Here is a 273,420-nt window from a genome sequence, read left to right on the forward strand (position 1 = left end):
CAGCTATTCACTTTTAGCAACTTTTTTTTCTTTCAAATATGTCAAAACTTTAGCTATGAGTTGGGAAATTTCATCACCTTGACTGGGACATATCCAATGCCATTTCTGAAGTTTTGGTCAAAAAACAAATTTGTGCTGACACTTGTTTCATACCCAGGGGTATGAGCATGGCTCACACAAAAAAAAAACAACATGCAATGACTACAGAACAACCAGCACCACGACTCTTTTTCAAGAGAGTCTTGCAGATGCCAAAAAAATACATTAGGCACAATGATCTCATGGCCTTGACCTGCATTGTGATGTTTGGCAAAATTTCGTCATGATTATTTTACATATATCAGGAGGGGGAGAGATTGGATTACATAGAGAACAAGGAATGACACTCAAAATACAGAACTATGCAGAAATTGATAATACTGATTCTTATGCTTACCGTGGCATTTACATCGTTGAATATAAATACAGTAACTCACGTGACCCATGTAGCCACTAATGGCATTACAATGCATCACGTCTTTATATATATATTAATCATGACAATTCACTGTGATGATTGCAATTGGTTAGCAACTTATTTTCTCAACTGGAATATAGTATTTTTGGTTCTTTCGGAAGTCACGAACAGGATCAAATCTGTGTGAGCCACTGCCTAAATAATGCTGGATTACAGGTACACTTCACCATATCTGTAGTATCATTAAGCCAGGTTGTGACAATGTAACATTGCGGGCCTGTGCGGTCACTGGGTTAATTTCCACGATTAGTCTTTCACAGCATCCCAAAGCTAACATTTAATGCGTCACACACTAGGGCTGTGAAACTAACAATGGGCAAACACGGGCAGTGGCGAGTAACGGGATACCTCAAATGGCAGTTAAGTTTAACATAAACACATAACCATTACCGTAATGGCCTCCATAAAAACTGTACTTTTTTGGCAAATGTAATTAAATGTATTTTGTAAGCAATAACTATACTCTTTGGCTGTTTCGGTAAAGTCACGAAAGCTTCAAATCAAAAGCAATAACTACTTGAAAATGTCGTAATATCTTAGTCCAAACCATCATCACCATGTTTATAAAAAAAAATACTTCGCGAGGGTCCAATGATATGTGTTGGTTATTCGAATAATGCATTTCGAAACTTTATATCGAAAAGCCTCACCGAGTCTCAAGACTACGTTTCACGAGGATCCTGATTTTGTATGTTTGGCCAATTTCATTATAATGTTCAGCATGTGGGAGGGAACTGGATCACACTACCTGGAGAAAACACTTGCGTAGGAGAGAATGACAATCAAACATCTGCAAATGATTCAAATCCATTTGCTCTACTGCCATCTCCTGGTCACCCATTTTCAGCGTCATGGACTTGGGAGCTGGATATATCTGTGCGATTCACCAGCCCTGGCGCCCAAAGTGCTGTATTACAGGATTGTGCCACCATACCCAGGATTGTGCCACTATTCCCAGTAAAATGATATATGCCATTAGGATAAACCACGTGTAAAAATAATCACGTGGTCCGCCTTGATCTAGCTACTCTTAGATGAACGCCACTCCAAGTCATCGCCACCTCTCAAGGTATCAGAATGTAAAAGTCCATCTCGCTCCTGCACACGAGACAATGTTCCTTCGGCTACCACTCCGTCTTTAGTCTCAAGTACTAGTCAGCCGTCATCAATATGGTATTGTCAACTTGAATAGTTGTCAATAAAATCAATACATGTGTATTTCAATAAGGTCGGCATCAGTGCACATTACAGCAGAACGGGAACAGTACAGGGGACATGTAGCAACAGGAGTGAAAAAAACTGTCGTGACCTCAGCGGCTGACACCCACTGAGCAAAATAAAGTGCAGCCGTGCGTAACGAAAATATATAACATACAAATATATACCTGGTAAATTAAATCAATAATATGTATAAAAACCGGTAAATTTTTGGTTCTGTAATCAATGTGTTACTCTTCCGGTCTCAGTATAATCTCATGCATGCATCTCACCAAACTTCTTTGCACTTTTCAGCTTTTGTTTCATCTTCTTTAATCGGTGTGTATTTTTTTATGATTAATGTCGTGGCAGGTGGTATGCATTGATGAAACACGTGCTCATTTAGGCATATCAGTATATTGCTTTACTACGTTTGTTTCTTTCTAAATCCAGTCCTATTTGTGATCGTTCACCTCCTTATTGTATTATTTTGATCCCGGTCCAGCTTCAGTAAACGTTTTACGATATTCATGCTCTGCTGCGTTTTCCAGTTGTGTCCCTCAGACAGATGTCTTCAATTGTTGAGTGACCTTGGATGTGCATCAATTTTGTTTCGCTCAGATTTTTTCTTGAGCTTCACTTTGCAGCTTTCCTTAGTAGGTTGTTCTATGATGGTCTGTCTGAAGTTTATTTCATGTCACTGTGGATAACTTTGGCAAAAATAAGTGTCTGCCTGTCTGATTCTCTTGCGAATATGAATGCTGTTACTTTATCAATTTAACCTCAGTGTTGCTGTTCCACTTTATTATTTTTATACTTAATTTATTAATGTATACATTTTGAGTAAACTTTTATATATTATACATCATACACTATAATACAATGAATATATTTTGTTGTCGGTTCACATGGTAAAATAAAATGTCTGGCTCACAATTGTAGCCAATCCCTCTTCTCCATGTCCATTTGGCCACGGTAGATGTTGTGAGCGTATGCGTGCTGTTTAAATCAGACCATACCATATTGTTCAAGGGCTTCATTGGGAATTATGTCCGCTTTGTGCGCGGGTGTGTGCTGTTGTGCAGAGCCAAAATTACTGCCAACAAGTCGGCAGCTAACAAACTCTGCCATCTGTAGAATGACGCCCCGCGGGGCTTTTGGCTAACCCGAAAATCGTAACAGAGGAGACACTTGAAGTACGCAGCTGGGGTCCCTCTTGAAAACAAGGCATCCATCTCACGAGCTGCCGCTTACATACGGCATAGAGCACAATGTCGCTCCTCATGATTTTCATTTAAACGTTGCACGAAAAATCCATTATGCATGGTTACGCCACAAGGAACAAGCATTCACAGTGACATGATGCTGGCGAGATTCGACGCCAAAAAAAGCAATCAAATGTCTGGTTGGGAAAGCTCAGCCCTGCTGGATCTACGAAAAAATGTCAGGCACTCTTCATTATTGAGCATTTGCATTCGCAGGTTGGTACAGCTGCTGCCTGCATGCAAGGTGACGGGGAGGTTGAGATGACCTGATGCATACATTGTTACACTGCAAGAATGGTGTTTCAGCCCAATCAACAATGGTGTTTGAACACAAACAGGAAACACCAACTTTGTCAGTTGGTATTTCCTGTTTAGGCCACACCTGTTGTGACCCCTTTATACCTGGATGGGATCGATGCAAATTGTCGGAATGTTTTCCCGATTTGCAGGTTAATAGAAAAATCCTAAAATATTACATTTCAAATTTTCCATGTTTTTTTTTATTGATCCAGAAAAGTGGCATCACAAGACATGTCACTTCCATTATGCAATTTTTGTGTTTTTCCGACCAAATGTCTGTCATATTTGCACGAAACATGAACATTCAAATTATTGTTTAAATAATATAACTTTATGTTATATTTCGATTTAAAGCTTTCGTGACTGCACGTAGAAGGGAAATAATACAATAATAATAAAAAAAACTATAAAATTCTCACGACGTTTCGATTAGCATTAATAAATTCAGTTAATAAAAAAAATTCTAAATTGTTGTATTTAAATGCAAAATGAAGGTCTAGAATAATCTGAAAACTAAAAAAAGAAATTGTAAATTCAAATCTAGCAGACTGCATTCCCGGTAGAGTGATCGCGCTGCACCATTACTTGTGACAACGGCCTGAAAGGCATATTTTTACAAATGAACAGTGTATTTCTGTGCAAACGAGTATGTAGTAGCACTATACTCACCTCTATTGGCTGCCACAAGCGTGGGACAGTTGTATGGCAGGGACAAGTTTTATCCAAATAACAATAGCCTCAATACCACCACTCATGTGGAAGAGCAGTTTGACTTGACTTTTATGGGGAGTACATAAATTGTTAAATTGTGACATTTCACAGTACTTTGGGACCTCGTGCTGAGCCCAAATGTTGCCAGACCCAGAAAAACAAAATAATGAGAACAAAACAATCCAGAAAACGCATCTATATGAGAAAAAAAAATCGAAAGGATTTTTTTTTTAGCAAAATCTATTTTAATATTTCATTGGGCAAGATGTTTATCCAAATTATCATGGTATTTATTATGTTTGGTTCTTAAAACGTCGTAATCTCTATCATGTCAATTGTAAGATTCCATTGTTACAATCTTTTACCAAGTATTTGTAAGATGTTATATCAAAGTGAACGAATGCAAATTAATACAACATTGTATTGACTTCATATACATTGACAACTAAGGAAAGTGGCCATGGGCAGGGCAGGCACTTCGCTAGATAAAACAATCGCAGGACAGGAAATGTGACAGAAGGACACGCAAGAGGAGTGAAAGCGATCAAGAGGGGCGTCCACTGCGGTGATGGAGCGATGAGATCAGCTATTGCACAGGAGTGAAATGGCCGGTGGCGTTTCCAGCCTTTGAGTGATCGCGTCTGTGTGGAGTGGCTTTGAACCAACACGCGAGTATCTGAAATAGCTCGACAGGCACATCTGTCGCTGCAGCATTACAACAGCAACAAAGATCCGTCCCTACAATGTTGTACATCCTTCCCATACTATTGTATGCTTCAGAGACTTGGCCAACGACAGACAGCATTACTGAGACGGAAGCTGGACGCCTTCGACCAGTGGCGCCTGCGACGGCCACTTCGCAGTTCACTTCAGCGAACACGTCACAAACGCCAATGTCACATGGTTCCCCCATCAGTGTCCGACACGGTCAGAGCCAGAACACTTCGGTTCTTCGGAACACGTGGCCTGGGCGAACGCCCTCGGCTGTTCACCGACGGCCCTCCGCGGGATTGGAGACGACCCCGGGGCAGGCCCCGCTTGACGTGGACACGCACGATCGAGGCTGACCTTCACCACCATGACCTTGGCCTGCACTCAGCGTGGTGGCGAGCACAGGATATAGGGAACCGCTATGCTCTCATGGGGTTTGCGCCTCGTGATGATGATTTGGGTGAAGAGATCATGGCTGCTAATTCACCATTTTTACAGTGATAGTAAATATTTTTTTTCTAAAATTTCATTGACTTTCATTTCAAGCACATATTGACAATGTCATTAAAAAAAGTTTAAACTAAAATTGGCTTCATCGAAAGAAACAAACATTGGATCCCGTCTCGCCTAAGATTAGACTTAGTCAAGGCCACCATACTTCTCATTTTTGACGACTACGATGTAATCTACTGGTCCAGCCTCATAGACTGTCCTGGAACGTCTAGACCCCTTGTATCACTCAGCTCTCCGTTTTTCACTGAATGATCCTTATAGAAAACACCACTGTGACTTTTATTTGACTTGTTTGTGGAGGATCAACCTCTCCATGGCGTCTGGAGCAGCGTGACTAAACATAATTTATCCTTAAGGTGCTGAAGAACAAATCTGCGGGTTACCCACGTGAGCATCTCATCCCCCAGCCACACTCACGCTGCCTGAGAAGTTCCTCTCTTGTGCTTCTCGACGGGCCAAGAGCGAAATCAAACTTTGATTTAAGATCATTCCATGTTGCTCCTCCCCTTGATTGGAACGATCTCGCTTCATGTTTTCAGATCAAATCGCTCCGCTCACCGGCCTATTTAAATTATATACCTCATTTAAAATACCCATTTATTTGGGGACCGTCCATAAATGACGTCGCGATTTTGGACGATTTTGACCCCCCTCCCCCCCTCGTCACACGGCGTCACAAAAAGTCAGACCCCCCTCAAATATGACGTCACAAAGCTCTGCCCCCACCCCCTAAAACCATATTTCCATTTAGAAAATAAAACATGCTTCAAATCACTTTAAACTATTGTCATTGTAGTGCGTATTTAATGTGGTGCTGCACTCTTATGTTGTAGGAGAAAACATTTATTAAAAAGGCGTTGGAAAGCTGAAATTTAGCATAAAATTCACTTGAAAATATTCATCGTCTAACTAAAACTGCAGATGTTCAGAATATTGTATTGAAATTCTCTTATAATTATCAAATATTAAAAGTAATTATAACTATAAAAAATACTTGAAACTTTGCAGTAGAACGAAGCAAAATGGAGAGTACAATTATAACAATCACATATTCATTCCACAGAATGAAAAGCCCTGGTAGAATCATTAGAATCAAAATGTTTAATAACAATTCAAAAAATTTACTAAATGTATGCTTCTCCATTCTCACATGGAGAAGGAAAATTCTCCTTCATGGAATAAAAAACAATTTATTTTTTGCACGTAAAATACTAAATCGTGCACACAATATACTGAATCGTGAACAGTTAAAAAAAATTCCATAAGGGAACGCCATAGTTAAATTAAAGATCCTAAATGGTTAAATTCAGTTACTCATGGTTCATAGTAGGACAATGGCGAAAAGAAGCATGACGCCATTTTCTGGATACAAAGAACTAATATTTAATGGAGGAATAATTAATCATGGAGGACCCGTTGGCTATTGTACTCCTTGCCGAATGACGTCTATTTAGTAGGTACTTCATGATTAATTATCCCTCCATGCTCGAAAATGGCTGTTTGATATCTTTGTACCCAAAACCCTTTCTCTAAAAAAATGCATAAATGTTATCGTAACATAATAATAGTATACAAATTTAATACTTATATTAATTTTTTTTTTATAAACAAATGTGTGTGATTTAAAATTCTGTCGATTGATTTGACAGGAATAATAGTACTTACGTTTTAAAAATTCTTATTCGAAACTATCAAGCGTTTTTAATATAACGACTGCATTAAAATTTTATTTGCACTTCCTCTTCCTAACGAAGTATTATTCTCTATAAATGTGTGATGTAGTTTGAGTTCCGGTTCTTAAGTTTCACATTATAATATAATCTATACTAAAAATAAAAGGTGACCTTAATACATTTAAATAATCAAAAAGTGAATGATGAAAATTTATCAAAATGAGTGTTGTTATAACAATTCTATTTAACTAAGTAGAACGTGATTTGAAGCTTTCGTGACTGCAGGAATCCATACTCTTTGGTTCTTTTGTAAAATCAGGTAGGTAGAAAAAAAATATAAAAAATGACATATCGATCGCAACACAAGCGGTCGTCCTCAGGCGAAAAAAAATATCCAGCAGTGGAACAGCTGAACCAGCGAGAGAGCTGTTACAACAAGAGGTTATTTACGTGGAGATGGGCAAGCAAGCGGGGTCTGAGCTATAAGGAATGCCATCCCCGGACGCAAGCACGTCAGTTGTGTTAATGGGGGAGATTAGGGAGAGAGATATTAGGGAGAGAGATTAGCATGAAATGAACTTCCGTCACTGCATAAGAGTATCGTCGCATATGCGCACAACAGCAGTGTTAATGGGACATTAGCACTATGTTGATGGGAGAGATTAGGTAGGGAGATTAGGGGGATTAGCAAGTTAATGTCATGTCTTTGTGTAACACAAGCTGCGGCGCTGCAAACTGCGCTGTGAGGCAAGCGCGTCCACGCAAGCGAACCACCGCAACGGTGGTCGCGCCAGTGAGACACACAGCCCATCACACAGCCAGAACCATCGATACATCGAGGCTAAGGGAGCAGAGGTGGCCATGTTAGTGAGACCCCAGCCCGTTAATGCAGAAGCACCCAACAGGGCAATGCAACTCAGAGAGTCGGAGATAACAGTCAAACGGCAGGGAAGAATGGAAACACCACAGCAAGTTACGACTTTGCTTGGTTAATAACATCCTTCCAATGATTGCTCAGCTTATACCCATCTTCTCGCTTGAAATTGTCTGTTTTTATATGTCTGTATGGCTTCATGATTTTATCCCATCTGTGAAGGATGTCATTCCTGACATGCAATACCCTGGTGTCTACAAACTAAGTTGTGTCTGCGGCAGCAGTTACATTGGGGAAACGAAACGACATGTCTCGGACCGTGTTCGCGAACACAAGGCAGATTTGAAACACGGCAGAACCAATACCTCTGCAGTGGCTGGTCATTGTTATAACGCAGTGGGCTCGCACGATATTGTTTTTTTCGAGACCAAGGTACTCTGTAAACCTTCACGGCTCTTGTCCCCCACTCCTTCCGACACTTGGGCTCCGCCCATTTTAAACCTTTATAAACAGTTGCATTTAGATGCTTAACCCCCCTTTTCTCTCCTCCTGATGACAACCGCTTGTGTTGCGATCGAAACGTCGTGAGTTTTTGGTTTTTATTTTTTCATTTTCTATCTATGTGACTTTACCGAATGAACCAAATAATATGAATTCCTGCAGTCACGAAAGCTTTTAGTCAAAATCCTTCATAATGGCACAATCCACCTTCGACCCTGCCCACACGCGCCAAACTCATCGCCCTTATCTACTCCGTGTTGGTCGCTCTTAAAACATTCCCGAAAACTGCCACTAAAAAGGGGCCCTCTTGATCTGCAGGTAAAACAACCCCCTGTGTTGTCACCGCCAGCTCCACGTACCACGTGTCCCTTGCCGTGGGGGGTCGCGAGGAGGGCGCGCGTGGGAGGGGGGAGGGGCAGCAACCACGTGACTCTTGTTTACCTCGAGGCTCGCGCATGCGCAACGTGGGCGTTCGGCGACAAGTCCACACGGCGACGTCGCCTGACAACGCGGTGACGTCACGCGAGCAGCGTGGCGACGCGCGTCGCGTTTCGACCAATAGAAAAGCGCGCTCGGCAGCCCTTTAAACGGCGTTTCCGGGTGACGTCATGACGTAGGACCCGGCTGTGCGCGCTGACGTCACCGCCGCCGGACTCGCTGTGTTGTGTGGAGAGACAACGACTGATTTCCCCCCCCTTCGCCAGACAGTGTTTTTCTCGCCGCAAACTCAAGCAAAGCGAACATGTCGTACGCCTACCTCTTCAAGTACATCATCATCGGCGACACGGGTGAGGCGAGGCTCGCGAGCCTCGGAGACGGAGGCGAGACGCGCGCGCTGACGTGGAACGCGAGTGTTTTTTTTGTCGGTTTGAGGCCTAGGCGAATGACGCCGAGGTCCTCGCCGCCCCCGACTCTTGCCTGGATCTCCCAGCCTGGGTTGGTGCAGGGTACCCCGCGGTGATGGAGGGTGGGTAGGGGGGTGGTGTGTCGGCAGGTCGAGGGGCCCGATCGGTGTCAGTCGTCGGTTGATGTTAATTGAACTGTCTTGGGTTGTCTAGAAGTTCCGTCACTCTTAATTGAGCTCGCCTGTCTTCAGAGCTAAGGTGGCAATTCCACATTCGCTTGACAGGAGCGAGACTTCCCATAGAGTGCCGGGCCTGGCAGTTTTGAGTCTCGACGCGGGCAGTTTAAAGGTTTATGTTCATACCGACACTGGTATTGCCTTATTGTATGTATGTGAGATACGTACAGACTGTTTGACTCTTGAATGATACAATGGCCTTAACTGCACGGTTAGTAGGAGTGGTATTGTGGAGCTTTAGTGGCGTAGCTGACACAACAACCACTCCCGTACGTCTTTGAGCTTTTCTGCAATTCTATTCTTGCACGTGGCAATATTCAGAAGCTCAATGCCAATGTCGAAGTCTGCTAGCCACGAGAAAGCTTCAGGAGGGGGGGGGGGTTCGCTTCCGTCTTGTTATTCCTCTGTTGAAAGATTGCAGGCGACATTGATTTGTCGTGTTGGGCCATAATTTGAGTTGCATGGCCACAGTTTGACTGTCTTGTCTTTTTACGTTTCAATTTATGAAGGAGATGTGCGCATCGGCCTGGTGATGTTCTGACGCAGTTGATGATTGTCAACAGTGAAGCGTTGAAGTCCACATCCATCGCCATCATTCCGTAGTGTGTGCCGTAAAGAATATCTTAAATACTTGCGCCGCTGCACGAACGTGTCATTTACGCCACTTTACCAGAAGTAAATTTTGGAATTGACATACGTGTTTGAGAGACAGCCAAAAGAACGCATTACGTTATTTGAACATTCACATGCCACAGGCGAGTACCGTCATTGCGGTTAACACTGCAGAAAATGTCTCGTCTTGGATTCGGAACTTTTTAAACTGATTTTAACGCCTTGCCCTTCTGTTGATGTGGCATTGAGATCGCGAGTTATCTGCTCTCTTCTTCACCACCTATAAACCATGCGACGTGGATTGTTTCGTCTTCTATTTTCTGAGATGACCTGCCACTACTAACCATCCCTCTCACCTTTTTATACGTTTACTAAACCTTTATCTAAACAACTAGCTATGTTAAACCTTGCTTGTTGCCATCTACCAAAGTATTGTAATTTGATATCTGCAGTGTATGTATTACTCTGTGCATGACTAAACTTGTTTTCATTTTTCATGACTAAAGAATCTAGATATGACTTTACAGACATTTGAAAAATATCTTGAAGTGTGTGTTCATGATAACATAAACATTTTTATGTATTTATTTCATAACATAATTAAGTATTTGGGTTAGGTCGTGGGTTTTTTACATGACCTATCCCCAAAACCCAATTATGAATCACAATATTCGTCGTGAAAGCCAACATAGATACTAAACGATTTAGGTATGTTTACATTTAATCTGATAAGATGTTGTGAGGGTTGCTTCTAAGAGCCACTAAAACAACTATCAGGTCCACCAACGTAACTTTAAATAGCCCGTGTGCAAGGAACATCTGTAAACAACACTTGGACATTGATGGAATAGGCAAATTTGTACGCAGTGACCTCGGCGTGTGACAAATACTGTACGTATAATTTCGCTTTGTAAATCCTACACAGTGTATATTTACTATAGTGAACTAAACAAGCCTGTGAATCCTTGTCAATATACAATTTATGTGTGGATTATCAGTTATGTTGCATGATCTGTGCTGCTTTGGTGACTTCTGTAATTTGACTGTCATAGTGTGTGTTTGTAACCGGGATTTATTTTCAACTGCTCGATTTTCTTTTTATTTCAGGCGTGGGAAAGTCGTGTCTCTTGCTGCAGTTTACAGACAAGCGGTTCCAGCCCGTCCATGATCTGACAATCGGTTAGTCGTCGCTTTATATGTGTTGTTTATTACTGAGTAATGTAATTGTATTAGGTGTATGATAATGCAGACAGAACATGGTTTGTGTGGATGAGATTGCTGGATATCAGTGCGATCATTTTTAGTACATTACAATAAATCCCACTAAAACATGCATTTGTTTTGCTGATCTACATCAGTAATGGTTATTAGAATTGTATTAAGTATGCCTCCCCTAGGTCATCTTCATCTAAGATGAGTGCCAGGAACAGTTTTTCTTACAATGACAACGACATAGATTTGGACAGCAATATCAGTGGACTAACAATGGGATGTGTGTGGATATAGTCTAGCTTTAAAATACATTTTTTGTTTCATCAAGCAAAATCAGCTCCTCGTCTTGTTGCTCAGGCGTGGAGTTTGGCGCACGAATGATCACCATTGACGGGAAGCAGGTGAAGCTCCAGATCTGGGACACGGTGCGTGACACTTTGTTTATCTCCTGTCCGCTACTGCCTTCACTGCACTTTAATTATGTTGGTTAAGTCGGTTGTTACACAGTTGAGCAGCTGTTGTCGAGGGAAATTGGATACAAGGTTTTTAATTGTCAAGCAATTGTCTTTACGTGCAGGCCGGACAAGAGTCGTTCAGATCCATCACAAGGTCTTACTACAGAGGTGCAGCGGGTGCCCTGCTGGTTTATGACATCACAAGGTACATGAGGGAAAAAATATATTTTGATGAAATGGTATCTCCTCAAGTCTTCTTGGAAGTAAACGAATTCCCTATTCATGATGCGTAAACTAAAAATAGTCTGGTGGAATGGCAATAATGGAATAATTTGTTTTGAGTACAACGAGAACTTGATGTCATGGATTATGTTTATAAGTGAATACATAGCCCAACACGTTCATGTTTTATGCAGCAAATTCATTTTTTAATACCACTACTGATAACGCACCTGGGAGAGAAGCTATAAATTGCACCGCTTTACAAATAAAAATAAATTTGAGAGATGTAAGATTACATTATTTCTCTTAAATCACATTTACGACCTTGCATAAAACCAAGCATACTGAGAGTTCCAATCACAAATAAAACCACGCATGTCACTGAAAATCCAAAGGCTGTAAGTTTTTATTCTCAACTTGTGTGATATATTACAAAGTACTTGTAGGCCGTATTAGATTTATCAAACAATGATTTATAGGCAGTGGCAGGCATGCAATAGTGGCAGTACTCTCGAGTGGTGTTAAATATATCCACAGTATTCATCAGGACATGTAATCCTGGGTTGTTGGGCTCTAAAATGTAAAGGTTTTTTTTTTTAAGTTGTCACATTTTAACTTTTTTTTGTAGATGTGTTTAATTAACTTCAAATATAGTTTTTTTTCCATTGCATAATGAAGCATAAGTGAAATATGATCAGTTGCTGCCATTATACGTGAAAGTTATTGCTGGTATTGAAGTAGTATTGCCACGTTTTTACAAAATAGCTGAATCTGAAAAAAACTTCAGGGAAACTGATTTTTCAGCAGTTCTTTGGGGAGTGGCCGCATTTCAGGTGCGGCCACATGTGTGACTCCGGGGCTTTGTGAAGTCCTTTCTTAGGCTAACGTAACAATTTTAACTGCAGCAGCATTAGCTATATGGAGCAGCTCATCTTTCGTTTTGCATGTCTCAGCATGACAATATTACTGGGATTGTACACATGCTTACCTTAAAGGAGACACAACCCATAAAACAAATAGTTAGACGTTACCCAATTCCAGTTTTAAACTTTGTTCATGAGAAGAAATCATTATATAAATGATAGAAAGGCAGAGTTATTGTCAGAAAAATAGGTGATATCACTGTAGGGACGATTTAAAGTTGGCATGTAACCATTTATCCCCAACCCCTGCAGCAGAAGTTGAATTTTGTGATTCTGGGTCATAATATAATGCAAGCATCATTCAGTTCTTCTTAACATTTTGTTTGTATTGGTCTTTACACTCAAGAATATTTCATTATTGTCATAGGCATGCATGCCTATTAAAAAGTACTTGAGTGAAGCTACAGTTATGTCACTACTGGTAATGAAACTTGTAAACTGTTGTCAGATAGTCCAGAAAACACAGCCCAAACAACACAAGATAAGGGCAGTGTTTTGGTTACATCATGAAGTACTGTCTAGCTTGGGGTTTGTATTTAAGCTTATGTGATCTGCTTATACCAAATTTAAGACATTACATCTTTAGATAAGTCTCAGAATTTCTCGGTAAGGTGCCAAGAATACAGTACTGGAGAGAATGGGCATTCATCTATGAGTTTTGAATACCTGGAATAACCTGTCAATCATACAATTAACCTCAGTTATTTCTAAAACAGGCTTTTCTGGTAATTTTGAGTCTTTGCTAAGGCAACTTGATATTTTATCAATATTTCAGCTGTTAATATTTTAAAATATATAGATTTTAAACTATATTTATCGTTTGGTTTTGTATTTATTGTTTTTTGTCATGTTTGTAAGCCAGGTTGATAAAAAAAGACTTGGACTCAATGGGTTCTTACGTAGTTGATCAATAAATGTAACGATGATGAAGTTGTTAAGCTATTTCGACCATATCACTCGTGCCCGCAGCCTATGAATACCACTGTGATAATCACTATTTTTATGAGTTATTATGAATTATTATATGAAGTTGTCCATAATGTTCAATTATTGAGGATCAAATTTTAAGTTCTTTATTTACCCATCTAACACCCCTTGAGTTTAACATGTCTTGTTTGCAAAGGGATATTTGATTGAACAACAGTAATGTATGCATTTATTTCAGCTTTTGATAATTTACAAATTTGGTATATCGACTGACAATCCACAATGCTCTTTTTTTGTGAGTGATGTCATTGGGTATTTAATACCCACTTTATAGCTGATGGCATTGATGGTCAGTTCCCAGTAGGAATCATTGGGCAGCTGTGGGAGTTAAACTGTTGACGGAGTGTATTGGCTCATGAGTAGATACACTGATTAATTACCAGACCATTTTAGTGAATAAAATGTTTCCATCCACCTGTACACACTGAGCAGTTTCCCTGCCACCTTTTCTCATTAAGTCAAACACTGGTTTGCCCTTGTTATGTGAAACTACAACCATGAATATTTTTTTTAAAATAGGAGTACATCTCAACATTTAACAATAAAATAATCTTTAAGTTCATCAACCAATAGCCCTTTTGGAGCATTATTATTCAGCAACAGTGTTTGCTTTAATCAGGAAATCCGTGGACCAATTCAGAATGACCAGTGCAATTTAGGTGGATTTGTCAATAAGATAGAACCAAAACTGTCATAGCTACCTTCTAAAATGTCCATATCATATGCAAAGTTTTTTGTAGTTCTGTGAAAAACTAAGCTACAGTATATGAAAAAATCTTCCAATCACTAAAAGGAGCAATCAAATATACATTGCCAATAGATTGCACTATTGGCCACCGTTTTCAATTTAGTGCACGAGCGTTAATGCAGGTGTTGGAAAAGTAAATTGTTCTTTATGTAACCATATTTGAGACATGTTACCTATCTGTTCCATAAGTGACTTAAAGACCATAATCGATTTAATTGCAGTGGTATTTCATTGCATTGGAAATGTGTTCCCATGACTGGCACACAATGGGTTGCTCTTGTTCATTACATCACAGGATATAAAATATTTTCTAGAGCACGGCATCACACTCTTTGAAAAGACCAAAGCTATAGGGCAACAGCAAGACTTGAACAGGCAGTGCAGTGAAAATTGTCTCGGTGGCAATCGTGCACGCCGATTAACAACCCAGCCTCCTGTGATCCATGATGGAACCAGCATACATGCTATGCTCTGCTTTTTGAACGACCAACAGGAGAGACACTTTCAACCACTTGACCACCTGGCTTGAAGACGCTCGCCAGCACTCTAACTCCAACATGGTCATCATGCTCATCGGAAACAAGAGGTGAGCTTTACTCCCAAGTTAACGGTAAAGATTTCTTTGCCCCCCTCCCTTCCCCATTAATCTGCTGCTCCTGATCGTTGCCCTTGATTGTGGTAGGGCAGTGAGCCCAAGTGCCTCGAGGCACTACCCCCCCCCCCACATTTGAGGGTGTATTCGGGTTAGTCACACGTTCGTGATTTGTATCTCCCTCTGTGATGTTTGTGTTCTGGGTTCTTGGAGATTTAAAAATAAAACGGTGTAGATTTCGCGCACTTTGCTTTGTTGCATTTTTTTCTAACTTCTGCAACATCCCATGCTAAACAAAGCAACGTTGTTGTTCCTGTTTTGTAACAAAGTTGCATGTTACTGAGCCATCGCAGTCAATTGTGGCTGATATATTTCATGATTAATACAACAGAGGCCAAGCCCTCTGGCTCCCACCCTCTCATATCTGGGCAGCCTAAACTAGAAACCCCATTTGGGAATCTAGGCAAGGAAGAGCTCCTTCACACCCCATGGAAAAATAAGGCATTTAACAGTAATGAGATAAAAATGACCAAATATTTCGATTAAGGAGGGTGTGTTATTCACCTTCACGAAGATGTCCAGTTTTGTAAAATGTTTACACAGTCAAAAACATTGAAACATCCATATTTGTCGATGGTTAAAATTTGGATCATGTTGACATAACAACCTCTTGGTCCTGTCCAATTGGAGCACTTCAAGTGTATTGAGAATGCATTTCAAAAAGGGCTTGAACCAAATTATGCAATGCATATGCACACGCAGCTCACTTTCCCCCATAAAGCAGCTCATGTTTTAACAAAGCAACACGGACAACATTGCTTTAACATTGCATCGTTCAACTTGAGTTTAAGCCGCGAAGACTTCTACCAAATATGCACTGTTATATGGTGAGCATGCACTTAGTAACTGCCGAGTTGCTGCCGACTCCTCAGCGCTCTTGAGCCGCATGTATTTACAACAATAATGATAACGGTAAAAGGTATTTCCATTGCATACCCGCACAATGCCTTAGGTTTGGAGCCTCGAAGTGTTAACGCAACTGCAAGTGAGCCCTCCACATAGTGATTGTCTCTTGGCAAAATCTCATTGGGGTAAACCAGTAAATATTCGACATTTTTGCAAGGCTAATGCATTCTGCTATATTTGTCTTGTGTGTAAGCAGGCTCATTGTTTTGTTCAGTGCATATGTTAGAAATAAAGCACTATGTGTCATTGAATACCATTGAATACAGGGCTCCATGTGGAATGTCCTCGATAATAAAATCCATTAAGCTGCAGATGACAAGTACAATACGGAGCAATATGCATTATTGAACACCTTTGTCTTGGGTGCCTTCCACCTAGGAAGTGCAGACCTGATGTTTACAAGGGTGCTCCATTTGGAGGTCACAATTGAATGCACAGTATCTGGATGAGCTATAGGCAGACAACAGTGGATCATAATAATAATAACATTGCTTATTTTTATACAGCGCCGTTATTGGAAATTGCACCTCACAATCACTAAAGAACCACAGACAAACGGGAAAGTAGCCAAGGGGTGAGCCGGGACCACCAATTACCCAAGCTCTTGGATCCTATATTATATATTTCTTTTTTCAGGCAATTAGTGTTTATATATGTGGGAAGAAACCGGAGCACCCAGAGAAAACCCACGCGTGCAAGGGGTTGACACCTTGTTCTATACAGAAGGGACAGATGATATTAGTCCGCACTATGCTGAACTGCGTTCTCCCGGCAAGCAACGGTGTGGAACCTTGACGCCCATGGGAAGGGAGTTTTTAGCATCATTTGTGTCATCCACCAACCCTCTCCTGCACAGGGCTATATTACAGGTGTGTGCTGCCAACGCCCATCCAATATGAAGTTTTCTCTGATGCATAAAAGCATAATATCACATCTGTGCATTGATACTTTAAATATCTCCTAACCTACAGTCTTTGAGCTGCAGAGCAGTATATTGTGATGTAGTGCATGACTACGTTTATGAAGTCATGCTTCCTGGGTGGATTTGACACTATTGTGCTTGTGTTCTAGCGTTGAACCAACACCACTGAAGTCTTGAATTCAAAGCTTTAGCACCCATTTAAGTGTAGGGTTCAGTGAGTGTAAGATATTAGATGAGCATAACCCGCCATAAATAAAGTTGGGTATTTCATATATTGTATGGCCAGCTCAAAGGACTTTTTGGCAGATAGGATGTGAGAAAACGCTGATCTGCTGAGCTGAAAATTTAGAAAAGTCTTAATTTTTGGGGATATAATTGCTTGATTTATTGAGCAGAAGCCCCTTAAATAATTTTGCATTGCTTTATGAGATATATAACTATGCTATTTGTAGGGTGTTCCAAATGAATTTCATCTTAACTTTGTGCAGATGAAATCTTCACTTTGTGGAGATGAAATTAACGTCATTGGGTATATAGTTGTTTAGATGTGCACAAACAAAAGCCAATGCATTGGTTGATTCCATTTTTGCAAATTAGATGCTGTAACGATATTATTTTGACTGTCACTGAGAACATCGTGTCAATTTTAACGAGAACAAGCGAATGTCTTTCAGCCTTGCCCCAGTCAGCAAGCTATTACGTGCCTTGTCATGGGCAATTGGATCACGGCCCTTTCTAAAGCCAAGGGGCAGCCTCTTAAACAATGTGTCCTGCAGTTCATAGACACTGCCTTCTAAACCTAGATTTTAAAGGAAGCATGTAGATCGCTGTTTCTTATCTGGCGTGAATGCCTTAATCTCTCTTGGAACTCTGGTTCTAAAAGCTTTGTGTGTCTAACATTATCTTGTTGGATTTTGTGAAACTTAAAAGTGTATTGAACACCAGACTTTTCCAGTGATATATGAGTTTTACAACTTGCAATGTATTCTGTATCGTGAGTTATGTAGATGTGCTTTAATAGGGTTAACTAATAATTGATTGATCTTAAAGTTCGAAGATAAAAGATGGTTTTCACCTTTACAGATTGGGTTTTTAAACCATTTTGTAACAACATTTCCATTTTGACTTGGTTATACCACCTTATCATTAATATTATTAAACATGAAACAATGAGTGTCCGGAAAATAATGTGAATGTGTTAAAGTGTATGCACGGTAATGATGACACTTCTGTACGTTTTAAGTGGTCACATTATTGGGATGCATGCTAAGTCATTTAATACTTTAAAGGATTTCCATTTAATCATAAACCCTGTCATTCAAATTTTATGTAAAATTAATCTTGTATAAAGACTCTGAAATCCAGCAGTATAGTATATATTTTTTTTATATCACACCATAGTTTAGGGCTTGTTATATACATTTTTGTGACCAAATAAATATTTTCAGAGTTATTTTAATCAACTCCAGTTGAGCATGCTCCTCCTAAACTCTGACATGATGCTTGACTCGTGTGTGTGAAGGCCTATCGTTGTTATCGATATCGAACTCTTGTTCTTTTCCCAACTCTGCATTACCTGATACCTCCATCTGCACATTACCTTCCACATTCACTTTTTCTCCTTCCCCAGCTGCTGCTGAGACTCCTCATCCATGCCTTCATCACATCCGAACTCCGCTACAGCTACTCTCTCCTCTATGGCCTCCTCAAATTTGATGTCACCACTTTCTCAGCCATGCTAGTTCCCAGCCCAAGTGTCTAACCATTTTCAAGATCACGGTTACTGTCTTAGACATCATGTATGGACAAGGCCCTGCTAATCTCTCATCATTCATCTCACTCTCTTCTCATCCACGCACTCTCCCCTCGAGCAATCAAGACTTTGTGCCAAAGTCCCCAGTCACTGATTGGGAGAGTGATCGTTCTCTTCTAGTCTGGAACTCCCTTTCCCCAGTCATAATGCTATCAAATCTTTGTCCCTAATGAAGACCTGCCTCACGCCCTTTGTTCCCTCTGCCTGTGACTGACTGCCTTTTTCTCTCTACGAAATTAATACTCACACAATTTCTTGCCACCTTCATGAGATGCGGTTGCGTGTAGATGCCATATGAGTACAAATGTCATTGTGTTATACTTCTAAAATTAATACTGAAATACCTTTCAAGCATTAAAGATCACGCTGTCATATCTGTCTCGCTGAACAAGCAAATTGACCTCGCACGTCTCTAAAAAAATGTAAAGAGTTTGTCTCTTTTGTGTGTCAACCTGGCCTGCAAAGCAGCTGTGTGATCCTAATTCACTGTGTAATCTTCCTTGCTATAGTGACCTGGAGTCGAGACGAGAGGTCAAGCGGGAAGAGGGGGAGGCTTTTGCGCGAGAGCATGGCTTGGTGTTCATGGAAACCTCGGCCAAAACCGCTTCCAATGTGGAGGAGGTACCAACTCCATGCCATCCATTGAGAATCACCGCACGGCATTACAAAACTAGAATATTCCCATGCAAGCACATATTCACTCTTTCCTTTAGCCTAATAACTCGGAGTTGAATTATACAGTTTATTACTGAACATTTGATTCTTGAGCTCAACATACATTCATCAAATCGTATGAGCAAGAGTCGATGTTTGTCGATTCATATATATATGTTGTATATAATGGGTTCCTGTCACCCCTGCGTCCACTAGAGGCATTACCATTCAGAGTACAATTGAAAAATAATACTTTAATTGAAATATGACCCTGAATCGCCATAATTCTTCAAATCACCGAGGGTAAGGGATGAATCGTTTTGCCAATTATATATTATACCCTTTCTTCATGAAAACTTTCCGAGTCTCAAGACTACTCCAGGAGAGTCCTACTTTGCATGTTTGGCTAATTCGTTATTTAGTTCTGAGTGTGGGAGCAAATTGGAGTGTCTGGAGAGAATTTGGACCTTGACGGCTGAACACAATGGCCTACTCTCGTAAATGATGCCAGGGGGATCTTTAACATCCGCTATGAAGCAGACGACGCATTTCATTGTGACTGTTCTCGTCCATGTATTTTAATAGATGAATTTATGGAGGATCACGGGGTTAAATGATTCAGACCATAACTTTATGGAACAGTTTGGTTTAATAATAGCGAGACTGATTTTGTTCCAGTTTTCCGGTTACATTGTCTACACAATTCTCACATTTTGAAAATGATGAAAGGTGGTCTCACAGTGTATTTTTCTTATATTTGCAATGTACAGGCATTCATCAACACAGCAAAGGAAATCTACGAGAAAATTCAGGAAGGCGTGTTTGATATTAACAATGAGGTAAGCAGAAATTGCAGTAATGGGTTAAAGCCATGGTATCGGTCTGCTTGTCATGCCTCTTTTCTTCATGGCTTTTGTCTCTTCCTCACAGTGGCTTTTGGCTAACCATCGAACAAAGATGGTCACTGCATCGCGCGCTTTGAGATGGGTTTCTGCGGCAGCCTGGAACGTTCTTTCTTCCGATATTATGACTCTAATAGACTTATGTACTTTAAAATACTAGATTGAAAACTCCCGCACCTCCAATTAGCACGGTTGGCTATATACGGTGTGAAAGAAGTTCAACATACGTACATACATACGTATAAACTTCACACTAATCAGAGTCGTGCTGTTTAGTCACCTCCATGGGATCTGGCTAGAACCAGTATTTCACACGCCATTTCCAAACTTGGATTGTGGGTGTGGTACTTTTCATTTTTAAACTGTAATTTGGCTTTCAGCCTGGTAATTTTTATTTTAGATAGAGATGGAGCTGAAGTACCTCTTCATGTTTTACATTGTATCCTTATTCTGTTGTACCTTGCTCATAAAATTATATAAACTGCATGTATGTTACCTGCACTCACATTTACAGCAAGTGTACTATAGGTTACTTTACATTGGTTGTTAGAATGATGATGTCATTGCCAATTCTGAGATGGTCTATATATTATTTTAATAGATTTAATTCTCCAATACAGGTTTCAGAACAAAGCCTTCTAATATAGATGTGCGTAACCTCTAATATAAATTGGATTGGTGTAACTGTTTAAGTTGATAGATATGTTTAACTCGCCTTTTGCCCATCCAAGGACGGGTGTATTGCAGTAAATCTGAAACTTGCAAGCGAAAAGCAGACCACGATGTGATATATTCATTGGCTATAATCCTTTGTTCATCATGGCGTAATTTTAACGTTGATGTCTCAATAGCGTTACGGAGATCGCGTGACGTGAGGGTTCTGCCTTTGTAGTGAGGGTTGTAAGTTGACGCTGAGGGGGGGGGGGAGGAGGCCCCTCGGCCCCCCCCATGTGGAGTGACGTCACCCGCTAATTATTATGAATCGGGGGGGGGGGGGGGTGTCCTATTGGAGGACGTCACCTGTTTATGATTATTAATGAGGTGGGCTGTTCGATGTGGAGTGACGTCACCTGCTCATGATCATTAATGAGGGAGGGGGAGTACTCCATATAGTGACGTCACCTGATCATGAATATTAATGAGGGGTGGGGTGTCCAATTTGAGGATGTCACCTGCTCATGAATATATATGAGGGGGCTGGTCGATGTGGAGTGACGTCACGAGCATTAAGGTCATTCCTGGGTGATTATAGTAGGTATACATTTTTTATCCCTTCTCATAGTATACAAATACTATTCTTTGATCTTTTATAGAAGCTGATTGATAGTGAAATGAGACTCAAGATAAAATAAGGAAAATAAAAATCGTCTAACAAATGTTCTCAACTGTTGGAGATATGTAGGAAGAACACATTGGGAAAACACATCCGATCTGAGTGGCTCTTGATTGCTGTTGGTGTGTGTGGGAGAATTAGGTGACCTTGAGTGACTAATGATGGATAACAAAATTAAGGGAGTTATTGAACAAGATAATAGCAATTAAATAGGTGGACATAAGCAGTTGGAGTGCTTTGTGAGGAACATACAAGTATTTCTAAAGAGGATTGTTATTAAATCGGTGTATATTTGGTTCTGTAACATGGATCACAATGAGCATTACCGCAGAAAGTGGCAGATGAGCTGAAATGTGTGTAAAGGTGCATGGGGAGGTGTTTAATTTGAATTAAACTTAGACAAGAAGAGGAACAGACAATTTTTTTTTTGCAACAGCCCTTTTTCTTGTTCAGCAATTCTACTGCTGTATTTTTCTACCTGATGACGATTGCTTGTGTTGCAATCGAAACATCGTGATTTATTATTAATTTTTCTCCCTACGTGACTTTACCGAAAGAACCAAAGAGTATGGATTCCTGCAGTCACGAAAACTTCAAATCAAGATAGGATCAGCTGTTCGTAGAAGCAAGTGGGCTTGAGCTGAACGCATCTCTAGAAGCAATGATTGCAAATGGTCGAGGCTCATGATTGAGTAGCATACAAAGGAGGGATATTTAGATCCCCTCCAAGGATGGAGTGATAAATTCATCGCGTGTGCAGGAGCTAGATGGATTCTTACATCACAAGACTGTAATAGATGGTAACGGTTGGGGGGAGACATTCATCTGGCAGTGGATAGAGCATGGCCGATAATGGTAGTGAACCTTAGTCAGGATGCAATGTATTGAGGCCACATTATATTCATTTGCATACCATTGCTTAAATGAGTGTAATCTAAAAGGAAGTTACAGATAGGTAATGGCACATCTGTTTGGAATAAGCTACGCTGTTAACCTTTATGGAGCCTTAGGGATGTAAATCTAATTATACATACGTAGTTTAATTGCAATAGTATATCAATATACATACGTTAACAACACCACAGAACTTTGTGGACGAGACCGAAATAATCCAGCCTTTGTGGATGCAAATTGGCAGACTGCACCAATGTGCAGAGGAGACGCAAATATAATGGATGCTTTCTCCCAATCTAACTTGTCAACTTCCTTCATCTCTTCTAAAGCACCCCGCAAATACCGTCTGCTTTTGAGGGTGTCTACTTGTGCACTTACCTACTGCTGCTTGCTTTCTATCTGGTAGACAGATTTTACCAGCTGGTTTGTCCCATGCCATAATGGCATGATGCACCAAAAAAGTACTGCTAATTTATTGTCTCATGAACTGGGGGGGGGAGGGTGGGGTTGTTGAGGCTACAGTTTGACCACAAGCACAACCTTCGAGATGTAGCAATTTACAGTTTGGCTCTGAGTGTCCACTGGTCTTTATTGTCATTGGTGACCTTGAGTGGCTAATGAAATGGAGAAAAAAAAACATCAGTTGATGGGAGGGTAGTGTGCTCATGTCTGGATTGGTTTAAAATGCCAGCAGTCTCTTAGTGTGTGGAATTTTCATAATTGCCACCATTGCAATTGCAGCTGTATGCAAATTTGCTTGGCAGTGCACAGCTATCACAGCCAAGTTATCATGATGCAGAGTTCTACATGTCCTCACACTCCTGTACATACAGAATATTTATTTAGACAGAATCAGAATCTTTATTTAGACTGGAGCAATCCAATGAGTTATAAAGCTCTTCTTCACACATGCCCAGTAGTTTTCACAGATGATTCCAATGACCCTGGTGTGTTTTCTTAGCTTCGGCACATTAGCGCATGAATGTCAGCATCTGAATGTGGCATGGGTTACCTCTGGATTGGCTCGGCCGAACGAAAGTAAATAATTGCTGCAGTGCATCAGTGTCAATTCTGCAGAGACAATGGCATTCCAACATGTTGTTTGGTTCACTGTACAGCACCTTGCATACAATAACATTACTGCTCTTGGCAATTATGCCAGGTTCATTTATGCCTGTGTCCATACATACACAAATTTAGATATGAAGGGTACGCAAATGCACCCTTTTTTCTACTCTTTGCATTAAATAATTGAACGTTTTATATTATTGGTTATGCTTGCTTTACAATTATCACAATCCATCACTTAACCACTTAACCTTGGGGGTTATGGGAGTTCCATTGGTGCTTTGGCAATGAACTCGGTCCACCTCTTGCAGTCTTTTGCAAACGGCACAACGTCTGCTGCTAATCTCCCTGACAAAACACTGTTTGTCATCCTGCTGATCCTTGGCTGACCTCTCTTCCTCATCCCTTCTACTGAACTCTCCAGGATGGTGCTGGAAAGTCCCTCTGCGGCTTCATCTTTGTTCTTGTCCGACGTGGTTTGCCCCTACTCCTATCTTTTCAATGAAGACGATTAAACTGGTTTAGTATCTGCTACTAAAAAAGTGTATGCTTATTCATGTGCTCTACATATAAGAAAGCACCTACATAGGCTGTTATTTGTGGGTGGAAACCTACTGTAGGGAAATCGATAACGACCATGGGGCAGCACCGATGACATGATTGTGTTAATACCTCAAGCTGCTGCAAAGCTTAGTGCATGTAGAGATGGTGCCACGTTATCCTATTTTGATGGTGTTACAATTCATGAATTTGTCGGTGTGTGTGGTTCTGCAGGCAAATGGGATCAAGATTGGACCACAGCACGCCGCCTCCAGCCCAGGCATGGCCAGCAGCCAGAACAGACAGCAGCAAGACGGCGGCTGCTGCTAAACTGACGGAGCGAGTGCTCGGGCAAAAGGGTCAGAGGGGGGTGGGGTGGGAGACACGGGGATGGGGGAGTGGTGGTTGGGTTTGGGAAGGAGGCAGGGCCTGAATGAGAGTGCTTATTGGCTGATGGAAGGGACACGTTTATTCGCAAGCTGCACACTGTTTTCCTGCAGTTTGGCCTAAAAGGATGCTTTAAAAGACACGGCCACCGGTATTATTTGAATGCGTGCACATTACGGCCATGCATCGTTTTGTGCAAAGGGCATGCTGTCGGGTCCCGTAGGTTGGCACGTAAGGATTTTAGAGAAAATGTTTGCTCAAAGGTGTTAAAATTGAATTGACATTAAGGTAAGCCTTCACACCCAAACCCTTGGATATTTGGTGTTCCATTTTATTACGTATATTATATTTTTTAATTGGCAGAGTTTTATTTTCAGTAGGAGCAGTTAATTGCAGCTTTTGAATAAATGATCATACTCGTCCGACTTTGTCTTTATCGTCTGCACGTGTTTGCAAGTTACTGATTGTGTGTAAAGGAAGAGTTAGATTTGTTATATGTAAACATACTGTTCCAAACTTTGCAGCATTCTCCAATATTTCAATTCATGCACTGCTGACTTGACAGCTGGAATATCTTCCCATGCCTTTTTTGTTCCCCCCCTCACTTCAGACCATCTGAGCACATAAGCTACGTGATAAAAAAAAGAGTGCTGTTTGAATGGTTAAGGTGTGTCTTGGTTATGTCTCCATGTCATTTTTATTCTTTCTGGTCTTCATTTATTTCTTTTACTCACACCTTTGTTGTGCCCTGTACAGTATTGTGTGTTGGTGTCCTTTGAGATGGCAGCTCTCACGTCCTTGTGTCTGAGTGTTCCATTGTTCAAACCTCGCCTTCAGGTCTGTGAAGTGTGGAGATTTCACAAATGCAACGTTAAAACCCGTTGGGATGCTCCGCAGCAGGGTGGAGAGCATACCTGAAACTTTTGCCTACATGCCCTGCTTTCAAAATACTGCTTTAACATAGCATTTCTGGATTTTTCAAATGTGTTTTTTTTTTATTAAAGTGAATATGCTTAGCATTTTTGTTCTAAGTATGGCATATGAGCTTTCTTCATACAGTGAATAGTCATGTTTTGAAAACGAAATGTTAAGCATCATTGCATTAACCTAATATAAGGCCTATTTCAACAGCATTTTTACTCAACATTCATATAGCAAATTAAGTGCAATGTTTGGATAGATTTTGAAAATACTTAATAACTGGAAACGTTTACCTTTAATGTGCTGTTTAAAAAAAGAAGTTTATTCCAGCCCATCATCATACAGTGCCATAGCTTTTGTCAAATGCAATGTGTAAAAAAAAGTTTACTCTAAAGCTGAAATGTTTTACAAATTCACCTGTAAAAGCGGTGTCAGTGAAATTATACTAGTTCATGGTGAGACTCGGTTATCAACTAATCTAATACATCTGTAATTCCATCAGAGTAAGGATGCAATTTTGAATGCATTTTTTTTGCAAACCAATTGGTGCCATCTGTATCCTTGACCCATTAATCAAATGCTTACTATAAACAAGTGCAGCACGTTTTTTGGAAGTTCTTTTTACAGTTTACCACTATCTTAATGCAGCCGCTTGATTGTTAGGCTCAGGCTTGGGGTGATCTGTACAGTAATTGCTGGACTGTACAACAAAATTATTCGGTATTGAAAAAATATATTTATACAACTTGAAATGTAATGTCACTTCATTTAAAACACATCAACAAATATTAGCAAATACACTATGTATCTCAACGATAAATTGGTATTTCAACAAGGAATAAACAACGTGGCTTTTTCTGTTCTTAATTTTCATTATCTGTTACCCTGTACGGTACCTTAGTTGAATTCCACGAATCACCACTGAATGCTCGGATGCCTAAAGTTGGTTTCTGGTAAGCAAATATCATTTAAAGTTTAATGGTTTAAATAATAGTTTTATGGAGTCATTTACTGTATTGTTGTTTGAGGCTGTGGAATTGTAGTTGCAATGAGAATTTCCTTTGGTGAAAACCCCAGGTCTGATTTAAATTGTAAACCCCCAATGCTGTCGTAAGGTTTACCGAAGCAATCTATAAGTGGTTGACAGGTATTATTTGCCGTAATAACTGTGTGATTTTTAAGGCAAGGCTGTGTATAGTTACGTAAACAGCTGCACCTAAAGCCACATGTATCAATGGTTGACCAAAGTACCCATGTCTACTGGCCTTAAGTGGTCCTTTGTGTGCTCCATATGCTGTTTTACTTTTAGGAATTGTCGCTGTTTATCTATTGCCTCAATTGCTGTTCTTTGAACGATCGCCTCTGCATTGTCTTGAAGACATCCATCACGTTTTTCTTGGCACATTTCTGAAAATGCAACAACCTTGTAATAATTTTGCACTCTGCAAAAATGTTACGAAACGTGAAATGAATTTGATGGAAATGTTCTTCGTCATAATAGCAGTCCTGTAAGGTGTATGTTTGCGAATTCCTCTTGCATTGTTTGAATTTAAAAGTTAATTAATATATAGTAGCTTTTTTAGGCTTGGTGTTAATATATTAGAGTTACAATTGGTAAAGTGTCACTGAGAAATTTCAAGTGCTAATGAAGGATGGCCTGAGAGGCATTTTTAAACATCATTTTAACAGTGAACTGTTCTGTATTATCTATATATGGAATCTCCTTTCAAGCCAGTTGCTATTAGTTTGTGCTTTCTGGGATTAAACCTTTACATGTTAGAATCCAATAACAAATCAATACTTGTGGAGTTAATTCTGGTAAACAACTTGAATTGTCTATGAAGATATGAGAACTTAAAAGAAAAAGCATTATCTTCATATCACTGTTTTAAAAGTACTGTATTGGTCCCTGTAATACATTTGATTCAGAATGTTAAATGATAAAACATATAGCACTGTGGTTCTTAAGCAAATTGTTCACTGTAGTGGAATTGTTTTTTTGGCCTCAGCTTTAGACTTTGTATCCCCGAGTGCAAGTTTATCTCAACATTTTAAAGTTACAACTGCCTAAGATTGGATGGTCATGCCCTTGGTGTTTGAGGTTGATGTATTTGTCCAGGTGCAATTAAATAGTCAAATTGATTTGTTTCATGTACTTTATACTTATTTCTAATCATGTTTTTGATACTTAGTATTTTGGTTTTCATGTTTTTTCCCCCCAGGTTTCACCTATGAAATCACTTAATCAAGATGACCTTGCACTGATATTGCTGAAGATCCTGAAGAAGAATGACACTGCAACACATCTTGAGTGTCCTTGCTTCCACATAATGTATAATTTAATCTGCCCTTTAAATAGTTATTGATTTTAGAAAACCACTTCCGGACATATGATTGCATTTGAAATATGATCGGTTAGAGTTTGTGGCTTTGCACGTGGTGTGGGTTGAGTGCATGCCTTGTGCATATAGCTAAATTAGTGCACTCAATACACACCAAGGTAAAACTCGTGGTGACTCCCATCGTTTACTGAATAGCAGACAAAGCCTACTCCCGTGAGTACTTTGAAATGTTAGCAGCAATGCAACATACCATCAGCATTATCATTGGAGCTTCCACAACAGTAGAGTAAATTCATGCATTGCTGACATGATGATTTCACCCATAGTTGGTGCAGTCGAATCTTAGTCTTAATGAGAACCTCGCTATATATTCACAGTGCAGTACATGGCACGTGCACCCAACATAAATTTAGTGCATTGCATTCACTGTTATAAATGGATAATCTGTGCAATCTGGCCCTGAAAACTAACAACTGATTTATGCACCAGTGTGTGGCCAGCAAAGATATAAGAAAGATTAACAACTTTCAAAGGGTAGAATCTCCATTTTGTAGCAAAAAAAAGCAATGGCTGATGGAAGACAACCACAATATATTATTACCGTACATGGTGCATCGGCCTTTTATGGGCATCTGTGCATCCACACAAAAAGACAGCAAGCACCGTGACGGCAATGATCGTCAATATTGACGGAAAAGAAAAACACCTCGGGCAGTATTTGAAGGTGGATCCAGATCAAAATGAAATCGTGCCACACCAGAGCATGTTGGGGTGTTTTGTAAAATATCACGAAAAAAAACATGCTCATGCCACTAAAGGAACATTCATACGTATTACCTGATATGACGTGGGTCAGAAACGTGCACTTTGACAAAGGAAATGAAACAAAACCTAAAAAGTGCACAAGCATGGAGAGACGTGCGTACTTGGAATTATACATAACATGGGTCAAAACACACGTTCCTGGCATTTAACTTGGCCGCTAAAGGTCACTACATTCGTAATTATTGAACCATGACCCTTGATTGCAATTTGTGCACCCCTACAACCCTAGGCCGTAATTATAATATATATTGGGGGGACACATCCCAATATTCAAATATGCCAAAAATGTCGCCCCCCCCCCCAATATATTGTTATAAAATAGATTTCTGTTTATATGATTGTGGTTATGGTTGTACTTTATTAATCCCTAATCTCTGCCATTACATACAATGAAACAAAGGTAAAACAGAAAAAACAGCAATATAATACAATACACTTAGACATTATTGTAAAAAATAACGAAAAAGTCCATCCTATGTGTTAGTGAATTTTTTTTATATTTTAGGCAGGGGATTAGTTTTCAAATTTAGATTTTTTTTTTTTCTGGGAGGGGGGACTCAAGACCCCCTGGAAGATTTGGTCCCACCCAATGTTCACTCCATGGCTACGGCCTTGCTACAACCCCTCCAACATACCAACAAAAGTATGCAAGATTGTTCGTCTGGTCATAATAATGTATAGCCCTTTGTCAATCCCCTACTGGATGAAATGAAGACCCCCACCCCACACCGTGGGTGTCGCACCCCCCGATTAGCAGGGTTGGCTACGTACGGTGCGAAAGAAGTTCAACATACTAACGGTGCAATGGCCAGCGCAAATTGGTGAATGAGGCGGGGGGGGGGGGTTACAGGATTAGTTCATACTCGCCGAAGATGTTTCCCGTGGCCGGTGGGTGGGTTCACATCAGACTGCTCCCTCTGACCACCAGTAACGTTGAATTTAAGATGCGTAGGCTTGCGCGACTAATATTCATGATATACTTTTTTTAGGTTACATTGTGCCAATGTTTCGTACACCCACTTCCACCCGACAGCCAATCAGTAAGGTTTGTCACTGCTAAATATCCGTTGTAAATGGGTTTGCTAACACGTGAGTTTTACACAGCACAAGATAAAGGAAAACAAATACACGTGTATGTCGATGTTATGAATGGACGTCAGCCCACGCAGCCACTGAACCATATGACAGCATCCTCCAGCACCAATGTGCTGTACAAATTGGCGTGTTCTATTCGCGTGACTTTATCAGCTGTGTTGGGTGGAGGTGGGGGCGTAAGATACATTTACATTTCCGCGATCCAACTCCCAAAAAAAATGATCATGCACGGTAAAGTTGGTTTTCAGTTCGATATTTAATATAATTGCCACCACATCACCGAGACATATCAAACCGTGCTGTGAAGCTGACCAGTGAATAATTTCGCAGCTTTTGCTTCATCAGTTTCCTGTCGAGTCCTTAGTTTGGGTGTTGCACTTTATTTATACTGGAGGAATCCGATGAGCTATGAATCTTAATTTTCGCAGATGCCCAGTTGGGACGGGTCGGCAAGTTAAAACAATACACGAAAAACGAGAGGAGTGCAGAAAGGAGATAAGCCTGTCACGAATAATTTAATTTAAAGTACAGATTGCATATGTAAATTCCTGCCGATTTCTCAACACTAAATTAAAGATTGGCCTCCCCTTGCAAGTTTCCATTTATGACGATGTACGATGAACAATAGGCGATAAGGGGTCGTCCATAAATTACGTCACGCACCGAGGGGGGGGTCAGACATTTGTGACGATGTGTGACGAGGGGAGGGGGGTGAGGAATGTAACGTCACATAAAAATGCGCAACTTTAAATAAATATAGACAACACGTTCTACTTAATTAAATACACTTTTTAATAAATGTGTATCCTACAACATCAGAGTGCATCGCCACATTAAATACGCACTACAATGACAATAGTTTAAAGCGATTTCAAGCATGTTTTTTTTTTTGGGGGGGGGGCAGAGCTTTGTGACGTCATATTTGAGGGTGTGGTCTGACTTTTTGTGACGTCGTGACGAGGGGGGGTGTAAAAAAATCGCGTGACGTCATTTATGGACGGCCCCTAATATATCGATGACTTTTCGTTCGATGTCCCATCCCAGAATGGCCCACGTGGCGCGTAGCGCCGCGTGACCCGCGCGGGGTTGAGGGTTGAAATGTGAAACGTGCAAACCGCCACGAGGCGGCGGGCGAGGGGAGGCCTCGTGCAGACGCACGTGGGCTGCGCGCGCGCGCGTTCCCGGAAGCACTGTCAAATGCCAAGCATAATTAACATAATTTATGCGCCAGTCGGGTTAACTGATTGACGGGGTACACTGTTGTGCGAGCACAATTCATGCGCCACGGTGCATTCGGTCCTTTCGTTTACCAGAAGCTAACATACGTAATTTTTTTCCAAAACGTAAATATTAGGTTAATTAACATAATATATGCACACCGCCGACAGACGTGACCGTTAGCTATATTAACATAATTTATGCGTCCGTCCGGTTATTTTATTGCGGCGTGTATTATGCCACCACAATTGATGCACCACGTGTATTCAGGCCTTATAATACCCGGAAGCTAACATACTTAACGTAATTGACGTCCAAAAAGTAAATGCAAGATAATCGGGCGCGAAATTAACATAATATATGCGGATATATTGTCGCGAACGTTTAGCATAATTTATGTGCCTGTTGGGTGAATTTTTTGGCGCACATTAATTCAATATGCGGAAACTAACATACGTAATTTATGCCCAAATTCCAGTAGGTGTATTTAACATATCCATATCCGGGAATTTTTCTGCAATAACGAATTAACAATTTGTAATAGCCTCGGAGCTTTTCATACAGCGGTTTAAATTAATATTAAATTTAATCCGGGCTGCCCTCTAATTAACATAATTTATGCGGTTCCAACGGTGGTACATACGGGGCCTTGCTTCGTGTATAAATCGCGCAGTCCGGGATTCTCTTCCGGGGCCCCCTCATTAACATAATTTATGTCGTGCGTGCTTCCTGCCGCGTGACGTCACGCGGCCAGACGGTTGCGTGCGGGGATCGCTGCCCAGCCCGAAGGATTCCGCACAAAATAAAATACCGCGCGCCGCGCCCTTTAAAAAGGAGAAAAAAAAATTTCACATCAACCCCCCCCCCCCACAAAAAAAACTAATAAAACACAACGCACGATGCATGACACCCCCAGAAATCGTCCACTTAAACCTGCATTACTCTGTAAAAAAATTATAGCGTACGCCCAAAGCGGCATCCAATCAGCAGAGGCGTAACGAATATGCAAATGAGGCGTTAGACGCTACAGCGCCGTGCAAAGGCGATCTTATTCTAAACTTCGCAAATATCCTTCGCGTTTCTAACTTCGCCCCTCGACGTTGTGTCTCGGTGAGTTCGCGGTTTATTCCCTCGGTTTTTTTCTCGGTTAAAATTCCCCTCGTAAACGTTCGGTATTTCACGGATTGTACCCCCCATACCCCCCCCTCCCCACGGCGTGTTGCCCTGTGATGAGCGCGGCGCCTCGAGCCCTGGGCCCATCGCCGCCGCCGCCTCCTCAGGCCTCTGTGGTGATGGCGGTGGTAGCCGCGGCTGCTGCTGCTGCTCTCGTTGCTGCTGCTGTTGTTGTTGTTTCCTCGGTTGTGTTTGCTGGTTGTGTTGAGGTTGGGGAGGGGGGGTAGGAATGTGGCGAGAGGGGGGCGGCAGCGCTGCCCCCCTTCTCTCTCTCAAGAGTTCATTGTCAAGTTGTTCATTGTCAGGAGTGGGGGGCGGGCATCGTCCGTGTGTGGTAGCAGTGGGGGGGGACCCCAACCGGGACCCCAGCGACCCAGACCCCCCCCCGTCCTTCACACCTACCCCACCCCCCACCTCCCCTACTCTCCCCAAACCCCCCCGTCCTTCACACCTACTCCCCCACCTCCCTGCCTCCCCTTCCCCCCCCCCCAAACTACCCCCCCCCCCAAACTACCCCCCCTGCCTCCCCTTCCCCCCCCCTGCCTCCCCTTCCCCCCCCACCAACTACCCCCCCCCACCAACTACCCCCCCCCACCAACTACCCCTCCCCACCAACTACCCCCCCGCCCACCAACTACCCCCCCGCCCACCAACTACCCCCCCTGCCCACCAACTACCCCCCCCGCCCACCAACTACCCCCCCCCACCAACTACCCCCCCCCCCACCAACTATCCCCCCCCCCACCAACTATCCCCCCCCCCCACCAATTACCCCCCACCAACTACCTCGCGACCTTCCCGCATGGACGCGAGCGCGGCCATTTCAAGCGGCGCATTATTTAATTATTTAGATATCTTCCCCCCTCCATCCACCGCCATCCACCCTGACACGTTGGATATGAAGCGGTGTGGGGGGGCTCAGTGGGGAGGGGGGGGCTGACGGGGGTAGATTGCGTCGGGCTGGAGCGGACCCGGGGGAGGGAGCGGAGTGGGGAAGCTGCGGGGGGTCCATGGTGTGGAGGGGCTTTGAGGGAGGTCGCAGTGGAGGGGGCCAAGTGCGGGGAAGGGCGTGTGGGAGGGGAGGGGCCCGGGTGTCTGGCAGGCGGTCGGGCGTGGTGCAGGCCACCCACCGCCTCGTGTGTGCTGTCCCCGGCCTTCATCGGTGCGCTATCACAGCCACTTGTCCCAATAGTCTGTTCATACTATACGGGGGGGGGGGGGGGTCTTTGGAATGGGATGTGTGGGAGGGGGTCTGTGGGAAGGGAGGGGGGTGTGTGGGAGGGGGTGTGTGGGAGGGGGTGTGTGGGAGGGGGTGTGTGGGAGGGGGTGTGTGGGAGGGGGTGTGTGGGAGGGGGTGTGTGGGAGGGGGTGTGTGGGAGGGGGTGTGTGGGAGGGGGTGTGTGGGAGGGGAGGGGGTGTGTGGGAGGGGAGGGGGTGTGCGGGAGGGGAGGGGGTGTGCGGGAGGGGAGGGGGGTGTGCGGGAGGGGAGGGGGTGTGCGGGAGGGGAGGGGGTGTGTGGGATGGACCAATGAGGGGGGCGGTCCCCGTGGCGCGCGCGTTGCGCGGGAAACTGCGTCGGGCACCACGTGCGCTCCCGTGCACGTGGTGCCTGGACAGACGAGGAGCGTGACCCCTAATGACCCTGCAATCCCATTGGAGTGTTACCAACACGACTCACCCATTGGGAATGAATATTGGTCGGTCCCTTTTCGAATTCTGTTTGGTGTTCGCAAGCCAGCTCCTATGTAATTATATTGGGCGTTAACAGGGCCTCGCCATATTAGGACTAAATGTGCATGTTAATAAACCAGACCCTGTATACTGTATTACCATACGATGTCTAAAATCTAGCCTTATGAAATCATAATGAGCCGTTTCACCAGTTATAAAATCACGTGGGGTGTTAACAGACATGAAGCCTAAGGGAGCTTTTGGCAAGTCTGCTCTCATGGGGATAAAGTGGAGGGTTAACATGCACATTAATTCCCATATAGGGCCCTGTTAACAACGAATGTAATTACACCTCATGTGATTATCCAAGGGTTGCTTTTCAATCCTCCACGTTTTTTGCCAGATGAAAAAGGCAACCCATGTCCAGTCACATTAGGTGTTTACAAATCATTGCCAATGAAATCCCTTTGGGTATAACTGGGCCTTATATGGGAATGATTCTGCATATTAAGAAGGGTTGTGGAATAGAATTCCATTGTACATTAACCTTCCCTGGGGAATTTCATTGCATTTAACAAGTATGGTTATATGTAGTCCCATTGTTAATGGCCGTGCCCTAATCGTATTTCATTTGCATGTTTACAAGGCTGTCCCTGTACCACCCCCTTTTGCTGTTGACAAGCATAATTGTGCACCTATTAAATCCTATTGGGTGTGAAAAACCCCGTCACTATAAAATTCCACTGATGTAAACAGGTTTGACCCTATATAGTTTTATGGGTATTTGCACACCTGGCTCTATAACATTTATTGGGCATTTCCAAGCCTGGCCTATAGCAGTTCATTGGATGTTAACCTTCCTGGTTCAATGGGATTGAGCGTGTGTTACCGAACCATGACCCATTGGGGTTACACTTACATGTTAACAAAGCTGTTCCAGTAGTACCTGTTGGATGGTAGCAAGCTGGTCATATAGCACCCCTGTGGGTATTGACAAACCTCCCCCAAAGGACTACAATTTGTGTGCTGACAAGTCCGGCCCCAAAGATGTATGTTGGCTGTTAACAACCGTGGCCCAGCGGGTGGCTCGAGTTTCAGAACACTGAGCCAGAACTGTTGAGGTCTTGGATTTAAATTTGTGTTTCAAATGCCGATGATAAAACCAAGTTCCCAAGTGCAGATAGTTGATGTCACCAATCACTTCACAAAAGTGCATAATACAGTTTCAATGCATGTCACTTCAACGTATTTCAGTTCATGTATATTCATTGAATACTGCTGAACATATAGGCATGTCCATCGTGTGGATAATTAGGCTTATTGAAGGGACTGCAGAAGTAGTTCTGTAACATTCTCATATGGGGGCATTTTCTGACAGGTGGTGCACTGCTCACTGTGTGAGTTCCCACTATAGTTTTTCATCTCATAGCATCCCATTAGTAGTACATTAGGAAGACAAAACAAATGCAGTAAAAAAACCTACCCCTGGACCAATGACGTTGAACTATACTAATTAAATAATTGTTAGGGTTGGTGTTATTGTTGTTGAAATGCAGTTGGATTTCAATGTTTTTCGCGTTTGTTCTATTGTATTAAGAGTTCCAGCAGCAGCAATATTCGTTACCACAGGTTGTAATGTTACTATGACATGGGGCTTCACTTCTGTCATTGTCACCAGTTTCCTTTGAAGCAAAAGTGCAGCCAACACATTTACAGAAAAAAATATACAATTTTGCTGTTTCTTTTAGTAACGATGTGGAGAACGGTCAATGGCGGAGCCAGGATTTTCAGGTAGGGGGGGCAACCCCTCCAGCAATGAAAAATGATAGTAAGTAAGGACTTGTCCCTTGCTTTTTATTCGACGCTTGTACGGCGATGGCACAGCCATCAATCGAGGGTCGAATTCGAACCGCGTGTGATCTGCATCGCGTTCGCTGAAGGTATGGGAAGTCGTGTACTGTATACGCAACTGCACACAATTCTGAGTCACTTATAACTGCTTTGCCGTTACTTATTGCCAATTATGGACTCAGACTATTGTCCTATCATCTCATAGATTCCCTGGCACGTAATAATATGCTACACAGTGGCAGTGGGGGTCGAAAAATGCCGATTTATTACTAATAAATCCCAATGATCCGATCGAAATCCCTAATTTCGATCGCATCATTGGGGGGCACGTGCCACCACACCCCCTCACTGGCTCTGCCAGTGAGAACGGTTACAAAGTAAGAAATGTTGAAAATATGCCATTCCTTTTTTTCTGTAGTTCCCACCTAGGAGGGAAAGTGATAGTTTTCATGCATTGGTCTGGCTTCAGTGGTGTGGATGAGTTTCAGGTTAACTCCGGAAGATTATTCATTTAAGCCGACAACCTATCCAGCCGCAGTGAATCGTCAACTGGAAACATGTACGCAGGCTGAGACAATATCAAATACTACACACCATCACATCCCATCCAGACACATACTACATGACAGATTAATGATTTTTGGAATTACTCCTTAATGTCACTGTGTTACTGCGGAGAGATTGGTCCATTAGTCTGTTTTCGAAAAACTCAGATATGTCTTTTGACAGCAACAAAGTGAAACACATCAAGAGAATCGCTAGATATTTAATTGGATGGGTTATCACAGATCGTTTTGTTAGGAATAAATGCCCATAATAATAATAAACCATTGCGCCAGCCCAAATTAATATATTTTTACTGTACATAGTCCTCTTGTTGTCAATCTACTGCAGGATAAGGACTTCCCACATTTTGCGGACCATGAGGTCAGTGCGGTTTGAAGGTGAGGGAGCGCATTGCAGATTTGACTGCATTGCCCTCTGCTGCCACATCGCCGACGATACCTGTCCTTTCCACATGGTGGTCACCCATAAAAGCACTATCCAGGCCAAAAGTCTGCTGAGCTTACGTGGTCTTACGAGATGTAGTGGAAGCAATGTACTGCACACAAAACAATAAAGTGCATTAAATAACATTGCAAAAGAGCGAATGTAAACGGATGCTTGCTTAAGGACGTCAAATACGTGTGAATAATTAAATCTAGGCCAATTCAAATAGGCTAGTCAATATTGTCCGATCACATAGCCATTGAAATCTTCCATTAAAAGGGAAAACAAAAAAAAGTGAGCATCCCTGGCCCAGAAAGTAAAAAAAAACACGACGCTGCAGCGGAAGACATCGGGCGAATTCAAGTTTCAAGTTCATGTATTTGGTATAGCCCTGTGAGCCTTTCGGCTCTTGAATCGGGTGCAACCGCAACAAACAAGAAACAAAAACATGAACAATAAAACATCTTAAAGTGACTATGTGCAAACAGAAAAGACAGCAAAATATTTCAGAAAAAGCACGGCACACCAACGCTGTGTGTAAAAATCCCAGTGGGATGCAAGTCAAACAACAACAACCACAAGACAACTTAGATTAAGGCCATCAGTCTAACTCCGTACTACAACGAACAAACATGGCCATGAATTAAGCCTGGCTTTAAACACATAACCCCCATCTCAATAGAACTCTGACTGTGGTGACAGAGACATCAGTGGGATTGTACAAGTGGGAGGCCAAATTTCGATTTAAAGCTTTCGTGACTGCAGGGATTCATCTTCTTGGTTCTTTGGAAATAATAAAATAATAAAAATAAAACATAAGAAAATACATTTTTTTTATAATGTTTTAGTTTTATTATTTTATTATTTCCATTCTACGTGACTTTACCGAAAGAACCAAGAAGAAGTGGGAGGCCACTCCCACTTCTTCAGTGCGGGTAGGCAGAGCCTGGCAAGGGAGGCGGGGGGGGCGGGGGGAGTGGGGGGGTTATTGGGGGCGTGGCAGGGAGGGTAGGGGGCGTGGCATATGGTAGGGGGCGTGTCCGGGGGCGTGGCCTTGTCTCGCGTTTCCCTATGGGGCGGGGACTCCCCAACTCGGGGATGGGTCTCGTTCCACGTTGCTTGCTGCCGCCCAGCGGCGGCGGGCGGGGTTAGGAAAATCGGAGGCTCCGTGGCACACGCCGGGGTTCAGTAGGCCTCGGCTGAGCGCGCTCGCAACGCCGTCGCTCCCGGCTTGTGAGGCTCACCACCACCACCACCCAATACGTCTCCGCTAAACTCTCGCGTTTAAAACGATAACGAGCCACCCTCCCCCCCCAAAAAAAATTTGAGGGTATAAGCGACCCAAGTTGTGTGTTTTTTTTGTGTTGTAAAGAAATAAATATATATAGTAATATAAATATTTTATTAACGCGAGGGCGCGCGCACTGTACGCGAATCGCTCCGCCCGTGCGCCTGCGTCGCCTTTTATTCTTGTGTGTGGGATTTTTCCCCTCTCTCTCTTCCCCCCCGCGTGTGTGTTAGCCGTCTCGTATCTATTTGTTTCACTCGCCATTACCACCATCTACTCGGGGAGTTTAATTTTTTTATTTTGTTACATTAACAAAAGAAATATCATAATCCGAAGTTTCCGCGGCGTGAACACCGCGAGGTGGAGAGGCGACAGAGCGGCGGGTCGCGTCGATGAGTCGGACGACGCCTCGGCCCTTCGCGGGTGGACATTTAACATCGTCGTACAGGTGAACGCAACCTCCCGAGACCCACAGCAACATCAACAGTATACGCTAACAAACCTCGCGTGTGTTTAAAATGTGCTTTTGATTGTTCCCACAGCGAGTAGTCTCGTGATAAAGAGGTTCCCCCATTGACAGCGTTTGCCCGTGACGACGATGGTGGTGGTGGTGGGTGATGATGATGGGTCTGTATGGGTGGTGGTGGTGGTGGCGGTGATGTGACATATGAATTGGAGGAGGCCGAGGAGAATTGGTGAGCAAAGATTGGGGTGCACTGTGGAGAGGTTGATGCCGGAGGATCTTTGAGTGCTAGGAAATGTCTTGGTCGAGATTGAGGAAGTTGGTTTGAAAGTACAGTTCTGATGTACAATTTGTGTACTGCCGAGTGGCAGCACATACACAAAGCCCCTCGGACAAACGCTAGGTCGGCGTTTGTAATATTTGCAAAGCAGTAGGTGCATGCATCGCCTCTGTGAGGCTGGATGATAACCGTGACATTTGAATGGGCATGGCCGCTATTGCAGTACAGCAACGGGTTCCTGAATATCTGTGTGTGGAGCTTCGAGCGTTAACCATCTGGCACGTGTGGAGTTTGTCCAGGTAGGATGCCCCTCCAGCTTTCCAAACACTCGTTTAGGGAATGGGTCAAAGATGTCAGAGGCTTTCTTGAATAAATAAGGGCAGCATTGTTGTTGAGAAGGGCTTGAAAGGTTGAGGAAAGCAAGAAAGTTGAGAAGGTTGAGGATGGTGGCGTAAAATTACTATTTAGTGATGTGATTCCGAGATCGAGCAGTCTGACAAAAGACCTCGGATCAACTCACAATCCAGATTTGTGACGTTTCCCAAGGTCCAGACGCAAGCATTACTAAACGTGAAAAGGTGGATGACGTATAGACGTGAAGACTAGTTTTGTTCATGTAGCTGCAGAGTGGAAGAATAGGCCTTTTTCCCCATCACAATTCGGTGAGAGTGAACTTGTGATGTTTTGATTGTTTTTGTTCAGAGCAGATGTATGGAGATCTATACATCTGTGTAACTCTTATTTCTAAATTGTAAGTTGGTTGATCATTTGTGGTGCACACCCTTCTTGATTCCAACATATGAAAAGATGGACACTTATGCCTGTGTGTGATGCTAGATTATCCATTATGGATGTAAAACAATTGTCACCATTGTGGTTGAAACCACAATTCGCCAAAGCTAAAACTGCCCATTTATATATACTGGACTTAGAGGGCATTGATAGCCAACTTATCATCCATGTTTCCCTAAATATTATGTAATTTATGTATGGTATGACCAACATGGATTACAAAGTATTCTGGTACTTTACCTGGACAAATATGAGGTTGTTCGGTTAATTTAATCGATATTGATGGTTTTCATTGACGTCCACTCATGGGCCTGGATTTCCACCTTTCCCTCCGGGCATTTCTGGGGCCGAAAATTTCACATTGTGGTTTTTTAAACCAACCTTTGTAAGTGGGTACAAGACTACTTACAACTCCCACGTTTGTTTATTAAAGTGGTGATGCACATAAATGACCACTGAATTTGTGGGTCAACTAAATTCCCCCCAAAGGTTGTTAAAATATCTCAATTGTAAAGTAACACAGAAGCTGCATGCATATCTTGCACACTGAAAGTGGTCAGCTGTAGAAAATAAAACATTCAATTTATTGGAAATTGTTTCACTGTTTAGAAGAACTTCATTAAAACGCTGTGCATTCTAGATTTGAAGTTTTCGTGACTGCAGGGATCCGTACTCTGGTTCTTTCGGTAAAGTCACGTAGGTATAAAATAAATTAAATCACGACGTTTCGGGCGCAACACAAGCGTCCGTCATCAGGTGGGATAACCACAGCAAGAAACAATTGCTGAAGGTGCATGTTTATTTTAAGTAGCGCAGATTTATGTTTACATGTTTTGGAATGATGAATGTTGAACTTAGTTTGCACCGTACATAGCCAACCGTGGTAATCTGAGGTTAACAGTAAATTTGGCTGTGAATTCAATGTTATCAATAAGCAATTGGAGTACGAAATTACATCAACTTTTAAATGACAGTGAATAATTCCCATGAATAAATAATCCAGGTTGAGCTTTAGGTGAGCGAATAGAAAATGCATACAATAAAAAGCATAGAGTTATTAATTACAACACAATTTCAATTGCCCACACATTTAATATTCATTGCTTAATAAATTATAAAATAAATTACTTGACATGCCATTTTCAAACTTCTGAGAACATATAGCTCTCTGATGTGTTGTTTGGTCATACAGCATGTTGTTTGGCATGGAGAGCGGCAGTGTTCACGGTTAGCGCGCTGCGTTAAGAACCTGGTGACCCGAGTTCGATTCCCGCTCATGGCCAACACCAGTGACGATTATCTGAACCGGTCCTGGGCCTCTCCAAGGTTGACTCCGTCTCAAATGAGTACCTGGTGCAGTGCGTAAAATCATCACCACTGGGGAGAAAAAGGTGGCTGGGCACGGTGCTGGTCACCCACACCCTCGTGTGCCGTACTGGCCTTCATAGCTGCTCACTAACAGCACTTGCACCAACACTCTGTTAAAGCTACACGGGACATCTTTGTTTTGTTTGGCATGATGTTTGACATGTTGCTCCACGTGCTGGGAACTCTTTCTTCCTGGAGAAGCTCCCAGCACTGAAGACGTTCCCAGGACGTGGTGCAAAAACTTCAGGCGTCATGCTGAACAACACACGGTACAACTTGAAAACACATCAGAGTTATAAAATGCAAGCATAAAAACCTACATACTGTAGTATTTTGAGAAAATATTTCAAATGTTAATGCTATCAAAAATTATTCTGTTTATCCCAGCTGGCAGACTTTGGATCGGCTCGTCAATTATTTTCTAAGCTTATGGTAATGCTGTCAGCAGCACACCTGCAGAAAATTAAACAATACTTTGCAATACACTGGGAGTTTATTGGCAAATTTCAATCTGTGTAAAAGTCCGGATACTTTTTTGTCTGGGTTCATCCTAAAGTTATCCAAAGGATTAAGGTCGTTTATTTTAATTAAGCAGTATTTTGCATGCATCTATATTATCATATTTTACTTTCTTACTATCAATTATTTAGGTAAGTAAACCAAGACAATTTTTTACATGCCAGTTTGTATGGAGGTTACTCTTTTTCTCTAAAAAATAAAGCTCGTTTTACTTTCAGAATTTCATTTTCCAACAGGTGTTAGGATTACAGCAGTGTTTGAAGACCAGGCTAAAACCTGGCAGGAAGACGCTAGGAAACATTTACACCGACTTAATTTTCCAAAGTTTTCTTACCCCCAGTGTATTGCAAATGTTTTCTTGATTAATCTATAATTTTGTTTTGTTTTGTCCTGGTCGTCCATCAAATGGAAAATCAAATACTTCTTTGTTAACAACATTCCTTTTTTTAACTACCATACCTTCATATATATAATTCACATCGGTGGGATATCATACGTTGACTATATAAATTCACTTTTGCAAAAATTCAAGAAGCTTAACATTGAACAGTTTTCATTATTTTATAGTCACAGTTTGTGTACATTGGGGAAGAACACAATGTAGCACTTACATTGAAGAGCTGAGAAGCCACAATTTCTCATGTTACACCAATATCTGTTGGTATTCTTTGGTTCTTTCGGTAAAGTCACATAGATAGAAAAATAATAATAAAATAGAAAGTGAATCAATGCTGATGACGACCGCTTGTGTTGCAATCAAAACGTCGTGGCTTTTTGTTATTTTTCAGGCTACAGTCTACATTATCGACTGCCAGTACACTCACTCCAATTAAGAACCAGGCTACAGTTTAAATTAAAATTTGTAATATTTATTTTCACTTTGTTTTTATTAACATTTTTCTATCTACGTGACTTTACCGAAAGAACCAACGAATAGGAATTCCTGCAGTCACGAAAGTTTTAGTCAAAATTCAATATCTGTTGCCTTGAATTTTTTTTCATTTTGGTACATTTTCATTAAATTCAGAGACAAAATATGTAGAGTGCACTGAACTTATGTTTTGATTGGAGCCAAATTGGGCATTCACTTATTCCATTTAACTCTTTGTAATTTAAGATAGATAATCATATAGGCTGCTCGATATGATATATTTAAGCTAAAAATTACAGTCCGATTTTGAGATTCATAATCATGGAATCAGGCTCCACTTGCATCGTTTCAGCCAATTACTCAGGGCTATATATATGATAGAGGTCAAGAATGCCTCGATATTCTGCAATCTTTACCATAGATAAGGCATTGTGAGCATTTAATCAAGTCTCATGCCATTAGACATTGCATTGATTACAATAATACTGCGTGTGGAATGGGTGGGTATGTTGTGCACTGAGGCTGCTCAGTGAATTGTTCTCATGTGCTATATGTTTTACATGCAAAAATATACATTTTAATGCTAACTTGTTGCAGTTCACTTGTCCTCCATCGCTTTTCAGCTTGCATATAGTTGGCTAGATGTTGTTTGTCGTGCGTGCTGAACAGCTGAACTGGCTTGAACTGCATGCAGCGCTTGGTTAACCTTCTGTTTGCTCTGGCTTATTGTGAAGGGGACTCTGCATGGGGAGGTGGAGGAGATTGGATTTGTTTTGTAACACTCCTTTCGACACTTTAATTTAATGGTTAAAGATGAAGCGTTCCACCACAGGGACCACTGGTTGCTCATGTGGTTTGGTCTGTGTATGGCCCAGAAGCATTCCTCTGGATGTGGTGGCGAGATGCCGCTTGTCTTCCTACAATCCTGGGCTTTTCCTTGGTGGATAGCCTGTGCATATTGTTGGTTTTTATAAGTACTCCACTGGCGTGCCTCCTCCTTGCCCTCGAGTGTGTGTGCTTTGTATTTATTGTTTACCAACAGTGGTACCCATGAGCAAGCATCTCAGCAGAGTTCCTATGGCTCACGGTGAAATCAAAACAATTCCACCAGCTGGCAGTCTTACTTTTCCTTTGGACACCCCTGCGCTTCAGAGCTTCTGGCATTTCTGACTCTCCGCGCCTTGTGCCTGCTTATTAAGACAACAAGGGAGATTTGCCTCATGTGTTGCCATCTCCTTCAGCTGAGTCTGACAAGCTTTGCATTGATTTAACATGCCGTGGGCTATTTATTGGCACACACACACACACTTACACATCTTCATCCATAACCACTTTTCCTTTCTCCCTTGCAGAGTCATTTGCCCTTCTTAAATCTTGCTCTTATGAAGTAGCACATAATAATTTTGAGGTTCCTCAAAAGGTGTGCTACTCATACAGTGTTTGAAATGTTTTGGAAGAAGCCACAAGAGGTATAAAAAGGACCTTTCTAATATCTACGGCCTCCTGAGGTTGACTAAAGTTATTACACTTTACAGATTATATTTTAAATAATCATTATATTATTGCAATCTGGCCAAAAAGTAAGCAGTAGCTAATAAAAACATGGACTGGCAAAAATTCTAAATTTTTGTATGCCTTTTATATTCAATGACATTTTTGTATGGTGATCAGAGCCTCCATGCAGGTAACTGCAGACAGAGAGGGCTTCTGAGTATTTCAAACACTCAAAATCCCACGTGGCTTTTCTTGTGTGGCTCAATACTCAGCAGGATGCATGCGTGATTCCAAAAATGATGCACTTGTGTACAGTTTGCACATCCATACAGGCAAAAGATACGTGCGCACTCGCGCAAACGCATGCGCTACACCGCAACGCCAAGCTTTATAATCTGACTGCACATATTCTCATCTCGCTCCATCTGTTGTTTTATTCTTCTCTTGGAATGGTTTCAGCAATGCTAAAAACTAACATTTCCGCATAGTGAAAGACATGCATCTCGGATGACAAATTGCTTAGTTGGCCTCAGTGATATGTTGTCGTATAATCAGCATTGCCGTCCATAAATCGTGTTGCTTAAAATGAAAGTTCAGTATTACTAAAGACGAGAACGTGGTACACTTTTGTCTACATGCATATGTGCACAAAATGTTTACTGGGCTCCAGTTTATTATTTTCAGAATTATCAACTTCTAGGTGCATTTTTTGGATGGATTTAATATTAATCACTGTAAAAGTTTGGCCATAACAACTGCAATGGTTGAAATCTAGGCATGGCTTATGCAAGACGCATTTAAAGCATTTAAGATACATAATGGACTCATCAGAATCACAGGTGGTTAACTTAAATTAGGATTTTTTTCTTTAAAAAACAACTATTTCTGTATTTGTATAGTAATGTGTAGTGTACATTTTTTTTTACACATTTAAAACTTTAAACTAGGGTGTTTTTTAAGACAGTTTGGATGGCCTTGCTCGAGATAGTTTCAATTGATAAGGAAAATAAACTGTATGCTTGAAATACGTTAGTGAGCATGTTAACTTTTGACTTTTGCATGCATGCTGATATATATACATAATTAAATGCAATGTTAGATATCCTTTTTAAAGTAATATTTTCCTTACGATTGAATTCTGCATTTTAATTCCAAAAATAGATGTACTATGAAAGGAGCATGTTGCATGATTTCACGGCTTGCAAGCTTGTCACATTTATTGCTCATTTCATCATTTGTCCCAATTTTTCTTTCTCCCCCCCTCCCTTCCCTCCCCAGGAGCTTTCCCCAACATATTTGCCTCTGACATCGCTCTGCCCCCCTGCACATACAGCAAACTCGAGGGAAGTGTGGACCCTGTGTGAGATGCAAGAGATAATAGCAATGTGACGTTTCTGAGGAAGTCTTAATCCATCCTCCCCTGATGTTGATGAGGAGGGTCGAGGTCGTAGGTGTTTTCATGTTTTTGTAGAGTGGCACTCGCTGTTTCAACAGTGGCGACGACCGCCACAGGTATTGAAATCATGGATCTGTTTGACGATGGGGATATATTTGGTGATGGGCTGGAGAACCTGGTGGCAGGCGGTTTCGACGATCCAACCCCTGACTTGGACGAGCAGGCTTTCAGCCCGCTGCAAGACCCCCAGACGCAGTACCCCGGCGTCCACCAGCCCGGTGCACCATTCCACCACCTCTTTAGCCAATATGAGCCGCAGCAGCAGCAGCAGCCGCCGCCGCCACCGCCGCAGGCGGACCCACTGGGGATGATGGGTAGCCCCCAGGCGGTGATGGGAAGCCCTGCGGGAATACTAGGCAGCCCTGTCCATTGTGCCATGAGCAGTGTTCCAGCCGCACACCAGCAGTTTAAGGGACCACGACTTCACCAGCCCATGCCGGACCAAGTGGGTAGTCCCTTTGGCTTGTTTGCCACGGGGCAGGAGGATTGCTCCGAGGAGACGTTTGTGAATGAAGACCCGCTCTGGGGACGCCAGGAGCCGCCGACCATGCCACTATACCATCAGCCCCAACAAGCGCACCATCAGTCTCAGCCCACGGGCCCACCACACCACCAGCAGCCAGTGCACCAGCAAATGGATAATTATTACATTTTGCAGCAACAACAGCAGCAGCAGCAGCCGCCACCACAACCACCGCCACAGCAGCAGCAATCGCTGAATCATTTTCCCGGGGGACCAGACGCTTTGAACCAAGGTGGACAATTTATGAGGTCACCCGGAACAGCTGGAAACAGCAGCGGTGGCAGCAGTGGAGGCAGTGGTGGCAGCAATAATTGTTACTCTCAGATGATGCCTCAGCTACCTTCACACAATCAAGCCTTTCACCATCACAGTGGATCGATGAGTGCCTGTCGGCGATTCGCCCAACCAGGGAACAACAGCCTGGGCAACTTTTCCGCAAGCCCACAGAATAATCACTTAAACTTCTCGGCAAACCAGGGCCAAGTGGCGCCTCCACCGTCTTGCTCTGTGAGCAGCTCGGGGCCGTTTGTGCAGTGCACGTATGGCGGCGTCGCCGATCAGGGAATAATTGGCGGTGCTCGGTTGAGCCAGGGTCTATCCCCTAATCACCTCAATAATGGAAATCAGCAAGTCCAGACGACACCGCCGCCTTCGATGTACCCGAGGGGTAATCAAGCCTTTATGCCGGGGGGTGCCCAACGAGTTGCCCAGCAGCTCCCGATGATGGCCGGCAGCCAGCAGGGTTTGGTCAACCAAATGGACTCCAGGGCTATGCACCCATCGTATTCTCAGGGAAATTTCAATCACCAACCCGCCGCCAATGCCTCTCCGGCAAAAATGAATGTTAGCGTGGCGCCGACGCACAGGCAACCAAGCGCAGGCGTTAGCATGGGCAGCAGCGCTTGCCCCTCGGTGCCGCTTGGCTCCGGTGCCGTCGGCTACCCCAGGATGCCACTGCAGCAGCAGCAGACGCAGCAGGCCCACCACCAACACCAGCAGCAGCAACAGCAGCCAATTAGTCAGGGCGCCATGATGGCAGCTCTCCCTGGAAATACAGTTGCACCGAGGCTGCCACAAACAACGCCACCATATATGAATGTATCTGCCTCCCCGTCACACTATAATCCCCAGCAAAGCCCACAGAAAATGCAGGAGGCCCAACAGCAGCAACAGCATCTCAGACAGGCGACACCACCCTCGTTTTTGCAACAGCCACACGTGCAGCCCCAAACGGTGACAGTGACTCACTCTCAGCTGCTGCCTCAAGCGCTCACTCATGTCTCAGTGCAGCAGGTAAGGTGATGGCGACATTGCTTCATTATTTCATGTAATTTTGTGCTAACAACCTGTTGGGGTTTTATGTTTTTTTACACAGGGGTGGTTGATTAACAGGCACCTCAATTATTTAATGGGTGAGCTGTGGGCAGCTTTTAAAGCTTTAAAATGGTTTTTCACTCCCAAGACATTTTTTGAGGTTTAACCCTGCATAATTAGTTTTGCAGCATTATACATAACCACAATGTGGCACCCATAGTAGTTAAACGTGCAGCATTGTGATATCAGTCCTGCCCAAAAAACAACTGAATTATGTATAAGCACTGGAGCTATAATGAATACAAGTTATACGATTACAGGAGAAAACTGGTTTGGCATAAATGCTAAATTGTGTTTGCGATAGCAAAAAAAAAATCTCAACACTTTTACACATTTAAAGTGTTTAATGTATGTTTTTGTTATGGCTCATAACCTCAAACAAATTGGGATTAAAATCTGACCACCTCCAATCTTGATGAAATGTAGCACAATTGTAGGTACCATATATACATGATAACATTCCAAAGTGGAGACGAGTTGGTCAAATAGATTCCGAGTTTTGTGTGCTGGAGTGGTCAAGTTCAACATTACAAGCCATAACGCTCGAATTTTTGGAACTACAGAGAAGACTAAGACATTGTTTACATTATGTCGATGTACATTGTGGCTAATATCTATATTTAAAGTGCCCAGCTTGATATATTTTTTCTACCCATGTTGCCCAGGGTCTGGGGTATTTGTTCCCACCTTTTTTAAATTTCTAGTTAGGTCATTTTGTCAAGGCCAAGGTCATCGAATTTGATTTAAAAAACATCGTTTATTTACATCTTTGTAAAGGACCGAAATGTCACTTTCCAATGGTGTCTTAGTTTTCCAAATATAACGTGTAATGTTGAACTTGACCCCTTGGGCACCTGAAAAAGGTCAAATCTTCAATCACCCATAACTTGGAAGTTGTTTGACTCAATGACCATGTCTCTGACACATATCAAATTTGACTCAATGACCATGTCTCTGACACATATCAAATTTAATAAAGATTACAGATGGTGAAAATAAAATTCAGTGAAATTACCATTTTGTCTTTTAGGCCACAAGGGTTAAAATAACACGGTATAATTTTGTAATTTGCACTGATGCTTACTATATGGAGGGTGATATTAGCTCATGAAATAAAGATTGATTGGTATTCAAAAAAGTATGTCCGATTAGCATGGTTGGCTACGTATGGTGCGAAAGAAGTTCAACATACATGTTTTTGAATACATAAAAATCTAAGGTACTTCTGCAAAGCTCTTTGCAGTGAATCAGACTGAATTTTATTGATGGGGTTCTCCGTAGGTTGTAAGGCTTAACCTTTAAAATTGGTGATTTACACACTAATCAACTCATCATTTGCATATCCAGCGCATGACGACACAACTGTCACTATAGCGTGTATCAATATTTATAACATACTAGCGGGAAATACCCGGCGTTGCCTGTGGGAATTTTTTTTCTTCAAAACTTATTTTAAAAACATAACATATACAACACAAATACTAAGCTATTGTGAAAGCCCGGCGTGCCGTTTGTCCATTTGTCCGTCAACAAAATGATAAGAGGCTTGCAGAAGTCCAAAAAGTTATAGAAAGTGGGGGGTAAATAGTTGATCTCAAAGGTTTCCAAAAATTGTCGCCCCCCCCCCCTCTAAAAATATTTATACCCCACCTAGGCATATATACCTACACACCCTACATACAATAGAGTCGTATCTAGCGACTCTATAGTAGTATCTTACTCTACAGTAGTATGTGCCTCTACAGTAGTATCTACTGACTCTATAGCAGGAACTGCTGACTCTATAGCAGTATCTACTGACTATAGTCATTACGACTGACTGCAGCAGTATATACTGACTGTAGTTGAATCTACTGACTGTAGAAGTATTTACTGACCGTAGTAGTATCTACTAACTCCACGGTAGTATCTATTGGCTCTTTTTTAGTATATACTGACTCGTATATACTGACTGTACACACAGACACAAAACAGCCACCAACACACAGACAGACAGCACATCAGTAGCTATGAAAGCTGGAACTCAACACACACAGACACCAAAAATACACGACACACAGACACCACACACACAGAACACACACACTACACACAGACAACACACACAGACACACAGACGTGGTGAGGCCTAGGCCCGTGCAGAGTCCCCAGCTTCGCCTAGATTTTGCTGGCCGGCCGAGGTGGCACCTTGGCAGGCTGGGGCTGGGCCGCTACCCCCACCACCATCCCCCCGCCCGCTCTACAGTAGTTGTCTACGGACTATAGTAGTAGCATCTACTGACTCTATAGTAGTAATTGCACACATTGGTGGGGCGGGGGGAGAAGAGGACATGACACTGATGAATTAACCTCAGCGTTGCGTGTATTTTTTGTAGCATTTTTAAAGCGAATGGCAATTCCCCACTCCCCCAGCGAAGGCGTGTGTGTTGCTCGGGGCAACCCCCTGTCAGCTGTGTCGTGCATGCGCAGATGCGTGCTTTGGCGCGTTCAGCAGCGTAATGTAATAAATAAATAATACTGAGGCGTAAAAAATGGTTAACTTAACTACTTTTAGGGTGACAGATGCGAAAATGGAATAGCGCTGGCTTACCACGTGCCCTATAGCGTGGTACCTGGGTACTTTTTTTTTTAAACGTCAACCCCACGGTTCGCGAGCCAAATCCTTAGCAAGTTTCGTTCACACACAGACAGACCAAAAATGCCTTCTATAGGTTAGATATCCATATGGGGACTACTAATGCGTTTGCACGTTTAAATGTATGCCGTTTTTCCCACAAATTATATACCAGAGTTTTTTGGCAAAGAAATGTCCTTTGAAATTTTCACGGCAGTGTCAACAACAGATGATGTACTTCATCGTCAATATATTAGTTTGTCAAATGTAATTTATACATGGAATGTATATTGTATTCAAAATACTGAATTATACAGTATTAAGCAAACTATCCAATAGAATTATACAATAATATGAGGGTATACTTGGGTAAAATGTGGGTGCCTCCATCTCCGAAGACATTTGACCAGCGTGAAGAGGGACTGTCTAGAGCTCCCTCTTGTGGAGGATATTTCGCCAGCAGTGGCATGAGCAAGACATATCAGGTCTGCACCTTTACCTTGTATTGCCTTAACGAAAACCTAGTTGTATATGATATACATAAACCATTGAGTTGTCATGGAGGATTATGGTTAAAAAATAAACAGGCAAAAGGTTTGTCCAGATTACAAAAATCTTTACTTTTCCATCGACCTATGGGCCATCCAGACATACATTTTTCAGTAGCATATTAACCAAGTAAACTATGGACAGGTTTTCAACTCTGAGCCTCTTCATCATTTAGGCCTGTTACCCACTTGCTGTTGGTTTGCCAAACGTTTTAGGAAAGGGTATTGCTCCTCGATTATGAGGCATCATTTTGGCACTAAAATAACAACTGTATAAAATCATTATTCATCATGGAATATCATGGCTAAGAAATAAATAAGCAGACAAAATGTCCCCCTCTGCACATAAAATATATATTTTTATATTTTGATGGATTTTCTTCCAGCAGCCTCGGCCTACTGGACTGACACCAACGACTCATTACACTGGCGAATTTGGCTTTTTCGTGGGCGGCTGCTCAGATTTGAACCCAGATTGTCTTGTCCGCTCATTGCTTCGACATGGTCATTATGTGCCCCCTGAGTCACCCGTTCACCTCTTTACACGTCACCATTGAATAGCAAGCGGCGCACGACCCATCAAGGCCACTGTGGGAGTCGCGTGTGTGAGTCTGTGCGCTTGACACGTGTGCAAGTCTCTGCTGGCTTCTGTTGGTCGTTATAGCTGCAGCTAACGGCCGGGGAGGGGATGAGCACTTCAAAAGCGTAGCTGCGAGCGCTTGGCCACCGTCCAGGAGCTGTCTGTGCCGCACACTCCCGGGCCCTGATCGGCTTTCGCACACGATGCTGGGCAGATGGTACCGGTGATGTGCCAAGAGCTGTAACTAGGGCGGCGAGCGGTTTGCGTGCGTGCTCGCGCTGTGTGCACCGATTGCTTGTGCTCGTGTCCGGCTGGAGCCATTTTGGTCACCACTCCCTCGGCTCACTATTATTTTTTTCAAAGGGACCCTCTGCATCAGAGCCCCAGGCGATGAGTGTTGTCAGCTTGAGAAATGAATGCTGTCTACACAGTTTCGTTGCCTCCTTTTAATTTCGTTTAGCCCGTTGACATTTTAGCTGTTTATTTTTGTGCATAATTATGTTTGTAGACTGAGGGCTCACGTGAATTTTATTTGTACCAGAGAGTAATTCTAAAGAATCGCTCGAACATGAATTGTCTTCATAGTGGAACTTGTTGAACTAACGTGTACCATTCTAAAGATGTGTTCCCAACAGGAGCTGTTGAGACGCAAAATGCAGGTTAAAGTGGGTGTGGCCAGTGGTCAAAGTGGGCGTGGTCAGTGGCCAAACTGGTTCCCATGAAGTCATCTGTTAGGCCACGCCCTGAGAACCCAACGTTGGGAGGAGAAATGGGCAGGGGTCGTATTGCCAGGCGAGGTCCCTTGGCTGCAGACATTGGGCTGGACTTATTTTCTGAGTTACAAGAATTCTGCGTGACTTTCTCTTGAAATCACAAAAAAAACACGCAGTTTTGTTCTCTAACTGCGTCATGTGAGACCGGAACATACCTGGCTGGTACAAATATAACCAGGGTGGGAAATTTATAAGTAGTGCAAACTCTCATTGCTGCTCCACCCTTCCTTTGGTTTTGGGACTTTCAACCCACGCCACCTTGCCCGTATGGACCTGCTGCATTCATTCTGTGGCCAACTGGTTCAAGTAGTTCTCTAACGGTGTGTGTGTGTCACACCGCCACTGTGCTGGCATCTTAGTTTATTTGAATATTCCATTCGGAATCGATTTTATTCCGATGATGTAAATATACGTCATTGGATTGGGAAAGGGTTAACTGCCTCGCCTGGTATGGAGGAGGTTGTAGGTTGATCCCAACCCTGACGCCTGTATATTTGGAGTTTGCATGTTCTCTCCGTAGTTGCGTGGATTTTTCTCCTGGTCCCCTGGTTTTTCCATCCACATTTATAAACATGCATTTAGAATATTTGGCTGCTATACATTTCCATATGAAAAGCCACTTCGCTGAGCTATCATTTGTGGCCAAGTTGCTTCTGAAAAAGAGCTATATAGTTCAGTGTGCCTCTCCTGGTAAAAGAAAGAGTTTAGTTTCGTTTTTAGTTTAGTTTAGCATGTGGTGGGGTAAACTGAGTACTGTGACCTCTTCCAAGACGTCTGGCCAGTGTAGAAGAGGAGGCTGGGGGGGGGGGTTCTTTCTAGATCTTCCTCGGGTGGAGGCCCTTCTTCCAGCACTCGTGTGAGCAGGCAACTGCAGAGTTGCACCTTAACTTTGTTTTTTTATGAGTAACAGCTATAGCTGTGGATAATGAATGCAATAATAACATCTCAGCTGTGGTGCCAGGGAAAATCAATTAATTCCAATCCATCACATGGCCCACGACCTATTGCAACAATTGGGTCCTCAGTGCAGTATTATCGGAATCTTGCAACACATCAGTCAGGTAAAGCCCAAGTGTCCCTGCTCAAATGAGGACTGGTGCAGCGCCGAACTCCATGGCTAACCCTGGGTTAGTAGCTTACAATTAAAAAAATTTGGGACAATCTTTAAATATGTTGACCACAATTGACATAACCAAAGAGTGTGACTGATTCTATTGGTTATGGATGATGATGGGTCGATTTGATACCCCACCAGGATTTGATTTTACAGATCTATAATCCATAGCGCCGATTGGCTGCACAAACCGTACATTGCTGAGGTGAATTGTTTTAAAATTCAGACAAGTGAATCTGACACAAACCCATGTTTGTAGAGCTATTCCAAATACACACCTTAACCAGAGTGTGCAGGTTTTAAGTTTACTTAAATGTTGTCTTCATCTCTTGCAGTTTATATTTCTCCATTCATGCACGTAAGTGCCAATGCTGTTGTATTTCAAGCCACTGAGCCATAACATATGGCTGCCACTGCGAAGGGCACTACTTGGGTCACAACTCTTGAGCGATTGAGCCCTACGATCACAGTGTGCACTGACGATTACACAAGTGCCTGGAGTTAGAAGCAATGAACTCCGATCGCACAATAACATCTTAACTTTGCATGCCGTCTCACGAACGGCGCACCGATTGGCATAGTAGAGCCAGTGCTGAAGGCAATGTGGCCTTGTTACAAAACATGCCATCGTTGAGCCACGGTGCGTATTCAGGGGAGACATGCATATCCATCTTGTCAGTATCACCAGTTGCTTGTACACACGGGATAAGCACATGTATTTATATGATCCGCGAGGGTCGTAGGGTCAGGTGTGCTTGTCTGGGGGGTTATTACATGTCCCACGGTGATTGATTGATGGCCTCTGCTTAAGTACAAGGACCCTTGTTGAAATACATTTTCCTTTTCCAAGGAAGACTTGGGTAGTTTTACCACAATTGCAGGTAATTTTCATATTTTGGATTTGGGTTCAGAAACAGTCATATATACAGCAAATTATTTGTTATGGCTTTTTAAATGTCCACTTTATAACCTTTTCCATTAACATGGATTTTTTACAGTACGATACACTTGACGTTTTGGAAAATTACACTTTTTGAAAGTAGATACAATTGAATATTCTTGTGCAAATATTTAAACTGTTAATTATCGAACACCTAATTGTATGCAGAACCTTCATTTTGAGTATATTTCAAATACGTTAATATCTCCATGCAGTCAATTACTTGGGTGGGAATTAAACTTTTGACTCGATGGAGACTAGCTCAGCTGTAACTGTGCTTGCGACATTGTAATTCACCACCCCACCGGTCTCCCATGCTACCTATGTAGCTTCTCTGTGGCATAAGCATGTGAATGTCAAACTGCATATGAAGAGCTTCAGCAGAGGTGTCTGGCTCTTGACCCTGCTGCTGCCTGGTCTTTCTGTGCACCTCTCCCGGGCTCTGTACATGGGCTGTGGTAGGACACCATGCTGTCTCGCCTGTCCACTTCCTGTTGAGACATTCAAATATTACCATGACACAAGCGGCGAGAGTGGCACTCAACACCATGACCTGGCTATGTGGCTACAGCTTGATAAGTGTAATTGCAATCGTTATAGTGTTGGCTCCTTGTAAAGAAGCATAAGTCTGCGGCCTAGATGAGGCATCCAGTCCGCACATATGTGCTCTCAGCAGGGGCTTGTGTTTTTCCGCTTGTGGTAGGTTCGTCACGCGGGCAAGGTAGTAGATGTGTGCCCACACAAGTACACTGAGATCAGGGTAAAGAGATGGCCAGCCACTGCATTTCCACAGTGAAATTGGAGTCGCCTTTTACCAAGAGTTGCACCTCTATACTTTTATATGTACATTCATATCCGTGTACTTCTTTTCAGCTTAATCCGTAATGTTCTTTAATGAACAGTTAGTCCGCTATGAATCTCTTCGCTTTTCACGTGTACGGTAATTTCGAAATAGTATATCAAAGGCAAATTTCAAGTCATGTATGACTTCAATTAACAGTATTAACAGGGGATTGCGGCCCAGTTTTTACTGCCGCACATTTTATTTAAGAAGTGTTTCAACAATTTAATGTAATTTTATATTCTAATCCTCAATGCAAGGCACACTATTAACCACTTCTGTTTGAATAGTAAAGGTAAGCTCTTTCTTGGAGTTATTACTCAACAAGATACTTTGCCAAATGAGAGACCAATTGGGACAAAAAGTATCTTGTAAGTGAGATGTAAATAGAAATAACCAAAACACAGAATTAGGTGTAAAATTTTCTTGCATAATTTTGAGATTCCCATAATGCATCTGTGCTTAGCTTAAGATTGTGGGTGGAATGAGCATCTCTTCCTTTTTAATATTAATAACTGGCTGCTCATGAATATAATGGATTGCATTTTTTTTTTATTATGTGCAAGTCAGGGTTTCTGAGACCAGTTGTGTCAGCTTGTGATTCTTGTATATGGTTTGTTCACAATCCTTCATTGTGGAAGACACGTTTCGAAGGCTTTAGATCTGTGGGTATAATCAAGTGCTACTTAAGGTTAAAATAATGTGTTTCTTTTTCATTTAAATCCCGGGTGAGGGTTGACTCAGCCCATCATTTCCCTGGAGTCGTATGAATTGGTTATACTTTGTGGGAAAGGCAAGTGACCTTCCTATGAAGAGACTGGTTCCTGCCATAAAAATGTGATAGATCCACCACTTTTTGAGCACCACCAACTGAGATTAGCATCGCCCATTGCTCATTCTATCAGAGACACTTTGTTTTGCATTTGCCTATACATCCCAGTTTTTTGGTCTCATCAAGACACAAAGCAAGGGCAGATATAGTCTAGTGACGTGTTGGCTAAGAAGCTAAGAAGGGACACCACCCCATTGATTCCGGGATCTCATCAATAAGCCTCTGTTACTAGCGCCTTGAGACCATTACGGTTGTGTTGTAGTTGTCGTGTTGGCAGAGCGCTTGGGAGTTGCTTCATGTGGCTTCAGGGCAAGGGCACGCAGGGTGAGAGAGAGACAGTAGGCTTGCAAAAGTGCGCCAGGCTTCACCAGAGCGTATCTTTTTCAGGCCATGGCGTGCCGACTACTGTTAACCCAGGGGGAGGCTGAGTGTATGTAAGCGTGTGCAGGTGCGAGGCATCACAGTTGTGTGTGGATGTGGGTTGCAGGGTTCACACGTGTGTCTGGAGCAGTGGTAGAGTGGTTCGCACACTGGACTGTGGTCCTGGCTACCTGGCCATCCGCTGTATTTTTGGCATTTGATATCAGAACGCATCCTAGCCTTTGCCGAAGTTGACTCGGCCTTAAGTGAGTACCTGACATAGTGTGTGTGTAAACATTCAGAAGACAAAGGCAGCCCCAAGCAGTTCTGGTCAAACCACCCACACTTCTGCCATGTTGGCCTTAATAGGTGCACACTAATAAGACCTGCTTCTACCGTCAATAAGGCTAAATGATATTTGTGTGTGCATGTGAACGTTTGCGGGTGGGTGGATGCAGCCAGTGGTATGGGAGGCAGCCGGTGGCGTGGGTGGCGGGTGTGGGTGCCAAAGGTGCTCGGGGACACTGGGGGTTGGGTTCTGGTGGCGCTCACAGAGACCTGCAGCTGTCACGACGATGAATAAAAAATACCAGGCGGTGTCTGCCGGAGTTTCCTTGCACCTCTCCGTCCCCCCTCCCATCCCCTTCACTGCCGACGCCGCGGCACAGCCGTGAGTCATCGCAGGGGGCCTCGGCTTAGTCTCAAAGCCCAGTGAGGGGTCAAAGGTGCAATCGCAGATGCGAGCACGGTGCGCCTTGAACTGTTTTACACAAACACAACCTGTGCTGTAAATTTGCCGGGTGCGGCAGCTCACACCTGTTATGCAGCGCTCTGCAGACCGGGTCAGTGGATCGCATCATTTAGCCTGTGCATTCGTACTGGGAATTTGTCGAGTTGGAGCTCGCAAACTTCAGCCCGGTGATTGGATCATTTATTTTCTTGGGGTTGGGGGGGATACAGAGCCTTTAGCACATTTGAGTTGCCCACCTGCTGGGCAGCAATATACCCAGAGATGGTGGTATAGCAAGTAGGCTGCAGTGCTATGTTTAATGCATGGGGTTTTTTCCCGGGGTTCTCTGGTTTCCTGCCAACATGCAAAAAAGTATTAAATCAATTGATAAAACATCCAGAGGCGCAACCTGTCTCAAAAAGATAAATGAAACTCATTTGAGACTTAATTGAACATATATATAATAATACAACATTTTTATAGACATTTTCAGGACAATGCTGGATGTAATTGTGTCTGTGCTCTAGATGAGATAAGGATGCTCAATAACAAGACATACACATATCAGACTTGTAAACATCGGCTTGATCTAAATAATGATAAATTAATGACTATGTTAATTGAAAGCGCATTCAGCCGCAGGAATGATGGGCTGGCATGGCCCTAATTAATAATGAAGAGCCATTAAAGGAAATGGCACGGTGGCTGTGCGGAAATTCCCAGCAGGGTTTCCTTGCAGGAACGAGGCGTGTGGTGTAGATTTAAGAGTACCGAGTAACCAGCAATACAAAGGCAGGCAGGCAGATAAGCATATAAGTGAGCAGGCAAGTAGAAGTACATGCAGACAGATGTGGAGGCAGGCAGACACGCAGGGAAAGAGATGGAAATATAGGCAGGTGGGCAGGAAAGCAGGCAGACAGGCTGAAAGACAGGAAGCTAGTCAGGCAGGTAGCAGTGCAGGTCGAGAGAAGGGCAGGCATACTGGTAGGCAGATGGTTTGACAGTCAGACCAGCAAGCACGTAAGCAGACAGGCAAGCTGCCAAGAAGGCAGGCAGAAGGGCAGTCGTGCAGGAGCGCCACGTCACACTGTGGTGAAACAGAAAATGGCGACGATGGCTGGCTCGGGCAATGACGGATTACCATCATGCACATCTGCTGTTGTGGGTGGGTTTGTGACTTCTTGGCAGGGTGGGTGGGTGTATGGGTGTTTGTGTGGCAGGGTGGATGGGTGTATGTGTGTTTGTGTGGCTGGTGTGTGTGTGTGGGTGAGTGGGTGGTGGGTGACCCACCTGGCAAGCTGCCCCCAATCCACCATCCTCTCCCATGTGATCATGCCTCCACCACCCCTCGAAGTCACAGCAGTCAGAGGGCCAGTGGGTGCTGTACAACTTTAGAGAACAAACATTCTTAAAACAAAAAGATGAAGGAATAAGAAAACAAACATTGGTATTGCCAGAGGATTTGCATTTTGGTGATACCCCAGAACTGATATTTTGAAGCATCCTTTCCCACAGTTGATGGCATTACTCTGTATGCTTGGGCTCATCGACACAAAATAAATCGAAAAGACATCCAGTCCGGTCACTACATGTATCTGCACAGCTGTGGCTCCAGGTTGACGTTTTGCGCTTGAGTAGAGTGTGCGTTTAACTGTAGCCCAGTGCCTGCGCTGACTAAAATAAGGCCACAGTACATGTACTATGCTTTAACTCCAGCATATTGCTCTGAATAAAAAAATTGCTTTTAACATTTGGTAGATAATATTTACTGTCAACATATGCCCCTGCGGCTTCGGGGTTCTGTCTGTAGAGAAGTGAAACAATTTGTACGTTCTGCACGTACAGTGTTCCTTGTAGTATACCGTATGTGTGTACATATATTGTATGCGTGGCTTGTACCTGTCTGGAGTGTTTGTAATGGTACATTCTTATGTTTGCTATACAATCAAGCAATTCATGCATATTATTATGAGTGCACCAAATGGTTCATTTTACTGCCCTGCAAAATATGAAACATCTAGCTGGGTATCCTTTCTGATCCGAATTTTAACCCGAATAATCAGGTGTTTTTAATGCTTTGAATTCAAATAGAGAGGGGCATTGATAAGATGAAATAAAACAAAAACAAAATGCAGTGATGTAAGTGATGGATCAGAGTCCTTTAGAGCAGATCGAAGGAAGAGGATTCATAGGTAAAGTGGCTTGACATTGTTTGTGAGAGATGCAAACATGAGATGTAGAGAAATTATAGAGTTGTTTTCAGAAATATTGAAGAGAGATTGGAGAAAGTTGCATTCAGAAGAGATAGAGATATAGTCAGAAGAGATGGATGATAGATAGAGGCATTCAGATAACATTAGAGAGATGTCGTCAGAAGATATGAAGATTAGTCAACAGATCTATATGCAGAATAGAAATCGAGGAGGGGAGAAAACTTGTCCATGAGAGATCTCAAAAAGTTAGTTGAGATATAATAATTAGAGGTGGACAGTTCTCGACTCGGGACAGGAAACTGCAACCACAAGGAGTGGCTCTTATAAATAAAATAATGAAGGTGACGTGGGTGTATGGTGCAGAGTTATGGGAAGCTGCGAGTCCCAGGCTGTTGTGAATTCACATCCCATCAATAGGAGATTCATGAATGGATTACGCCCCACCGAAGAGGAGCATCAGTGAAGGGATGCAGGCAAGGCTGACGAATCAGATATCTTCTATGACCTCATGTCCCAGGTGCTGGCTAAAATGACCTGTTGGGATAGTCATCTTGTTGGGTCATTTAATGCCTGAAAGGGGCATGATGCAAGCACTTGGGCCAGAGTGATAAGAAGGTGTAAGCCAAATAATCTAAATAACAGTAGGAGGCTGCTACACTTCTCTACAGCCCATAGACTAATAATCACCAACAGCATCAGCGCATCCGCACAACAATGTGGATGCACGCTGGGTCCAAGGAAGAACATCTGCTGCACTATGTAGTGATTGAACATGGAGTGTAGGTCCATGTCTTTGACACCAAGAGTTACCATGGAGCGATTCTGCTAACTGACCATTGGCTTGTCATCTGTAAGATGGACCAGCCATTCTTCCAATGCGGTGGTGTGTGTCCACATAGGACCCCATTCCACCCCAAAATAGCTTGGTCTCAGCTAGCTGATGAAAGTTGCACGCAAGAATTTCCCCATGGCTTGCAGCTGTGATTGGCACCGTCCCCACTGCTGATGCCGAGGGTAAATTTGTGAGGTTTAGGACTATGGCTCATGTGTCTACTATGGTTGCAATCGGTGTGCAGTCCAGGCTTCCCCCAGAAACCCTGGCTGATATAAGAGGTTTTTCAGCAAGCTAAGGTACAGTGGGAGGCCCAATCTCACCATCTACAACATCCCACATCTGAAAATGAGGTTTACCACAGCTCGGATGTTCGGAAAGCTTTATGGCACTGTAAGAATGAGTGGTGGTCATGTGTTGTTGAAGAGATGGAACATGCCTCAGCAGCAGGCGATCAAATAACTTTTTACTTCCATAAAAAATGTACTTTCAACGCCACACGTATTATCATGCTTAAAGGAAAGAGTGGTGATATGATCTCTGACTCAGAAACAGGTTTGCAGGTATGCATACCATTTTTATGAGGTCTTGGGGCAGAACAAACCCCTCGGCTCAAAAGATCACATCATGGGGCAAGGTGGGGTTTGACCCTACTGGGGCAGCGGTATCGGAGGAAGTAGCTAGTGGCTGGCTGACGTTCTATCTGTTGAGGCAGTGAAAAGAGCATTCCAGAGCCGAGACCACTTAGATCACAGGGCAGAGATGACCTCCCAAGCGAACTGCTCAGGAAGGATGGCGATTGTGTGCAGGCTGTCCTATAAGACATTATTACCACTACCTGGACAAAAGAACCACGGTATCCTCCCTCATTGTGCCGTGAAAAGTCCTGCCAAGGATCATTCAACATCTCCTTGCCAGACACACTGACGAATGGCTTGCGGAACCCCGTGTGGTTTCTGACTGGGGAGAGTTCTACACAGATGCCATAGTCTAATGTTTGCTATAGCAGTGGTGTAGGAGGACCTCGAGGCCTGTGATACCATTAATAGGCCAGGGGTGTGGGTTATTCTGCTTGCTTTTGGGATCCCTAACCCTCTGTTTATAATCATATACCTTCATGATGTTGGGAAGGCTCGGGTAAAGCTGTGTGACCAGGAGTCGGAGACATTTCCGTATCACCTTGAGATGTGACAGGGATGTCCTCTGGCCCTACGCGGTTTTTTTTTTAACGTGTAGTTTGAACAGCTTGATATGGCTGATCTTTGTCCATTTGCAGTCAAGGGATGGCTCCCTTGTGGTCAACCACGTGATGTATGCTAATCATAATAATGGAAACTTTTAAAGCGCACAGTATTCGCTCACTCTCATAGAGAGAGAACGACTCGGATGCAAGGAACCACAGACAAGTGGGAAGGCAACCAGGAGGTGGCAACAATTGGCCAAGCTCTGCAATCCTCTATATTAAGATGTTTGCAGCCAATTAATGAGTGTTTACATGTGGGAGGAAACAACAGCATCCGGGGAGAAAACCCATGCATGTGAGGGGACAACACTTATCCCATACAGGTGGAACAGGTGGAGTCCCTGTTTGCTGTAGTGCCTTCTCTTTGCCAACCCAGGATATCGCACCTCGACACACAATGAAAAGAACTTTCACAATGTTCTTGCAATCCGCTCACCCTCGCCCGCCACAATGCTGGATTATAGATGTGCACCACCACTGCCTTGACTAAAGACCTTCACCGCCACTGCCTTGATTACAGACGTGCACCACCACTGCCTTGACTACAGACCTCCACCACCACTGCCTTGATCTGGTAATTGCCGCTTACTCTCTGAGCAGGAGCTGGAGACTTCTCTACTGAACTTGGTGTGTGTCACTAAGAGATGCGGCCTTGCCATCCCCTCAACTCCCCATGAGCAATGGAACAGTTGTAGATATAGTGGAGGAGTTCTCATACCTGGGGAGTGTGTTATTGACCATTTCCAGTTTGTTACCACAGGGTTCATTTCGAGTCAGTCAAGCAGAATTATCTATTCATCGTCTGTAATGGAAGCTGCCTGACCTATCGCTCATATGAAGCTTTTGGTCTTCTCTCCCTCAGTTATGTTTCCTCTTATCTGTACTTGAGACGCATGGCCTCCTTTAAAGAAACATCTGCGCCGGCTTGAAACATTTGTGCTGGCCTGCCTATGACGTATCCTGGGTTGAACCAGACTAAATTGTGTGAGGAGCTCACAGAACGTTCAAATGGCCAGACACAGTCCCATCAGTGAGTTCCTCTAGCAGGGGAAGCTGCATTGGCTGGGTCATATAACCCGCATGCTGTGCCACCACATGCGTAAGCTGCTACTGTTTGGCCTGATAGAGAGGGCTGATAGTATACAGCACAGGCTAGAGACGAGATGGGCTGATGCAGTACAGGGGAATGTGGAAATTATTGGACTTGTCAATTACTGACCAGCACTATCAAGATCGGCGTCTGTTGAAGAGGCTCATGAAGGACACTACTGAGCAGTTGGAGGCAGCAACAACAGAGGGTGGAGGAGTAATGCTTGCAATGAGCAGAGCACCGGGCAGCTGAAAAGCAGCACTGGGGAGTGCAGGTGTTACATCTGCCAGTCATCTCATTCAACCCATTACACAAAGGGTTTGTTCCCTGAGCACCTGCCAGCGAGACTTCCACACTTAACGTGGCCTCTGCATCTAGGCTGCCATACGCACTGTGGTGACATCACTGCCATTTAGAGGTGAAGGTGGCTGTTGTGTGTTTGAGGGAGTGTGCATGATTGAGTGTGTATGTGAGTGCGTGGATGCGTGTAATTGCTCAGTCCACATATCTGGCTTTTACAGTGTAAAAAAATACAACCACTGTAGGTGCCAGACATGTGGGCTGGCACAGTTACACTTATTTACACATTCATGTACATTCACACACAACAAAAACAGTCGTCATGCGCGACTAAGTGGCATTGACATCACAGTAATTGTGCCAGGCTAGGTGCACTTTGCAGCCCCGTGAAGTATCGATGGCATGCTGGCAGGTCACGGGGTAGACACAGGTGTCTTGTGCTTCCTACTGTGCCAGCTTGCTGCGTGTTAGCTGTTTGCCGCTCTGCCCTTTGCGAGCAACACTCCTTCGCCCTCCATTGTTGTTGGAGGGTGACTGCCTCTAAATGCCCATTAGCGTCCTTCACGAGCCTCCTCCACAGAGGTCGAACTTGACACTGCTGGTGCCAGTCATGGGCAAGTCAGCTGCAGATCCTTCTGTACTACATTCGCCCATCTCTCACGTGCCTTTGCAGCATCCATTTAGCCCCCTCTCTACAAACAGAAGCTGCTTTTGCATGCATTGGCTGGACATGCGGACTACATTACCCAGCCAACGCAGCCTTGCCTGCTGGAGGAGCTCAATGATGAAACTGTCCAGATTTTTCACGGATCTGAGAACTCCTTACACAATCCAGCCTGGACTGTGTAAGGAGTCTGATCTAGGTTTGGATCGTAGGCGGGCGTGCCTGAATGTTTCAAACTGGCACAGATGTTTCTTCAGAAGTGTCCAGGTTGTATATGCATAGAGAAGGAAGGCCATAATTGTGGCCAATAATATCTGGAGCTTTGTATGGAATGACAAGCCAGTTACTTCCACGAAACATTACACAGCTGATGAATAGATAATACCGCTGACTGATTAAGAGACCTCTGCTGCCAAATTGAAACTAGTCATAAACACACAGCCCAGGTATGAGAACTCCACTCTCTCTACAACTGCCCCATCACTCATATAGGGTGTTGAGGGGGTGGATCGTTTGATGACATAAAATACCCAGGCAGGTGCTTAGTTTTGATGGGACTGATGCTATAGCCCCAACTCTTCATATCGTGTGTTCACACATACTCTTGGGGAAAGTGCTGTAAGGCAGTGCTGCTGATTAATGTGTAAAACATTTTTCATTGGAGGGACAGATATGTTGAGGAGGTATTTGTTTATTTACCTGTGAAGGCCGACACGAGGGGGTGGTGTGTCCAATCACCACGCCTGCCTGGGCACTTCTAGATTTGAAGCTTTCGTGACTGCAAGGATTCATACTCTTAGTTCTTTCGGTAAAGTCACGTAGGTAAAAAATGAAATAAAAAATTAATAAAAAATAAAAACAATAAAATCATGACGTTTCGGAGGCAACACAAGCTTTCGTCTTCAGGTGAAACTGTATGGATACAGAATTTTTGCTGTGACAGTTTCACCTGAAGACGGAAGCTTGTGTTGCCTCCGAAACGTCGTGATTTTATTGTTTTTATTTTTCATTAATTTTAATTTAATTTTTTACCTACGTGACTTTACCGAAAGAACTAAGAGTACGCCTGGGCACCTTTGTGTTTCCAGTCCTAATGTTTACACTGCATCAAGTATGCTTACACACTGCACAAATTACTCATTTAAGGCTGAGTCGACCTAGGGGAGGATTTAATACCGGTTTAGTTCACCCACCACTGCTTTTAGCCATGAGCGGGGATTGAACTGGGGAATTTGTAGCACAGTGCACTAACACCCGTGGTCAATGCCCTTCTGGATGAAGGGCTCCCCATGACACCACCACCTCTCATGACCCTGTGATGCAACAACCAATCGAGCACCTGTACAAGAACTGATTTATTGCTGTATCTCTTTTGGTGGATATCCTCTCAGATGCATTGCATACCCTGGCTGCATTTCATTTATGGTTGAATCTCCATGTTTGTGTCTCTTTGAGTGTCATCGGTCTTGTGCAGCCCAGGCAACTTGCTCTGCTGTGAAAATTATGTTCTAGATAATAGGATGTATAGGCCACACAACTCTCGTTTGCAAAACAATGAACAGATTAGGAAGAATAGATCCCGTGGATTGCGGATTTTGTGGACCCTATAGCTACCACTTTAATAGGAGTCATGGATAATAGGGCTATGAATTTAAGAGTTCTGTATTCATTTTAAAAAGGCATTTTCTTAACATGTTTTATTCGAAATGTATCTTTCATAAATTATTCATGAAGTGAGATTTGTTGTAACTCACTTGGTGCCATTAGAATATTTTTTGTTGGAAAAAGGCATTCTATTATGGAATTATTTGCGGAAAACTTTTTGTTTTTACAGAAGTGAAAATCCTACACTCCAAAAATGAAAGGCAGCCCTCAAATTTGGTTTTACTGTAGTTTTGCCTTTTAACCTCAAAACAACACATTTCGTTTTTCAAGTCTAGCTTTTTAGGTAAAGTGCACGTTTAAAAAAAATACCTCTTCAATTTCGTTTTTAGGATAATCTTTTCATCGGTGGCAGAAATCTCCAAAATGCGAATAGAGGCCTGTCCAATGGCTGCTCTTGCAGTTCACCGAGGTCATTGCTCTGTGTGTACAGTGGCATTCCTTGGGCACAGCACATCACCGTGTCTCATTTAACGCATGCCAGAGCCCCCCCACCTCCCATCAGAGGTGGGCAGCGGATCGGTGTTAAATTGGTCTCCAGCGCGACCACAAGCTGTCTGTGCCGGCAGAGACACCCAACGGAAGCTTTGCTGCCAACTGCTCACTTCCCATAATTAAAGAGGGCCCTGTTATTCCGCTAGTTGCCCATGCTTGCCCTTGCCAGAGCATGTATGCCATTTTGTTCAAACACGTGACGTCAGTCGGCCGCCTGTGTTTAGCAAAACAGATTCCACCGCGTCGCGGTCGATGACGACCCGTCCCCGTTGCACTTGACTGTGAACGCTGACAGGACATGAGGTCAGTCTGTGCACGCCAGGAGTAACATCACTTGTGTTGGTTGGACCCTTGCGGTTCAACTGTTCAACAATTTTTTTTGTTTGTTTACCAGGTAAGGCCCACTTACCTGCTAAGAAGTGACTTGGTCACAAATGATAGCCCGTTGAAGTGGCTTGTCATGTGGAAATTTATAGCAGCTAAATACTCGAAACGCATGTTTCTAAATGTGGAGAGAAAAACCGGAGGACCCAGAGAAAGTCCACTCATCCACGGGGAGAACATGCAAACTCCCAAATATACAGGCATTGTCAGGGTTGGAATCAAACCCATGACCTCCTGTATGTATACCAGGCAAGGTAGTTATCATCTTGCCACCACAGCGCCTTGTTGGTAGGAAGGGAAAGGGGTCACAGTTGGGCTGCGGGTTAATATACTTTCCAAGTTGATGGAAGCAGTACTGAGTAGTGACTGATCACAGACACACTTGTCAAAACTATGATCGAGAATTTTCTCCTGAAAGTATAAAAATTTGTATGCTGCTGGACATGGCATACTGGTGACTGAGACAGAATATCTGAGAGTCTTTATTCATATACATTAATAACCTGGAGTTATGTATTCCTGTCGTGATTGGAACGTAAATGTTTTGCACTCGACTATTGACTAATTGCTCGATTTGGACCCGTCCCTAGCCAACCATGGCAATCTGAGGTGTAAGCCGACATGAAGAATGATATTTTTGTCTTCCCATTGTGTGAACTAGTTGCATGTTTAATACTCGTAGAATACATTCGCGATTTTATATAGTGTCTAAATGCAACCACATCTCAAGATGCTGTACGGAAAAGTGGGCATGTATATTTACATAACGAAAGGATACAGTCTAGAGCAATGGTTCTTAACCTTTACTGCAGCCTTGCACCCCTTGGGTTCTCAATCGTAAACAAATTATAATGTTAATAAATACATAGGTTTGATGAAACAAAGTAGTCGTACTTACGTGCCCATGCTTAATTTGTGTTTCGATGATTTACCATCTAAAAAAATCTGGCCATGTCTCGCACCCCCAGAAAGGCATCTCACACCTCCAGGGGGTGCGTACACCCCAGGTTAAGAACCACTGGTCTAGAGACTGGAATTGAACCGGGGGCAGGCAATTGACTGCAGAAATGGCTTGGGGAAAGAGAGTTCCCCACGATGAGGGCAGCCAAAGGTTGAGCCTGAGGCCGTCAATTGAATGTCTTGACTGTTGGAGCATAGAGTGCGTGGAGGGGTGTTGAGTTGGATGAGAGGGAGCAGTAGGCAGGGATATGTCCGTGGAGAATCATGAAAGATGGCTAGAGTGCTGTCTTCAAATCGATCTACCACTTTATTGGGAGCCACCAGAGGGATTTGAGTTCAGGTGGTTCAAATTGTGGCTGTGGGTGAGGAGAGCAGCAGGGGCATTTTGCATGGAGTTTGGTGATGAGGGATCAGGGACCGTAGAGGAGAGAGAGTTGGTGACTTGAGCCTGGAGTTCACCTGGAAAGTTAACTCAACATTAGCTTTGATGTTGTGTATTCTACTTGCGAATGTTGCCCCATGCTAATTTGATACAGTATACAAATATTTAATATTGGACATTTTAATAGGTTAATTTATCATTGCAGCATGAAAGTTTGCAAATATTTAACAAGGTAAATGGGTAAACACCAGAGGTGTGGACTCGAGTCATGTGACTTGGACTCGAGTCAGACTCGAGTCATGAATTTGATGACTTTCGACTCGACTTGGACTTGCATAACAATGACTTTGTCCCACCTATGAGATGTGGACTCGAGTCATGTGACTTGGACTCGAGTCAGACTCGAGTCATGAATTTGATGACTTGCGACTCGACTTGGACTTGCATAACAATGACTTTGTCCCACCTCTGGTAAACACAAATGTGTACATTGACTTACTCAACTGCCACTTGCTTGGCCACCTTCTATCCCGTACGGTGATATCACAAACCCACTTGCAGGGCTGCTCGTCTAATGCCCACCTTGCATCACTGTATTCAGAAGTTTTAGCATGCAATTAAATCTGCACAATTCATGAACTCTAGCTACAAAGTGCTGAATAATGTGTCTTCTCCATGCCCAATATTTACATTTCATATCTGCAGTCAACAAATATGGGACAGACTTCAATTTTTGACGTGTGCCAGGCACCAATATATCGTGGTTTTCGGTCAGGGTTGAACGCACTCACCACTGAGCCAGTGTGTTTGGCATTGACGGTTTTATTACTGCAGTCGCCAGATAACTCCTGCAGGAAATTTACAAAGCGCTATCTCCTCTGAGGTGGATGTTAAAGAACCTGCAATATTGTTTGCAAGAGTAGGTCTTTGCATGCCACTGCTGTGGTCCAAATACTACATTGTTAAATTACCCACGATTGATTTGCATAAGGTAGACTTTTTGTGGCTACTATCAACATGAGCTTCTTTATAAATATAAGATGAATGCCAGTATCCTGTCCCTGATTAAAAACGGGACAGTCAAATGAGCTCTAATGCAAAGGGTTCACAGAAGGAATTTGTGCTTGAGCCTGTTTCTGTTCTATGTTGGGAACGACTAAGCCATTCAGGTGCATGTGATACTACCTCTACAGTCTGCATCACTGCCATCACCATCAGCCCATCGGAGTGACACATCACAATGTTTAAAAACTGCTTCCCATTTCAGTTTAGTGCAAAGACATTTTGTAACCGACTCAAGTGTAAATAGGGCCACAGACATCCCACCCTCTCATTGTTTGGTTACCTTATGAAGTTGTGGCCACTGCCAACCTCACCAAATTAAATGCAGAACTTCCTTTGTCAAAGGTCACTTTCACATAAAACCAAGATACAAGTGAAACAAATATATATTTTAAAACGTCTTGAAGGGGGGAGTATTTGTGGGGAGAACCTTTCTGGGGATGGGGATATTTGGTGTACCACAAATAATGGAACAATTGGTGAGTCACTGTGTCTAATGTCCATTAATATGTAATTAACACCTAAAATGACACGTAATTATCACCGAATAATTTTTGAAAATAACTTTATGTATACATTAGTACATACGGTGTTCATCAACAGATACATATTAATTCCATCTCTGCTGAGCGCTCAAAAAATTACATAAGATATGAATTGTATTAATATATATGGGTGGGGGCTCTGCCCCTCCCTCGGGGGGGCTGGGGGAGAAGCTCCTGCATCACGTGACCCCTCCACCACTCCCCCATTGGGGGGGCTGGGAGGGGAAGCCCCCGCACCATGTGACCCCTCTCCGCTCCTGTTTCATCGGTGTAAAAAAATGATATGACGAGGGTGCTCGGAATTTTAGTTTGGCACCAACATACATCTGCATTTTCGTGCTAATTTAGCATTTGTTGGTAGCTTGGACGTAAACTCCCTCTTGTAGAATTAGCAGATAACTGCTGTGAGGGTGCAGGTGTGCAAGTCGCTGATTCGGCTAAGTTAATTGGGCACAGCAGTGCAAGCTTGAGGGTGACTGTGTGGAAAGATGGCCGCTCAGGCACACAGGTTCGCTGAGCGCGGAGCACCACTTAAACTGAGCAATCCACTACCTGGCACGTTTTCGCAGTCTCAAGGACTGTCTTTAGTGCAGTGCCCTGCCAGCATAAAATCGCAATAATCGAGCACAGTGGAATAAAATTTGGCAGCAAATCGCCACAGGCAAAGATAGCAGTGAAGGTATAAAAGAGGACCCTAGTGCTCTGAAGCACAGTGCTTCATGCAGTCCTCACATCGGGGGCCACTCCAAACGAGTGGCTCGGGAAAAGCTCAGGGCCCATATCCCTGGAGGGATGACCCTGTATGGCAGGAGCCCAGGGAGATATATAGCCCCCTCTATAAACGGTCCACGATCACTTCCGCTGGAGCCTCGGGGACCCCAACATGCCCCCACTAGTGTGACCACGGGAGAGACCAGGATGGCCGTGTGGTCACAATAGCACGAGAGCCCAAACCCATTTTGTGGGAGAGAAAACTGTTGTGAGCTGCGTCAGTCACGAGAGCTTGGGCTAGGGAGGCAGATCTGGCACACAAACATAAACTGCATCAGGACCCCACAGACCCACCCAGCTCAGAGAATATGTCCCAGGGTGAATGGGAGGAACCATAGAAGGCCTCCGAGTGAGAGGTGAACCTCTGGAGGTCCCAGGGAAGGTCCCTCTTGCAAGAGCTCAGGAGGCCCACCCCAAAACTGGGGGAGAGAAGTGTATCCCTTCAGGATGGTGTAAAGGTGGATCGGGGTGTAGCCAGTGTAGCCATGGTGCCCCAAGATTGTCCTGGCGCCTCCAAACCTCCCCCAAAGAGGGAGAGTCCCGGGGAGGAGGAAGGGTTATCGGATGACGAACCTTCCTCTTCGAAACACAGACAGGCTGGAAGTGAAGGGGGGAGTGCTTGGAGGACAGGCTTGGGTGCGGATGAGCGGTTTATGCAACTCTTCCTTAATGGGGCATGAATGGGGAAAGCTGGTTAAGGGATTTAAGGTTCCTTGGACGCTCGAGACGTAATAATGCACTCGCGGAAGACCAGAGAGAGTCCCTGATGGGACTGTTCCTGGCATGATGTGGCAATGACTGATTAATTATGCCTCACAAAGCCCTCTGTGGTAGAGGACCCAGCAAGCATCCTGCCTGATATGTCGGACATGATGGTGGAGAAGGAAAGCAAAAAAGGTCTATCAGGGAGATGCCACGTAGCTGACTGTGGGAAGCTCACCCAGGAAGAGATTTTTTATTTCAAAGCAAAGGCTAATGGCACACATCATCCAGGTTTTTTGGGTTAGTTCGCGTAAATATATAAATGTGTCATTAAACCCGCCACCACCTGACACAGCCAATTAGTAAGGGTTGTCACGTAAACAGAACATGCCAATCCATTACTAGTACAGCACACCGGTGTGTTGGAAAGCCAAGCCATAACATTTACAATCTGTGTACGACGTTTCGCCAGTAATGACAACTAGCTCTCATCAGGCAACAGCTAATAGCACAGCCTTGAGAAACATGTGTGATGACTTGCGTCTCTGCTTGGCGTTCACCTGGGACTCTAACCTAGACAGCATTAATTGGAGTGCTAGTACCATGGCGTCCTCTGTGATGACGAGGCGTTCACTCTGGCTGGAGAGCCTGTGAGTGCCGCAGTCCCTTTAAAAGCATCATTGACCCCACTTAAATTCGAAAGGAATTTGTTGTTTGGAAGAGGGACCCAGATGGCTGCGGCAAAAAATTACAGAAAGGAATGAAGGGAGACGTTTCACTCCAGTTTTTGCGACATTTTTGCGGTGGTGGAAGTGAAGAATACAGCAGTGGCAAAGGTCACGGAGCTGGTCAGGTGGTTTTTCGAGGTGGCGGTTCATCCTTGAGGGCTTGGGAAGGCCACGAGCCAGAAGGAGAGGGAGAGGGCATTGTCCCAAGGGGTCAGGTTACCTGCGGATGACTTCCTCGCCACGGCAGCTCGGGGGCCGGATGCCTGCCGCAGTTTGCAGAGACGTGGAGCAGAGCAACTCACTACGAATGGGTGCTGCAGACCATTCGTCAGGACTATGCAGTGGAATTTGTGGGACCCCCACTGTCTGATTTCCGGGTGGAATCTTGGCTCCTACTTGGACCAATTAATAATGGAGACCTTGGAAGTAGAAATGTCAAGGATTCTGGGTCTAAAAGGCCATAAGGAGGGTCCCGAGGGAGCAAAATAATGGTTGTGATTTTACTCCAGATTCTTTATGGTGACAACGTCCTCAGGGTGTTGAGGGGAGTGTCCTGGGCTCCCTTCTCGACCTCAGGAGGCTAAACATGTGCCTGTGGTATTGCCGTTTCATTTCGAGATGGTCCCCTTGCTTCCATTATGATGCCAATTCAGGGTTATGGACTGATTGGCATCAGTGGATGTCAAAGGTACGTACGTACCTATTGCAGTAAGGCAGGAAGAACACACATTTCTAAGGTTCAGTGTTTCTAGAGGTTCACTGGGAGTTCCAGGTCATAATGTTTGGCCTGTCTTCCTCATCAAAGGTGTTCACAGAAAGGCTTCTGGTGGTAGTGGTCACATGCCTGTGGAACAGGGGTCACCATGTGTACCCTTATTTGGACCACCTTACAAGAGCAAGCTCGGAAGCGATCTTGGAAAGGTCAATCGCAGAGGTCGTAGAGGTGCTTCAGGAACATGGGTTGAGTGTACTCCCCAGCGGATGCAATTATATAATTCAAGCACGTCGGAGGGCTGCTAGACACGTCCCAAGGTCAGGTCTTCATTAACCCAGGAGAAGGTGGCTTACCTCAGGACTAAAGCTGCGAGCCTAGTGTCCGATGCAGGGGGAACCGTGTGGTGCTTCCTAGTGCAGTGGGCCCTACTGCACAGGAGGGCCCTACAGTGATGATAATTGGGACCCCATCACAGGCAAGATGTGCCAGTTCGTCCCTCTGTTTCGACCGGTCAGAAAAGACCTTAGGTGGTCACTGCTGTCCTCTGGTAAACGGGGGTCCCACTGGGTTTCTTCAAGGAAGAAGTCATATTGGAGACGAATGTCTGACATACTCTTGCAGGAGTTAATCTCCTGTTAATTTGCATGGTTGGACAACCTGGCTGAGCCGCAGAAGATTGGACCCCAGTCCCCCCCGAGAGTGGACTCATCCAGGTAGTTCAGAGGTTCAGAACACGTGAAGTAGATTAGTTTGACGCCTAGGAAAACATCATACTGAGGCTTTTTGCCTGAAGGTTTCAGTAGCAGCAGGTGACAACACCCCATCGTGTCGGTATAATTATTCCCTCCATTCCCTTTAATTCCCAAAGTGCTGGAGTAGATTGGCAGGGAAGAGGCCCACAGGGTGTTGATGGCTTCCAATTGGTCAAGGGGGTTATGGTTTTCAGTCTTGTAATTGCTCGAAGGCGAGACTTGGCAGCTCCCCCTGAGGCCAAACTTGCTAAGCCCAGAGGTGTGAGTTTTTGGGCATTGCGGCTGACGGCATGGAAATTGAGAGGTCTTGTTTTGCCCATTTAGCACTGACACGAAAATTCAGAATCTCCTGAATTCGACATGCCCATTTACGTGACGAGTGTGCAACTTGCATTGGCAAGGTTTCTGCAAGTGGTGTGGGAGGGAGCGTTGAACCCTATCCCATGTGGCATCCGACACATGGGCAGGTTCTTGGTGGATTGCCTCCCTTCCACTCAGTGGCAGAGGCCAGCCTTCACGAATTGGACCCGGTGAGGGCCTTGGCCTTCCATGTGGAGAGGCCTAAGGCCTGGAAGAAGTCTGAACAGCTTTTTTATATACCCCAAAAAAAATGGGAGAGCTGGCGTCAAAGCAGAGGGTGGTCTCTTGGAGGCCTCTAAGGAAACGGGCCGGACACGTAGGAGAAGGCGTAACACTCTAATCCAAGCAATGGCAGTGCCCTGGGCCAGCAGCGCTGGTATTCCGCTGAAAGATAGCGGCAGGGCAGCGGTGTGCAATGCGTCCCACTTGTTGACTATCCATTATCACTTGGTGGACACATTGGTGTCGCAGGAGGGCAGTCCTTTCAGCGGCAGCCCCTCAATAGTGCCCAGTGCTCTCTACGACACATTCGGCCACTATTGAGTCGTGACATAGCCAACAAAGTGGTGTGTAGCCTACTATCAAAAAGGCCCGATCATTGCAAGTCACTACTCTACGGACATCTGGCAAAAACGTTAGCAAGCTGCATTGTGTATACAATTATTTGGCAAGATCCGACCATGTCTGTCCAGTGCTCACTGAGCTGCATTGGCTTCCGGTTGATAAACGAATACATTATCCGGTCTTACTCATTACACACAAAGTTCTTGCCACAAATGAACCACAATACCTTGCTGATCTTGTCAAGGAACATAAACCATCACATAAACTCCGGTCATCCTCACAGTAGCTTTTGGTTAACCATCGAACAAAGACGGTGACTGCATCGTGCACTTTCAGGTGTACTTCTGCAGCCGTATGGAATGCTCTTGCAATATTAGGAAGCCACTGAAGCTATGCACTTTTAAATATAGTAAGAAAACTAATTTCTTAAACTGCCTTTTGTGTTTAGTTTGTCCTTCCCCGCACCTCCGATTAGCATGGCTGGCTACGTACGGTGCGAAAGAAGTTCAACATACATACGTAACTGAGAAGGGGGTGGATAAGCATTTTTCCTGCCTTCGTCTTGACTGATACAGGTTCATTTGTCGGTGACCGTCGTATAAATAAAATGGGTTTTAGTAATTGCGTTAGGTGGTCACCGACATACTCCGCATCCCTCCCACCATCCCTTTAAAAATTATTGTTGCAGGAGCAGAGCATAAGGAGGGGTGAGCATAGTTTAAAGAAAAATCGGTTGGGTTGGTTATTTGGATTGCGTTGACCATCACGAGTTGTCAATAATGTTGGTAAGATTGGAGTATTTTGTTATTTGCTGATGTGTGCATTATTTTTATTACGTGTCCCCTCCACGGTGGCTTAAATAGTCTTGTCACTGATGAAATGGCGTTGGAGGGATCACGTGGCTCGGATACCTCCCCCTGTGCATATGTATGCATTTACATAACATTTAACACGAGTTTCTGAGTGCCCAGTACAGAGATCGAGTTTACATGCATCTCAGCCGGAGCGTGTCGGTGACCACCTATGAAAACCAGGTTTTTAAAGTACCATAAACAAATATTAATTAAAATTCAATCATTGCGACTGTACTGCACAGACAGTCTGCATCAGCAGCAGGCCATGCTTTCCCATCTGATGGCGGACGCTTGTGTTGCGCCCGAAACGTCGTGATTTATTTTATTTTCTACCTACGTGACTTTACCGAAAGAACCAAAGAGTATGGATTCCTGCAGTCACGAAAGCTTCAAATCAAGATTGTACGGCACAGATGAATAATTTTGAAAAGTACAGCCGTTATTTTTTTTTTAAAACGGCAAGAAAATACAGCACTAGCAGAGCACGTGGTTAACAGAAGCATTATAGGGAGCTGGTTTACCAATGATATCAGTCTGCCATGTCATCTGGTGATGATTAAACATACTTAGATTATTTACATTAAATTACATGTACTTTATATATCACTTCCCAATGTGCTATCGACTGCTAACTTGAAATACCTATGTCATACTGATGACAATACTATATTCTATCATAAAAAAAATCAAAAACATATTTTTTTATATTTTACACGCTTTTATTTAACTTACTCTGTGTGTTGTCATATCCTAAAATATTGTAAATCAATTTCAACCGTATTCCCAATGTCGTATCGACTGCAAACTTGGTATAGGTATGTCATACTGATGACAATACTATATTCTATCATTGAAAATGTAAAAAGAAATATTTTAAAACTTTTAAACAATCATTTTTACGGCTCTAATTGTCGACGCTCAACTCACTTTGGCTGTAAATCACCACGTGGTCCCTTACGTTACGGCAAGCCACGGGGAGCCACGCCGAGGGGGCGGGGGATGTGGAAGGAGGGGAGGGGAAATGGGGGAAGGGTGCAGGGGGAGGGGCAGCTCGGACAGTACATTTCATTAAAGCGTGTTTAAAAAATGTATTTTTAAATATTTTATATTTCATAGAAACTTTTTTTTCAGGTAAGTTTTCTGGCTTCCCTATGTCTGGCTTCAAGAGGGTTTACTCCTGTCATGTTTGTAGCCAAGTCGTGTGTCGGGGGTCGTCAAACACGCGTTTGAATCTTCATAGGTTTTTGAATAAAAAACGTGAACGTTCTGGTCATGCGTTCGGCACGCTTTTGTGACATCAAGTACAATTGATGTTAAAACCTATTAAATTGATGAAGGTGATATTACTAGAGTGCTGTAATGGCATGCTTAATCATGACTTGAAAGTCTGGTGAATCACTAAACAAGCTTGAAACTTTTTACAATAAAAATTTGCTCTTCTAACATTCAGTCAATGTTTTTGTGTAGTGTAACTTCCAGTTTTATATTTGTGTGATGAGTACCCTTGAATTCTGTGCTCATTAAGTTCGCGACTGCTTGACATTTATCTTGTGTCTCCCACGTGTTCTTGCAAAAAACTTCTGACTGAATATTTTAGTGGAATGGCTAATACACCTCGCCTGCGTACATTTTCATCACTGGTTGTCTGGCTACAAGCAAGTCAGTATCTGCATACATTTCTGTTTCTTTCCATTCACACAGTGAGCTATTAAAATATATGTATTTCTAAACCTGATTTTGTTTTGGGGATTTTGGCCTCTTATCATCAATTGTTCATTTGCCCTGTAACTGAGAGATTAAATTCACGCAGCTTTTTTACACGCTTTTATTTAACTCACTTCGTCTATTGTATCCTCCAAAACAAATGTTGTAACTCAATTTGTACACACTTCCCAATGTGTTATCGACTGCAAACTTCGTATAGGTATGTCATACTGATGACAACACGATATTCTATCATGAAAAATCCAAAACATATTTTAAAACTTTTTACACGCTTCTATTTAACTTACTGTATGTGTTGTATCCAAAAATCTTGTAACTCAATTTCAACCGTATTCCCAATGTCGTATCGACTGCAAACTTCGTATAGCTATGTCATACTGATGACAACACGATATTATATCATTAAAATAAAAAATATATATTTTTAAACAATATTTTTAACGGCTCTAATTGTCCACGCTCAACCGACGTTGCCTGTAAATCACCACGTGGTCCCTTACGTCACGGCAAGCCTCGGGGAGCCACGCCCAGGGGCGGGGGGTGTGGAAGGAGGGGAGGGGCGATGGGTGCAGGGGGAGGGGCAGCTCGGACAGTACATTTCATTAAAGCGTGTTTAAAAAAGTATTTTTAAATATTTTATTTAAAGTCTGACATCACAGCCGTATTTCACCATGCTGCACTCGAAGCGTCTTGTCACGTCACTGATGACTCCTTTCTCGCCTTTTTTTCCCCATCTGCCACCGTGACGTTTTCATACACATGGACGTATTCTCCCTGTGGAGGATGCAAGCAGTCGCATTCCCATAGTCATCAGCTCACCCCAGAGCATGCGTTACAGTGCAGTCATTTGCACCCCACCAGTCCGTTCATGTTCAAGGGCCGACTGGTTGTCAACAGGCGGAGCGAGGTTATTGAATTTATAACGGGAAACAAATTCAGCATCTCTCATCCCGCAGTGTTGTGGGGAATGCACAACAACGTCCTTGCTGTATTTTCTCATCCGTTCTGACATCTACAGCACGAATGGTATTTTATGACATTCGTGGATTGTAGACACCCAGCTGAAGGGCTGAAAGGTAGGCCAGTGGATGCCAGTACAGCAAGTGGGCTTTTGAACTATATACACGTGTTTATACGTGCTACGTGCTTGTGTGAGTGGATTTTCCGCTTGTTTGTGTCCCATAAGTAAAATGCTTGTTATGAAATTGACCAAATAATCCAAATTCAGCAGACTTGTGACATAGTGTCTTAGACATAGTATGGCTTTCCTGGGTCATCAAAGCAGTTTTAGGTAATTCTAGATTTGAAGCTTTCGTGACTGCAAGGATTCATACTCTTAGGCTTTTTCGGTAAAGTCACGTAGGTAAAAAATAAAAATAATAGAAGTAATAATAGAAATAAAATAATAAATCACGACGTTTCGGAGGCAACACAAGTCTCCGTCATCAGGTGGGACCGTCACAGCTAAAATTACTGCATCAAGTGAGGAAAAATTCCAAGCCCTTAAATACAGTTTTAGGTATTAATCTTAAAACTTAGTTTTAAGATTTGTTCGGCATCATGCCGTTAAAAAAATATGATGAAGCTGCAGAATCTACTATAAACTCTTTTGGCTTCTGGGCCAAATGTGGTAAGCTGAACATGTCTTTGTTTTCTTTCCATTCATTCCAATGTTTATTTAAACTCAGGTGAAGCCCATTAAAATACAATGTCCGCTATGGTGGTGTACTTGACCCTTGGTGCTGCTGGTTTTTCAACCCGAGCGGTAATGACGTTAACGTGTATCCTGCACAGATCTACCGGGGCTAGATTCATTTAGAAAAGTAAGCAAACCAATTAATTTTTCAGACAATTAAAAAAAATAGTTTGCTTACTCCTTGACTGGATGCTGTGGTTGAACTAGTAAACATTTCATGCACCGTGGTAAATTCAGTAAAAGGGTTTGTTAACTTTTTGGCCTTATTACATAGTTCACTTTCTGGGTTTTAAGAACCCATCCTGAAAAGCCAGTACCATAAGTGAGCGTCTTTACACTGCTGTATTAAAGTAACAGTCCTTCACTATTATGCGCTGTTCAAAAGTCTATTCTGCAAGGAGTTCTTAGTAGTACCGAATGAAAAAAGGAATAAAGTGGTTTTATTTAAGTTGGCCACAATTAATGTCTAATTGGGGACATTGCCATATTTCATTGCTTTAATATACTTCATGTCAACTGGTTAGAGTCCACTGAGATTAATTATGTGTTTTACAATCCAGGCCTGTCTTATTACAGTTAATTCAGATTGTAACTACACATTTTACAACTTGTATTTGAGCTGCGCTATCAACACATTACTACTTTCTTATGTGAATGTCACAATGAAGTCAGCACCGTTGGTCAAGATTAAATAAAATCAGTTGGCTGCCAAAATTGGCTCCTGTAATCTGGCTCAGTGGCAAGCACTACGAACACAAGGGGGCTGCTACCCTTTAGGCAAAACTCACCGACTGCCATAATTAACACCACTACCTGATAACAAAATAATATACGGTAAGGTAATGTTGGGGCATCGTCATTTCTTACAACCCTTTGAACAACATGAACGTTGGTTCACCTTGTCACAGATTGCTTTGTAGACAAAGATGTGTGTTATGTTCACACATCATGCACCGATCCGCCAATCCTATAGCCCATTACCCTGGCACCAGCTGCTGTCTCGTCTGCATGAGGCTCCAACACCGAATCCTGGGCTCAAACCACCTTCATAGCTGTTCACGCGAGCCTCTAATTGGGCACTGTGGGCGATCCTCGCGTGATTAGTACTACAACACAGCTTAGCAGGGAAATGTAATGAGGTATTTGATTGTTTTTACGTTCCACAGAAATTTGGTCAAGGAGAAAACCCTCGCAGCTTTAAATTCACATGGATGTCCTACTTGGTCAGTCTTTCATTAAAGGGGGGCAGCATTTTAACGGCCCTGGGTTTGTTTGCGAAAATTCCACATTCCTGTGGCAGTCTTCTCCATAAGACAACCAAATGTTGACTTTCTACAAAGTGGTGCTCATTTCACATATTCCAGAAAGGTGATGTGCTGAGTAGACTCCAGCCATGATTGTGTATATTGCGCTAAGAAAATACATTATTGAATTGCAGGTAATTTTTTAATGTGCCACATTACAAGCACAATGTCCACTTCTCGTAAATGATGTTGCAGGTTCTGCAGCATCCTCTTTATAGCAAGCCTTCATTCTTTAATGGAGCCCCATGGCATTATTTAACAAAGGTGAAATCCATCCATGGAACCCTTGAAGGTCGCCCCCTTGGTAGCTACCAGTCATTCTGAAAGCCGAGCGGTTCTCAACCTGAAAACCTTTCAGAGGGACGCAGGCTGCAGATGGAATTCCGTGCAGAAGAAATGTTGAATGTGGCAGGGAACATAGGTCCAACGTTGTGATGACACATCACTAATACACAACGCGAAGCAAATGCTTTAGTAACACCGTGTCGACTACAGGCGTGGGCATGTGATCTCTTTGTGTAGTCTGTCCTTAGTAACCTGGGCCAGGGGGGTGGGCTGCAGGGGACGGGTGCAGGGACCAGTGGCCTTGATTGGTAGCCACCATACCAAAAAGGATGAGCACCACTGCGCTGGGCAAATCGTTTTCACCCATGATTATATAATAATAAGTCACTATTTGCAGTGAATTAATAATGCATTTTAGATGGTGTACACATGTAGGTAGTGCATTAGCAAGCCAAATTATTGGGTTTTTTTGCACCGCCACTTTACGCGTAGATTGTTGGTGCTCATTTGGCCACATACTTGATTGACTCTTTACGCAAATACTTGAATATGACGCTTTGCTGCATTTTATGTTAGCCGTCGTAGAAAATATTACACTGAAGGCAAGATGAAACCCAATTCATGCTGTTTTATCATGCCATCAAAACTATATCGTTTCACAGTGGTGCGTCATCAGAAACCTGTAAATAAAACAGTCAGTTTCACCTATCAGCTTACAGCTACAGGTTGGTTTGCCGCCATTATGGGTTTCCCTCTATATTCCCCGGCTACGTAGACAACATGGAGCAGCTCCCAGCATCCACCTCGTTTTGTGACAGCCAACCGGTCTCATCGGGCTACCGCACTAATTGTGTACTTATGTATGTTGAACTTCTTTCACGCCGTACGTTGCCAACTGTGCTAATTGGAGGTGCGGGGGGAAGGACAACAAACTTAACACAAAACATTTTGACTGGAGGTGAAAGAATCCAAGCATGGCTCTGATGCCATTGTAGGGCACTATATAGGGCAATATGACCTTACTCCTTAAAGTCGTGCGTCTTGCTTTAAATTGTAAATGTTGCGGCTTGGCTCTCCAACACACCGGCGTGCTGTACTAGTGACGAATTGGCCACGTTCTGTTTACGTGACAACCCTTCCTAGTTGGCTGTGTCGGGTGGTGGCTGGTTTTAACGACACAATTATATATTTACGCGATCTAACCCAAAAAAAACTCTTATGGATGCTTTAAAATGTTTTCTCATTAATTCTGCACCACGGCTTAACAAAGCTTCAGACTCATGTTGGACAGGCTTTTAATACACAGCCAAGGTGTATTGATGCGAGTACAACACAAAAGCTATGTATTGTTTGGGTCATCTATTGCAGATATTGAGAGCCTGGGCATATTTGTCCCGGGCATCTAATACGTATACGTTTGTCACGCATCTCACTGGCAGCAGATGAATAATGTGACCCCTTTATTTGCAGAGCAGGAAAGACAGGTCTCTTGCAATGTTCTTGGCCAGGTGTACGTACACCGGTGAGGCAATTGAAAATTGCTAGGCTCAGTCATTAACACAGTTATTCAAATAGCCGTGTTAGCTGCACCTGAGACAGCCACGCTTGATATTTGGATAACATTTTTAGCAAAGGTGTGGAAGTCAAATGATGAATACTAATGACTGGGTTTTGCTCGTGGTGCGGTAGGACCAATGAACTGTTTGTTGATGGAGCGTTGTACTTGGGAAGTGTGAACTGAAAGTGGCTGTTGTCTGCATACAATTTAGGCCATTTGGAAATTGTAAACAGAAATATTCATTAGTCAAAGAATATTTGAGATTTCAAAGGAAATGTTAGAAGAACTGAATGCATCATTTACAGATATATCCTGAGGTCCAACTTGCCATGAAAGTGCTTGACTCACGCTTTAAATGCCGTTTGTGAGTTGAATCAGCCCATTGTTTTTGCAGGGTTGATAAAATAGATACCACTTTGTAGGAATTCAACAGAGATATCCCTTTTCAAGAGATCGATCTCTTTCCTAGCATGTGGAAACTACCGTTCCCTCAGATCCATCAAAGGAATCTGCTTCAATGCTTGGTTGCGCAGAGGGATACTGAATTGCTTAGCAAGCTACACATCCCGTGTGTGGAAAACAATGTAACTTATGGAGCATTGTTGTTACAAAGGCTTTTCAGACGGGCAAGTTCTGTGAGCAGCTGATGTTCTTTTTTGTGGTGAAATGTTAACTACCTCGCCTGTTATGCAGGATCAAGGGTTCGATTTCAACCCTAACGCCTGTATATTTGGAGTTTGCATGTTCTCTCTCCTCGTGGTCATGTGTATTTTTCTCCGTGTACTCCGGCTTTCCCTCCACATTTACAATCAACATCACTCGTTTCGAGTATTGGGCTGCTGCTATAAATTAACACGTTATAACCCACTTTGTTGAGCTATCATTTATGACCAGGTCGCTTCTAAAAAAGAGCTATTATAGTTCAGTGGGCCTTCCCTATTGAAATTAAAAGTTACATTGTTTAGTTTATACTCTTTGTTACTTTATTTTGTTGGGCCATTGGTGGAAAAGCCAGGATCTTTCCTCATATCTCCACCTTCGTACAATCACTCTAAACGAAAACTATTGTTATTTTACCAAATACAGTGAGGGAAAAAAGTATTTGATCCCCTGCTGAATTTGTACGTTTGCCCACTGACAAAGAAATGATCAGTCTATAATTTTAATGGTAGGTTTATTTGAACAGTGAGAGACAGAATAACACCAAAAAAATCCAGGAAAACGCATGTCAAAAATGTTATGAATTGATTTGCTTTTTAATGATGGAAATAAGTATTTGACCCCTCTGCAAAACATGACTTAGTACTTGGTGGTAAAACCCTTGTTGGCAATCACAGAGGTCAGACATTTCTTGTAGTTGGCCACCAGGTTTGCACACATCTCAGGAGGCATTTTGTCCCACTCCTCTTTGCAGATCTTCTTTAAGTCATTAAGGTTTCGAGGCTGACGTTTGGCAACTCGAACCTTCAGCTCCATCCACAGATTTTCTATGGGATGAAGGTCTGGAGACTGGCTAGGCCACTCCAGGACCTTAATGTGCTTCTTCTTGAGCCACTCCTTTGTTGCCTTGGCCGTGTTTTTGAGTCATTGTCATGCTGGAATACCCATCCACGACCCATTTTCAATGCCCTGGCTGAGGGAAGGAGGTTCTCACCCAAGATTTGACGGTACATGGCCCCGTCCATCGTCCCTTTCATGCGGTGAAGTTGTCCTGTCCCCTTAACAGAAAAACACCCCCAAAGCATAATGTTTCCACCTCCATGTTTGACGGTGGGAATGGTGTTTTTGGGGTCATAGGCAGCATTCCTCCTCCTCCAAACACGGCGAGTTGAGTTGATGCCCAAGAGCTCCATTTTGGTCTCATCTGACCACAACACTTTCACCCAGTTGTCCTCTGAATCATTCAGATGTTCATTGGCAAACTTCAGACGGGCATGTATATGTGCTTTCTTGAGCAGGGGAACCTTGCGGGCGCTGCAGGATTTCAGTCCTTCACGGCGTAGTGTGTTGCCAACTGTTTTCTTGGTGACTATGGTCCCAGCTGCCTTGAGATCATTGACAAGATCCTCCCGTGTAGTTCTGGGCTGATTCCTCACCGTTCGCATGATCATTGCAACTCCACGAGGTGAGATCTTGCATGGAGCCCCAGGCTGAGGGAGATTGACAGTTCTTTTGTGTTTCTTTCATTTGCGAATAATCGCACTAACTGTTGTCACCTTCTCACCAAGCTGCTTGGTGATGGTCTTGTAGCCCATTCCAGCCTTGTGTAGGTCTACAATCATGTCCCTGACATCCTTGGAGAGCTCTTTGGTCTTGGCCACGGTGGAGAGTTTGTAATCTGATTGATTGATTGCTTCTGTGAACAGGTGTCTTTTACACAGGTAACAAGCTGAGATTAGGAGCACTCCCTTTAAGAGTGCTCCTAATCTCAGCTCTTTACCTGTATAAAAGACACCTGGGAGCCAGACATCTTTCTGTTTGAGAGGGGGTCAAATACTGAATTCCCTCATTAAAATGCAAATCAATTTATAACATTTTTGACATGCGTTTTTCTGGATTTTTGTTGTTGTTATTCTGTCTCTCACTGTTCAAATAAACCTACCATTAAAATTATAGACTGATCATTTATTTGTCAGTGGGCAAACGGGCAAAATCAGCAAGGGATCAAATACTTTTTTCCCTCATTGTAAGGCCCACTGAGCAATGTAGCTTTTTTACAGAAGCACCCTGGCCTCAAATGATAGCTCAAGGAAGTGGCTTATCACGTGGAAATGCTAAGCAGCCAAATACTCCAAACACACATTTCTAAATTTGGAGGGAAAAACGGGAGGACCCGGAGAAAAATCCATGTGACCACGGGGAGAACACAAATACAGGCGGGCAGAATCGAGATCGAACCCACGACCTCCTGCACACCAGGAGAGGTTAACATCTCGCCACCGAGATGCATATGCGGTGATTAACACACATCCGCAGCATCTGGTGATGGTCCCCCACCGACTCCATTCCTCACTTGGTTGGGATGATTTTGAACCTCTTGTATATGTAAATGTGTGTCTGGCTTCCTGAGGGGGTGTGTTGGGGATTTGATGGTTGTGTATGCATGGCGTTGAACCTGCCTTTTGGAGGGACTTGTGCAACTCTTAAATCACAAAGCATTGTGATATGGTGACTGTAACACTTGGGCTTTACTTTGTCATGATGGACTCCATAAACTTGAAGGCCACTGGGACATACAGAACAACGATTCCTTAACTTCCCGCATTCATTGGCTAAAAGCGCCTCACCACCAGCGTTATTGATGCCACCTTGTAACTGAAACTATGTCGTGGGGTAATATTTCAGATGTATGGCCTTTATTTTCTTAGGAATTATTTCCGAAAAATAATCTTCACCTCGCATTACACTTTGCTGTAGAACAAATAATAATTTGCACCCATTCAAAATGTGTTTAAATTACACAGTTAATGTCCTTATTGCTTTTGCAATTCGACTCTCACTGCCGTTGTGGTGCATGTAGAATCCATACATACCTGTCAACCCATAAGGTTTACCCATTTTCTTGTACAGGGGAATTGAGTTTTTTCAGGTCCATATGGCGTGCAACCTTTTCAATCCGGGCATATTTTTATGTATTTTTTTGTCTTATTGTTTGTATTTCTCCCTTGTGATGGGACTTTGTAGGATGAACTTTTAAGATTTATAAGGGCACGGGGTGACCAATAAGGTCTGAATTGGTCTGTAATAAGGTTGGCACTGATAAACCGTTGACAGGTTGGTTCATTAGTGACTCCAGAGTCTCATAGAACCATTCACAAACAGCATTACGTGAATTTGAAAATCATTTGTCACACGCACAAATTGAGGCAGAGTTTAGTTTTTTACAGTGGTGCCGAGGCGTTCGTTCCCCCCCCCCCCTCTGCTTTTACACCGCTGCCAAACCGCCGTCCCATAAGTTGCGTTTACGTTCAATGACCCCTTCTTAACCGAGTCCTCGCGTGCTATAGGCTCGGCTGAGTGCTGGAGGGCAGGCAGAAAACTCTGGGTCTGTGTATTTGAGAACACCCCGTGGGAGTTGGGGTGAAAGGCTACTTGCTGGCCGGGAGGTATGCCCCTATTGCTGTGAGCTATGGCCAGTACGGTTGTCCTCTGAATGCAGGAAGGAAGCGTTAGTTTCACTGTGCTTGTGGACTGCACGGATGAACTAACTACAAACAAAACTGAGTGTCTTCGCAATGCATGTTCCGATTAAGTATGAGAGGTTTTGTTGAGTTATCGACGTTTATTTGAATCGGGATAAGCACGAATCATCGTGCAGATCCCGCAATGCGCCCTAGGTTACACGAGGGAATGGGCCATTTTTTGCAGCCGCCTATTTTACATAAACAATTATGTATACGTAACAAAAAATGCAGTTTGTTGTGCGATCCTAAAACCCCCCCATTAATTTGCATGTGCGTATTGTTGACGTGCCCTTGGCCGTTGCAGTAGCAGGAGATTTGAGGAGCCTCGTTTGCGATGTTCGTAGCAGTGAGGCCATCATCATCCTCCTACGCCGGTCTCGCTGCGACTCGGTGACTTGTATCGATTCAGCGGAGAGAGAGGTTGTATTGGTTATCCGCTGACTTCACCATCTGAATATAAAATCTGGCTGCATTATCCAGAAAGCGGCGCGTTTTATTGACATCGTAATAAACTGGGAAATGCCCCATGTCGGACGGCCGCCGTTCGTCGTGCCGGCTTCACCGCCTCCACTCCCTCTGGGGTTCGACTGCGATAATTCCTGCCGCAGACGACGACGACGACTTCCACGTGTAGTTTACACAAGCATGTAAATCGAAGCAGAATTTGAGTTTCATGGGAATTACTTGGCTCCATTTTGCCTATTTGAGAGGAAGGCAAAGGTAAGGTTATTATACACGTGTTTCTTTTGTGTTTGTATGGGATGAGAAAGGAACACACTACAGTACTGTACTAGTGTTGATTATATTAATAACAAAATGGATCTTTTGTGACTTCCACGTCGTTTCTTTTCAGTACTGTACACGTCGTTAGCAGCTTGTTAATATTTAATGGTTGCTCGTTGAGTCGTTTTTTGTAATCTGCAGCCAAATTGTTTTTAAACAGTAATATTTTCAAGCTCCTGCCTGTCTTGTGTGTGTGCGCGCATATTTTTTCTTTTCTCCGTGTGTTTATGGAGAAAAAAAACCTTTGTATAGGATCTCTCTCTTGAGTGTGCCTTGCATTTGTGAAGGCCTAGCAGTCGGCGAGGGTAAACTGTACGCATGGCATCTGTAAATTCCCTGGGTGTGGCAGTCCTGCACGCGTGTTAGCATCCACAACCACAAGTCCTCTGGGCTCGAGCAAATTTGAAAAGGCGTGCAGCTTCGGCTACCGCAGGACCCCCCCCCCCCTCCATGCGTTCCTCTGTATCTTGCTCGAAAACCTGCAAGGTAAAAACAACAATGCGCTAGACAGTAGGGATTATAATTGGCCTCGGTTGGAATGGTGCAGTGAAAGTGGACAGACGGTGGGGAGAGGGAGAGACACTGTTTGGCTGTGCGTCATACAGTGGGGATGAGAGAGGTACGTTCTTGTGAACAATGCAGTGTGCCGCCGCGTACGCTCCTCTGATTCTATTTTGTTGATGCAATTTTATCTCCGTGGGTTTTGCGCGTTAGCGCTGCTATTTTAGGCTTTCCGGCGTCTGTAGAAACTCGGCGGTTATGCCCTGAGCAAGCTGTGACGAGACGCGTCCAATGCTCGTGTTGAGTTCATTGCGTCGGCGCCACCCAACGCTGTGGGTGCCCTCTCTGTACTTGGTGGCCGGCACATGCTGTGTGACTTTCGAGACTTTGAGTGGGCGTTGGTGGCGTTGAATGGGAAATGCAGATTTAAGTAGAAACAATGGGAGTGGACGTTACACATCATTTTCCGTGTACCATCCAGGCGGCCGTCTACCCAGGAGCAAGGTCCAGATATTTACATGGGGGGGGGGGGGGGGTCCCTTTTCACTAGCAGGACTGTTAACAGTTTTACAGCTCCTTGGTTCACCTGCACATGCAATAGAGGAACCGAGGTCATTGGTGACCAGCACATCTGAGGGCCTTTTATTATGCTTGTTTACTCAGAAAAGCCTCACCAAGTCCCATGAAGCTTTTCCAGGAGGGTCCTGCCAAGTTTTTACAGTACGTGGTGATGTTTGCTATGATGTCTAATCCCAATTGAATAATCTGCGGGTGATTTTTCAAATTTGGAAAATTGTGGACCGTAACGCTGGCACGTAATGGCCTACTCTTGCGAATGACGGCATGAGGCCTTTAACATCCCCTTGTGAAGCACACGGCGCGTATACTTGCGGTTAATACACCCACGGTATTCATCTGGGCTGCCTCTGGATTTGAACCGTGAACTTTAGCGGGAAGCGGCGATCGTGCTACCACTGGCCCATGTCACCCTCACCTGGGTTCAAACTTCTGATTACCATGACAGAAAAAGGCTCTCATGCACATCAAGTCATTAATAACTGCACAAATGCAGTGCATTGCAGCTGTACCCAATTCTTTAGGGCATAGATATCCTCGTTAAAATCATAGCAAAAGACATTTCACCTGGACTGGGTAGTAGAGGCTCTTTGATTTCACACCAAGCAAAGCAGTTATTCTGTAGTTGTTCACTTCCAATTTATGCAACTTTTCTCTCAGTGTGAAGATGTTCAGTGATAATATGGACAGTATATTATATCTGACACATTCATTTCAGAAAATAAATTCCATTGATGCTTCAAACATATGGGCCTTCTGGGTCAATGTATTCTAGTAGTTTAAGTTTAAACAAGCCAAACCCTAAGCCAGTTTGAACTTCACTGAGTCTCATTAGCAGGGTGTGGCCCAATGGGCCCATAACACTGGTTTTTAAATTTTGTTTTAATATAATTTTACCAATAACTATATCGTAATCGTGTTCAGGATCATTTTCTAGCAAACGCCCACTGAAAATTACTTCTGCAGTCACTTCATTGGCTTCTTTCGCAACCCTAGATACAGCCCTTTTTGTACCTTGCAAACGATTGTTCATTGCATGGCAATCCAATTCAAATGATTGTCAAGTGAGAAACCAACATTATCATGCTTTATTATCGTACAGTTATTGGTGACCATGCTAAGACAATTGCAACACTTGAAACATTTTTTCATCCCAGGTACCTGTAAGCCACATCCAAACCCAACAACACCTGAGTGCTGTATCTCTCTAACACGACCAAAAATCGCCGCTTGAATAACCGGACGGCAATTTCGCCGTCTCCGAATTCATCTTGCGCAGCTAAAACCCGCGGAGCCATGCCACCGGATCTCTATTTTTTGACGAATGTCACTGACGTCCACTTGTGCTTTGCCCCCGGCAGCAGTCGCTGCCTTCAGCCGCGCCGAGACCCCTGTCGGCGCCGGGCTGCACCGCTCCGCCAGGCTCGCTGCAGACGAAGCTCGCGGGTCCCGGCGCGCACGATGCCCAGTCTCGTGACGCGGACATGAGGACCGAGGACCGAGCCGCGCGGGACCGCCGTCCCGACGACCGCCTCCTGACGCAGGTCAGTCCACCGCTCGCGCGTGCGCATTTTCTCCCCTCTACGTCGCTGTGACCTTCCATTTAGAGGAAGATGTGGCTCCAGAAAAAAAAAATGGCTCTTAGGGAGTATGTATGGGTTGAATGCTAAAATGTGCGCAAATAAGCGTGGGGAGTTGCTCATTTGTATTGACATTGAGAAAAAACTGAATAAGGATGGTTAAAATTTGCAGGTTAAAAGCCTAACTAAATAGTAACTGAAATGAAAAGTAGTAAGTGGGCTTTGGCTGGACACTTTGATGGAAGGGTAACGCATCTCCATGCGTTACGACGACCCCATCGTAAGTTGAGGACTACCTGTACTTGCCTAGTGTGCGTGTTTTAAAATCACCGTGGGGATTTCTGTCATAGGACGGTAGCGACGTTATTGTGGCGTCAGTGATGTCACTTGATTGCGATATCGACGTTCTTTTCCGTAACTTTAAAGTCTTTTGTTTTCTCATTAGCGAAGCTTCAAAGTTGTGTCAGGCAGCCTGGGACACGCTTGATAGGTCTGTATCTGTTTTTTGGATTGCATCTTCCTTTTATGAGTAAACACTTGCTAAGGTTTAAAATCTTTTTCCACAACCTAACCTAGGAGCTAACCCTAATTCTGCCCAAGGCCCTAAATATAAATATAACCGTAAGCATGCATGGCTCTTAACCAAATATTGGGCAGAACCCAACCACCAACCATAGAAGTCTTAACTTAAATTTAGCTCTTGCATCGGTTTCAGGTATCAAATGAATGTTATGATTGGCGAGCACCAATTAAGCTTGGGAGCCACTCTTCCCCGAAGAGTCTCGAATTTGTTTCGAGCAGTTCAGGGAGAACTGCTGTAAAGAAGTGGCCGTCACCTAAAACGTTCAGGCTGCTATAGATTTTGGCTATTATCAAGTCACAGCCTCTCCCTGCTCTCACTAGCAATGGTGCGGGTACTTATGTCTGTCAGCACCCACCCAAGTAAAATTGGAATTCCATATTACTATGGTGGGAATTACCTGATCCATAAGCGGAGCACTGTAAACTTTATAAAAGTGGTAATAATGTTATGCAGCCTGAAGGATTGACATGCTGAGCCGACACCTGGTAGGGATTTTAATTCACAACCTTCCAATTGTGATTTGAGCACTGTTAACTGCAGGACTGTGCAGCCATATTTTTATGTTATTAGGCAGTGTTAATGAAAAGGCGTTTGAGCATATGCCTGCAAACCTGCTCTCAATGGGGTCTCTTTAAGTTTTAGTTAAACATCGGCATGCTTTTTTCACTGTTCTCGGTAAACACTGGGTATTGAATACAGAAGACCTTGACCGTCATGGCTGGAATTCTGTCTGTGTGGTGAACGGAGTCGCACGCACAGCAAAGACAAAGATCCCCCATATAGCCTTAATAAACTGTTGGGGCAAGTGCTTTTAGCGAGCACCTATGAAGGCCGGCATGGCACACAAGGTGGGTGAGTGGCCAGCACCATACCCGGCCCCCTTTGTCTCCCCAGTGCTGATATTTTTACATAACGCACCAGGTACTCATTTAGGGCTAAGTCGACCTAGGGGGAGGCCCAGGACTGGTTCAGATAATCTTCCCAGGTGTTGTCCCGTGAGCGGTATCCGAACTCGGGTCCGCGGGCTTGGAGTGCAGCGCGCAAACTGCCACACTACCATAAGAGGTTTTTTTTGGGTTATATCGCATAAATATATAAACGTGTCGTTATTTACGCGATCTAACCCAAAAAAACTCTTATTATGGATGATATTGGTCTCGAAAGCCTACGTGTTAAACTGCCACACTACCGCTCCCCACTCGCACACGTGCGCAGTGAGCAAACACACATGGTAGCCTCCGCAGTGGGCCTGCCTTTTGCAGTGTGCAGTGTTCTCTGCTGGGTAACCCCTTCCGTGTAGGGCGGGAATTTCTGCCCCGTCAGACGGGTTCCAGGTGCTGGCCCTGAAATGTTGCAGGGCTCTTGTGTGTCTGTATTTGCATAATGTAGTGCAGGGCTTGCGTGTATCTGCAGCACGTGAATGTGCCATGCGTTTGCATACGTGTACATGCATGCATGCTTGCACCTGTGGTATAATCGCGTAGTGTGGTTTGATTTATGTTCTGGGTGCATTTGATTAGAAACAGTAGTGCCTTGGTTAAATCATTGTTTGTTTTTTTTATATTGTAGAAACTGCACATCCTTTAGAACGTGACCGTCCATCCATTCCGCCCATCCAGCCAGCCAAAAAAACTTGTAATGTTTTATAGAGCCCTGTCTCTCTCTCTTCGCCTTTCTCTTGCCTTCTTTGTACTGTGTATCCCAATTTATCTCGATTTTTCACTTTGTCTCCGTTTCTAGCTGTTTATAAATTCCTCTCTCCCCTCTTTTACCTCTCATTCCCTCTATAGTCCTCTCCTCCCTCCACACTGTGTCGCACCTACTTCCCTCCCCATATCTCTGTCCCTGTTTCTCGCTCTCCTATTTCCCATCTCTCCCTGTCTCAATCTCTCTTGCCTCTCCCTCATCCTCTCTCCCACTGCTTGTTGCTTTCCCTCGCTCTCCTCTTGCCATTTGCTCTCTCTCTTTCCTCTCCATTTCACACCCTTTCACTCTCTCCCCGCCCCGCTCCTATCTGTTCCTCCCCTGTCTTCCTCCCTCCTCAAACTCTCTCAATCACCTCCCTCTGTCTCTCGCCCTTGCCTCGCTATATCCCCCTCCGGGTGGTTGGTGGGGGGGGGATGCTTGACGTCAAGTATCCCCCCCCCACCTGCCTCAACCTGCGGGTGACCACATCAAGCAGATGTGCGCGGTGACGTCACTACTGCACATGCGTGCTTGTGCGCCAGATTGACAGGAATCCACCCAGCAAAACTTTTTTTCTGAATATCGTGTGATAATTGTCGTCGTTTTTTGTTGGAGGGTCTTTTCCCTTCAATGGAAAAGCTATTTTTTTACCCAGGGCTACCAATAGAATAAAGTACCACCTCACTCTTGCCTTAGTAGATAAACACATTAACTTGAATAATAATAAATCAAGTTAATGCGTGTCTAAATGTCATCATTGCCACCACTATCATAGTGATCAAGATCAGTCGCCATTGACGTCTCTATCATTCTTACAGCAGTTTAATTTTTACTGCTTGATTTACATAGCTGTATCTGTGTTCACTTCATAAAGAACTATTGTTCAATCAAATGGATTTCATCGCCCCTTCGATATGTTCATCTTATCCCTAATGGGTAGAGGTGAACAGTGGTTGTCCTGTGGATAGTCACGTTTAATTACAATAGTCATTAGCCACATTGTCTTTAATATTCTCAGCAAGTTTTTCCACATTTTTACCACTGCCTGAGATTCTTCAATGTAAACGACCTTTACTTAAGGCTTATTTGAGCATGCAGCATCAGATATAACAAGATTTAGTTACCGCTTTGCCTAGCAATCTACATTTTGTTTTACTTGTACACCACTGCCAACGCAGATTCTATAAACACCACTTAAATTTGACCCTCAGTGCATCTTCTTTTTGCCCTCTTATTCTCGCTGCATGCCATAAAACCACCTCTTCTCCCCCTCTTGAACCCCCAGACCCCCTCACACACATCGCACCACTCGCGCGGACACGAGCAAGAAAAGGCAGACGGCTCCGCTGATGCGCGTTCCGTCTGCTCCCCATCTCCCCCCTCTCCGCTCCCCGCAAAAACAACCCCCCCCCCCCTTTGATTAACGGCACACGCAGGAGCAGGAGCGCAAGCAGGAGAAGGCGAACCGCATCGTAGCGGAGGCAGTTGCGCGTGCCAGGGCGCGGGGAGAGCAGAACATCCCCCGCGTGGTGGGGCCATCGGCGCCCACGTCCACTCCGACTGGAGGCGGCACCAGGGGCGGCGATGGCACCGTCAAGAAGAGGGCGAAGAAGAAGTCTTCCAAGCCCAAGGACAAGGATGGCAAGGGCAAGGGCCACTCGCCGGCGTCCACGAAGCTCAAGAGCAGCAAGAAATCCGGGTGAGTCGAGTGATGTGGATCGCGACCGGGGTGGGGGGTGGGGGGGCCTTGTTTGTGAACCGAGAGCAATGCACGTCCAATTAGCAAGGTTGGCTACGTACGGCGGGAAAAGAAGTTCAACGTACTAGCACTCCTGTACTTACGAACTTTCAGAGAATCCAACAAACCTGTCCATATGTCCAGTTGCCTGTTCGGACCAAGAGTCGTAAGTTCAACCGCCGCGCAATAGATGGAGGTGGTCGCATTCTCATCTGCAGAACGTGAAGAACCAGTGGCATCTGCAGGAGATTGTACAACTTTTAAAGCCATTCCCCGTGTTTAGTGTACATGTCATACAACACGGCTAGAATCGACAGTAGTCCTGGACTTACGAACAAATCGACTTACCAACAGACCTCTGGAACCTAACTCGTTTATAAGGCAGGGAGTCCCTGTATGTACAATTATGGTCACAAAACCGCTGATCATGTAACGCTATAGAGAAGGCAGGTGGTGCCCGAGAGAGAGTCTTGGGATCCGGTGAGGCCCTCCTGCATAAGTAAAGGGGATTTACGAGTGTTACCGTAATGAGGCTGTAGAACAATGCTAAGCAAGTGTCCAGCGAGTTCAGCAGCCATTGCGTTTCCCTGCCAGCAGAGGCATGGCAAGCTTTTGCAGCGGCATTGGCAAATTCTGGCTGTCGCCTGATGAGGCTGGTTTTAATTACCGGCGAAACGTCGTACCCGAATTGTAAATATTGTGGGTTTTACTCTCCAACACACCGGTGTGCTGAACTAGCAAATAATTGGGACGTTTTGTTTACGTAACAACCCTTTTTAATTGGCTGTGTCGGGCGGTGGAAGGTTTAACGACAAATTTGTATTTACGCGATCTAACCAATTTTTGCATGGCAAGTGCTACCCGTGTATTCGTGCAGCAGGCCAGTACAGTGGGCCCTCGAAAGATTATTGACCCTAAGGGATGGTGGCAAGTTTTCACACTGGAAAATAGCCAGGCATCTTTGATCAAACTAACCAGGGGCCCCCTCTTTCAGTGGGTCTCTCTTTTAAAGCCGTTTAAAATGTTCATGAGAATGTACTCTTAAGAAATCGGCCAATCGTTTCCCCAAATTATGAATATTACAATTTACCTTCTGCTGTATGGCTGTTATATTTCATATTAGAATGAATGCTGCTTTAGCTGCAAGTTCTTCACATTTTCACACCCAAGTGTCAGTAGTCTTTTAGACCTTGGTGCCGAGAGCCTGTGCAATGAATTGGCGCCTGCTACACCCTTGACGATGAGAAGGAAGGAGTGGAACAGCTGTGTGTAGGTTGCTGTGCCTTTTTCGTGTGACCTCGTGGTTCTTTGAATTGGAAAGCGGTACTGCCCGGTGTAAGGCGTGTCTTCGCCCAGTTTCATTCTCCACATGCAGCCAAAGGAAAGACAAAGTCTTAAGTCTTTAATGACCTCTGTCTCTTCCTCCTCAGCTCAAGTGCCAGCCTTGGAATTGCCACTTAAAACACTTGCCTTGTCGTTTCCGTGTTTGAATACAACATTTTTTTATTCCAATATTTTCAAATGCATTGCTGAATTCCGTAATCACAGCAGGGATTTTGTTCAAAATAATTCAGCATACAGCATGAAGATTCAGTTTTTAGAAATATTAATTTAAAAGCATTACATTTTTGAAAGTGTGGAAAGAAACACATGCTGATGGTGGTCAGTGACTTTAAAACAGGTACTATGAAGGTCTTTACAACACCAATGATACCTGCAGTACAGTGGCGTTAACTCGTGCTGCACTGTGGCAGTGATTAACTTTATTTGTGGAAGCTACATAGGCTTCCTGGGGTTTCACATAAGTTCGGCATTCTCACCCACAGGTCAGTATACTAAACTAGGCCTTTTCTGTTAAATCGTAAGCACATGTCTACATAGCTCAAAGTATTTAAACTGATATCAACTGGTTTAATTGTTCCAGAAAAAAAAGAGCTTCAAGTTAGAAAAGACTAGAGTCCTGTAATCAGGGCTTGATTTATCTGCGATGGATTTGTGTGCGATCTACTCACGGATCAGACACTGCATGGAAACCGCCTCTCGCTTTCAACTTGCATGTATGTTTGTTCAACTTTTTTCGCACCGTATGTAGCCAGTCGTGCTAATCGGACGTGCAGCGGATGGACAACAAACTAAACACAAAAAGCAGTTATAAAGAAATTCGTTTTCAATCTAGATTTAAAAGTGCATAGCTCCGGTGGCTTTCTAATATCGGAAGGAAGAACGTTCCAGACGGCTCCAGAAACGTATCTGAAAGTGCACAGTGCAGTGACCTTCTTTGTTCGATGGTTAACCAAAAGCCACTGCGACGGCGACCGGAGTTTGCGTGATTGGCACGGTCTCACAACAGTCAGGCCAGCAAGGGGCCCAACTTGAGTGCCACGGACAATGCGAATTGTAACCACGTGTTATAGAGAGTGGCAGGAGCAGGTGAGAGTGGCAGGGTCCACACGGTTTTATCACATTCATATCCGTGAGCCTTTTTGAATTTGGGTTGTCTTAGATTAAGGTAGTGTATTGCAGTGGCTGGGTGGCTTCGGAGCCTGTCACTGTTGAGTTATTGTCCAGGTTTCAACCACTTCATAACTAAACCGAGTTCTCAAATATAGCGAGTTGATCGCCTCAACCTGGTCACCGATGACTTCACAAAAACGCAATGTTTAATTTGGTGTTTACTTAAGTTGGCATATTTCCATCGCTAATGACCATCCAGAGCATTTGACAAAGTGCTACACCTCGATTGCAGATGCCGTTGAGAGGGACCTGCTGGGACATCTGTGAAAAAAGAGCTTCACATCTCATCAGATTGCTCCAATCTAAAATTAAAGATTCTGAATATAATTCTGATCTCAGAAGTAGTTTTATGCTATCATCTTCCAGGGGCCAATCTCCAAAGCGGGAAAGTTTCAAAGTTTACCATCCCAAAACATGACAGAAAAACATGACAGGAATATAATACGGGGTGGCGAAGGGGGTCATTGTTTCCTTTCTCAAATGAATGATGGTCATCGCTCATATTCATTGGCAGCCTCGAGCCATTGGTAAAAGTAACACATTCCCATGGAATGTTTTTAAACTAACCCCATACCTGGAAGAAAAGCACAAAACGCATTTAGGGTCGGCAGTGCCTCCTCACCTGCAAAAAGCCACGTCTCAGTCGTGGCATTACTCCCAGTCCGTACCAAACATCCATAGCCAAGGCTACGGTGACGTCAGCAGCACCATACCCCCACCCCTAGCACCATCGCCAATTTAGACTACCGCTATGTGGGGGTGGTCCTGACACTCGAGTGGGAATGCAGTGGTTGTTGGCAAGTTCTGATTAGTACCTCTGAGACATTGACAAAGCACCTAGAGACACCACCAACTTTTGCTTCTAGATTAAAAAGTCATTCTAGATTGAAAACTCTTTAGAGCTGTGTTTTGTGTCCAGTTTGTTGTCCCTACCCCCCCGCACCTCAGATTGGCACGGTTGGCTACGTACGGTGCGAAAGAAGTTCAACATACATACGTACACGCTTCTGTCAAATTTTGTACTGAACAAACATGTACCGTAAAAAAATGTAATCGCTTTTATAGAGTGGAATTCCATTTGGTAATTAGCGCTTGGCTATTGATACATAAACGAAGATGCAGATAAAGAGAAGAGAGTTTCGTATGGCCCCATAACACAGCCCAGTACAGTAGTGCAATTCAAATCACATAAGGTTTGGCTGCAGGAGTGACATCTAAATGCCCGCTGGTGTACAGTGCAGTACATCTTTGTTTTCATTAAACAAAAAAATGTCCCAAGCCTGTGCTGTACTATACAGTCGTGCAGTATACCCCATAATGTGCCGCATGATGCTGGATTCATGCTCCGGCCTTTGCACGCTTCATGGCGTGCATTGTGGCACACCTGGTGTAGCGGCGTTTCGTGTGTAGGTTACACAACCCAGCACGGGGAGTGTGTTGTTCATGTACTTTTCTTAAGACATGCTTCCACACTCTCGTGGGAGTCTTTTCTTTATGGATGCACCGAATAGCACCTTTGACTTATTTAGCCAGAAACAAAATACCTTACGCAGGTATTCTGCAAATCCAAATTGGAATTTGAATAGTAATATATATTTTATGCATTTTTTTCAGTAAACTGGCCATTCTGTATGACTTTTTGTCTTTGTTGTTGTCATCCTCTATCTCTTGTCTCACTGTCATCCCCCGTGTCTGTTTCTCTGATTTTCTCTATCTCAACATTGCCCTTTGTCTTTTTGTCTCACCTTTGTCTATATCTCTCTGTCCGTCTCTGTACATCTCCCCATTTCTCGTTGTCTCCTCTGTCTCTGCCTTTCTGTCTCATCTTTCTGTCCCCGTCTTTCCATGTCCCTCTTTGTCTTTGTCACTCTCCCTCTCTGTCTCTTGTCTCATTTCCCTTCATCTCTCCCTCACCACGTGCTCCTGGCAGGGCTTGTTGTTCTTGTTGTTGATGCCTTTCACCCCACCTCCACTGCGGCCAGGATGGTCACAACCACGGTAGCCTGCCTCGCTCAAACCTACTGATCAGCTTCATATTATTTTGGCCGCTTCAATTGTGTCCAAATAGACACAATAAGAAACCGGCAGGTATCGGTCAATTAACACGACGCACGGCACCTGGCATGGCTTTTCCACAGCGTGGATGAGCAGCACGTGGATTTAATGGAGCTCCACTGGTGAGGTTTGTGGGCTTACCAGTTAACGATAAAATGTACTTCCAAATTCGCATTTGGATGTATAATCACAGTGCTCCAGTGACATCACTGCTTCAGTCCATTTAAACATATGGCAGTGACGTCGCAGTTATGTTACCAACATTCCTTAAGGGTACAGCTGATTGTAATACAAAATATATAATTGTTAACGTCTCAAACTCACGTTAAACAGCTTGGGCATGCATCCATTTGCTTTGGCTGTGTCATCATTTAAAAGTACAGTCGACAGTGGAATATTATTTTTGTCACTTTTACATTTTGCACCTCCTTTGGGCACATTTGAAAGTATTTTAGTGCGACAAATGATGATTCCTTCTCTGTCTACAATTGTATGACCTGTGTAGAGCATCTTTTATTTGCATGGTTCATAAAATCAGCAGATTAGGGTCGAAATAAATTGTTCCTCCAAAGATGTGCTTTCCCACACAACCTCATTAGTGGAGTAGTGGCTTAGTGGTGGTGTAACCCAACACCAAAACACTTGACCAAGGATTACACCTGATGATGAAATGATTACATGTCCTTGAGGTGTATTGTCACCATTAGCCAGTGTGTGGTGAGACATTAACATTGCCTGTCGAGGACCTGCGACCGAAGCAGTGCTCCTTTAAGGGACTTCTTGTTTACACAAGGTGGCACGGCCCGATTGACCTTTGCGTGACCTCCAATTTAGTCAGTGGCTGCAAATGCTTCTGCTGTCCTGCGCAAGATTAAAGACTTGGTCTAAATTGTTGACAGCAACTTTGCCTTCTTTAAAGACGTTTAAAGAGGCTAACTGTCAGATTAACATGCTTTTAACAGTCTTTTATTGTTTTATATAAAATAATTTGGCAGAAGTTGCTGGGTCCTTTCGAGGATCCACAATGTCTGTGTCAAACTACTGAGCCAGCACCACTGATAATCTAGGTTCAAACTCAGGCAGCCAACCATGATTAAACCACCTACACGAGCATGACAAGTTTATAATTTTAACTGGTAGCTAATAACTGCAGAAATAAAAGTAATCGTCAAAAAATTGCAGTTTTTTTGCTTTATTTGATGGAGCCCAGCTCAGAGAGAGCGAACGTGTTTTAATATATTCGATGTTTGACATGTGTTGAACCATTCTTCAAGGTGCCTGAAGGAGCATGCATTAATGTTGGTTGAGTGTTTTTTTTAAGTGACCATGCAAATACATTAATTCTCTGGTAGAATTGTCAACGGTCATACCCTGAATGTATGTGAAATCCTGTTTTTCAATAGCATTTCCAAATGGGCATTTATTTACCCAAGACATGACGACCATAGAATGATTTGGATATCATTGGTGATGCCATCAATAAAACCTCACGGGAAAATGCAGTTTGCTGCCCATCTCACCAATAAAGATGGAATCGCAATTGCCACTCGGATCCACACTATCTCTCATTTCATTACATTTCACTGTATTTATTGTTTAATAATGCAAATCGAGCTTAAAGTCAAACTGTTTTAATGCTGAAATTAACACTGGGATAGCATTCATCTCTGTTGGCCTTAAACCAGCATTAAAATTTTCAAATTTTCCTGACAAGATCAGGTTTTTGGCAAGGGTAACCGCTATTGACTTCTCACAAAGTGGTTCTCATGTAAGCAGTCCTTGCATTATGATGGGCGATGTTAAACCACGGGCAGGGTTTAAACTTTCAATGTTCAGAACACCACCGAGCCAGATTCCAGTACTATTTTATACCTCGGGGCATTTACCAACTTGGACAAATAGACCTAGTCCAGTGGTATTTACGCAGAGTGGTTTTTTGTTTGTCTATTTTTTTTGTGGCACGTTTAAAACCCATTATATGATTTTCATTTGTTACAGGTGCTCATTCTTGCACTTGAAAAACAATCACTCCGTTGCTCTGTAACCAAACACACGGAGAAGTGGTCCATTTAGGTGACCTCCGAGGTAGTTTTGTTAGCAGTGGAGACAATGCACGCAACAGTGCAGAGATTATTACGTGGCCTGTAATGATGTGCCTCATAATAAGCCGCTTAACTTGTCGCAGGATGCACGGCTCCCTTTGTATTAATGGAGAGCGCAAACGCTCCACTCCACCACGAGAGAAAGGCAAACTGCAGCCTCCACTATGGCGGGGGGCACACTTTGATCAGAGTAACAATCGTGGCCTCGCTTTTGCTGCAAGCCGTGACGATGCTGTACCAAACCGTCTGTGCCACGTAATGAAAAGACACCGAGGGGGGGGCGGGTATAGAGCCGGTGCCTGTGTGTGATGGCACCACTCGTCATAGATTGAAACGACAATTGTGCCTTGTTAGAGGGATCTGAAAAGATAAAACATCACCTGTTTTTTTTTGCTTTGGGCACAATTTGGTTAGTTTAGTATGTACATGAGGTGGCACGTGTTTGTCTTCTGTCCCTGACCAAGGAACTCGGTTGATGCATGCAGTGTGCCTCAGTTAACAACTTGAGAGGCGATTACAATTCACTTTCACGTTTGCAGAGTACGGTGGCCAATAACAAACAACCGATTGAAGGTGTATTAGATGAGCGTTAATGCGATTGTTGATTTGATCAAGGTTATAAGAAATTGGAAGAGACGATGGGATGAAATTTCAAACTTGAGCAGTGCAGTAAACTTAAGCAGCGACAGGAAAGAAGCAGAGAGAGAAGTATTTTAATCTGCAGTATGATTGTTGAACACGGTTTTGATTCCTCAAAACAGCCAGTCTGGATGACTTGAGTCCTCAATGAGTGGAGGGTATGGACTGTGATACCACACATTAACCTGGTTTGCAATTAATGTAATTGGGTCTTCAATATCCACACAGCATGATTTGTTATTTTTATTTATCACTGCTGATGACTGCGTTCCTCTTTATACCCATCACTGAATATATCACTGTATGAATTGTAATCTGCACTGAAAAAAACGGTCGAAATATGCATCATCATCATCAGACATTGTCAACGTCTGCATGAAGGCCTTCCCCATGGCATCACCTTTTCTCATGGCTCTGCCATGCAGCAATCATTCCGATTCCTGGAGATGAATTGATTTAATCCTCCCATCTCCTCAGCGGTCATCCTCTTGGACATGTTCTCTCCTTTGAATTCCCTTCCATCACTGTTATTCTGCATGAGCCATAAACAGCATGCCTGCGCCCAAGCCAAGTTCATTTCCTTCATCCAACAGTCACGAGCGTTGTTTTCGAGAAGAGAAATAACGATGGTCTCCAACGACGCTAATGATTATTTTGTTTTGTGTCTTATATAATTTTGCGTAACATTGGCATTTAAGCTGCTTGACTGCTGATGAGACACTGTGTGTTGAAACTCGTTCAGACTTTGCTTCTCTTGCTGCAGAAGTTCTGTACTCCTAGAAGGCCATGCGACTGATGACTTGCGTAAGAAATACCTTTATTTTCTATGTGGAGAGACAGCTATGGGAACGAAACAGTCTTATTTTCTTAATGATCAATGTTGTCTGATTTGTGTATGTTCACTGATCCATGTGTTCCTCTTCCTACCTCTTGGGTGTAATTACAAGCATGCATCATGCCCTCTATGCTTTTTGTGCATTTCAGATTGTATTCCATTTTCTTAGTGCCCATGTTTCTGATCCAAACAGCAGATTGCACGACAACTAAAAAGTGAAAACCACAAACGAAATTAGAAAAACAACAACGTGAGGTTGTGCCTGCTTGACTGGATATTCTTGGATTTTTCATTACAAAATAGATGATGGAACTCATTGGGCTTTCACCTATATAAATAAAGGACGTCATTTTTTATGAGATAATTTGGTACCCAGTACCAAACAATCCTGGGCTGTGGTTGATTATATTGTTGCTGCACCAGGTATGCGATAATGTTAGGCCAATTTAGGACAGGTTTACCTCGATAAGGCCCAAGCAAGTCTAATGTACAATGGTTTTTTCTAATTTATTGTCAGCACTCACATTAGAGTTCTGCTTCTCTTCCCTTTACATATTCCCCCAGCACCAACTGCCATTCCAGAGTTCAAATTCGAGAAAATATACGCATATTACAAGTTAATTGTATAAAATCAGTCAGGCCTGTTAAATTAATGCTGCTTAATTGTGAGATGTTATTGGCACCCTTTCGCCAAGGTTACTCAGTGACATTATTACAATATATTTTCTGAACATTGGATTATTAGAAAAAAAACATTAGGCATCGCGTATATGCTGACGAGACATTGGGAATGGACTGTGAGAAATGTTAGATTAGTTTAATGGAGATGACTGCAAAATTGGGCTCAGAATAAATGTAAGCAAAACAGATTTATTTAAATAATTGAAGATTTCTGTCAAGAGGGACACAGCTGGAAAATAGCAGCAGAGATTGTCGACCTGGGACAGATAGTTTAAGTCCTCAATCGGTCAACGACATTAGCAGGCGAAGGTCCATCTCTGCACCGATATACAAAACAAGGAACAAAAAGTGTGAAAAGAAGTGTAGAGAAGATGCATGCTTGGAATTTACCTGGAGAGAAAGAGGAGCCACATGGATTAGAGAATATACCAAGGAGAATGCCATCATTAAAACTATGAGGGAAAGTAAGTGGACTTGGGCAGGGCACATCGCCAGAAGGGGTTGATGATGGTCGATGGTCAAAAATAATAACCGGAGTGGCAGCCAGGAAATGGAATGTGTCCAAGAGAGCATTCATTCACCAGGGAGATAGAGCGGTGAAATAGTTTTCAGAATCCGCATTTATACAGGAGGAATCCGATGAGCTGTAAAGCTCTTTTTCACAGATGTCCAGTAGGTTCACAGATGTCCAGTAGTGATGTCAATGTGCAGGTTCCCGGAATGGATTGCTGTATTGCAGGATCGTGAAAAATGGTGGGCGATTTCATCCATAAGTGGATTGATTCGTCATGGCTGATGATTGTCAAAGGCCACATAAGTAAGCCACAGGCTCCGTATAGTACAAAACAGAAACATGTACAATTGATTATGCACTGGAACATCCGCTAATGAAGCCCAGAGTTGTCAACACTGGTTCAGAGTATTCCCGCTGAAACAAATGGTGCAGACAAACGTTGGTTGAGAAGGCCCATATGCTGATTTACTCAGACATGTATTGGTACAGAGTGATGGACTTTCACCTGCTCATTTCGTTTCTATATTTTAACACAATGCCCTCAGTGCTGGTGTGCATGGCAAGCGATCGAGCCGGGCCCTCAAGGGACCGTAATACAGTGTGCTAGTCACTGTACACCAACACCTTTGACTCATACACAAAGAAAATATATATCCCCCCCATATAGCCCTAACAGATTGTTGGCACAAGTGCTGTTTATGAGCACCTATGAAGGCCGGAACACGAGGGGGTGGGTGTCCATCACCACGCTCGGCCGCCTTTGTCTCCCCAGTGGCAATGTTTACTACACACCGCACCAGGTAATCATTTGAGACTGAGTCGACCTAGGGGAGGCCCATGACCGGTTCAGATAATCGTCATTGGTGTTGGCTGTGAGCGGGAATCGAACTCGGCTGGCCGGGTTCATAGCACAGTGGACTAACCGCTACACTACCACTCACTCATACAGACAAATATTCACATGACCACACACACTCTTGCAAGCACACAATCAAGTGTTCTCGTGCAGCTCGTATACCAAGAAACGGGCAGGTGCACAACACGTGATGAAACAGGGTCCATGGCAACAGACTATTCCACTCTCGAAGAGAAGAGGGGAAGATAACGAATGAATGCGTGGCTTGGCATTTGAGCATCGGGACATGCGGGGGAGATACCCCGAGCATCTGCTGTTATGTTAGTCGGGGTTAGCGTGTGCACACAGTGAAACGGGCCTCCGTAAAATGATAGATTTGCAATTGTTTTTTCTTCGAAGACAATTAATCACCTGCATCCCATCGAGTCAGAACCCTGCCGCACCTTCCGTAAAGACCGCCTTTTTTGCAACCTTATGCCCTGCGTATTTTGACTGGATTGCGGAATATTAGAAAACGATGCATTTTTTAAATAGGGGGAGGGGGGAATTAATTGATTTACTTATTTACATACACGTATTTTTTTCTGCGGTTTTTTTTCTGCAGCTGTTGAGCGTGTCTGTGGTTTGACCGAGTCTGGCAAGGCTTCCAGGACACACTGTAAATAAACGCTGTGTAGGGGAAAAGAATCCGCGCAGGCGTAGGAGAGGACGACACAAAGCCAAGCCCCACTGTCGCATCCATTAGCCCCCTGTTTTTTTTTTACACGCAAACGGACACCTGAGCAAAAAGGCAATGAAATCGTGCGCATTGGCTATTGACGGTGGTTGCATGAGGGTTGCTACGCGGCCACTTGACTCTCAAGCCTTCGTTGCCATGACGTTTTTTTTTTGCTTATCTATTATTTTTCCTTTTCTCAAGCTGGTCTGGACCTCATTTACCTCTGCCCGGTGCATATACGCGGCAGGTTCAAAATTTGCTTGCTTTTTTTTACTTCACCGTAGAACGCGAGGTCCTATTTTCTGATCTCTTAAGCCAAATGTTGATCCTGGTCCCTTGTGGACGATGTTTGAAATTTGTTGAAATGGGTCATTAGAGAGCGGTAATGGTCACGTTCCTTTCTTTCCCGTTTATAGCCTCGCTGATTCTCAGGATGTTTTCAGGGAGATTTCTGCTTAGGGATGTATTGGTGAGGGCCTTATTTAAGTGTTTATTTGGGCTTGTGGGATAACCTAGAGTAGCCATAGAAGTGTAACACATTTTAGAGGGGATTAAAATACAGCACTGCAAGTTACTTGCTGTGTTGTATACAAGCGAGTATTGTCTGAGCACACCCGGTACCTCACATTTAAAAATTTAATCCGAACAGGCAATTGGCCAAACAACCAAAGCAGGATGCTCTTGAAAATAGGAGAGAGTTTTGTGTCTCGGTGAGACTTTCCCGGATGAACAACAATATGAATCGTTCTTGTGATTTTACTATTGATATCCTAAAGTGTTCAGCTTGTTCCTGGGCTCTACCTGACCGTATATACACCGGTTTAATACTCAGCCTAACCAGGTGGCATGGTACATGACCGCCTTTGAGTGGTCTGGGATTGCTAATGATGGCGTGGGGCCACTGTGATCCACTCGCTCTTGCAATCCAGGCAAACGCTGTGCTAGAAATTTCTGCTCACACGAGTAGGGCTTCAGTCTGCTAACCACCTCTGCCGGTACGCAACAACCACAACCGTTTGTCACTAAGTGGCGGTGATGTCACCACGGTGCGTGTGCCATGCCAGGTGCACGTTTGGGGCCACGTGAAGTGTCGAAGGCCCTCTGGCAGGTCACGGAACAGACCCACGTGCCATGGGTTACTGAGGAACAAAACAGGAGGATTGCTGTAGCCTGATGAAGCTAGTTGTAATTACTGCCGAAACGTCGTGCTCAGATTGTTAATGTTGCTCTCCAACGTACCGGTGTGCTGTATTAGTAACGAATTGGCATATTGTGTTTACGTGACAAACCTTACTGGCTGTGTCAGGTGGTGGCGGGTTGAACGAGACATTTATATATTTACGCGATCTAACCCAAAAAAACCTGCATTATGGATGACTGACTGAGATGACTGACAGATGTACCAACCGTAGATAACATCGATGAGCTCTCAACAAAGGGGAATGTTTTACATTCAAAGGCGCAACACATGGAATTAAGATTTGAATATAGCTATGCTTTTGCTTTTTAAAAATTTATACTTATGTTGTGCTATACATAATCACGTGATTAGATACTAATTTTATAATGAACTCTTGCAGCAAGCAGTGCATCACCCTGTATGAAACGTGACATGGAACTCTTTCTCAAGTCACATATATCGGCCTCTTAATCTACACTGGGAGCACACGTGTTTTATGTCTTGCATAGAGTGCTCATGGTATGTGAGTGAAATACAAAATTTAATTTTCAAAGCTGGAATTTGGGAATGTAAATAAAAACAACTATTTTAATGAGTCTTCATTTGTCTGTGGTCATCGGTGGAAGGGTTGAGACCATAAAACTCCCTAAACATAAGAACCCAGTTTAATCATGGGTGGATGAGACCTCAATTCCACTTCAAAATCTAAACCAGTATTGCAGCAGTGGCGACTTGGTGCTCTGACACGGTTTTAGTCACCGGAGCCATCTGGCCGCCTCTTTCGTTTTGATAATGTTATCCCAATAATGTTATCCCAGTGGAGGAAAATAATGATTATGAATAAAAGCCATTCCTGCATTATGGTACAATAATCCGCACCAAACACGATGGTGGCAATTGCCGTTTCACGTCAGTTGGCCCAAAGGGGAAACTGGAAGCCGTTGGCTTCTGCCATGACGGTGATTCTGACGACATTGATGCACAAAGTGACGGCGCTACCGCAACCAGAGGCCACTCGCTCGCACGAATGCCTCGCTGCTGTGACGTCGGCGCTGGCAGGTTGAGGGGGGGGCGGTGCAGAGTGGGGGAGGGGTGGTCACGTGACCCTACGCAGTCGTTAAGAGCCGTGTGTCAAGAGCTGTGCGCCCAAATGAACCCGCAGCAGCACACGTTGCTCTCGCTAGTTAGAGGGAGAGGTCAAGTAAACATGGACCATGGGGTGCTGCTCGGGGTTGTTGTTCATGTCAGCCCAGACTGCAGAGCGACGAATTGGTGCTGTAGATGGATGCCAGGTGCTCGACGCGCTTTATGTTAATCCTATGTGCAGAGCCATTCCCTGCCTGTGATCTATGCAGCAAAAGCACAACTTGTGTAACTTAGCTCGAAGTAATCTGCATGCCCAAAAAGAGAGAGCGTAATGCGGCATCATTGGTTGTGCTGATCTCGGGGTAAAACCCCCACCATTGTCCATTGCGGCGACTGGTTTAACCTTAGGGTTGTTGAGTTGCCGCCAAGGGATTCTTCACCAGGTAGCAATCGTTTTATGTACCAGACATCAGAACAGTCCTTCGGATGAAGGCCTCCCCATCTCTTGCCAGTCATGGTAGTCATTTGACCGTATTTCAGTATTAACGCGAGTCGGTGCATAGTGGCGAGATGGTAACTACCTCGCCTGGTATACAGGAGGTCGTGGGTCCAATCCCGACCCTGACGCCTGTTTATACAGAGTGTGCATGTTCTCCCCATGGTCGCGTGGATTTTTCTCTGGTTCCTCAGCTTTTTCCCTCTACATTTAGAAACATGTTTGTTTGGATGTTTTAACTTTTTTTCGCACCGTACGTAGCCAACCAACATGATAAGGCAACTTCGTGGCCAGGTTGCTTCTGAAAAAGAGCGATATTAGCTCGGTGGGCCTGACCTGGTAAAATGAAATAAAAAGTTGAGTTTTGTTTGGATATCATTCTCCACTGATGTTAGCCTTGGATGGAAATCAAGCTCTCACATACTGGGTTTATAGCACAGTGTGTTCACTACTGTGCCACAGATCCATCTCATTAACTCATTTTACATGTATGAGATTTATTTCTAACTAACTAGTGACAGTCCATCGAGGCACAATTATTTTTTACAAGGGATAACTAGGATGCAGTTCCATTTATTTATTTATTCTAGAAAACGTCACTGAGTCTCAAGAGTATTTTTCACGAGGGTCCTACTTTTTAATGTTTTGCCTTTTCCTCTTTAAGAAGTGTTCTGTGTTTGGGAGAAAACTGGCCTTTGAGATATGAATGGCCAAGGTGACCCTGGCTGGGCTGTGAACTTTTTTCTTTTAATCTCATGATCGGGATGCCTGCTGCTGAACCGTGTCCCACTCGTGTGCAGTAGTTTGAGTGTCCTGGCAATGGACATTAACCCCGAATGAGTCACCTTTGTGTTCACTTGAAATAATCAGTTTTTCTTGATCACCTTTTGTTGGTAGGAGAGTGGGAAGGAGTAATATTGGGCAAGAATAGAGAAAAGTGACGTCGGGTAAATGATCTGGGTTTAACGATGCATCGATTCAGCTATTAATGTTGATTCTTTAAACTCACAATACGGGCATCCAATCTCGTGTAAAAGCGTTAATGTTTTTTATTTGTATATTTTGTATGCAATGGATTCTCGTCACCCTTGGGAGCAACTAGAGATGCTTCCATTCATCATCATGTTAACAAAAAAGGAATAGATTCGTGACATGAAATGTCACGAATCAGGAAAATGTATCAAAGTGCCAAGTGGGGGGGTGGGGGGTGGTAACAATCTTTTCACCCGTAGGTGATGCCAATATTTTTACAAGACACCACCGTGCCCATCCACACCCAGTCCCTCGTGCTCTTCCATAGTTATCACATTTGAGCACATGTAAGCTGTATAAACCGAACGCCGTATTTATTTTAAGTGTAATATCACCTCCACTCGAGGGGGTATCAAAACATTGTACACTAAAATAAAATGCCACAGTTACCATGGACAAGACCACATACAATAACAAAACTCGGGACCTATTTAATGATGGTAGCTATACCAAAGTTAAAAGATATTCCACCAACCGCCTCGTTACGAAAACCAACAATATCATCACTGATTCGACATCTTTGATCGAACCAACCAAGCGGTTTTCCTTAAAACCCTCTGCTGCTAGACCACCCATATTGTATGGCTTACCAAAAACCCATAAAGAAGGGACACCCCTTCGTCCTATCGTCTCCACTATTGACTCACCCACCTACAAACTGGCCCGATTTCTGTCTGAGACCTTACAACCATTCACTGGTATACTCAACTCAGCTCACTTGGTATCGTTAATTCAGGACATCTCACTATCTCCAGGTGATTTGCTTGTTAGTTTCGATGTAGTCTCTTTGTTTACCAAATTTCCCATGCTTGACACCATTGCAATCATTGAAGAGTTGGTCCAACAAGGACTGAATGCTGATGTACCAGCTCTGGTTAGACACTGCCTCACCAACACTTACTTCACCTGGAATGTAACATTCTGCAAACAAGTTGAAGGAAAAGAGACCAGATGGCTCAATGGGACACTCTGTCGACAGGAAAGCCACCCATGCGGATGCCTACCTAAAACACTGACTCCCACCACCATCCATCCCAGAAGAATTCCCTCATCAAAACTCTACACCATAGAGCTCGATGTATTTCCGACTGTCATCACCTAGCCAGTGAACTGGAACATGTTCACCAAGCTCTCAAGACGAATGGATATTCAAACTACACAATCCGTAAAGCTATCACCCCAACCGTTGGGAAAGAATCATCTGAGGACCCAATCAAAACCATCACCTTGCCATACAGGTTCGATTTAACACAGTACATACATTTCGTGATCTGATCCCATCTGTGAAGAATGTGATCCCTGACATGCAATACCCCGGCGTCTACAAACTAAGCTGTGTCTGCGGCAGTAGTTACATTGGGGAAACTAAGCGACGTGTCTCGGACTGTGTTCGTGAACATAAGGCAGATCTGAAACACGGTAGGACCAATACCTCGGCCGTGGCTGATCATTGTTTTAATGCAGTGGGCTCACGCGAAATTGATTTCTCTAAGACGAAGGTACTTTGAAAGCCCACTGGCTATCAACAAAGATTCGCTCATGAAGCCATCCATATATATAGACACAGACACAATTTCAACCGAGAAGATGGGTATAAACTGAGCAAGCATTGGAAGGACGTTATCAACCAGTTTAAGTCATAACTGGCTATGATGTTCCCATCCTACTACCTTCCGATGTTAGTTGTGCTTTACGCCCATTTCAAACTTGCACTTTCACAGTCACTTCTCGTGCCGACCCCTTGGTTGCGGCTCTGCGATCTCCCATTAACATTTGTAAACAGCTCTTTGATTGGTGTAGACCTACTGCAGGTTACGGAGACCTCTCCCACATTAACATTAGCTGCCCCGCCCATCTCTAAACCTTTATAAACAGTCTGCCTCGGCAGATTTCCCCCTCTTTTTTCACCTGAAGACGATTGCTTGTGTTGCGATCGATATTGTTATTATTTTGATTGTTTTGTTCTATCTACGTGGCTTCACCGAAAGACCCAAAGAATATGCTAATCTCTCTTTAACATGCTAATTTTCACCTGGCAGCCCTTGGATTGCTGGAAAACCAACCACCGTCGGGTTGGCTATCCACCACTGGCATTATCATTGGCTGCTGACATTTGGGCTACGTCCATTTCAAACCCTGATAAACAGTTTGCCTTGAAAGCTAACCCCCCTTTTCCTGAAGACGACCGCTTGTGTTGCGATCGAAACATCGTAGTTTTTTGTTATTTTTTGTTATTTTCTTTGAACCTATCTACGTGACTTTACCGAAAGACCCAAGAATATAAAATGCAAAGGCAATAAAATATTGTTTAGATAATGTTTAAGTAAAGTCATGAGAAAATCGTGAGTTTTGCACTCCCTCTTAAACACACTGAGGCTCGTAGTGTGCCGGATCACCACCGGCAAGGCATTCCAGATCCTTGGGGCAACACTCAAGAAGGCTTGACTCCGCCAGCGTCGAGCACAAGAGCCGAGGCTGGGAGAGTGGTAGGTCCTGCCATGAAGAGCGTGGCGTGTAAACCCCAGTCGTGTGAGAGATCAGTCGGGCCCGCCGCAGGTACATTGGTCCAAGACCATGTGATAATGCAGCCCTTTGGTTGATTTCAGAATGTATGAGGGAAAACCTTTCCATTCTTTGCCCCTTAAAATGTATTATCCTGGCACTTTTTGATAGATAACAATTGGAAGGTTGCGAGTTAAAACACCGGTTGCGGTCGACTCAGCCTGTCGGCCGTGTGGGTTAGATAAAATAATTATATTTTATACCTACGTGACTTTACCGAAAGAACCAAAGAGTATAGATAAAATAAGTACCACTCTGCAGTAGGTCAAGTGGTTTTCCTATGGATAGATGGGTCTATCACTGGCGTAAGGAACAGCGGTGGAGAGTGCCCACCCCATTGCTCATTTGGGCAGGGAGACAGACGACTTGACGCTTTTTTTATCGCACTGTAACCGGGAATGGACTTACCATTCCTGACAGGTAATGCACTCACCAATGAGTGTATCACAAATATGTCTGCCCCATGAATTACTAATTAGCATTCATGCAAATTGGGGAGGGAGGCTCCCAAGCGGGAACTCTCCTGGGTCTGTGTTCAAGGCATGGCACACACAGTAAATACTGAGCGTGCAGGTGACTCACTGTGGAAGTCGCAACACAAGGTCGCCTATATGATAGCACGTAAACACTTGATGTTCGCGCTTGCATTCTAAACGAAACATTAGGAGGCAATCGCCACGTAGTAGTTTGTGCTTAAATTAAGCAAACACAAAATGTATATAAACCTTAGCAAAACCATTCTTAGGTTTAGCAGAAAATGTTTACATTTCAAAAGGCTATACAGTCGTAAGGGATCTTAAGAATACCGTTTATAAGAATGTCACATTACCTAAAGGTTGCATATAGTGGCACCAAAATGCAAAGGTATTGTACCTTTTTATGTGCTGTGAATATTTTGTAACAACAGAATGCTTCGTTAGAGTCCTGTTTTGACCTACACACATCATGCGTGCACACACGTTAAGACATATTGACAGAGTAGAAATTAAGAATTGTTTCATCTTCTCTTCTAAAATCATTACAATGTCACTCTGTGCACTTCATGTATGCTGCCGTTCAATCAAACACGTCCTTCGTTTCTGCCAGGCAAGAGGCCATTAAAATGCAACGTCCCTCTTCCAGAGGAGACTTTGGGCACAAGGCAACACTTAAATTAATCAGACACAAATGTAAATGACAGAATTTACATAAAAGCGATAAAGCCGGGGCTTTAAACAAATAACGTCGGACGGCGGCTATTACGCAGTCGATTGCTGCAATAGAAATTGCTTGCGAGAGTCAGCCTTAGCAGGAGCCGAATACAGCCCTTTGTCTGTCTGCGTAGAAGCTACCTTAAATCTGTGCCTGTTTTTGTTTGTCTTGTTACAAATACACGTATATATATTTTTCCGTATTCAGGATTGTGCTGCCTTGAAAAAGTGACGCCCCCCCCCCCCCTGTGGCTTTGTGCGCAGTAAACTGAAGGGGTGCTCCCCGAGCAGCAAGAAGAAAGGCAAGCGGAAGAGAGACACGTCGGCTGAAAATTCCGACACGGAGCAGGCGGGCGCTTCTGGAGTAATAGACGACGACGACCTGATGCAGGTAAGCGCTCCTCGCCCCCATCGTGCCCGACCCCCTCCACACCAACCTAGTTAACCACCTCTGCTCCCTCACCCACGCTCGATCGATGCATCACATCGGCTGCAGTCGGGGGGGGGGGGGGGGCTGAGGAATCGTGAGCCCCATCTCTCCGATGCGAGCACCTTCTGCGGCCGCTGTGGATAAACAAATTGATTTATGCGTCTCCAGCGCCCTGCTGCACAAGTGGAGCTTTTGTTTGGGTCCTTGGCCGTGAGGCTGCAGTTTTTCGATATTGTTCTGTAGCTGGGTGGCCCAGGGTCCATGTTTGTCCTGGTTTGCGACCTGGTTCTTAGTTTCCATCATCGTCATCATAATTATCATCATTATCAACATCCATATTGAGTAGGTTATCCTAAATCGGCAATTAAAAATGGTTTTTATTTTGCATTCTAAAAATAACCCTAATTTAAAACAGTGATGTGATTAACAACATGCCGTTGATCCTGCACCTTAGAGGCCTTGAACCGAGTATAGTTCACTCTGTGTGTGTTAGTACAGCAAGTAGGATGTTGATTTACTGTATTGGTCTTGGCGTGTTTTCTGATCATGTGTGTGAGATCTTTCTCTGGGTAGACTGGTTTCATACCATATGCTAAAATATTGATTTTGGAATAAAAATGGGTAAATATTCAATCCTCTATATATATATAAAAAATGGAAATTTGTGAATATGTGTGTCTGTTCGAAATGTTTGGCATAGTTCCCAACATGCAACAAACTTTAAATTTGACATGTGGGTGGCTTCCAGACTGTATACAATGCAAAAAGTATAAAAATAAACTTTTGTATTTTGGGGGGGGGGGGGGGGGTGCAATAATGGATATATTTTGCACGGCAAGTGAGCGGTGACGTCACATCTGTGATGTCACCTGCATGGGGAAGCGTCACGCAGTGTGCCTGCTGACGTCACGCCCCCCCCCCCCCAACCCTCCGCGAGTAAAGTCCCATATAAATGTGTTGCAGGTCTAAGGCGTTCTTTGCGCAGCATTGGCTTATTATTTGAGTCGTTTACTGCCATACACACCCTGAAAGTTGTGTCTGCAGCAAGCGCGTGTATGTGTACCTATGGACGCGCCCGCGTGTGTGTGTGGGGGGAGCGGTAGTGTAGTGGTTAGTGTGCTGCACTACGAACCCGGCGACCCGAGTTCGATTCCCGCTCATGGCCATCGATTATTCGAACCGGTCCTGGGTCTCCCCTAGGTCGACTCAGCCTCAAACGAGTAACTGGTGTGGTGTCTGAACATCGCCACTGGGGAGACAAAGGTGGCCGGGCGTGGCAAATCCAAGTCCTGGGCGAAGCGGGTAGTAATGATAGTAATTGTATAAGTTATTTTTTCACTGATTTTCAAGACATTTTCAGGAGTGTACTGTGCTTGGAGTATTTGGACACTTTAAAAAAAAAATTTGTCAGAGCAGGCCATCCTAAAACTCATGCACATGACTGGATAACACTCAAAGGTTCACACAGATGAGTTCACCCTCCTACTTGCTGTACTGCCTAATTATTTCCATCACACATTTCTATATGATTCCTCAACCTGCTGGATTACAGGCATGCGCTTGACATTGGCCATAGAACCCAAAGAGGGAAATCCTGAAGAAGCCTTGTTACTCAGCTAAGGCTGTCCCAGATACCTAAACGACCAAATATTTGTTATAAATCACCAAGTGCAGTAGTTCACGTGAAACGAGACAAATTAACGTGCCCCCCGCCCCCCTAATGCTGTCACAAGATGCAAGATTGCTTTGGTGAAGAAACACATTTCCAATTATATTTGTTCGTAAAATAGTGGTCCATTATACATTTGCCTCTCGACACCGTTTCAAAATAACCTGCAATTATGAAAGTGTCTTGAGGCAGGGAACACAGGGCCTTCCCTGTGGGGTTTGTGCAGCGCGATGAAGCGGTTTCCTTGCACCGAGTTTATTTTTCATCGCTTATGTCTACCCAGCCTCGTATTTAGGCACGTTCGAATGTCATTATCCCTAAGCAGGAACGGTCTAATATCATTTGATCCCAACGAGTCTATGGTAGAAATTCCAGATTCCTATGGCACGGACCAATCGATCTGTGGGAACAACTGTCGGTGACTTCCACAAAGTGGTGCTTATTTAAATTAACTCACGATTTAAACTTGCAACCTTCAAATTGTGGGGTTTCCTCTGTGGTCAGTTGGTTTTGAAACATGTGAACTCTTTGGAAAGTATGTGGCTGATGCTGCCCAACAGCAGGGGAAATACAGAGGAGAGGGGGCTTGTGGTAGCAGATCTTGATTTCGATCCAACACGGCATTTTCGCACATCCCCGATTAACACGGTTGGCTCCGTACGGTGCAAAATAAGTTCGACATACCTACATACGTACATTTCCACTCCTCGCTTCACACTGTGGACTCGCCAGGCAGCTTGGCGCCTCGTGTGTGTGTGTGTGCGTGCCCCTGTTCTCTGATGGCGGCCGCAAAGAAGCGGCGCTCCAACAGGCAGGTGAAGCGCAAGCGCTACACGGAGGACCTGGAGCTGAAGATCTCGGGCGACGAGGAAGAGGTGGACGTGACGGGAGGAGTTCCCGCAAAAGCTCCCGCTCCGGCGCACTTGCCGACTGTGGCCACCTCGTCCACCACCACCACCACTACCACCACTACCAAGAGCAGCAGCAACAGCAGCAAGAGCACCTCGACCGCCACCCACGGGCAGGCCATTCAGTTCTTTGTGGTAAGTCTTTAGCAGCGGCGGGGGGGGGGGGGAGAGTGAATCCTGCATGAGGTGGCAACAGCTTGCAGCTGCAGCACAGCGAACTGGATGCAGGGTTAGGTGGGTTACATTAGAGATCGAACCACTGTGTGTTTGTGCGAGACTCTTGCCAAAAGGACAGTGTTGATACCTTTTGGGGGCAATATGTTGGATAGGTTTCTGAATGACTTGTCTGAAGCTCGAGGTAGGTTTTTTCCAGGGGTTTCAGCTTCATTTTCACGGTGAACACATCATTTTAAGGCATTAACCAGGTCAAAATGGCGAAAGCATGTCCTATTCATACAATGAGTGCTAGTTCTAAAGATACGCTTTTTGAGTTCTATTTTAGAAGTGATATAAAATACAATCAAGCAGTTGCTTTTTCATTATTTTATAGCACTCTTCATGCAGAGGATCCCAGGACACTTAACGGAATATGACAACAACAAAAATCCCATCAGAAAGCTGTTTTTCAATCACACGAGCACAAGAATACGTGTGTCGCGGTACTATTGCGCCAGCTGTGTGCGCGCACGTGGAGGTGTACGTGTGTACGTATGTTGAACTTCTTTCGCACCGTACGCAGCCATCGTGCTAATCGGAGGTGTGAGCCGCCTGACGTCCCTGATGTGAACAGAACGACAAGTTGAGGAAGTGAGGGGGGGCGACATCTCTCGCCACGTTGGTTCCCTTTGCACTTCATTCCCACCGGGTGTCGTGCAGCGCGTGTCTGCAAATCAATCACCGTGCAAATACAGTGCATTATTTTACTTGCAACCCTTGGCCCCAGTACAGTCTTTGCACGTGAATTCTAGCTCTGGCAGTTTTTGCTTAAGTGTCTAAGGGACGGACGCAGTAGAAATTTCTAAAAGAGAAAATTCAATTTCTATAAATGCAGAGCAGAGTTTGGAGAAATATGAATAAAACACTGCCCTAAAAAACGGGAACGAAAAGTAAACGCAAGTTTTTACAGCCTTCACCATAAACGAGTTACAGTATTCAGGAAGGGACATCTTTCTAATATTCCTTTTGTTTGTTGGTGTGTATCCTGATGTCAGCGTTGTGCTCGATGGTTACTGGCTAATTTTGCTTAGATTCTTAGTGCATTAAGAATCATACTCAATAGCTGAAGTATTACAAATAGCTTTGGTGGGGACAGTGTTGCCAAACATTTTTTAGTGTAAAATGTACACACATGGCACGCTTGTGATAACGATAGTAAGAAAACCAGAGTTTTGACTTGAACAATGTTTCCAAATATTTGTGTCGGCTTCTTGCACACAGCATGCTTATGGTGATGATTATTTAGAGATAAAATCTATTTGCCAAGAATAGACTGCATGATTGTACTGCATGACTGTACTGAGTGTAACCCTGACCCTAACCCTGAAAGTGAATCTAAAACAAACACTAGCTCTGACAGTGAGTTTAACCTTGACCCTATCCATTACAGTGAATCTAATTGGTGCACAAGTAGCGAGTCTAACCCTGACCCGAGCCCTCACAGTGAGACAAACCCTGACCCCATCCTTAACGTAGTCTAACCGGGGCACAAATATAAATTCTAACTGCCCCTAACAGTGAGTCTAAGCCTAATCTTAGCATTAACGGGGAGCCTAACCCTGACTATAGCCCTAACAGTGAGTCTAACCCTGACCCTGATGGTTAGACCCAGTTGCATGATGTGTTGAAACCAGCCAATTGCAATCACATTTTAGGACCTGTCGGGACCACTGTGTGTAGAACATGACTTTCCTAAGCGTTTTTATTCCACATACATTGCCACGCAGTTAGCCCACGTGCACGTTTGTAATTTGGGCGCTCTCGGTCTCGCCTTTGTTCAGGAAAACCCAAGCGAAGAGGATGCTGCCATTGTGGACAAGATTCTGGCAGTGAAAATGGTGAAGAAAGAAGTAAGATTTGATGCAGGCCACAATGCCTGTCGCTCTCTCCCTTCCTCTTCCTGTTCATCCATTGCACATTTTGAGTATGGTTTTGCCGCCGATTGTGATCACTGTTGCATATTGTTATTGGAAAAAATCTATATTTTTCAACGCAGTACTAACGGATAGGTTGATTCATTATTGTAGCAATTAATAAATACGTATCCGTACTGTATAGTAATTACATGCAACTTTCCTTATTTTACTATAATGCATGAACGTTGATATGGTGACTGTCATTGGCAACTAATTTTTATTCCAAGAACTAATAACATCTCAGTGGCGAGGAGATGTTTTCTCCCTCGCCTGATACGAAGGAGGTTGTAGGTTCAAACTATACCCTGACGCCTATATATTTGGAGTTCAAGTGTCCTCTCTCCCCATGGTTGCGTGGATTTTTCTCCAGGTCCTCCGTTTTTGCCCTCTTCCACATTTAAAAACATGCGTTTAGACATTTTGGCTGCTACTATAAAATCCCACATGATGATGATGATATATGCTACTTTGATAATCTATCATGTGTGACCAGGTTGCCTTTGAAAAACAGGTAATAGCTTAGTGGGCTTTACCTGGTGAAGTAAAATAATTTTATACCAAACTGACGGTCATTGAATGCCCGTTAGGTACTCACTTGGTCATTGTCGCTTGCGCAATAAAAGGTTTAAATGCGTAAGGATTATAAGAACAATGATACGGTCAACACGGATGCTATTGGCGAAATTATTTAGCACTTCCTGATGTGTCATGGAGTGCCACGGGTGTCTTTATTTGTCCCACTTCCCAGCGATTCCTGACATTAGCATGATTCAATCCGAGTGTGTATTATTTTATTTGTGGTAAACGTAGCAGCCTCTTGTGGCTGGGGGTGCCACGTGAATGTAATACATACAAACTACAGCATTCCCTCGTTACTCACGAACTTGCTGTCTGCGATTTTCGCTATCCCTGATTTTGGCTGTCCGCGAATCGCATCTGGAACTCGACACGACTGCATCGGGAGAGAGAGGGAGAGAATAAAGTGATGAGATCAAGTGATGATGTGCATCATAATTTTAGATAAGTTTATTTATAAACTATTATTTAATATATATTATATTCTTGGTTCTTTCGGTAAAGTCACGTAGAAGGGAAACAATAAAAGCAATCATCATCACCTGATGAGAATTGCTTGTGTTGCAGTCGAAACGTTTTTTTAAATTATTTTATTGTTTCCCTTCTACGTGACTTTACCAAAAGAACCAATAATATGAATCCCTGCAGTCACGAAAGCTTTAAATAAAAATTTATTATTTAATCCTTTAATATTTATTTTTTATTTACTTCATGTTTATAACCAATTTTTTGTGTTATTGTGATAAATTCCATGTATTTAAAATATTAGTTATCTATTTGAGGTAATTCATTACAAAATATTACACGCGAAATGTGCTATTCAGGAGCATCTCCAGAACGTATCCCTCGCGAATAATGAGGGAATACTGTCGACAATTTACAACCACTGATTAATACACGTGAGAATCAGCGCCAATATATCAGGAGCTTTAGAATCAATCCTGTTATACCGAATAAGCTATGCCCCCTTTGCACATCTCTTCAGCGCAAAAGCAAAAAAAGATTTAACTGCACCACTTCAGTCCATTAAAGATGTGCAAGTGCCGTGCTTTTAAATGCAACACTGTGTGAGTAGAACGGGGCAATCTGGGGAAGTCTTGTAAATGCAAACCTCCCCTCAGTGTGCTGACTCTCAGCATGTGTTCTTTCAGGTGGTGTCTGGGCAAGGTCTGATTGATGTGGAGGAGTACTACGTCAAGTACAAAAATTAGTGAGTCTTAAATGTTCAGTTCGCACAAATAACTCGTACGAGATTAAACATTATGTGTATTGGAAGAGCCGTTTTGAGTTAATTTCACAGTGTTCGATCGCAGAGTCTTTCATAAGAAATAGAGATATAACAGAACTTGACGTCATTTTTAAAAGAGAATAACCGAGTGGCTTGCTCGCATCATAAAACGCACACCCTCACTTTTCTGTCTTGGCATCACACGTGTGGTTATTTGTTGAGGTTATGACAATAGTTTGGGATTCCTTGTAAAAGCATAACAGCTTTCTCCGCTAGTTTTTGGGAATTTGCGTGCGACGTGCCCTTGCTACCTGACCTTTGCAGATAGCATCAATATGACAGTGTAATGCAGTTGGCTTGGAGAAAAACTCTCCTGGCGTCTTGGTTGCGGGTGATTGATGTGAGCAAGTGCTGTGAACCTTCCCTTAGCTCCTACCTGCACTGTGAGTGGGCCTCAATGCAGCAGTTGGAGAGGGACAAACGCATTCACCAGAAAATCAAACGCTTCTGGATCAAGCGAGCTCAGATGAACATATTTGCACAGGTATGTTTCATGCAGCACACACCAGTAGTACACATGATGTGTGTACATTCGTGCTCATTAATTTCCTTATTTTGAAGTGCATTACACAACCAACTAGTCACACGAAGCATGGCAGTTTCACAATGATCCAAACGTCGTCTATTTGCATGGCCTAACTAAATAGCTGACAAGTCCAGCAATAGTGTACGTTCAGAAATACACACGCAAGCTTGCACGACCCTTAAAAAAATACATCTCCAAAAGGTGTGCATCACTTTGCTGCAATACATTTGTTTGGATGAGCGAATGTAGTTTTAATCTCATTCCATTTTACAAGGCCACACATTTAAAAGGAATTGTTCTCAGGTTATGATCAACATCTATAACAAACCACAAGGACCACTCGCAGCAGAATGGAACTGCACTCTCATCTTGAGAAACAAGGCAGGCTGTGGGAACAAATAAAAGTTTATTGCACGCACAAAATAAACGGGGTCCTGAGTTTACGTGTCCACTAGTCTTGTGGGCATTGACCAAGGGAGAAGGCATGGCCCAAGGCCCCGTCCTCTCTGCTGTATATACAGGCAGGTGTTGGCTTCCGCGCAAGATGACGCGACGTTCAAAATGCACCTGCCGTCCTGCCCCTTGAAGGTTCTGATTGACGATCGTAGGGACGCAACTGAAACTCGAGCGCGTGCGGTCCTTTGTGTTGAACGCCGCAGCCAGGATTGCTTCACCCGATGCGATCCTGGAGTTTAAAGGGCTTCCGGTTTCAGCCTATGTTTTGCTTGTCTTTGTTCTCTCCTGCCAAAGGCAAAAGGGGAAGAGTAGCCTGGCTCTCTCTCGTGTTGATCCGTCTGAGGATCTGCATGTCGGTACAGTTGCTTTCCTGCCTTCTGCTGAGTTGACCGTTCCTCTACCGTAGTCCCAGCATCCGGCTGTACAGCGTGCATGAAGGATATTCGTTTTTACTGTTGTTGATGCTGACGTCTTCCTGTTCACAGTTGGACGAGGAAGCGTTCAACCCTGACTACGTGGAGGTGGATCGAATACTGGACGTGTCCCACTGCAGTGACCCAGACACGGGAGAGGTGCGATCAGCTCGGCCCCCGCTCACACGTTCACACTTTGTGTATTCTCATCCCCAGTTAAATTCTTTCACAATCCGTACCACGTTGGGTTCAAAGCCCAATTGGGAGTCAACTCACGCCATCAGGGACGGAAAAAAGAAATAGCCGCACTTTGTGGAAAATCAACAGTTGTTGTCCTTTGGGGCAGGGGTCCCCAACCCCCGGGCCGCGGACCGGTACCGGTCCGTGGCTTGTTAGGAACCGGGCCGCACAGCAGGAGGTGAGCGGTGAGTCTGCGCGTGGCCCGCCCCCATTGTTTTATTATTTACCACTTCTGCCCGCGCCTCTTTCCCGCATTGCGGACTTGTCTCGGTCACAGTTTTGGTAAGCCCACAAGCTGCTAATCCCTAGCCAAAATGAGTATAAAACAAACGTCGCTGGAGAACTTCTTTGAAAAGGGGGAAATACCCAATGATGAACCCCCCCCCCCCCCGTGGTCCGTGAAAAAATTGTCTTCCACGAAACCGGTCCCTGGTGCCAAAAATGTTGGGGACCACTGCTTTGGGGACACTGGCCACCCCTAAACCGCATCTGCACAAACTATGGCAGATGCGGATACCTGATGCACGAACTGTGGTCATCCAGAACAGACCGTACAACGTATAACGACACAATGCCCGATCCACAAATACGAAGGAGAAACCACAGCAATACCTAGATTTGAAGCTTTCGTGACTGCAAGGAATCATCTTCTCAGGTTTTTTCGGTAAAGTCACGTAGAAAGTAAAACAAAATAAAAACAAAAATCACGCCGCTTGCGCACAATCGCTCCATTGTGTTGGCGTGTGCAGTAATTGGCCGCTTGCGCACAAGCGCTTCCACGTCCATTGCCCACCCTTTTGGCCTCGCCCCCCCTCCCTCCCGATACGTTCCTTTCATTGGCTACCATAGTCTGATGAGCTCCCCCCTCCCTCTCCCTCCCCCCTCAACTCGCTTTTAAGGGATTACATCTTGAATCATTGCCTCACTTGATACAGCTAATCTGGCTGTGACGGTCCCACCTGATGACGGAGACTTGTGTTGCCTCCGAAACGTCGTGATTTTTGTTTTTATTTTGTTTTACTTTCTACGTGACTTTACCGAAAAAACCTGAGAACACAGCAATACCCTCCGCTACTGACGCGGTTATTTGGCTTGACCACCTGAATGTGAAATTGTAGTTGTTCCTCTACATCTACATCAGCCATACGAAATAAGAAAGAGAGAACTTGCTCCCACCATGGGAATGTGGAATTTCCAGCACTCGCTCAGGGCTATAGAAGGAGGTAGACTCCACCCCTTTGCTCGTTTTAGCAGGAAAACACGTTGGTTTGACTTTTTAGTTCGAATTTTACGTTTTTATTTTTTCCCCTTGAATAGTTTTCGCTTGCTTTATGGAGTCCCGTGTTGGTGCAGGTGTGTCATTGTTTTAGTCGCACGGCTCTGCACCTGTGCGTGTCCTCTTGAAGATTTGTTTGACAAGTGCTGCTCCGTTTTCCCTCGGAGGCACAGGCGGCAGTGTCATCGCTCCCGCATTCACCCGTGCCTCTGTTGTGAGACGAGGCGTCACCCACTGCCAGACCACAAACCATACTAGCGCTTTTTCCCTTGCCTGAAGTATGCGTGAACTGTGATTGTACCCACCTCATGCCTGCGGATTCACCGCTTAGACATGGCCACCCCACACCACGCGACCTTTGTATTGTGGTGTTCTTGGATGGTCATGTGAGCCAATTCTGTGTTGTAAGCGGGCTAAGAGTAATGATGTTGTGTTTTAGCTCACTGTGTTGCCATCCGAGTGACGCAGATTCAATTCTGGGCCACACGCCTAATTGGCAATTGTTTTCTGAACCCTTTTCTCGACCTACCTTTGGTTGACTCAGCCTAAAACGACGACCTGCTATAAAGCGATGAACATCAGCGCACGAAAGGCAATAACAGCCAGGTGTCGTGCTGGCTCATGAACATTGTCTGACCCAGAGATTTTGGCTGTATAAAGTCATGAACAGCATTGGGCAATTGGTATCTGAACTTGGCTTGAGTCTCTCCTGGGCTACTTATCCTAAAATGAATACCTTGCGTGTCAGTATAATCACTGGGGACAAAAATATGGCAGTGATGATGGTGACTGAACCTTTCAATTGCATACAAATCTTGCCGTTAATTGGTGGTCATTAACAGTGCTTCACCTTAGCTGAACAAGGGGTATTTGTTGTATTTGCATTTAAAAAAAAAGTCTAAAAGTATCGCCATGCTCAAATGAGTTTTGAGCGGTGCTCATCTCTGTTGGTAACCATGAACAATTGGTGGCTCTTCCATGCTCCTATGTTATTAACCACTTTCCCACCATCGGACCAACCACCACCGATTAGCATGGTTGGCTACGTATGGTGCAAACGAATTTCAAGTTCAACCACTACATACCTCCACGCATAGTTGTACATAATGCATGAACAGCAATTAGAACTAGATTTGAAGCTTTCGTGACTGCAAGGATTCATATTCTTAGGTTTTTTCGGTAAAGTCACGTAGGTAAAACATTAAAATTAATGAAAGTAAAATAAAATAAAAATCACGACGTTTCGGAGGCAACACAAGTCTCCGTCATCAGGTGAGACCGTCACAGCCAGATTTGCTGCATCAAGTGAGGCAATGATTCAAGATGTAATCCCTTAAAAGCAAGTTGAGGGGGGAGGAGAGGGGGGGGAGCTCATCAGAATGTGGTAGCCAATGAATGGAACGTATCGGGAGGGAGGGGGGCGGGGCTCAAAGACGGCATGACGTGCCACGTAGAACGCATCGGGAGGGGGAGGGGGGGCGGGGCCAAAAGAATGCACGACGTAGTACAACGTTGTGATTTTTATTTTATTTTACTTTAATTGATTTTAATGTTTTACCTACGTGACTTTTCCGAAAAAACCTAAGAATAGCAATTAGAACCTCGGACCTTATAATGGCTAGGACAACATGACCCGCCCCTACTCGACATCTGCTTAAAGAGCTTCATAGCTCATCGGATTTCTCCAGGATGAATAAACATTCTGATTCTGATATTTCTTGTCTCTCAGCAACTACATCTCAAGACACAGTATGGTATACACACAGTCAAGACAAAATCCTATTAAGATCAAGAGGTCATCACGGCCATTATTGTTGATGCCACTACACAACATAATTGCTTCTTTTTTATGATTCACAGTTGACACTCGACCTCCATGGCCTGCCCATACAATCAATTCTTCTATCACCATCATCTGACTTGAGACCTTCCGTCTCCTCGGTGTCCAATTGAAAACTAATTCCTTTAGAACTTATTTTTTGTTTAGTTTGTTGTTCTTCCCCCGCACCCCCAATTAGCACGGTTGGCCACATACGGTGCGAAAGAAGTTCAACATAAGAACTCCCATGCCTGATTTGGCAACTCATCTTGGGTTTGTTTATAGTGGACGTATAATGATTAATTGATTCATCAATAAAAAATAATTGTTACACTCACAAATAGATTCACGAAAGCAGGTGTTTAAGAGTTTACTTATTTACAGTTTATGCCAATACATTCTAAACACAAACTTTAGGCAAATGTTGTTGTCCTTCCCCCGCACACCCGCTTAGCATGGTTGGATACGTACGGTACGCAAGAAGCTCAACATACAATGGAATAAACAAGACACAAATGAGACAAGATGGGCAATACAAACTTGACGACTCAAATGTAACAACAACAAACCCCAGTTGATTATTTATGCAAATCGTGATCTCGAATCACAAGAGAGGACGGTGTGAATTATTAAACGCATTTTGCATCGTGGAGTATCAAGTTGTTTTGTTTGTTTGTGCAGTCTCTTGTAAAGTGTTCGTCTATCCTTGTGTGCGTGTGTGTCCATGCCACAGCCCGTCACGTACTATCTGGTGAAGTGGTGCTCCCTGCCCTACGAGGACAGCACGTGGGAACTCAAGGAGGACATTGACCAGACGCGCATTGACGAGTTCGAGGCCCTCCGAGCGCGCAAGCACGTCTGCAAACGCGCGGTGCGTTTACCCTTCGTACGTAGAAATGCACCGGCGAGATTCACATCTTGAAACACGTGGGCGATTTCATTATCTATGGGACCTTTTTTTGGCAGTATCAAAATAAGAAAATGCTTTAGCCTCTCTGGCAATGACACAGGAGTTGTTAGAATGTTCAAACACCAAATAGACACACCTCTTGTAAGGGATCAAGTCTTCTTTAACCACACATACCTGTGGCAAAGCATACAAACGAACATGCTCTGATGATTTCTGCATTTTCTTTGAAACTGTTTGGCCTGCACCAGAGACAGCCTTCTTCATAGCCTCGTTTCACTGGTGTCACACCCGACAACGCCAAAACGCGATTAGTACAAAGGCAATTTAAAGCTTTCGTGACTGCACGGATTCCTCTTCTTGGTTCTTTCGGTAAAGTCACGTAGAAGGAAAATAAGAAAAATAAAACATAATAAAATAATTCTCACGACGTTTCGGTCACAACGCAAGCAGCCGTCCTCATTCTTCACCTGAGGACGGCTGCTTGCGTTGTGGCCGAAACGTCGTGAGAATTATTTTATTATGTTTTATTTTTATTTTTTTATTATTTTCCTTCTACGTGACTTTACCGAAAGAACCAAAAAGTACAAAGGCAATTCAAATATCAAAGCATTCACCCTTCTCCTTTTAAATAGCCTCTGGTTATAACATTAGCTATCCAGCAACAGCTTTTCCTATGCTGAGATCCTACCACGTGCAGTGGTGGTGATAATAATAGTAGTGATGCCCACATAGCAGCACGCGTTGATCTCTCGCGAGAGTGACTGGCACCTTCATTTCCATCTCGGTGCTTTCTCTCACTCACTCCACTTTCCGTCTCTGAGAAGCTGAGCTTGGGGTATTTCTTCTACTGTATTCTAGATTCAATACATTTTTGTAATTGTATTGTTAGACACGTGGATATTGTGGGGTTTTTTGTGCTATGACAGTATTTTTTTTATCCAATCCAAATCATTTGAACGAAAATGCAATGCTGTCAACGTAACATTTATTCAATCATTTTTCGTGAGGTCCTATTGTGGGTAGGTTTGTTCTTCCATTTCAGTCTCTCAACATTAATTGGCTTGCCTGCTCAAAGCTGCCGTTTCTTTTAAAACTGCTCTGTCAAGTTTTCTAAATTCAAGCGGATGAACATTTGAGATATGATCTCAATTGCTGCGAACCAGAAAGCTCCACATGTCGTACTACATTTGACTTTACTTTTGAAGGCATCTTCAATATGACCACAACCTTATTTATTGCTCTCTTATTCCCAACTTTATTTTGGATTAGTGTTTTCACATGGCTTGGGAATTTGCATTGTATTAACATGTGCTTACAAAAATGGTCCTCACTGTAGTTTCAAGCATTTGCGGCATAAATACCCTAAAACAAATATCTGCGTTAACTTAATCTTTGCATCGAAAGGTTCGCTTTGTATGTACTCTTGAGAATCCTCCAGTGGTATATTCTTTTAGCAGGGACTGAGCCGTGCCATGAGAGTGGCTTTCCAAGCAAACCGATTGAAAGCGGCCATATCGCTTTTTGCCGATTTTTTTAGGCGCTGGAAAAACGCAGTGTCAGAGCGGGATTGGACAAACCCACACAGTAGCACTCAAGTGTTGAAACTGCTCAGGCAGCCGACAGCTCCTGTCGACGTGCCAGCCAGTAATCTGCTGGAGCATTTTCCAATGCTCCCGAAACTCTCCCCTTGATCCTGTATTAAATGCCTACCTCCGCGTTACACGACGGTGCTTACGCGCAGGATGCAGTTGCTATTTGCAAGCGATCAAAGTCTGCAGGATTTCGGTTTTAGCCAGGTTAAAACCATACCATGTGTTTATGACGGTAGGGGGGGGAGGAGGGGTGATGGCAATCTGAAACCCCCTTTCGCACTCTTGGGTTTCTCCTTGACGGGCGTGAGAGGGGTTACTGATCTGTGCGCCACGTGTCTGGGCACGGCAGGAACGGCCGCCGCCAAAAGCTTGGAAGAAACTGGAGGACTCGCGGGAGTACAAGAACGGAAACCAGCTCAGGGAGTACCAGCTGGAGGGAGTAAACTGGCTGCTGTTCAACTGGTACAACAGGTGGGTGTGCTCCCTTTTTTCCTGCCAGAGAAAATCAGTGTTAAAAAAAAAGAGGGCGCCTCCATGAGGAACAAATCTATTTGGATTTGAGACAGAATGGATTATAGTTTTCAGATGTATTTCCTCTCCACTCAAGTAATCTGCTTTTCTCATATCCAGAGATGGTGCGTTGTTCGAAATATGGTGATACAGTAAAACCTTGGATTGCGAGTAACTTGGTCTGCGAGTGTTTTTCAAGACGAGGAAAAATGTAAAATAAATATTAATTTTATAAACGAGCGAGGTCTTGCAACACGAGTAGTACTTGTATACACTTTGTCTGCCGAGCGTCACGTGATCACAACTGATATACGAGTTCTTTGATATACAAGTGCTTTGGATTACAAACACGTTTTCGGAACGAATTATGCTCGCAATCCAAGGTTTTACTGTATATGAAAATCATAATGGCCGAAATTATAATGATGGCGGTGGGGAAACCGAGAATTCCTGTTGGGTCACGGTCTGTAGGTGGTGGTCGGTTCTGAAAATAGACTAGAAGTTAGTTCAGTTGCTGACAACAGTAACACGGTCAATGGACTCCCAGGTGGGAGTCCACTCATCGTTTCTTTCACAAGGTAGGCCTGGGGTCACGCATTAGGAAAGGAAAGGCATCAAAAGTATAACTTTTGTTGATTTGTTTGTGGTATACAGTTGACCCTAATTGATAATGTGGAATTTTTTTTCGACACACTATGGCATGTTGCGTCGTCAGTGTGGATGTGACATCTTCTTATACGGCGGAAAAAGATTTGCGGTTAGTTTACACTTTTCACTACGGTATCTCCGCTTGACAAATATGCTCGGAAATTTCATTGCATAAGGGATGGGAAGCGTCATATGAAACGATAAAAGAAAAACGCAATTGAGAAAACAGCGGGCAAAAAAATAATTATCGACTTTGGCAACTTGCACAACTCTCACAGTTTGCAAAAATGCATGAGCTCGTAACGGTCAGGAATGCCAAATCAGTATTCCTGTGGCCACTTCGATATTCATGCCCCACTTTGGTGCCGTGAAAAGATGCGACCAAAAACTGCCAAATCTTTTCAACGTGCTGCTGTGCTCTGATGTAGAGGGGGTTCTTAATTTTCCCTGTCTTGTGAGCGCTGTGTATATCTCAGTTGATAATAGTGGCCCTAATTTCTTAATAGGGGGGGGGGGGCAAAACGAAGAAATCGCTGAAACCCACTGGCGTGCAGTCACAGCAGGTTTACAATGTTCGTTAAGAAATTAAACAACTGTGAAGCTGCCTTCGTCGTCAGAGTATCACGTGAAGTGCAGCACGTTCTCTAACGAGACTGGTTGGGGGAGGGGGGGGGTGGTGGAGAGAGGGAGGGGTACAGTTTACATCTCACGACAAGCGATTTTCAGGCGTGTGATGTGATGGATGAGAGATGGCCGTGTCTTGAGGGATCTGTCGGCGATTGCTGTGAAGCCCAGGAGGGAGCCAGTTTGTGCCGTGTGATGTGCGATGTGTGTGTGTTGCCGTTGGGTTGACCGTGTCCCTTTGAGGCGCTAGACATCGCTATTGTCACGAGCGGAGCCGGCAGCTGTTAACCATTCAGCTAGCAAGAACTCTTCCATTTGCTTGGCCGCTCAAGGCGGTGGGCGGCATGTTAAATCGGTGCTCGTTAAAGAATCGATTATTTCGCTTGTACAGGCTGTCCCATCCCCTGAACATTTCACTGGGATGCGTTCCCCGAGTCGACGCCAGCTGGGGGAAAGGCTAAGTGACGAGCTGTTTAAAATTTCATTCTGCCTCATTGGGACCTCTGCAGGGTTAAGGCGTTGGAGCTCCACTACCTTATCAAACGCAATGGCTTGAAAACACGTTGAGCCTTAAGATAGCAATTGGAGTCGTGCGGCGAGACCGTTTCATTCTCAGCGGCGTTTTCAGCCCTTGCTCTCACGGAATGTATGGTCAGTAGCGGCGTGGTAATCCTTTCACTTGCCGTAAATTTCCCTAAGCTCGCCGCCTCAACTACCTCTCTGCTTTGCGTGTATCAAACAGTCCGTGGCCTTTGCCTACGTTGAGACGAAGTGCCTCAGCTGGTCGACCGTGTGGACAATTACAGCCCCGATACAGAACATTTCCCCACGTACCTTTGTCCCTAAGCACCCACCCGGAGGGAGGTGGGGTGGTTTTGGGCTCATTCCAGTTCATGGCCCAGCTTGACATCTGCGATTTAAAATTTTGCCCACTGCTGGCAGTGTGCCCTGGTCGATCGTGCCTTGGCTGAGTGGTTTCGGTTTCGTACGCGTGAATCTGTAGCAAGAGCATCGTCAGATATCGCTTCTTACCTGCTGTACTCCCCGGTCCCCGCTTGAGATGTGAAATGATAGAATGCACCAACTGACCTTTTTGCTCATGTGTTACACGACTGCTGCATTAAACGAGAGGCTTGGAAACTAGAGCACTTTGGTCTGTTGCTGTTGCGTTAAAACCTCTCAGTGTTTAACTGGGCAGGCAGATCTGTATGATGCATGTAATGTGATCGGTGGTGAGACATTTTCCAGTCGAGCTTATTGCATCCAAAGTCAATAATAATAGTAATAGGCAATTTTCATATGTTTCCTCTCATGGAAGGTGTGTCCTTGGCAGATAATAGGAAAACAATTATTTGTTGCAAATAGTTGAGGTGTGATCTGTGATGTTAAGACACATTTCCATTCACAAATGCACGTGAGCAGATTAAGCCTGTGGTAAATAGGAACTCGTCACAACGCGTTAAATGTGTGATACATTTTTTTAAACCATTTTTTAAACCTAAATAGCACGTAATCATGATAGGGAAGTAAACACAAATTCACTGATCATTTTTGTTAGAGAATTAGTTGCTCGTTAATTTCTCGGCGGCGGCGGCAGCATGCTGAGCAGGGCAGTCCAGACCTCCCTTTCCCTGGTGACAGACTCTAGCTCTTCCCGGGGGAATGTCCAGGCACTTCCAGGCCAGCAGAGCGACATAGTTCCGCCAGCGTGTCCTGGGCCGGCCCCGGGGTCTTTGCCCAGTAGGACGTGCTGCACGTTAGAGTTCCAGGGGGAGTCTATCGGTGGGCATCCTTAAAACGTGCCCGAACCTCATCCTCTCGATCCAGAGGAGCAGCAGCTCCAGTCTGAGGCTCTCCCAGGTTACGGAGCTCCTCACCTGATCACAGAGAGTGAGCCCGGCAACCCTGCGGAGAAACCTAATTTCGGCCCCTTGTACCCGCGATCTCATCCTTTCGGTCATTTCCCAAAGCTCATGACCATAGGTGAGGGTAGGAATGTAGATCGACCAGTAAACCAAGAGCTTTGTTCGAGAACTCAGTGGAATGGTACAGTGCCCGCAACACATGTACTGTATGACTAGAATTACATTGAGAGACAGAGAGAGGAGCACCTGTGTATTAGAGAACACTGGCAGGTTAATGACGTCATTTAAATTGTTACGAATGGGACACGTCGCTCGCAGGGTTTAGCGGTCAAGTCCTTATTATAACTCACTGTCTGTTGTCGTATCCTCAAATCTTGTAACTCAATTTTAACCCACTTCCCAATGTGGTATCGACTGCAAACTTGGTATGCATATGTCATACTGATGACAATACTATATTCTATCATTAAAAATATATATTTTTTTAAACATTATTTTTTATACGTTATGTTTCGGCTTGGGTCTAATTGTCCACGCTCAACTGACGTTGACTGTAAATCACCACGGCCCATTACGTTATGGCAAGCTTCGGGGCCACTTCCTGGAGTCGTGGAGTTTTTCCATTACTAGTACGTTACATTTCATTAAAGCGTGTTTAATTTTTTTTTATATTACTTATTACTTTACCGCTGGCCACATCCAGTTGAACTTACCTTCTGTTCATCTCCGCTTGTGTTCGGAACTCGACAACCGCTTGCGATGCGATCGAAACGTCATGGTTTTTTTGTTATTTTTGTTATTTTCTTTGAACCTATCTACGTGACTTTACCGAAAGACCCAATAAATATCAACAAACGTAGGTTGCGATGTGTGGGGCACGGGTGCAGAATGGAGGAGGAGCGCGATACTGAGACAGTCACCGGAGTAGGCACCTGCAGAGGCAGTTCTTGAGAAGACCTAGCGTCAAGTGACATTAATGATGATGCGACTGTAGGGGCGGACCTTTGTGGTCAGTCGTCAAGTGTGCATACCGGTGAACCCATACGGTTTACCCATATTCTTGCAGGGAAATTGAGTTTTCAGGTCCATACGACGTACAGCTGTTTCAATATGGGCAAAAAATATAATTTTTTTGTCTTTGTGTTTCTCCCTTGTGATAGGACTTAGTATCATGACCGTTGATATTTATAAGGGTACGGGGTAACCAATGAGGTCTGAATTGGTCTGTAATAAGGTAGGCACTGATAAGGGGTTGACAGGTTTGAGTGTGCAAAAGCTGTGAACTGTGGCAGATAGAAAGAAGCAATGGTGAGGTGGGGTGGTGCATCAACGCCATTGGCCAGGATGGCATCTTAATCTTGGTGTTGACCAAGGTTTCTGCAGCTGATGAATTTCATACAGCGGACGTCAACTCGCTCCTCTTTATATTTCAACTTACAATTTGAAACGACACAGAAATATCCTATTACTGGAGCCCCACAGAAGGTGTCTTGGTGTACGGTATTCCATCATTATTCACGAGGGATACGTTCTGGAGATGCTCAGGAATACCACATTTTGCGTGTAATACTCTTTGGTTCTTTCGGTAAAGTCATGTAGGTGAAAATTAAATAAAAATAACTAAATCACGACGTTTCGGAGGCAACACAAGCTTACGTCATCAGGTGGGACAACCACAGCAAAAATATTTTTTACTGTAGTGGGCAGAGAGAGCTGTATGTGACAAGCGATTATGTTGGATAAGAGCCAGGGAGGAAGGATGCAGGGGGGGGGGCGTGTGGAGTTGGGGGCGGGGATTTAAGCTGTTGTCGTTATTTACTTTACAAAACATTTTTGCTGTGGTTGTCCCACCTGATGACGGAAGCTTGTGTTGCCTCCGAAACGTCGTTATTTAGTTATTTTTATTTTATTTGCACCTACGTGACTTTACCGAAAGAACCAAAGAGTATGGATCCTTGCAGTCACGAAAGCTTCAAGTCTAGAACTTGCGTGTAATGATATTGGCCGAGGAAAACCATTTTTTTAAATAATTACCTTAAATAAATACATAAATTAGCTATTAAATGCATTAAAATTTTCATAATAACACATCACTTTATATAATCGCTTGATCTCATCACTTTATCATCACTTTATCTCATCACTCTCTTGCATCACATTCTCATTTCTTTTTCTCATCTCTTTTTCTCGATGCAGTCGTGTACAGTTCTAGATGCTATTCGCAGATAGCCAAAATTGCGAATAGCAAGTCCGTAAATGCTGTAGTCGCATAAATCTTAGCGGAGCATTTTCGACGGCTGCCCAAGAAAAGTGGGCTGAGCGAAAGAACTAACGGCCATTCTCCTCTTGGCTTCGTTTGCTCATTGCTCATTCTGCTTTGCCACCCACAGACAAAACTGCATCCTGGCGGACGAGATGGGACTGGGCAAGACAATCCAGTCGATCGCGTTCCTGCAGGACGTGGCGCTGGCGGGCGTGCACGGCCCCTTCCTCGTCATCGCGCCACTGTCCACCATCGCCAACTGGGAGCGCGAGTTCCGCACGTGGACCGACATGAACGCCGTGGTGTTCCACGGGAGCGTGGCGAGCCGCCAGATGATCCAGCAGTATGAGATGTACACCCGTGACGCCCAGGTCAGCGCTTCGCGAAAGAACGGCGGTGGCGGAAATTTAAACGATAAACTAAAACTATTTATATTTTTATCTGTATAGCTCTTTTTCAGATGCGACCTGGCCGCAAATGACAGCTCAATGACGTGGCTTATCGCGTGGATATGTATTGCAGCCAAATACTTTTAAACGCATGTTTTTAAATGTGGAGGGAAAAACCGGAGGACCCGGAGAAAAATCCGCGTGACCACAGGAAGAGAATACGCAAACTCCAAATATACAGCAGGAATCAGGGTCGGGATCGGACCCATGACCTATATAGCAGACGAGGTAGTTAACATCTCGCTACCGTGGCACACTTTGGAAAGGCTGGAGTTGATGCATCGCACAGAAATCGTTGCGTGCGTGAGATTTTCCAGCATGCTCGGCTGCGAGGTGGCCTGTCAGTAATAGTGCAGCAAGTAAGATCCTGAATGATTCACATGGACCTTGTAGCGATATCCTCTCCCTCGTGAGTACATTTCCAACATCACAAGTCAGCACCCATGCCAATCTTCTCCGTCTGCTCCTGATTCCGCACATGTGCAGGGCCTTGGCAAGGAATTATTCCATTGCAGGGACCCTCCTGTAAAGAAGTCTTAAGATGCAGCAGCGAGGCTTTTGTAGACAAAGAATATTGTGGGTTTTTGTTTTTATTACGAGAAAGTCACCACAGTGCATTCACATTTGAAAGGAGCGCCCTGTTGGAAACCTTCTTGCTGTACTGCCATCTGCTAATTCTTCATTGCCCAAAAGGGTTGGGTGTCTCAAGCACATCTCTGTGTTCTACCAAATCTTGCCACACCAACAACTGGGTTACACGCGTGCATCACCTGGTCTTTATAGTTGAAGCACTCCGCTTTGGAGTCACAATTGATGATGGTGGAAACTGTATTCAGGCATCTTACAGAACTGCCTTATTCCTCTTTAATTTCACTAGGTTTTTTTTGCTTACTGCTCGTAACAATTTCAATAAAAAAACAATTAATATACACCGTCTTGAAATATGTATATAGAGTCTGATTAGACCAGGACCACCTTGTCGGCAAAGGTTATTCCTATTGCATAGATGGCCCCCACCATATGATCGTGGAAGTTATTCTGCTGGATCAAGCAAGCAGGGACACACTTGCGCTTTTGAGTGCTCACGGGGTCTCTCTTAGAGCAGCAGACTTGTAGGTGATTATGACGTGACGTGACATGGCATTTCAGCGGATCGCAAGGGGGGGGGGCAACTCTGTCCAGCGAGGAAATAATTTGAGCAGCTCCGGTGCCTTGTGAATTCCTACGGTTGGGGATTAATGGTTTGTGCAGCCGTGTGGCGCCATCCCACTTGGTTTTAAGCAGCAGTGGAAGTTTTAGAATTATTTCATGTTCAAGATTAATGTTGCTCCTCCAATTCCAGAGGACTTACAAGGATGCAGGGCGATGCATTCGCAGCTCCTCGTTTTCTGGCATTGTCAAGACATTGTTTATCCCTGATAACTTAAAGCAGCCCATTGCAAAAATATGAATTGATAATTTAAAAAATTACATTCTTAAAAAAGCACTCCGGGTTATTTACGGCTTGCAGTTAGACCTTTCTGCCAGTGCCTTGTCTCATTAAGTGTGCTTATATTGTGTGTTGTCACTGTTTCATGTATCTTCTTCTTGTTCCACATGCTTGTCCCACTCATGTGGGATCCACTGTCCTTGCCACCGTTCTCGACGCTGCCTTGTCCTGCGCCGTCTCTCTGTCCACTCCTCGGGGCACCGTGTCCGATCGCACCACATCGCCCCACCTCCTCTTCTGCCTTCCTCTTGATCTATTTCCTTCCACTTGCATCACTTGCACCTTCTGACCCACGTAATTTTTTTTCTCATTTTAAGAAATTATATTTTATAAATAAGTTCAGAAGGCCTGTGGGTTGAGTTTGGGGATACTACTTCTCAGGAGTCTTGGGGAAATTGTAAGGGAGGCTGCCATCAGGAAGGGGTTTTATACTGCTGCATTAGCAAAAACACTGCTGTGGTGTTTGATTAAAAAAAATGGAACCATCTTAACCACAGCAATCACCAGAACACGTTTCTGAAGGGCAGCTCCTCGCCTCAACTGTGTGTAAACACGAGTGGCTCTTGGCATGCCAGGCCTGCATGTCACCAATGCCAGAGGAGCAAAAATCCCTCCATTAATCTGTAAACATCTGCAACGCGCACATTGCCACTGAGCATGGGCTCACTGCAGTTTTACTTCCGGACTGCGTGGATTAATAATCTGAGGTGGCAGGTGGCCTGTGCCCTTGCTGAAATGTTTATTGTCTTGTTTTTGGCATTGTAATGAGGAGCTCTGCGTAGTGTTCCTTCTTCAAGCATAGCATCCGCACAGCAATACAATAAGAACATTAGCCCTGCATTAAAATGTCATAAAACTTCTGGGAGAAAATAATCAACTTTACTAACTTTTGGCTGCTCTGCTGATGCAATGCTCTGTGGTTTTGACTGGCCTGGTTATTAAGTCCCATGGGTTTGCTTGGTTTAAGCCACGCGAACTGAGTTGGGACCATCTCGGGATGGCTGCATCACTGACCTGACTGGCAGCAGCTGTATACAGCATAAGGAGAATGCCTAATGGCACCATCGCCGGGGTGAGCATCTGGCTGCTCACTGACACTCCCGAGGCAGGCGATGCTCAGCGGTTAAGCAGCTGCGTAACTCGGCCTCCAGAAGGTGCGGAACTAGCATAGGCGGGAGGGCGACAGCTACGGGAAGGGGAGAGATTTTACAAGACATGGGGCGCCGCGCTGTGATAGTCATACCAATTTGAGGAATTGCTTTGTGCAGTACACGGCTAAGCAGTCGAGCAGACCACTCATTGGCCTTGCAGAGGAAACACAAAATGTGCATGCAGGGGAGGAGAGGGAGGATTATCCGCAGTGCCGTTGTTTGGGCCGCTTGCCAGATGGGCTTGGCGTCAGCAAATATACAGCGGGGACCAACTGGTTTGACTTTTAGATGACATTTGCAGCCCTACGGGGACTCTGCCTAAAACGTAATGCCCCCATCACGCTCCAATTTTCCAATTTAATACGATGTTTGAAAAGTCTAATAGAATGACTTATCAAGGTATGATATCGGAGCCTGGGAAGAATCTTTTAGATTTGCTCTTTGTCTGCTATAAATTTATGGAGTGACATTTTATATTGCTGGAAACAATAAAATTAATTTGGTGCTATTGGCATTCGTAAGATACTAGTCAAGATAATCTTGGGGGGTGGTGGTCGACTGATTCACAAAATGTTTTCTTTGTAAATTCTTCCTGAATTACACGAAGGTATACGTTGAACATGTGGCATGAGATACATGTTAGCACTGTGTTGGGCTCTGTAACTTGTGCATTGTTCTAGTATTTACAAATGTCTCACTGCATAGCTGCTTGCATTAATATGCCATTGAAAGAAATGTAAATTCACGCTCTTGGTTAAAATCCCATTTAGTAACAGTTTGTTCTTTGGTCATCCATGCTTTTTGTGTTTAGTTTGTTGTCCTTCCCCGCATCTCCGATTAGCATGGTTGGCAATGTACAGTGCGAAAGAGTGTCAAAAAACATACATACAAATCAACTGGCCCCTGCTATTGAAATGTGGAATTTGCACTGCCAAGACGATTTCCATCCCATTGGTCATTTGAGCAGGGAGAACACTGTGACCTGGACTCACGGTCGTCTTTGTCGCTGTCTCTCGCGTGCGTTTGCGTGCTCGCCGCGGCGACACAGGGCTACATCACGCCTGGCGCATACCGGTTTGATGCCGTCATCACGACCTTCGAGATGATCCTGACCGACTGCCCAGAGCTGCGCAGCATCGAGTGGCGCTGCGTCATCATCGATGAGGCTCACCGGCTCAAGAACCGCAACTGCAAACTGCTGGAGGGACTCAAGCTCATGGCCCTGGTACGCTGGCTCACCCAGTAGCACACAACACAGAGACAGCTCTAGCCGGGAATGCAGGAGGTGGGGGGGAACCCTTTTCATTTTGAGTTCACGGTACCATGAGACCAGGTTTCAGTACATGGCTTGGTCACGTGGGTTTGAGGCTTGTGTTGCATGAAGGAAGGTTAAGCGTGGTTTCAAGTTTATTTGTTCGATCAGATTATTCGAACTCTGAACACACAGGTGGCCACCGTGCGCACACAGGTGGTCACCGTGTACACACAGGTGATCACCGTGCACACACAGGTGATCACGTGCACACGCAGGTGATCACCGTGCACACACAGGTGATCACCGTGCACACACAGGTGGTCACCGTGTACACACAGGTGATCACGTGTACACACAGGTGATCACGTGCACACACAGATGGCCACCGTGCACACACAGGTGATCACGTGCACACACAGGTGGTCACGTGTACACACAGGTGATCACCGTGCACACACAGGTGATCACCGTGCGCACACACAGGTGATCACCGTGCACACACAGATGGCCACCGTGCACACACAGGTGATCACCGTGCACACACAGGTGATCACCGTGCACACACAGGTGATCACCGTGCACACACAGGTGATCACCGTGCACACACAGGTGATCACCGTCCACACACAGGTGATCACCGTGCACACACAGGTGATCACCGTGCACACACAGGTGATCACCGTGCACACACAGGTGATCACCGTGCACACACAGGTGATCACCGTGCACACGCAGGTGGTCACCGTGCACACGCAGGTGATCACCGTGCACACGCAGGTGATCACCGTGCACACGCAGGTGATCACCGTGCACACACAGGTGATCACCGTGCACACACAGGTGATCACCGTGCACACGCAGGTGATCACCGTGCACACGCAGGTGATCACCGTGCACACGCAGGTGATCACCGTGCACACACAGGTGATCACCGTGCACACGCAGGTGATCACCGTGCACACACAGGTGGTCACCGTGCACATACAGGTTGTCATAGGGCTCATAATAAAAGTTTTTTTTTTCTTGTGAGATGGCGTCAATATAAATGCGTCATTAACCCACCACCAACCGACACAGCAAATTAGTAAGGTTTGTCACTTAAACACAACTTGCCAATTAGTTACTACTTCAGCAAACCGGTGTGTTGGAGAGTAAACCCACAACACTTGCAATTTGAGTGCGACGTTTTTGTCTGGTGATTACAACCAGCATCAACAGGCAATTCGCCTGAATAAGCTGGTTGTATTGGTTCAAGACATGCAAACTTTTGACTCGATGTCTCTTTTTTTTTGTCTCGACTCAATGCTGGCCAACTGCCGATCTTGCAGTTCACCAGCATTGATTCAAGCAATCCGAGCTCTTGCTCTTGGGACACTGCTTGTCGAAATTAGTCCAGAGTTTGCTATGACATGGATAATTAACATGGACGTTAAAAAGAAAATGGATCAAAAGCAAAAAAATTGCGCAAAGAAGTGTGGCGAGGTGCACGCTTGGAATCACGTGGATCAAATAACATGTCCGGGTCAGAGACCTCATACTGGCTGTTAGGAAAAATAAATAGGCTTGGCTGGGAATCCTTGCAAGAAAATATCCCATGATGCAGTGGCAGGCAAAAGAGAGAACATGCCCCAAGATGATTGTCTGCTGTGGAATTGGAATGGTGAAATAAACTCCTGTGTTCAAGTGCCAGTTTGATGGTTGCATCACGAGGCCATGAGGAATGGTGACGATGAGTAGACATGACATGCACATGCACCAGGTTATTTTGTAATACGATGTCATTAAGAGCAACAGTTAAGGTCCATCGTCAAAGTTCATGTCTGCATTATCTGGGTGGATTTTTGGACAGATTTTAGCCAGCTGCAGGTGAGTATTAAATCTGTATTTCTCTCTGCTTGTCTGGTCGACGCACGGCTAATCTATCAACAAGCATCGCCACAGTTGCCTTGCCCATTCCTGTTGCTCGTGTAATAGCTCCCGTAAAAGTCCTGGACGTTTTGTCTCTACCCAGCAAATTAATATCACAACAAGCAAACGTACGCGTACAATTAAAAACAAAATCGACATCTACCAGGAACTATCTTTGGATGTGTCCTCCTGTGGTGGTGTTGGGCTACTGCTGTGCGAGTGTTACTTTTGAAATAGATTGCTTTCCACTTGAATGGCACATTTGAGAGAAGTGAAGCTTTTTTCAACGGTTTTACTTAACTTGTTTCCTCTGGGGTCCCCAAGGCAACGCACAGCTCGCTCTGTGCTCTTTCGTGAGTTCTCGCTGCACTTGGAGGATTATTTTCGTGCGTATATTTGTCAGAGGTCTATTGCACATACACCATGCTCTTAGTGAATCAACCGGGTAGTTGAAATCGAGGTAAACACTCATGGATGTGTAATAATTCACTTGCAGCACAGGCCTGTGATATAAGAAGACAACAATCATAAAACAATGTAATTTTTTACGGAAGCAATGCAAAGTCGTGTGTAAGCTAAAACAATTGCTGATCTCATGTGTTGCAGTTATAAACTATGTTAACTTCACAGTGTTGTTTGTGCATATGCATGCGGTGGCACTGCACTATGTACCCAGCAACCCGAATTCGATTGCCGCTCATGGCCAACAGTGGTGACAATTGATCTGAAATGGTCCTCAAATGAGTACCTGGTGTGATGTGGGAGACATGTGAAAACATCGCCACTGTGGAGACAAAGGTCGCCAGGCATGGTGCTGGCCACCCAGCCAACAGTCTGTTAAGGCTATACGGGGAATCTTTGTCTCTTTTTGTTACTTTATTATCCAGTATAAATTACCAATTCGACTGAGGTCTCAGAAAATCTGTTGCTAATTCACATTGAAAATCTGTTCATGCTCATAGCCCCCCCCCCCACATGTGACAGTGCAAGTTCTTGTACAAATATTTAATCCATGGCACTTGCAACATTGGTAGAGAAGTAATAATGCAGAGCTAGCATCTTGATTGTAGCACAGAACGTGTAATAATACGTCGGGTGTTGTTAATGCACTTGCTGGAGCTCTCTGGGGTGGAGATGAGAAAGCATCCTGGCTCGTCCGCCTTTGCCATTAAATTCCTAAAATTCTCAAGCAGGCTGTGCACTTTGCACACTGAGGGTGACCCGTGTGCACACGCACAAGCGCGTGCACACCCACTCGCCCACCCACACACACGCACACAGAAGACAAAGATCCTCCACATCCAGACAGACAAACAGAATTGATGAAGGTGCATTTCAGTGAACAGTTGTTAAAGGCTAAATTGGCAAATTGAGGCAGTGGTGTGGCTGTCACCACAACCAATTAACTTTGTCTCCCCATGTGCTCATGTGCACACATCACACAAAGTACTTGTTTAATCAGGACTGGTTTATATGCCACTGTTTTTAGCCATTGCAAGGAATTCAATCCAGGTCACTGAGTTCATGGTGCAGTCTGATGACTTTTGTGCCAGTGTTCCCCACAAAAATAAAGACAAACATCCCCCATACAGCTTAACAGGCCGTTGGGGCAAGTGCTGTTAACGAGCACCTATGAAGTCCGACACGCCACACGAAGGGGTGGGTGGCCAGCACCACGCCCAGCCCCCTTTATCTCCCCAGTAGCGATGTTTGCACATCGCACCAGATACTCATTTGAGGCTGAGGCAGGATCCAGTTCAAATAAATCGTCACCGATGTTGGCCGTGAGCAGCAATTGAACTCTGGTTCTGGGTTTGTAGCGCAGCATGTGAACCACTACACGACCACTTGTCACTGTTTCCCACAACACACACTCACATGGGCTCAAAAGCAACTCACCCACTCATTCATACTTTCACTGCAACTTAGTACACAGTGTGACTATATACAATGTGGGAATTGCTTTCCTTTCACTAGCAGTTTAACATTAATGAATCAAGTCGCCTGTTAGCATGCCAGCCTTACATGCAGTTGGCATTAAATGTAGGATTGGTGTAAAATATCAAAATTCATCTCTTGCTTAACACGGTGTAATGCAGACACTCATAGGGTAAAATCAAGAGCCCAGAAATGCTGAGTGATTCTTGGTGAAGTCGTTAAATGCCTTAGGTGTTTTTTCTTTATCCACCATTGTCTCTGCCCACTCATTTAAAATGATAGGTGTCATCTTACAGCCTATATGGCTGGTGTAATAACCAAATCCTCATACATTCTAGGCACAACAAGACTTGCAAACGAGTTGCATTGCTCCGTTTTAGCACTTGCTTCCCATTAGTGGATTGTGAAATAAAAGGGGGCAGAGAATTTACCGGCGTAACACAAGCAGTGTGTGCAGATTCTCAGAGGTCGACGTCACACATCACATGAGTAATATGGGGATCTCACTTTGGACTGGAAAATTTGCTCCGGTCAGTCATGGCCAAGTTTCTCAATGTGATGACTGGCTGAACTCCAGTAGTGGTTAACACGCACACCACATACGCATGCGGCAGCGTAAGTCAGAAGCAAGAGGCACATTTGATGCTCGTTATTAAAGGAGACAGAGCAGTTGGGTGACCCAAAGGAATCATGCATTCTGCAGAAATCCAAAGAAGAGTGGAATTCAAAATCAGAGGGTGAAAATCCTTATCAAAGATACTTCCATATAGTCATATTTGACGAGACAGATATGTTTTCATACATTTTTTTCACACCATTACAATAGATTAAAGCTGTGTTTAAGAATCAGATCAGATGCTTGTCGAATTTAGATGTAGTGTTTTATCCATGACCATGTCCAGCGTCAAAGGTCGTATGTTGGTGTCTGCACCCACAGAATTAATCTAAGTCATTATATTAATTCAATTAACAATTCAATATGGACATAGGAACCTTCGTGCAGACAATACATGAAGTGCTTGCCCCGGCCACATACCTCTCCCATAGGATCCTCTACCCACGATTCACTTCTCTGCACTTGGGTTATTGTGCAGGGAAAAGCTCAACCATCAGAGTAGTTTTTAATTCCAAGTGAATTTTAAACAAAAACACATTCGTCAATAACACTGCCTTAAAAATAAAAAATATTTATTTGGCGATGTTGCGAGCAATGGCCCTTGTTCATTATATACAAAAACATCTCCAACAAATTCTACAGATACAACATGCTCATTTCCATTGGTATTTTTGGATCAATTATGGACTCCCAACAATCTTGTGGGATGAGCACAATTGAATCCCCCTGGGGGAATGGACTATTTCAGTGCTCGGTCAGGGTTTGAACTCTGAAACTTTTGATTGTGAGTCGGGCAATCGGCCACAATGCTACCTGCCAGATTAAATTGAAAGTATGAATATGTTTAGTAAGACATTTTTTAAAAGTGCAATTCTTGAATTTTTTTCCAATTTGCAGATAATTTCCGTGAAGTTAAACTGTTTGACTTCTTCTTTCTAACAAAAGTCAAGTCACCCGATTCCACATCACTACACACTTGGCGTGAAATATTTGGGCATGATGTCATGGAAGTGACATCACTTCCTGTGATGTATTTTCTTCTATTGATCCAAACTTTTTTAATAGGCTGCATTTTTGTATATTCTGTATGATTCTGAAAATGGGGAATATTGTTCACTGCTAAACTTATTCCTGGAATGGAAATGAACAGCTCATGGCAGATAGGACTGCATTCAGTGCTCACAACTTCAAGTGGCTTCTATATTGTATGTTAACGTGTCTATACAGGATCAGACGATCAGGCTCGGCAATATCTATTCATTTCCTTAAGATGGTTAGCCACCTTGTAAGCGCCCGGAGTCAGGTGCGGGGTGATGCCCTTGCGAAATGCCGCACTCATTGCCATGACGCGGCAAGGGGATTTCACCGGCGTCCCCAGATGCTGGTCGCGGCACAAACCGACAACACCAGACACTTGTTTACTCGAGCGTGGCCGTGACACTTCCTAGTGGTAAAAAGAACGCCAGGGCTGCTGGTTAACACCTTCCGGTGAGCAGAAGAGGGGCTGAGTCTTTACACGGCATCGTCCGCATGGTATAGATGTTATGCACCACGTTTGACTCGAAAATATCAATCGGCTCCATTGGCTGGAACCCAGTGTTTGTGACCTAAACAGGGGCAGCAGCAAATGCCAGGAATGCATGAGAGAGAGACTCAAAAGATGAAGGTTAGCCCAGCACACAGGGCTCAGACCACCACTACGGGTAGGTTGTTTTTGTTAAAATGTATTCTGAAGGATATTTTTTCAGCATATAAAAATGCATCGATTCTTCAATTAAAATTTATACGCTTGCGATACTTGCTTGGAATCGCTTATGGAGAATCTGTTGTAAACATTTTATGCAAATTATGTACAGATTATGTGCTTATGTTAGATATTGCTAAATGGACCAGACAACTCTGTACAAACGAGACAGTCCATTCGATTCTTGAATTAAATCACCACTCTAAATCATGCCAATCATATTTCCGAGGGATGTGAATTGTTACTCAATATTCTTATCAAGCTTGGAAACTGGCCAAATGCGATGTGGAATAGTTGAGGGTCTCCACACTTTAATTTTGTGTACTTGCAGAGCTAATGATCGATGATGTTTCAGTGTTTCCCTGAAAACACAGAAAATAGTAAATGGTGGATTATAGTTGAATATCATATGAGCTGCTTAATGCACTTCTCATGCTGTTGTGTGGTGCTTATCGTATCGTTATTTATATATAGTACTATGATGTTGAACGCAAACGAACATCTTTCAAGTTCACGTTGTTTCCATATGTCGCCGCTGCCCACCTCTGCCGGTATAAACCCCAGCCAGCATATGTACCGGAGATTCACTTAGCTGCACTAAATGCCAGTGTGTATGGTCTCACTGTAATAAGAGTTCATCTGTGATATGGGGCTTCGATGAAAAAACATTTTCGGTGCAGTGCTAAAAGCTCCCATTTCTCTAAATCGCTCAACACAGATAAAGGTGCTGGATAGCCTCGTGGTCGGTGACACTTTTGCCAGCTTACGGTTAAATTCCCACGGCCGCCCTGCTGTAATGTCTTCGGAGGATACCCGGCGTGCCGCAGTCTAGCTGTGAAATTAACTTAAAAAAAGACCATTATATCGTGGGTAGAGCGCTTGACTCGTGCACACGGAGCGTTGTGGGTTGTCATCTCGGTAAAATGTGCACGAGCTGCAGTGTTATTAACGTGAGGAGCAGTTGGCGAGAGGTCCACAGTGGCTGCTGTACGGAGAGACGGTGGAATCCGTGCTGCTGCCTGCACGCCGCCAATTGAGATGAGCGTGCCCGCCTCCCTCCCCACTGCTCAGATGCTTTGACCTTAACATTGTCAAATGCTATAACACCATAATCATTACCCAGACATTTCAATGGGCTGCCACCCAATCAGAGTAAGGTGCAACCAAAACAACAAATAGTTTGAGTCTCGGGCTGCCTGACACAAGACTGACGCTTCGCTAATGAGGGGGAAACATGACTTCATTTGATTATTTTCATTATTACTTACCACGAAAATCCTCGCTGGGTCTCCTGACTCTTTTTCAGGAGGGTTCTATCATGTTTGTTGGCAGCAGTGATTGCTGTGTGTGTCCTGATGATTGCTGTGTATATCTCTGTTGAGTAATTTTCGGGTAATTTCAAATTTGGACCGTGACATCGGCACGCAATGGCCCACTTGCCGATGACGTCACGTGATGTTTCACGTCCACTGTGAAGCAGATGGTGAGGATTTGCTGCTGTAAATAAAGCCACAATATTAATCAGGGCGGCCGCTGAATTCGAGCAGTGAACCTCTGGAACAAGTGGAAAACGCGCTACTATGTCGGTCTAGCATGGTCGAGCAGCAGCTGGACCGTGTCACTGTCCCAGTCATAGTCAGGCACTCGGTCATCGCACTGAGGTCACCGCATTGCTATTGTCTTGACGTATGGGAGAGCTGCTGCGGTGCAGTCACGGGGATGCTGCTATGGCACGCTTCACGGCAACCCTAAAGGCTACTTCGTCATTATCAAAGCTTGAACCTCGCGTGCGACAGCCTGAGACGCACAGCCTCGGTACAAATCTTTAAGGCAAGTAAAGGAATGCTGTGGATGGAAGGGCGCTCGTTGAAGTGCGTTGGTGTCTGTGGCCGCGCGTTGTCGCCAGGAGCACAAGGTGCTGCTCACGGGGACGCCGCTGCAGAACACCGTGGAGGAGCTCTTCAGCCTCCTCAACTTCCTGGAGCCGGCGCGCTTCCCCTCCGAGTCCTCCTTCCTGCAGGAGTTTGGGCAGCTCAAGTCGGAGGAGCAGGTAACGCCACTTCAAGACAGGTTGAGGAATTGGCCGAATGTTCCCAAACACAGGCTCCTGCACGAGTACCTTGAGACTCGGAGAGAGATATTGTCTTGCAGATCTCGGGGACAGCTGTTAGACAAGGCACATCAATAGGCAGCTGGGAGCACCTGTTTATGAATGTTTGCCACGTGACATGGGGTTTACAAGTTTAAATCCCATCCTGGCTCATAGGTTATGCAGTGTGATATCAACGTACGGAACCAAATGGGCGCTGATCATTTTGGTGATATCAGATTATTTTCTGAAGATAATTTCTTAATGAGACACCAAATATCTCGCAAAGTTGTTGGTGAAAAGAGTCTTCTTGCTCCCAGGCAACTAAGATTGATCTAAAAGCTTTAGCAGTTGTTGGTGTTTCCTTATATTGCTGCAGAAGTGTTCCACAAATAGGCATAAGCAGTTACAGCAACACTAAATGAATAGGTAATTGGACGTTGGACAAAGCGCAAATATTGCTCGTCGCATCGTAACGGTTGAATGCCGTCATTGGGATTCTGCGTATGACTCACTCGCCAGCTCGGACATCCATTTAATGACAGCCGGGCAATACTAATCGGCAACAGGCAACAGCAGAGAGCACAATGCAACCTAAGCATGCTAATGTCATCCGTCTTTACCCCGGGTGAGTGGATGCTGCTGGGCACGGCTGCTGCTGTGCATTCTGTTGACCTATAGCGGCCACCACGGTGTAGCAACGCTTGACTGATGAGTCAACATTGCTATTTGTTGCCTAAACAATATTCCCATGTGAGTGATGTGGGGGTTCAGGATGTGCATGCCTCAGTGGCCATGCTGGGACTTGTAATAATGGTGCTCTGCATGAGAAGTTATCTGAGCTTGGTGCAGGGAATAGATTGTAGCCATTCATTATCTGGTCGAGTTCGGACTCCCGACGCATCATTTTCCGACTTTTTCACTCTGTACCCTGGCAATCAAGCTTCAACTCTGTCAGCATCACAACCGGCTTTGTTAATAACATCAATTTGACAGCAATATCATGTGCGTTTAGGCAATATCCAAATTGAATAGATATTTTATTTGAAGGTTGGACACGTGAACCTAAAATATATTCATGGAAGTAACATTAAACATGTCAAGGACGTTCACAACGAATATATTTTTCTAAAAAGTATTTTGTAAACGTGAAGGCGTCAATTTGTCCCCACCCTGAACGGTGAATGTGGAGTCTCGCAACTCCCATGTGGTGCCATGTGCTCTCATTGTAATTGCCAACATGAATCTTTTTGTGCTTCTGCATACTTCTCAGCAAGAGTTTCATGTTCCATGTCAGAGTCCATGTATATCATGGCAGGTAATATGCACTGCGGGGAAACGTTGTGGTTTATTTTAGGCATATTCGCATGTCAAATGTAATTTTCCAAAAGCAACACCCTATTCCGCTCTCTTTCACCTCTTTATTTCGTACTCTGTTGGGTTTTATAGTTGTGTCTCTTAAGCTTTTATTTCCTTTTGTTAAGCAAACTTATGAGATTAATATTTTTTTTTGTCATTTTCCTCTTGAGCACAACTTTTCAGCCGTCTTTATTAAGTGATTAAATAACTTCCTTTCATTGTTATAATTAATATCATCAGTATGTTATTTTGTTTCATGCTTTTATTTACAAAATCAAATGTCCATCTCTCTTGTCTCTTTGTCTGACTTGCCTTCTGAAAAGTATTTAAATCCAATCTCAGTGTAGCAGTCGCATTTTTTCTCAACGGTTTTGAATAGCAAATACCATTATGGTAAGCCTTCGTAGATGATGAAAAGGGAATTTCACAAAAGAGCTAAATAAAATAATATATTTTGATAGAGTAACCCATTAATATATATAATTTTTTTCGTTGTTCTGCATTGGCAGTGGTGCATAAGCACACTTTATTAATCTATATAAAAGGGACATTAGTGGATATGTGTGTCTGTTCGAAATGTTTAGCATACTTCCCGACATGCAACAAACTTTAAATTTGACATGTGGGTAGCTTCCAGATTGTGCACAATGCAAAAAGTATCAAAATAGACTTTTCTATTTGGGGGGGGGGGGGGCGCAATAATGGATATAATTCTAGATTTGAAGTTTTCGTGATTGCAAGGATCCATACTCTTTGGTTTTTTTGGTTAAGTCACGTAGGTAAACAATATAAATTAAATTACATTTTATTTGTTAAATAAATTTGTATTTGTTTTCATTTTTATTATTTTTTTATTTTTTACCTACGTGACTTCATCGAAAAAACCAAATAGAATGGTTATAATATATTGCACGCCAAGTGAGCGGTGACGTCGCATCTGTGATGGACTAAACTATGGATTTCCGTGCGAAGAACGGGTACACCTGCTAGTGTACTATAAAGAAGGGCCATTGCCTGAAACATGGCTTTGTGATTTATTTTGGAGCAGTGTTATTAAAGATTGTGTTGCAATTTGTATTTGTGTCATCTAAAGCAGTCAATTATAATCATTTCAGTTATGAGTGATGATAGTGAGGTGGTGTACATAAGTGATAGTAAAGATTGTATTAGTGGTGATGACTGGGTTTGTGGGTGTGATAATGTTTGAACAGTGACGGTACCGGTGTTGGAAATGATGATGTTGGTGACAGTTGTGGTTATTGTTAGGATATGGGGAGGGATAGTAGAGCGGTTAGCGCACTGCACTACGAACCCGGCGACAAGAGTTCAATTCTCACTCTCGGATAACACCAGTGACAATGATCTGAACCAGTCCTGGGCCTCCCCTAGGTTTTCTCAGCCTCAAATGAGTACCTGGTGTGCTAACAACACTTGCTCCTTCAGTCTGTGAAGCCTATACGGGGATATTTGACTTTGTCTATTGTTAGGATGCATTAATAGTTGTTGGTACATTCTGCTCAGATTATGTCCAATTACCTTGGTTTATGGAAATTAGATGGGTGACTTTTATACTCACATCAAAGCCCATTGAGTCCTGAGTTTTCACTTTCAAGTTACTTAAGTAGGGATCGTAAAATAGTGAATTCAAATGTTTAACAAAACAATGCAAAACAATTAAAAAATGCACAAACTATCTGAAACAGTCCCATAGCCAATCAATGAATTGCTAGAATTTGGCATCATTATTTGATTGACGAATATGATTTTTAAATGTAGTGCCTTCCTTGGCTGCAGGGTTAACTTGAAGCGATGACGTACAAAAGATTCAAATCCAAAAATGTTTTCTTTCTTGCACGCACAATTTTATCCACTTATCTTTTTAACAAGTAGACTTTTGCCACCAATATCCATAATAGAGTTTTTTTTGGGTTAGATCGCGTAAATGTATAAATGTGTCGTTATCTTTGCACGTAATGTTATCATGTGGCCGGTGGCTAAGAGGTCAGACCAAGGGAATATGGGTTTCGGCCTCCCACAATTAATCTGGATTCTCAAGTGAAATCATCTGATTTTCTTAGCCTGGTCACCAATGACTCCCCAGAAGAAAAAAACACATCACCTTTATATTTGCCTTCAGAAATTCTGCCTAAATTCTGAGACTCTGAGAATTTAAATATTGGTTTTATTCTTATTTCACAAGCACGAAACTCACAGCTGCATCTGAGGGAGGAGGGTGTGTCTTCTGTTTTCTCAATAAATAAGTGCCACGTTAAGTGTTTTCAGAAGAACGTACGCGGACATCTCTATATCGACCATCCTTGACCAAACAGGGTCCCACTGCTCTCTGTAATTTCTGAATGACACCTGATTGCTGATTTGACTCAGAGGATCAAAGCCATTCCAGGGATGGTTTGCGTCGCGTTGTTTTGTAATCGTCCGCCATGCCCGACCTGCGCACAGGTGCAGAAGCTCCAGGCCATTTTGAAGCCCATGATGCTCCGGCGGCTCAAGGAGGATGTTGAGAAGAACCTGGCGCCTAAGCAGGAAACCATCATTGAGGTGGAGCTCACCAACATCCAGAAGAAGTACTACCGTGCCATCCTGGAGCGCAACTTCTCTTTCCTGGCCAAGGGAGTGGGCCAGGCCAACCTGCCCAACCTCATGAACACCATGATGGAGCTGCGCAAGTGTTGCAACCACCCCTACCTCATCAACGGTGAGTGGCAGGGCGGCCCTCCCACCGCGTCACCAGTGATCGGCCATCTTGACTCGGAAGCAGTCGTCTGCATTGTATAGGAAAGGGATTGTGCCCTGAAATGATTTATTTTGGAAATGGTAATTTTTTTTTTACAGGGTGACATTATGCTCATAGTGCTCGAATCGCAATTAGAAGTGGGTGAGTTCAAATGGCAATCAGGCACCGACTCGGCCTGCCCACTTCATCGCACTTGATAAAAATTGGTATCACTGTGGAAAGCCTACAGTTGTCAAGGACATAATACACTGGCGTTCGCTTTGTGAATGTGGGAGTGTTTACCTCTGGGATAAGGCTGCCAAAAGGGATTTTTTTTTCCCTGGCTAATGCTCATTTAACGAGGCAGACAATTAGACGTCTAAACACCACGCTTGCTTGATTGAGCAGATCAACAAAAATGAGGAGGAACAGAAGGGGTGGGGGGTGTGGTTTTGGGGTGTTTCCCATTTCTGCACAGCCCAATGGATCTACTCCCATTCAGTGGCCACCACAAGGGTGTCAGCGGTTCAAGCTGCTTCTGTCTGCCCACTGTTTGCCCCCCCCCCTCCCCCCAAAACAGGCGCGGAGGAGAAGATCCTGTCGGACTTCCGCGAGGCGCACGGGGCCGACGTGCCAGACTTCTACCTGCAGGCCATGGTGCAGGCGGCCGGCAAGCTGGTGCTCATCGACAAGCTCCTGCCCCGGCTGCGCGAGGGTGGCCACAAGGTGCTCATCTTCTCGCAGATGGTGCGCTGCCTCGACATCCTGGAGGACTACCTGGTGCAGAAGAGGTGAGCCGCGACGGCGAGCCCTGGGGCCTGCTGAGGGGCTGCCTTCGAATGATCCGCGTCTGTTCACGGCGGGAGAGTCGACTTGGCCTTTGCTCCCCCCTCCCTCCCTCCCTCCGACGTGTTGTCAGTGCGTTACCGGCGCATCGTTCGGCGTGTTAGTCTCAACGACATTTCTCTCCGCGTGCTGGGTGCTCGTTTCAAGGAGTCTCGTTCCTGAGCTAGTGGGAGCGAAACATTGGACGTCGCAACTTCAGGAAGAACAATAACAAAAACATCGGAGAGCTGTGTACAGCACTACTGGATTGGCTCAATGCTCATATGGGTACAGGGTGGTGTTCACCTCCATGGGTAACACTGACCACCGCCTGTTGAGATTGCTTACTCTGTTGAGCCCTATTCTGTGTAGACAACAACCACTGTTAACTTAATCCAGAGTGGTACTCAATTTAGTGACAGCATAGGGGTGATGTGCCGAGTCATTCTCTAACTTTACGATTGTAAGTCAAGCATGCTCAGCACAGTGGCCACGTGGTCAGATACACATTGATTATAGTAGTGGTGCCATGGCCAAGAGTATTTGCACAGAACACGGCACCTGAGTTCAATTCCCAGTGACCGTGAATATCGGCAATATATCGTCAAACAAACCCCTATGACTGACATGGTTTGAGGAGGTGTTCATCCAGCAGTGGATTGGCCACAATCTTAAAAAAAGAAATATCCATAGACCGTCAGCCTTGTCCAATTTTGTTTGACTGTAAATACGTCAGGGTGGGTTATTTATCTCTCAGAATATAGCTGATGATCTGGAGACAGGTTTGACTCTGGTGAAACAAGTGGACGATGAGAAAAGAGGTGACAGTGAGGGACAGTTGAATTGTACCAAGTCACCCTCGGTTTGCTCCCCCTACTGTTGATCTGGGGCACTGCCCCTACACGTTGTGTTGGGTACGAATGTCATGGCATTGTTTTGTCCTTTACGACATTCATCATAATTGTGGTTGCTTTATCGCTCAGAGTTTTAATATATCATTTTTTTGCCACGTCCCTACATACATTGGAACCTATTTAACTTGATTTGAAGCTTTCGTCACTGCAGGAATCCATACTCTTTGGTTCTTTCGGTAAAGTCACTTACATATATCTGCACAGCATGCCATATTTTGTTAATGTTTGAGAGGGGAATGTCGTGCAGAACATAGTGTTCTAATTAAGAGAGCCTGATATTCCTTCGATTAAGCATAAGCCTTCACATTGTTAGTGCACAAAGTTAATTATTTAACTTTTCAAAATAAATAAATCCCCGTATGCGGACACAGAAAATTAAGGGACAAACTCGGTAATGCTTTCCTGTCTGTGTGAAGCAGTAGGAGGCTGACTTATTGGACTGGACTACTCAGCTTGTGTTAATGTCATCATTTTTATTTTTTGCACTGGTTTCCAGAACGGCACGGCATCTTGCGTGATACAGGCCGGGATCTTATTTTTTTTATTACACTGTAAATTCCAGGCACAGCAGCTTCATTTCCATTTCTGCGAAGCACCGCGTGCCGTTCATCCATTCCAAACTCCTACTTCTTTATTTTAATCAACCAGTGTCCCAGATACGTGTTTCATTAACAGAAACTTCGATTTTATTAAATTTTACACGCACGCTTTGGGGGGGTCAGTGTTACGGTCATTTATTTTTTTGCGATGGAATGTTTGACGAGATATTAGTATGCCCCGCACGCGTCCGGCGTCTTTGGGGCTTGCAATAGCTGCGATGCCAAAATCCGTGAATCCAGTGCCACTTCAGATGCCGTCAGGTATATACTCGCACTGCGGCAGGAGATTTTGTCACGCCGATTTGAAAGTTGCGGTTTCAAATCCCAGTCAGAAATGAGCTCGGTTCCCTCTGGGGTCATCAAATCGCCCTGATTGAACCCGATCTCATTCAAGTTTCGAAGCTCAAAATCAGAATCTTTATTTAGACTAGAGGAATCCCATGAGCTTATGAAGATTTTTTTCACAAATATTCCATTATGTGTGGCTTAGCAAGCTCAGCAGCGTTTTGCCTGGTAAGTACTTGGAAATGAGACAAACCTGGTATTCCCTGGCATTCTAGGCTGGGCCTATGAAGTGGTCAGGAGATGACAGTACAGCAGTGCAGTTAATCTATCTCTGCAGAGCTTTGAGGGTTATCCCCTTGTATGCATACTCTTTTTCTATAGTTGCTGCGGTTTCCTTCCACATATCACTCATTCATGAATTTGGCAAAACATTGTAATGCACGACCTCCTGAATAAGTATCTTGAAACTCTTTGAAGCATTTCTGGGCAAATAAAGTACGTGCATTCCTCAGTACCACTGTGTGGGAAGTCAACTGAGTGTTGTATTGAGGGACTGTCCTTTGCCATCGTAATGTGGACTTTATCACAGTGGCTTTTCAGACAGGGGGACATTATTTTTGTATTTTTTTGGGTTAAGGCATCAGATGGCAAAGCAAGGATAATCCTCACACTAACACTAACCCGTAACTTAGACCAACAGAAATATACGCGCAGTGTATTTTTTCGCAGCTAAAGCATGCAATTGGTAAAAAAATAGTCCGACTGTTACTGCATCGCGGGCATCGATGTGCTCATCCCCTCCCCGCCGCCGCCCGCCTTCCGGCGACACCAGCGGGGAGGGAGTGCGCTCGTCACGAGACGCCTCGCTGAAGGTCGCAGAAGCGCTCTGCCCACCTCCCCCCTGCCACCATGGCTCTGGCTAAATGCCCCCCACATGTGAGAAGGGCCACCCAGATTCCGCCGCTGCCCCAACGCTCAGCAGGGGTGTTGACAACACGTCAGCGAGGCCTTGCCAGAGCCTGAAAGAGTCGATTAGTTGTTGGACATGTGTGAAAAAGAGCTTTATAGCTCATCAGATTCTTCCAGTATAAATAAATATTCTGATTCAGAATCACACTTATTCTGAGTGGGGGGGGGGGCATTGCCAATTATAAGAAGAGGCCTTTTTGTGTAATGAGTGTTTATTTTTTTTTCCCCTTATGTAATGTTGCTCAACGTATATTCTCGCAAGCAGGCATGAGGGCACTCCGAGGGTACAACTGGTAAAAGCTTACCCTCTCGCACGCGTGGGTTTTCTCCAGGTGCTCCAATTTCCTCCCACATGTATAACCAATCATTAATTGGCTGAAAACATCTTGAAATAAAAAGCTAATGCAGGATCCTCCCTCCGATGACTGGATAGATAGATAAATGAGTACATTATTATGGGTAAGCTTGCAAATGACATTTCTTGTCAGGGATTGATTCATCCCATCATCTTCCTTGAAGTTGGTAAAAACGACTACCACTTTATAGGAAGTCAACATTGGTCACCCCTTGAAATACTGGCCCTTGTTTCTGGTAATTGGGAAGGTGTATTTTCCACCATTTAGTGAGGGTCGTCAACAGAGGTGAGCGATGCCTTGCGCTTGTTTGAACAAGGAGACATTTTGCATTTTGACCTTAATAATGTCCAAAAAAGTCATACGAGATTTTTGCCGCAAATTTGAAAATGTCTGTTGAGCTGAATAGTGCCTGTTCGTCGCTGCGGAAAGAGAAGGGGTTAACCTCCACATCCTTCCTTGTGGGTTTTGGCAGTAGCATGGCTTTGGCACACACGGCTGGAGGGGGAAAAAACCATGAAGCCGTTTTTTTTTCTTGTGGTTTGGCACTGGGCTTCTCCAGGCTATGTGCGATGCGACTGTACTTACGTGTGCGAGCGAGCGTGCGTGTGTCTCTGCACGTCTGTGTGTGTGCATGTGTGTGTGTCTGGTGGGAAGCGGTGGTGTCGCGGTTAGCGCGCTACACTAAGAACCCGGCAAACAGAGTTCCATTCCCGCTCACGGCCTACACCAGTGATGATTATCTGAACCAATCCTGGGCATGCCCTAGGTCGACTCGGCCTCAAATAAGTACCTGGTGTGATGTGTGAACATCGCCACGAGGAAGACAAAGGTGGCCTGACATGGTGTTGACCATCCACTCCCTCGTGTACCGTGCCGGCCTTCATTGGTGCTCGCTAACAGTACTTGCCCCAACAGTCTGTAAAGGCTATTCAGGGGACCTTTGTCTTTGTGCGTCTGGGAGGGGAGTGGTAGTGTAGCCGGTAGCACGCTGCGCTACGAACCCGGCAACCCGAATTCGATTTCCGCTCATAGCCAACACCAGTTATGATTATCTGAACCAATCCTGGGCCTCCCCTAGGTCGACTCTGCTTTAAATGAGTACCTAGGGTGATGTGTAAAAAACTTCACTACGAGGGAGACAAAGGTGGCCGGTCGTGGTGCTGGCCACCCACCCCCTCATGTGCCATGCTGGCCTACATAGGTGCTCAGGAAGAGCACTTGTCCCAACATTATGTCAAGGCTATAGGGGGGATCTCTGTCTTTGTGCGTCTGGGTGCATGCTTGCGGGTATCTGCGTGCATGTGTGCACGTATCCGTATGTGCGTACGTACGTGCCTGTCTGCGTACCAAAGCACATCTGTCCGCCTGTGTGTTCGCATGCTTGTCTCTGTGTGTATGTAAATGCCTGCCTGTGAACTGCGTGCACGTGGCTGTTGTGTAAATTGACGCGCACACCCATACCTGCATACGACATCGGAGGATGTGTACTCTTTGGAAGGCGTGTCTCGCAAGCAGCCTGCATATTCCCTGCTCTTGGTCACTCTGAACTAGGTGACCATTCCCCACACACTGGACTTGCAGTATTCGTACGCTTTCAGATGCGCTTCTGCGGCTACCTGGAGCGCTCTTCCTTTCGATATTAGGAAGCCACTGGAGCTATGCATATTCTTTGGTTCTTTCGGTAAAGTCACGTTGATAGAAAAAGAATAATAAAAAAAGAAAGTGAATACAAATGATACAAATAAAATAATAAAAAACACTAATGTAGACTGGAGCCTGGTTCTTAATCGGAGTGAGTGTACTGGCAATCTATAATGTAGACTAGCAATGGTTATTAAGTTTGGTGAGTGTACTGACAGTCTATAATGTAGACTGTAGCCTGGTTATTAAGTTTGGTGAGTGTACTGGCAGTCTATAATGTAGACTGTAGCCTGGTTTTTAAGCTTGGTAAGCGTATTGTCAACCTATAATGTAGACTGTAGCAATGGTTATTAAACTGAGTGAGTGCACTGGTAGTCTATAATGTAGACTGTAGCCTGGAGCTATGCACTTTTACATCCAGATTGAAAACTAATTTCTTTAGAACTGCTTTTTGTGCTTAGTTTATTGTACCTCCCCCACACCTCTGATTATAACCGTTGGCTACGTACAGTGCGAAAGAAATTAAATATATATACAAAACATACGTTGCATTCAATCTTCCCATGTGGCAAATTTTAACAACTATAATTTCGACGGCTCATGCCCACCTGATTCTAGCTCTTGTGGAGGGCTTCTCGGCGCTTCGTAGGCCTCACCTGTCGCCCCCACTGATGTCCTCTTCTTCCCCTCCTCAATGTGTGCAGATACATACCTGTCAACCCATATGGTTTACCTGTATTCTTGTACGGAAAAATTGAGTTTAAAAAAAATGTTTGCCATTTTTTTCTGTGTTTCTCCCTTGTTATGGGACTTTTTAGGATGAACGTTGAGATTTATAAGGGCACGTGGTGACCAATAAGGTCTGAATTGGTCTGTAATAAGGTGGGCACTGTAAGGGGTTGACAGGTATGCAGATACGACTGACTTGAGTCTATTGTATTTTGCGTGTGTGGCCATATATGCCTACAAACTACATTGCTTTTTGTGGGGGAGGGGGGTAATTCTATAACGTTTTGATTCAGGCCTTCTGAAAGGCTCTTATAATTTAGTTGACGGACAAACGCAACGACGGGCTTTTAGGATAGATGGGCAAGTTTCTTCAGTCCTACCACTTCCACCCAGCAGCATAATGGGCACAAAACAGTCGTGGTGGGATCAAGTGTGGGTACTCGCACCTCTTTGAAGACATCTGGCCGGTGTAGAAGAGTAGGCCAAAATTACCCTCTACAGAGCTTTTGCAGAGCTCGCTCAAGTCTACCAGCAGTGCTGTGTCCCAGCAATTGCAGTGCTACAGCTGAACTTTTTTTTATTGTTCCTCAAGTCCACGAGTTTGCACTCGTAGGACGGCGATTAAGTTTTATCAACATTTTATATTTAATGCAAGCCTTGCAAAGACCAACAGTACGTAGAACGCTACAAGATGGTCTGGTTGAAGGCAAGCTCTATTCAGTCACCATCTCCCCTGGCCCAGAACGTCTTGCAGGACGTTATTAAACCAGAATGCCGTCCTTGCCAAAAGACGTCCCGTCTTCTCGCTCACGGATGTGAAAAATCCCACGACGCCCGTCGCAAGAGTAGGCCATTGTGCATTGTTGGCGTTGGCCAAATCCACAAACCTTACGCATCGCCAATAGAATTTCTCACCAGAACACGAGAGGACCTCTTTAAAACGATGTGGGTTATGACTTAATGAAATGACAAGTTCGGAAACGGGCATTATAACTTATGATTAAAGATAATGGTGCAGGCCAGCAGTTGCTTGCTCACACACTGACTAGTGGAAGGGCCTCGACTAGAGGAAATCTTAGTGAGCTGCTTTACAGAATGCTTGGCCTACTTTTCCAAGCTGGCCAGATGCCTTGAAAGAGGAGCAGCCACACATTACCCCAACCAAACGCGACATGCCGATCAGCTAACTGTGATGTACCCGTGTAAATCGCTGTAGGGAGACGGGGGGGGGGGATTTAAGAAACATTTCCTTTACTTTAACTGCCTCATTGGGAGAGCAAACTGGCAATTTATCTGAATCGCGTGTAAACCGATAATACTAATCCCAATTTACCCACTACGGTCTCATGTCTCGATATTGCCTCGCTTAATAGGTTTTCCAACTGGGAGGGATACAGACGGACCTTGACAAAGATCAACTCGTGCTTAGGGGGTGGTGAGGGGAGTAATGACCCCAAAAATACCAAGTGACCAGCTCAAGCCCACTGGTTGTTCTGCCCTCTCCTCGCCATCTCACGGGGCCAGCAGGTTGGGACTCTCACGGCAAATGAACGTTCACGCTTATACACGAAGGGCACAATAACCGGACAACATATAAAGCCACACGCATTTTACCGAATTTAACTATGCCCATTAATTTGTATCATCAATTCCAGTTGTGTAGGGAAGAACTTAATTGGGTTTCCTCGTCACGAGAAAATGTTTCTTTCATGCCCTCGACAATTGCGTTTTGCTGCATGTCAGTCAAGCAAATGATATGCACACTGTAGGGTGATACTGATTAAGTGGAAATCCAAGTTCACATGTTGGTCATTAGTGATCAGTTAGAAACCATCAACCTCAACACGTAGAGACCAGATTTAATCGCATGTGGCTGGCTGCATTCATATCCACGATGACAGAAATGTTGGCCTGGTGCTCAAATGGGGACGTAACCCTAGAAAAAAGAGAGCGGCACCCATCCCCAGTGTCTTAACCCCGAGATATATCTGCGGTGCTCGAATCTGTGGTGCGACACGATCAGTACGAGCCCCAAGAGCGACCGAGCCACCACCTCTCTTAATCCAGACTTTTGAGTAGGTCGGCACGAGTGCACGCCGGAGCGGGTGAGAGCGTTTGTGCACGACGCAGATGCATCGCGATGGCGGGAGGTCTCACTCTTGGCGGCTCGTGTCGCAGGCAGTTGTTTTGACGGAGGCTCCAGTAATAACAGCTTGCAGCGCCTGGCACGCATGAGTGGCACGGCTGAGGCCAGCGGAAATCTGCGGAAGCCACGTTAGCAGCCATCGCTGCAAGCTCTGTCCTTGTCCAACGGAACTGCGAATTATCAACGCCGAGAACCCGAGCTCTGCTTTGTTTCACTGGTCCCGTTTCAGTTGTCTCTGCCGTTTGTTTAAGAAGATTAAATTTTGGATTTCATTTCTCAGAGTTCAAGAGCTGCCATGGTTATTGGCGTGAGTGCCGGTTAATTTTCAGATGCAATGCTGTTCATGAGATGCCATAATTACCACAAAATGGCAGCAGTGACGGACAAGCATTTTTTTTATTTTGTGGCCAGACAATGATGGACTTTTGCAGTCTGGCTAGTTCAAGGGTATCATTGTATTTTTCATCAGCAGTCAACGCTCTAATATGTAAATTTCTACTTCATATATACAGAATTTTGTACGATTAGATGTATGTTTATTATTGATTTCAAGACTGCCGGGGTAATTTGAATGCAGTGTATTTGAGTTTGCATGTGGTAGAGAGCGAAAGTGCATTGGTATCCACACTCTACTATGATCACAGTGCCTCGAGTTAGACTCACGCCCGTGATATTCAAGACGAAGGACCTGGAGAAAAATCCACGCGACCACGGGGAGAACATGCTAACTCCAAATATACAGGCGTCAAGGTCGGGATCGAACCCACAACCTCCTATATCTCTAGCGAGGTAGTTAACATCTCGCCAACCGCGGCGCTCACAACGAGCTTTAGTCCCAGGTGTCTCAAATGCCAAGGTGAGGGTTTTTGGCTCTGCGCGCATGCTTGTGCATGTACGCATGCGTGCCTACGGGAGGCGTGTTCCGAGAGGGCCCTACACTCTTCACGGTGCTGCTGGAAGACATCCAGCTTAGCGCGGTGATTGGAATCTTCCCATCAGCCGAAGCCGAGAGCTGTCATCTCATTGGCCCGTGAACAGCTTTGCGAGGGGATGTGGTGCCACTTTATGCCATGACACTTCATTTCAGGACACCGACTTCAGAGCAGTGCACAGACGCAGCTGTGGCACTCAACATCAGAATCAAAATCTTTATTTAGACTGCAGGAGGAGAAATCCGATGAGCTATGAAGGTCTTTTTCACAAATATCCAGAACGACTCGTGGTGCCTGTCCAATGTACACCCTTCACATGTACTTACCTTGTGGTTCATAGTGAGTTACGTTTGTCAGTGGTGTAATATATGTGAGTATTCCTGTTATTGTGCACGTATTATATATTTTTATCCAACCCAAAACTCATGTTGAGCTTTAAGTTTGGTTTCCATACTCCTCTCTAGGGCAAATAGTAGAGTTGGTGGATCACACAGTGATGAAGCAGACGAGTAAGATGCCTGTAAGAAGGCAGTACAACATGTAGGTACAAGACTTGTATCTGTGGCATGTGGGAATATATTCCCCTTTTATATGCTCAGATTCAACAGAGCTCATATCCATAGCTCCATCTTTCTTTGCAGGAATCGTATAAAAGGGAATTGATTGAAGTTCCAGTTATCATACGTTTCCAAATTCCATTAGGTATTTTTATTTTTATCGTTGCAATTGTTTGCAAAAGTTGCTGGCTGTTGGGTTAATATTCCCACAAAAGCAATTGCAGTTCAGGCAGGAAAGTAATTGGTGTCATTAAACACGTGTCACTGACCTTGCAGAGTAATTGACCCAGAGCATGGCTGTTTGTGACATAAAACGCGCACATACTTCAGTACGGAATGCACGATGATTGCGGTCAAAGGTTGCACTTTAATCCTGAGCCTTGCTGTTCCCAATCCTGGGTTGACCGGTTATTTTTTTTTTATCAACGCCACTGTCATAGCTACACATGGAGTGATGCATCTTGTATCTAACTCTCAATAGAAGAGCTGAAATGCAGAGTGCTGGAGATATAAAATGCAGAGTGACTCTCAATTTAAGAGCTGAAATGCAGTGACTCAATAGAAGAGCTGAAATTTAGTGTTGCAGGTACAAGATGCAGAGCAACTCTCAATAGAAGAGTCGAAATGCAGAGGATTGCAGATACCAGATCCAGAGCGCTGTAGTGAGTACAATTGGTTTTCTCCTCACAGTGTGTTGATTTGCCACCACCCGGGACTGGTTTAATTGGCATCCTAAAATAAAGACCACGTCCTGTGCCGCTCTCCGAGACACCTGCATCATGCGTGGCATACACCTGAGTGAATTCGTAAAATATATATATAATATATATATGGATGAGGAGAGGTTGGAGGCATGAATTTGACCTGGTACTACTGAGATCGTGATTTCAAATCTATGTTCCAGACACGCATGATTTAACTCTTTATCATGTAGGCTTTCGTGGCCAGTATCCATAATAAAGGTTTTTGTAGGTTAGATCGTGTAAATATAACTGAATAACCCAAGAAATAAAAGGTTCAGCGTATTCTCAGATTAGCATGATCCATTCTAACTCATATCTGTGGGCCTGATAGGTTCACAGATATGGCGTAACATTTACTCCCACTATTTAAGACCGAAACAGGAGGACTTTTTTACAATTCTGGATATTGTCTGATGAAGCTGGTTGTTGTAATCACAAGTGAAATGTTGTAATCAAATTGTAAATGTTGTGGGTTTACTCTCCAACACACCGGTGTGCTGAAGTAGTAACTAAGTGGCAAGTTCTGTTTACGTGACGAACCTTACTAATTGGCTGTGTCGTGTGGCGGCGGGTTTAACGACACATTTATACTTACGAAGTCTAACCCTAAAAAACCTTTATGGATGATTTAACTGATTTTTTTAATGTGGAGCCAGTTGATGATCTCGTCTTGGTCACAAATAAATGCACAATTGTTGAGAGAGCAAAACAATCACTTAAAATCTGAGTATCTGCTTTTAGGAATGTTAGATTGAGTTCTGATTGACAAAGCACATAAATTACGTGCCCTTAGTATGGGAAATCGAAGCACATTCAACTCACTTTAGAATTGCTGACAGAGGAAAAGTAGATGTGTTGAAGGAGATGAGCAAAGACGCTGCACAGAGATGTAGGGGCGAGGGGAGCAGAGGGAGAAGCAGACATGGCACTGTCGTTGCGGAGTGAGAAAAGAAGGGAGATGTTTCGAGCAAGTTAAGAAGTGGAGAGCTATTTTACATTGTGATTATTGAGTACGATACTTTACATGACGATATATTGAGAGTGAGATAAACGTAGCACGAGAGATGTACTACTGAGTGAGCGATACGCCTGGAAGGGAAAGATATATTCGGCTTCGAAGAGACGGTGCAAATAATATAACCATAGCAGGAGAAGACGAGAACATTCAATCTACACTTTTATGGCAGGAAAAAGCCTTTCGCTTAGGTTTTCCTGGATTAAACATTAATTTTTGTGGTCACCTGAGCAGTGTTAGCTCGACGTTTCACTGTTTCATTTCGTGTGTGGGGGGGGGGGATTGAACCCTCAGTGCTCGAGGAATCTTAGCGAGAAGGGAGCTCCCTTGCATTTCTTCGAAAACCTACACAACATTAATATAAGTGCCAGAAACATTGACTGGGAGCTTCTTCGTCGTCCCAGCAGTGTCCTGTGGACAGCGGCGCTGGGCTGAATGAGGCACCTTGTTTCCAAAGAGAGACAAAATGAATGCGCCGTCATAAATCTGCTTCACTTGACGCATAAAACATCCCCTCCTGCTTTTGGTTTATTATTTTTAAAAGAGCCTTATTGTTAACTTTGCACCTTCTTTTACAAATGGCAAGAAAATGACCAGGCGTCAAAACGGTATGCAGCAGCGTGCATTATCGTCATCCCCAATGTTACATTCTGCTTAATATACTTACTCCACAGTGTCATCACTGTAAATGCCAACTTGCGTTGTTGGGTCGGATGAGCGCGATGAACAGTTAGTTCCGTCGGGGATCTGAGCAAGTTTAGTTTTATGGTTGCATTTTATTTAATTTAGGCTATCAGGGTCATGTGATGGGACAAATAATCTCACAGAGCAATGCATCCCCATGTGTTAGAGAACTGAAGGAACTGCTGTGAACATCCCCCATCAAGATACTTTGCCACACGCAATGCTACTGACAAATGTTTGTCACGTGTGGCAGTCAAACCGATTTTTTTTTTGCTTCGAAAGCTGGATTTAACCAAACAAGGTGAAATACCTCTGAGCACATAAGCCGGAATGTACCTGATATCATAAAATCTCACAAGTAAAGCAGAATTGAGCATCGATTGTGCTTGATTGTGTGACCACTACGCATAAACAGGTTGTCATGGGGCTTCTGGGCTGCATGGGGAGGAGCAGAGAGAGGACAGTGCAGTATATTATTGTGTTGAACTCTACCATGCTATCACATTTGTGCTCCCTCTTCCTTACTCACCTGCTCTGACCAGACAAAGGTGAAGCATCGTCAACTAATCCACGCGACCCATGCGGCACGGGGAAGCCCCTCATCCAGCAGTGGATTAACTAAACGGACTGTAAACGTACACGTGTAAGGTGAGAGCCCAGATTTTAATGCGAGACCCTTGATTGTTGTCACTGCTGCGCTTCTCCACGCCCGCAGGTACCCATACGAGCGAATCGACGGGCGCGTGCGTGGGAACATGCGTCAGGTGGCCATCGACCGCTTCTGCAAGCCGGACTCGGACCGCTTCGTCTTCCTGCTGTGCACGCGCGCCGGCGGGCTCGGCATCAACCTCACGGCCGCCGACACCTGCATCATCTTCGACTCGGACTGGAACCCCCAGAACGACCTGCAGGTGAGGCACCGGGAGGCATGCGGGGCAAGGTAGAGAATGTGGGGGTGGAAGGGATTTAGCCCTGTTGTTGTTCACTCTCATCCCATCACTGTGTGGTCGATGTTAGCCGCGGTGGCGATATTTTACTTACCTCGCTTGGTATACAGGAGGTCGTGAGTTTGATCCCGACCCTGACGCTTGCTTTATATGGTTCTGGGTTAAGAGGAAGAGTCGGTAGTTTTGGTTTTCACTGGCCACTATAAATGTCAGAATAAATTCATGCCTTCCTTTTAAAACTTGTGCCTCATTGTCTCTTTGCGGGTGAAATCTCTTACACTAGTATTGCCGGGATTCCTGCGGGTATTAGCAGCAGGGTGCCCAGTGGAATCAGTTTCAAAAGGAAACACTTTGCTAAATCTTAAGAGACGTGGAAACTGAACAAATTTTACATAATATAGGTTTTTTGGGTGAGATCACATTCTAACCCAAAAAACCTCTGGATAATATTGGTCGCGAAAGCCTACGTGTTAAACTGAACTAATATTACCTCTGACAAATCGTCTCGTGCGAATATTAATCTCTAGCATTGCCCCCCATAGATTGATGGAATAAATGTAACGATATTTTGGTCCTCACCTGTACCGACGTAATACATAGCATCTTGTCAATAGTGTTGTGGTTTGAGTACTCGACGCACAATCACAAGGTTGTGAGTTGATTCAGTCATCATTCTTTGTTGCGTTTGTAGAATCAACACTACCCCATGCTAAGCCAACAGAGGTCTTGCTGTGACTGCACATTCCCATACGCTCGTCATGGGAATGTGAAATCCCCGCTGTTGACCGCCAGTCTATGGCAGCTCTACGCTGCCATCGACCCATTTTCGCAAGGGAACAACTGACCGCCAACCCCGAGCATTTACTTGCGTACGTGTATTATAAACAGCCTCTGCTATGTGTGTGGTTTATCTGTTTGTCCTGCATGTCCGCCTCAGGCCCAGGCTCGGTGCCACCGCATCGGGCAGAGCAAGGCGGTCAAGGTGTACCGGCTGATCACGCGCAACTCGTACGAGCGCGAGATGTTCGACAAGGCGAGCCTCAAGCTGGGCCTCGACCGTGCCGTCCTGCAGTCCATGAGCGGCCGGGAGAACACCACCAACGGGGTGAGCGCTTGCCGACGATGCCTAACTTGTACAGTGCTCGTCTTTGGGTGCCTGTCCCTTGCCAGCAGTCATGATATTCTATTTCACACAGCGCCTTTTACGCCAGGACATTTCAGGACACTTTACATCACACCTCATCTCAAACATTTGAAAGGGCACTCCCAGTGGCAGCTATCCCTGTCGACACAAGATGACTCAGCACCTGGCCTGCCAAATGGGCATTCGTCTGCTGAGTATGGGGCGATGATTGCTGTGTGTAATTCCAATTGAGTAATTTCCAGGTCATTGTTCGAATTTGTAAATGTTTACCCTGATGATGGCACACATTGGCCTGCTCTTTTCGAATAACATCAGGCAATCTATATTGTCAGTTGTAATGGAGATGTCGCACCAGGTTACGGTTATTACACTCGCAGTAATAACCAGGGTGGCTGCCGGGCTCGGACCGCAAACCTCTGCAACAAGTGGCGATTGTCCCACCACTGGGTCATGTCGCCACCCCCGAAACTGCTGTGTCAGTTGTCGGTGTCGGTGCCCATATTGGTGTCGAAACACGCTTATGTTGCGATCGAAACGTCTAGTTTTTTGTTATTTTTTGTTATTTTCTTTGAACCTATCTCCGTGACTTTATCGAAAGACCCAAAGAATATGAATTCCTGCAGTCACGAAAGCTTCAAGTCAAGATTTAGTACAAATGATTTAGTACTGAGTCTCAAGACGTTTTTTTGACGGCCGTGCTTTGGCACGTTTGGTCATTTTTTATTAATCCGTTCCTGTTCCGAGACGTCTGTAAGTCGCCAGTGAATCTCAGAACGTGCACGCGGTTAGTGTTCATTTTATTTAGAGCGGCATAGCGCCACTGTTTTTGAAGACATTGTACTCGCCGCAGAGAACTCTAGCGACACGACCGCACTCTATGATAGTTGGTGCCAAACTGTGCCATACGCCCTCCCGCATGCCCTTTTACTTCTGATTCCGTTCCGATGACGTACACATACGTACATCATCGGAATGGGAAAGGGTTAAGGAGAATTTAAATGGGGAAAAAAAAACATACATTTTTTCTTATAGTGAGTGCCTGGGTTGTGTGACTCAGGCTGTCATGCATCAATTTGTAACCTAATTTAATAACAATAAAATATAATCACGGGCAGGAGTCTTCTTGTGACATCACTACCTTAGAGATTTGTAGGAAAGTCTGACAATGGTGTCACAGTGACATGCCCTGGAGTGCATTTGACTGTGACTTTAATCACTTTTTTTGCAGAGTCATTGATGACCAACCGGATACTATCAGATCTTGCTACACTTGGGAAGCCAGTTGAATCAGGGGTGGTTATACAAATTCGAGTTCAGGATCTCCGCAGTGCTGGCTTAGTGCTCAGTTTCCCGAGCTACCCGGCCACCTCTAAAGTAGCTTGGCATTTTTGACCTGTCCGCACGTCACTACCGCCCCACTAAGTATGTATGTTGAACTTCTTTCGCACCGTACGTAGCCAATCGGAGATGCGGAGGAAGGACAAGAAACTAAGCACAAAAGGCAGTTCTAAATAAATGTGCTTTCAATCGAGATTTAAAATCACATAGCTCCAGTGGCTTCCTAATATCGTAAGGAAGAGCTTTCCAGACGGCCGCAGAAGCGCATCTGAAAGCGTGTGATGTGATGACCATCTTTGTTTCGATGGCCAGCCAAAAGCCGCTGCGAGCATGACCAGAGTTAGCGTGATGGTTTATGCTGCTTGATGAGATCGGCAAGGTATTGTTGTTCATTTGTGGCAAGCACTTTGTGTGCATTGAGTGGGACCTAATAATATTCTGACCCGTGGAGATTTTGACGGTGGTATGTGGCTCTGACGTGAAGCAGCAGATGTCTAAGAAGGAGATCGAGGACCTGCTGAGGAAGGGCGCGTACGGAGCCATCATGGACGAGGAGGACGAGGGCTCTAAGTTCTGTGAGGAGGACATCGACCAGATCCTGCAGCGCCGCACACACACCATCACCATCGAGTCGGAGGGCAAGGGCTCCACCTTCGCCAAGGTGACGCCTACCCACCATCATCCTTGTCCACCTGTATCATCACTGTCATTGTTAGCATTAGCATCATCATTATCATAGTCATCTTTGCCAATATCAGACTTTGTATGTTGCACAGGTGTCAAGGTGCAGCAACCTTCACCCCAACCCCACCCCACACCCCACCTTAGTTGTATGCTATGAACCATTGACATGCGTTGAAAGAGAAATCTACACTTGAGTGTAAATATCTTATAATTTACCATAAAACAAATTGCTTCAAGACAGTGAAGGTGGTTTTATATTTTTCTAATATTTAACATAATTTAAGGAGCACCAGTAAAAACACAATTCCAATACATGCAAGACAAAATATAAAATTGTTAATTCCTTAGGTGCTGTCTGTAAAACTTAATGAAGAATTTTGAATTCAGCTTGGTGTTAAAGGCAGGCAAGGAGTCCACTTTTTACATTTCCAAACGAGGGATTTCTTCCACAAATAGAGTAGCGAACAAAGAAAGTCCACTTTCCCTATTTTAAGTGCATACCCTTAAGACATAGAATAGTTTAATAGCTGCTTACCTACCGCAGACTCTACTGTTGAACGTAAGGGTGAGTAGTGGAGGACAGACAACGTTTGGCATTACGACAATAAAACGCCTGTTAATGAGTCAACAGCTGTCGCTTAATGAGGGCCTGCGCCTGCGGTTACGGGGGGATTGAGCCGTTGGTCGAGTTGCGGCGTCTCAAGTTCAAGTTCATTTATTAGGTGTAGCCCTGTGAGCCATTCGGCTCTTGAATCGGGTGCAACCGCAACAAACAAAAACATGAACAAGAAAACGTCTCACCGACCTCGTCGCGTGTGCGCGATGCAGGCGAGCTTCGTCGCGTCGGGAAACCGTACGGACATCTCGCTGGACGACCCCAACTTCTGGCAGAAGTGGGCCAAGAAGGCGGAGATTGACCTGGAGTCCATGCACGGGAAGGTGAGCATGGCCAGTGCGCCGCCGGGGATGGCGTGGCACTGCGTGGCACTGCGTGGCACTGCGTGGCACTGCGTGGCACTGCGTGGCACTGCGTGGCACTGCGTGGCACTGCGTGGCACTGCGTGGCACTGCGTGGCACTGCGTGGCACTGCGTGGCACTGCGTGGCACTGCGTGGCACTGCGTGGCACTGCGTGGCACTGCGTGGCACTGCGTGGCACTGCGTGGCACTGCGTGGCACTGCGTGAGAGCCGAGCGGTGGCGCAGCGGTTTGCGCGCACTGCGCTACGAACCCGGCGACCCGAGTTCAATTCCTGATCACGGCCCACACCGGTAATGATTATCGGAACCGGTTCTGGGCCTCCTCTCAAATGAGTACCTGATGCGCTCACAGCATATACTCCTCCAGTCTGTGAAGCCGATATGGCGATATTTGTTATTGTCTATCATTAGGATACATTCATGGTTGATGGTGCATTCTGTTCAGAGTATTTTCCAATTGCCTAGGTTCATGGAATTTAGATGGGTGACCTTTATACCCACGTCAGAGCAAGATGTTAAATTCCTCGCTCGTTATACAGGAAGTCGTGAGTTCGATCCTGACCCTGTCACCTATATATTTGGAGTTTGAATGTTCTACCCGTGGTTGCGTGGATTTTTCTCCGGGTCCTACGGTTTTTCTCTCCACATTTAAAAACCTGCATTTCAGGTATTTAGCTACTATAAATTTCCACTTGAAAAGCCACTTGTTGAGCGATCATTTGTGACCAGGTCGCTTCTGAAAAGGAGTTAAAAAGCTCAGTGGGCCTAACCTGGTAAAATAAAAAAAATAGTTTTAGTTTGTTAGTGATCACTAACAGCAGTTGCTGTAACAGACGCACAGCTATAAGTTATTGCTTTTATGCACACCTCTTATTGAGAATTTTGGATGTGGAATTGGTAGATCACACAGAGGTCACCATGCACATGGCAATAACAGTCCGCTGGATTGTAATCTATTTACTCTATAGGTTGCAGTGTATCACCAGTTGTCATAAAATTATCCCGGAAGATGTCACAGAAATAAGTCCTCTTCAGTTATGCACACTAAGGGCACTCAAATGATTCCCTTCAGCGGTTGTACATAACATGTCGATAAATCATTCATATTATCAGAACAACAATAAGCCGATTGAGCACATACACCCATTTTATATGATGTGTTGTTTGCACGCAGTAATCGATGACTCGGCTCTCTCCGACTATAAACTTCCTACTTTTGAGAACCCAGCTAAATCATGGGTGGCTGCCCAGATTCAAACCCATAAAATCAGCGGTGTTGACTGACCTGAATTCAGACCCACCCCACCCAAGCCATCAGACCACTTCAGAGATCAATTTCAATCAATCGATTACATCCCTGCTAAACGGTGCGTAGGGGAGGTATTTTTGCCCTCTTTGTGTCTTAATCTGCTTGGGTGTTTGTGCGTGCGTGTTTGTGCGTGCGCGTGCGTCCGTAACGAGCAGAACAGCCTGGTGATCGACACGCCGCGCATCCGCAAGCAGGTGCGTCAGTACACGGCGGCCAAGGGCGAGGACCTGGCTGAGCTCTCGGGCCTGGAGAGCGACGACGAGCGGCCGCACAAGGGGCGGCGCCCCCACGAGCGGGCCCAGGGCTACCAGCGCACCGAGTGCTTCCGCGTCGAGAAGAACCTGCTCATCTACGGGTACTGTTAACAACAACAACAACAGCAACATCCCGATTGTGAGATGAGAGATTAAAACATTAAAAATGGTTTCGGACCCCAGCCAGGGTCACCTCGGCCAAACGTATAGCCGAGGCCAGTTTTTCCCACACACACAGAACACTTCTTAAATAGGAAAAGGTCCAAAAAACATCCAAAAGCAGGACGCGCGTGAAAAATACTCTTAAGACCCAGTTCAGTTTTTCTAGAATAAATAAATATGCATCCTATGTATCCCTTGTCAAACATAATTCTGCTTCGATGGGTTGTCATTAGTAATCTCATATGTATGCAAAATTAGTAAATAAGATGGATCTGTGGCACAGTAGTTATCACAATGTGCTATGAATCCAGTATTTGAGTTTGATTTTCAGTCAAGGCTAACATCAGTGGCGAATGTTATCTAAGCTATTCTTTTTTATTTTACCAGGTAAGGCCCACTGAGTTTTTAGCTCTTTTTCAGAAGCGACCTGGCCACAAATGAGAGGTCAATGAAGTGGATTATCACGTGGCAATTTACAGCAGCCAAATACTCTTAGCGCATGTTGATTCGAAATGTGTATGGAAAAATCAAAGGATCCAGAGAAAAATCCACGTGACCACGGGGAGAACACGTGTCAGTGTCGAGATCGAACCCACAACCTACTGTATACCAGGCAAGGTGGATTACATAATAAGCCATTATGTTGAGCTGTCATTTGTGGCCAAGTTGCTTATGAAAAAGAGCTATATAGCTCAGTGGGCCTTAACCGGTTAAATACCATTTAAATAGCGATTACCCTGGATAATCAAGAGTCGGACCCTTCTTTCAAAGCCTGAATTAAAACTAATTCTCTTCGTTTTTCACATGAGCGTGGGATGGTACTCATCTCTGTTTCCAGTCTACCAGCCAGGGATGGAAATTCTCTTTTGCTTTGGTTCAGGGTCAGTGTATCAGTAGAACAAGTCACTCGTTTTCTCTCTCTCAGAGAGACTGTGGGTTTAGTTCATCCTCAACTTGGAATTGAAGATGTCATCTTCTGATTAATTAAAAGCCTCTTAACACAGCGCTACTCTGGCCCAGCTCGGAGTGCAATACAGAGGTATAAAGAGCGAGCAGGCTCCATGCAGGAACTATATCTCTAGTTCATGTGGCACTTCATCCTCCTGCATCATTGTAGTCCACATAATGAGTGGGAGAGACTGACAACTGAACATTTAAACTGATATCTCAACGGATGTTTTCCCCAGAAGTAAACACGAAAAAAGAAAATATAATGAGAACAGAAAACACGTTTGTTTGCATGTTTTACCACAAGCATGTATGGTTAGTGCAGACTTGATGCCTTGCAATGGGTGTCTATTTGGTGTTTGAACATCTTAACACCTGTGTTCTTTCCAGAAAGAGTGAAGCCTATTGTTTTTCATCAAGTTGAAACTGTGGGAAAAAAGATCCTGTGGATAAATCAAATTTCGGCACTTTCTTTTGCCTCTACTGCATCTTGTGTTTACAAAGCGCACCTCTCAAAGATGGCTCGCACCACCGTGTACTGTATTGGTGACCGTGGCATCTATGCCGCCGTGTCGTAGCGTGTCACGCGTGGCTCTCATAATCACGAGCCCCACAGTAGGGGGTTGCCTGCCCTGCCAAAATATGTTAATGCTGTAAATGTCGCATAACGAAGGTTTACATGCTTGGATACCCCTAACAAACTTAAAGCAGCGAGCGGCAGGGCGATTGGTAATTAGAGCTGTCGCAATAAATTTACTTGATGAACCAGTTAATGCAAACGATGGATTATCATTTAATTAAGCAATTTATCGTGTAAACACTTGCGCATGATATATTTTTTGTCTAAAATCACGGTGTAAGATGTGATAAAAAAATATGTTTTATGGAATATTTGTACGTGCTTGTTTGTTATTTCCAAGCGACGTGGTGCATGTGCACATTCCTGCTTCGACATTTGTTGTTTGGTTCGCCATTACCATCCCGTTTTAAGCCCTTGCATTAATTAGATTCGTAATTAATTGGAAATTGAGCTTTGCTGTCGGCATGCCTTTAGTGCAGAATGTGCCACATGCATTCAGGGGGTTGTGGTTGCAAGTGTGTGTGTGCGTGCACGCATGTGTGTGTGTGTGTGCGTGCACGCGTGTGTGTGTGCGTGCACGCGTGTGTGTGTGCGTGCACGCGTGTGTGTGTGTGCGTGCACGAGTGTGTGTGTGTGTGCGCGTGCACGAGTGTGTGTGCGTGTGCACGTGTGTGTGTGCGCGTGCACGTGTGTGTGTGTGCGTGTGTGTGTGCGTGTGTGTGTGCGTGTGTGTGTGTGCACGCGTGTGTGTGTGTGCACGCGTGTGTGTGTGTGTGTGTGCACGCGTGTGTGTGTGTGTGTGTGCACGCGTGTGTGTGTGTGTGTGCGTGCACGTGTGTGTGTGTGTGTGCGTGCACGCGTGTGTGTGTGCGCGTGTGTGTGTGCGTGCACGAGTGTGTGTGCGTGTGCACGTGTGTGTGTGTGCATGCACGTGTGTGCGTGTGTGTGTGTGTGTGCACGCGTGTGTGTGCACGCGTGTGTGTGCTCGGTGTGGATGTACAAGTGCCCACGTGCAATGTGTGTGCACCGGATTTGTGTCTGTTTGCATGAAGCACACCTCAGCAGTGAGATAGCAGCAGCATTTACTCGCTTAATGCCCATCCCCATGAGCATGCATGACCATTGTATTCTTGTTACATCTGATCTGTTGTGTTACCATTATCTGTAATATACCATCGCTTCACAAAAAATACATTGCAGAGATATGCGCTCTCAAAGAAATATATTTAACGTGATGAAACCGCCCCTTGTGCTTGAACAATCACCACGCGTCATTATCATCTTCGCCATCTTGCAGTTACAAAACGTTCTTTTAACGGTTGAACATGCTGCGAGATTGTAATGGCAGACAACATGAGCGGGTGCTCAAGGCCAAGGTGTCTCCCTGTTCTCAAGCATGCGTGGGGCTGTGATCCTCTCAATTAATGACTGCACAAACGAAGCTTGGAAATTCCACGTTCCTAAGAAAACGTGCTTGTCTTACCATTGTGCAACCACTGTTGATTTTCCACGAATTGGTACTCATTTTATTAACCCTGGGGGGATGATTGACCCCTGACCAGGGTTTGAACTCGTATTGCCCTTTTTATTGTCAAAAGGACATTCTGACTGCCATGCCACCTGGCCAGTAAAAGCTTCACGAGTCAACAATACAGTGCAAGGAGGTGATCAAATGTTAATGAGTCGTGTTGCACATCAGCGTGTTGAGCGCTGTATTACACAGAATCGATGTGAACCCAAGCGTCACTTACGCACGCTCTCCCCTGCCCCTCCCTCCCCCCCTGGTGCGTCCGCCCTCAGCTGGGGCCGGTGGCCTGACATCTTGCGGCACGGCCGCTTCAAGCGCCAGCTGGTGGAGCGCGACGTGGAGCTCATATGTCGCGTGTCTATGGCCTACTGCCTGCTGCACTACCGCGGCGACGAGCGCATCAAGGGCTTCATGTGGGACCTCATCACCCCCTCGCATGACGGGCAGGCACGCACCCTGCAGAACCACTCGGGTGAGGGCCCTCTTCTCCTGGCACTCCCCCTCCCCGCTCGTGCCGTTCGCCAGGTTCCGGCTGTGACAGCTTCAGAAGGTTTTCTTGTGTCGGTTGGAGGGGCCCGCCAGTAGTGGTGTCGCCTTCCCGAGTGGGAATGATAATCTTTATTTATCCTTGAGAAATCCAATGGGCTATGAAGGTGTTTTTCCACAAATGTTCCAGTTGAGGTGGGTCATAAAGTTACAACAACAAAAATCGAGGGGTGCAAAGTATAAGTAAGCAAATCACGAAAAACAATGGTGTGGTGTGCCTAGCCACCTGACATCAAGCCAGATTTACAAGTGTAATTATTTATTTTTTTATCGCTGCCCAGTCACTAATAACAACCCAGTAGGCTTAAAATAGATTCTTATGCTTACGATACATACATCAAATATTGTTTAAAAGAATGTAATTTTGATTTGTGATAATTTTACGCACAAATGAACACGTGAGAAAAATATACTTGCCTTTTCTTAGAAAAATGTACAGCTCTGAATAAGGCTTATTGCCTGAAACTGTAGGCAATGTTGTCTTTATCTGTTAAAAAATGCATTATTCATGATGAGTGTTGCTTATTATTCATTTGTGTTTGTGAGCCACAGCCCAAAGCAGATTCTTTTTTAAATTTAATTTCATACACATTTTCTTCAGGCTAATGGTCACAAGCAGTGATGCAGTATAAATATGAAAGAACCAATTAGTGCAAAACAACTAAAGAGATCAACATTATAGACAGTGCAAACTGCATGAGCAGCATGGATACAGCAATAAAAATGAGACGTAGAGTACAAACAGCACAGATGTGAAGTGCAAATGACAAGCAAGAATATAATCTGGAATCATTACCCAAAATTGTGACATTCCGTTGAATTGATGGTGAGAGGGGGGGGGGTACATTATTACATGTGCTCTCATCGAAACATCTTGATATAATTGTGGTGTTTCACTTGATTCAGCTTAAGGGATCACATTTGGGAAATGTATCAGGTGACTGGCATGTGGTGAGCCACACTTGTAACAACATGAAAGCCTGAAGGAGGAGAGCTGTTGGGTTTGAGGTGCCTTTTAAGAGACTGCAACAATCTATTCATTTTATCAAATCATTGTGAACATATATTGAGTTGTGCGCATTCACCAGTATTGAATACATCAATGTAGGTTTCTGGTGTCTTCTGAAACGACATGATGCACTTCTGCCTGAAGGAATTCTTGTTCTTTTCATGACATGACATCAATGAGACGATTGGCATATAATCGGTGACAACTAAATACAAAGAGAAGTTAAAGAGCCGGCAAGTGTGTTGCATCCCACGCTGTAAATAATAACAACAACATAAAAGCTTCCTTTGTTTCTACGCGAACATCTCAATCAGTGCCCCCTTGCATGCGCGTGCTGCACTGATTTTCAGTCATCATCATCACACCATTCAGTCGCTAACATCTCCGCAAGAGCACCTTTAAATCAGCTGTGCTGCAATACGAAAGAGACTACGAAGCTTCCATTTCATTTTGAAGACTCATCTCTATGTGTTTGGGTCCATGAACCTCACCTGCTTTCCATGTCATATGAAGACATTTCCATTCCGAGCTCTCAGAGTGAACGTTCTGTCGGAGCACGACCCAGGAAATTTCCCAATGTGTTTTGGGGTTGTTACCACGCGCCTGAAGCAGCCGCCAGCATGCGGAGTGAAGCATCTGGCATCACGCTGAACATCACGTGGCGCCACCCAAAAACACACCGAAAAACACCTGCGCAGGCGTACAGACCCAGTGGAATGTGACACGTCCATAGAGCTACTCCCCAGGTTCCTTCAATGGGGCCTGTTAATCCACAATAGGTGGTTGCACCTTTTTACGCCATGCAAACGTTCTGTCGCATGGCAATCAAACTGAATGCTACGTCCATAGAGCCGTAATATGATCAATTAAATGACAAACCAAGTTTTACTGGAATGGCTTATTATTATTATGGAGATGTTTCACAGCATTCTGTTACAATCGGGATATTCTTCGATCAAATTATTATGCCTGCTGTTTATAATTGCAATGCACGAGTCACAATTACTTGATAATGAATATCCATTAACTAGACTGAATTTATCACAAAATAACTCAACAAAAAAATTCAATTTATTTTTAAGTCGTCATGGAGAGCAAAATTAAAAGAGATGGTTGGTATATAGTTTCAAGGTGCATTTCATTACTCTTTGAATTTAAATTAAAAAAGCCAGTAATCTATGTATTACTATGCAAAGGTATATTTATATCATTTTTAAATGGTCTCAATTATGTAGGATTAACTTATTAACTAATACATAGATGCAAAGTCCATGCTGTCATGGAAAGATTTCGTGACCAGAGATTCAGGGTCATGATTGAATCCAGTAACCGTTTCCTTTGCCTCACATTAACCATTTTATTTATTTGATTCTCACTTTTGTTGCATTTGGTTTGTACTACTTTGCTGGCTCTATGAGCCTAAATGGATCATTCACATGGCATATGCACGTACTTTTCATGAATTGCTTAATCTTACCTTTCTCGATGAATTAAATTCGCGTGTCGTGAGCATAAGGATCGATTTTGATCCATTAATGAATTGTTAATTTCATACCTAGCATGCAGTGTTAGACCAGTAACCAGTAACAGACCAGTTACCAGTAAGACCAGTAACTGAGGACAGTTGAGAATGCAGTTGTTCATATGGTGGTCACCAACACGCTCCGGTTCAGATACCAAGGATCCGGAGTGTATTCGTGAACACCTTTGAAAATCAGCTTCACGTGAGTACTAAAATCTATCATGAAGCCTCCTTTGCCAGTACCAAAATGTAATAATAGGTTCGAGGTATTGTGGTTAATGTAAACATGATTCCTCGTAATTAGGTTTCAGTTTTGTTGACGGAAAAAAGGGGAAAAATCCTATTATTACTAAAATCTAGTTTTAATGACAGTTTAGTTATGGAAGGATGTCAGGTTTTATGATCAGATTACCAGAGTGTGCCTGATTTTGCCCAATCTCGCAAGGGCAGCTGGGTCAAGCCTGAATAAGTGCTAAATTAGGTGACCAACTTAAATTTTACAAACTGCTATTATCGGCTACTGTGAGGATACAATATGGGCAGCAGAGGCCAGTGCAACAAAATCCATTGTACTGTACTATCCTCCCATGTCTACGGTGCCTACCTTTGATAACAACCCGCGCGCGCCATGGGGTGTGGTGAAGTGTGGTGGTCAAACAACCCCCACAACCCGCCACGGTGGTGGGATGGCCTCGTCCGTCAGTGGATTTGACGAAAGGGCTGTACGTGTACAACTCCAGGGGTATCATCGTGCCGGCTCCGTGACGTGGTGTCGTTTTTACCTCGATGGTCTTCAGGGCTGTCGGCACCGGTGCCGCGCGGGCGGAAGGGCAAGAAGGTGAAGTCCCAGATCAGCACGCTGGACCCGGCCAAGACGGACTGGCTCGCAAAGTACAACCCCGAGGCCCTGCTGCTCGACGACGGCTACAAGAAGCACCTGAAGCACCACTGCAACAAGTTAGTCCTGTGCAGGAGAGCGCAGAGACTTAAAACATTTTTTTACCAGATAATGCATACTGAGCTACATAGCTCTCTTTGAGAAGCGACCTGGCCACAAATAGTAGCTCAGCGAAGTGGCTTATCATGTGGAAATTTATAGCAGCCAAATGCCCTAAACGTATGTTTCTAAATGTGGAGAGAAAAACTGTAGGAACCGGAGAAAAATTAACGCGACCACGGGGAGAACATGCAAATTTTAGATATGGGGGCATGCGTCACAGTTGAGATCGAACCCACGACCTCCTGTTGACCAGGCGAGGTAGTTAACATCTTGCCACCGTTGGGTTCCCAGGTATATCCGTTTCTTGTTTTTTTCCCAATACCCCGTTATTTACATGAATGCCAAATTAAGACAATTTACAGCTTGTAATGTAATCGGTATTGATTTTTGGATTTAAAAAGTACAAAGGGCCCCATATAAAAGTACATATACCCCACTTGCAGTTCCCACTCGGTGGGGCATCGAGCCCAATCTTATCTCTCATCTAAACTTAAAAGAGTACAAAGGGCAATTAAATATTCAAAGAAAACCACTCGAGCACAAAGTTCACTGGTAGAGTAGTTACTGTACAGTACAAACTGGGACTGCCTGGCATGTGCAGGGTATAGAGACGCAGCTAACTACCGAGTTCACATTGCTTTGCCCTGCAATTTGTGAGCATCGGGAGTTCGATTCCCAACATTTACCATTTTCTCATTTTACATGTAGGAGATGGCACGTCCTCTCACTTTATTTCAAAGACCCACTGCAATAGAAGGAGCAGCGAATGAAGAATCCTTCTTAGAGTGCCTCCATACTCAATGGAGTATTGGAGCAGTCCTAAGCAACTTGTGGAAATTCACATTTTCATGGTATGGGCCACTTATAACAGAGGATGTCCACTCTTGACTGCCCACGAATATTTTGTTTATTTTTTTTCATTCGACTATTGCATTCGCACGTTTAACAATTTTTTTTTTTTAAGAAGTGTTTGACGTTGAATTGGGTTGAGAATATATGCAGCTCATGCACATTGTCTAACAATCATCTCAAGCAGCATCTTTGGTAAACAAAACTACAAAAAAAAATGTGTTTTACCCGATAAGTCCCGCTGAGCTCATATAGCTCTCTTTCAGAAGCTACCTGGCCACAAATGATCGCTCAACGAAGTGGCTTATCACGTGGAAATGTACAGTAGCCAAATACCAGTCCACTTGACCACGGGGAGAGAGACATGCAAACTCCAACTATACAAAAGGCGTAAGGGTCAGGATCGAACACACGGCCTCCTGCACACCAGGCGAGGTAGTTAACATCTCTACTCTTTGGTTCTTTCGGTAAGTCTTTCGGTAAAGTTACGTGACTTTACCGAAAGAACCAAAGAGTATTGATCCTTGCAGTCACGAAAACTTCAAATCTAGAATAGTTAACATCTCGCCAACCTTCGTAGGCATGGAGGCTCGGCTGAGTGTGGGTGCAGGGGACCAGGGTGTGGTAAGAGGCCTCCGTGCACTGCTGCAGTATCATTGAGCAGAGCTGTGAGCTGTGGTTGCTGTCCCCTGTGCTCTGACGCTGCCCTCCAGGGTTCTGCTGCGTGTGCGCATGCTCTACTACTTGAGGCAGGAAGTGATCGGGGACAATGCGGACCGCGTGTTTGAAGGCGTCGATGCCAGGTACGTTTCTGTTTGTTTGCAGCCACCACCCACGGTGAATGTGTGTTTGTGCGTGTACGTTTATATTAATGTGAGTCGTATGTTAGCTTGAAGTCGATAAGAGCACTTGCTCCGAACATGTTTAAGGCTGAGGGGTATTCTTGTCACTTGAACATGTCGAGCATGACATTGTGCATGTTGAAATGTTTATACCTCTTTCGGAAGCAACCTGGTCACATTTTAGTTTGCTTGGCTTGGGCTTTTCTCCTTTGAAAATAATGATGGAATCATGGACTGGCGAAAGACATTGCCACAGCAGCAATAACAGAGAGCAATAGTACACATGGAAGGATGGTCAACTAGGATGGATGGTACAATGGGTTGGATGTTAAACTGAAGTAGATAATAAACTGGGGTGGACTGTACACTGGGATGGGGACGGCACATTGGTTTAGATGGTCCATTGCGATGGAGAGTACAGCTGTATTGTTAACGCGTCATTCTGGGCACGCCATGGCGCTGCTGTGCGCAGCGAGATTGACATCTGGCTCCCGGAGGCGGAGGCCGGGGAGCAGCCGGTGTCGTGGTGGGACGCTGACGCCGACAAGTCGCTGCTCATCGGGGTCTGCAAGCACGGTGCGGCGGCGGCGCGGTTCACACACAATCACTCAGCCACGGAGTAAACACCCTGCAACTCGCAGCACTCTCTAGCACACAGACAAAAATCCCCCCCTTACTCGCCGCCGCCTAGCCTTAATAGACTGTTGAGGCAAGTGCTGTTAGCGAGTAGCACGTATAAAGGCCAGAACGGCACACGGGGAGGTGGGTGGCTAGCACCACACCCTTCCGCACTTGCCGCTCCGGTGGGGATGTTTACACCAGGTACTCATTTGAGGCTGAGTCGACCCAGGGGAGGCCCATAACCGGTTCAGGTAATCGTCACTGGTGTTTGCCATGAGCGGGAATCGAACTCGGGTATGCCGGGTTCGTAGCTCAGCGCACTAACCTCTACGCCACGGCTCCCCACTAGCACACGTAAACCAAAGAGAAAGAGAGAGATAAAGATCCCCCTTAGTATAGCCTGAACAGACTGTTGGGGCAAGTGTTGTTAGCGAGCACCTCTAAGAAGGCCAGAACAGCACACGAGGGGGGTGGGTGGCCAGCACCACTCCCGGCCACCTTTGTCTCCCTAGTAGCGGTATTTTTATGCACCACATCAGGTACTTATTTGAGGCTGAGTCGACCTAGCACACATAACCCAGTCTCACACACCATCGAGTCACACTCACACACTACAACCCAGTACACACACATGTACAGATTAACTACAAGCCATCACACTTAACCTAACCTAGCACACACTTTGCAACCCAGAAAATGAATGCACAGACTAAACACGAAAAGCAGTTCTAAAGAAATTCGTTTTCAATCTAGATGATTTAAAAGTGCATAGCTCCAGCGGCTTCCAAATATCAGAACAAAGAGCGTTCCAGACGGCCGTAGAAGCGCATCTGAAAGCGCGCCTTCCGTCTTTGTTCGATGGTTGGCCAAAAGCCGCTGCGAGGATGACCGGACTTCACGTGATGGGTTATGCTCTTTGACGAAATCAGCAAGGTATCGTATTGTGGTTCATTTGTGGCAAGCACTTTGTGTGTAATGGGTGCCACCTTATAATGTGGCAGTCTAAAACGTGTGCTGTCTCTCGTCTGCAGGCTACGAGAAGTACAACTCGATGCGAGCGGACCCAGCGCTGTGCTTTCTGGAGCGCGTGGGCATGCCTGACCAGATGGCAATCGCCGCCGAGCAGCGGAACTACGACTTCCTTGCTGACGGGTGAGCAGTCATCAGCTCCGGGCTCCCACGCAGGACCTGAGCTCACATGGGTTCAGTCCAAAGATGCGCATGTGTGCTTGTGAGGAGGAGTGGTGGCATAGCACTTAGGGGCCATCCATTTAGTACGTATGCAACAATCTGTCAAAATTTGACCCCTCCCCTCCTCCCTGTAGGCACACGGACTTTTTACACCCCCCCCCCACCTGCGTACATACGCTTGACGAATCCTATAGAACGGCCGATGTTTAATCCACGCAGAAACGATAAAGGATTAATAATATTAACGTGTTTAAGCAAACAGATTTTCCACCGCCGGCTGCATTAAAGAATTAAGTTTCGTCCCTTTAAAAAGTTTGTCTAGTATCCGCTAGGTTCAAACGCTGGCCTAGCTTTACACACAGCTTTGTACAAACAGCTGTACTTGACCGTGTTATCCATCCTGACTGGTTATTCAAAAACACGTCTATTATGATCTTAAAACACAATTAAAACTCGGTGAACTAGTCTCTGTAAAAAGTGCGTCGACTGAACATCTGCTGTAACAGTAGACTGATGTGAAGACCAGTGTTGGTACTGAAGACCGGGCGGCAGCAGCAGCAGCAGCACGACTCACTGCTGAGCTGCGTGATAGCTAAGCAGTCGGGTACGGTGGCATACAAGTGACACCTCTCCCACAGTCCTACTTCTCCTGGTAGTACTTGTCTGACAGGTGAAGAAACTGAACTGTGGCTCATTTGAAGGCCAATGTAGACAAATTATTATTATCGAGGCTTCACCCACCCCCCATGCGTACGTACTAAATGGATGGCCCCTTAGCGCGCTACGAACCCGGCAACCTCTTTTTAATTTCCTGCCGTGGCAAACATCCAGTGGCAAGTGATTTCTGAACTTGTTCTGGGTCTCCCCTAGGTCGACTCAAGTCTTAAATTAGTACCTAGTGCCGTGCGTACACATCGCCACTAGGGACACAAAGGCGGCCGGGCATGGTGTTGGCCACCCACCCCATCGTGTGCCATGCCGGCCTTCATAGGTGCTCGATAACAGCACTTGCCCGTGCAGTCTGTTTAGGCTATATGGGGGATCTTTGTTTTGGTATTACCCCTAAACTGCAGCCAGCAACCATTAATTATTCCACCTGGCCTCAAAGTGAAGCGAGACTAAAAGTTTCACGTTGCATTCCAGCACTTGCTCCATAGCCTGTATGAGTTAATGAACGGTCGTTGTCTGCGTATGTGCATTCAAGCTTGTTTCATGAGCATCGTGTGATTTTATCAGTAATAATGACTTATCCCTTTCCCTTATTCATTCTCACACTAGTCCGGAATTTGCCACCGAAGAGTTTGAAGATCCTGAGTACAAGCCTGGCCGTACCATTTTCAAGAACGACATGGACCTTGAGGTGTGTGTTCATTTCTCCAGCCCTTGGACTCGAGTGGGATGCGTGTAGCAGTAATTCACATTCGTACGATACGCACTCTCTTCAAGCGTACATTTGTCATTGTAAATTAACATATTCCAGTTATCCATATTTTGTTGTTTTAGTGTTCTTGTGAATTTTACCACTAATTACTGTATATCCCAGTATTGCTTGCCAGAGTTAAGTCTTGAGAGTGAGAAGCACCTTACGAAGACTCACTTATTCTGCAGAACCTCACACTATGTCAGGGAATGATCGTAGAAGGTGACTGCACAGAGCTATTTCTGGAGTAACTTACAAAAAAGCCTATCTTGCTTTAACAATGGTCATTGCTGCGTCACTCACCACAAGCGATCATTGGGCCAAATTAAGCTCAAAACCATATTTATAGCACAATGTCGTGTGCGGTTGTTGATGATCGGAGCAGAGACCATCAAACTTGCGATGAAAATAAGAACTTGGTTTTAATCACAAGTGGGGCGGCCCACATTTGAACACCAGATCTCAGCATTGCTGTGTCAGTGCTCTGGCATTAGGAGCCACCCGAGTCATCCAGCCGTTTAAAATTTAAAAAAATGTCTTCATCACTTTTGCTTTAAACGTAAAGTGCGTGTGCCATGGGACTGAATGCTGAGGAATGGTGGATGATGTTTTTTTTTATTATCTTGACAGGATGATTCAATGTCTCCAGGGAGTTTACAGATTGACATTTCTGAAGGTAAGAAATGTGAAAATTCAATAGAAGCCTGAGAATGCTTTGATCCGTTCAACATCAATGCTTTTGTGATGAACAGTGAAACATACTTTTTGCATTCTTGCACAGCACGATCGGGTCATTGTATGTATAAATTGAGGCTCTCATTGCTTCAGTGCCGATTTTATATATTGATCAAAGCTTGCATGTCAGAATTGTTTATTTTTATTATTGATTTGTTTATTTTGGAGACTAGATCAATTATGCACTGCCGTGCCCATGGCTTGGAGCCGGAATTTAGTCTGGTGCAATTTTGATTACTTGAAGTGGCCTTGGCACAAAGCTTGCCTTGGCTACTCAAGTGCGCGCATGCGATTGTCCTAAAATCACTTTGTACACCCGCCGTCAATTAATGCACTAATGGCTTTGTGAGGAAGACATCCGTAGATGAGTAGAGGAGGGAAGACCTGTGTTTGCATCCTACCACCTGCGACCTTTATTGAAAAGAGTAAGGCCACCGTGTAATGGTGTCATTGTCTGAATTTGCCAAATTTGTTCCCTGCAAATTACTCATTTTGGGATTACACATTTCAATCGTCACATCCTACTGAGTCGTGCTGCATAGGGGGGACAGCTGCCAGGAGGGGTTTCCTTTTGTACGGTTGAGATGAGATGTGATGTAAGGTGCCATAAGATTCTGAGGTTATTTTAAGTGCTTTGTAAATGCATTGATGATTATTACAACCTTACCTGGGTATGTTTGATGAAAACCACTTGAGAATTAAATTCCTTCCTCGGATAATGACATTTTGTCTTCCAGAATTCAGGGCAGCAATTTGTTCATGAAAGTTTGCACAAATAGATTTTTACCAATTGTACTCCATCTGTCCAGTAAGCATATGGCAAAGAATAACTGTGTCGCTTAAAAAAAAATGCAACGTACCAATCCGGACATCGCATCTCAATTTGCCGTCACGTGAACCCGGCAGCAAAGAAATCGTGCGAAGTGTCGCGAGCGTTTACCCTCCGCAGCCGCTGACCGCGCCGCCACTCTCTCCGTCCCTCAAGACCCTCACGGCGTCGGCGGCTCCGGCGCCGCCGAGATGGGCAAGCTGTACTGGCCCTCGCCGTCGGCGCTCACCGCCCGCCTGCGGCGCCTCGTGACCACCTACCAGCGCTGCTACAAGCAGCAGCAGCAGCGGCTGGAGGCGCAGGCGCGGGGAGGCCTGGTGGGGCAGCGCCGCCGCCGCCGTCGCCGCAACGACGAGCTGACGCTGCAGGCGGCGCCGCCCGCCACCGCCGCCTGCAGCCCCTTTGAGCCGCCGTTCTCCGGCGGCAGTTTGGAGTTGCACGGCCTTCATGGCCTCTCGCCCTCCCTCAGACACCCCTCCACCGCCGCCTCGGCCACCGCTCTGCCGGTGGTCGCGGGGGTGGCGTCGGCGGCGGCGTCTCCGTCGCTCACGCAGGGACCACCTGTGCAGCAGCAGCAGCAACTGCAGCAGCTACAGCTGCAACAGCTACAGCAGCATCTTCATCATCAACAACAGCAGCTGCAACATCAACAACAGCAGCAGCCGCAGCTGCAACTGCAGCAGCAGGGCGAGGGTGTGCGGGGTGCGCTGGGCGGTGCGCTGCAGGGCGCCGGCGACTCGGGGCTGGTGTGGGGCAGTGGCGACGCTGCACAGCGCGAGGAGGCTTTCAGGGCGCGTGAGTTCGCCCGCCTCGAGAAGCGCCAGAGGTTTGTGCCGTCGGTCCGTCGGTCGGGGTCTATCCGTGAAGAGGGTTTCATGCGGTGGTCCATTTCTGGCTCTCCCCTTCGTGACTGGATCTCTTTTAGGTGACTCGCTGATTTGTGGGTGACTGACTGATTTGTCAGTGTCTTAATAATTTGTGGGTAATTTACATATTCACAGTTGACTTCCAGGTAAGAGATGTTTTAATGTGTACATGACTGGCTTGTTCACAAGTTGTGTTTAAGTGACCAGCCTTGTCCACAAGGAACTAACTGCACTCCACAGTTTACCGGCTCACTTATGTCCCACTGTTTTACCTTTGGGTGGCTGACTCATCCTCAACCTAGTGACTCATCCTCAACCTAGTGACTCATCCTCAACACAGCGACTCATGCTTAAGCGAGTAACTTGCTCAAGGGCGACTGAATGGTCCACAAGTGAACGACTTATCCGCGAGCCACCGACGAGTCCCTCGCGTCTCTGACGTATTATTTTCTAACCACACGCGACCCCTTTTCCTCCTGCGGCCACGCGCCCCCATTGTCCTCAGGTGGACACGGCGGGAGGAGGCCGACTTCTACCGCGTCGTCTCCACTTTCGGCGTCGAGTTCGACCCCCAGCGGCGGCGCTTCGACTGGACCCGCTTCCGCTCGTTCGCGCGCCTCGACAAGAAGACGGACGACAGCCTCACGCGCTACTTTCAGGCCTTCGTGGCCATGTGCCGCAAGGTCTGCCGCCTGCCGCCCTCCGACACGGAAGGTGGGTGGCGCCGCCGGCTCTCCCGTTGATTCCGACGAGCGGCGTGAGGTGAGGTGGGGTGGTGGAGGGGGTGCACTGGCTGACGTTTTTACCGCCCTGGTTAACAGCCTTCAGCTGCGTGTTGTGTTCAATTACGGCGTTGGCTGCACGCCTGTTTGATTTAACAGGGCCTTATTGGCATTTTGCGTTCGATAGCACTCGGTGGCAGCCGCTCCTTCGTTAACGAGATTTGCGGCCGCTGCCCTTTCGTGTTACGGCTGTGGCTTCGTGCTGAGGTGGCCTCTGCTGATTTGCCCGGTGCACTGATGTGTTTTGTTTGTTCGTGGGGAGCATTGCACATCCTTTGCAGCAGCAGCTGGCTGCTTTTCCTTGGTTTTCTTCCACCCAGTGGCCATGCAGCCCAGTTTATTTGAAAGCAGCTTCCTTTAATCGATCTCACCGTGCCTCATTATCAGTGTTGCCGGTGTCGTGCTGGCTTAAACTGCAGGCTGTACACGTCCAGTGACTTTACTTTTAGGAAATTAGAATTGTTTAAACGTTTTCAGGTTGGAACACTAAATTAGGTTGTGAAGACAAACGCTGACTTAAATGTTCACATTTGTTTTGACGCCCCCCTCCATCGGTAACAAGTCAGTAATGTTATGGGTGACTGTATGAGAACTAAACTTTTTTAATTATATTCTTACATTATGTGGTATTCAAATGGAGATGGTCAAATATTTATCCTGAGGGCATGCATTTTTATCAAGTTAATGGTTCCCAAGAGAGACCTGTCTAACATTCCTGCGGAGGGAGCTGGTAGTAACGTTGGGTTGCTCGGTCAATGGCCAGGGTCAACGGCGGCGTGGTGTATTCCGCAAATATTCCCAACTGTGAGGGCTTGGACAAGCCGGCTTGAGTAGGTTAAACGTTGAGTTTTATAAGGGCACCACGGGGTGACCAGCCCCTCCTCACCCAGCCCCACCCCTACCCAGCCCCACCCTCCCCACCCAGCCCCTCCCCACCCTCCCCACCCAGCCCCTCCCCACCCAGCCCCTCCCCACCCTCCCCTCCCCACCCAGCCCCTCCCTCCCCACCCAGCCCCTCCCCACCCTCCCCTCTCCAGCCAGCTCCACCCCTCCCATTTTTGGATGCACAACTGCCAGACGGACAGAATAATCTCCTGTGGGCTGGTCAAACCAGGAGGTTACTACCAGTATAACAATCGGTTGTCTCACAGCAAAAAACATCAATACGTTATAACTCCTGGTTTGTTTAACACGTAGGCTTTTGCGATGTAAGGTATTCGGCACAACAGGAAAAATATTTTTTTTAATCATGAACATATGAAGCAAGTGTGTTTGGTAGTTTATAAATGAATGCAAGGATTGAATTAGTCAACTAACTATAACCAACTTTTTATTTTACCAGGTAAGGCCCACTGAGCTATTTAGCTCTTTTTCAGGAGCGACCTGGTCACAAACGATCGCTCAACAAAGTGCCTTATCAAGTGGTAATTTATAGCAGCCAAATACTCTAAACGCATGTTTCTCAATGTGGTGAGAAAAACCGGAGGACCCGTAGAAAAATCCGCACGACTACGGGGAGAACATGCAAACTCCAAATATGCAGCAGGCGTCAGGGTCGCGATCGAACCCACAAGCTCCTGTACACCAGGCGAGGCAGTTAATATCTCACCACCGCGGCACCCTCTGTTGCCATTGACAGCCGTTCTGCACGCACGTAGACCTGCACAATGCGGATGGACGTGGTCGAGAGGCGGCGCTTTGCAGACCTTTGGTGGATCGGCCCACCAGCAGCAACGCCACTGCCATACAGGCACAATGACAGCGCCCGTGTCGGTCCCATCAATTACTCTTGGCATTTATTATTCCCCATTGCAGCAACCGCCACTGCAGAGAAGAATAAATATCAGCCTCGTCACCGAGGTTACCACAGACCCCTCACATTATCGATTGAAGCGTGTTCAAACAAATCCACACGTGTTGCCGGTTGCGATCATATCAGTGCCCTCCTCTCTAGCGTACGACCTTGCCTTGACGGTCTCGCCCAACTTCCACCTCGTGCCTTTTTCACCTTTTGTAAAACAATTTCATAGACGGTTGCATTTAGATGCTATTATAAATACAAATGTAAGCAGCAGTTGTTGATTACTTCTCTGCACAAGCCGCAAACTGCCAGTGGAGGCGTTCCACCATTGGTTAGATTGTATTAACGTTTTGCATAACCAGCAGTCAATCTAAAATACGGATGCTGGTCACTCCGGGACAACAAATTTAAACCTGAAACTGAACAACAGTGAAAATTGCCTGCATTTAACTCTACTGAATTCTTAGTATATTCCACGACGGTCTATATGTAGCACTGCAGCCTTTTCTCATGAACTGGCCATGCCTTTAATCATTAACAAATCAGAGGCAATGGACGTCTGACCCTTGCCCTCCCAGCTTGCATAGACAGCTGGCCCAACGATCTCACCTGATCCCAGCAGATGTAGGCGAGCAAGGATACTCACCGACCTACAAACTAAAAAAATATATATATATAGGTATTTTAGAAAAATAAAAAAGGAAAAAATTTGAACATTTGAATAAAATAACCAACGTATAAAAGGAAAATTATTGTTTTTATTTATTATACAGCTCCTTGCCAATACATGGTATAAAAACTCCTTTAATGAAATTATGGCAAGCACATTGGACATTGCCATGATGGACCTATTTGCACACTTCCAATTCTTAAACTTTTAGTTAGTTTAGTAAATGATTGTTAACATTTATTTATAATATTGTTTTTATGCTGAGTGCCTGCTGCTGCTGTGTCCTATGCAGCGCTTTGAAATCCTTAATGAAAAGCGCGATATAAATCAAATTAATATTGTTGCAGCTTTGAGCTCTCCAATGTGTGCTCTGTTTATGCCGGGTGTTGTTCAGCATAATGTCCGACTTTTCACTTAATTTCCTCAAGAAGCTTCCAGCAGCAGGTGAAGCGAGAAGTCAGACCTCTTGCCGAACAGCATGCATTACAACCCGAAAACACAACGGGGAGCTGGACAGTATGACCACGATGACCTATGCCAGGGGTTTGCACCCAAAATAACAAGATTCTTTTTTTTTTATTCAAGAGCCGCAATACGTGTGAATGCGAGACAATAATCCTTACTAAATAACGTCACAAAGCAGTCCTTAAAGAGCCGCACGAGGCTGCAAATCCACAGGTTGCCAAACCCTATCTATGCAGCAGCATTTTAACATGGGCTTAACGTGGTGACGCTTTTCACACAGACCCGCTGGAGCCAGGTCTGCTGGTGGAGCCCATCACGGAGGAGCGCGCCTCGCGCACGCTCTACCGCATTGAGCTGCTGCGCAAGGTGCGCCAGCAGGTGCTGCGCCACCCGCACCTGACGGAGCGACTGCGCTTGTGCCAGCCGTCGGTGGAACTGCCCAGCTGGTGGCAGTGCGGCGCGCACGACCGTGAGCTGCTCCTCTCGGCCGCCAAGCACGGCGTTAGCCGCACCGACTACCACATGCTCAACGACCCCGAGTTCTCCTTCCTGCGGATGCAGCACGAGTGTATGACGACAGCGGTGGCGGCGGCAGGGTCTAGGGGCGTGGGCGACGTCGGTACGCACGGGGCGAGTCCGGACCTCATCCTCGACGGCACCGACGGAAACGCGGCCACTACCGCCGCCGCGGCCGCCTCCCGGACCGGTCTTCACTTCCCCGATGTGGACGGCACACCCCTGCTATCCTCTCAGCTCGAGGTGCCGCCCCAACCGTCACAGTGCTACGGCAATATTGTCAGAGGGTGCAAATGTGCTGGAAAAATGTCTGCTTCTGTTACCTTCTCCAGAGTGAAGATCATGGTGTTCTCTGTGATCGAGTTTGCTCCTAGATTTTATTGTTTTCAGCTATATTTAGAAAATTCATTGCATTCAATACAAGAGTCTAAATCCATAGATTATACATTTCTTAAACTGGAGCTTCATGTATTTTCTTACTTAAATAGTAATCAAATCAAACTTCACATTGTCTTAGCTGCTCAAATTAATGTGGAGGGTTGTTGCTTGTTTGCTCCGATAGCCCAGAGCCAGCGGTATATATATAGCACTTGCCTGCATCTGGGAACAGGACAACCACTGTTGACTCTGACGATGCTTCAGTTCATACGTTGATTCAAGCTCACATCCTTCTGATTATGATTCACGTAATGCAAAAACAGATAGTAGGCTAGGATGTCGAGTTTTTAACTTTCCAATACTTTGCACTCCTATTGTGTTGTTTTTTTGTTGTTGAAACATTCTGACCCGGCCCTAATAGACATCTGTAAAAAAAATGCTTTATAGCTCATCGGATTCCTCCAGTATAAATAAATATTCTGGCTCCGACAACTGCCCGGCGGAGCTGGTTTGCGTGAGGAGCCACGCCTGAGCCGTGGCCCCGTTTGTCCCCCGTGTGCCGCGTGCCGCGTGCAGGTGTGTGCGCAGCTCTCCCGCGCATCGCCTCCGCCGCCTCTACCGCCGCCCTTCGAGGCGGATGCGCGCCTCCCCGCGCCCCTCTGCCTCGGCGTCGACTCGCGGCCTTCGACGCCACCGGGCTGCCCCGGCGCGGCGTCGCGCAGCTCCACGACGCCGCTGTCGGGCGCCACGACGCGCTGCAGCACGCCGCGCGAGCCCGACGAGCCCGACCTCCTGCTCAACCCCATGCAGGAGCTGCTGGGCGGCCCCGGCGCCGCGAGCCCCTCGTCGCAGGGCTCCGCCGAGCTGCCCCCCAGTCCCCTGCTGGGCCTGACGGGGGACGCCTACCCGCGGCTCTCGCTCTCGCGGGGACCCTCGCTCTCCTCGGATTCCGTCGTTGCCACCGCCGCCGCCGCCAAAGACTCCCGGGACTCGCCGTTCAAGCAGGAGGCGCTGGAGGACACGGTGGCGGCGCTGGAGGCACCCCTTCGCGGGGTGGTGGCGGCGCACGACATCCTGTGCAAGCTGCAGCTGCCCGACCTGTGCCTCAAGACCGAGTCGTGGGACGTGGCCGAGCTCGGAGAAAAGATCCTCAAGTCGGAGCCGGAGAGCCCCGCTTCTCCCGCGTCGCCCGCGTCCGTCAAGGAGGAAGGGTCGCCGTGCGCCGGCCGGGGGAACGGCGGCGTCAAGGCTGAGCCCGGGGAGGAGGGGGTGGCGGTGGTGACGAAGGTCGAGGCGGACGATTGGGAAACCGTGGAGCCCGGCAAGGTCAAGAAGGAGGAGGATGGGGAGGAGAAGAAGGCGGCGATGCTAAAATGTGAAGACGACGTGAAACGTAAGTATGCGAACGAGGACCTGTGGCGTTGTTTGTGTTGGTGGAAAGGCGGCTTCAGCCGCCAAGTGGCCTCGTGTTTTCTACTCATTAGATGTGGGTTTTTCTCTTTGCCAATTTTTTTTTTAAAGCTGTTTCCTCCAGAATGTGATTTTGGCTCTTGTTGTTTGACACCTTTGCCAAACACTTTTTATCCACCATTGCTGGATATGAGTAGTGGTTTGTATCTTAAAATATATCACAACGTTTAGTTTTAGACTGTGGCCCTTGAGTGCTTGAGAAGTTAAGGTAGCCCCAAATGTATGTCTACATATATCCTTTAAAATGTTATGAAATATCAGTACAGTTTAAATGAGGATTCGATTAAAGCTTCAAACCAAAACTTATTAATTATTTTAGCTGGCCATCACAATATCCTGTCTTTTATACAAAACATACTTGAGATACCATTGGGCTTTCTCTTGGTTAAGTAAATATATTATTACATCTAAATTGTCCATATAGTGCTGTACCAGAATCTCACTCATGAATTTAAATCCCAGTTTGGGTCAAATAAATCCATCATCGTCATCATCCATCGATTCCCACCATTGTATGGGAAGATAAACAGTTGTCTGGCCTAGTCCATACCATCGGAGCATGCAATTTCCTTAACTGGCCCAGGACCACCAATCAGACCAGTGCATCTTAATACCTTAATATCTATTCAGACATGGAGACACATGCTCATACAGGTTCAACTACTACCAGTAGTCGGAGACAATTTGCAGTCTGCTGCCTCGTAAAGGCATTAAAATGTAATATTGCCACCAGAAGGGGTAATTGCCTCCCGTGTACTCATTCTTGCACTTGTTCCTCCCTCTTGCAGTCGACCCGGACGCATTCCACAGGCAGCTCAAAGACTACTGCAAGGACTTATACGCAGGCAAGGATGGCCTGCTGAAGGCTGCTGAACTCAAGAAGGAGTGCGCCGACCCGCAACAGCCACAGGACCAGCAGAAGGAGGAGGCGGCGGTCGTGGGGGGGACGGCCATGGAGGCGACGGCGCTCGCGCTGAAGATTGACCTCGGGGACGGTGCGTCGCGTACCTCTCTTGACGCTGGAGATGGCGCTCCCTCCGCGCTGTGCGCCGTGATGGATCGAGAGATCGGTGCTGCCCTCTGCCTTTACGGCGTTAGCGGCAGCAGCTCGCCCTGCCACAGCTGCCAAGATGCGGCCGGGCCAGGCTGCGGCAGCCAGAGCCACGGGGTGGAGATGGTGATGGGGGCTGCTGTGGCCGGCGCCAGCTGCGATGGGAGCATGCAGAGCGTGGAGGAGGGGACATTGGGTGGGAGCAGCGAGGCGCTGGTTGCTACAACTGAGGCAGAGGTGACGGGAGACGGAGAAGTCGGCGGCAGTGCTGCTGCGGTTGCCAATTCTGTTGCGGCTTCTGTTGCAGCTGCGGTCGCTGCACCCACATCTGAGCGTCCTCGTGCTTCTCCACACTGGCCAAAGGTCAGCAGCTCAGATGCACCGCAGATCCTCCCACACCATTGACATGCACTGCCGAGGGTAGACCTACTCTGGTAGTTTGATTGTTTCCACGTGTGGAACGCCCACCCCCTCCAGCCATATCTGTGACTAGGACAGAGTCGATGTTTGTAAGTCAGGACTGAAAACTCACTTCTGTACCACCGCACTTGGAGCACTAGGCCAATGCCTTGGTGCAATCTGTTCACCCTAATTGAGTGTCTTGGACATCATTTTTTTTCCTAATTTAGATTTGTATTGTGTTTTGAACGTTTCACACGTACAGAGCTATGTGGTGTTTTGATTAAGGGCGCAGTATAATTTATTTTTTAATTGTATTATAAGCAGCCGTGGTACTATTACTCCTAGACTCGGTGGAGTAATTTGCAATGACGATGATGGCAACTAAAATTATGAGCATTCAGTGTTCAAATGTTTTTCTTGATACCGTTACTTTGTATTAATAATTTTGGTCAAATTATTTTGCAAAAGACATCTTCGCATTGTGTTCTCAACGTAATTATAAAGGTTTCCAGTCATCACCGTGAGTGCTTCTACCACCACTGATGCTACCTCTCCTAACTCATGGTAACATTGTCCTAATGTTTTTCAGTTTGTCCCTAAGCCACTTTCTTTGACAGGCGCTGAACAATGTGTTAGACGACCACTGTTTTTTCCCCACAAATTAGTTCCATTTTTGTTGTTTGTTAATATTTGATGGTTGCGTCACCCAGCCGCATTCTCATCTAACCGTTGCACTCGTAACACCCTTACCTTCCCCGCACTCTCTCCTCCCTCGCACCAAACCGGCCAGGACCGCATCATAATCAACCGCGTGGACCTCATTTGCCACGCCGTGCTCAAGGGCAAGTGGCCCAGTCGGCGGCGGCCACACTACGAGCTATACAGCTTGGCCAGTGCCATGGGGGTGACGGTATCCGCCAGCGGCACCACCGCCACCACTGTCACCACAGTCGCCGCCGCCACCGTCTCAGCCACCACCGCTCCCGCAGCGGCCGCAGCGGTTGTTACAGCGGCAGCAACGCCCGCAGCGGCGGCCCAGTCGGTGTCCCGGACACTGCCGTTCCACCATCACCATCATCACCACGGCGTCAGCGTCGCCACTGCCACAACCGCTGCCGCGACTACCGCCGTCGCCGCCGCCACTACGCTCCCGCCCCTATCCGCCGGGGCTTTCTCTGTGTCCCTCTCTCTGCAGGGCCTGGATCAGGTGCAGGGCAACAGCCAAGAGGAGAAGCAGTTTACAGTGAAAATTGTCACCGTACGTTCAGTTTCTCTGAACAGAAAACGATGCATAGACACTAATGTATTTGTGCATCATCATGTATTACGGTGTTGTTTTTTTTTTCATTTATACTTTTTAAATGGAGAGTGAAAGTGAAACAAACAACAATGCATTTGTGGCTGATATTACTCTTGCACTTATATTTTTGTTTCCCCTCGTGGTTCCTGCTGCCTATGTGTTGGCTGTGACCTTTCACTATAAACTGCTTCTGCATGACATCATTGTGTAAACACGAGCACAGCGCCACCTTACCAAGGGTCAATTTATATTGCGTATGCATTATAAGATAGAAGAACATTTGACCTGCGTTCCTTGTGGGTGACCCAAATACACCAGCCCAGAACCCACACGTCCGCTGTGTTTTTTACAAACAATGGGATAATTGAAGATTCATGTAGGGTGTTAACATTGCATCCAACTGGCTAAAACGGTCAGACTAATTGCGGTGTCTGGGCTAGTGATTTTGGTAAAATGGATTGTGATTGAGGCTAAACAATGCCCAATTAAGTCCTCACTGTGAGATGTTTCGATGGTTGCTCAGTCTCCATGCCATACTGCTTGCTTCATCATCAGCCCTTGCTTTTATGTTTTCATTTAGTGTTTTTATGATTATTTTGTCACTGCAATCAATGTCTTTAAAATAACAATTTGGTTTATTTCATATCTACTCGTGGTTCACAGATGTGTCCTGGCACAAAGAAACATACTCTTATATTTATTCCAGTGCTTTAAAAGTAGTGTTGCGGGATTACGCAGATTCAATCGCTTGCGTGAGACACCCAATCTGCTGGACTACATGTTGGCCAAGAGATGTCAGTAGCGCAGTTGGGCTACTGATCTATCTATACTTTAGAGCTGTTATCTTGTTTTGTTTGTGGGTTTTCTCGGGTTCTTTGATTTACTCCCACTTGTAAAACATTAAAATGGAATTGGCCAAACATGGCCCTCCTGTGAAAGAGGCATGAGGTTAAGTTAGGCTCTCCTTGATTAATAGACAACAGTCAATTCAGAGTTTGCCTTTCCTCAAACGAGTGTCAGATCCTGAGCCATTGCTGGAAATTCCTAATTGCTGTCATGTGGGATGTGGATATATGATAGACTACAACATGGGGCTGCCTTGTAGAAAACCTGCTCACAACCTGCGGTGCTGGTTTATTGTTGGACCTGACAATGCTGATGACCATTTTCCCCTTCACTAACGCTACCAAAATTGCTGCAAACCTCCCCAGGAGGGCGGTCTCAAGATGACCTTCCAGAAGCAAAAGCGGCGACGGCGAAAGAAGGCGGAGATCGAGGCGGAGAGGGCGGCCAAGCGGCAGGCGCTCGCGGCCGGCGCGGCCGCCCCCGTCCAGGAAATGGCCAAAGCTGCGGCGCAGCCCGGCTCAGACCGGAGCGATGCAGCCTACGCCTCGCTGGGGCCACGTGTCGCGCCGCCCAAGACGGCAGCATCGCTCGCCTTGTCCGCAGATGAGCTCAAGGTAAACGGCATTTCAGAGGCATGGGGTGGGGGGAGGAGATGGGGGGGGGGGTGCTGGGAGCGTTGTTAGGTTTCGTCTCACCGTTGCTACGGGACGGAAGCAACAGTAAGTACGGTACTTTAAATACAGATGTGAGAAGTTTGCGATTAAACTAAACTAAACTATTTATTATTTTACCAGGTAAGGCCCACTGAGCTATATAGCTCTTTTTCAGAAGCAACCTGGAAATTTTTAGCAGGCAAATACTCTAAATGCATGCTTCTAAATGTGGAGGGGAAAACCGGAGGACCCGGAGAAAATCCACACGACTACGGGGAGAACATGCAAACTCCAAATATACAGGTGTCAAGGTCAGGATCGAACCGCTGACCTCCTGTATACCAGGCGAGATAGTTAACATCTCGCCACCGTGGCACCCAATGCTTAATCAAAGTGAGTAGTGAGTTGACACTTTTGTGGGCCACAGGCACGCCTGGAAGCCGTGCTGCACACGGAGGCCTCGGGGGAGCCAACCCACGCATTCGGGCGGCTACTCAACGGGGCCGTGTCAGACCCCGGCAGAGGAACGCCCCCGTTCAAGAAACGTCGCGGCCGCAGGAAGAATGTGGAGGGAGTGGACTTGTCGTTCCTGGCCAAGAGGAAGCCGCCAGTACCGGTGAGGAGAGGAGTTTGCTCCTGCACCTACGGAGCCTCATCACCATCAAGGGCATAAGATTCAATTTAGGAATCGTCCATTATTTGCACTGTGTATGCCAGTGTCACAGGTATCGCCATAATACCAGATGTTTTGCTAAGACGCCAGAACTTGTCGCGCAAAACTTTAAAATTATCCTACTCGCTGTGTTAAGGAATCTCTTGCCATGCAGGAAATGTAAAAGCATTGCAATTTGAGTTAATAGAATTTAATGGTTCACAATGCTTGGTGTTGCAATCGTAAAATGCTGAACCATATACCTCTGGCAGGGACCAATTCTTTAAAATTAGGTATTGCCTAAAACACATGGGTAGTATGTGTCCCTAAGCCTCTGTGTGACTTTGTCTATGTGCTGTGTGCCCCTGTATGTCCCTATACCACTATGTGCCCTTATTTCAATGTGGGCTAATGTGTGCCAACATGTGCCCTTGTATGCCCACGAGTTCCCACGTGTACCCCTGTGTGTCTCTGTGTGCCCCATGTGCTCATGCATCCACCCGGGTACCTCTATATCCTCTTGCGCAGGAGGCGGCAGTTGATCCAGCCATGGAATCACACCGCGGTGCCGACCCGGACGGACGGGTATCCGCTTGCGGCCGTGTGGACGTTGCGCCACGCAATGCGGAGCTCAGAGACTGGCCGCCCCAGCCCTCGTGCCATCAGAACGTCGTGGCCTCCTACGTTCCCGTGAGTCCCACCCCTCACTCTTGCCATGCCACAGTGGGGTGGCCAAAGCCGTATCCAATCGGCCCAGCGGGCGTGGGGGATTATTGAATGTTCGAATGGCTGCGCCAGCTTTCTTATCGGCATGTTTCTTTGGGAGAGATGGATTTTTCCATTTTTATAAGTACCGCAGCAAAGACCAGTCTGTCGGTATGTTGTTAATTGATGACTCCATCAAAGACCATTCTGTAATTTTATTGTCTATAGACTCAGAAAGAGTCGAGTTGATAATTTATTGTATTGCCTCAAAATTCCATTGTAAAATTATCTGTCAGGCTATTGTCTTGAATCCCCATCAGACCATAAGTCTATTATCTAAAGAACTACATAAATAATTCTCCAGTGATGGGATGTTGAAGCAAAGTGAGTTGAACAAATGCTTGCTAGTGTCATGGGCATGGGATTCACCAGCCGTGAATAGCAATGACTGTTGAAATAGCAGCAGCAGCAGCGCAAATATAGTGGTGAGATTTTCCATCTGAGTCTGCATTACCTAATCCTGCACTGACTCTACTTTGCCCTCGCGTCCTGTTGGAATGCGTGCATCTCCCCTATTGTGCCTCCTCCCCAACAAGGAACCGGGCGAGATGCTTCCCTTTCCCTTGCAAAAGCCCAAGCAGAAGCGTCACCGCTGCCGGAACCCCAACAAGCTGGACGTGAACACGCTGACGGGCGAAGAGAGGGTGCCCGTTGTCAACAAGCGCACGGGGCGCAAGGTTCCCACTGACACACAGCGCGGCACCCATCACACGCTACACGCTACACGCAAAAGTCATTACACCATTATCACGTACAAGCCCTATCACACGTGACACAGCAGGCAAAGCCCACTGGACAGACAGCAGTCGAGACTCGCATGACACAGATCAGGCAAGGCACACGCGTGACGCAGACCAGGCAAGATGCACGTGACGCACAGCAGGGCAGACAGGTTCCGCACAGGCTTTTAATGCCCGTGGCACCACGTGCGGTGTCATTGACGTAATTGTGCGTTCTCTTGTCTGCAGATGGGCGGTGCCATGGCTCCCCCGATGAAGGACCTACCCCGGTGGTTGGAAGAAAACCGGGACTTTGCTGTTTCACCCGACTGGGGGGACATTGTAAAGCAGTCTGTACGTCCAGCACCCACCCAAATCCTGAAAGGCATCTAAATCTCCGCGCTTCACTCACTTCATCTCATTTCGTCTCGCGTTAAGCACTGCAAATCATCAGGCGGCTGAAAACTTCCCTTGCATGTCGATCAAACCATTGCCGCATATTTACTAATGTGTGGATGAGCTATTCAGAATTCATCATAAAGGTTTTTGGGTTAGATCGCGTAAGAATAAATGTGTCGTAACCCTCCACCACCCGACACAGCCAGTTGGTAAAGGATTTGTCACGTAAACAAAAAGCCAAATAGTTACTACTTCAGCCCACCGGCGTGTTGGAGAGTAAATCGACAACATTTACAACTTGAGTACGACGTACTGCTTGGTTCTTTCGTTAAAGTCACGTAGATAGAAAATAAAGTGGATACAAATATTTTTAAAACATTAATATAGACTGTACAGTCTACATTATAGACTGCGAGTACACTCACTCCGATTAAGAACCAGGCTACAGTCTCCATTAGTGGTTTTGTTTTTATTATTTTTTCTTTTTATTCACTTTATTTTTTATTATTATTTTCTATCTACATGACTTTACCGAAAGAACCAAAGAATGAATATTAATTCCTGCAGTCACGAAAGTTAAGTCAAACTTTGAGTATGACGTTTCGCTGGTAATTACATCCAGCATCATCGGACGATTTGCCAGAAAATCAGCAACAGAGGTGTGACTGTCCAAGAAATCAACACCTTAACGGAATTCAAACTCTCACAAGAGCTTGTGAGTCTTAACCACAGAATGACCTGGCCAGACTTGCGGATAAGACTTGAGACATGATATGACATTGCCAATGTCACTCCCTTTCTCCCACTGTGTTCCCAGGGTTTCCTGCCGGAGAGCATGTTTGAGCGCATCCTCACAGGGCCCGTGGTGCGTGAGGAGGGCGCCTGCCGACGCGGCCGGCGGCCCAAGAGTGAGACCATGAAACTGGCAACCTCCGTGCCCGGTCCTGCTCCTGGCCCGGCGCCAAACGCTCGGCACGGTGCGGCTGCGGTGCCACACTCCGCCAATTCCACCTCCGCCGCCACCACCGCTCTCCTCTCTGGCTTGGACCTTGCGAGCCTGCAGGGCTTGCAGGGTCTGCAGATTGCTGGACTCGTGAGCTTCCCAGCTCCTGGGGTGCTGGCAGCGCCTGCGGAGCCCGCCGAGTCTAGCAAAGGCCACAGCGCCTCGCGACCGGCCATGCTGCTGCCGGGCATGCTGGGAATCCGCGGCCTGGTCAGCAGTTCAGGTGCAGCATCCGGGGGCGCCGGTGGGAAGACGTCGAAGTTGCGAACAAAGGAAGAGCGGCGAAAGAAGGTGGCAACAAAAGCGGCAGTGACGTCGGTCTCTGCTGTAAATGCAGCAGCACCGAGTGGCAGCGCCGCAACATTCAACCCCTACCTTGTCCCTGGCGTGAGCATCGCCACCTCCTCCTCAGGGCACCATTACTCGACCCTGTTCCCCATCCTCGATGGCTTGGGCACGTCCACTGCCAGGGAGACGCAGAAGCCATCGGTGCACACAAACAGCCGGAGCGTAGGGTCACGCGCAAACAGGGAGGCCCGTGCAGCCAGGGCACGTGAAGTGGCCAGGCGAGCGGCGATGATGATGGAGGAGGGCGAGGTGGGCTTACTCGATGCTGGCTCCATGCACGGCATTGTAGGCAATGAAGACGACAGCAGTAACAGCAGCAGTAGCAGCAACAGTAGTAGCAGCAGCAGCAACAGTAGTAGCAGCAGCAACAGCAACAGTAGCAGCAGCGGTAGCAGCAGTGATGGTGATGACAGCTCTTCTGACAGCAGCAGCAGCAGTGGTAGCAGCAGCAGTTCGGACAGAGGTGTCGAGAAAACGACTGGCAACTTCGTTGCCGTTAATGACATCTCATCATCCGAGTCGTCGGATTCGGACGACGAGTGAAAATCTGAGAGGAGCGAGCAGCGGCCCCCGTTCCAGCTTCTACTGTTTACACCTTCGTTGAGTTCTTCGTTGATTGAGCACACGCTTGGCTTTTGATGTTACCATGTAAAAAAAGGAATAAGAGTTATCATGAAACTTTTAAGAGACGCCCTCCCCTCACCTTCCTGAACTGCTTAGCCTGAGAGATATAAGACATTTATGGAGTCCTTCTGAATGTTCAATTCCTACGATACATTGTTTTATTTATTTTGGAGTTGCTAATGAATAATTTCATTCTTTTTGGTTGTTTTATTTTTGTTTGTTTCAGTCAATTTTGCTCATTCGGCTTGAAGGACATTTTACGTTTACCCGATCTTTAGAATGACAAGCTTGACGTATTTGATGTTGCCCGTACGAGGTTATGAGTACGACTTCGCTATCAGTGTGTTTGCAGAGCTTGTGTGCAGCCCAGGGAGCTGCAAGGCGTGGACATTTGGAGATGATCCCATTTAAAGCTAAACAGTGGAATTGTATTGTACATTTAATAATATGAAATAGATTTACTGAGGGTGGGCATATCATAGTCTCTGCAAAAGTTTGGCAGTGTAAATAAAGAACTCTGTAAAGACACCATGTGTATTTGCTGTTTTATACCTTGAATATCAAATAACATTGGTTTAATTCACTTTCATTTCTACTTAATTTTACTCTGCAAGGCTACGCCCAGTTTCCAGTGGGTGACCTGTTGTGTATTTTGAGAAATATGTTTTATGAAGTGATGGGGTGGATCAGGTGCGTCGTGCATACATCAGGGCACTGACTTTGTGAGTCAGCACTATTGCGATCCCAAATTCAAATCTGAAAGCATCTTTGATTCACAAGTATACAGAGTTGGATAGTCTTAATTTGGTCATTAAAAGACTTAAAAAATAAAATTTTAATGCGTTTTTTCACTGAATTTGGTCTAACCTAGCACAACAGAATAAAATGTGTAAAACATACAGGATGATTTATATGTAACAAACATTCCTTGTAAATCATGAAATAGTGCTGTCTCATGTTGGGTGAGAGGGACCTTTCAAAACGACTTCATAAATACCTCTGTGGTGTCTCTTATACCAGGGCTCTTTTTCTTCAGCAAATGTTGGAATATTCCATAAATCTTAAATTATGTGCGCTACACCTGCCACCTATGGGATTCAACGTCGCCACTCGTTTGACTTTTCACACCAGAAACCTTTCGGACGGTGCCTTTAACTTCTGGACCTGATGATCTCAGCCCCCCGGGGATTTTATTACAGAAGCTATGGCAAGCGAGCAGGAGTCGTGCCCACAGCGCGGTGCTCATCATCATCTTCACGAGACGTGCGCCGCGCAAGCCGGGGTTGAATTTTCGTCGCACCTACCATGCTTCATTCACATGTGGTCGGCGAGGACAAAGACAAAGATCCCCAGTATAGCCTTAACGAGACTGTCGGGGCAAGTGATATTAGCGAGCACCTATGAAAGGCTAGTACAGCACACGAGGGGGTGGGTGGACAGCACCACGCCTGGCCAACTTTGTCTCCCTCATGGTAATGTTTACATACCGTACCAGGTACTCATTTGAGGCTCTGTCGACCTAAGAGTGGCCCAGGACCGGTTCAAATCACCGTTACTGGTGTCCATGAGCGGGAATCGATCGTGGGATCGTAGTGGGGACATCACATGAGGCACAAACAAGGTGGTGGTCAGCATAAAAAAAGGCTTTAGAGTGCAGCACCAACTTGCTTGCTTCTGATACGAATTAACATTTCTTAACCTGCATGGGACTGCAGTACAACAAGGAAGCCTGCAACCCTTGCAGTAAATTGTCCCTGCTGGATAGGAGCAAGCTGACAAAGCAGGAGACTGGATGAGCCATGGAATTGGCGCACAGTGCCAGCTACAACCCACCCACTGCAAATGCGCTAATGGTGTGGGGAAAATATATATGCGGTGCAGGTGTGCAGTGAACCCAGATGGTCGTCTTCCCATAACGCAACGAGAGTCACTCAGTACGAAGGCCATCTCCCTCATCCAATGCAGGTTTAGGGGCTTCCAGGTATTGTGGTGGGATGTTAACTATCTCGCCTTGTATACAAGAGGTCGTGGGTTCGATTCCAACCCTGACGCCTCTATATTTAGAGTTTGCATGTTCTCCCCGTGGTCGTGTGGATTTTTCTCTGGGTCTCTGGTTTTTCTCTGGTTTTTCCCTCCAAATATGTAAGCATGCATTTAGAGTATTTGGCTGCTATACATTTCCACATGATAAGCCACTTCGTTGAACTATCATTTGTAGCCAGGTCACTTCTGTAAAAGAGCTATACAGCTCAGTGGGCCTTACCTGATATATATTTCAAAATTATACTTTATAGGCTACGTTGGGATATCGGAGTCTTCAGGAGGCGGCTCGGAAGCTCTTGCCAGGCACGTACCAGTGTGAAGAGATGGGAGCAACAAGACGCACGGGAGATATGGTGCACATTATTTGTTCTTAAAATGATGCCTCTATGAATGATAATAAAGCAAAGTGTTTCAACCATTGATCAAGGACAGGCATTCCTAAACACCCTGGCCATGGATTAGCACATTTATCTCTTTCAGCACGAGTGTCAAAAGCCAGAGAAGAAGCTCATTCATTATTCCTAAGTCTCTGAAGTAGCACAATGCACTCATTCAAGGCCACAAACGAGAGTTTGCTTTCACGTGTATGGCTATGAGGGCATCACCTCGAATCATACATTTTGGTGAATTATTCTGTGATGTTGCAGGATTATATGGATGAATTCCCTGATGGGGATACCCAAAATGCTATGCTGCAACAGCTACGCCATTGAAACAAGTGGCTTGTTATGCTTTTTACCAGTACGCTGGAAAAACGTTGTTTGCGATGTTTGTGGCTGACAAGGTCATCAAGTTCAAGGGTCAGAAGGATTTTTGAGGTCGTGACAGCGGCGACCTAATTTGACATGGGTCCAAGGCTTGACTCAATTGGTTCTCTCAGGTGCTAGGGGGTCAGTGGTGATACGTATTTGGCTTTGTTGCTAAGCTTTCATCTGGCGCTGGTGATACAGGGCCCCAGATTGTGCCAGTTGTTGCCCCCAGGGCAGTTGTTTTATTAGAAAGACTCCTGGGGCCTGGGCATGTCGCCAATATAATGATTATTGAACATGTTTGACAGCTGTGCCTCAGAAACCCAGGTTTCAGGGAAAGGCAAGCTGAAATTCCCTGGCATCTGAGACTACTGTGGGCCTTTTGACTGGGCATTTATTTCAATTGGTGATTTCACAATAGATGCAGTCACAAGTGCATGTTTTGACAATGTCTCCTTGCATGTGATTTTTGTTGCAAAGAAAACTGAAAATTCCCAAGACTGTGTTTCATCTGTTTCAGCAAGATTTTAATCTGCCCCTTTGTCAGTAATATAATACACAGCCCCTTTGTAAATACACTGCTGAATTAAGGCTGCTCAACACCGTGCCACTATTGAAGGTTGCCTTGCTATACTTCACCATGCTGTTGAGTGTTGAGTGCGGGTTGTTGAAGTTGCCGAGGCCCAATTCTGGTTTACCACTGGTGTTCATCATGGCCAGCAATCAAACGTAAGGTTTCAGGTTCGTAGGGTAGTGCGCTAACGACTGCAACACCGGTCTATAATTTTGTTTTATAAAAAATTAGCAAGTATTGAAGACGTACGAAGAAGTAGTTTTTTGTTGTTGGTCTTTATGGGCTCGCCAGGTGAAAAGTCAACTGCCATCTTGCCCAGTTGTGTTAAAGATTAACTTGTACCTGATGTGTCCCCAACCTTTGCGTATAGATTTTTGTATTTACCTTTAAATCCCACTGAGTTATTAGCTCTTTTTAAGAGGCGACCTGGCCACAGGTGATAGCTCATCGAAGTGGCTGATATCATCACGTGTGCGAATTTATAGCAGCAGCCAAATAATCCAAACGCATGCTTCTAAACGTGGAGGGCAAAACCGGAGGCTTTGGACACAAATTTACGCGACCACCTTGATGAGAGAGAACACGCTAACTCCAAATATATGGGCATCAGGTTCTGGATCAAACATTTAATGATAAAATACTGTAATCTCCCCTGAAAAACAGCAAGGCAGACATAATTGCAAGTGTTAAGCAATTTCAATAATTTTACAATTTAATTCATATTTCAGTGACTTTATTATGCTATTAGGATGCTCGTGTTAATTTATTTTTAAAAAAATGCTTCATATTTATTGGGATTTCGGCTACAACTGAATTCTCATCAGTTAGTGCTCTGATGAATATTAATACTGTAGTTCCTTGGGACAACAATCACGATCAAAGTACGAATGTAAATACAGGGTGTTTCAAAAAACAGAACCGATTTGAAATCGCAATATCTCTGCAACCACGAACCGCCCATGAATGAAACTTACCACTTGAAAGGGCAGGGCACAGAGTTTCAAATGATTCCCGCGAGAGGCCTCTCCCAGCGCACAAACAGCCCCTAGCCTCAGTCATTCGCAAGACGGTGACCCCGCAACACAAGGCGTTGTGCGTTCTGCAGTTCAGCAAGACTGAATCCGTTATTGCGTTGCAGCGTGCGTTTCAACGGCGTTTTGGCATTGATCCGCCAATGTCAAAGAGCATGGTGGCACAAATGACCGTGTTTTTGTGCCACCATTAGCGACTAATCTGGATGACCTCAAAAACAGAATCACGGCAGTGGTGACTTCAGTGGAAGAAGACACTTTGAGAGGCGTTTGGACGAATTCAGCTATCGTCTCGTCCGTACAGCAGGTGGAGGGCACATAGAGCGTTTATAAAATGTTTAGTAAAACTTGATAACTCATTAAACCGTTTGTAACTTTTCGTGTAATTGTAACATGTTGCCATCGTGAAATATACTGCTTTGAAATTGGGTCCATCTCTTGGAAACACCCTGTAGATTATTGGAATCCCTGGGTAATATAAGCCTGAAATAATTAAAGCAGAGTAGAGTGTGGTAAATGGATTGCAGAGTGATTTTGTAAGTGCATACAAAGGGTGTAAAGTGAAATCCAAAGCTCTTTCCCTTTAACGTTAAGCATCCCATAACGGAACAAAATAGGAACGTTTCCTCGTAAAGGATTTACAGAGTCAAGTTTCTCCTTCAAAAAAAGTATTTGGTTTAGCGAGTTAATGATTAACAGTGACAATAGCTGATAAAGCAGTAAAAACAACATACAATAGAAGTTAGTCAATTGCTACTTAAACTCTCTACTTGCGTTTACTCGGCTCAAACAAGCCCATGGTCCTTCGACAACTTGGCAACTGTGAAAAAAATCCCTATCAAATTAACACGTAGCAGGCTTTCGCGACCAATATTATTAATAATAAACGTTTTTGGGTTAGATCGCGTTATTTATAAATGTGTCGTAACCCTCCACCACCCGACACGGCCAATCAGCAAAAAAATCAATTTGGTTACACTATTTTGATACAGTTTCTTGTGATGGTCTGTGAACTGAAACGTTTTATAACCAGATGACTTGAACAAAAAATGCTGCCCACTCCAGAAGATGTTGACATTCATGATTAACCGTGGTTTAATCCAGTGGTTCTTAACCTGGGATGCTCGCACTCCCTGTGGTGCGAGATGCCCTTTCTGAGAGCCAAATGGGTGCAGGCTGCAGTAAAGGTTAAGAAACACTGGTCGAATCCAACACTGGATGAAGGCCTCCCCAAACCATCACCATCTCTTAAGGTCCGGCAATGCGATAATCCACCTCCGATTAGCACGGTTGGCAACCTACGGTGCGAAAGAACTGAAACATACGTACATACACTAGCACCTGCACACGAGCTGATTTCACTGCTGCATCTTCTCTATTGACATACTGTCATACGCGTTTCATTCTTTGGCTAATGGGCACATGTTAATACGGTATTACCGAGTGGATTTCTATAACTTAGGTATGTCCATTTCTCCTAAATATTCTAAAGTGGTTCGTGGGTTACAAAAAAACTAAATAAATAGTGCTTGGGAAGTGTCCACTATCTTCACACCTTCGTACTTAATATTGGTAAAGGTAAACGATACAAATCATCCAACTGTAGAAAAAAATGTATTCCTGCAAATTGAAAAACAAATATTGCCCATTTTCACAAGCACCATTGTCTAAGCAAGTCACATGTTTGTACAGGGAGCTTCCATATTTCTTTGGGATGTTGACACACTTATGTAGATACATTATTAATAGTATGCTCCTTTTCCGAGGAAAGCCTCACTTCGTCTCATGCTATTTTCAGGAAGGTTCTGCCGTAGGGGGCGATGATTGCAATAATGTACGTTCAAAAGGAGTAATTTCCAGGTACTTTTTCAAATTTGGCAAGCATGTATATGTACAGTATTTGATTTTAACGAGAACTCAAGAGACCAGGATATAGTCGTATTTGCAAGAGTGACCTGAGGCATTAGTCTGCCAGTAGGGGGCAACGATTTATGCTGCTGCGTGTGTCTCTCTCTAGCGTATGGCAAATATGTGCAAATCACACGTCCAAGTTTTTCTATGTGAGCCAATGCGATTGCTTCAGGAGTAGCGTGATTAAATACTGCGCTGTCTGCCGGAGAGCGGGCGTAGAATGCAGACAATGGACAATATTTTCTTGGTTCTTTCGGTAAAGTTACGTGACTTTACCGAAAGAAATAAAATATTTTATTTGATTATGTTTTATTACTTTATTATTTCCCTTCTACGTGACTTTACCGAAAGAACCAAGAAGATGAATCCCTGCAGTCACGAAAGCTTTACATCGAAATTTAATGAACAATATTGTCTGCAATATTGTCCATTGTCTGGTTCGGCTGGCCGCAGTCAGACTGTGGGTGTTCTGAAACGGTTGATGGAGTGCCATAGTTTTATTGGCAGATCAAGGCAGTGCATAGCAATCGTGGGGTCGTTGACGAGGCTTTTATTTGGAATGTCCACAGAATTCGACAGTGTTTGCCAGCGGTCTTCAATCTACCCAGCATCATCCAATTGTCTCGCATGATCCCAGATTGGTTTCCGGGATTTCAAACGAGTTCGTGAAGGGTCAACCAGGTCTTGTTGTAATGGTAAATGTACAAAATTGAGTGATTTGCGGGTAATTTTCTAATTTTGAACCCTGATGCTGGCACATTGGCCTACTTTTGCGAATGGCGCATATTATTATGGTCGTGAAACACCCACAGTAATAATCAGGGTGGACGCTGGACCCTAAAAGCGTGTCTCTATGACAAGTGGCGGACGCCCTACCGCTGGGCAATGTAATAATTTCCAAGAGGTGGGTTTATTTTGTTTACATAAAAAAGTGCTGAGCTTTATATGCTCTACACAAAGTGAAAGATTGAGATACAATTGTAGATTAGAGTAAAGCAGAGTTGATGTAGCAAAGACCTTGGTGCCCAGACTAAATATTTGCTGGAGGCAAATGATAGGAAAATGTTTAGGATTCCAGAAACCAACGGCACTGCACGGTATAGATTTTTCTTTTACGGACGTTGAACATCCGTGTTGAGAAGAATGTGTAATGTCAATCATACAATGGCCGTGTTGAACGGCTTGAAGTTTGCCAAGGCTATATGTGTTTAAAAATGTTTTGGGACATAAAGAAAAACCCGGGTTGAACAACACTGCACACACATTTAAGTTGGTCGAGCTACATTTTTCAACCAGGCTTTGTAATTTCTGTAATTCAGTTTGAATAAACTCAACTCAATGGTTCATTACCACCAGTCTTGAGTCAGCAAAATGAACACCACCCTTGTGAGCTACACTAGAGTGGTAAATCAGCATGCAAATGGAAGAACAATCACTGCCATTATGATATGGAATTTCCACCACGAGCTAAAAAAATGGCATTGTTCGGTGCTTGTGTGAGTTAACTCCTTGATAAGCACATGGAATTGCAATTGTAATGTGGTTTACTGAACAGCGTGAGTGCCATTTTGCGAGAATCGATTACCGTAATCGTTACTGGACTTTGGTAATAAACCATTTAACAGGGGAGGCCAACCCGTTTCTCTGGCTTACAGGCAAGCGAGTTGCCAGTGTGGTTCAACATCACTTTATTTGAAAAAGGATGTATGCAGGAGCAAGGAATGGCAAAGGGCACTTGCTCCTTGAATGTAGCCGGACAATACCCTCTAAAATAAAAACTCCACCGCCAACCAGCACCGGGCAAGCGGGCTGGGTGTGTGCCCACCCTAAGTGACCACCCCACGCGAATATGTTGGTAAGTGGCTAATAGGGTAAGGGAGTTTGTAGCCACCGCTGTCACAGGGCACTATTTATACGAATTAAAAACAAGTCATTTTCTTTTGCCTTGTATATGACAACAGGAGCTGACACAAGCCCTTTAGTGAGGTCCTTAAAATAGCTCTGTCACTCGAGAGCCACGTGACATTGAAGTGCAAGAGATGACCAATTTTGTTGATTCCACGTATCGTTTCACGTTACCTTTATAACAGCGAATCTCTCCACTTCCATGAGTTACTATTCAGTAAATACTGTATTATTGAGGTTGGTGGAATTTAATTTGGTAGCCAGTGATTAGAAATGTATTTTGTCATATATTTGAGCAAAGCAAACTGCCTATACTTTGTTAACAAAACTGAGAAGCTGGTTATGTCACTCGGGTTATGCTTAAACAAATGTTGAAGTTGGCTAATATTTTAACTCGTTTTTGTCTATGCCAAAATCACCTGGAATGCGGCCCAACCTCGTCAATCGTCAGAAAGTAACCATAATTTTAGCCTGGATACCATTATGCATACCCAGGTGTTATACTGGTAGGAACCCACTGGTTCCACCAGCCCACAGGGGATTATTGTGTCCGTCCGTCGTGCAGGGAGGGGCTGGGTGGGGAGGGACTGGGTGGGGAGGGGCTGGGTGGGGAGAGTGGGGAGGGGCTGAGCTGGGTGGGGCTGGGTGGGGAAGGGCTGGTCATCCCGTGGTGCCCTTATAAAACTCAACGTTTAACCTACTCACGCCGGCTTGTGCCCACCCTCACAGTCGGGCTTATTTGGGGAATACACCACGCCGCCGTTAACCCTGGCCATTGACCGAGCAACCCAACGTTCCTACCAGCTCCCTCCGCAGGAATGTGTTATAGAAATGCGGAGTCAATGTGGTGTGCAGGAAAGGGCAGTCCAGCAGCGTTTGTGCTTTCCGCCTTAAACTCCCACTAACCCCACTTGACCACGAGTCTGACCCACACACTCATTCTGTGCCCTCCTGTTAGTCAGTCCCTGCAAACCGCATGGCGTGGCAAGGCCCTCATCCAAGCAGTAGTTGGACCGTGTCCAGGTTTGTTGTGCATGCTACACATTACTAGATTCGAATGTACAGGATACTCATTCATTTGAAAAAACAAAAATTGGCAAGGGGGTAAAAGGATGAGTGATCTTAAAAATTAGAAAACCCAATGTTAGCCTCAATTTGCTAACTATATAAGCGAAAAGGTTCGCTTAGCAATTGGGAGGTTGTGTAACAGGAGGGCGCAGAACGAGTGAAGGCATTGAATGGTGCAAGACATAAATTCATTGTTGTATGTTTGTCCCTCCAAAATGCATCAAATAATTCGGAAGCCTTCCTTACGGTGCGAAACATGCAAAAGTACGATCCTGAAACTCAGTTTTTGCGGTTAGATGCCGATGGATTAACTTTGCAAGTGAAACGGGAAAACCACGAGCGACTTTAAAGAGTAAAGTGACCGGACCCCCTGATCACGTGTCCCCCCCCAATCCAAACAACACGCCCCATGCCATAACTATCCGCGTATCTCAGTGAAAACACAACACTCAATATTTACAACGTCAGCAAAAAACACACACAACAATCGAACAATGGCTGTATACGCATCAAACGTCACTATCCACGAGTGCCCGCGTTGTTCACAACAGCAAAACAAACAAACATTTCAACATTTGCGCGCGCACTCTTTGCGCGAACTCTTTGCGGCGGCGGCGCGATACGGGGTGATGGGGCGTGCGTGACGCGGCCGTTTTCGCGCCACTTTGCCGTGACGCGCGTCGCGCAGTGCACGCCGGGTAGAGGCGTGAAGGCGGCGCCGTCGGCGGCTCTCGCGGTCGTTTAAGAGGTGCGAATTTTACTTTTTTAAATCCAACAAACTCGCCTCTCTACCCACCCCGCATCTATCTCTCCTCGTTTATACGCTTATGTAGAAACAAGGGCGCTCATTAAAACGTCGCGTGGCAATAAACAATGACGAAAAGCGAGGACGAGAACGCCGACGACGGCGGTGTTGGTGGCGGTGGCCGCAATGGCGTGCGGGACAAGTTCGAGGAGCTGTGTCAGGACCTGAACATGGACGAGTCGACGGTGCACGAGGCGTGGGCCGGCTTCGAGAAGATCCGCACCAACTTCACCCTCGAGGTCAGCGGGGGCCGTCAAAGTGAAGGACTCGGGGAGTTTCCCCAACCCACACCCAGGAGATGGCTCCGCGCCTACCGCCCTGAGCGTCGGGGATGCGGGCGAGGGCGGCGTTCCCTGGCGCCCGGGGTTACGGTGGTGGTGGTGTTGGGGGGGCATGGTTAGAGTTGGGGGGCAGGCATGGTTAGAGTTGGTGGGGGCTGTGAGTGGTGGAGGTGATAGTAGGAGTTAGGGGTCGAGTTTGTGAGTGATAGAGATAGTAAGGGATTATGTTTAGGGGTTATGAGTGGTGGTTAGACTTATATGAGTAGTGTTGGGGGCATATGGGTGGAAGTGTAAATTAGGTGAACAGTAGAAACATGTATGGGTTTGTTTATGGGATTGTGCACGTATAAGTATAGGTTATGGGTAGATAAGGAACGGGGGGGGGGCGGTATGGTTTAGGCCAGGGGTCGGCAACCAAAATAACAAGAAGAGCCATTTCTTTCCAATTCGGTACAAAATTCAGTATTTCAAGAGCCGCAATGCATCTGAGTACATACTGTACATACGTACATATCGTCAAGAAGCAGCCCGTAAAGAGCCGCATGCGGCTCCGGAGCCGTAGGTTGCCGACCCCTGGTTTAGGCCGTTAGGGTGTATTTAGGGATAGTATATAGTGTGGATATGGGTTTGGATAAGAGAGATATGGGCAGAGGTGTGGACTCGAGTCATGTGACTTGGACTCGAGTCAGACTCGAGTCATGAATTTGATGACTTGCGACTCGACTTGGACTTGCATAACATTGACTTTGTCCCACCTCTGGATATGGGACATTTGGGATGGGAATTGGCAGGGTTATTGCTTAGGGATATGGGAAGTGGGGTGGCAGGGGTTATGGGTAAGGGGATAAAGACAGCAACTTGGGAAGGGGTGAGGGGATACGAAATGTCGCTGTGTTATTTAATGCCGGGTGTCAAGCTGCCGAATGAGCTCAACCTAAGGAGGGTTGGGGGGACATTCCATATTTCTGTGGCGAGTGTAGTTGATGCAGTGTTTGTGTTATTTACTGCAGGGTGGTGTGCGACCCACTCCGTGGGGAAGCCCTCATCCAGCAGTGGAGTGACTAGGAACACGACGTGTTTTGCCGTCCACTAAGGTTGTGGAGCGTTTTCCTGCTGAATTGAGTGACGGGCCAATTGTCCCCTCTGCTCAGTCCTTCACGCACTGACCACCTCTGTTCAACCAGTGGACACTCCACGTTTGTGTGGCAAGAGCAGTTATTGATTGTGTTACTGCTTATACACGTGTGATTTGCTTGCATTGTGCTGGTAGGTTGTATTACAGTTGCGAGTCTTTAAGTTATAGTACGGTACTTTTATGCAATAAGTTATTTTGTAAAGGCTTTTCATGTTTCCCATGATGCGCTTTTCAGCAGGACTTAATCTGAGTGCTATTTAGACGCTTACATATGTTAAGATGTCAGGGTTTGTACAATAAATGGATGCGCGTAAACCAAAAACATTGTACGCTATCTGGACGTTAGCGTATATGTTTGAAAACTTACATTTGCTACCTCATGCAAGTCAAAATGATTGACGCCTTTAATGCAGGAAAACCCCAAAACTCTGCATAGATAGATTCAGTCATTAGCCCTAGCCTACAACCCATTATATTCCCGTGCAATTAGTCATACATGAAAACTGTTTTCCGCAGATACAAAGTAACTACGTAAATTGGCGAAACATCCCAGTTTAATCTCATTTCAATGAGGAGCAGATCCCTAAATAGTGCAAGCAACGCTGCACTTGGTATCCACGGTAAGTTAATTCAACACTTAATCCGCTGCAGGGTGGGGAGCCCTTTTAAAGAGCCCGGCCCTTTAAAAGTCTGAGCCCCACTCTCGCGTTCATATCAATGGTCAGGACGAGTCTGAACCTGCGGGCCGGGCCTGAAGCCCCACGCCGTTGCCCAGTGACTGCCGAGTCGCGGCTCCACGTGGGGTGCCCTCTATCCATCCACCCCATGGGGCCAGGCAAGAGGCTGCCACCACCACCGTTCTCACCGTCTCATCGTACGCGTTGCTGTGTTGTGGCGGTTGTTTGTAACGCCAGCAAGCCACGTTACCCTACCTCCCTAGCAGCGTCCCTGGAGGAGGGTCACGCTTGAAACCACCACCAAGGTGTTCTAGGCGTGTTATACAGTCCGTGATTTGAGCGACACAAACAAGGCTTGGGGAGGGGGATGTGTGGCATCCCGATTTGACTTCAATCCCCGAAGGCGCCTATCAACACAGCGCATTCAGTGCAATAGTCATCATCATCCGTCATTGTCCATCAGCTGCAGGGCGAAAGCCCTCCCATGTCATCTCTTAAGATGCGGTGCTCCACCTTGCGTCTCACTCCTGCACATGAACCGATCTCAGCTCCAACTCAGCGGTGGTCCTCTGCTTTTGCTGCCATACCTTAATAGCGCTGGGTAATTTACCGTTACGATACCGACCTTCCACGGTAAAATAAAATTGCATTCAATGTCAAACCAACACAAACTGCGAGCAATGCTTTTGTTTGAACAGGGACGTCATAATACTGGCAGGTCAGTTCATTGACCTTTAGCCAGATGGAAAATGGTTTGCAGGATGGAGCTTGGTACCCAATAATGCACTGAATGAAAACAGGAAGGTTGTTTTCAGAATAAAATGTTGAGTTATAACTTAAAGTGAGTGTTATAGCAGAACATTCTTGGTAATAGGTGTACATGTACAGCCCGTTTGATGGCCTGTCCGTGCCATGGAGGCAGTGAGAATCATTTAAACATATTTCCCATTTCGATTTAAAGCTTCTTTCGTGACTGCAGGGATTCATCTTCTTGGTTCTTTCGGTAAAGTCATCACGTAGAATGGAAATAATAAAATAATAAAAATATAACATAAAGACCTGCTCTCCACCTGAGGACGGCTGCTTGCGTTGTGGCCGAAACGTCGTGAGAATTATTTGATTGTTTTATTTTTTTATTTTTTTATTTCCATTCTACGTGACTTTACCGAAAGAACCAAGAAGATATTTCCAATTTGTTATACAATGCGGTTTTGTGAAGGTGGGGAGAATACAGAACAGCGTATTTTGCTGCACTGCCCGCGATGCATTCTGCACCGTTGTTGTGCCTGTTATTCACCCACCTAAGTGCGATCCAGGTTTAAATCTGTTTGATCCAAGGTCTGATGGGATTGGGCACACATTCTGGGTAATTGGTCATCGGGCTAATTGGCATTGAACATCAATTTGGCTTATTAGCCAGAAGGCTCCAATATACCACTCGATGAGATATTATACAGTTTGGTTTTAAACTACAGATGTGACTTGAGTGTATAGTCCCATGTATAGTTTGTTAAAACGGTAATTTTCGCTAATTATGTGATGCTGCATTGGAGATGGTGCATCAGCACAATTAACAAAACAACTCAAAAAGCTCAACAACGATACCTCTTAATTGCAGGTTTTTTGGATTAGATTGGGTAAATATAAATGTGTCATTAAACCTGCCACCACCAATACTATAATTAATGTTTGCCACGTAAACAGGACATGCCAATTCGTTACTAGTACAGCACACTGGTGTGTTGGAGAGCAAATCTACAACATTTACAATCTGAGTATAAAGTTTCGCCAGTAAAAAGCCTACCTGTTAAACGCTACCTTAAATAAAGTAAAAGCATTGGCGAAGTTTCGAGTAATGCCCCCCCTTATAGCACATTAGGAAGCAATTAGGTTCTCCTGCTTTGTTTTATTTTTATATTTAGATTACTTGCAATCAAAAAATACCTGCAACGACTTTCATGTTGTTAAATTAGTGAAGCCATCATTCGTATACAGGTTGGTCTCTTTTGCAAATATGACATTGGCCATGATTTGCATCTTGGTGTTAACCAAAAACCACCAGATTTGTCGGTTAACCAGTGTGCCCACCGGTGAAATGCCTTCACCGCCAGAAAAACGGCAAGTAAAAAAGCATTTCAGCGATAAGGGGAAAAAATGGCCCCTGTTTTCATATCAGGTTGATCATGCTGTCAAGGGGGTGGCTTTGATTGGTCTAAAAAAGTGGAATAATTTATCGATGAAAGCTGCTGTAAAGTTGATGCCATTGGGTTGAGATTGATAACTATAAACTATTGTTTTATGTTCTATTTCAAATTTACGGTTTAGTTCGTGTATTCATATGCGACCGTTTGTGAGCTGCTTTGACTTGACTTTTAACTGCAAATAGAACATGAATACAAGAATAATTTATTTTGTGGTGATGTTTTTATTTCTATTTCGCACGTTTCTGTGTTTCATTGCGTAGGAACCATTACGTTACAGAGGCATTGTATAGGCAGATCTCACTTGGCGCGATCCCATAAAAAACTGATTCATTATGGCGTGCTTTGTCCTGGAGAGCATTTTTACAAAAAACATATACCTACTCTTATCTAACCAATACATTACTTTGGAGTGAGAACAGACAGCAGGACTGGCCGAGGAAACGTACCTGCCCCCACCATTCGCTCAACCCATGAGAGCGACACTCTGAGCCAATGAGTTCCCCACGCCCTGCAATTGGATTATTACGATTCGTCGTCACAATTACATAAAAAATCGCTTTGTTTAGTCAGGTGAGAACTCAAGAGACAAGGATAGAGTTTCAGGGTCCACATAAAAGAAACGTCGCCGCGGACATTTAGAACTGAGGGCATTACTAAGATCATGGAGGTCTTGGAGCTCTTCTCTGAAAATGACCTGGATTGCGAGCGCAACAGGTCCTCAAACCTTGTCTCCCACCCCTGCTTTGTCGTAGAATGCACTCGTGAGTACAGTACATAATAGCGACGTTATAATTAATTATGTTATTAAGTAATGTTTACTATCTATTATTATGAGCGCTGCTTCCGATAGCCATTGAAACCGTTATATTTTGCTCATACGAAATAAATAATTCTGTCCGGAACGCATCCCCATATATGAAACGGTATGATGACCCCTTTTTGTGATGATTTAATCTGCACTCACTTCTCCAGGAATGCATCTTGAGCACTAAGCGAGGTCTGCCTGTATTTGCAAAATGTGAAATTCTGTCTTCATCTATTGTGCAAAATGTATAAGTCTGGGTCAACTCAACTCTAGCCTCAGAGCAATAATGAATGTGAACGTTTGAGTTATGTTGGCATCCTAATAATGGTTAATTCAGTATGCAGTTATTTCCAACCGTCGTATAATGACATTCACATCACATACAGGGCGATGAGCTGCACTGGCTGGCATGCGCGCTGTATGTGGCATGTCGCAAGACGCTCATCCCCACCGTGGGCCGGGGAACGCTTGAGGGAAACTGCGTGTCTCTGACACGCATCCTGCGCTCCTCCAAACTAAGGTACGGGCGGCGTTGAGAGCCAGCATTATGAACTCGAACTCGGTGTTCGTTCATTTTTCACTTCTGTTATGCAGGTTTCTGTGTTTCATTGCATCGGAGCCAATTAAGTCCCCTTTAAGGTTTACATTGCTAACCGTAGAATAAGATCCGTCATTACTCTCATACTGGGCCTGTAGAAACTATTTCTGATGACTATATTTACACCACTCTAGATTCATACAACTACATGTACCACAATGGCAAAACATTTTTTTTTAATCACATTGTGACCCGAATCGTGGTATTTCCTTGAATCATTACATCCCTGTTTTGGACGTATCTCTATTCTCGTGTTTCAGCATGACCATAAGAGTTGCGTAAAATTCTTTGTTGTGTGGGATGTATGAGGGCCTTGTTCAGGGTGTCCCAGTGGCACTGAGGGAGTTTGCTGGCAATACGTCCGGTGTTCAGTGGAGTGCTGCGGTTGATGCTTTTAAATGCTTTTTTTATTATTTTTCCCCCATGGCTCCATGCATGCAAGCGCTGGCATAACCACATTCAAAAACAGTTTTTTACAGTTATAAAACCCAGTTTTTATAGTCAGTTGCTCCTGCTCACAGGGTTAAATTTAAAGTGAAATGTGACCTTAATCTCAACCATTTTCAAACGACCCCTTATCTGGAATGAAGAAGATCCACAGTTGCGTAATGACAGTAACGGAACTCAGCTTTTAATGATTATTTTCTCTGCAAACAAAGTAAACCGTTATACAACCACAGTTGATTTCCCCCTGCGTGGTACTCGTATCATCGACTGGAGAATGATACGCTATGTTGCTCTCAGACTAGTATCTGAAGTTGCAATCTTACAAAATCGATTTGAGGACTTTTCCACATAATTCTCTGGCCATGTAAAATATCTACGTGCAACTTATCATAGGTGATGTTGGTCAGAGAATCGTGGTTATGCAGTCGCGCATGCTTATGGGGCCTGGGAGGTGAAGAAAAAGGCTGAGTCTCAGGTGGGGACGACGCCCAGGTGCCTGGTCCTGCCGCCCCCACCCCACGCCCACTCTGTCCACAGCCTCATCGCCTTCTTTGGCAAGATGAAGAAGTGGGGGGAAATGGCGCAGGTGGGCTCCGATTTCCGCTGTCGCATCGAGCGCTTGGAGAGAAACTTTGCCGTCTCCACTGTCATCTTCAAGAAGCTGGAGCCTATCTTCCTGAGCCTGTTCCGCGACCCACAGGACGAAGCACCACGTCAGCCACGTGGGCGCAAGCAGAGGTTAGCACGGCCATGGCTTTACTTGTTGTGACACTGCTTGTCGTTTTGTGTATATAGGAGAATGCTGCAAAAAATATCACGAAGCTCTTTAACTGTTGGGTGTTTTCTTTGTTGTTCGGGATGATGTCCGACGATTCGCGGTAAAAGCCGAATTTAGGAGCGCTGTACAGCACAACTTTAAAATTCTACAATGTCAAATAGCTCATATTTAGTAGATACATATCTAGATTGTGCATCGGGATGTGCAACTCAAATAGAAAGCTTTGTTAATGAGTATAGATGTAAAGTAACTTTCAAGGTCATAATTATGGATCCCTTGTGACACCATCATTAATCCAATGTCATTGCAAGGATGTAATTTAGCGGCTGTCCATGTTTTAAATGGCTATTGTCACAAACAAAACTTCAACATTTGTGTTGGGAATCCAGAGATATACAACCTTGGTAATTGTTTTGTTTTGGTTACATTTACTAAATTGTATCCTCGGTGTGCTCAATGCACCCAGGTACAGAAATAAGCGTTTTACATTGCGGTATTCATTAAATGTACAGAGCCGCGTATCTTGTTGTGAAGCTACCCAGAATGACCAACACAGGCCTTTACTGAATGACATTTCAGAGTCTGTCACAGACAACCATTCATATGCATTCTCTGCAGTTGTCCAGTGCAGTGCTAAGCTGAAATGAATCTTTTTTGCCAAATTAATAAAACCCTTAAAAAAATATTTACCTTGGTATACAATGATGGCAAGGCTATTGAACTTTAAAGCCGAACTGTATCTCTAATGGAAGCCTGCGATTGGAACCCATAGTTGTTTGCTGACTGCCCACAAGCATTAGCTCTATTAGCCACCTCAAATTCACTTCACAACATCTTAGACCCATAATTTGTTAACTTACTGTCTTATATTTCCATTCAGAGATGCTTTAGTGTCCAAACGCACCAACGATGTCTTTTAATGATGTTTATTTTAACCACAAAACCAATCCCATTGGGGTTTCTTTTAAACATATTGGAATTAACATGAAGACGACTGCCTTTATTTTGTTTCCTTGCATGGTTATGACATTATCAGGGTAATGCATACTGAGAGACAATTTTAACGGTCCGCCAGCTGTATTTGTTCACCTGAGGACGATCGCTTGTGTTGCGATTGAAGCGTCGTGTTTTTAACCTTTTTATTATTTTCTATCTACGTGACTTTACCGAAAGAACCAAAGAATATGAATAAGTTACATAACAGTTACATGTTTAGTTGTCTGTCTTTGAATAGATGTTCTTGGTTGTTTTTCTGTAACAATTACCCATGCAGCTGTATATTGACAAACATTAACAATGTGTTTGCACACTTAGCATCTTAAAAAAAAACTAATCTTAAGGCAAGTCATTTGGGATTGCATCTGTCTGTGCACCTCAAATCTGTTAATTCATAACTCTGTTTCAGACGCTTACCCTGCACTGTCTCGGACCTGTTCAAGTTCTGCTGGACATTATTTGTGCGGACAAAAGGTAGGAATAAGAGACTTGTGATTCCCTCAAACTCAGTGATTGTGTAGTGACATAAGAAGGGAGGGGCTGCTGGGGGCTCTGGGTTCCCGGGCGGGTCCAGACGCTTAAGCCTCTGGGCGCCAGGCGCTGGGTTCCCAGGGGGTCCAGACGCTTAAGCCTCTGGGCGCCAGGCGTTGAGTTCCCAGGCGCTTAATCCCCTTGGCGCCGCCAAAGGGGGGGGCTGTGTGTGCTCTGTGGGAGATCTGGGGGCGCACACGGCCCCACCCCTCGTTGGACTAGGCATTAAAAGGGGAGCTCCCTAGACGATCGGGGCCAGTCGTAGCTCAAGACCCAAGACCCAAGACCAGCGATCTGAAGACCCTGGGATGTTGTGAGAGCCAGTGGTGGGACTCTGGAACTCCCGACTCGACGACCTTGTGAGGGCGAGTTCCAGAGCGTAGCCAGAGTAGAGTACCTAGGCTGTGTACCTAGGCTGTAACAGAGTATCAGGACCGTTGGAGAGTTGGACTGTTGGAGTGTTGTGTTGTAATAAAGAAGTTACCTCTACAAGTGTCTCTGGAACCCGTTACATTTGGCGTCAGAAGTGGCAATGGAGACAAGAAGTAAGCCACGTACCTTCAGTCCTGACGGCGATGTTGAGGAACAAGCAGCGATGGGGCGGCCAACGCCGGCCGACAGCGACGCTGCACCGCTGGCTGAACAGCTGTTTGCTCCGCCGACTATCCCCTCTCCAGCGTCGGGAGCAGCGATGGAGGAGGCGCTGCTTCGCCTCACTGAGCTGCTCCACGCCACCGTCTCCATCCTGGACTACATGCGTCGCTCACAGGCGGAGACAGGAGGGAGAGAGGCGGCGCAGCGGCCGCGCCATCCCGCCGCAGCCGTTCCCGGCACAAATACATCCGGGTGTGTCGTCACTTCTGCCGGGGGAGCAGTTGCCGCTGGGAGTGACATCACTTCTGGGCTCAGCGCTGTGCAACCTAGCAACGCCGCGTCATCAGCGCTGCGTCCCTCACCGCCGGGTGACAGCTGTTTGCAACCTAGCATACCGCGTCATCAGCGCTGCGACCGGACAGTGAGGGCGCCATTCTTACTGTAACCGGCGCCGGGGCCGGCACATCGACCGACACGCTGGTCGCCGCCTTTGCTGCTCTGGCCAAAGGTTGGAGGTCGGGAGACCAGGCCCCTGACATTTCGTACATTTACGCGCTCCGGATTAATGATTTTTTTGTTGACATCTTCGTTGTCGTCGGGGAGACGTGACTGTTGTTGGGTAAACTGTGTGGAGCTTCGCTCGGGAGTGTTGTCAATGTGTGTGCGAAACTTTGCTTGTGATTGTTAACAATTGTATGGTTTGTATTGAGCTTTGTTCGTGATTGTTAATGTATAGCTTGTGCTGTCATTGTTAACGATGTATAGACTGTATGGGGCATTTATCTTGAGATGATGACATGCTGCCAAGGATTTGGAATTGTCAGGCTGGATCTCAAATATCTTGGGGTGCAGATCCTGACCAGGATGGCCCAGCGGGTGTTGCGTGTCTAACACGAGAGTTGTGGTCCCGTCATGCTATGGCTGACGGCTTGACCTGACAGCCCGGAGATAGAGACACTCCGTGGCATGTCTAGCCTAGTGGGCTGTGTGCTCACATGGCTTGGAGAGTGTGGTCCCGTCATGCTATGGCTGACGGCTTGACCTGACAGCCCGGAGATTGAAACACTCCGTGGCATGTCTAGCCTAGTGGGCTGTGTGCTCACATGGCTCGGAGAGTGTGGTCCCGTCATGGAATCGCTGACGGCTTGACCTGACGGCCCGGAGGTTGAGACCCTCCGTGGTGCGTCTGGAGCAATAGGCTCGCCCTGACGGCCCGGAGATTGAAACACTCCGAGGCGTGTTGAAACAGTGGGCTGGAGATTCGTGGTGTTCAGGTGTAGTTGTCCCGTTACGTTGGGACTGTATCCCTCAGTTGTTAGGGTGCATGTTGTGCAGGGAGTGAACGATGCGTCGTCTCAGCTCGGTCGGTACAGCTATATGCTGCGATGCGAGTCTTGGAGAGAGATTGGGTCTCAGCTCGGTCGGTACAGCTATATGCTGCGATGTGAGTCTTGGAGAGAGATTGGGTCTCAGCTCGGTCGGTACAGCTATATGCTGCGATGCGAGTCTTGGAGAGAGATTGGGTTGAAGCCCCCCGATATGGCCGACGTGCGCGGTTTTAAGATGGAGACGCCACGTTGGAAAGGCGGGGGGTGCTAATGGTTGACATGTAATGTCGGTGGTGGTTCTCATTGAGGGCTGCTGGGACGCAAGCACGGGATGCCTTGGGGATGCGGTTCGCGCATGCGGCCACCATTTCTGGGAAGGAGCAGGCAGATTTATTTTCTTTGTGTCATGTAAATTTTATATATATATTTTAAAATGTAGATACTGGAGCAGCCATGAAGTGCGACTTCTTTGCCCAGTACATGGGTCGACCCTGAAGTACGACTTCTCGACCCGGGACGCAGACAGACGTCCGGATTATTGTGTGTAGAGGGATGCTCGACATGTTGGTCTTCGCCTTCTCTCCACCTGACGGATGGGAGACTGGCAGGGTGGTGTGGAACCCTGCCATCCATGCGGTGGTTGTGCATCCAACGCGTCGGAATCTGTATATTTGTTGTTGTTAATTCCCCGTTTTCTATGCGGATCTCGAGGAGGGCTAGGTGTGCCACGGGTCGTTGTTCACGTGTCATTGCTTCACCTTTTTGTTGATTGATGCTTGTATATAGTGTAGAGTTGTACAGGTTGGTTATGGTATTTATGGTTGCTTTCTTGTTCTCTTTTCTTTTCCTGTTGAGGCTCGCGTATTTTTTTTTCTCTCCCTTTCGTTAATTTAAACTTTCTAATTATTGACAGCCGGGACGGCTGGAGGCTACGTAGAGGGGGGTAATGTAGTGACATAAGGGAGGGGCTGCTGGGGGCTCTGTTTTCCCGGGCGGGTCCAGACGCTTAAGCCTCTGGGCGCCAGGCGCTGGGTTCCCAGGGGGTCCAGACGCTTAAGCCTCTGGGCGCCAGGCGTTGAGTTCCCAGGCGCTTAATCCCCTTGGCGCCGCCAAAGGGGGGGGCTGTGTGTGCTCTGTGGGAGATCTGGGGGCGCACACGGCCCCACCCCTCGTTGGACTAGGCATTAAAAGGGGAGCTCCCTAGACGATCGGGGCCAGTCGTAGCTCAAGACCCAAGACCAGCCATCTGAAGACCCTGGGATGTTGTGAGAGCCAGTGGTGGGACTCTGGAACTCCCGACTCGACGACCTTGTGAGGGCGAGTTCCAGAGCGTAGCCAGAGTAGAGTACCTAGGCTGTGTACCTAGGCTGTAACAGAGTATCAGGACCGTTGGAGAGTTGGACTGTTGGAGTGTTGTGTTGTAATAAAGAAGTTACCTCTACAAGTGTCTCCGGAACCCGTTACAATTGTAAGTCTCCCATGCTTTGTACCACGTGGTCGACAAGTGAACAAACAGATTTGTAAGCTGCAGCTTAATTTGGGCGGCAGGGTTGCACAGTGATAACACTTGTGCCTCACAGCGAGAAGTTCCTGAGTTAAATTCCTGCCTCGGGATCCTTCTCTGCGCAGTTTGTGTTTTCTTCCTGTTCTGTCTGGGTTTCTTCTGCGTTTTCCATTTTCATCCCATAGCTAATAAAAACGTACAATGTAACTGATATTGGCACACATTCCAATGCTAAAAATAATTCATTTGTTATGATGTAAGTGGACAAATGAAATCCGACGGAATGGGTTTTTAATTGGATAACCAGAATAATACCGTTAGTAACATTTATTACAGATTATTGATGAATAAATTTCCATACGGCTTCAGATAGTTTTTTCATGAAGTGAAAAGACCTGTTACAACTTCCCGTTACTCCAAGACCTGCTCGACCCTCCACGAACTCGTCTGAGATCCCAAAAACCAATTTGGGATAACGTGAGACACATGGATGAAGCATCAACTGAAGACCGCTGGAAAACACTGGAGATCTGCCAAGGGTCCTAATAAAAGCCTAATTGAGGACCCCAACCCCTGCTCCCAATGGATTTGATCTGCCAAGAAAACTGGTGCACCGCCCACCGCTTCAGGACAGCAACTGGTCGCTGCGCACACTTCTTCCACAAATGGCAAATTTGCGATGACCTCATACTGCAGTGACTGCGGCCACCTGAAACAAACAATTGACCATAACGCGAACAACTGCATACTACACGCACTCTCCGGCGGACGGGACAGTATTAGTCATACTCCTGAAGCTATCATTTGGCTCGTAAACTTCAAACTGGATGGAAAATGTATACATACCTGCGATTTGCCCGAAGATTTTCGTGAAAATGTATTCAACTTTGAGTGTGCATTGGGGGTTATTGAGGTATGATATGATTAGTTTATCAAGACACATAGGGAACAGATTTACTTTCTGGAACTTCCTACAGATGATAGGGCATTGCTTCAAACCCAGGAACGAGCTTGAAAAATTACTGTTTCTGGTGTCTGTTAAGTAGTCTTTTTTTTATCACAAACAATGAAATGTCGTACTAAGATTGTAAATGTTGTGGCTTAGCTCTCCAACACACAGGTGTGCTAGTGATGAATTGGCATGTTCTATTTACGTGACAACGCTTACTAATTGGCTGTGTTGGGTGGTGACGGGTTTAACTACACATATTTTCGCGATTTAACCCAAAAAACCTGTATTTTGGATGATATTGGTGGCCAAAGCCTAAGTGTTAAACTGTCTTAATGCTGTACAAATGAGTCCTTCACTTTATATTAATCCTGTGATTAATGCACAATATGGGTTTTTGTCATCACCATATTTGTACTGTGATTTAATTTCATGCAGTCACTGGTGACATTGCTTAGACCTAATTAGACCGAATTACACTTAAATGGTTTTGTCATTGTTGGATGCCCAGATTCGGGTTAGATGCTCAGTTATAGTGGTTAATTTCTCTCTGACAAAGACGTAGCATTAACTGCATGCCCACTCGTTAGCAACGGGTGCTCAACACTTAAAATATGCGACTGAGGGGAGACAGACCGCTTGCTTACTGTGGTGGTTATTGCTGATATTGGAGCAATGCCTACCGACGCTCGGAGTTGCGGGTAGCGAAGCGCGAGGGGGTCCTGGGAGAGGCGCGAGAGCGTGGTCACAGCCGCTTGGGTGCACCTGGGGGGTTGCGGTCGGTTCATGGGCAAGTCCAGACAGGAAGGGCAGGCAGAGTTGAGCTTGGCTCGGATCCGTAAGACATGTATCAACTTGCCTAGCATTCTGCGACAGCTCCTACTGACTTGATCGTGGTGTTGGTTTCAAATAATTCGGTACATTGGCATGTTTTCAATCGCTATCAATTTAAAGTTGATGTTTGTCTCCGTTAGCTGCCATTAGCCATTGGTAGAAATTCCATATTACCATTCTGGGGGCCAGTCTCTGTAGGAAGATTAACAAAATTTATATATTTACGCGATCTAACCAAAAAAAAACCTCGATTAAGGAAGATTACTGTTGGGTTCCTTCAGTGTGAATATGTGCAGTTTCCACTGATAACCCATAGCTGCCAACAGATTAGCATTGTCCAGTACTGGCAGCAGTGAAATGAGATGAAGTGAAGCTTAGCATTCTGGCTGAGGGGACGTTTCCTTGTGTGAGAAAACGGACCGTTCGCTGTACTTAAATGCTATGCGCCCATGTGAGACTCTGTGCTCTGAGCCAGGCTTGCGCAAGTGGCAGGCCACCGCCCTCAAGCATGCATATTGCATCAGGGTTGAGCAGCTCACATGCCTCTCATGGCCCCTGCCCCACTGGCTTACTCCATTCCATCCGGAACAGAGTTTAAGTTGTCTTTCCAGACTGCTCGTTGAAAGGATTAGTCGACCGAACACTGAGTTGACTGTGTGCTAGTCTGAGAGCTGTAACATAAAGAACATGCTTTTATTAATGTATGCATGTTTCATTGTGTAATATCACACTTTGAAGTATATTCTGTTAAGTTTAATATGAGTCTTGAAGTTAGTATGAATATGCACACGGGCATTTCAAACATGAACAGGATAATCACGTGCTTTAAAGTGAGGAATAGCGAGCAGAGATATGTCCATGTCTACACATGGCCACAACCCCAGCTTTTGTGTGCTTGTCTGTATATCAGTGTGCACGTGTGTAGGATGTGAATGCAGATGCACATCTTTAATTGTCACTGTAAAGGTAAATAATAATAAAAATGTAGTTACATTTCAGAGATGATCGTTTTAAAAATACTGAATTTCAAAGTGCCTCAGCTCATATGTGCATGTGGTTGTATTGATCTTTATTGAGAGCCATGAGCCATTGGTTTAATTTCACATTTATATATCCCACAAATTTGTAATCATCTTCTTGGCCTCTTAGTGATGCATACTCCTAACCGAAATTTAGTAACTGCCTTCCAATTGCAAGTAATGCACTCTAAACCCAGCATAACTTTAATGTGTGAAATTTGGACAAGCATCACTCGTACATGAGAGACTGGGAAACATGTTAACATGCACGGGCAAAGGAAATTCCACGGAGCAAGTGTGGAATGTTTACCTGCTTGTAAGGGTTGGAATCCCCACCACCAATTGCTGGTTGCCTTCTGGGACAAAGGCTGTGGAGAAGCTAACCTCTATGCAGACAGTGCAGCTAATCCTGTTATTCATTCTTTACCCCAACCTTGCATTTTACGCCTGCAGCCAACTTTCCAATGATCAGCGATGATTTGGTAAACTCGTATCACCTCCTGCTGTGCTGCCTGGACCTCATGTATGGAAATGCCCTCCTGAGCTCTCATCGCAAGGATCTTCTCAACCCAAACTTCCAGGGTGAGTGCAGTGGCTCGTTCACAGTAATTGTGATTTACCCAGGAAAGCCTCATTGGGTGTCTGGACTTTTTCAGGAGGTCCCTGCATTGGGATGTTTGGCCAGTTTCCTTATGAGTGATTTGCTTTTGGGTCAAAATAATTGTACACAGGGATAATACATGCATATGGGGGGTAGCAGTCAAAGGGTTCACAAATCCACCTGCTGTACTGCTATCTCCCAGCTACCCCACAACCCACCCAGTTTGAGAGTTAAAAAATGTACATGATCCAACAAACATTGCCTCCAAAGTACTGGGTTACAGACATCTGCTACCACACCCATAAGCAAACATGTTTCATGCTTTTGGAGAGAGGACCGTTGCACCTAGTGATGCATGGTAAGCACTGGACCAGGTATATTATGCATTAATATGCTTTGCAGATGCCGGCAATTGGTTTATGATCAGAAAATATTCCTGAGGATCCTAACACTGTGGCAGCTGAGTCTAGTTGGCCTAAGTCGGGAAAGTTCCTGATATACCTGTGGAGGGAAGAAAACATCGCACAGGTGCATGACATGCACGTTTTTACTTTGTTTTTGCATTCCCGTGATGGAAGCATTTCATATCTAATTCTGGCTGCGGTAGTTGTAGGCATGCAACTTGTTCACAATGTACAGATTTTGTTGCAGGCGAGGGATGTTTAGTATGTCATCAGGTGTATGTGTTTCATTTGGTCACACTTTCGGGGGGTTTTAATTGCTGTTCTGCCAGGAGAAAAAGACAGTGTATGCAATTTGGTGCTCTTAACTTTCAAGCTCCACACAGTGGCTGTGAGTCATTGTACTTAAGTTTAGGGTTATGTGTTTGTGTTGCTGTCTTGTGGTGAAGGCCTTCCGGAAGAATTTGGCAACAAGGACTTCCGTCCGCCAGCGGAGCCCCCGTGCATCATCGACCAGCTGTGCGTGCTGCACGACGGCATCGTACTGGAGGCCAAGGGCATCAAGGAGCACTACTGGAAGCCGTACGTCCGCAAGCTGTTTGAGCGCAAGGTAAACACTTGTACACGTAGCTGTACTCTTCTCAAGTGTGTGCAGAGTGCGTTCATTTAAAAGTCATGCTCATCTATGGATCTGTAATAATGTTGGCAAACGAGTGTTAGAACATCTTGTGGCTTGGCGAAGGATACCTGTGGTTCATTGTCCACTCGGGTAGAAGAATGTGGATGTAGCAGCAATAGCTGTTTAAATGGAATAATTTAAATAAAAAATCCTTTTAAAATGTTGCCTTTATGTTAATATATTTTGGCAAACAGCAATAATGCTTAACACGTGGAGTTTTCCCATCCAATATTATGATTGATAATATATTTTTTGGTTAGGCCATATTGATCAGGCCACATTTCTGTCAAGGCTCTCTTACAACCAACATAGGCCAACCAAATTAAATTGCCACATGTACAAATGTTTAACGAACCAATTGTTTTTGTGTCAGCTCAGTGGAAAGTTGAACTATTTTCACAACCAAATTAAGCAATTCAATACAAAGTTTTGCTTTAAAATGTCAAGCATCTTCAGGAAAATCCAGGACATCTGGTGATGGGTCTTGTAACATAAATTTGGCAAGACCATTCCATGGCCAAATCCAGAAATAAAAATATGAACATAATACCGTTCATGGAACCTTAGATGTTTTGGTGGTCACGTGATGACTAATGTGTAACATATGCCATGCTTGCTAATTACAAAAAAAATGTTTTGTTCCACTCAGATTCTGAAAGGAAAAATCGACACCCTTTCTGGATTTCTTGATGTTTCAACTTTTACAGACAATGAGTGAGTTTTGAAGACAAAAACATACACCCTACATAAGCATGACAAAGGTGGGGAGCTCAAACTGAGAGAGTTCAGTCTCTATTAGACAACCGTTTGTTACGCAAAGTGGGTACCCCAGGCTGGTATGGTTAAAGGGGGAGTTGAACCCCAAATGGGATTGAAACTGCCAGCTATAACCCAAGCACCACCCTCCCACATTGTGTGTGTTTCTAGTGCTGGTGAATTTACCCCCAGTACCAGTTGGTGGGGAATATAAAATTGTTCACGTACAAAAAATACATTTCAACTTGAAGATACTTCCCTGAGTTAGAGTAACAAAAAGGTATTCACTTGGAATGCATTTGAGGTGCATTGTTTTGGTGACGTGTTTATATTCACCCATTCACAATACGATTAAGTGTTAGAATTTGAAGTCAAGATTTACTGAGAATCGATATTTTTTTGTAACTGAATGTGGCGCATTCTAGTGGTTGCAGGGTTTACATACATCTGCTACATCAAAAATATACGAATTGGGATAAAATACATTCTCAGACGTCCAAATTGAAGCATGTATAGTGAACATAATTGATTTGAATTTATTAATCGATGCATCGTCACGTCTTCCGCATGTCTGCCTCTTGACCAGTATTTGGAAGCGTTTGCTCGTGCCCAATGTCACAACAACAACGGCCTCTCCTCCGTTATTCCTTGTGTGCCGCCGGCAGGAAAGCCATTAACCGGGAGTACGAGGAGTACGTGCTGACAGTGGGCGACTTTGATGAGCGTGTGTTCCTGGGCGAGGACGCCGACGAGGAGCTCGGCACGCCGCAGAAGGGCACGGTGATGCCAGGCACGCCGGGGGCGGGCCATGAGCTCGCCGAGAAGATGAAGATCAAGCGCAACTTGCAGCAGCATTTTGAGAAGGTAAGCTTGCGATCCCTTCCACTTGTTGCAGTCTTGTCTCCTCCACAGCTGTCTTGGCCCGTAGCACCGCTTTTATGCGGAACCTTTTACCTCCCAAGATCACATGGCGGGGTTTTGTGGCACAGTCTGATAATGTGTGCTCTTTTGGCATTTAGGGAACGATTTATCTCCCACATGATGAATTTTCTCAGGTGAAGGTTACGATTTCATTCACAAATCGTTCCTTTTTGTCTTGTATTTTTTTACCATTGCTTTGTTTAACGCTCGTTTTTGTCTCATTTGTATATTTTGTTTGATCAATTAGCGTGATATTTACAATAGCATATAATTGGCTCTCACACAAATTTTACGTGCTCCATGATTCATGAGCGCAAATATGTTTTACTGGATGACTCAATATTTCCTGAGCTATACAATGCCCATAATCTAATGCTATACATTCGTTGTCATTGCTACATCCATCCAATGCTATTGTACTCGGTTATTTGGCCATCGTTGTGTTGTCCAATTCTATGTTAATCATTACCGTATGCTATACCCCAAGATTTGTAAATCGTTGCAGATTCTTACGTTGAAGAATCTATTCGAATTCATACAAATTATATGCAAATCGTACATTCAAGCTAGTGGATTGAAAGAGGAGCAATATAATCTATATATATAAAAAGGAAATTTGTGAATATGTGTGTCTGTTCGAAATGTTTAGCATACTTCCCAACATGCAACAAACTTGAAATTTGGCATGTGGGTAGCTTCCAGAATGTACACAATGCAAAAAGTATAAAAATAGACTTTTGTATTTTGGGGGAGGGCGCAATAATGGATATATTTTGCACGGCAAGTGAGCGGTGACGTCACATGTGATGTCACCCGCATGCGGCAGCGTTACGCAGTGTGCCTGCTGACGGCACTCATCCCCCCTCCAACCCTCCGCGTAGGCCATGTATTAATCCAAGACAAGAATCCAAGTCCCGGGCAAAGCTGGGTTGTAAAGCTAGTACAAATATAATCAAATGAGATTAAATAATGTTTTTTGACTCGCATTGTGACCCTGAATGACTCTGAATCATGGAAATGTGTCAAATTGCAGGAGTGTTTACATCCTGCCTGCAGATTATACCCATTATTTGCTATGCCATATGGCCTTTAAGTAGGCATGTTTCTCTACTTTTTGCCCTCTTTTTTTATTCTGCATCCCTGGCTTTTTTCTCATTTAACCTTAATTGTCCTTTGCACTCAGCCTATTATTTTTATTACACTCCATCATTAACCTATTCTCTATGTCCATCATCCAATGCTGTGAGTAACACTACTCACACATATAATATCCAAAACAAGCAGTATTTACTCATCGTCCATCATTGCGAGCACTTGGATATAGAGGAAGTTTTGAAAGCAGCACCTCCATATCAGTGCTCCATAAGCATTTATAATTTTCCTTATCGGCCATCGTAGAAAACTTGTGGACATGGAAGATATTTGAAGAACGGGCCTCCAATATAAACGTTTTGTAACTGCAATTTCCACAGTCGAATTGTAATGAATGCCTATTACATCATAGACTCGCTCGCTGGCGCCCTCCACCCCACTGACGGGCCGGCGCTACCTCAAAGAAAAGGAGCAGGGCTTCACTCCAGTGTCAACGGCGACACAGAGCGTGGGCCGCCTGCAGTCCCTGCTGTCAGGCTTGCGCGGGGCACCCAGCGAGAACCTGCTCTCCATGCTGCGGTAAGAGCAGCTGCCCCAGCAGCGGCAGTAGCTCCCGTAGTAGCTACGGTGGTGAGATGTTAACTACCTCGCCTGTTATGCAGGAGGTCGTGGGTTCAATCCCAATCCTGACGCCTATATATTTGGAGTTTTTCCTTCTGGTCGCGTGGATTTTTCTACGGGTCCTCCGGTTTTCCCCTCCACATTCAGAAGCATGTGTTTTAGAGTATTTGGCTGCTATAAATTTCCACGTGATAATCCACTTCATTCGGCTTTGATTTGTGGCCAGTTCGCTTCTGATAAAGAGCTTTCTAGCCCAGTGGGCCTTAGCTGTGCGAGGTGATGTCAATCCCGTTTACATCTGCGCGGTTTATGAGTGCTTATGTTGCGCCTCGCCCCCACCCAGAGGAATTTAGAAACAGAAACAAAGACAAAGCGAGAAATGGAGATAAATTGCAATAATAATTACAGAGAATGCAAGGGAAAGGTTGGATAGAGACGGGCCTCTCTATATGAATGGCTGACTGGGAGGCACGGATGGACGATCATGTCCAAAGGACATGGGGGTTGCTAGTATATATAAATATATTTTTCATCAATGGTCTTTCCAGATAATTTGATGAGTCACATTTTTTTTATTAAACCACTTTTCCAATGTACATGTAAAAATGTCACTACCTTTCTGCAATATTATTTCGCCTATATAGTTTTTCCAGACTTCTGCTATAAATTTCCACATTATAAGCCACTTCGTTGAGGTATAATTTTGATCAGGTTGCTTCTGGAAAAGGGCTATATAGTTCAGTGGGCCTTACCTGGTACAAATACAAAGTCCAGTTTTGTTTATGAAAAAAATGATGTTACAATGCTACATCATGCTGATGGGCCTCAGTGAATATAAACCTTGATTAAGCAAACGCATAAAATACACAATAGAAAAATAGCTTGCTGAAATAACAGCATGCTGTACAAAAAAAATTATGGTTTGTCTCTATTGTCAATTTATTCTTGTTGTTGTTGTATGATAACCATAACTGTACTACTAAACATTCTTCAAATAGGAAGTTTGTACTGCAAAGTGTGTCTCTTGCCTCTCCTGGTAATGCATGCATGAGGGTTTGTTCCGCGAGCCAAAGACCACTTTGTTTTTACTGGACTGCTGCCACCACTCAGCCAGTCATCACAGATATATTGCGCAATCCGTCATGAGCACAGCAGCTGAAGCATCAAATGTTCCAGTTACTCACATGCCCCTTGATTGTCTTCGGCACTGGCCGTCCAGACTGGAGTTTACACGTTTGAACATCGTGCGTGTCTCCTCGGCCCTGGGTTAAGGTGGGTTTTTTTAGAGCACTGGCTGCTGTGACTGCCGCTTGCAGGTCATCTTCGCGTGATCAGACCGAGGCGGTGCAGACACGGGTGCGGGAGATGGGTGCAACATTCTGCAAACACTACACTGGGCCCAGCGATGGGCAGCCTGGCTCGCATATCGGTATGGCCTGTGCATGCTTACATGAACACACACGCCGACATGATCTGCTATCAGCTGAGTGTCTGCCCAGCCTTAATTTTACACATGTGGTGCATGCAATTTCAGAAGATATTAAAATCTCCATGACCTGACACACAACAATGACTGACCTTCATGAAACAGTGTTTATATATATCTTTTCATTGTCATGTTTAAGTGCAATGAATGCACATAGTTCAATGATGGTCCAATGCTTTGATATCATCGCAAAATAATTGTTTGTCTTGCTTCTCAAACGACACATTTATAGAACACATCCCTTGTAATTAGAACAGTATTACTGTGAATGTTTCTTCAAGCTATGGAAGTTACTGCAATCAAAGTTTGATAAGTATGTTTTATTAACATGTCTCTTAATTTTATCTATTTTCCCACATCTCCATTCAATTAGTTAAAATAACATGTCATACAACTGTACAATGTAGTTTCTTGTTATGAAGTTTGGCACTGATACATAAAAAGAAAACACTTTGAACATTCATTCAACTATTGTTTTAGCACTGCTACATCAGGCCAAGGACCTTAAATCACCCGTTGTTACAAAAATAAAAATCCATTTATATCCTTACTGATGGATGGGACAACTGCTGTTAGTGAGCACTTGCTACTGTGACTTGGCGCTGTAGGTCATCTTCACGTGATCAGACCTGATCAGACTGAAGTGGTGCTGTGGTGATGCAGTGATTAGCAGTATTGTAACACACTGAATTAACTTGGGTTATGGTAAGGTCGCATTCAAAGACATGCAATTGCTGACTCAGCCTAAGATGCTGGTTGTACAGTGAACATGAGTATTGGTGCCTGCTGGGACAGGCAGCCAGACATGATGATGGCCAGACGTCCCTCTAATGTGCTGTTATACTCTGAATAATATATGCTATCATACACATGAGAACAAAGGTGCCTTTAGTTTAGCCCAGCCATTGACGGCATGAATGTCACAACTTGTTGGGTCTTGTTATTGTACCCTCGCTACACTGCCATCAAAGAAAGGGTTTCCAGAAGCACTCTTTACACAAGACAGATGTCTTTGCACAGCAGTGACCTGGAACACAGTGGTTGACCTCCATTTCAATGAGTGCACAAACGCACACAGGCGCTTGTGAGAGCACTCCTGTGTGTTATATTCCAACTATTGGTATTTAGTACCTTGTAAGAAGCACCAACCTAAGATGGAAAAGTCCCCTATGAAATAGAACTCAAGAGTTTTTGAAGAAAACAAGTCATTGGATTACTGACTCACCAATGTGTCACTGGCTTTAGTCTAAGCTTTTGTCGATTAACTCCACGTATTTTTATGCATTTATTTTTTGTCTTTGAGTAAACACGTGTAAATATTTCCTCCTTTCTGTAGAGGTAGATATTGCATACACACCCCTTGCACTGGTAGACACCAATTTAGGAAAATGTGTAGGTAGAGTTTGAATCATCAATTGTCCACATGTCTGTTTTCCTTTGCCCAGACTTTGCCCAGAAACGGCTGAAATTGGCAGAGATTCTGTACTACAAAGTGCTGGAAGGTGTCATCACACAGGAGAAGAAGAGGGTGCAAGGGAAAGACCTAACAGTGTGTATAATAAATATGCCATCATCCGGTCTCACACCCACAATTCACGATCATTGACTTAAATCTACAGGCATTCTTTTAAATGAAAGCAAGCACATGTCATTTGTACAAACACAAGTGTAGAATGCAGCATGTCTATGGTCCAACTATTAGAAGATCTCATAGATTGAGACTCCAAAAAATGCTAGTTTGCAGTGGCCAGGAGATTACAGTTAAGAATATAGGTTGTGAGCCTCATTCATGGAATCGCCTTTCTGTTGTAACTTGTAGATGTGAATTTTATTTTCTCTCGCAGTCCAAGCGCTGTTTAAATAATTGGCCAAACATACCAACACAATACTCTCCTGAAATAATTGTCCTGAGACTCATGTCGGCTTTAATTTTCTAATCATTGTCATTCATGTTCTTGTTTTGCACTTCCCAGATATCTAGTCTGCTTTATAGCAATAAAGGTTTTAACACACGTGTTCAATCCATGTTATAATTGCAGGGTCTTACAACACAGATTTTTGTCCGACCATTAGGTCGCCTATTCCAAACATCAATTATGATTCAATAGTTGTGTTTGAAGTACGACACACGAAAGCAGAATTATCTCTAAGTACAGACAATCTAAAACACTATCGCGTAATGTATGTTGAACTTCTTTTCGCACCAGTAATAAGCATGCCATATTGTGACATGAGCTCTAAGCTTGATGGTTTTGCCTGCGCGCACACAACACAATGCAGACTCTGTTGGAGCAGGATGTGTTTCACCGCTCGCTCATGGCATGCTGCCTGGAGATCGTGCTCTTCTCCTACAACTCGCAGCGCACGTTCCCCTGGATCCTCGACACGCTCAGCATCAGCCCCTACTCCTTCTACAAGGTGTGTGTCGCCCTTGTCTTTGTGCGTCTCTTGTGCCTCGTGTGTCTTTATCCTTTTTGTCTCTAGCGCCATCCCTCTGTGTCACCGTGTCTCTCGAGTAGACGCAAGGAGAGACAGACACACAGAGAAACATACTGCATACACGCACGTCTTTTAACATTCCACACCATTTGTCAAATATAGTTTAATGATTGTTTTCTAGGAAGTGTGTAAACATCACCACTGGGGAGACAAAGGTGGCCAGGCATGGTGTTAGCCACCCCCCACCCCCTTGTGTGCTGTGCTGGCCTTGATAGGTGCTCACTAACAGCACTTGCTATACGGGGGATCTTTGTCTTTGTGTGCGAGCAGGTGATAGAAGTACTGATCCGTGCAGAGGAGGGCCTCTCACGGGACATGGTGAAACACCTGAACCATGTTGAGGAGACGGTGCTGGAGAGCCTAGCGTGGAGACACGACTCCCCGCTCTGGGACGCCCTGCATGCAGCCCATGCTGCCGGCACGCCCAGCTGCGAGGAGGCATGCCCACTATGTGCACCTCACCCACACCAGCGTTTGGCTATCGTAACGCGCACTTGGAATTGTTACGTTTTCTGCAAGCAAAGAATGTCATGCTGAGGTTTGCATTAATTAGTGTTTTCCGTTGTCTCTTGACAACAGGTGACACTACCAAACCATCTGGAAAGCATTCCAGCTCCTGCCATTATTCATCCGCGTGTGCGTGAAGTCCGCACCGACGCGTGCCCCATCACAATGAAAGGTAACCCTCTTTCTAATATGTTTGACAATTCTGTGTATGTGGGCTTTCGAAATATTGTTTAATAGAGAGTGAGGCCATGGCACTTAGAGCATTGCACTTGAATTAGGGGTGTAATGATTTAACTCCCTCATGGTTTAAGGTATTATTATTCAGGGTCCTGATTTGATTAAGAACCATTTTTTCTTTTTACATTGTCATGAGTGTAGTTGCATTGGACCCATTAAATCTAATATATTGCTGGTCATGAGGGAGGTATTCTAGAATGGTTAGGAAGATGAGCCACTTTTTTTTACTTTTTTAACCTAGGCCGATGAAAGTTTGCATCCAGAGGTGTTGAATGGGGCCAAATCTAAATAAGAAATCAGATTGTAAAATCTAAATGATGATATCTGGGCCCATAAAAATGATGAAACTAAAGGATAGAACCTGAAATTTGTACAAATATTGTCAAGTTTATTGGAGTAGACTTGCCTCGTTTGACTTAGTTTATTTGTTCCCTCAAGTGGTGGTCAACACCAGCACTGAAGAGCGGTGCTCGTCCCTTTCGACCATCATTGTTTGCCATGGTGCTTGTAACAGGTTCTTGTTAAAACAACAACCGCCATTCGCCACTAAGTGGCAGTGACGTCACCACGACGCTTGTGCCAGGCTATGTGCACTTTGAGGCCACGTGAAGTGTCGAACGCCTGCTGGCAGGAGGTCACGGGGCAGACCCAGGTGCCACGGGTCGAGTGACTGAGATGACTGGCTAATGCACCACCTGTGCCCCATACTGTGCCAACTTGCTGTGCGTTAAAAGCACATCCTACCATAACCATAGGTATATTTTAAGTTGAGGCATGACCCTTCCACTTTAAGAGTTTATAATTGGTTCTCCTGGGTAAGGCTTTCAGTGTTTACTCAAACAACTAGGAGTGGTTAAATAAAACGTGACAATTAAATACTTTTGTTATTTAAATCGGTTTGACATACGTATCAATGAATCACTCAAATATATTTATACGTGTTCTCAACTGAACAGCATCAATATTGATGCATAAAACATCTAAATTATGGTTGGTTGGGGTACTACCTAAAATCAGTTTTTATGTACCCACAAAATAGCATGAAGCCAAATTTTCCAAAAACTCTTGTTTCATATTGGTGGGGAAAATGTGACGGGTCTGGCATTTTTCACTGTCATCATTGCTGATGCCCCTTTATATTAAACGAACTTTGTATTAAAGAGATGGTTTTGTGCAGTTGCAGGTGACGCGCCACAGTCCCCGTTCTCGGCGCATGACCGATACAGCTCCCCAGCCGCTGGGACCGCTCGCCGCAAGCTGTTCACAGACTCATTGGCGATGGCATCCATCGCCTCCTCGACATCTCAGTCTTCCTCCTCTACTGCCAACGCTGCCCCATCCTCGGCGGTTGCTGATGGCTTGGTGGCGCCCACAGCCTCCGTGCTGGGGCCGCGGGGACTGCTGAATGTGCCCTCCGTAACGCCGCTGCCCGGACACACCATGCTCACCGTAGCCACGGCCACCGTCACCGCAACTAATGGCCAGTCGGTCACCATTCCTGTGCGAGGTGAGGCACCTATCAGGTCTTGTGATTCGGCACTCATAATACAACAAAGCTTCACATATACTTGTTCACGAACCTACATCCTGTACTGCCATCATCTGGCCACTTATTAGATCAGTGGGTTTGTGTGTTCCACAAAGCTGCATGATCCACAAAAGTGCACACGCCACACCTGGCTAAACTAATTGTCCAGAAATTGTGGTGTGAGAGTGAAGATAAGTTACCATGAGGTAATTTTTGTTGTTCTTCCCGTCGGGAATGCAGGCATAACCAGTGACAGTGGCACCATCACGTTCGTGCCAGTCACGGTGAATATGGGCGGGGGTCACCAGCCAACGCTGCAGGCCACGCAGTTGCTGTCGCAGACCCTGACCGCCCGCCGTAAGGAGGGCCCCGCCCTGTGCACTGCGCCAGCAGTGACAGCCGCAGCTGATGGGGAAGCAGCTGCAGCAGGGACCGGCACTATCATGAGCAGGCCCAAGCGCACTGGCTCCCTAGCACTCTTCTTCCGCAAGGTTTGTTGCCGCTGATGTCGCCAACATTTCCATGAATCTGAATGTCTCCTTTAGTGCAGAAGTCATTTTTCCCCTCTTATCTGCTCTCTTTAATTTCCCTCTTTTGCCTTAAAAATAAAATCCTCTTTCTCAAAATCACGTAACATACGTGTCTTCGTGCGCAGCATCTTAACTCGTGGTCATATTGAGACGCTTTATAAATGTAAGTTGTATTGTCAGTGATGGAATGTTTCTATTGTGCATGTTATAATTCTGTATTTTGTTACATGCAAGATCTTCGACACAAGCAGCCCATTACAAAACTGCTAAATTGTATGTATGTATATTGGATTTATTTTGCACTGTACGTAGCCAGCTGTGCTAATCGTGTGCACATGGGGCGGCAGGTATACCACCTGGCGAGCGTGCGGCTACGCGACCTCTGCCAGAAGCTGGACGTTTCGCCGGAGCTCCGCAGCAAAGTGTGGACTTGCTTCGAGCATTCTCTTGTGCACTGCACCAACCTCATGGCTGATCGGCACCTTGATCAACTGCTCATGTGCGCCATCTATGTCATGGCCAAGGTAAGGCAGCATGTGAACACTCCTTGATCGCTCGCTCCTGTTTGGTCAAGCTCAAATCAAGTCAAAAGGCTTGATTCCTGTTTTGCAAAATGTTTTATTTTTTGTCCACGTTTTGTGGTAATGTACCGATGTCTCTCGTCGCCAACAATGGAGTAATTTGTAGAGACAATGTGGTCCCTGTTCAGACAAGCGAAGGGGCGGTGCGTATCTTGTTGTTGGTGCCCCTTTGCCTGCAGTGAAAATTCCACATTCCCATGGTGGGGCCATTCAATTTTTAGAATACCCACTGTAGCAAGTAATACTTATTGTATTAATGACTAGGGGGATAAAATTCAGTCCACTCTACCCTCCTCCTCCCCCCCCCCCCAAAATAGGATTTAATTTGCAACATAATATCTATGCCTGGTGATTTAGGGCCATGATGTTCCACAAGCTACTAAGCCATTCTGACATAATTCTTCGGATCTTATGGAAGAGCCAAACTAATGCTTTTTTTTTAAGAAGTCAAATTTCCATAGATTAATGTCAACATCATAACATGCATTACTACTTTTTGTTATGTATGTGAAATATGAAAATGTGAATGTTAATATTTCGGAAATGTGACTCCACTGGTTACAGTACTTTGTTGATATGAGCCATGGATGTAACTGATAGCAAGTATGAGATTGCAGTGGTTGCTTGTGCCATGTGGGATTGGACAACCCTGAGTAATTCTGCTGCTGCTTCTGATTGGCCCAGGTGACGAAGTCGGAGCGCTCATTCCAGGACATAATGAAGTGGTATCGGAGCCAGCCCCAGGCCAACAGTCATGTGAGTCTCCCCATGGTGCTGTATTGTGCTTGTGAACATGAGCCAAATTAATCCGAAATAATGTTTATGTGTCTGGAATAGTAGTGGTGTTGGTTTTGTATGAAGGATTTTATACGGCCTCTGCAAAGTGCCGTCCAAAAACAACTCGTTAATATTTACGCCTTTTAACAGGACATTCTGTTGTAGGCTAACAATCCTGGCACTGGCTGTTCTTGTGCTCTGAAAAATAACCTTTGCAGAAAAAGAATAGGCTTATGTATAGTTGTCTTTAATCAGGTCATTGTTAGACAATAGTGGTTATACGTTTTCACTCTGTAGTTGTCCACTTGCTATCACAGTCCCTTTTAAGATTTCGGATGACCTTGGGTGATTGTACTGCTCACCAGTGAACTTATGTCGACTCGTGGACTAATATCGCTCTAGGTATTGGTGAGATGACAGAGGCCGCGGTTTCTCTCTTCCCCACAGGTTTACCGCAGCGTTCTGCTCAAAGGCCGCAGACGCAGGAGGAACTCGGGCAGCAGTGAGGGCAGCACAGAGGCACGGGACCGAGGTGGGAGCACAGGCTTTGTTTCTTTAACGCATCCCCTTCGCTCGGTTCACAAGGATAGCCATTTCGTTAGCTGAGAGGATGCAACATGGCTTTGTATTAGGCTTGTAATGATTAACCTACCCTGAAATGGAATGCATTGTCAATTCAAGAATATTTGTGTTACAGTGGAGTAGATTTTGTGCCGAATGGCTGCAGAAATCACACCAAATTATTACATAATCGGTAATTGCATGCACGATTGGAGATATGTTGTGAGCTTTGGAATCGGTTTGAATTGTCAATGAACTGGACTGTCGTTACGTGGTTGGTTTATATTTGGCACCAATATATATTTTATTTGTGCTAATTTCTAAATACTCGTAACTCTTTTGGAGGACATACCTTCCAGAAAGGCTTTTGGTGTCCATAACATTGAATACATGGGCATGTATTGTCCTGTTGACAGCTAATTAACGCAAGACACCCGATGCTCCGTTTTGAAGTTTTAAAATGAAACGTCTTTGAATGTATTGTTTTAAATTAGATAATTTAATTTCTTCATTTTACATCTGGAAGACTTCATTGAAAAGGACATTTTGTGTGAATTTTTTCTCGTCGGTAAGTAGATGGCCTTGCTGGGGGTTTGGTTCAATGCGGACTTTCACCTGTCTGGGATTGCGGGATTGAGATAAGGCGACATAGAGCTGGCCGTGCGAGAAGACCGCCGTCTGCAGATCGATTCCAACGTAATTGAACGTCTGTCCCTGCGCCTAAGTCGTTCATGCAGGGGGCGTGTAGGTTTGCAGCGCCCCCTGCATGAAAACGACGGAAAGTGCAGCGTTCATCACAGATAGATAAAGTTGTGCGCTTATATAAGAGTATTATTACCCATTTCTCCAGAAAATGTATAATTCATGATATTGACCAGCAGCTGAGTAAACTTGGCTCAGTCACAGAAGCCAACTCGATAGATTGTACACGATGGTGCGTGTTACCTGAGTTGTTAGTGGTAACACATTTTAAATGACAGTGCATGTTTTCAAGCCTAGCGGTGAGAAATAGGAATATGAAAATGCATTCATCAATTTGTTCCCTCACGATACATGCATTACATCATGTGTGCTATAATCTACAAGTTTATGCACTTTATATGTAAATGATACGATTTTACTTTTCGGCGAATGGAGTCAACAAAATTTTACAAATTAAGTCATAAAAAGTAAATCAAGTTAAACTGTACAGTTTTGACGTGAAAATAATTGAATCAAACCAAGACCCTGAATCGTGATAATTGGCTTTAGGAATCAATCGTTAGATATTTATTGAATATGGATGGTATTTGATGGTGTATTGCTGTCCGGCGATGATGGGGGTGCGCAGGAGAGCGCGAGTCAAGCCCCCCCAGCATGCGATCCAGCAGCACCCTGCCCGTGCCTCACCCGAGCAGCGCACCACCCACGCCCACGCGCCTCCTGGGCTCAAGCTGTCACCCCGACAATGAGGATGAGGAGGAAGAGGAGAGGGGGGACCTCATCCAGTTCTACAACCAAACCTACATCTCTTGTATCCGCACCTTTGCGCTCAAGTACACCGGCAACAGCCTGGAGACTGCTGTAAGTATTTCCGATATGGTCCCACTGGCAATGTTTAATTTGCACGAATAATATATATGTTCAAAATTTTCAAGTCCATCCATCACACTTTGTTTCTACCAAATGGTATATCAGAAGAAAACACAATAAAAATATTTCTCTGGGCAAGAACATTTCAGGAAAGGTGTCTCCTTACCGAATTAGCATTTTGCCAAGGAAATTTATATATGGATCGTCCAATACAAAGCAATAGGAGCCAACGTTTTCCAAGAGGACTCCCGTTTAATTGCTAGAATCCTCCAGAAGATGGCTTCCCCATTGAATTATATTTAAACCCAATGTTTATGAGCTACATCATCGGCACTTAAGCCACGCGCCTATGGCTTCATCACGGTGACATCACCTTATAGGACTGATAGACAAAGTGCTGACGTCATTGTGCTGGCACAGGCAAGGGCGTGCTCTCGTTCTATCCCACGCAAATGTGCGGGCAGTGCCAGTGTATGCGTAATATCGATATCCAGAGTTTGGTGGCAATCAGTCTGGCTGCCGAATCTTTCCTCCGCTCTGCAGCCTCACTTTTCCATTACTTTCTTTTCCCATTGCCTCAGGTTTACTTTGTCTTTCTTTTTTATTATGTTTCTCATGTATATATTTTCTTTAATAAAACATTTTTAAAGCTCTACATCGCTGTATGAGGCTGGGTATTCAGTTGCATCCTGGCCTTTGCCTGCTCGTGGCCCACAGGACTTGTGGCTGCCAGCCCGCCGCAGCATATGCCGCATGTATGCAGTGTCTGGCTGCTGTGCAGTCCTCCCGTCGCTCCCTACATCCCCTCACCACGCACGCCGCTGCTTGCCCACAGTGCTTGGCTTGCCATTGCAGTGCTGTCACACATCCTGAGGTGCAGTCTAGCCTGCCTACCAACTTGCTGAACCTAAATCACCAGGCTTCTGTCCACAATCCCACCCATCAGTCTCCTTCTTTGGTCACCTGTTGGCCACTCTTGCCATTACCACCCATCCTACAAATCTTATAATCTGCACTCTTTTACTGAATTGTGATCAGTTGGCTTGAGGAATAAATCGCTACATATCGACTGAGTACTGACTGTACTTGATGGTGTATTTCTGTCTGGCGGTGATGAATACAGAGGGAGGTGCCACCCTTGTCGCCGTTACCTCTTCTGCGGACGCACCCGTGCTCTCCGCGCCGCGTGTCCCACATGCATCCGATCTACGTGTCGCCGCACAAGAATGGCGCGCCCTTCTCCCCACGCAGCCGTATGCTCTACTGCTTCAACCAGAGCCCCTCCAGGGTGAGATGAGCACACAACTGTGGTGTTGGTGTACTTCCAGAATTTGCACTTTATAGCCACATGCCAGCTTGAGTAAAGAAAGGCACATCAGTTGTCATTTCGTCAGTCCACTGTTAGATGAGGGATTCGTCACGCCGTGTGGGTTGTTTAACTTTACCACGCTCATCAATACAGGTGGGTAAAGGCTGGGAGCATAAACACGGGCCATGGAAGTACAGCACAATGGATGTTTTTTCACGACCCACAAACAACCCCAAAAATATATAGTTAGTTTCTTATAGATAAGTACACAAGCTGTGTGTCCCAGGTCGCCAGACATGAGTTTACATTTTGAATGAGAAAAAAAGGCTAAAATGACACGAGTGATGACATTAAAACATCACTAGATTGCCATAATAGTATTTTTTGTTGTTAATACATCTTCAAACTCAATTTGGACAGTCTATGACAGACTGTCTCGGTACATTCTACAAAGTAAGGGCTCTTTGGTTTTTGATAGAATCTTCCTTTAGGTTATTCCCTTATTGAAATGTAGCCTGCACGGTTCATTCGCATGCACATGTTGCCACATGCATGGAATAATGGCACGCGTGGATCAGCACACTCAAAGCATGAATACAAGAGTTTAATAGCTTTTGTTTTGCACAAATACACACATTGTATATATTTTAACAAACATTCATAATTCGTGTGCACTTATGTTCTAGCCCACATGTATTAGTCCACCTGTAATACTAGTCTCTAAATACAACCCACAACTTTTACCAAGTCAATATGCAGGCTGAATATGCCTTACCACTGCTCGATGAATGAAAAATATCCAAGCTACTTTTTTGACAAAGGTCGTTTCATTCCGCTGTGAAAAATTGCAATGGCCTGAGATATGTGCACTCAGTCATACCTCGATTTACGCCATTCCGCTTTTTGTACTTTCTCTATAACGTACCCAACTTCTTGATGATCTCCCAATCCCGTATTACGTACTGTGGTTCCTCGCCATAATGTACTCGAGATTTAGGAACTTTACCAACTTTACTATTAAGACCCACATTTTTTACGGCTCAAGCTTTAGCATTCCTGACTAGTCATCTCTTTCACTTACACACACACTCTTAATATTTTGTTGCTCTACATCCCGTATTCATGGCGACTATGTTTATAGAAGTGGTTGTACATTATAGATGCGCAAAGGGTAACTGAGCATCCTATATTTAGGTACTATACCACGTTACGATCCACGATCCCATCTCGTTGCTTCGATTTAAGTACTTTCTATTTACATCCTGGGCGTGAACCGGGGTATGCTTGTTATGAGAAGGAAGCAGTTCTGAATGTTGCATCAGTGGACTCAACCGTGATGACCTCTTGACCAAGCTGTGCACACCAGCAGAATCAGAATAGTACATTTTCAGATATGTAATGTGTGCTGCTGCTTTGGGTAAATTTGTATTCCTCCCATATTTATGTAAAAGTACCATTTATTTTTAAATAAAGCCTCAGTGAGTTGCAAGATTTTCCAGGAGGATCCTGCATTGGATTTGTGTTTGGCATTACACCAAAGTAATCTGGAAAAAACCCAATCATGCAAGGGAATAACACTCAAAAGGTCTGCGCAGACGTACTAACATCTCTGACCACCTCACAGTCCAGAAAATATACACGTTCCACAGCTCCACATGTGATGCACCAACCCTTGCCTCCGAAGGCACTGGGCTTTTATAAGGATGTACACACCTCGCATGCTCTCACACAACACACTGCCTGTGTGTTTGCCCACCCCCCCCTCCAGAACCTGCGTCAGATCAATTCCATGATCAGCTGTGGTGAGGGTGGCGCTGCTGCTGCTGCTCGCAAGCGGTCTCTGCCACTGGACGACGGGCCAGACTCCCCAGCCAAGCGGCCACGCCCCGACGAGAGTGTGTGGCTCCGCCGGCTGCAGGACGTAGCCAGCGAGCGCGTCGTGCAGTGACGAAGCGCAAAATATTAAAAAGGCAAATGACAACAAAACAACCCCTTGTTTTTTCTGGCTGGAGAGGGAAATTGGCGTTGCTTGTTCCACTTTCTTGACGCGGAGTTTGTGCATCATGCCGGATAGTGTAGTGTATGCGGTGTTGTGTGCCGACAAAGCAGAGATGTGTGTGTGTGTGCGTGTAATTGTCCTTACGGCTCAGTTCTCCACATGCCCACCATCAAGAAGTCCTTGGCACTCAATCCGTGAAGGCATGATTAACGTGAACCCATCATAATGCATTGTCAAAATTTTGGGCTATTTGCCCTGCTTAAGTTGGGCCTTTCATTAAAAAAGCGTCCGATTTAGTTTGTAAATTCTTAACTTTCAACATACTGGTGGTGTGCTTGAAAACATTTGTTCAGGTGACACCTTGATTTATTTGGTAATGTTAGGTGGTGGAGGTTGCGTTGCTGTAATTGGCATACGCATACGGTCCAACCCAAAAAATACACAAATGCACATTATACGGCCTGAAAGTACATTCTGCCTAATGTACATGTAATAGAACAATTAATTTTGCCAAACGTCAATGAAAGCTGTGTACACTGTAACCCTTTTAATTAACTTTGGCACTACCAGCATTGCCGCTTTCAGCTGTTGAGTTTGAATTTACTACATAGTGTTTTAACTACCACCTTAATTTTAACAATTATTGCTGCCTTGGCCTCCCCCAGTTAAAACATAAAACTAAACTTGTGACATTGATTACAGCAGTATCTCTCCCGTAACAATGGACACCATGACAACATTTTCAACATTTACCCTTATTTTGAATTGTTACAGTAGCTCGAACAATTACATGAAGGCCTACTTGATGGAGACATACTTTGATTACCTTGTTGAGTTAATCACTGTTTATAAATTTTGATTCTAATTTAGATAACATGTTCATATTACGCTGTCATTGATATTTAAATGAGTTGTGCTTAAACATTTGCTTCATATATAGGTGTGGGTGACTCTTACCCTTAAGAAGACACAAAAATATTCAATAAAATGTAGATCACCATCGACCATGAGCTGATGGCTGAAACTATTTTAGAAAATTGCATTTTAATAAGTTTGTATATCCTTGTGTATACTGTATTGGTTAAATATTCTTAAAGTAAATGCCACTTGTTATATTCTACATTCTCTCTAACTTGCGTATTGCGAAAACGTGAATTCCCACTTTGTGGCGTTTTTTTGTTTGTTTCCGGTAGAGATGGTGTATGTGACTGATAATCATGCTTAACCCACGTACTGTGTGTGCTGGAAGATGTCTTAGCTTTCGACAATGTGTGTACTGTGCTTGTGTTTTGTATCCATGAGCAGGGAAGGAAGCAGCGCAAGCTACGAGTAAAAGCGGTCTGGGTTTGTGTTAAAGTGAATGCTCTTTGCCACTTTTTTTTAATCTGTGCAGCTTGCATTTAATACACGTATTGGAAGGACTTGAAACAAGTATCCCTTTGTAGTTTTGTGTTGTTAAAAAGACGATTTCTACAGCAAATCTGTAAGATATTCACTTTATTTCTGTTGTTTTTGTGTCAGGAGTTTGTGTTATTTGTTGAGAGCATACGATGGTGAAAATGTGAAGTGTATATCTTCAGCCTGCTAGCTCATGACGTGATGTGTAGTAAAGTGAGGAATGCAATTTTTTACTGGAAGCGGTTTTAAATGATAAAACAAAAGTACATTGTAAATCGGATTGTTAAAATGACTATATCCATCAAGAAAAAGGAGGTATGCATCGTCTACAATTAGTAACATGATAAGAATTAAGACCATTTTGCATGCGTAAAATACTAAACTGGACATTGGGGTGGCATCATGCATATTAGCGTTTAGGGTACATATGGAGTGGACTCGCTGTTTAAAGAAACCTTTTTAAACTATCACGAAGTGTGGGTGCCTTTACTGATGTTGTATAATGGAGTTAAAAAAAGTTGTGTTCATATATGTCCTGTAAATAGCTGAAATGTTATTTACCGGTCTTTCTGAGGGGAAAAAACAAGTACAGAAAGCAGTGTTTAATGGGAACGTAAAAGCCATTCATTAAATGTAAGCTATGTTGGTTCAGTACGTCTCCTGTAAATCATTTCCTATCGGACTTGCCGTGTGCTCTGACATGTAATTTATGCAACAAACTATGCATTCGGTCAAGCAGCTTGACAAGTAACTGCAACTGGTCAACCGAAAGACAGGACGGGGCCAGTTCCCATGACAAAACCATCCATCAAACCTGGATATCAAAACATTCCTTCATTTTCATATCCTAAGGAGTGACACATCTTGCCAACATTTTTCAGGAACCACCTGTTTGGCAGCACACAGCTCTGCGGAACAACATTAACGAGTCACCTTGCAGCAAAAGGTCTGGGCCCACAATCTCTAATTGAATGCTTCCAAATCCATAGCCATCTTGATCGACACTAGACAGTGTCTCACTCGGTCGATGCTTCCTTAAAGCATAACACGTTCCTTCGGAGTGGGCAGGTAGGAACTTGGTTGGACAGCGCATTCGTGTGTAGAGGTGTAATTGTGTAGATGTATGGGCACGGATGGGAAACAAACACAAGGGGCGTGGTTAGGGCTGTACACGAAGGAGGTGCTCGCACTGACGTCCGCACCTACATCCCTCACGGACCCCTCCCGGGGGGCCGAGTGCTATAGAAGGTGGTGAGCTGGAGGGCTCGAGGTCGAGTGTTAGCTTTAACCAGCGAAGAGTGAAGACCAGCTAGAATAGGCTCCGGAGCTCCCCTGGCTCGCTGTCCTTGTCAGGACCGACCAGGGCAAGCCGGTGGCGTGGCCCCGAGAGCCCAGACTGACGTTCTTATAAGAGCCGGTCTGGAGACTCGGGGTGCCGGGATCCCAGCTTGACCAGGGCTGGGATAGGTAGCCTCCCCTAGCTCCGTAGTGGAGGACTCGGGCGTAGGTTAGCGGGGTTAGACGTTGTGTCTCCCTGATAGACGAGTGAAGGGGACGATACCCCTTCAAGAGTTGTGTGTACCCGTTACTGTACACGAGTTGGTATTAATAAATAAGTGTGCCTCCGACCCCGTCGTCAAAGCCTCCTGAATACTTACTACATCTGGGGTCAGAAGTGATCGTTCAACGATGGACACACGAGGGACGTACGTACCAGGGAGTCGGAGATGGAGGACACCTCGGCCGAATCGGCACCAGAGATGGCCGTGGTCGGATCGGAGCAGCCGGGGCCGAGTACACCCGCGCCGCTACGACAGGAAGGGAGGGATGCCGAGGGACTTCGGCTGGCTCACTCCCGCCTGGCGGAGTTGCTCTACGCTGCGGCCGCCACGTTGGAGGAGATCACGCGGCTGGGGGCTGGAGGGGCTGCGCGGGACGACGACGGCAGCTGACGCGCGGCGCCATTTCCCGCCACCCCGACGCGGCTCGCGGTTAAATTTCCCACCATCACTACAGTGGGAGCAGAGGGTGGGGCCGGCCCGCGTCAGGTGACTGCTGAGGGCCAAGCACAAGCCGTGACATCATCAACACCGGCCAGCGCGTCAACAACGGAGCGACCGGCGATGCCATGCTCGCAGCCCGCCCACACTGTAACGTCTGCTGGGAACGACGGAGCGCGATCCACGACCACAGACGTCGCGTTACAGCAGCGACTGCCGCCTCTTAAAGAGTTCGTGGGCGCGGACGGTGACTGGGGTGGCTTCAAGAGACGGTTCCTCGCTCATCAGGAGATGGCGAACTGGACGGACGGTGAAGCACTACGCGCACTGCCAGCAATACTGGACAACGACGCCCTGGCTACCCTCACCTCGGCGCCTAAGGAAAAGCGCGCCACGCTGCACTTGGCGCTGCAGCTACTGTCCGCTGTCTACGGGCCGCCTTCGGACTGCAGGCAGCTGTTCCACGATCGCCAGCGGAGCGCCACCGAATCGCTTCTGGCTTTCCGGACGGCTCTCCTGGCCCTGGCGAAGGCAGCTTTTCCGCGGATGGATGAGGAGGGGGTGGACGCTATGGTGGCGGAAAAGTTGTTTCTACTCGCGGATGAGCTGGACGTCGCCGTCTTGGTTCAAGACGACGCAGAGATGTCTTCCCTGCTGGTCGCGCGCCACATCCACGGGGGCTTGCGGTCCCTGCGTCGCAAGGCTGCCAAGGGGGTGGCCGGCCATGTCATGGCGGATCCCGCCCTTCCATCGGTGGAGGTCTGCGGGGTGGAGCGGCGGGAGGAATGGAGATCTTCGGGACCACAGGCTCGGAACGGACCGAGCCGCCAGGAGCAGCCCAGGCCATCTGGGGCGCTCACACGCTGCTACAACTGTGGCCTTCAAGGCCACGTTGCTTCAGGATGCCGGGCTCCCCGTCAGCGCGGGGCGACACCTCGTCAGGACGCCGCGCCGTCTCCACCCAAGCTCCAGCAGAGAAATACGGCGAGTCGTGGCACCTCACACGTTTGGCCCATGCACACATCCGACACACACTCACGCGCTGAAACGAACAGGGCTCGCAAATCGACGGCCGTTGCGTCGGATTGTTCTGAAATGCAGCGAGCGCTCCAACCGGGTCAGTGATCGGAGCTCGCCCATCGTGTCGTTGCAGCGTCGGCGGGATCGTCGGTCGTGGTCGGTCATATTGATGGGGTAGAGGTGCGGATTTTAATTGACACTGGAGCATCGGCGACCATTATATCTGATTTGATTTATAACATCCTTCCCGTTCAAAGTCGTCCCTTGCTCCCCGTTGACGTGCCATGCTATGCTGCTAACGGGGGCTCGCTGGGCATCATTGGGCAAATCCGCGCCAAAATTTGCATTGGAGACATTAAATTATCCGGCCCTGTTTTTGTTTCCTCCTCACTGGCGGTTCCGTGCCTGTTGGGGAGGGATTTCTTGGCCAAAATGCCCATTCGTATCTTGATCGACCAGGGGTGCATCGAGCTCCCGTCGGGCCGACGTGTAACATTTTTGTCTTCCCCCGCCACGGAGCGTCGGGCGTTTGCGACCGTGCAGGCGCTCGTGGCAAAAACTGCGCGTACCCCCGGGGGCTCAGATGCTCGTCCCTCTTAGGTTGCGTCGGCCGTTTGCTGAGGGGGTTGCGGATCGGGGGGTCTTGTTGGGACCATCTCGGGCCGGGGTCAATGGACCCGATTTGCTAGCGGCTCAGACCATGGTGAAAGGGGATGGGGACCCCTTCATTGCAGTCCTTAATGTAGGATCGCGAACGGCCGTGGTTCCTCAAGGGACCGTGCTTGCACACGCAACGCCGGCACCCTATGAGGAACCACTCGTGGGTCAGGTAAGCACCGATCCTCCGTCGCGACCGCATTCGGACTGTGATGACGGATGGCTGGATGCGCTTTGCGCGGGATCAGTGGACCTGTCCGACTCACAGCGTGGGAAGCTGCGAGTTCTCCTGAAAGAATTTGCCGACGTTTTTAGTCAACACAAATTTGATATTGGTTGTACTAAATTGCTGCGACACCATGTTCACACGGGTGACAGCGCGCCAATCCGCCAAAATCCCTTTCGGTTGAGTCCCGCCGAAAAGGATCATGTCAAATCGGCCGTTGATGACATGCTAGCCGCCGATATCATTTCCCCTTCCAACAGCCCGTGGGGCGCACCGATCGTTTTGGTGAAAAAACACGATGGCTCACTGCGGTTTTGTGTCGACTTTCGGCGATTGAACAAATTTTCTGTGGCAGATGCGTACCCGCTTCCTCGAATGGATGAGTCGCTCGATGCCTTGGCGGGGGCGCGATTCTTTTCCACCCTGGATTTACTTTCTGGATTCTGGCAGCTTCCTCTGGATGACGAATCAAAACCTAAGACTGCTTTCCGTACACCGCACGGCCTCTTCCAATTTAACCGCTTGCCGATGGGCTTACATTCTGCGCTGGCAACTTTTCAGCGGTTAATGGAACTGGTCTTGGCGGGCTTGCAATGGGATTCGTGTTTAATTTACTTGGACGATGTCATCGTCTTTAGCAAATCATTCGGTCCAACCCTCCGCTGCAGTCCATAAAGGTTTCCCGGATTAACGAGCTCGTTGCTCTGGATATTCTCGGGCCATTTCCCGCCACACCCAGGGGAAATAGGTATTTATTGACAGGGGTCGAATACTTCACGAGATGGCCCATGGCCTGGCCCATGGCCTGGCCCCTGGCCAACCAGTCGGCAGCAGCCGTCGCGGAGGCCTTTGTCCAGGGCTATGTCCTCGACAAGGGTGCTCCGGAACGGCTGCTGACTGACCAGGGTAAGAATTTTTCGGGGAAACTCCTCCGCGAGGTGTGCGACCTCTTGGGTACGGAAAAAATTCGGACCTCCCCATATCACCCACAAACTGACGGGATGGTGGAACGGCTGCATCGGACTATCACGTCCATGCTGTCCCAGCAGGTATCGGAATCCCAGACAGATTGGGACCTTCGCATTGCCGGTGTGTTACACGCCTACAGGATGGCTCCCCATGCGGCCACCGGATTTTCACCTTTCTTTTTAATGTATGGCCGCGAGGCTAACCCGCCTGTGACGACTCAGCTGAAGCTCTCGGCGCCTCAGGCGAAGTCTAAATTGTCCGAACACGTTAAATTTAACATCGGCAAATTAACTGAGGCGCGGGAAGCGGCCGTGCAAAATTCTGAACTCCGCCAGAAGGCGAACGAGAGGCTTAGGCTGGGGCGGGTACATGTGTTCAAATGGAAACCGGGGGACAGGGCATGGTTGCACTGTCCCCAGGTGCCGCTGGCGACCTCGTCAAAGTTGGTACGGCCGTGGCGGGGGCCCGTGGAGGTCGTACAGGTCTTGCGGCCGCAATGTGTACGCGTCAAATGGGGGAGGCGTCGGTGGTACGTGCACCCCTCCAGGTTGAAACCGTTCATTGCGCCGCCCCGTGGTTCGCACACACACACGCATGGCCAAACGTGTGAGGGGTCCGCCGACTCCCCGACGTCGCTGCTTTCGCCTAACCTGACATCGATTGTTCCATCTCCAGGTGCACCAGGAGTGACGGGTCCACGACCGCCAACCCCTCCCGGGGGGGTCGGGGGTCACTCAGCAGCGAAGCCAGACTCTCTCGCACCCGGACCGTCAACAACCGCCACTGAGCGTGCCGGGACGGGCCCTTGTGACGGGCCCACCGCGAGAACGCGCGCCAAAACGCGCAGACTTTTGTGAGGTCGGCCGTTGGGGGGCCCTTGCGGAAGGTGGGGGGAGGCGTCCGGGGCGCGTGTATATATGTTGGTTTTGCGGAATGGGGTATTTATTCGGGGGGGTGCGTCGGGTTATTTTTTTTCCTGTTTCCTGCTGTTGTTGTTGTTGTTGTGGTTGTCATTGTTCTTTTTAAAATTACACGAGGCACACACGGGTTTGGGGGGTCATGCACCTTTATTGTGGTTTTGTTGCAGCCGGGGACGGCTGCGGGCTGTACAGGGGGGGGTGATGTAGAGGTGTAATTGTGTAGATGTATGGGCACGGATGGGAAACAAACACAAGGGGCGTGGTTAGGGCTGTACACGAAGGAGGTGCTCGCACCGACGTCCGCACCTACATCCCTCACGGGCCCCTCCCGGGGGGCCGAGTGCTATAAAAGGTGGTGAGCCGGAGGGCTCGAGGTCGAGTGTTAGCTTTAACCAGCGAAGAGTGAAGACCAGCTAGAATAGGCCCCGGAGCTCCCCTGGCTCGCTGTCCTTGTCAGGACCGACCAGGGCAAGCCGGTGGCGTGGCCCCGAGAGCCCAGACTGACGTTCTTATAAGAGCCGGTCTGGAGACTCAGGGTGCCGGGATCCCAGCTTGACCAGGGCAGGGATAGGTAGCTTCCCCTAGCTCCGTAGTGGAGGACTCGGGCGTAGGTTAGCGGGGTTAGACGTCGTGTCTCCCTGATAGACGAGTGAAGGGGACGATACCCCTTCAAGAGTTGTGTGTACCCGTTACTGTACACGAGTTGGTATTAATAAATAAGTGTGCCTCCGACCCCGTCGTCAAAGCCTCCTGAATACTTACTACACGTGCACGACACTCCCTGGTGGGCAGTGTGGAAGCTGTTGTTCCTACCTGTATAAGTGTAGTGTGTAGGTTAAACGTTGAGTTTTATAAGGGCACCACGGGGTGACCAGCCCCGCCCCACCGTCCGCCCACAGCCCCTCACGACCCAGCCCCACCCTCCACACCCAGCTCCTCCCCACCCAACCCCACCCCTCTCACCCCCAACTGAATCACCTTAAGGCTGGGAATGTTGAAAGAAACAAGGCAAAAAGATCGCCTTTTTTCTTTTCAGGCTTCCATTTTATGAATGGAGCCACCCTCCCCCAGTTCCATTTTGTGAATGAAACATCGCCCGTCTCCTCATTGGCCCGAGTCGCGGCGGTGCCCCCCCCCACCACTAACCCCCCCCCCCTCTACCAACCCCAACCCACCGCTCCCATTGGTCGGCGCCCCCGAGCCAATGGGAGGGCTCTGGTGGGCCGGGCCATGCACGACAGACAGACAAATAATCCCTGGTGGGCAGTGTGGAACCTGTTATTCCTACCTGTATTAATCGTTGGCTCTACCCAATTTTCCAACAGGTTCTTCGTCGCCACTCGCGATTCCACCTTGTGGTTTGACAGCTACACATCAGATTTTGCAACTCACTTCAGGGGCCTGTTATATTCATGCACTCGCCACTGAAATCGCCAATCCCCTCGTCTGCAGCATAGTCGGGGCTCGCCTCGACTGCTGCAACTCCGTTCTTGTTAGATCTTTCACAAACAATATCACCTTGTGTCCTTGGCATCTGTACATCCTCTGCTGTATTTCTTCACATCCCCTAAGCCCTCTCTCCATTGGCTTCCCATCGCCAGCAGGGTCAGCTCCAAGATGACCTGCCTGTGCCACTAATCTTCTGCTTTTGGTCATCCACCATATCGCTCTTCACTTCTCTCACTCTTCACAGCTCACGGCAGAACTCTGAAGTGGGACTCACAACCTCAATACCAGGAACCAGGACCGGCATTACACTCCTGTCACCCTGCATTACAGCTCAGGGTTAGAACTCTCCGCGGCCTGACTCACCACCTCGACACCAAAGACCAGCATTGTCTCTGCCAGGTGTCACTTTTATGTGGCAGCCACTGCCATCTGCTGCATCTAATCTACACAATTTTAAAATACACTATAAGCCACACTTCTTTCACCTGGCTGTAAAGCAGCACTGAACATGGCTCAATGCCTCAGTCACGGTCAGTTATGTCTGAAATATTTGTGCGCGTTATAAATTGCATTCTTAACAGTATCAATCGCATACCAGGCACTTCCCCATGTTATCAGAGCAGAAACAATGTATGTATCTTAACATACACCGATACAAGCATTAAAAACAACCCAATAATACATTTGTCACACCATGGGTTTCCACGCACCTCCACCAAATGTGGTTTATTGCATCGTGCAAACGTGGTCTGCACAACATGCGGGATAAACTGGTAAGCGACTTGGCAATAGATTTTCCTCGCATCTTCTCTCGGCTTGCCGTCGATTGTGGCCTTGTCTTGATTTACGGTGAGAATGCGATCAGAACAAGTATAACCCGTAAAAACAAAGTTTTTCACTATAAATCCTTTATATGCGTGGCGGCTAGAGTCCTCTCGTCCTCTGGCTTGAGATGGCTGCCACCTATGGGTCAGATGATTGCAATGCACCATTAAGCAATTGGTAATTAAATATAATATTTTTGTCCTAAAAAGTGTAAAAAATTTGAAAAAAACTTTCACGAACATTAATTGTCACGCACAACGAGTCTGTGTGCAAAATGTCAGCTCGATTGGATCACGGGAAGTGGGTTAAAAAACGACCGAAAGATTTGCACGGTCGTAAGCAAGCAAGCAAGTGAACTTAATATAAAGGATTTAAAAAGGGCAGAAGGCTGCTTAATTAAATACTCAACACCGTTCAGATGGCAGTACCACAGGGAATGCCTCGCCTTTACTTAAAACAGTTGAATTATCGTGTGCTGGACCAACACTTCCTCTTTAAGATACTATATTCTATTGGAGCACATTTGCTTACATAACGTTTGATTTCGCAGTATAATTGGACAGCAAGGGATACAAATACACTAAAACCCGATCTTTAAATAGTCCTATACATTCCTTTACCCTGGTTGCAAGGTTCAGATATTTAAAAAGTTAGAAATACCCTCGTCTTTAGTCCTTTCGAAATAAGAATTAGGCCCAGGAGTGAGTCACAAAGTGAATTATGAACATTATTATTTTGTGAACACTCTACAACAGGGTTCCACATAATGAAATAGCTTTACGATCAATACAAAAGTATGTAGTCGTACATCCATTGATAATTAAAGTGTTTGTTATTCACTATCTTACACTTTAATAAACGTCTTCAGGAACGGTTTTTAAAATGTTATTCTTATCGAGCCACATGGTATACAGCACCGTCTGCAACTCTCACCCACTCTGTGTCCTCTATGTGCTGTGAAGAAGCGCCATTGCCCATAGCGTCACCTATTAACGTATATATTTTACTGGTAGGAACCTCCTGGTTACACCAGCCCACAGGGGATTGTTGTGTCCGTCCGTCGTGCATCCAAAAATGGGAGGGGTGGGGCTGGGTGGAGAGGGGAGGGGCTGGGTGGGGAGGGTGGTGCTGGGTGGGGGGTGGGAGGGGTGGGGCTGGGTGGGGAGGGGCTGGCCACCCCGTGGTGCCCTTATAAAACTCAACGTTTAACCTACTCACGCCGGCTTGTGCCCGCCCTCACAGTAGGGCATATTTGCAGAATACACCACGCCGCCGTTGACCCTGGCCATTGACCGAGCAACCCAACGTTCCTACCAGCTCCCTCCGCAGGAATGTGTTCCCTATTAAGGCGGTGCTATTAATGAACGTGTTGAGTGGTTTTGTATTATGTGCACCGCTACCAACGCATTATCACCAAATAATGTGTAGTTTGTGGTTGCTTTTGTGAAGCCAGCTTGTTCGTAAATTATCAGTTGGAGTATATTGCTTGTTGGGTATCCTCATTGTGGGCCATCTCAGTTTTGCAAAATTGAGCTGAAGTTTCGATAATGGTGAACGTGTCTGCCGACTTGAAAACGTGTTGCATTATCATGCTCGTGGTTTATTTGTTTTAATTATTACGCATGTATGACCCCCACTAGGGTGAAATGACAGTTTACAAATAATCCATAATACAGTTATTTTGGGTTAGATCGCGTAAATATATAAATGTATCGTTAAACCCGCCACCACCCGACACAGCCAATTAGTAAGGTTTGTCACGTAAACGGAACATGCCAAAACTAGTACAGCACACCGGTGTGTTGGAGAGCAAATCCACAACATTTAGAATCTGAGTACGACGTTTCGCCAGTAATTACGTGAAATAATACGTGTTAAACAGTTTACAAAGCAGGTCACCGTGAAATAAAAATTCTACAAAAGTGCATGGATATTTGGAAAAATGTACAGGGGCCGTCCGTAAATGACGTCACGCGATTTTGGACGATTTTTGCCCCCCCCCCCTCGTCACACGGCGTCACAAAATGTCAGACCCCCCCCCCCTCAAATATGACGTCACAAGCTATCCCCCCCCCCCCCCCCAAAAATGAAACATGCTTCAAATCACTTTAAACTATTGTCATTGTAGTGCGTATTTAATGTGGCGCTGCACTCTGATGTTGTAGGAGAAAACATTTATTAAAACGTCTATTTCATTAAGTAGAACGTGTTGTCCATATGTATTTAAAGTTGCGCATTTTGATTTGATGTCACATTTCTCAAACCCCCCCCCCTCGTTACACATCGTCACAAATGTCTGACCCCCACCCCCAGATGCGTGACGTCATTTATGGACGGCCCCACAGTTGTATATTAATTGCAAGAGGAAGAAATCGAGTGGATGATCACATGAATAAGGATCCAAGTCACGGTTAAGACGGGACGAAGCCGAGAACGCCAGCCTAGTCGAAGATAGACTGGACATTCTAGAAGAGAAAGATCTATATCCTTGCAATCTTCTTCTTCTTCTAGCATATGGCAAGTACTGTGTGTGTAAATCACACGTCCAGGTTTAATTGTGTAAGCCATGTCGATAGTTTCGGGAGTAGCGCGACTAATACTGCTCAGTCCATGGAGAGTGAGCATAGGATGATGCGGTTATTCACGAGATGGTCCATTGTCAGGTTCTGGTGGGCACAGTCATGCTGTGGGTTGACCCTTCCAATGATTGTTGGTAACGGGTTGCATAATCATTTGGAATTACCAGAAATTCGTTATTTTTCGGAGTCGAAATTATCAGCTCTGAATTTCGATTTAAAGCTTTCGTGACTGCAGGGATTCATCTTCTTGGTTCTTTCGGTAAAGTCACGTAGAAGGAAAATAATAAAATGATAAAAATAAAACATAATAAAATAATTCTCACGACGTTTCGGCCACAACGCAAGCAGCCGTCTTCAGGTGGAGAACAGGTCTGTCGAGAAGGCAGAGTCTGAATGGCACGCCCTGCGGACGGCTGCTTGCGTTGTGGCCGAAACGTCGTGAGAATTACTTTATAATGTTTTATTTTTATTATTTTATTATTTATCAGCTCTGCTTTTATTTTCCCATGCCAGTTGCTGTTTATAAATGTGTCTTGCAGTGAACATGAAACTACAAATAAACTGAACACCTCTATGCTTTTCTTTTATCTAGATTTAATCACATTCGAGGTGGCTAATGAGCAAAGCATGAAGCTTAAAGCCATTACTTTCTCAAAATAAAACCAACGAAAACAGTCAACACGGCCACAAGTTGGAGGAAAGTGTTTATAAAACACTTTAAGAGACATCATTTTAAATTAACTATCCACAGACATCGCATCGAGACTTTTCAGAACGTTCTTCCTGGAGATATTTGACCGGTTCCACCTTGAATAGAATTTTTATGTGAGAACAAATTGGAGTGCCCGGATAAAATCTCTGTTGAACTTTAATACTCATTATTTATTGAAAGACGTGTGCTCATCATTCAGCTTATAACTTGAACCAAAAGTAGTACAAGAGTGAACAAATACAAAAATATTATTTTTATTTTAATAAAAATATTCACAATGTTATGTTGTTGTAGCCTACTTGCACAATATACGTTGTGTTCAGAATCCTGACATTGGCCATGCCCTTTGTAGTATTGTGTTGACATTTCTTGGCCACAAGTGATGCAATAGTCGCAGCGACGACGTACAACCTCGATCCTCTCTCTATCGCTGTTCAAGCATTATCCTGCCCATGTGTGTTTTGCGGAAAAAAATATATAAACTGATGGTGGTGGTTTTAGCAAGATTGACTTGCACAAGTGCCTTTAAACGGTCAAGTTGTTATGATCGCAGAGCAAGGTCAACAATCGACACCAATAAATCTGAGAAACTGGTGTGCAAGCGGTAAGAGAGTTGTGGCTGATGCCACTTGTGATAATCAGGTCACCAGAGGTTATTGATAGCGGTCATAATTCATTGTGTGCAGTCATCGCAAGGACCATAACAATCTTACGCAAGAGCAGTTCTTGGAAAACCAGTCCCAGTTCATGTTTTGTTATGTACGTACTGTATGCTGAACTTATTTCGCACCGTACGTAACCAACCGTGCTTATCGGAGGTGCATTTGGTTTACATTGTGTGTGTATCCACTATGCATAGAGCCCCCACGCGACTTTCGCCCTTAACCAGCCGCTGTTGTATATTTATGAGTCCCTTCGCCAATGGATATTCTCTACCCATACCGGGGCTGTTATGTATATATATAAAATTCATACTTTTTTTTTTATCAACGAGGTACCTGCCATGCTTTGAAACAACTTGGCCCACTGGCTCGGCAGATGCAATCTGAATGGGTCGCTCAACCCAACTGGGGTGTTCCAGCAGCTTTGGTTTGTGGAAATGCCCTTGGTTCACTTCCATATTGTCCCAGATGGGGGCGGTGGTGGCTGCTTTGCTGATGTGGTTCTGTAACGGTGGTGGGCAGGCACAGCGTGCGAAGGGACTCCAGTTTTCAGTCTTGGTCAAAACTGCCAGCAGGGAATAGCTGGCACACGAGCGCCTCCTTCCAAAAGTTAACGGCTACCTTCCCATGATATTTTGGTATGTGATGTCAAGCTAGGATAGTGGACATTAAGGAATGCTTAATAACGAATTAAAGCAAAAGTGGGTCTGGGCAAGGTATGTCACCAGAAGGGTGGCCAGTGGCCCACGTATACGACGGAGTGTCAGCGAAAGGAGAGAGCGGTCCTGAGAAAATACCCACCGCAGTTTGATGTTTGGATAAGGGGCCGTCCAAAAATGACGTCACGCACCTGGGGGGGGGGAGGTCAGACATTTGTGACAATGTGTGACGGGGGGGGGGGTGAGAAATGTGACGTCACATCAAAATGCGCAACTTTAAATAAATATAGACAACACGTTCTACTTAATTAAATAGACGTTTTATTAAATGTTTTCTCCTACAACATCAGAGTGCAGCGCCACATTAAATACGCACTACAATGACAATAGTTTAAAGCGATTTTGGGGGGGGGGGCAGAGCTTTGTGACGTTATATTTAAGGGGGGGGTCTGACTTTTTGTGACGTCGTGTGACGAGGGGGGGGGGGTCAAAAATCGTCCAAAATCGCGTGACGTCATTTATGGACGGCCCCTAACTCGTGCACACCAAGAGAGTGTCTGTGTGTAGAACTTCATTCACACCGTCCGTAGCCAACCGTGATAATCGGATGTGCGTGTGAGGGTACATCTAACACATATTAAAGATAATACAACCTGGATATCGCTTTCACAAGTGACCACTCTGCTCAATGTAATGGGTTGTTTTAATATGTTTGCAATACTTTTGTTTGTTAAATGTGTGTATGTTGAACTTATCTCGCACCGTACGTAGCCAACCGTGTACTCATCGGAATTGCGGGGGAAGGACAACAAACTAAACGCGAAAAGCAGTTCTAAAGAAATTAAAAGTTGTGTTAATTGGGGGATGGGCATTTCTCAAAGTTCAAGATCCACTGGCTTTTGGTATTGGATTTTTTTTTTAAATCGGGGTTGATTGATGGATGTCCTACATGGCTCACCGGATTCATCTATAGAATTAAAGATCCTGATGACACGGTGGTAAGTTAGCACACTGTGCTACGAACCTAGCGTCCTCAAGATAAAGCATCACGGGCGTTGTGAAGCCAAGGGCACATGGCAATGGCTTTTGACGTCACTTCAACAAGGGGTTGTTTATGGTAGGGACCGAGCTTCCTCTTCCAGCGGCCCTGCTCGCATCGGTGTGATGGCAGTGATTTGCGTTGATCGTGGATGCAGCAGATTTCACATGTGAGATAAAAGCAGGAGAGACGCTCCAATGAAGAAACGCGCTCACTCTTGCCAATGGCAACTTTCATCGTCGTTTTTTTTTTGCTGCTGGCCACCTTCGACCCCGTGAGAGAAAAATTAAAAAACGCGGACAATATTCTTTGGGTCTTTCGGTAAAGTCACGTAGATAGGTTCAAAGAAAATAACAAAAAGTAACGCAGCCAATGGCGTGGCGCGCGCGTCGCCGCTTCAGGTGTTCTTCAATGTGCTGATCTTAAAGGTGCATTGCAAAATTATAATTCTCCGATTGATGCTCCTGCTGTTGTGGAGTGACTCATGCAGTCAGCTATGGCTGCAGGGTTTTGGTAGTACATGTTGTTTATGCCATTTATTGTGAAAATTCCGTCACAGTTCCTATGATCACTGTTTCATTGCTTTCATGGCTTTATGTTGGTGATTTCGAAAAGTGTATTGGTTTAGCCATGTTTGTTTGTTGTAGTACAGAGTTTGACTGATGGCCTTAATCTAAGTTGTCTTGTGAAATGCTGGATGACGCGATCGATGGTCTGGCTCTGGTGACTGCAGTCACTTTACACAGACTGTTCTTCATGTTCCATTGATGAAGGTCGACCGCATTCTGGCATGCCCTGTCCCACAGCGATTCAGGGGGGATATTGAGCAAGGTTCTCCTGAGCGGGGGGTTCGTAGACATGGCTGGACATTGTGTGCACCCCCCGGGGCAACCATCTCAATGCCCCCCACCGACCCCCACGACAGAACTGGCACCGACTCCCACAAAAATGTTGGGCCACAAAGCCGCCACTCCATATACTCGAGGTCGGAGTAATAGCCAGATTAAAACAAAGCAACCAAAGCGCATCGCTCTCATGATTAGCCTCTGTTGATGTGTGTATGTTGAACTTCTTTTGCACCGTACGTAGCCAACCGTTCTAATCGACAAGTTACCACAGTTACACGAAAAATTTGGCAAATCGAAAGCGCTGCCACCACGCGAATTAAGGCCCCCGCTTGACGCACTGGCATCATCGGGAAGCTGTCATATCCAGCGGTGGTTTGAAAGTGTTTGATTCGGACATTCGTCGTCGTTTGCATGGCCACCACACGCCTATGCCTTTTATTTGTCTCTACACTTTATAAAGCTGCCCCGACAGCGTTCCCCTCCGCCCTAACCCCCCTCTCGCCTTCAACAACCAAAATGACCCATTACAGGGGGTTTGGCTTGGCCATCGCGGTTGTTTGTGCACCGTGTTGTGTGTCTCCTTGTGCAATGTGACCGTGCATTGGCAGTGCACCAACGCACGCTGTGGCTACCGATGACTGGGCTGGAGTGCGTCCGCACCTCCAATGGATGGCACCAGAGGCAGGGGGTGGTTCATAGGTGCACAACTGTCAACCCATGCGGTTTGCAAGTATTCTTGTACAGGGAAATTCCGTTAAAAACATGTGTGTCTATTTGCTTGTGTGTCTCCCTTGTGATGGAACTTCGTAGGATGAACGATGATATATATATCATGGTGACCAATAAGGTCTGCATTGGTCTGTAAAAAGGTAGGCACGGATAATGGGTTGGACAGGTGTGCGGTAGTTTGAATGGATCGTCTTGGCGAGACATCGCGGTGGACATTTTGGGGAGGTCTCTTACGTTTTTTCTTATCGTGAGTGTTGAGAAAGCGTCATCGCTGATGAACATGAGCTGATGGGTACATGTCCACCGCTGAATGAGGACCTCGTGCGGGATATTAAACCACACGCTGATCAGTTGGTGAAGGTGAGGAGCAATGGATGCCGGAGAATAGTACAGCACAACGATGAATTTTGCTGCATTGCATTGACAAAATACCACCCCCCCCCCCACTGCAGCCTATAGCACCTATTTGATGCGTAGTGATTGCCTCTTCGAGTAACATCCGGAATCTGACCTGCTGAGCTTCCAAGATCTGATGAGATCAATAACATTCCAGGTGCTTTGGTCAAAAGGAATTGGATTTATACTCTTTGGTTCTTTCGGTAAAGTCAAGTAGTTAGAAATAAAATAAAACAAATAACAACTTTTTTTTTGCCTGATGACGACCGCTCGTGTTTTGCGAGCGAAACGTCGTGATTTGTTTTATTTTATTATAACTACGTGACTTTACCGAAAGAACCAAAGAGTAGGGATTCCTGCAGTCACGAAAGCTTCAAATCAAAGATTGGATTTATGTCATTCAGTCCATTTGTTGAGTCTGCAAGGTGGTGGAACACATTGGACATTTAATACGGCAGCATGGCACTGATGAGTGGTTTAATGTTTTTAGTGCACGTGAATATTTTCTATATGCCAACAGTTTGTATGCAAAATGACCTCTGACATCTGCGTTTAGTTTCGTAATTGTGTGCTCAAGTGCCTGCAGTGCAATGATGTGTCTGCTAAATCAATCACCTTTCCTTATGTACTATTCAATGAAGTGCAGATATTTATGTTCTATGAAGCAGGGTCATTGGCCGAAAAGTCGCCAATAATATTTATTTTCTGTTAAGACATTGTTATTTACGATTTATTTTTTACATAATGGGATTAAAGCAAGGCTGTAGCCATGGAGTCAACATTGGGGGGGACCAAATCTTCCAGGGGGTCTGGGGGTCCCCCTCGTAAAAAAAAAATCTAAATTTGAAAACGAATTTCCTGCCTAAAAAAAAAATTCACTAACACATGGGATGGACTTTATTTAATTTTTACAATAATGTCTAATAGTGTATTGTATTACATTGCTCTGTTTTTTCTTTTTTACATTTTCTTGTTTCATTGTATGTAATGGCAGAGATTAGGGATTTATAAAGTACAACCATAATCACAATCATAAAAACAGAAATATATTTTATAGCGATATATTATAATTACGGCCTTGGATTAAATACCCATGTCAATTAATTCATAAAATATCCAATATATTTTTTCTAGTGTGGCGATCTATTTAAAAAAACCAACTCCCAACAGCGACTGCCTTGCCGACAACAAGAATCGGGCTTTTATTCGTTTCTCCAGCGTACCGGCGACACCCCAAAGTGTTAAATATGGACGGGTGGGAATAAATGGACAGTGCCACTGTGTATGCACAGTGTGTGGTTGGCAACACACCAGTTTGAAATATGTGCAGTGTACGCACATTATAACTTTTTGGAATGTTTCTCATGTGTACTGATATTTATACTATCAATTTATGAGCGTATAAACATACACATTTTGTGCTCAAGCATATGCCCACAGCGTGGCTTGTTTTGGCAGCTTTGGGAGAATAATGTTTAGCCATGGTACTATTGACACACTCCTTATTGCATGTAAGTCCCTGTTCCTGGCTGAATAACTCTCCAGGTTGTAGATGATTGTAGTAGTTTAATGCTTCCACCGAAATAGTTGACGCTGTCTCAGTTATGCCGTGCCCTGGTGGTTATATGGCCCCATTCCGTCCTGTTTAATGTTTGACCACTGCTCTTTTGTGACCTCCTCGCTGTTGCTTTAGCTTGCGTGAGCAGTGATAGCGCGGAGCAATATTTCTGCGGTTATTACACGCTGTTCTGCAATCCCCGTGACCCGGGTTCAAAACCAGCGCCCCCCCCCATCACTTATCAACAAAGCATCCCTCCCATGCTTGCTTCCTAAAATATCAGACCCAAAAAACACTGGCTCCACCACCGACCGGCAGGTACCCAAGCAGGTCGCAGCCTCTACAGAATACCCTAAGCACGAGGTTTGTGGTGGTCCTTCCCTGAGCAGTGTTTTAAGACACCGCCCACGCCTCAAGCAATACCACCGCGTATTATCATGAATCTAGGCAGGTCAATGTCATCTTAAGTGGACCAAATGGCATCTCCAAGACTCCGTCTTTGAGTTCATTAGTGAGAAGGCTCCCACGTTTTAGGCAGGTCATGACATCACCACCTCACGAACAAAGCACCATTGTTTTATCAGGTAGTGGAAAAAAATCACACGAAAGCACAACAAAGTCAAAGTACATTTTCAAACGTATTTTGCTGGTCATCAGTTATGTTAAGGGATAGTTTGCACAAATTTGTTAGAGGATTGTTTGGGTTAATTTCTAATCATAATTCCTGCCCTTCCAGTGTCGGATTTAAATGCCGCAGTGGCTCTTGGATAGAATTCTGCTGGACGAAGAGGTAATGGATTTGCGGGATGGTTTGTGCGAAGAGATTGAGACTCTAGAAGCAGAAAACGAATTCAAACAGAGGTACCTAATCCGGTCGAGTAATAGTGTGGCAGTATTAAAATGAACATTAAAAAATTCTAGATTTTGAAGCTTTCGTGACTGCAAGGATTCATATTCTTAGGTTTTTTCGGTAAAGTCACGTAGGTAAAACATTACAATTAATGAAAGTAAAATTAAATAAAAATCACGACGTTTCGGAGGCAACACAAGCTTCCGTCTTCAGGTGGAACCGTCACAGCCACGACAGCTGTATGTTTTACGTACGTGACTTTACCGAAAACACCGTGACTGCAGGGATTCATCTTCTTGGTTCTTTCGGTAAAGTCACGTAGAAGGGAAGTAATAAAATAATAAAAATAAAACCCAAGCTCGTGTGCTGTTTCATTCAGACTCTGTCGCCTCGACGGACCTGGTTTTCACCTGAGGACGGTTTGCTTGCGTTGTGGCCGAAACGTCGTGAGAATTATTTTATTGTGTTTTATTTTTATTATTTTATTACTTCCCTTCTACGTGGTGACTTTACCGAAAGAACCAAGAAGATTAAAAAAATAGTCGGGAAGTGCAAGCTGCTCAACATCCCTTGGGAGTTGTGCCCAGCGTGTACCAGGGATAGATCACACCAGTCTCTCTCTCTCTCTACTCGCCCCTACCCACTCTCAAACATATCACTTGAAAGGATGCTTTACAAATACAACCCCTGTGTGCTATTGCTTCTGCGCATCTCTCCCGGAGTTATGATGTTCGTAAATAAGTTTCACGAACGGCCACTAGGGTGACAAAATCACCTTGCTGACCTCGGCAGCGACGAAGCTCAAGGCGCAAGCTTCACGAGCTATAATTGACAAGAGGTTAGAATTAAGGGCTTAAACATTGACCTCGATGGTCGATTCAATGAATTTCCGCGATTCAACAATTGATCCAGTTGTGTAACCAGTCCTGAGTAGAATATATTTTACTGGTAGGAACCTCCTGGTTACACCAGCCCACAGGGGATTATTGTGTCCGTCGTGCAGGGAGGGGCTGGGTGGGGAGGGAGGGGCTGGGTGGGGAGGGGAGGGTGGGGAGGGGCTGGGTGGGGCTGGGTGGGGAGGGGAGGTTGGGGAGGGGCTGGGTGGGGAGGGTGGGGAGGGGCTGGGTGGGGAAGGGCTGGTCACCCCGTGGTGCCCTTATAAAACTCAACGTTTAACCTACTCACGCCGGCTTGTGCCCGCCCTCACAGTCGGGCATATTTGCAGAATACACCACGCCGCCGTTGACCCTGGCCATTGACCGAGCAACCCAACGTTCCTACCAGCTCCCTCCGCAGGAATGTGTTTATGATAAGGCAATAGGTTCTGGGTAATTTGTAAAAAAAGATAAAGTGTTAATGTTCTTGTGTTTGTAACCAAGAATGTATTATACTTATAATAATACGATTGGCTACGTATGGAGCGAAAGAAGTTCAACATACATACGTATATGTTGTTAACATGGTATATCAGTTAGCGATTAAACATTCAGTTTAAAAATTGGTATTCTTAAAAAAAAGAGTAACTTATGGCATAACTTTGAACGTAAATGCCACCAAATTGTATTTGATCCATTGTTACAGATTTATATAAGTAGGAATGTCCAGCCCCTTTGGCAAGGCAATGATGCAGGCCTCCCTATCCATGTCTGTCATAAGAGTCGATTGATCAAACTCCACCACGCTTTCTTTACCTGTGGCGTAGAATTCCACTCAGCTTTCCAGAGTCACAGCGCAATGTGGTTGATCATCACCCCACCACGTGGGTGGGTCACACTGTGACGTGCTGGGTCACACTGTGACGTGGTGGGTCACACTGTGACGTGGGAGGGTCACACTGTCACGTGGGTGGGTCACACTGTCACGTGGGTGGGTCACACTGTGACGTGGGTGGGTCACACTGTGACGTGGTGGGTCACACTGTGACTGGCATCGGCTCACCTTGTTTGTCACAGTGAGGAGTCATTCTCTTATCGGGCATAGCCGTGCCACAGCCTCCAGTTTATGGCCTCATCAGCAAACTGTAAAGTATAAAAGAGCCCCCGTGAGTGCAGAAACATTCTTTTTCTACCTTTCCAACTTCAATAAACGTCAACGAAGACAAAAACGATACCGAGCCACACATTCACTGAGCCCAGCGAGAGCCCAGTGCCTGATTATCCTCGTAGCCAAAGTAGTTCATGCTACGGGCCCCGCACTTTCAAGGGCGCCACCCTAAATGCTTTCAAGCTATCAATTCCAGTTCAGTGATTCTGCACTTGCTCTATTACTATAGTACTATACCGCCTTCAACTTTAATGAACGAATGGGTATTTAAGGTTAGCGATTTGTCATATTATCTGGCTGTATGGAAAATGAAAAAATACAAGTACTTTACTATGCAAGTTAAAATTTCGTGTTTTAATATGTATGTATTTATTTAAATGTAGGGCCCTTTATAACATATGCTACAGGCCCCGCTCTAGCTTAATCCGGCACTGCGAGAGCCATATCTGTGCTGATTTTTTCAAATGCTACACACGTTATTCATCTTAGATGGGGAAAATGACCACTTACTCAACAGTAATATGACTTCGCTAGCAGAATAACATCTCACCTGTGTATCAAGACTTGATCCAGAGCGTTCTGGTTTGGACGTGTCCGTTTGAAAGTATATGGCGAAAACTCATGCAGAGCGTGGAGATGACACTCAAAACTACACCCGGATTTCCAAAAAAAGTCGAAACTTGTTTTTGCTTTGTGGACTGAATAAATTAACATACCCAGAGCAATGTGCCATAGACAGTTAATATATATAGGTGATATTTATGTACGACTAGCTTTACTACCCGGGACTTGGATTCACCACACCCGGCCGGCTTTGTCCCCCCAGTGGCAATGTTCACACACCACACCAGTTACTCGTTTGAGGCTGAGTCGACCTAGGTGAGGCCCAGGACCGGTTCAAATAACGTCACCGGTGGTGGCCGTGAGCAGGAATCGAACTCGGGTCACCAGGTTCATAGCGCAGCGCACTAACCACTACACTACCGCTCCCTCCACACACACACGCGTCCATAGGTACACATACACGCGCTTGCTGCAGACACACACAACTTTCAGGGTGCGTACGGCAGTAAACGACCCAAATAATAAAGCAATGCTGCGCGAAGAACGCCTTAGACCTGGAACACATTTGTATGGCACTTTACTCGCGGAGGGTTGGAGGGGGGGTGCGTGACGTCAGCAGGCACACTGCGTAACGCTTCCGCATGCGGGTGACATGACAGATGTGACGACACAGCTCACTTGCCGTGCAAAATATATCCATTATTGTGCCCCCCCCCAAAAGTCTATTTTTATAATAGTCTGTACAGTCTGGAAAGTATCCACGTGCCAAATTTCAAGTTTGTTGCATGTCGGGAAGTACGCTAAACATTTTGAACAGACACACATATTCACAAATGTCCCTTTTATATATATAGATGACGTTTTGGGAAATGGCCGTTCTTCATGGCACATTTTAACCTTATGGCAGGACCCAGGGGTCCCGAATAAACGGAAGTCAACATCTTAATTTACGAATTTATTTTTGGCGACTCCGTCCCACCGCGCACATTAAAGCCGTGACCCGCCTGGCGCGGATCGTGCTGTTGACGTGTCGTCCAAGCGCAGCGGCGAGGACCAATGCGCACAAGAGCTGAACAAGCGAATGCACTCCATGCTCGGGAATGGGCAAGATCACAAGTCTTATCCAAAGCTGCTCAAACTGCCTACACGACTTAAGTCCTTTATTTGTCATCACGGGATGCATAATACAGTGAAACTGCTCTCTTATCTTCATTATTATTTGTGACCTATCAATGTCTGGAGCCAGGATCAATCGATGACAATCCTATTACCTGCAGATATTAAACACATGAGATGCGTTGCACCCTTAATTCCTCCTGTTTGATTATAATACTTCTCTTGTCCGTATGCATCTGTGAAGATAGTTTTTTTGCGGTTAAGACATAGTCCCCACATACCGCTCGTATCAATGCAGATAAGAGGAGCGGCGACATTACCCTGCAGAGTAACATTGGTATAAACGCTTGTTAAATATGAACAGCGCATTGACAACGCGTACTATTTTATGTACTGTTTACAAAGTGTGTTCACAAATCCACACTGAGAAACACGATGATTGACAGAGGAGTGTAAATTATTTTTTCGATAGTGTATTTAAATAGAGGTACTGCAGGTAAGTAGTTTTCAGTTTTAAAGGCATAGTTTAACGAGACAACACTTGCCACCATCCTTCAAACATATTGGTGAAAAAGAGCACAGTTTTTATTAACATTATTTCTAATATAACTAGCTTGTTAGGCCGTCCTAGGACGGAAACTCTAATATTAAAGATGCAATTTAACGTTTTATTGTGTGATTGTTAATTTTATTAGGAAATGTAGCACATAAATGCATTTTTCTTAACTTATTAAATGAAATTAAGGACTTTAGAAGATTTCTCGGTATATGATTATTTGTGTGAATCTCTTATCACTGTTAACAAGTTTCCCTGCAGTTGGCTGTCGTTGATGAACACTTTGATCCGCTGAGGATATTTAGATCTAGACAGAGACACGTACAAATGGCCATGGGAAAATACGGGTTAATTGAGATAAATACACACATTTTCTAAAGTCTGACCCTGCGACTTGTTGATTGTCATCGCATAAGGAATTATCGGAATTTGTCGTCGTTTCAGTACGAAAGGAAGAGTGGCATCACTTGGAGCGAGGTCAATTCTCGGGATGAAGACGATTTGGCCTCGGTTGCTCTGTGGCTGTATAATTTTAAGAAACCCGTAACTTCACTGTAGCACTGTTTTCAAATCACCTGAAGCTATTAACTGACAAATGTATCTTTACCGATGGACGCTTGATGGTGTAGGGGCGTGAATGGGCGATGTGTAGCGACTGTCGTACACTTACCTGTAGGAGCAGACACAGTCCAGCAGGGGCAGTCGCAATATACCTAGCCCCGGAGCAGGAGGGGGCTGCGGGGTTTCCTGGGATCCCCTGGAGCCCCCTCTGGAACTCTCGAGAAGATAGGCGGAGCCAGGGCTGACGCACCGGTCCTGGGTATAAAAGCCGGACCCCTGGAAAGGTCCGGGGCCAGTTCAAGACAGAAGCAAGATACCGGCTAGATAGGACCGCTGCCCTTGTCAGGGCCGGGACTCTGCGTGGCTCAGTGGTGAGACCCTGGGAACCCCCGGCCCGACGTCCTTGTGAGGGCCGGGTCCGAGCGGGCCAGTTGTCGGAACCCGCACCCTGGCTAGGTTGGGTTAGAATAGCCTCCCCTAGGCACCAGTAGCCGGAGGACCCAGAATTGTAGTCCCGTATTAGGGCACCTTAGCACGGAGGCAGTACCTCCCTAGGCAGTGGTAATAGAAGGGCCATTGCCCTGAGTGTGCCGGGATTGTACTGCCAAGTATCGTGTTAATAAATAGTGTTGCCTCCAAGATCCGTCTCCGATGTCTCCAGAATCCACAACACTACAATAGCAAAGAGTGAATAAAGTAGAGTGCTGCTACTGTCTAAAGTAACTTAGCAAATAATGAAGACCAAAGAAAAGCATTAGAGTTACGAATAAATTGATCAGAGTAGAATTTTATATTGTCTAAATGTAATGGCAGGGAATATAAAAAAAGAATGTCATCAAACACTTCACTGCATTTAACTGTAGCACTGTATTAATGTGAATCTTGCACAACAGGAAGTCACAAAACACCTCACTGCATTTGACCGCAGCACTGTATTAATGGCAGTGGTTGTTGCACGCAACTATTGTCATAACACATTCCTGCGGAGGGAGCTGGTAGGAACGTTGGGTTGCTCGGTCAATGGCCAGGGTCAATGGCGGCGTGGTGTATTCCGCAAATATGCCCGACTGTGAGGGTGGGCACAAGCCGGCGTGAGTAGGTTAAACGTTGAGTTTTATAAGGGCACCACGGGGTGACCAGGCCCTCCCCACCCAGCCCCACTCTCCCCACCCTCCCCACCCAGCCCCTCCCCACCCTCCCCACCCAGCCCCTCCCCACCCTCCCCACCCAGCCCCTCCCCATCCAGCCCCTCCCTCCCCACCCAGCTCCTCCCTGCACGACGGACGGACGCAATAATCCCCTGTGGACTGGTGTAACCAGGAGGTTCCTACCAGTAAAACACTTGACGCAATGTCACAGTAGCACTGTATTTAACGGACGTTCAATGACTTGCAACTCACTGCTCTGATACTTACTTATCTTCCGCTTTCGCTCGCTGGGGTTGAAAACAATTGGAATTCGATACAATGTCTGCAAAGTAGCAGAGAAATGTTTATCGTAGCATAATTTGGAAGCATAAGACTTCTCCACAAATCTGGCTGTCGCCTGATGAAGCTAGTTGTAATGACTAGCGAAACGTCGTACTCAGATTGTAAATGTTGTGGCTTGGCTCTCCAACACACCGGTGTGCTGTACTCGTGACGAATTGGCCACGTTCTGTTTACGTGACAACCCTTACTAGTTGGCTGTGTCTGGTAGTGGCGGGTTTTTTAACGACACATTTATATACTTACGTGATCAAACCCAAAAACTTCTATTATGGAAGCGTAAAGTAGACTTACCTTTTGTTGGACGTGTCGAAGAAACAAATAAAGGCACCAAATGCACTGTAATGCAGCATCTAGTTATTGCCTTCACTTTTTATAAAGATACGTAAAATCGAAAGCGAATTTGCGTAAAAAAATTATCATAGCCGCTCAACCTTCTGCATTTGTAAAAAAGATCCAGGCACACGTGAATAATAATGAGGTGGGGGGTGGGGCATGTGGAGTGACGTCACGCGCGGGACACACACAGACTTGTTTGGCTTGTTATATTAGTTGCTGCGTTGATTTATTTATTAGCTCTACTTTCCATAAAGAAAGGTCAAAATGAAAGCTAATTTGCTTAAACAATTTTTTGTTTCCGCTCCACCTTCTTCATGCAGAGTGATGTCACTCGTTTATAATTATTCATGACGGGGGGGGGGATATAACCTGTTCATGATTATTCTTAGGGTCTTTCGGTAAAATCACGTAGATAGGTTCAAAGAAGATAACAAAAAACTACGACGTTTCGACCGCAACACAAGCGGCCGTCATCTGGCAAAGGAGTTAGCCTCTGAAGGCAAAATGTTCATCAAGGTTTGGGGATGGGCGTGGCCCAAGTATATAGGCGGCAACCAGTGTCATGGGCAGTGCACCACTGCCAATGCAGCGGCTATGTTAATGTGAGAGATTCGCATGTAAATGTAAGATGCGGCATGTGGAGTGACGTCACCCGCTCATGATTATTAATGAGGGGGGCTGGTGGACGTGGAGTGACGTCACGCGCGTTACACACTGACATTCTTGGCTCATTATAGTAATGAGCCAAGAATGTGTGTGTCCCGCGCGTGACGTCACACCACGAGGCCCCCCCTCATTAATAATCATGAGCGGTTGACGTCACTCCACATGCCGCACCCCTCCCCAATAACCATTAGCGTGTGACGCTACTCCACATGGGGCAACCTCCCCCCCCCCTTATTAATAATCATGAGCTGAACAATTTTTCTATTGAATGTTTCAGATTTACTGCAATACGCCCGTCCTTGGACGGGCAAACAAGCTCATGATATAATGTTTACGCGAGAGCCAGGGGCTTATGGGACAACGGGGTCCTGCCATAAGGTTAATTAGCCTAAATGTCGCCTCATATATATTTTTATGTTTAAGGGCCACATTGTTATTGACGAATGTATGCAGTTGCTGTTGTTAAATTTTGACTTAAAACTTTCGTGACTGCAGGAATTCATATTATTTGGTTCTTTCGGTAAAGTCACGTATATAGAAAAATAATAATGAAAATAAAGTGAAAAGCGACCGCTTGTGTTGCGATCGAAACGTCGTGTTTTTTCATGTTTATTTTTGTATTATTTTTATTCACTTTATTAATATGTTTCTATCTACGTGACTTTACCGAAAGAACCAAATAATTTGCTGTTGTTAATTACGCTTCCACACCACTGCCAATGCAGCAGCATCACGAGATACATTGTTTACCGACAAGTATGCTAAACAATTGTCCACATCTGTAGGCGGAGCATAACTGGAAAACACTTCAGAATATGGGAACCTCATTTGCCAGTAAAAATATGATAATTGGTTCTTTACCCTTCTATCTGGCAACAAAACTGACACCTTTTTACAAGGAGTCATGTTTGCATAGACCGCAATACCTGCAGTCATAATACAAACGAAAGAACATAACTCTGATAATTTTTACTGGCAAATGAGGTTCCCATAGTGTAGATGCTTGCCCCGAGCTCTCATACTCTGATGGTGCATTGTCTTTGAGTTGTGCGCCTTTTGGCGTCATCTGGTCCAACCCATGTGAGACTAGGCTCTAAGGAAAGCTGTCTCGGGTGTGGACCAATCAACTTTAAGGACAGTGCACATTATCAGAGTTATGTTCTTTCGTTTGTATTATGACTGCAGGTATTGCGGTCTATGCAAACATGACTCCTTGTAAAAAGGTGTCAGTTTTGTTGCCAGATAGAAGGGTAAAAAACCAATTATCATATTTTTACTGGCAAATGAGGTTCCCATAGTGTAGATGCTTGCCCCGAGCTCTCATACTCTGATGGTGCATTGTCTTTGAGTTGTGCGCCTTTTGGCGTCATCTGGTCCAACCCATGTGAGACTAGGCTCTAAGGAAAGCTGTCTCGGGTGTGGACCAATCAACTTTAAGGACAGTGCATACATTATCAGAGTTATGTTCTTTCGTTTGTATTATGACTGCAGGTATTGCGGTCTATGCAAACATGACTCCTTGTAAAAAGGTGTCAGTTTTGTTGCCAGATAGAAGGGTAAAGAACCAATTATCACTTCAGAATATGTTTCTACCAACGGCAGTTATTGAAGGCATATCGTGGTAATAATGATGGAATAAAGACTCGTGGAAGCGCAGGTTACGGTGCCTTTAGTAAAAATTAACTTTGTAATGAAAATTAGCACAGCAATGCGCCGAGGTAAGACAATTCCAATCAATGCATATCACTGGCTATGACGTGGGTTCATAATCTGGAGACACTGCCAGGGATGATTTGAAAAAAAAATGCCCACAGAAGCGTAGAGAGGTTCGTGCTTGGCATTACACTGAGAGACAAAAAGGAAACGGATCGGAGAACAAATGCGATTATTGGCTAAGGAATGTAGGCAATACGCATTGGCCAGGACCACATTGCTTGATGGGAAGATGACCGATTGGACGAGATGAGTGATGAAATGGCTGCTCGTGTGCAGGAGCGAGATGGATTTTCGGCATCGCGGGACACTGGGGGGTGGCAACAACGTGGAGAGGCCTTCATCAAGCAGTGGATAGACCATGACTTTGGAATGTAATGTCCGTCGTGTGTCCTGTGTGCACATAGTATTACAAGCGGTGGGCAGCAGAGGGCAGTGTAGTACTCCTATGCTCCCACAATCTGCATGATCTCTACCTTCACCAATGCGCACCACCTCGCGTGGTGATCGATCAACCCACCACCCACAGGCGTGGCGAGGTCCTCATCCAGCAGTGGATTAACAACAGTGGCGTATATGTGATGGTGTGTATGGATTTTGGGCTGTATGTGGGTCGAGATCTCATTTCAATAGGTGTTTAGGCCACAATTAAGCGACATGGAAAAACTTCCAAAGTGCTTTTCAAGTTCACTAGTTTTTTCATTCTTTAATCTATAATGTGGCTTAAATAGGAAAGCCATCGAGTCTCACATTAACGGAACTTTGCCACTGTATTCTCTACCCGGAGTTTTGCTTATCGCTTGAAAATGTCAAATGTGCTTTTAGAACGTGCAGTCGTAGAGTAACTTTGTCAACAGCTCTAGCACAGTCACTCCAATCGTTTCCTTTACAGTGCTGGGATGATTTATTGCCGGTGTAAGACTCGGGGGTGAAACAGAGTTTGCGAGGAAGGTCACGCACATGTGTTTGTCTTTCGGGTAATTTTATTTTTCATACATCTCTCTTCCTCAAGCACACAGTTGCACGTTCAGTACACGGGGTTCCCGCTCTGGCCAAAAATCCTACTGCAAGTCAGCAACATTTTGGCAGCAGCAATATTTAAATGATTGGTAATTGACTCGGGAAAGCTTCTCTCAGTCTCAAAACTCAATTTTTACGTTTCACCTTTGGGAGATTCGGCTCTTCTCTTTCATTGACATTCATCCAGACGAGTCGGTGCTGCCAATGCACCTGCCTTGCAGGCACCAGATTGAAGGTCTTGGCCTGCGCACGGACAGAGCAGGGGCCAGCCAACTGATGGCCCGTGGGCCAAACCGGACACGTGAACTCGTCGAATTAAGTGTGCCTCGCAACCTACTAACAAAGCACAACAAGACGTAGCGAATAGTCAATAGAGGCACGATCGATGCTCGCTTATAAAACACAGAAACGAATTCGAGAGGGGAAAGGGAAGAGGTGGAGAAAGTTAAAACACCTTAAACAAGAATCGTGTCGACTCTCTAGATGGGAACTAGAAGCGGTCTGGTGACGAACTATGATCGACTGGTGAAGGGGCCCAATAAAATATACAATGATCTGGAGAAAATTCCTCTGCGGGAACAGATGGGTTGGAATCCACTGGCCGGCGACACCAACCATCAAACACCTGGTTTAGGCAGGTACAAAAACCTCATGTGTTGATGCTAATTATTATAATTGGTTGGCCCCCACTGGACGTAATTGGTATTAGAACATTAGCAACAATACCACAGCAGGTACTGTGGAGGAGGGACGGGCCACTCCCTAAATATCTGCTGACAAAGAACCACCCTCTCAGAGGAGGCGTCCTGGGAGGACGGAGTATCTAACCCGTAATGCCTGTCGAACGTATGAGACAATATCGAGGTTGCTGCCTTGCAGACGACCTATGACGGAATGTTGGGGGCCCTGGCCCAGTAGGATGCCACGGTTCTGGTAAAATGGGGCCTCAGATCCTTGAGAGGCAGCCTCCTGGTCAACGCATAGCGGCAAGATGCAGGGCCTGAGCCAAACTGAGTTTGACTCAGGCCCTGCATGTCCATAACAAAGTGGCAGATACAGGGTTGGCAGGTATAACTCCTGCTGGAGGTGAAACGTGGATTCCACCGTTGTTGAGGACCACCTTGTTTGCCTGGAAGTTCATGAAAAACAAACGCACGAGCAAAGCCTGAATGTTCCCGATCATTTTTGCCGATGTTATTGCCAGCCAAGAGGAAGAGGATATTTAAAGCCATAAGATTCCTTGTGACCGTCAGCTCTAAGAGCCGTCGTGAGGACGTCCAACATCAATCTTAGTGCCTTGGTATGATCGTGGTCCAGGAACGCTGAGATTGCCGACAAATCACACCTCGATGGACTAAGTTAAACGTAACCCAGCTGGAACTCGTGTTCGAGATGAATTGCATTTACAGTGCTGGAAGATTGCAGGACAGGGGATCAATCACTGGCCCTGACACCACGCAGAAAAGGTCCAGGAGTAAGAGGTCCTGACTGTGGATGGCCGTATGGACTGTTGTACTTCAATGGAGACTCCCTGGTGAGAGAACCTTAGCCTTGCAATATCCATGATTCTAGATTTGAAGTTTTCGTGACTGCAAGGATTCATACTCTTTGGTTTTTTCGGTAAAGTCACGTAGGTAAAAAATTAAAATAAATAAAATCACGACGTTTCGGAGGCAACACAAGCTTCCGTCTTCAGGTGGAACCGTCACAGCAAAATATCTGTATCAAGTGATAAGCTGACTTCTTGTCTCATCTGTTAAAAACTCTAACAAATACAGTAATTTTGCTGTGACGGTTCCACCTGAAGACGGAAGCTTGTGTTGCCTCCGAAACGTCGTGATTTGATTTATTTAAATTTTTTACCTACGTGACTTTACCGAAAAAAACAAAGAGTAATATCCATGATACAGTGGAATTACAACTCTAGACACATTGATGCCCTGTTGATGCAGTAGCAGGTCGTCCCATCTTGAGAGCTTCCATTGTGGCTATACCAGTTTCCAGAACGTAAAAAATACGTGTAATTAAAAATATATATTTGGTAGAGAAACGCACGGAAAGTGACATCACATTTTCAAAATATAACCAAAACATTTTCTTGATGGTACAAGATTTTGTACCTCGATTCAGTTGTATATTTTCGGATTCAATCTGCATCTCTAAATGTAAACTGCACTAATTATAACCATTTGATGGCACTTCATATTAAAAATAAAAGTTAAATGGTTAACATTTTACGTAATTAAGATATAAAACGTAATGCATAACAATGAAAGTTAGGATATATTAAATCTAAAAATACTAATTAAATCTTTAATCCCAAATCCTAACATCCCCCCAAAAATCTGAATACCATTCCAAAAATACTTTTAAATGCAACTTCACTTGACTCATACACATGTGTGTTGTCTGCATTAAAAATAAGAAACACAAAAATCTCAAAAATACGAAAGTTATTATTTTTATTTTATTTTATTACGTAGACGTACAGGATGAGAACATCAAATTCATTCTCCTTTGGCATCAATAATAGTAACATTTTTTGCACTAATATGTACAGGAAGGTACGTTCAGATATATATCCCTGATTTAGCTCTTCACATTAGGACATCAATAATCACCCGCGTTGCATTAAAATTAGGAATCACATGGATACACTGGCTATGAAATTAGCCAATGCATCACACAAACTGGCTTGCGCTAACTAGTCTAAGGTTCATTGGTTATTTAACAAACTTAAGCAGTTTAGAAAAAATAACAAACGTAGAAAGATGTTAACATAAAAAATATAATCCATTGTGCACACGTAACGTGTTGCAGGCTAGGCATCACATGACCCATTGTGGTCTCGATGCATGTGGAAGGTGACGTGTGTATATGCGACACACGTCCACGTGGCGTGCAGACACGTGTGTACGCAACGTGTACACATTAGACACGTGTGTACACGTAGGCACGTGTAGGCCATGCATGCACACGGAGTACGGAGTGCACACATTATTAGCATGTACACTTAAGGCACAGAGGAGACATTCGTGTTTTTTACATTTAGTATACAAAGAGCATGTACACAAATGGAACACACGTCATGGCATGTACACTTAGGGATGACATGGGTGCGACAGATGATGCACGAATAACACACAGCATGTACACATAGGGCACGCACATGACATGTACACACGAGCAAAGACAAAGATCCCCCGTATAGCCTGAGACTGTTGGGGCATGTGCCGTTAGTGAGCTCCTATTAAGACCGACACGGCACACGAAACGGTGGGTGGCCAGCACCATGACCGGCCGCCTTTCTGTCCCCAATGCTGACATTTACACACCCTCACCAGGTAGTAATTTAAGGCTAAGTCGACCTAGGGGAGGCACAGGACCGATTCAGATATTTGCCACGGATATTGGCCACGAGCGGGAATAGAACTTGGATAGCCAGGTTCGTTGCCAAGTGCAGCGTTAACCAATGCGTCACCGCTCCCCCTCCTGTGTGTACGTACGTATGCACACACATACGTACAACGCAGCATGTAAGACATAGAGGTAAGGAAAGCACAACATTTTTTTCTCACATTGACTCAGGCTTGGTTTCGCTGGAGACGAGCCATGCAAAGTGTGTACAGATTAACACCCCACGCCCAGTATAACACAGTACATGGTATTATGGTTAAGGGCGTGAGACCAATGTTTTAGGAATGGGATCGGTTAAAGGGCCACATTTGTCAATGTATTTCCTTAATAGAGCAACGCTCCACACCATTGCACGTGTGGTTCCACGAGTTTCAGGAATGTAGATCTAGGCTTTAGCCCTCTCGTCTCTAAATTATTGGCAACAAAACCTAAAAGAATTGCTTTTGATTTAATGCGATTTTAGGAATCAAAAGGCCGCAAATGTGTGTGTGTTTTATAAGTGTCATTGTTATTTCTCAGCAGTTGCAAATATCACAGCAGCCTGCCACGACGGACGCGGTTCGTGAGAGGGTAAAATAATCCACAGGTACCATGCTGATTGTGAGATGACATTTGTTTGATGTCACATTCCCAAAACATTTTTCAACCGCCCCTTTTATAACAACTCCACATTATAAATAAACCCGATCATTCGAAACGTTCTGCGTGAATCTCTTTTGTTTTTTAAACGCAGGATTTTGCAATTAACCAGCCGGTTTCATTTCATCGAACAAGTGGTTCGGTTTAAATAAACTACTTGCAATGTTCTGATTGAAAACACAAGACAATTTATGTATATATATTAAAAACAGTTTAATGCCTTTTAAATCTTTTCCTTCTGTTACACACAAACATTTCCTATCCTATATTCCCATCTAAAAATCTCTGCGTCCCGAAATTATTACGTCTAAACCCCTATCCATCATTTGGTTCAATGTACATCGCTACACATAATAACATTTGTATGGGATTTTCCGTTCAACCCTCAGCGGTGACGGCCTGCCCCCTTATGGGAGCATCCAGGCGTAGAGGTGAGCAGTGCCCGCTGTGGCAACGGGCCACTCGAGATGCGGCCACACGTGGCAGGGGCGACACTGAGCAAAGCCGCTGCTGGGAGGTTCTTCGATAAGTCTGTGGTCTGACAAAAGCAAAGGCTGACCTTGATTTCACGATGTTATGTTTCTACATTGCGCTTGCTTGGTCCG

General features: G+C 45.2%; 3 protein-coding genes and 1 long non-coding RNA gene across 19 annotated transcripts; all 4 read left to right on the plus strand.

Annotated features, from left to right (window-relative positions):
- Positions 1-8,887: 8,887 nt before the first annotated feature.
- Positions 8,888-27,636, plus strand: LOC144936915 (ras-related protein Rab-2A). The gene is made up of 8 exons (XM_078864141.1): positions 8,888-9,050; positions 11,063-11,134; positions 11,525-11,592; positions 11,745-11,827; positions 14,996-15,088; positions 19,305-19,416; positions 20,220-20,288; positions 24,421-27,636. Exons 1-8 carry the CDS (start codon positions 9,005-9,007, stop codon positions 24,514-24,516), a joined length of 639 nt encoding a protein of 212 aa, XP_078720267.1. The 5' UTR covers positions 8,888-9,004; the 3' UTR covers positions 24,517-27,636.
- Positions 27,637-31,996: 4,360 nt separating this feature from the next.
- On the plus strand, positions 31,997-196,387 carry LOC144936916 (chromodomain-helicase-DNA-binding protein 9-like). 12 transcript variants are annotated; one of them, XM_078864143.1, is made up of 42 exons: positions 37,722-37,892; positions 38,181-38,395; positions 45,013-47,006; positions 87,671-87,853; positions 91,595-91,857; positions 110,621-110,747; positions 113,250-113,498; positions 115,361-115,429; positions 117,223-117,281; positions 117,729-117,843; positions 118,827-118,913; positions 122,823-122,975; positions 124,941-125,062; positions 130,629-130,872; positions 134,639-134,815; positions 142,958-143,101; positions 146,960-147,215; positions 147,814-148,024; positions 160,344-160,539; positions 161,513-161,680; positions 163,542-163,718; positions 164,570-164,680; positions 166,185-166,384; positions 169,774-169,973; positions 173,376-173,535; positions 175,141-175,230; positions 175,742-175,845; positions 176,922-177,042; positions 178,360-178,441; positions 179,132-179,177; positions 180,222-180,891; positions 181,437-181,645; positions 184,930-185,408; positions 186,120-186,936; positions 187,802-188,427; positions 189,257-189,724; positions 190,978-191,226; positions 191,693-191,881; positions 192,446-192,607; positions 193,219-193,359; positions 193,651-193,755; positions 194,618-196,387. In XM_078864143.1, the coding sequence occupies exons 3-42, from the start codon at positions 45,258-45,260 to the stop codon at positions 195,692-195,694; spliced, it is 11,055 nt and encodes a 3,684-aa protein (XP_078720269.1). In that variant the 5' UTR covers positions 37,722-37,892; positions 38,181-38,395; positions 45,013-45,257; the 3' UTR covers positions 195,695-196,387. The 12 variants fall into 12 exon arrangements, with proteins under 12 accessions (XP_078720279.1, XP_078720277.1, XP_078720278.1 ...); XM_078864152.1 differs by lacking the exon at positions 45,013-47,006 and having other exon boundaries at positions 37,719-37,892; positions 194,618-196,383; XM_078864142.1 differs by having other exon boundaries at positions 37,722-38,395.
- On the plus strand, positions 134,974-135,280 carry LOC144936920 (uncharacterized). Its single transcript, XR_013637515.1, has 3 exons — positions 134,974-135,037; positions 135,184-135,203; positions 135,265-135,280. It is a non-coding gene; the product is annotated as an uncharacterized LOC144936920 (long non-coding RNA).
- A 9,304-nt stretch (positions 196,388-205,691) lies between the features above and the next one.
- LOC144936925 (retinoblastoma-like protein 1) lies at positions 205,692-241,237 on the plus strand. Of its 5 annotated transcripts, none has more exons than XM_078864160.1 (22): positions 205,693-206,100; positions 211,350-211,483; positions 212,501-212,746; positions 214,192-214,256; positions 220,995-221,123; positions 221,993-222,153; positions 222,872-222,936; positions 223,644-223,842; positions 225,404-225,570; positions 226,929-227,041; positions 228,544-228,647; positions 229,379-229,516; positions 229,868-230,035; positions 230,177-230,276; positions 231,519-231,848; positions 232,110-232,360; positions 232,747-232,923; positions 233,665-233,736; positions 234,205-234,289; positions 235,649-235,881; positions 237,014-237,178; positions 238,968-241,237. In XM_078864160.1, the coding sequence occupies exons 1-22, from the start codon at positions 205,930-205,932 to the stop codon at positions 239,145-239,147; spliced, it is 3,453 nt and encodes a 1,150-aa protein (XP_078720286.1). In that variant the 5' UTR covers positions 205,693-205,929; the 3' UTR covers positions 239,148-241,237. The 5 variants fall into 5 exon arrangements, with proteins under 5 accessions (XP_078720288.1, XP_078720286.1, XP_078720287.1 ...); XM_078864161.1 differs by having other exon boundaries at positions 212,546-212,746; XM_078864163.1 differs by having other exon boundaries at positions 206,043-206,104.
- The last annotated feature ends 32,183 nt before the right edge of the window (positions 241,238-273,420 follow it).

This window comes from Lampetra fluviatilis, chromosome 17, assembly GCF_964198595.1.
Source record: "Lampetra fluviatilis chromosome 17, kcLamFluv1.1, whole genome shotgun sequence".
NCBI lineage: Eukaryota > Metazoa > Chordata > Hyperoartia > Petromyzontiformes > Petromyzontidae > Lampetra > Lampetra fluviatilis.

Coding starts and splice junctions, on each gene's coding strand:
- LOC144936916 (XM_078864142.1), top strand. CDS start 45,258: ATGGATCTGTTTGACGATGGGGATATATTTGGTGATGGGCTGGAGAAC. Junction 166,385..169,773: donor AAGAACCTGCTCATCTACGG/GTACTGTTAACA, acceptor GTCCGCCCTCAG/CTGGGGCCGGTGGCCTGACA. Junction 177,043..178,359: donor TACGACTTCCTTGCTGACGG/GTGAGCAGTCAT, acceptor TTCTCACACTAG/TCCGGAATTTGCCACCGAAG.
- LOC144936915 (XM_078864141.1), top strand. CDS start 9,005: ATGTCGTACGCCTACCTCTTCAAGTACATCATCATCGGCGACACGG. Junction 11,135..11,524: donor CGTCCATGATCTGACAATCG/GTTAGTCGTCGC, acceptor CTTGTTGCTCAG/GCGTGGAGTTTGGCGCACGA. Junction 15,089..19,304: donor ATGCTCATCGGAAACAAGAG/GTGAGCTTTACT, acceptor TCCTTGCTATAG/TGACCTGGAGTCGAGACGAG.
- LOC144936925 (XM_078864160.1), top strand. CDS start 205,930: ATGACGAAAAGCGAGGACGAGAACGCCGACGACGGCGGTGTTGGTGGC. Junction 227,042..228,543: donor GCAGCCTGGCTCGCATATCG/GTATGGCCTGTG, acceptor TCCTTTGCCCAG/ACTTTGCCCAGAAACGGCTG. Junction 233,737..234,204: donor AGCCCCAGGCCAACAGTCAT/GTGAGTCTCCCC, acceptor TCTTCCCCACAG/GTTTACCGCAGCGTTCTGCT.